Source organism: Stegostoma tigrinum, chromosome 11, assembly GCF_030684315.1.
Source record: "Stegostoma tigrinum isolate sSteTig4 chromosome 11, sSteTig4.hap1, whole genome shotgun sequence".
In the NCBI taxonomy this organism is placed as follows: Eukaryota; Metazoa; Chordata; class Chondrichthyes; order Orectolobiformes; family Stegostomatidae; genus Stegostoma; species Stegostoma tigrinum.
Genome location: NC_081364.1, coordinates 19027115 through 19278366, shown reverse-complemented (window position 1 = coordinate 19278366; position 251252 = coordinate 19027115). Strand labels below are relative to the sequence as shown.

General features: G+C 40.5%; 4 protein-coding genes and 1 long non-coding RNA gene across 10 annotated transcripts; 3 read left to right on the top strand and 2 right to left on the bottom strand.

Annotated features, from left to right (window-relative positions):
* Nucleotides 1-11866: 11866 nt before the first annotated feature.
* On the top strand, nt 11867-106001 carry klhdc8b (kelch domain containing 8B). The gene is made up of 6 exons (XM_048547437.2): nt 11867-12974; nt 25364-26083; nt 66809-66973; nt 68337-68561; nt 95441-95542; nt 102713-106001. Exons 2-6 carry the CDS (start codon nt 25708-25710, stop codon nt 102907-102909), a joined length of 1065 nt encoding a protein of 354 aa, XP_048403394.1. The 5' UTR covers nt 11867-12974; nt 25364-25707; the 3' UTR covers nt 102910-106001.
* On the bottom strand, nt 77739-124269 carry LOC125460237 (uncharacterized protein C3orf84-like). Of its 5 annotated transcripts, XM_048547441.2 has the most exons (7): nt 123893-124020; nt 123656-123769; nt 119871-119948; nt 113562-113726; nt 111696-111807; nt 97926-98006; nt 77739-78114 (listed from the first exon to the last, which is right to left on the bottom strand). In XM_048547441.2, exons 1-6 carry the CDS (start codon nt 123992-123994, stop codon nt 97948-97950), a joined length of 630 nt encoding a protein of 209 aa, XP_048403398.1. In that variant the 5' UTR covers nt 123995-124020; the 3' UTR covers nt 77739-78114; nt 97926-97947. The 5 variants fall into 5 exon arrangements, with proteins under 5 accessions (XP_048403398.1, XP_048403396.1, XP_048403399.1 ...); XM_048547439.2 differs by lacking the exons at nt 77739-78114; nt 97926-98006 and adding an exon at nt 106072-107972; XM_048547442.2 differs by lacking the exons at nt 77739-78114; nt 97926-98006; nt 111696-111807 and adding an exon at nt 107861-107972.
* On the top strand, nt 114702-171010 carry LOC125460489 (interactor of HORMAD1 protein 1). The gene is made up of 9 exons (XM_059649808.1): nt 114702-114791; nt 118356-118398; nt 148861-148930; nt 155764-155932; nt 157427-157587; nt 157679-157727; nt 159694-159781; nt 161269-161369; nt 169452-171010. The coding sequence occupies exons 3-9, from the start codon at nt 148875-148877 to the stop codon at nt 170802-170804; spliced, it is 1977 nt and encodes a 658-aa protein (XP_059505791.1). The 5' UTR covers nt 114702-114791; nt 118356-118398; nt 148861-148874; the 3' UTR covers nt 170805-171010.
* A 23291-nt stretch (nt 171011-194301) lies between these two features.
* LOC125460356 (NUAK family SNF1-like kinase 1) lies at nt 194302-228878 on the bottom strand. Of its 2 annotated transcripts, XM_048547767.2 has the most exons (7): nt 228391-228878; nt 209630-209750; nt 208197-208348; nt 203882-203947; nt 197721-197840; nt 197061-197193; nt 194302-195761 (listed from the first exon to the last, which is right to left on the bottom strand). In XM_048547767.2, exons 1-7 carry the CDS (start codon nt 228610-228612, stop codon nt 194647-194649), a joined length of 1929 nt encoding a protein of 642 aa, XP_048403724.1. In that variant the 5' UTR covers nt 228613-228878; the 3' UTR covers nt 194302-194646. The 2 variants fall into 2 exon arrangements, with proteins under 2 accessions (XP_048403724.1, XP_059505790.1); XM_059649807.1 differs by lacking the exon at nt 208197-208348 and having other exon boundaries at nt 228391-228583.
* LOC125460357 (uncharacterized) lies at nt 227572-250302 on the top strand. The gene is made up of 4 exons (XR_007249244.2): nt 227572-228364; nt 238809-239011; nt 244652-244957; nt 246903-250302. It is a non-coding gene; the product is annotated as an uncharacterized LOC125460357 (long non-coding RNA).
* Nucleotides 250303-251252: the final 950 nt, after the last annotated feature.

Genomic DNA, 251252 nt, shown 5'->3' with positions numbered 1-251252 from the left:
AAATCCCTTTCTGATTGTTCACTTGTACATCAATCACACCATTATTTTTAATCGGTAGTTCATTATTAATTCTAAAATCCCCAGCAACTAACCAATGATACTTCAAATCAGTACTATCTGGGCAACAATGGGGCTGTGAGACATGCAGGTAGTTTCGGCTCTTTTACTGTATTATACTTGCTATGAATGAGCTCCTAAAACGCTTAGTCCCCTTTTAAAATTCTATTTTGTTGAACTTCTACTAGGTGTGTTTTAGAAGCAGCCATGCTGTATCTGTTACTTACTAGATTAAAACTGACAGGAGAGTACAGGACGTACAAACACTACAGTTGCTTAAGGTACATTATCTGAAATTTTTCCTCCACTTGCTTCATAGGCTGATGGCGACAGAATGTGCCTTAAAACCAGGGCTAGAAATAATGGTTCCTGAACCAAAAAGTACCGGATATAATCACCAATTTAACATTGGGATATGTCACTTTCCACCAGGATAAAACATAGGATCTTAGGGGGACCTGAACAATCCGGCGAGAAATGTAACAGAATAATGCCAGAAGTTAGATAAGAACTATTTTGGGCACCGGAAGAAACTTGCTGCATCTTTTTACTAAGTTCTGGATGATGAGGTGAGATTCTCCTGACAGAGCACTAAGTTGCCTGTTAAGGGGGTTTATTACTTGCTAGCAAACTGCATGCTAAACATTCTCAATATAGAAGTGAGAACAGGCATTTGACAACTTGCTTCAAAGAACCTCTATGTTTGAAACCAGGCACTAGTTTCTCAGTGCATGATCCATGGCCACATGCCAAATGCACCCCTAGCCCATGGATATTTGGATCTAATGTGTCAGCTGCTAAAAACCCTCATGGCAAATCTCTGATCCACTTACAGTGAGCTTCAAAGCTGCACCTTAGATGAAATGGCAGCTATTGTAATGTTGCAAAGGATACTTGGTGCTCAGGGGCATATACCTAGCTGATGGCTTGTACCAGACTTCATTTGTGAGTTGTTCACTTGTTCTAATAGGCTTAAAGTGAGTGACTGCCACTTGGATGCTCACAACACCCTATCTTGGTGGCCAGTCTTACAGAACTTGACTCTCATATCTATGCTGACATCAAAAGTATACAGAGTATGATTCCAGAAAATTACTACTCCTACATGCTTGTACTTACCCTCATGTCTTCCATGAACATTGGGAAGATGTAATTGCCGAAGTAGCTTCATAATGCCTGCCATGGCAATAGCATATTGCAGGGAAAGCTGTGCTATATGTACATTGTCTATCCTTTCCAAATTCTGAGCCAATAATAATTACTGAAACTTCTGAAGGAAAGCTGCTTTATCAATCTTCGATGAATGTTCCTAGCCATTCTGTGAGAAATTTCTTTCCTTACAAATGTAAAATTGACTGAAATAAAATCAAAATAGTGCTAGATGCTGGAAGTCTGAAGTAAAAACAGGAAGTGCTGGAGAAACTCAGCAAGTTAGGCAACATCTTTGGAGAGAAAATAGAGTTAACATTTTGAGTCCAGGATGATTTCTTTGACACTATATAATGTTGACTGGCAGTTACAATCTGCCTTACTGAATAAATAAATTTCTCATAAAATCACAGTTTATCAGTGGAGATACAATACAATACAGTTGTTCAAATATTACACACCCAATCAGTAATCAACGTATCATAATCACCATGTTATCCTTGTATCTATAATCCAACATTGCATCTACAGCTTAAAAGAATGAGAGATCTACTTGAAGAATTTAAGATGCTGAGGGTGATTAACAAAGTTGATGTAGTGAGGATGTTTCGTCTTGTGGGGCATCATAGAATGAGAGTTTGTAGTTTTAGGATAAGTGATAGCAGGTAGCAGATTTAAAAGAGAAAAGGAGAAATTACTTTTCTCGAAGGTCTGTGAATCTGTGGAATTCATTTCCCCAGTGGATGCCAAGATGTTGAGCAAATTTAAGGAGGAGTTTGAGAGATTTTTAATTACCTTCCACATATAATCTAATACCACTTAGCTTTTTTTATAGTTTTGCCTCTGTGCTGTAAAGCAAAGACAATTGAGCTTGCCTCATATTTGGAAAAGTTCTCAATTTAAGTGCAAAAATGAGTCACATCATATACCCATGACAGTGTTCCAGAGTGGAATCGTCCCAGGCCCTGAAGGAGGTGGGCCATGATTCAATCAGACACCAAAAAAATGTTTGGTCAGAAAATTAGGAGAGGTAATTAGCAAAAATTCTAAAACCAGATTGTAAGATATTCTATAAACATGTGAAAGGAAGAAAATGGCAAAAGTAAATGTGGATGACCTAGCAATGAGACAGAAGTTATAATGTGGAATTAAAAAATAGCAGATACATTAAACAAATAATCTGTATATCTCTTTAGAGTAGAAGACACAGAATCATACCACAAATAATGGAGAACCAAGGATCTAATATATGCTGAGAGTAACCTTGTTCTCATACAATGTATTACAGCAAATGTACTAGAGAAGTTAGTGGGATTGAAAGTCAGCAAATTCTCTGGAGTAAATGGCCTGCATCCTAGGGTTCTTTAAGAGGTGCTTGCAAATGTACTGGTTGTAATCAAACAAAATTCTTGAGGTTCTGGAATAGACACAATGGATTGGAACGTAAAAATGTAATGCTGGTACTCAGGAAAGAAATAAGCAAGACAACGAAACTTAGGTCTATTTGCTTGATATTGGTCATCATATCCATCCATATGCTCATCCTGTCAATATCCTTTGATAAGGTTGACCAAACGACCCTTGTCCACTTGTTGGGCTGAAGGGCCTGTTTCCACACTGTAGGGATTCTATGATTGTATGATCTATGATTTCCTCTGTCAAGCATTTGGGTGGAACTGCACCAATGGCCTCTCAAATTTTCTTTTGTAGTGTGTTGCTCTCCCATGTAAGTACACAAGCTTTTTAAATTGTTCTGTGCTGCCACACACATATGGTACATAAGAGGGTTGACTTGCAAGGCATGTGTTGCAGCATTTGTGTTGCAGCATAAGGGTACTTGGACTCCACTCACCTAAGTTCCATTTCTGTCTATCTAATCACAGCCACCTACATTGGCTTTTCCTTCCATTCCTGCATGTTATTTCCGGTGCACAATCCTTGGTCCCCCAATTTATTGTCTATAAACTGTCCTTCAGCTCCATAGTCTAAAAACATGGCATCAATTTCCATATAAGCTCAATCTTACTACCTTGTGTAGACACACTCACACACCTGCTAAAAATTATTAGGCATCTTGTCCAACATCCCCTTTGATTCGCATAAGAAACTCTTCCCCACATTGGCTCCATCCATGTTCCTGGCAACTTGTCTGAATCAGTCTGTTCGCAACTTGCAGTCATATTTGACCACAAAGTGAACTTCTCACCACATGATCATTCTGTCATTCAGGCCACCAATTTCCACTTCTGTAGTAGTGTCCCATTCTATCCCTGTGTCAGCTTATTTTCTGCTGTATTGTGTACACAATATTATCCATATCTTTGTTAATGCACTGCTGGCAGTATCCCATTGTCAAACCTAGGGTGAAACAAAACTGCTGCCTGTGCCCTTATTTAAACCAAGTCCTGTTCACCCATCACACCTTTCCACACACACCTACATTGCCCTTTTTAAAAAAAAAAGTCAACCTTCCATAACCTTCTAAGATATCAACACACCCCTTATTTTGATTTCATGAGCATCCCTGATTTCAACTGATCTATTTTTGGTTGTACCTGTGTCCTCAACTGTGGAATTCACTCTCTAACCCTCCGCCTTGCTTTCAGATATTCCTTAAATGTACCTCCTTTACCAACTTTTGGCCATATATTCTAATTTCTCCTTATGAAATTAAGTGTTGCATATTGACGTAATATGTTCCTGGGGAGCACCTTGGCAAGATTTTTTTCTCTGTCCTTACATGGCTGTCATTGGCAAGGCTTTTGATACCTAGCCCTAACTGCCTTTGAACTTGATAGACAATTTCAGAGGGCAGTTGAGAGTTAGCCACATTGCTGTGGGCCTGGAGTCCTGTGCAAGTTGACCAGATAAAAATGTTGGACTTCCCTCCTAAAAGGGCACTATTGTAACAGTTGATGATAGTTCCATTGCTGAGGCTAACTTTATATTCCAGATTTGTTTAATTTAAATTTTACCAGCTGCCAAGGTGGAATTTCAAAACCATGTTCCCAGATGGTTATTCTGGATCTATGGATTATTAGTCCAGTGACATCACCACCATACCATCACCTTGCCCTATTCATTAAGGTTTCTATATAAATAAAAGTTATTGCTTTTAGCACCGGTTTTGTTGTCACTTGATCAGGTAAAATTGAGGCAGAAACATCTGTTTAGACATGGTATCATCACTGGCAACAGAATTCTGACCTGTATAGGTCAGATTAATTTATAAAAATTGAACAGTCAGTTTGTAAATATGCAGAGATTTTCTATTAAACCCTTAGTAGTCTGTACATGATAATGCATTATATTTATCTGATCCATATTTGGTAATCGCATCAAGTCCATTTTCACTTCTTATGGGTGGGTATTAGGATTGAGAGAGCAATGCAGTTCTGAACACTTTACATTTATCCTACAACTCAAAGTTCAGAACATATGTTTCAACAAGAATACTTTGTGGGTATGAAAGGCCAACAAATTCCAATGCTATGCCAACCTGCCCAGCATATTCAGCTTTTCCAGTTTACAAAGACCATTTATGGACCAAAATCGTACAGTCTTCCTCCCTTTTCAGACAGCAATAATCTTCCCAAAGACAATATAGCCATCCAAGATCAATAGAAGCAATATAACTCAAACTTCTCAACTGCAAGTCAATAATAGGGCAAAACCATCCCTTAGCAGTTTGAGAGATCAAATTTGGGTGTACTACCAGCACTTAGAAAAGCCTATCCATCAGATGAAAAATAACAAGCTCAGAACAAACTTTGTGCCAAGCTCTATAAAGCTGGTGGTCATAAAATCTCACTCAAACTTCCAGAACTTATACAAAAACCTCTCAAATTCCACAATACCAACACTATTCTTCATTAAATTGATTTGTTGCAGCTATAGAGGCATATCTCTCTCTATTCACTCTTGGGAAAATTCTCAGATGTATCCTTCTGATCTGTTTCCTATTTATCAAAAACAACATCCTTCTATAGACCCAATGTGATTTCCAGCTATCCAAAGGAACCATCGACATTCAAGAAATCCAATAAAGGTCTGGAGCAATCCAGCTACTCCATAGAGCTGTTATTGATCTCTGGAAAGCTTTGACTCCATCAACCATTAAGCCCTTTGGAATGTTCTCCAGAAACTTGGCAGTCAAACAAAGTTTGGTTCTATGCTGTGACCGTTGCATGACTATTACCGTAACTGTGCTTTGCTCTGTATTGGGGACTAAACTCTGTTGTATCCTGACTAGAATCAAGCAAGGCTGTGTGATTGCACCATTTTGTTCACTATTCATCTCATGGAATTCATTTGTAATCAACTGCCAAAATTTTGACTTAATGAGAGACTTAAATTATAAAAATTGAAGTAAACCCTAATCTTTTATCTACACAAAAATAGAGTGTCTTACAAATAAAATGGCAATTTTTTGATCTGTATAAATATGCAGTATAACTTCAATGTGATTAAGTTGAATAATTTTGTTTGTAAATGTTCATATTTTTTAAAATGTATTTATTCTGTTGGGAAACATAATTTGTGTAATTACTACCATTTGTACAGTAAAGTAATAGAGTTGAGTAGTGTTTGGCATGAATATTTATCCATTACTGCATTGTATTGACAGTCTTTCCATGAAATACCAATTAATGTGAAGAGCAGTTGCATGTATTTCCATCCTGAATCGACACTTCATGCAGTCTTAGAAAGTCAGTAGTAACTTTAAACCCTTATCTTGCTGGATAAATGAAGATCATTTTGGATACACATGAAATAACATCACCTCTACACTTATGAATTAATGATCATTTTATTCAGAAACATGGATATGAATGGTGATTTATCCTGCTAAATGAATAGCAGCTGCATCGTGCTACACAATTATCGGGAAAAATACTGTTCCTCCATGAAGGCTGAAATTGTTTTTAAATCAGCAGTTCAGTTTTGCATGATACATGTCTAAATGGTTAGGTCCTGTAATTGGATTGTTTAGAAACTCATTTGAGATGCCTTTCCTCAATCTTTTACAGATCAGTTACAAATGGAAGTTGGGTATATGTGATTGACTTTTGTATTTAATTCATCTTAGAAAAGAGGATCACCTGGTAGTACCACTGAGGTGACAATCTTTCCATGTTTTGTGACTATTCCATTTTGGTTTTATAGTTATATTTATTTCTAGGTAGTAATTGAAAATTGGTTAACAATAACCAATCAAGACATACTTTCCTGAAAACTCCAATTAAATCCATTCATTGATTGTGATGTTCCACAACAATCAGTTGTCGGGATATCAGAATAACATTCTAATTCCTTTCTCAGCAACTAGGAAATAGCTAGAACTGCAGATGCTGGAAGTAGAAGTTGTTACAGTGTGGAACTGGAAGAACACAGCAGGTCAGGCAGCATCAGAAGAGCAGGATGAAGGGTCCTGACCTGAAACATCAACTTTCCTGCTCCTCTGATGCTGCCTGACCTGCTGTGTTCCTCCAGCTCCACACTGTATCAACTTTAATTCCTTTCTCAACTTTTTTTCACATTTTGTGTTTGCCTTTTAATAATCAGATATCTCAATTGACTTAAGGTCCTTTAAATAAAAGATCTTTTCATTCCATATCTTGTAGTCTCCCAAGCACCCAGAAATGAAGATTTAAACTGATGAATTTGTAAGAGTGCAGTTGAAATAGAAGCAATCCCAATGCCGATGTAATGCATAAATTTGTTGGGCTGAATATATGCTCACATTCCCTCCTATGTTTTTGAGAGGTTTTGCTGATTTGTATTGAGTGTTTACAATTTTTTTGCAGCTGAAATGAATGCTCTGGTAAATATTTTATACAATCTGCGATTACTGGTTAAGAATTCCAGGATTTGTACTATGGTATAGAATGATAACAGATGAATTTGTAACAATTACACTGAATTGAGATTACAAAGTTCATCTCTTACAAACAGCGATTGTCCATACGATATCTGGATATTCTTAGAATCAATTTCTGTGGAATTAGTTCTAATGGCTGACAAGAACCTTTTTGGGATTTAGAGCTTTCAGAACGAAATGAAAGTATAGAGATAACAATATGTAACACATTTTTGAATTTGTTTTTCAGTTGAAGGCCAGAACTTCATTTTAGGTAGTTCCTTTAACTGGTGCTTCACAATAGTAAGATAAATATTAAGCCCACCTTCTTGGGGAACAACTGTGCCTTATTGACATGTCCCCCATCCACTTCAGACAGCAGAACATTTTGAGCATATTGTCCGATCCCATCAGCTTTGATCAAAATAATGTTAGAATTACTTTATGCCACTTTCCTTCCATAGACATAGCTGCACCTCTGATGGCAGGACTGTGTAAAACATTAACTCCATTATGTACTTCATGTGACTCCATATATGGATGAGTTGAACTACATAACAGAAACCCTTGAATAGAGACCACAGTACAATTGAGAAATTGTTGAATATCATTGCTAATATATTGCAGTGAACATTTAAGATGTTTAAAGGGACATCAGTGTTGCCAGGGAGGCAATGGCCTAGTGATATGATTGCTGAACTGGTAATCCAGACACCCAGATAATGTTCTGGGTACCCCAGGTTCAAATCCCACCAGCCAGATGCTTTAATTTGAATTCAATAAAAATATCTGAAATTACAAATCTACTGATGACCATTAATCCATTGTCAGGAAAAACCCACCTGGTTCACTAATGTCCTTTACAGAAGGAAACTGGCCTACATGTGACTCCAGGTCCACAGCAATGTGGTTGACTCTGGGCAATTAGGGAAGGACAATAAAAGCAGCCTAGTCCTCATCCTTTTAATAAATAAGGGTATAAAAAGCTGAGGATCTTCATTGTTTATGCTCCACATCATGTTAGTTCTAAAAGAAGTGACATCTAGCTGATTTCAGTGAATCTGTGGGAAGAATGAAAGAGGTGGCTCAAACCAATGGTGAGCCACATTTTTCTGGCAAACATTTGGAGAACTACATTAAACTATGAATTTTTGAAACATTGTGAATGGTTAGAGATTAAAATTAAAGCAATGCTTTTCTAAAATTCCATAGTTAAAGAGCTTGGTAATGTTTTTCATTTCTAACTTTGGACACAGGGAGTGAGTGTGTTGTGACAGTCTGAACATTTTAGCTGTGATCTTCGTAACTAAAATAGGGTTTGAATTGTGGTTCGGGTACTATGCCTCATTTTGTCATAATAACACAATCCCTAAAGGGCTACTAACAAAACAAAACAGGACTCCTTCTCCATTTCCCAGTAGAACACTAGAGGGCACAACTGCCTGACCTTAAGAACTGGTTAATATATGCATAGCAATTTACTGTACTAACCTATAATCTGTAACAATGAGCGAATTTCAAATTGAACTCAAATGAAGACATAGACTGAATTCCTGAAAGCTGCATGCAGCTTAATTTTCGATTAAAAAATAAAGCTCGCCTCAAATTTTTCATGGCTGGAAGTCTGAAACATAAATTTTCCCTTAATTAAGCTTTTATTTAGAATGGCTGTTTTGAGAAATTAAATGTCACGTATTCAGGAGCATGTCTGGCTGTACTTGAGACTGAAAGTGAATGTAACTGTTTCTGGGTTAGAGCTGCAAAAATACTCAGCCTGCAGAGAAACCTATAAGCTATTGCTGAAATATATGTGTTCTTTTCTTGGGCTGTTGCAAATGTTGTAGTGCATGCAATTTTACTGATGGAGTCAGGATTTTCCAAAATTTTCTTTGAGGGAAACATTATCCTTACACTTGAGAACTTGAGAGTGAACAATAATATCCTATTCCTGTTCTACTTAACAGGGAACATGGTCAGAGCAGGTTGGACAATTATTTGTAATACCATTATTCAATTATGGCTATACGTATCCCAATTCTTCTCATGGTTGGTATTTTTTCATGTCCTTTCCTTCAAAGTTTCAAGACAGATGGAATATATTTGATATAACTAACATTCTGTAAAGTGTTGGCATACAAGATTTCAGTTTTGTCTTGTGGCATTAAAGAGTTAAATAATTTGGTTACACCCACATTATTCATTCTGGTCAGCATTCTGGGGACATTTGAGTTAGTGAACATATAGTCAGTAGACAGACCTGAGACTGGACAGTAAAAGAAGAGAATACAGATATTTGTAAAACATCTTATCATGATCTCTGGGCAACTCTAAGTACTTTACAACCACTGAAGAACTTCAGAAGTGTAGTCGCTTTAGTTTTATAGGAAATAAAAACTGTGGTTTTTGAATATAGCTTCCAAACTCTGGGGAGAAATTTGTTGCAATGTAAAAGCATGTAGCAACTTGTGTAGAAGAAGACACCCTGTGAAGTGACAACACAGTATGGAGCTGGAGGAACACAGCAGACCAGGGCAGCATCAAAGGAGCAGGAAAGTTGACATATTGGGTTGGGACTGAGATTTGAACTGTCACTCTGCTGTTAGCCTCCGAAAAATGGCAGTTCACCCTCAACCTGCCAGTGAGATTCAAGAAGTTGCTCTATTTGCGTACAAATTGCTTTTGAAATTCATCCAAGCCAAGCAAAGCTAGTACTTAACAGTATGAGTACCTAGTTTGTCAGGAGATTTATGCGCTTGCAATGACACTGAAAACCCAAATTCAGAAAAGTCTCTACAGCTTGGAGTCATAACTATACACAAAGGAAGATGACTCTGGTCATTGACGATCAATTATCTCAGTTCTAGGGCACTGGTAAAGTAGTTTCTCAAACCGCTGTCCAAGGCCCAAACATCTCCAACTATTTCATCAGTGAGCCTCCCTCATGAATTCAGATGTGGGGGCATTTATTGATGATCGCACTGTCTCCTGCATTATTTGTGACTCCTCAGATACTGAAGAGGTCCATACCAGCATTTAGAAAGATTTGGACAATATCCACATTTGTTTCCTAGAATCCCTGCAGTGTGGAAGCAGGACATTTGGCCCATTGAGTCCACACAGACCCTCTGAAGAGCATCCAACTCACCTGCTACTCTATATTTATAACGGGTAATCCACCTAGCCTACATATCTTTTGTCTGTAGGAGGAAACCAGAGCACCCGAAGGGGAACCAAGGGGAACCACACAGATAACATGCAAATTCCTCACAGACAGTCACACAAGGGTTGGAATTGAACCCAGGTCCTGGGTACAGGGAGCCAGCAGTGCTAACCACTGAGCCACTGAGCCATCAAGCCGCACAATAAGCTGTTTTGATAAGCTGCAAGTGTCAGGCAATGGCCATCTCATGAAAAGAGAACCGAATCACTTTCCTTTAACATTCGATGGCCTAATCTTTGCTGAATTCTTCAACATTAACAGAAACTGAACTGGATCAGTTATATATATAATGGCTAAACAAGCAGGACAGATGCTGGGAATTCTCCAGAGTGTAACTCACCTCCTGGCTCACAAAGTTTGTACAACATCTACAAGCCACAAGTCAGGAGTGTGAACGGAATATGTAAAGCTCTAAAAGCACTCAAAAAGTCAGACATCATCCAGGACAAAACAGCACTTTGAACGGTGCCGCACAGCTCACCTTAAACATTCCTAAACATTCCCTCCTCCACTACTAATGCACAGTGAGAGCAGTGTGTACCAAATACAAGATGCACTGCAGCAACTCACTAAGCCTTCTTTGACACTATTTTCCAAACCCATGGCCTCTACCCAGAAGGGAAACAGCAACAGATGCATGGGAACACCAACACCGTCTGCAAGTTCCCTTCCAAGCCATACACCTGACTTTGAACTACTTCACCACTCTCCAATGGGTCAGATTTCTGGAGCTCCCTTTCCAAGTGTACTGTGGTTTAAAATCCAAATCACTACCACTTTCCTGAAGGCAGTTAGGGTTAGGCAACCAAATGTTGACCCTGTCAGTGACACCCAGCTTCTGTGAAAGAATTTGAAGTTGTGAAATCTCGTTCCACTAGGTGGCAGATTGTTAGATCCTGAGATATTTTGGATTTTTACAAATTTTTTCTTTGTTAATTCTGATTTTTGTCTCCTGTCCTTTCCCCCTTTCCTTACATCTCTGTTTGTTCCTAATTGGATTCTAATTCACCCAATTTTCTTTTTTGTCTTTGCTGTTTCTTTCTTATTGCTTTACATTAGGTTTTGTAAGAACATCATTGTGTTGACTGATGGTACAGGCTTGAAGGAGCTGCCTATCTCCGTATATGCCTCCAGACTGTTTGACCCTGTTGTTACCAGGGACCCAGATTGTCTCTTACCTTTGTGAGCAGTCCCCCCAGCAACTTTTACTGCTTGGAAATGAGGAGAAAAGTTTAATCGAGGAGGACACACCGCACATCACAACCTCCCCATACTACCCCCGCCCCAATTCTGAGCTGATATCCTCCAGGTGACCTGAAACCCTGTTATTTTGTAGCAGCAAATTACTGCAGATGCTGGAATATGAAGTGAAAACAAAAAATGCTGGAGATCACAGTGGGTCAGGCAGCATCTGCGGAGAGAGAACAAGCTAACGTTTTCGAGTTTAGATGATTCTTCATCAGAGCGGCTCTCGCCCGCTGAGATCTCCAGCATTTTTTTTGTTTTCAACCCAATTATTTTTCTTGATCGTCTCTGCGGCGTGTTTTCCAGCATTTTCACTTGAACTAAGAGGAAGACAAGGGGAGGTGGTGGTCAACGGAGTGCTTAGTTAGCGGGAGATCGCGCCTGCAAACAGCGAGGCAACACCCTGTGTTATGATCATTATTTGCTCCCGGAGGGGAAAAGTTGATTTCAGGTGGGGTTTGAATTAGCTTTTCTCATCCAAATTCGGAATTCTTGAGCTCATATTCAGCTGGCTGGAGGTGTGCACTGGAGATAATTGGCGAAAATTCAGAAAACCCGGTAGGGGGTGATGGAGAGTCTCAAAGGGTTCATCTGATTTTGATTTATTTTAAGATTTTTTTTATAGAGACTGATTCCTCGACAAGAGAGCGAGACCTGCAAAACATGAACAATGAGAGTTGGATGTCACACCCTAAAAGGAAGTGAAGGAAAACGTGAAACGACAGAAATCCGTCGATAGGGTTAACAGGCAACAGGAGTTCAGCGAGAAATCAGGAACCCAGCAGAAAGTAGTGACAACACATGCCCCTAGACTCGGCGCTGCAAGCTGCGGGGAAACATTAGCGAAAGCGCAGCAGGGATAGAGTGAAACCAAGAGCAGAGAAATCAACAGCAAAGACAGGGGAGGAAAGAAAACAGAAGAGAGAGAAAGAAATTAACAGCAGAGAGAGAAAAAAAATCAACAGCAGAGAGAGAAATCAAAAACAGACAGACAGACAGAAAGAAATTAACAACAGAGAAAGATATCAACAGCAGAGAGAGGAAAAAAAATCAAGAGCACAGAAAGACATCGACAACGCAGACACAGAGAGAGCGAAACGATCAGCATCGGCGCCCGGCGTGGTCTCCGAGCTGCGAACAAATCCTGGCGGAGGGGCTGGCCGAGCCGGGGAGCAGCGACAGGGAATGGAGCGAATCCGGCTCTCAGCCCGTAGCCTGACTCAATCCCAGCGTCGGTCCGGAACCCCGCTACCAAACTGCTGCTGTTCCGGGCTAGACATGGCACTCCGCTGATAGTTCCCAGAGGGGAACGGGTGAAAACTGCCGACCCAGTGGCGATCACCCGCGACCGGGACGAAGTCTGGGATACTGCCAAAACCCAGAGAGTTGTGTGGACTGGAGCGAGGAGGCGAAGTGCAGTCCATGTGCAGACACTGCATCCAGGTAGAGTCACTATCTGCTAGATACATCTTTGGTAACTTTACGGTGTACACGCAGCAACTTGTAAGGTGTTGTATTTCCCCTCCATCAGGATCTCTGAAATGATGCAAACAGGCAACAGGTTTGGGGCTAGCGTTGACTTGGTGGAACTTTTTTTATTCATTCACAGATGTGGGCGTCGTTGGCTGGACCACCATTCATTACCCATCCCTAAATGCCCAGAGGGCATTTGAGAGTCAATTACGTTGCTGTGGGTCTGTCTGGGAATAAACCAGGAATAAATACAACGGGTAGAAAATGGCAGTGGAGAGAGACACGATTAGAATGGGCTTTGAATTTATGTGAAGAGTTTCAGTGTTAAAGGGTAGCGTTTTATTTTAAAAAAAATATTTGGAAAATCTTACCCTTTTTTTCATAAGCAAAGTAGACGATGCCACAAACATATTGAAAGGTCTTATGGGAGATACCATGGTGATGAACATGACGCAAGTCTTTCCCATTTAAGCAAGGGCCTGGATTTTCATATCAGTAGAAAAGGAAAGACTTTCACTGTTTATCTCTTATGCAACTGCCCGTGGAGTTTTCATGAGCTTATCAGTGGGCATTTCAACTAATCTACTGGCTGTTTCAGTGCACTCCCATCTAAAGAAGATCTGCAGTGCTGGACAACTGTGGATTTCCAATCAATCAAATTGTTTCCTCACTGCATGAGCCAGTCTAAACTAGGAATTAACAACCAGAATCTGAAGATTAGCTTTAAATCATGTGCAAGAAGCATTGTTTAAAAATGTAGTATTTGAGATGGATTCCAAGCACTGCAATGAAACGTCTGCGGAAGAACAAACCAGTTCAACGAGCCAGCCAACCACAACAATTTGCAGATAGAATTAAGAATCAGATAAATGATACAAAGAGCAAGAGAGCATTGATTTTAAAATATGTAATATTACTTTCTTCTGAGGGAATCATAGAATCCCTACAGTACAGAAAGAGGCCATTCAGCCTATCAAGCCTGGGGTAGCGATGGCCTAGTGGTATTGTTGTGGGACTGTTAATCCAGAGACCCAGATAACATTCTGCCACAGCAGATAGTGGAATTTGAATTCAATAAAAATATTTGGAATTAAGAATCTAATGATCACCAAGAATTCATTGTTAATTGTTGTAAAACCCCAACTGATTCACCGATGTACTTTAGAGAAGGAAACTGTCACAGTTACCTGGCCTGGCCTACGTGCAACTCTTGACCCACAGCAATGTGGGTGACTCCAAACTGCCCTCTGGGCAATTAGGGATAAGCAATAAATGCCTAGTCAGTGACATTCTCATCCGACTAATAAATTAGAAAAAAACCCTGACGGGTACCCTACTCAGACCCATAACCATACATTTGCCATGGCTAACCCACCTAACCTGCACAATCCTTTAATATTACACAGCAATTTAGCATGGTCAATCCACCTAACCTACACATCTCTGAACTGTGGGAGGAAATCAGAGCAGCCAGTAGAAACGGGGAAAATGTACAAACTTCAAACAGTCAGGTAAGGCTGGAATGGATCCCTGGTGCTGTGAGGGAGCAGTACTAATCACTGAGCCACTGTACCACTAATACTGCTGCATGCTTGTAAACTTGTTTTTACCAGGGACAAAGTTTGTTTAGCAAAACTGATCATTTATCACACCAGAGAAATTCAATTAGTCCCATATGTACTAACTTCTTTCAGCTGTTTTAGTGTAAGACTGTTGGGTAATTATCTTAAATTCACACCATTACAATGATTTCATTGCCAAGTCTATCTGCTAGCACTGTAATAATGCACTCTTGAGAGGAGCATGATATCTCCGACAGCAGCTTCTGGATTTGTATTTTTAATTGTGCAAATGTGGACAACAAGGTTTGCTGTCACATTTACTCTGTAGTAACAGCATCGTTGTTATAATAAAATCCAGGCCATGGTTTCCCAAACCTCATAACATGAGGACCATGTTAAAATATTACTCTGCATTACTTCAGCATGTTTTAGGTAATCTGAGAGTCTGAGTTTGTGTTTGGGGTTAAAGCTTCACTTTTAGACTTTGAGAAGAAAGCATTTAGTTAAGTTAATTCAGAATTGCATTGGATTTAATCTATGACTATGACATGGACTTATATTTGAAACAAAAGTATAAAGTTGATTTTTATGATTTAGATGTGCATTTACATTTGTGTTTGTGCCTCTTGATTAGTGTATTTGTTTATCTTTAGAGACATAAGCTAAGAAAATGCTAAAAGTCCTTGTCCTGGAATTTTCTGCTTTTAACACACAGGTGCAACACAATTTATAGTAGGTACACAAACTTATCATAGACTTACAGAATCCCTACAGTGTGGAAATGGGCCCTTTTGGCCCATCTGCACAGCTTTGGACTGCGGGAGGAACCCAGGGCACCCAAAGGAACCCCACACAGACTCAGGGAGAATGTGCAAAATCCCCACAGGCAGATGCCCAAGGGTGGAATCAAACCCAGGTCCATGGGCGCTGTGAGACACCAATGCTAACCACTGAGCCACCATAGCACCCTGTATATCATCTCACCATGTATGTGGGATTGATTTTGCATTTGTGGAGCAAAGAGAAAGGTGATAACATTCTCTCCATTCTGACATTTCTCTTCTCACTGGAAACAACTCTTATCCTGTTACTTATTGTTGGATCAGACCCCCATTTAAACTTTTCTCACTTTTTATGAACTTTAAAATCTATATTCCGAGTGCTAAATAGCAGCTTACTCCAGAGATTGTGGGAGCTGGTTATTCTTGAGTTATGTTTTAAAGGAAGATTCTTTGCTCTAATATTATGCATTAGAGTGCAAAGAACCTTTCCTCTATCATCATTCTGATTCTGTTCTGTGATTAAAAGGACTTTGATTATTACTTTAGTCCAACAAAAACAAATACACTTTCTCTGTTTTTATAGATCAATCAGTTAGGGTTCATTTCACAATAAAAGGTAACAGAATTGTGTCCATCGTAGAACATAGAACATTACAGCACAGTACAGGCCCTTTGGCCCTTGATGTTGTGCCGACCTGTCATATCGATCTCAAGCCCATCTAACCTACACTATTCCATGTACATCCATATGCTTATCCAATGATGACTTAAATGTACCTAAAGTTGGCGAATCTACTACCGTTGCAGGCAAAGCATTCCACTCCCTTACTACTCTCCGAGTAAAGAAACTACCTCTGACATCTGTCCTATATCTTTCACCCCTCAATTTAAAACTATGCCCCCTCGTGCTCGCCGTCACCATCCTAGGAAAAAGGCTCTCCCTATCCACCCTATCTAACCCTCTCAAACAGAGAAATGCAGAAAATCATGTAATGGGTGTATACCATAATGGCTAATTACATTTGATTGGTGTGGCCTTTACAAGAGAATTCACTGAGACTATAAATGTCTACAAATGAAAGCTTAATTTTGTACACTTTGGGGTCATGGTGTAACCTTTAACAGTACATTACAATGTAGGAGAGGTTCTCCAATGCTTGTTGCGTTATGAGGTTGGATCATAGAACTGGTTATGTGGAGCAATTTGTATTTGAAGTATAGGAATTTGATAGGAAACATGAAACAGGATGTTCTCCTACTATTTTCTAATCAACCAGTTCAGCGAAGTAATTACACACTTCCTGAACAGGTGAGACCTAAACCTGGTGCCAGGGTAGGGACTCTACTGCTGTGCCACAGGAGGACCCAGACCAATAGCCATTCCATTTCAGCCCTCTTCTGTACCAGCCGAGCTGTTGAAGATTCTTTTTACTCTGAGTCAACCTGTTCAGAAATGCTATTACATACCTCTGGAGCAGGTGGGACTCGAACATGGGCTTCCTAGTCCAGGAGTAGGGACGCTACCACTGAGCCTATTGTTTTTTGTAACTGATATCTGGTTGAATTGTTTTTAGGCTGACTTGCACACTCAGTTTCAATTTTGCCTTATATTTGGTGTGTAAGAAACACTTTGAGGTGTTGATGTGTAATTAATTCGAAGAGTTCCCTCATAATGGAATAGGGTGGGATGTGGGTTTGATGCCTGACCAGAAACAGCGAGTCTCTCTACAAATGTGGTGAATTTAGTACATCCTGTGAGGAGAAACAGTAAAGAAATTGCACCCACTGCTTTGATTGCAAATGTAACATAGATCACATCAAACTTTATTATTGAATTATTTGGCTTTTGTCCCTGTTTTGATGTAAGTGTATTCACAATATTTTTGAGTGAAGACAGCGATGTTCATGCTGAAGGTCAATTTAACTTTTCATGTCAATATTGGAGTTGGGTTTGAATTTGGTATTCAGGATGTGAGTATGTAATGTATATTTGTATCCCACTTAACTGCTGATCACACGATTTCTTTTCCTTGCTCTTGCGTTAACTGATTTGGGAAAAAATTCTCTCTCTCCGGGTGTACTCCCCTACCTTTCAAAATTGTCTTTTGGTACCTCGCCTCATGAAAAATCCATTCATAATCCCTCTGTCCTTCCTCTCACCTTCATCATCCTTGAATGTGTTGATTTCTAAACATGTACCCATTTTTCTTGCAAATTCAAATTTGAAGGATTTGGGTGATCTTACAGAAATGCTTTTTTTCAAAATTATTAGTGATATCCTCTCTGATTGTGACTGTGTTTGTGGTTCACTGATGAGAAGGTTTCAGTTCAACTGACTACACCGTTTTCCTTCAGTGTCAGTCTTACATATTCTTGCTGAGTGAAGTGGCATTCTTACTTAACCATTACAGCAGAGGATAGCCTGCAATGGCTTCTCTTCTTACTCTGATGGAATTCTATTCACGATTTATCTTTAACTTCTTTCCTGTTTCTCACCTATACATTGCTCCTTGGCAACATCTCCTAAAGACATGTTGTTACATTTCACGTGTGTACAATGACCCTCAGTCCTACCAAATAACAACAGCACATAGCTTGCTTGATATCCAGTTTGGGATGAGTTGCAATTTCTTCGAATTTAAGATTGAGAAGCTCTACAGCATCATTTTTAGCTCCCTCTGTTCCATTGGCACTGATTCTGTTTTCCCCCCCCCCCCCCCCTTCCTGCTACCTGACTACTGTTGGGCTGAATCAAATTGTTCATATCCTAAACATCCTATTTCGCTTTGAAATTTAATTCCATATCCTCTCCATCACAAGCACCTTCTAACTACCTAGTATTATCCATCTTTGTCAGTGCCTCAGCTTCTCTGTCCCTGTAACTTATGAGGCTTCCAAAATCATCTATTGCTATGTTACATCTTTACCTTGCACCCTCTGTAAACAAGAGGACATCCAAAACTCTTATTTATTTACTAATCAACACTATCTTCTATTATCCCTTGTTTGCTAATCTAGATTACCTCACAATCCAGCAACACCTCAGTTCATAGAATCCCTACAATGTGGAAACAGGCTCTACAGCCTAACAAATCCATGCTGGCTCTCAGAGCATCTTATCCAGAACCATCTCCCTATAAACCACCTAATCTACACATCCCTGAACACTATGGGCAATTTAGCATGGCCAATCCACCTAACCCACGCAGAAATGGGGAGAATGTGCGAATTCCATACAGACAGTCGCCCGAGGGTGGAATCAAACACAGGTCCCTGGCACTGTGAGGAAGCAGTACTCGCCACTGAGCTACCGTGCCACTCCCAGTTGCTAAATTCCCATTCGTGCAGTCAAATCACTCCATTTTGTCTTGCTCCTCCTTACATCCATGAACTTCTCTGAAGTTTTGGCTTACTTGCCAAGCTGGCTGGTTATTGTACAGACGTCTCATCACCGTGCTAGGTAACATCAACGGTTTGGCCTCCAATGAAGATGTTGCTCTACTCTGCTAGGCATTTATATGATCCGGTCTGTCAAATTGAGTTGTCATTTCCAATTCTATTCTGCACAGGTTTGTATATGGGGTCTAATTACTCATGTTTGTTGATTGCATTACGGATTGACAACTGCCGAGTCTTTAGGAATTCCCATGCGTGTCTGTGGTTGGCTTGAGCTAGGATGGCCACACTGATCCCGTTAAATTGATGGCCTTCATTGTCTGAGTGAACTGAGATGTGGGTAAATCCCCACATTTCTGGAATTCCATCTTTAGATCACTCTGCCGCTTCACCTCTGACTTCTCTTTAAAGGTACTCTTGCAGTCTAACCCATTAACCAAATGTATTGTCACATGTTCTATTGCCTTCATCTTTGGCTCAGAATCAATCTTTGATTCATTATGTGCAATGCCATGCGTTGTGTTATTCCATTAGTGGAGTTTATATAAATACAATTTAACATAATAAATACTGGCCTATCTTTTAGGGTACTAGTTTGGGCATGTAATACTCTATACATGTAAGGACTGTGACTCTGCAGAATGTGACAGTGACTTCTGATTAGGTTCCTTGATTTGAAATTTTCAGGGTGTTTTTCTTTGCAGGGTGCTTGTCTTCAGGGTTTGAGCAGAACCTCAGTTCTAATTACATTATCAGTTCCTTTGCGAAAGGGCAAAGAAAATCAACATAACCAGGGTGGCAATGTGATAACTCAGTCAGGATTTAGTATTAATCACGGTCATCATTTACTATTGGCAGGCAGAGGGTAACGCGTCCAGAATTTTTTTTTGCCCTGCTGACAATCTCTCTATTTGCATTTATTATCTTTTAGGTAGTATTATTTCAATGAAGCTTCCAAAATTACACTAGTTAGAAAAGGATTGACTAGTCCAGAAGCAGAAGGCCAGTTGGGTGCTAAAATTAATAATGACTTTATCTAAGCTCCCTGGCAGCTCTGTAAATCTTTGTCTATAATACAAAAACAGCAATAAAAGTGCTTGTGGGCATACAGAATTACTTTTCAGAGAGCAATTATTTGGTAACACATGGACAGTGATAATTTTATTTTCCCCTCGGAAAGGAAAAAGTCAGACATGGGCATATCATTCTTCCTCCTAGCCCTTGAGAATGTTGTTTAATGTTTAATGTTCAGTGTTAATGCTGGGAAAAATCATTGGAGCAGACATTACTGCCATTTGTAAAATTCAGACCTGAATCTATATAAATAGCCAAATAACTCATTAAATGCAAAATTAGTTTGGAGTCATGAATAAATAATGAGACAGTTAAATCGGTGGGAAATATGAGTGGCTCTGCATTGATTTCAAAATGATAAGTGGATTAATTGTGAAGTTTCTTCCTCAATGTTACAAAATAATTTATTTCAGGATTTAGTGTAGCTTAGAAAAGGATGCCTTTGTATTCAGTATTTGTAGTTAAGGGAAAGACTGCTTATAAATTATTTGAGGCAGGCACAATTGCAATGAAGAGTTGGACATTTATAAGAAGGTGCAGCGTCTGAGAGCTGAGGTAATCGAAATTCAGGTTAAATTAAACAATGTTCCTTCAGATAGGAGAACAATTTACATTGAACCCCAAATCAATGGATCCTTTCTACTTGTTGTAAAATTCAGAACGCTTCTGAAAGCAAAATAATAATCTGATAGCTATATCTACACTATGGCAGTCATACAGAAAGAGTGTGGGTTACTCTCTGATTCAGAAGGCACCAAAAGTTATAGTAACCATTAAAGGGAAACGGTGGTAGCACTTGTATGGCACTAAAGCCATGAGTCTGACACTGTCACACTGACATCATCAATCAATCTTTCCTTATGTCAGAGCTGCCTAAACAACGGTAGACAAGGACCTGGATATTGCAAGATGCTGTTCACGCCTGCTGCATTTATCTCAAGTTAGGAGCGTTTACATTTTGGATGTTTTTGAAATGAAACTTAAACAACAACGATGGCATACTCATTGCAAAGTGATGGAAGACCAATCCACGATTACAGTTTCCTGCACAATGCCTTCCAAGCCTCAACCAGTGCACAAGGACCAGATGCTTCCCCTCAGTGAAGAAAAATCAGACGAATCACACGTTATCGTTCTCACGCATTTTCTGCTGATCTGGTAGAGATTGACTATAGCCTGTGATTTGTAACTTTTCCTTCCACTTTAGCATGTAAATAGTGTAGGTGAATTAATAGGTGGGGAAAATAAATCAATCCATTTTAGAAAATCCTCTACCTATACTGTCCATCACATACGACAGCTCCACTCTTACCAAGTAAGAAAAAAAATTTGGAGCAACTTTAAAAATGGCTACAAAAGCAATAATTCAGTGTGTGCTAAAATTCTGATTGCACAAACATAAAATGTTGGACATTCTCAATAGGTCGGGCAGCATCTGTGGACAGATTTAGTGACCTTAATTTTAACCCTGTCTCTAAAGAATAGAAAGGTTTGCAATTCCAGGATTTAGCAGCCCAGTCTCAAATTTACCCATTCTACCGATTAAAATTTTAAATTGCAGGAATAATACTGTGGTTGATACTCCCACTGCCAGACTATTTAATGTATCAAAATCAAAGTATGATAATTTCATTAACACCACAAATTAACTTCAATGTGATATGACTGAGAGTCCTGGCTTGTGTGATTCATGACAACTCATCCAAGGCTGTAGCTTCTGGTTATTCAAAGTAAGAGACTCCTTTGGCATTTCTTATGGGTCAGTGGGAGGAGCCCTTACTGCTCTCAACCGCATGCCCCAAGTCAGCCCCCTCAAGGGAGAGTTTGGCTGCCCCCAACCCGACCTGCAGCCTTCCCACCCAGCCAACTTCCCCCACCCCAACTAAACTGATACTGATACCACCCGAAGGTTGCAGGAACAGCAACTCATATTCCGCCTGGGAACCCTGCAGCCATATGGTATCAATGTGGACTTCACCAGTTTCAAAATCTCCCCTTCCCCCACTGCATCCCTAAACCAGCCCAGTTCATCCCCTCCCCCCACTGCACCACACAACCAGCCCAGCTCTTCCCCCCCACCCACTGCATCCCAAAACCAGTCCAACCTGTCTCTGCCTCCCTAACCGGTTCTTCCTCTCACCCATCCCTTCCTCTCACCCATCCCTTCCTCCCACCCCAAGCCGCACCCCCAGCTACCTACTAACCTCATCCCACCTCCTTGACCTGTCCGTCTTCCCTGGACTGACCTATCCCCTCCCTACCTCCCCACCTACACCCTCTCCACCTATCTTCTTTACTCTCCATCTTCGGTCCGCCTCCCCCTCTCTCCCTATTTATTCCAGTTCCCTCCCCCCATCCCCCTCTCTGATGAAGGGTCTAGGCCCGAAACGTCAGCTTTTGTGCTCCTGAGATGCTGCTTGGCCTGCTGTGTTCATCCAGCCTCACATTTTATTATCTTGGAATCTCCAGCATCTGCAGTTCCCATTATCCCTGATACTTAGACCTCCCTGCTTGGTGCTGGAAACTATTCCAAAGTATCAACAGCCATAGCTTGCTTTTCATAGAGTCTTTAACATAAAAAATTGCTGAAAGTGTTCCTATGAAATACCTATCAAAATAAATCAAACTGAACCACATAAGATATATAGGACAGATGACTGTCTCTCCTTCTTTCTTTCTCTCTCTCTCTCTCTCTCTCTCTCTCTCTCTCTCTCTCTCTCTCTCTCTCTCTCTCTCTCTCTCTCTCTCTCTCTCTAATAAGAGATCAGCCGTTGGTCTCCTGGGACAATGGTGACTTCACCTTCACCTATAGGACAGATGATCGACAACTTTGTCATAGAGATAGGTCTTAAGGAATATCTTAAGTCAGAAAGAGAGTCTGCCTGACCTGTTGAGAATGTTCAACATTTTATGTTTGCGCAATCAGAATTTTACCCCACACACTATGGCTTTTGTAGCCATTTTCAAAGTTGCTCCAATTTCTTTTTTGCTTGATATGAATGGAGCCATCACATCTGATGGACAGCACAGGTAGAGGATTTTGCATAATGTATTGATTTATTCTCCTCATCTATTAATTCATCTACACTGCTTACATGCTAAAGTGGATGGAAAAGTTAATAATCTCAGGCTACAGTCAACCTCTACCAGATCAACAAAAGATGCGTGAGAACAATTATGCACGATTCATCTGATTATTCTTCGTTGAGGGATATTTGGGGAAGGAATTCCCAAGGTTTAAGGCCACAGTCATTTATGGTGGACTAGTTTTAAATACGTGGCTAGAATTGTAGGATTATAGAGATTTGGGGAAAAAGAAAAAAGTCTTGCCTTTATATAGAATCATTCGCAACTTTAGGATGTTTCAAAGCCCTTTACAATCAATGAAATATCTTTGAAATGTGGTTATTGCTGCTAAAATGAAACAGGGCATTGAATTTCTACACAGCAAACTCTCACAGACAGTAATCTGATGATGACAAAGTAATTTGTTTTTCTATTGTTAATTTAACACTAAATGTTGGTTAAGACACTAACTGTTCTTCAAGTTGGTGCCAATGAATATTTCATGTTTACCTAAAAGAGTAGACAGGGATGTGTAACACACCCTTATGACTGCAGTGGGGTGCAAGATGAATTCATTTATTCCCTGGATCACATCTTGAACCCACAAACGTCTGATTCAAGAGACAAGTTTTAGATCAACTGAGCCACAGGTGGTTGGACTGGTCAAAGCTTTCAGAAGTCAGGACATGTGAAAACACGAAGATTTGAAAACAAAATTTTTAAAATTGAGTTGTCTGACTGGAAACTAATGCAGTTCAGTGAGTGCAAGAGCAACAAGGAAATGAAAATTCGTGTGATTTAGGACACGGTCGGCTGAGGTTTAGAGAGCATCAGCTTTATGAAAGGTGGAAAGTGGGAACCTGTGTAAGAGAATATCTCTAACCAGGTTTAGAGTTAATAAGGACATTGCCTGCCCAGCGGCCCATAAGTCAATTCAAAGGCAAAGTCATAAATCAAATTATCTTGGTGATGGTGGACATGTTATTGGAAGCTCACCTCTGGGTCAACAATTACATCAAGATTAAGGATGATGTGGTCCAATCTTAGACTGTTGTCAAGGAGAAGGATGAAATCAATGGTTAGGGAGCTGGGTGATGAAAGAAAATGTTTTGGCCATTCCTTTATTTGATTGAGTATTCATTAAATACTAGATGTTGGCATGCAAGTAGCCAGTTTAGAGACAGCGAAGGGGCTGAGAGAGGGGCTGGTGAAGTGGTGCCGGAACTCATCAGAAGCTGACGCTGAGCAGGATTTAATAGAGGTGATGAAGATCTTGCCCTGTGGCTGAAGCTCAATATGGCCTCTTTTCAGGATTAGCTGCAAAATAAAGTGCCAATCATTGGCCGGCAATTTGTTACTGTTCATCAGCATCCCTGGGAAGTGCGGTAGCTACTGCCGGTACTATCGCCACCTACAGGCAAGCATTGCTGGAACAAAGCACAGCTGAGTGATGATGGCTGTGGGTTGTGGTTAGTGTTTGTGCAGTGGGGGGATGTGGAGAAAGATGAATAGGGGATCAACAGACTCTCACTGGTACCTACCCACCCCAGTTTCCTAATGTCAGGCCTCTTTCAATCAGGCATTGTGTGCCTTTGAACCAAGGTCCTGTATCCCTGGAAACCCACACGCAAATCCCAACAAGATTTCCCTTCTCTGTTTCTTGAATGGCATTGGGTTAACTCCAGCAGCAGCTCAATAAGATTCTGAAGTGTGCATCAATTGACCACTTAAGGGCCTCAATCAATGATAGGACAGGAAGGCCATCAATGGGCCTATCCACCACAACCTTAATTGGGCAAGTTGATAATCAGTTTGGTTGTTGAGCTTACCATATATTACAGTGGTTGCACCATTCACATTGGTAGGGTTTTCACATTCCTGGCCTTGGCAGGTTCAATTTTACTCCTCTGGGCACCTTCCTTGCTTCAGAAATAAAGTTGTCAATGTTTCAGGCCTAAGAGATAGTGGGAACTGCAGATGCTGGAAAATCCAAGATAACAAAGTGTGGAGCTGGATGGACACAGCAGGCCCAGCAGCATCTTTGGAGCACAAAAGCTGATGTATCGGGCCTAGACCCTTCCAGAAAAGTTTCAGGCCGTTGACCCTTCACCGTGGATGTTTATGAATGCTATAAGGAAACACATTGGTAAAGTAGCTGTCTGTACAAGTGTAAATATTTGCTACCATGGTCTTAAAAAGAAAGACTGCACAAAACCTGCTGTAAAAGATTCAAATGTTCACCTAATTTGGACAGTTGGAGGTTTGAGTTCATTAAATAAAATTAGATTTTAGGCAGTGACCTTCTGTACGATGTCCTGAAGATCACAGATTTTATAAGAGTGATGGATAGTACCTAGAAATGGAGAGTAGAAATTGTCATAAGTGATAAAACTAAATCAGTTTTCCAATGCAAAATAATAATTTACCAACATTGGAAAACAACTACTGACATGTACTTTTTTTTCCCCTTTTCCTAAAGGCCGACCTGTCTGAGAAGAATGTGACTGACTACTCCATTGTGTTCTTCCTTCCTTCTCAAGTCATTCACTTGCACATCCTGCCCTTGGACTCTCATGTGAAATAACACTAAAAGATTAACCTTGCAAAAAGGTGATTGTAGCACTCATAATAGAATGTATCTCAGGTATTTTTAATTTATCTCAGTGGAAATCCAGTGATTGCACCCATTTTTCCAAGTAATTATTTCTCGACGTATTTCAAAGATGACCCCTGCTGTGTCTTTAATGCTCTGGAATATTTGAGTAAAGAAATATCGGGTCTGTGACTGCTCAGTGGGAACAAGTTATTGAAGGCACCTGAGATATGGCAGTGAGCAGTGTCAAGTCCATGTACTGGGAAAGTTTTCCTCCAATGCCTACCAAGCGTGTGTACTGCACTCCGGTGTATCAGGATAGGCAGTTGTTTGTTCTTGGGGGTTGTAGTGAGACAGGATTGCCTCTGGACAAACTTGAAATGTTGGATATTGTCAGTCAGAAATGGACAGGGCTACCCTCAATGCCCACTCCTCGAGCTGGGGCAGCAGCTGTCATTCTGAACAAACAAATCCTCATTATTGGTGGCATGAATGAGGAGCAGAACCCCTTAGGCTCAGTAGACATCTTTAACATGGATGAAGGCAAGTGGGAAAAAAAGGCACCGCTGGGACAACCTTCAATGGGAATAACAGCTGTCAAGAAAGGTACGTCATTTGATATTTCTCAATCATGCTTGAACTTTCCAATGAAATGTTAATGTGGACAGGAAGTTTAAGATTAAAAGTAATTTAACGATCATACAGCATGCACAAAGTAAGGAGTAAATTATGTATCGTGTGCAATAATATAAATTAGAAATTGGTTATAAATAGTTTTATTCTGGTATCTACATAGTTATGATTTTATTTATGGCAAACAATATTAAATAGATGAACAAAATTTCTGTGTGAATGTTAATGTATCTTGGCTCCAGACTTTCATGTTACACACTATGCTATATCAGGTGTCAAGCTCATTTTAAGATGTAAAATATCAGTTCCAAGAACACTTTTTTGACTTTTGGAAATGGAATGTAAATGAATTATCGTGAAAACATTTCATTTTGTAGCTGCATTACAAAGATTCATGCTCTGACTTCCCTGCTTTTAGTCTGTGTGCTTTTAATTCTAAAGTCGAGAGCCTCCCTAACAACATGACTTTATGCTGCTGCTTAGCAACAAGTAAGATTGAGAAAGGGAACATCATGAACCTGAGGGAAGTACCGTCTGACAAAATGGATGTAAAAATATTTCCTTTAAAAATTATATTATTGAAAGAGAGTTAAAATGTATAAGGACTGATAATCGACTTGGGGTAGGACTCAAATTGGGCAGCATTGAGCCAGTTATATGCCCCTGAATATTGATCAAGTGCCAGATGCAATACTATTTTTTTTGTGCTCACCCAAGACAAATTTTATGTCTACAATTTAACTGCTATTATTTTTAGAAAAATATTATTGCATTCATTTATTCCCCATTTTAAAATTATTTTAGACATTGTCCTAATGTTTGTTGTGGTTGTAGCCAGGTTGGATGGACGACCGATCTGAGGCCATCTTACACGAATTTGAAAATACCCCACTTTGGATTATTTTTAATTCAATTTGTGTGGTGGATAATCTGCTCACCATCATCTGTTAATGTATTCATGGGGTGGTGGTGGTGGACCTTTGGAAAGTGCTGTTAAAAGCCCCTTGGTGAGTTGTTGCCATGCATCTTGCTGATGGTACACACCTCTGCCACTGAGAGCCAATGGTGAAGGGAATAGATGGTTATGATGGTGGATGAGGTGCCAAGCAAGCAGGGTGCTTTCTCCTAGATGATGTCCAGCTTCTTGTTGGAGCCGCATCATTGAGATAAGTGGACATTATCCTATGATACTCTCCACTTATGCCAGAACATCATAGTCAGTGAAGGAAAAACAGTTGCTAGCATCATACCAAGGTAGTCATCTACTGTTTTGTGCATTATTGTCAAATGTTTGAATAGTGATTTGTAGTTCTCTCAATTTAATACAATCTAATGACAACCAATTTCTAAAGAAACCAGAAAGCTCATTATGTTGGGGGATGCTTTTTTGGGTCATGTTTATTGTCTCTGAGGGTTGTGAGATTTTGGAATAAAAACTGAAAAAACTGCAGATGCAATAAATCCAAAACAAGACTAGAAATTGCTGGATTAGCTCAGCAGGTCTGGCAGCATCTGTGGAAGGTTCTGAGGAAGGGTGACTTGGACCAGAATGTTAACTCTGATTTCTCTCCACAGATGCTGCCAAACCTGCTGAGCTTATCCAGCAATTTCTGTTTTAGCTTGTGAGTTTTTGGAATTCTTCTTCAAAAACTGGTGTAATCAGAGTCTTTGAATATTTTTAAGACAGAAGTAGATAAATTCTTCATAAGTAAGGATCTGAAAGATTATAAGGGGATTGGCGGAAATTTGGAGTTAATCAATTTATAATTTTATTGAATAGCGGAGAAGGCTTGAGGACCCGAATAGAATTACTCCTGCTCCTTGTTAGTATAATCATACGTTGATATGCATATATTGTTTATCATAACTTCCTTGCTTTTGGACTCTCTCTCCCTGTTTTAAAGCTCAGGATCCCAAATGTTTTCCTCAACCTGTTCATGTACGTCCAGTGATTTGTTCATATCAACGGCCCCTGCTCCTGCAGTCCCTTTACAATTGGGCTCTTTATTACAAATTGTCTCTTCCTTTTTTTTTCCCTGCCAAAGTGAATTACTTCACACTTCTTTGCATTAAATTATATTTGCTGTTTGTCTGCAAGCATACATATGTACGTAGGCCATTCAGCTCCTCATCCCTGCTCTGCCACTTAATGAGAGCATGGCTGATCTGATTATAGCTGGACCTCCAATTTCCTGCGTACATGTTCTGTATCTACTATCTCAGCTACTTCTTATAAAGTTGTATAGTTGGGAATCCTGTAATAAGTATAAGTAGCAGGTCTGAATAAAGATTAGAAATGACGCAGGCGTGGTGGGCCAAAGGGCCTGTTCCTGTGCTGTATTGTATGATATAGTATTATTGTAAAATTTTCTCCAGTTCAAAAAAAAGTTCACCATTTCTTTCTTGCTTTTCTGTCACTGAGCTAATTTTGTATCCATATTGGTACTGTCCCTTTTATTTTGTGAGCTTCAAATTTACTTCCAAGTCTGTTGGGCATCAGTTTATTGAATGACTTTTGGAAGTCCATTTAGACCGTGTCAACATTACAATCATCAGCTTTCTCTGCTGCCTCATCAAAACAACTTTCGCAAGTTACTTAAGCAACGTAATTTAACCTTCCCTTAATTAAGCCACATTTGCTCAAGTAGCTGTTCACTTGGAGTAAAATGATCATTTAAAGTTTTTGAGAAGATTTGTGGCTCGGCTTGTGGACGAAGTTGTAGACTTGCTTGCTGAGCCGGTGCGTTTGATTGCAGATGATTCATCACCCTGCTGGGTAACATCATCAATGCTCCTCCAGTGAAGCATCAGTGTTCTGGCCTGTTTGTTATTTATATGCCTTGGTTTGCTGGGGTGGTTAGTATCACTTCCGGTTCTGTTTTTCAATGGTTTGCATATCGGGTCCTTTTCAATGCATTTGTTGATGGAGTTCTGGTTGGAATGCCAGGCCTCCAAGAATTCCCTGGCATGTCTCTGTTTGGCTTGTGCTGTTATGGATATGTTGTCCAAGTCGAATTCATGTCGTTCTTTGTCCGAGTGTATTAAGACTAGTGAGAATTAGTCATGTCTCTTGGTGGCTAGTTGGTGTTCGCATATCCTTATGTCAGTTTTCTTCCAGTTTGGCCTATGTAATGTTTCTCACAGTCCTTGCATGGTATTTTGTATATTTGTATACCAGCTCTGCAACCAAGTGTACAGCCTCAAAGTTATCATTTCTTAAAGGTTTCCTGATGACTGAGGTAACACTGACTGGTTTGAAATTGCTGGGCTTATCGTTGCATCCTTTTTTGAACAAGCGTGTAACGTTTGCAACTCTCCACTCTATGGCATCAGACTGATTTCCAAGGACGATTTGAAAGTAATGTTCAGTGCCTCTGCAATTTCCACTTTTTCTTCCCTCGGCAACTCATTCTGGTCCTGCCTAACTAATATCTCGTCTTTATCAATTCATTTACTGTTTCAGTATTTGTTGATCATTATGGCAGTGTAGCTGTATTAGCTTATGCATAAGTCATAGTTTAGATCACCAGTGTGATAGTGACACAGGTTAGGTCTCAGCATCATGTAGTGTAATAGATTTGAAAGGCAAATGATGGTAATATGTCTGACAATTAGCTTTTGTTTTTGTTACAAAACATTAAGGCAATACAAGCCTTACATCTAACGGTGATGTGTGTAAAATTTGTTAAGGAACTGAAAATGCTTCTTCAAGCCAGTTCACACCATTTAGTCTTGAAGCTAGTATAGACCTTGTAGACTAAAGCTGTTTTAATGTCATTCACCTTTCTGCTGGAGGCCTCACTACTTGATATTGTATGAGTCCCTGACCCCTAGATTTTTGAAAGATTTCCACACAATGATGATAGACTTAATGCCTTTTCTGTTACTTCCTATCATTGCTTTTCCTGAACTATTGCTTTGTTGTGCAAAACCTTTTGTGCATGCTGTCTAGTATTCTATTGCCCCTTGTACTGTAGAAATCTTTTGTCGTACTTAACCACCAGTTGTGTTGAAAAGCCTGTGTTTTAAAGTCATGTGTTTTACTCCTAGCCACCTTTTATTATTTGTGTTATTTACCAAGTTTATTACCATAATTATAAATGTTTCTTGTTTCAGTCATGAAATTCACCCTTTTTCAATGTTATCAGGACAATTGAAGGGCAAAGGAATTGCTGCACACTGTTTGAACTGAAACTGTTTTTTGTCTTTGTTCTGCATTGAGTAATGTAAAAACATATGCATATTCTGACAGTAAGGATGCTTTCAGTGCACTTTACCAATGACAGTCCTGACATTAATCAGCAGAAGCTTTTAGTCTAAGTTCAAACTGGCCTGAGTAAAAATGGTAGGATAGAGAAACTCCATAAGCATATCCAAGACCATAGCACAATAAGCATATATCTAGGCAGGTATAATCTTTCAGTGGATCATGGCAGCAGGTATACAACAGCAGAAGAAATTGATGAATTAGTGAAAAGAATTTCACGCTGATGGTAATAAAAGGTAATTTCTCAGATACCCCAGGGTGAGCAAATGAGACCTGGTTGTGATTTGTGAAATCTTATGTCACTATTTCCATTGTGTTTCCTGTGCTGATTAGAAGTAATCTATTTTGTCTTCCAATTTTTTTCCCCAAGTTTAACTCCTGATATGTCAGTTGACTATGTCCCTTATGATTCTCACCCTGCTTTGCATAGCCCATTCAGAAAGTGTGAGGTTGCTAAAGGTGTGGTGCTGATGGTAATGTTATAGCCTGACCCCAGTTGGTGTAATCACAGGGTGGGAGACACTTGAAATATCTTGGCTGGCCAACCCACCGCCCTTCAAGCCACCCTCATAATACAGAGGGTGAGTGAAGAAGCAGCTAGCTCACCCACCCTTTGGCTAATTGAGGCCATAACTGGATAATTAATGGCCACCTAGGGGCTTGTACCCACCACAATAACCTGTGAAACTTGGAATGTGGAATGCACAGTCGGCTGAATAGCTGGTTTGCGATGCAGAGTGTCAAAACAGTGTGGGTTCAATTTCCTGCACCTGCTGAGGTTACCACGATTGCCCTGTCTTCTCAAACTCCCTCCTGAAGTGAGGGGTGTTGACCCCCATGTCAAACTCCCCACCAAACTCTCTTACTTTAAAGGTAGTGTAGCCCTCAAAGATTATGGTGACTATTGATTAATCACTTGACAGATTCTATTGTATTTTCCATTGGATCTTTATGATACTCAGTATGAGTTACCTTGTCAGGGTAACCAATTTTGTTGCTAACATGGTTGTGAAATATAATTTAAAGGTGCATCATCTTCATAGAACAATAAAACACTTGCAACAGAGAAAGAGGTCATTCAGCCTATTGTATCTCTGTGCGAGCAGCTCACCTAGGTGACGCACCTACCTTTTACATGTAGTCTTGTTCAGATAAATGTTAAGTTCTCTTTTGTGTTGATTGAAACAGCCTCCGTTACACTCTCGGGCAAAACTTTCCAGATTTTAGCCACAGATTGCATTAACAAAGTTTTTCCTCACATCCATACCGCTTTCTTTTTTTTTCGCTAGTGATCTAAAAATAAAATTCTCTTTGTTCTTTACTCTACTGCCAGTGGGAAGGGTTTCTTCCTATCTACACTGTGTTGTTCCTTATTTGTTTTGAACATAGCATTCATAGGTCATCTGTCAAAGCTTATCATTGTTTCCTTGTTTTTGTGATATTTTTATAAATGTGTGCTTTCATAGCAACTTTCTGAACTTGTCCTGCATCTTCAATAATTTTGTACACTTTTGGCATAAGGCCCCTCTGTTCCTGGTCCCCTTTTGAAGTGTACCCTTTAATTAATATTACAAAAATAATGTAAATGAATTGTGATTTTTTTAAAATTAGTTACAAATACATAATTCAAATGGATAGTTTTCATTGTTATCATTGCATTCCTATTTACGTTGTCGGTCTACCAAATTGACTGCTCACTCTCTGATCCAACATTTGTCAAGTACTTATTTCCTTGAAAATATCTCCTCTGTAACCAGAAGTAAGCTTCACTCAATTGCAAGTTTTAAAGTATGGAACATCTCAGTACATGTGAAAATAAATCATTATATAATTCCTTTAGTAACTGCTTATGTGGTGGACACATTCGGGAATTATATTATTCAACGTGTAAGTCCTACTACATAAAGAAAAATGTAACAACTGTAAGATACCATTGTTTGCAGTGGGTGTTATGAATTGTTATAAAGGCTCTGTGACCCATTGATAAAATTGAGCAATATGACTTCTGACTCATGCCTTCACTGTTTGCTTTTCTGCAGCATCTCTGTAACACGGTGGAACTTTCTGTGCTCTGATGCGCAGGGTAAAGATTAATAAACTAATTGAAGAAAAACAATTGACAATCATTGTAGTTTTTGTTTCTAGTGCTGTTTTGTCTCATTCATAACCTAAAGTGCACTTAAAATCCATTAAGTATTTAAATCAAATTGTTAATTAATTAAATCCTCATTCCATACCTGATTTGTTCAGACTAAAAGTAACCAATAAACAAAGTAACTTTTTTGATCATTTGATAGGTATCTGCTTTTAATTTTTCATATCCTCTTTTTGTTAATTAGGAATTCTGTTTGAAAAGTTTCCTAGCTAATGATGTAATAACTATAAACAGGAATACATGCTAAATCCTGTAGAATATAGAAAACAAATAGTATCAAAAAAAAAAGAATTCTATTCTGGCCATTTAGAATTAGAATGAAATTCTGTAGCATTCTGAAATCCAAATTTATTCAAATAACAAGATCCATTTGTTGCGAAAATCCAGGCTTGGAGTTTGGTTTTTTTTTGAGTTGATTATTACAATGCTTTTGCACTGTAATGTGACCGATCCGGATAGTTGCTAAACTGGTCATGTTGGAGAGCAACATTATGCTGAAAAGAATCAAGTTTTTCTTTTATTATAAAGAAGTTAAATGGTTCTTTGTCCACCCTCCAGAGAAGTCATTCAGATATCATTTCAGAAAGAGAATTAACTGGATATGACACACCAGTTGTAACACACCACGCTTCTACGGACTACCAAAAATTCACAAACCAGGAGCCCCCCTCAGACTCATAGTCTCGCTACCTGGGAACACCAACCTACAGACTAGCCAAGGAACTACACCAAAGACTAAAACACCTAGTAAGTGGGACAACACATCCATCCTAGGACAAGCCAAACAGAGACACGCACGAGAATTCCTAGAAGCATGGCATTCCAACCGGAACTCCATCAACAAACACATTGATTTGGAGCCAATCTACCATCCGCTGAGAAAAAGAACAGGAAATGACATCACCAACCCAAGGAAACCTAAACAGAAATAGAAAGCAGGACATAACACTAGCACTTCATCGGAGGCTCACTGATGATGTTACCTAGAATGGGGACGAAACGTCTGAAAACTAACCTTCCAGCTCAGCGAGCAAACTCACATCCAGAAACTCAACCTGAGCTACAAATCTTCTCAACTCGCTAGAGAATTACCTCCTGTAGATGAGAACCTCTATCAGCTGTTAAGACCAACCTAAGCAGCACACCATAAATTGACTCCAAATGGCAAGGATTTTTTGAAAGTGTGCACATTATCCCAATTTTCCTGACTTTCAGACCAAGGTTGATAGAAAATGTGAACCAATTTTCTGTGATAAAAGATTATTATTTACTACAAGTGATTAGACTATAACTACAGGTAAACAGATGCAAACCATCAGCATATGATGCTACTAGCTGAAATTCTAATCTCCTTACAAACTCCCTATATGTGTATGATAAATACACACACAAACAAACAAAAAGGGAAAATAGATTATTGGTGGAGGCAGAAAATCTGGAAAATCAGTTCCAGATTTTCCTTACTTCCTGATTCCAGTGTTGAGATGATTCTTCCCCAGCCAGCCAGGCCCTTGATGTTCAGTTGTCATTTAAAGCTCTTACTGGTTTGTAAGAAGTACAGAGCTATTGACTCACTTGGTAAATAGCTCTGATTTATCAGTTCAAAAGTCTCAGCTCATAACAACTGCTTGAGGAAAGGCAGTGGTTTTCTATAAGTTTAAATCCTAGTTTTTTTTAGTGGAGAATAGGCAGCTTCTGCTGGGGAAAGCAACTGCACCCACTTTTGTGTCCTCGCGCTCTGTCTGCATGTCTGTGTTTTGTTTCCCATTCCAACCTGCTCAGTTAGCAGAGAATCAATCAGCTTCACTTGTAATAGTTACCCAGCGTCTGAATGTCGGCCCACTGCAGGAACCAAAGCCACAAAAAGTAGATAACAAAGTGTGGAGCTGGATGAACACAGCAGGCCAAGCAGCATCTCAGGAGCACAAAAGCTGACGTTTCAGGCCTAGACACTTCATCAGAGAGGGGGATGGGGAGAGGGAACTGGAATAAATAGGGAGAGAGGGGGAGGCGGACCGAAGATGGGGAGTAAAGAAGATAGGTAGAGGGGAGAGTATAGGTGAGGAGGTAGGGAGGGGATAGGTCAGTCCAGGGAAGACGGACCGGTCAAGGAGGCAGGATGAGGTGGTAGGTAGGAAATGGAGGTGCGGCTTGAGGTGGGAGGAAGGGATGGTTGAGAGGAAGAACAGGTTAGGGAAGCAGAGACGGGCTGGGCTGGTTTTGGGTTGCAGTGGGGGGAGGGGAAGAACTGGGCTGGTTTTGGGATGCAGTGGGGGAAGGGGAGATTTTGAAGCTTGTGAAGTCCACATTGATACCATTGGGCTGCAAGGATCCCAAGTGGAATATGAGTTGCTGTTCCTGCAACCTTCGGGTGGCATCATTGTGGCACTGCAGGAGGCCCATGATGGACATGTCGTCTGAGGAATGGGAGGGGGAGTTGAAATGGTTCGCAACTGGGAGGTGCAGTTGTTTGTTGCGAACCGAACGGAGGTGTTCTGCAAAGCGGTCCCCAAGCCTCTGCTTGCTTTCCCCAATGTAGAGGAAGCCACACCAGGTGCAATGGATACAATATACCACATTGGCAGATGTGCAGGTGAACATCTGCTTGATATGGAAGATCATCTTGGGGCCTGGGATGGGGGTGAGGGAGGAGGTGTGGGGGCAAGTGTAACACTTCCTGCCATTGCAGGGGAAGGTGCCGGGTGTGGTGGGGTTGGAGGGGATTGTGGAGCGGACAAGGGAGTTGCGGAGAGAGTGCTCTCTCCGGAAAGCAGACAAGGGTGGGGATGGAAAAATAGCTTGGATGGTGGGGTCAGATTGTAGATGGCGGAATTGTCGTGGATGATACGTTGTATCCAGAGGTTGGTGGGGTGGTATGTGAGAACCAGGGGGATCCTCTGGGGGCGGATGTGGCGGGGGCGGGGTATGAGGGATGTGTCGCGGGAAATGCGGGAGACGTGGTCAAGGGCCTTCTCGACCACTGCGGGAGGCGGGGGGGATGTTGCGGTCCTTGAAGAACGAGGACATCTGGGATGTGCGGGAGTGGATGCCTCATCCTGGGAGCAGATGCGGTGGAGGCGGAGGAATTGGGAATAGGGGATGGAATTTTTGCAGGACGGTGGGTGGGAGGAGGTGTATTCTAGGTAGCGGTGGGAGTCAGTGGGCTTGAAGTGGACATCCAGTTTCTAGCTGGTTACCTGAGATGGAGACTGAGAGGTCCAGGAAGGTGAAGGATGTGTTGGAGATAGCCCAGGTGAACTCCCACCCCCCCCCCCCCCAACAAAAAGTAGAGTTTGCCATAGGTATCAAATTCCTTACTGTGAAAATATGCAGCCACCTTAATAAAACGCAGTTTTTAAAGACACAAAAATAAGTTAACACAAACCTTATACAGCTATTTTGCCTTACCACCTCCTCACTTGGATAACTTGTATAAGCCACTTATTCATTTTCATTATATTATTTCTGTTCAATATTTGATCTAATCCAGGTAAGCATATTGTTGCTAGGGAATGAAACAGTTTTTCATTATTGTACTTTGAGAAATATGAACGACCTCTGACCAACTGCTGTTGTGGCCACTGTGTTCAATCAGTGCAGCTGCTAGTCGATGGGGAAAAAAATGTCCTGTTCATAAAACGATAAAGAATGAAATGGCATAGATTTAAAGTGCTCTGCAAAAGAAACAAATGCGAAGTGAGAAACAAAACTTCACACTGCGAGTAGTGAGGGGTTAGAATGCACTGTCTGGAGTGTGGTAGATGTAGGTTCAGTTGGGGAATTACGTAATAATTTAAACAGAAACAATGTGCAAAAGAATGGGGAAAATTTGGCATTCACCTATGATGCTCATTTGGAAAGTTACTGCTGACATCGTCGGGCGAATGGCTGCCTTCTGCACTGTAACAGTTCTGTGGACTACGCCAGTGTGAAGCTTTATTATTTGTGTCAATCTTCCTTGTGGCCTTTTGTCTTTTTTTTTGCTTAGTTATTACAAAAACATAACAGAAGTGCATTTGTTAAATGAGATCAAATGAGAATATAGCCCCACCCCCATTCCTCTGTTCTGGGGAAGGGTCACACAACCAGAAATATTAACTCTAATCCTGTCCACAGATGCTGCCATACCTGCTGAGTTTTTACAACAATTTTTGTTCTTCTTTCTGATTTAAAGTATTCACAATTCTTTTGGGATTTTTAAAAATAGAGTACAGCACTTTACCAAAAATTTGCAGATACAGGACGGACAATGATGAAAATACAAAAACCAGTACTCCCAGGACTTGATTGTATCTACCTACTTCAACAATAGAAGATTGGACAACCAAGCACGAACAGTTTATTACAGCTCAGAACCGACCATTCATTATAAAGCAATTTCCTTTCCCCATGGACAAGAAATTAACTGAAACAGGATTTGGGATTATCAGCCATACTCTTCTAATTTTGTGATATCAGAGTCTTTTTATTAATCCAAGATATTCCAAACAAGCTCAGGGCAGGCTGGAAGCCAGCCTAGAAATTCTCTTCTAATTAAAGTGCAGTGTGAATCACGAGTGCCTCATTTTGAAACAAGTGCACCTTCAGACACTGTTAAAATATGTAAAATATGGGCTTGCTCTGTTGAGATAAAACGGTGTCTAATGCACCTTATTTAAAACTTTTAACTTGCATGCATGATGTTAAAACATCAGTAATTTTTTTTTCGTTTCTCTGGGTGATCTTGGATTACAGATCAAAAGATGAAGTCCATCTGTGTGCCCTCAAAACTAAATTAATTTAAGAATTTGTCAATAATGAATATTGCAGAAATTCTTACTGGCTATTTTCCCATAGTATTTACATTATCGGACAGAGGAAGAAAAATCACATTACTTTCAAAAGCAGGCTTAGTTATATTGTTCAGCCACAAATAATGAAAATTGTAATTTCCCCTTATGTTTGCAATGATTTGAAATTGTTTCTGACAAATACACTATAATAGTTGCCCCTGTTGAAACTACTTTTGGCAATAAACTGCATTACCACCGACATAGATAACCAGATTACACCATTTATTACTTTGCTGTCTCACCTGCTAATTTAAGATTTATTTTGTGTGTGTTAGAGATCTTGAGTAAAAGGATAATATTCAGTGTGTGCAAAATAAGCATTACATAAAATTGCTGTTGGGTACGTACTTTCTATTCTGATATTGTTTAAAATCATTGAAGAGGATGTATAAACATTTTTAGATTAGTAAATCCCAAGTCAATAAATCTGCAAGCTCCTACATCCCACATTCCTGTTGACCTGGTGGGTATTTTAACTTTATTCCTGCTATTTACTGACAAAGAGATACAGCTGTATTATTCACTCCTGTTAAGTTACTAGAGCAAAACCGGACAAGCAACATTGAAAGTAGATTAAAGGGAAAAATATGCATGCAGTAACTTTCATCTATTCCCAGGAGAACATTACCATATGTTACCATCAAATGGAAAATGCATTCTCTGTAACAAAAGGGAAACCAGCCTGCATTCAGTAAAACCTGCCATTGTTGCATCCTAACCTCAATCTTGGTGAACATAGAGGCTGCTAGGGATTCTAATCTGATCTGGTCAATGTTATGCTGTAGTTGCTGTAAAGATCACGTCCCCCCCTTCTATGACTAATGAGGTTTTGCTGCCAGGATCTGAAATATGCAAATCAACAACTGTTTTCTGACAACATTTCACCAACTAGCCAGACCATAATTCCTAGACAGTTTGTGTCTACCACTAGTCTGTCATTAGGAGGGTGTCAGAATGTTTAGACAGCATATCCATATTTGTTTAAGAAATAATTTGTTTGCTTGCAGAGACGCGATGTAGTGCTACAGCAATCAAAGATAATGGACTGAAGCAATACAGGTTAGCAACAAATGCAAAAAGTTATTTTATTATGGCACGTACACCAAAAAAACATGCATCCTTATTACTCGTATTTAGTTAACAAAAGGCTAAAATTAGTATGGCAGGGTGTTTGTGACCAAAAAGCAATGTACTGCAGATGTTAAAAATCCGAATCAAAAGCAAAATTGAAACACTCGAACAGGGTCTATAAGATAACTGGTTTGAGAAGGGGATATAGGAAAAACCAATAACTTAAGGTGTGGGACAGGACTCAAGAGGCTGGTAGGCTGAGTGCTGCAGCATTTTCTGTTTTTTTGCATGTGTGACTTATTATCCATGTTTGACTTGTTTCTACAACAGTGATCAAACACAGAAACATGTGGAATAGTGTCCGCTGTAAAGCACCTTATTGTTTACTACCACAACAAATCAGATTTTGCCCTGTCTTCTAAGTGGCCCCGCAAGTGTGTTTTGTTTCCCACGAGTCGCAAACCATTGATGCAGGCGAACTTCATCAAACCGAAGGAGGGAGTGTGTGTGACAGTTTGCACTCTCATTGCCTATTCCACTCCTGCCAAAATAACTGAAAGACTAGAGGTAGGCCTTAAGGCAGGGAGGATGGATGGTGAAATCCTAGCCGAATCATTCAGAGACAGTTAAAACATTTGTGTAATACCATCTGTTATTGCTTGTCCCTGCATTTGTGCCATGTTACATTATATATTGTGTGGTTGCAGTCATATTTGAGTTCCTGCTTTGCTTCGTTGTAATATTTTATATAATCCCATTTAATATATTTACCATTGTTAAATGTCCAAGCTCAGTCATTAGTATTTGCAAATACATATTTGCTAATACTTTAACAGGTCTAGCAGCATCAAGAAAATAAAGCAGAAGTAACATTTGATCCTGCTTCACAGAAAGTGTCGCAGGTTTTGAAACCCAAACTCTTGTTTACTCTCCACGGATGCTGCCAGATGTGCAGAGTTTCTCAAGCAATTTCTGAGTTTGTTTCAGCATCCAGTTCTTTTTCTAATTTTTGCTCATTATTGTTGCTACATCTCACAAACAAAGATGCCTCCCTGAGCTTCAGTAGGCTTTTGAATCAAATGCGAAAGAAGCCCCGGGTTAGAGGAGGTAGTTTGTGTATAATCTCAGGCACTTCAAAGACTGTGCATCTCCTGTTCCGTGAAATATTCATTTGTGATCAGAATAGGTTATACAGTTAACACCACCAGGAAATACCCCAAAGCAATTAAAATAATGTCCAAGGAATAAGCATCTTCCATAGGGACTTCCAAAAGTAGGCAAGAATCAGTGTAAAATTAGTAAACTGAATTTAAGATCTGAAAAGGGGAAGCTAGTGATTAGGCTATGCATGAATAAATGTGTCGGTCATGCCTGCACAATTAGATTTGGCTCATGCCTCAATCAAGTTGATTGGTTTATTAATAAATGCAACGAGATAGAAGGAAATGAGAGGAGTCAATGTGCTTTTCACCTATATACTCATTTTTATGTTAATAGATCAAGGCTTTTTGAATCTTATTTTCATCCCTGATTGGCAATTAGTCTTTTTGTTAAGAAATGTTCAGTCTCACCAATGAAGCATTAGGTAGCAATACTGTGATTCTTTATGTTGGGCTAAACGTTCTTCTGTTTTCATGTTGAGAACAACCTGTAAAAATCACTTAAACAAGTTGTTATCCTTTCATGGTATTTTGTGCCATGCTGAGGAATTTTGGGAGAAATATAGTCAATGCCAGAGGAGCACAAAAGCAAAATATGTTCAGTTTTTTGCTTGTCACATTCAGTTTCCCTGAACAGCTGTGGTAAAACCGCTGGGAAACTGATACTGAGCCAACTGAGAATACTGATTTAGAAAGTATCATCACTGCCAGGAAATTATTTCCAATGACCTTCTTTGGCCATGGTCCAGATGTTATAAATAATTGACAACTGAAAAGATGAAAGTGCTGTAGCACTGAGCATCGTCCTCCTAAATGCCTTACCATTTCTTTCTATTTTACTGAAAGGAAAGACTATAATTATCATTCGATGACTCAAACATAGTCCTTACTGTTGCAGTAGAATATATAAAGTTGGTATTATTAAAGACGTAGCTTGAAGCAGTTTTAAAATCACAAACTAGCCTTGGATGTTGCTGTGCTATTAATGGTGGTATAATTTTTAAAATAAATTAATATTGTTGTAAATAAATAATTGATAAAGATTTTTTTTCATAGATAAAATAATGTCAAGTTTGGAAGACACAAGCAACTAATATTGCCATGATTTTTAGAGGCATCTCCTGTGTAAAGCCAATAACACTATCATCACAGCCAACTGTTTATATATAGGATTTCTATTCTAATGTTTACATTAACACTCTCAATGTACAATATTGACATAAAAATGTAACCAAAATGATAGCAACTGAAAGGTAGATTGGAGGTGTATGGCTACTCTAGGCTTTTAAAAACATAAACTCAACATTCAAAAAGGATAACAACATTGGGCCTAGAGTGGAGAGGGAGTAAATTTGGTGCAGAGCGGAATATTTACCTTCCTTTCAATGACTGTGACTCCAAGGTTTTGAACACAATCAATTAAGTGTTTTGCTGCTACCCCTGAACAAGGGGGAAAGGGGAAGATGTCAGAGTAGCAATTTACTGTCTCAGTACTGGGCATGTGATGCAGCCTAAGTTGTGAAGAGTTCTTTCTTCTACCTGTTTGAAGTTGGAGATAGAGCCAGTTTGTCATCAAAGCCGTCTCTGAAATTTAAAAGGACAACATGAGACAATCATGTTGTAACTTAGTGTTATTAATTGTGCAAATGAGAGAAGCCTATTCAGTTAAGTCATTACTAATTCAAATATTGAAACAGCTAATGTTCTGAAAATGTTTCTGCTGGTTCTTCAATGTAACCTTTGGACTCTTGCTGGTATTGGAGCTTGACAGTGCTGTTTGAGTATTACATTGTGATCATCAGTGTATTGGAGGTCTTGATAGAGTTAGAGATACAGAGAAGGATATTTCTAGCATAATGCCAACTACTAACACCAAAGCCTTAATCCGTTACATATAAGATTGCCCTGTTGACTGATGCTGCCTTCCAGGGTCAGGAAGACTTGAGAACAAATGAGGGGACTGATTTTGCAGTACTGTATGTACTAAACACAGCTAACTCATGAGCAAACATGTGTACTTGACATTGCTCTAGCATTGGAAGGAGCAACTATCTCCAAACAGTGTTCCATTCACTCCTTGAATGTTAATAGCAACAGACTTATTCCTTATGACCTTAAGACATAGGCTGAATGGCCTACTTCTGCTCCTATCAAGCCTGCTTTTCTATTCAATGAGACCATGGCAGATCTATCCATTTTCATCTCTGCCTTCCTGCTTTTTCTCCGTAACCCTTCACTCCCTCTCAGTGAAACATCTGACAACTCAACCTTGAAGACTTATTGATTCAGCCTCAACAGTCCACTGTAGCAAAGAATTCCACAGATTCGCTACCCTTTAAGAGAAGTGGTTTATCCTCTCCTCTGTTTTAAATGGGCAGTCTCTTATTCTGAGACTGTGTTCACTGGTTTTTCCCACAAGGGGATGCAACCTTTCCACATCTGACCTGTCAAGTTTCCTAAAACCAAGGCTGCTGGTCTACCTGAACACCATATTCCCACACTGTCCCCAAATAGTTTTTGTAGTCTTGGACTGGAATTTGAACAATAACCATATGATTTGGATGCAGCTAACCTATAGCAAGATATAAATGTTCTAAAAAAGCAGAAAAAAGAGCACTGGTCCGATGGGAAGGTAGAGTTAGGTGAACAGCTTAAATCTTTATCAGTCATGATTCTTGTGTTAACATACATGACATGTTACCAACAGTAGATTACCATTCAGGAGAAATGCTTTCAGGGAAATGATATGAGAACTTCAGCCCCATTCTAGTTGATTCTTTCTATGAATGCTGTGAACTGCTGTGGAGTATGCAATACATTGCTATTCTTTTGACATTGGGCAGAGTGGCAAAGGAGGGGAAATTAAACTTTTTCCGGGGTGTTAAATGGGACCTGGGAGGATGAGCCCTTCATTATACACTTCATTCACTTTTGTTTTTATACAATAGAATGCATCATAGGAACAGGCTCTTCTGCTCACCAACTTGCGCCTGTTCCTAATCCTTATTTAGACCCATTACTTATTGCCCATGCAGTTTCTATTTCTCTGTTTGCCTCCTATTCATGTGTCTGTCAACATATGCCTGAAATGTTGCTAATGTGTCTCCTTCCACCACCTCCTCTGGCAGTGTGTTCCAGGTACCCACCACCCTCTGTTTGAAATATTTTCCCTGCATTTCTGCCCAAAACTTTCACCCTGTCATCTTGAACCTGTGCCCTCTTGTAGTTGAACTTTCCACCCTGGGAAGAAGCCTCTGACTATCCAACCTATCTATACCTCTCATAATTCTGTAGAACTCTACCAGGTCACCCTTCTAGCCTCTGTCTTTCCAGTGAAAACAATCCTAATGTATCCAACCTCTCCTTCAGACCAGACAACCTCCTGGTAAACCTTGTCTGTACTCTCCCCAAAGGATCCACGTCCTTCTAGTAGTGTGACAATCAGAACTGCACACAATATTCCAAATGTGGCCTCACTAAAGTTTTATACAGCTGTCGTATAACTTGCCAACTTCTGTAATTGATGCCCTGGCCAATGAAGGAAAGTGTGCTATATGCCGCCTTGACCAGCTTATATATGTTTCACAGTACTTTTTCCCCTTTGATTAAAAAGTTCAGTTACAGTTGTTTTTAAATTTCAACATGCATCAGCTTTCCCTGTTTTTGTAAGAACCTCCAGACCTACGATCCCCTGAAATCCCTCTGCTCCCCAATCTGGCCACTTGGACATTCTCAAATTCTGGAATTCATTCCCTAAATACTTATATCTCTCTTCCTTAAAAATGTTGCTGAAAACCAAGCCAAGCTTTTTGACACCTATCCAAGTGTAAGCTCATGTAATGTATTGTCAGCATTAGCTTGATATTTGCTCCCATGAGGTGCGTTGGCCATTTTATTACGTTAAGATGTGTCTCACGTTAAACACTTCTCCATCATAACTCCACCACCACCATTTTCTCAAGGGCAACTAATGAAGAGCAAAAAATGTTCGCCTCAACAGTGATACCCCCATCACGTGAAATATTTTATTTTAAAATGTACATTACAGATTGTATATACACAGAGCTCACTTCGCTGACAGCAAGGGGAATTGTACCGCAATTCTGTATCACGTTGTGATTCCGAGTTTAGGAATGCTGTACCAGCTTTATCTTTCCCATTGGCAGATGATATCCTTCTGATAGATTACTATTCTAAATTTACAGTAGCAACACGTATGATAAGTGCTATATTCAGTTTATTTGGCGTCCCGACAAAGATGGTGTCTGACATAGGATCGCAACTCACTAGCAAACTGTTTCAAGACCTGTACTAAGTGGGGATGACCCATATTACATTGACACCTTACTATCCATGCTCGAACAGTGTAGAAGAACTTATGATGCATAAAATCCACAATGATCATTAATTGCAAAAAAGAAGATTTTCACATTGCCTTGCTGCATTTTACTGCAATACCAGTACAGAAGGAACAAAAACGAAGTTACTGGAAAAGCTCAGCAGATCTGGCAGCATCTGTGAAGGAAAAAAACAGAGTTAATGAGGAAGTTAATAAAATGTGAGGCTGGATGAACACAGCAGGCTCAGGAGCACAAAAGCTGACGTTTCGGGCCTAGACCCTTCATCAGAGAGGGGGATGGGGTGAGGGTTCTGGAATAAATAGGGAGAGAGGGGGAGGCGGACCGAAGATGGAGAGAAAAGAAGATTGGTGGAGAGGAGAGTATAGGTGGGGAGGGGATAGGTCAGTCCAAGGAAGACGGACAGGTCAAGGAGGCGGGATGAGATTAGTAGGTAGGAGATGGAGGAGCGGCTTGGGGTGGGAGGAAGGGATGGGTGAGAGGAAGAACAGGTTAGGGAGGCAGAGACAGGTTGGACTGGTTTTGGGATGCAGTGGGCGGAGGCTGGGGGACCGCTTTGCGGAACACCTCTGCTCGGTTTGCAATAAGCAACTGCAACTCCCAGTCGCAAACCATTTCCACTCCCCCCCCCCCCCCCCCCACCCCCCCCCACCCCATTCTTTAGATGACATGTCCATCATGGGCCTCCTGCAGTGCCACAATGATGCCACCCGAAGGTTGCAGGAACAGCAACTCATATTCCACTTGGGAACCCTGCAGCCCAATGGCATCAATGTGGACTTCACCAGCTTCAAAATCTCCCCTTCCCCCACCGCATCCCAAAACCAGCCCAGTTCGTCCCCTCCCCCACTGCACCACACAACCAGCCCAGCTCTTCCCCTCCATCCACTGCATCCCAAAACCAGTCCAACCTATCTCTGCCTCCCTAACCTGTTCTTCCTCTCACCCATCCCTTCCTCCCACCCCAAGCCGCACCTCCATCTCCAACCTACTAACCTCAGCGCACCTCCTTGACCTATCCGTCTTCCCTGGACTGACCTATCCCCTCCCTACCTCCCCACCTATACTCTCCTCTCCACCTATCTTCTTTTCTCTCCATCTTCGGTCCGCCTCCCCCTCCCTATTTCTTCCAGAACCCTCCCCCTCCATCTCCCTCCCTGATGAAGGGTCTAGGCCCGAAACGTCAGCTTTTGTGCTCCTGAGATGCTGCTTGGCCTGCTGTGTTCATCCAGCGTCACATTTTATTATCTTGGATTCTCCAGCATCTGCAGTTCCCATTACCCACATCATTAATGAGGAAGTTAACTGGTTCTGAGGAAGAGTCACCAGACCCGAAACATTGACTCTGTTCTTTCCTTCACAGATGCTGCATTGGGTATCTTTGATAAAATGCTTATTAAAATGTGTAATGATTGTTTCCAGTTTTGTCTTTCACCATCTGGCTTCCTGGACTATGGATCCTGTTGGATTAGGGCTAAGGTTAACACTTCTCTAGTACCAGTTATCAAATTCCTTTGCACGAAAATCTCAGTTATACCCTCCCTGTTTGACCACTAACCAGAACTACATAATTTCAATCCTAGAAGGGTTAGACTGCCTCCTGAATTGAGGTGACCTGATGGCTCCTCCCCCTTCCTGCAATGCCTGTACTCCATTCCCTAGCTTGAGTTCTGAGTGGAAGTTCGCTGTGCTTCGCACACTCAATGCAGATGTGGTTAGCTACGCTCAGTGTTTGCCATAAACTCCTACACGCTATTGCTGTTGTTACGGTACACCCCAGAAACTGTAAACTCTTTAGCGTTTCTTTAATGTAGTTGATTTATCTGCATTTTTAATAATAAACTATTAGAATTTTTAGTCTTTTGCAAAACTAGTTACTTAATCTAGTTTAAGATCTGGTTAGAGTTATTTATTTGTAACACTGCAGGTAGGCAGCAGCACTTCCTCCTGCAGCCAATTCCCACTTGTACCAAATCCGAATATTTGCACTCTGTTTGTGATGACCTCTGTTCTGCAATCGCCCTGTGCATCAGCAGATTCGATCTACTATCTTTTAAACCTACGAAAGTGGAAGGAAGTGCATGCGAGTTGACATAAATTTTAATGTGTTAAGTTTCAAAAGGCTGCATCATTTACCTCAGGAAATCAGTCCCAGGAACTCTCCGGTGCCTGGGGTGGTATGTGAGCCTTCACAATATGCATTATTTTTATTATTATGTATTACTGTCAGCTGGATGGATTGCGGCACAAACACAAACACCCCCCAGGAAACTGGTGCTCTGCGCAAAGAGGTGACCATTCTTACAGAGGCCAATACATCAGAATTCAGGCCGTTTGCTTTCCAAAGTGCATTTCTTTCTCCCAGATCACTACAGGCCGGCGATGACAGACAAGCCAGTGAAAGAATTTCAAAGATACAGGAAGCCTACTTGGAAGAAGATTAGATGTTGAATTCATCAAATGAGAGGCAAGTGACTTTGAAGCAACGTGGATAATGAAAGCTGAAGAAGTGACGGCACAAAGAAACCTCAAAAAAGGGCCAAGTCCCTCATCAATTACTAATTAAACACAGACTGCTGAAGTGGACTTTAGACTTTTTTGAAAAAAAAACTGTTTCTGCCTGACTCTTTTATTTTCCCTTCCATCTTCTTTATCTTGCACTGACTGCAATCCTGTTGCTTACAGCCTTACTCCCCTTCTCTTTCTCCTTGTTCTGAGGGATTGCGAAGAGAATGCATGTGCAAATGCATCTTTCTGTATAAATGTATATATATCTATTCAGACATGTAGCCTGTGAAAACTTCACTTCGTTAATAATTACACACTTTTAAGCCTTGTGCAATAATGTAATTTCTTATGTCTGGTTTAACAACCACTTCTGGGGTGCTGTTGCCGTTGACATGTATCTCTCTGGATACTGAAATCAACATCCTTTCCTTGGTAATTACCTTTACTCAGGGTTATCCCCAGATGGTCGCATCTAGCTTTTCAGAAAATGGTTTCCTTTCCTTAAGGTGTTGAATGTTTTACAGTAAACAATGGAACGACTTGATTAAGAGGCTATGTAGCTTTCAGCATTCTTCTGAGTCCTCATAATGGCTAAGAACCTTTTTTGTGTTTTATTACCCTGTTGAAAGTTTCAGAGCTTTAATGAAGTATCTGACATTCAATTAACTTGTGCACTGTGCTCTTTGTCAGGCACAGAGTGGTGCATTAGATTATTTCAGTGATTCCACAGTGGCAGTGCAGGGATGGAGGTCAGAGGACACTTGCAGAGGCACAACTCAAAAATATGTCCATAAAATGATTCAACCTGAGTGAAGCAAGCAAGCTCCTAAGGCAACGTAATAGAAATCTGAATTCAGATAAAACAACAAAAGACTCAAACAAATTTGGTGATGTAGAAATGAGGACTTTTTGACATTATTTATTGCTCTAATGTTTAAACAACATTTGCCAAATAAAGCTAAATGACCTTTCACGGCATAGATTTGGAATGCTTCAGGAATGGAAACCATAATAGTGTAAAGAAAGGAACATGGATTACTGATGGAAATTATTCATGAAGATTCAGAGTGTATATCCCATGCACTTTTCCTGACATTAAGGTATACTTTAATCTTACACATTTGGCAAAAAATGAGGTCTGTTGGCAGTTAAATTGCTCAGGTTAGTCCCTGCTGGGGGAATGCAGCTCACTCTCAACTGGTGTAGAATCAGGCAGCCTGAAGGTGGACCAGCTACGGGGGGATTAATCATGGAGGATGGGACAGCTGAGAGCAACAGAGAAGGTGGGTGGGGTGGGAGGCTCATAGAGGTCTAAAAGATTATGGGGCACATGGACAATGCAATAAGAAAGCAGCTGTTCCTCTTAGATGAAGGGTCCAAGAATAAGTGGCGGGGGTGGGGGGGGCACACTCTTAAAATTAAAAGCAGAAGGTTTAGAGGAGCTTTGAGAAAACAACTTTTTCATCCAGAGGGTGGTGAGGGGGCTGTTGTGCACTGCCTGTGAAGGTAATTGATGTAAATAACCTCACATCCTTTTAAACGTACTTGGATGAACACGAATAAAATTGTAGGCTGTGTGGTACTGCAGGAAGGTGGGACTTGTGTAGGACGTGGTGTATTTTTGCCAGTACAGACTCAATGGGCCAAAGGCTCTCTTCTGTACTGTATGATCCTATGATTCTACAGTGACTAACATTATCCTTATGGACTAGCACGGAAACCCTGTCAAAGATAATTCTAAACTTACGTTTAATGAGATCTTTTCTGTTTGATCACGTCACTGCCTCCACTCCCCATGCCCACTCCTCAGTGAATGAATTATGCACAGAGCACACCTACCCATCAAGGCCCTGAAATTGCATTTAGAACCTATGTGACATGATTCTGATCTTCTGTTTATATTGGTGAAACTTGTTAAGGTGGGTGCCTGTCTTACGCAACAAAAATAACAAGCTTATTTCGTATAACTTGCTAAAAGTAATGCAATGTTCATGGCATTTTGCAGGAAGACGGGCACCCACCTTAACAAGTCTCACCAATATAAACAGAAGATCAGAATCATGTCACATAGGTTCTAAATGCAATTTCAGGGCCTTGATGGGTAGGTGTGCTCTCTGCAACATATGACACTGGGCAACATAAAAAGATATTAGGTCAAGTGACAATTGTTTGGTCAGAGAGGTAGTTCTAAAAGTGTTTTAAAGGATGCAAATGAGGTGTGTGAGCAGAGAGATAAAGGGAGAGAATTCCAGTGTTTAAGGCTGAGACAATTAAAGATGTAGCCATCAGTGGGTGGAACAATTATGATTTTGAATATAAATGGCAGCAGAATGGGTAAGCCACCAAATTCTGTTACTACTCCATTTCAAGCAGGACTGAGTGTGACTCTTGCTGAATGCGTGGGTTATAAAAGAAAGAATGATATAGCAGACAGAATGGTCAAGGCAGACATCAGAGATTTTAGAAAAAGATAAAATCCTCATTTTTTAATATCTTTGGGAACACTTTTAACTTAATTTGCTGGTGAGAAACCCACAGGATGAGGATAAACACTGATTTTACACTCAGCCAAATGGAGCTACTGATATTCTATTCTAATCTAGAGGAATCTGACAAAATTCGATGCATTCTGCCTGATACTAATGGGCAGATTGTAAAATCAGTGCTCTACTGATCCCAATATCTCCGCTATACTGATCGTGCGATTTTCCCGTTTAGCATGTTAAGTTAAACTTGCTGCCTTTCTCCCAAGTTCAATACCAGTCAACCAGTTAGCATTCTATCTATGGCCTTGATAATCCTATTTCCATTGAACAGATCATGCAAAAGCATAATATGCAATGACATTTCTTTGGTTTTTGAAGGGTTAATGGTTTTTGTTCATTGCATATTACTTTGTGTGGGAAGGGCTTCATAAACACAGCTGCAGGGTCAAGGGCCAGCTTATTTGTTTATTTAAATGAGACAATTGTGTCATCAGGTTGTCAAGGTGTCTCCAGGGAAACAGGAAATTTGGAGAGGACAGTGAATCTACAATAATTAAAACTCCAATTCTAGCCTTCCTTTGAGAACTGCTTTGCCCTTTACATGAGAGTGAATGGAGATTGTGTTGAATCACAGAACAACAATTGTGTAATACAGATTTATAAAATTACCTTAGGATCAGGGATCAAGGGAACACACAAGCTTCCTCTCCAATGGTGTACTTTCGACAGTTGTAGATTGTTGTAAAAAAATAATTAGCCATGAATAAACATTGATCTTGAAATACAGCTTTCAGAAAAGTATGTCATCAATTCAATATTTCTGTTGTGTAGGTAACTGAAAATGTATGCTTCAAATATATGATAATTCCCAAACCTGCTGCAGTAAGCAACCAGTCATGAGTTCCTTTATTTTTAATACAGAATATATACAAGCAGGTCAAATTCATGGACAAGAAACAACCATTCATACATTAAAGCTGCCGCACTCATGTCGGCAGGAATGTCTTAACTAAACAAACACTTCACTAGCACCTTTACTCAACCCTGCAGCCCTACAATTACCCCAGCAAGGAAAGACAAATGTTAAATCCAGGGCTTCAATGCATTGTGGAGTATACATTTTCTGATACTGCCTCTCCTTGACTTGTAGAAGTATTCCCATCATTGAATGTCAACACCTTCAACATCCTTGAGGATAGAGGTGGGGAACCATGGACTGAGCATCAACTGAAATAACAACACAAATCCTGTTTCTGCAAGGATAGGAGCTGGGCACTTCCTGTGAGTGACACACCTCCTGATTCTCCAAATTTCCCACAATCTACAAGGCAAAGGTCAGGAGTGTTAGTGTGATGAAATATGCTTTACTTGCCTTGAAGAGTGCAGCTCCAGCAACATTCTTGAAGTTCAACACTATTCAGGTCAAAGGCACCTACTTAAAACCCTATTCACAATCTTTTTGGGCACTGTGGCAGCAATGTGTATCATTTGCAAGATGTACTGCAACAATTCACCAAGCTATTTTTCACAATAGCTTCCGAACCTTGTGACCTCTATTGCCCAGAACAACAAGGGAAGACAAAAATCCTTCAAATGCCACTTCCCTTCCTAAGCACAAACCATCTTCTCATGGAATTAGATTACTGTGCCTTCATTTTTGTAAATCAAAATACTGGAACTCCCTCCCTAACTTCATTTTTGGGTGCAAATACACCATATAGACTGCAGTTGTTCAAGAAAGGGGCTTAACATTGTTGCTTATGTATTATAATCAGTATGTCATTTCACTTTTAGCAGACCTGCTCATGGTATCATCGCTGTATCATAGTCTGCAAGGGTATAAAGGTCTCGTACTTCATCTTACCTTGGATCACTTGAAGCGTAACAATTTACTGACCATAGGATATCGAAGCAAAAGTAGATTCAGCACATTGTGTCTGCTCTACCAATCAATGAGATCAGGGCTGATCAGATAACCTTCAACTCCACATTCCGGGCTTTTCCCATAATCCCTGATTCCCTTACTGATCAAAAACCTGCCTCCCTCAACCTGGAATATCGTTTGTAACTCAACCTTCTGTGATAAATAAATTCCACAGATTCACTATCTTCTGAGAGAAGAAATACTTCATCTCTGTCATAAATGACTCCTTATTCTGAGATTTTGCACTCTGTTCCTAGCCTTTCCCAGGAGAGAAAATAACTTTTCTGTAACTACCCTGCTGAGTTCCTGCAGGAATCTTGTATGTTTCAATAAGATTGCCTGTCATTCTTCATTATTTCAATGCTACAGGCCCATCCTACTCAACCTGTCCTCATAAGTCAGTCCCTCTTTATCTGGTATCAGCCTAATGAACCCTTCTCTGGACTGCCCGCAATTTTGGTATATCATTCCTTAGATAAGGAGCTCAAAAATGTTCATAGTATTCCGAATGTGATCTGCCTGGTGCCTCCTATAGCTTTGGCAAAATTGCTGTACTTTCATACTCAAATTATTTCCTTTGAAGTAAACATCAACATTCCATTTACCTTCTCTATTAATCTTTGAATTTGGATGCTCACCATATGTGAGTCATGGATGAGGTATCCCTAATCCCTCTGTTCTGTAAATTCCTTCTGTCTTTTTAAATAATGTTTTGCTGGAAGCATGCTGCTATAACTTAATAGATTAATTTTAGCTCAGACTGTTGTGCACCTGAGGAATGCAGTCTTTGTATGTAACAGTTGAATTAAATGCCTGTTGGATTCATCAATACACAGTATCCACAGCCAATTTCTTATGTTATTAAAGATAATATAAGTATGGCCACATCAGATAAAACATCAGTTGGAGGCAAACTCAAAGCAACTACAACATTTTCAATAATAATTGGGGATGGTCAAATATGTGCTGGCCTCATCAGCACCACCCCACCCCACCTCATATCCATAAACTAATGTTTTAAAAATCCTTTATTCTATCACTGGTTGACAAATGTGACTGAAAGATCTTGCCAGGAAGTATGGTATAGAATGCCGTTACTTTGTATCACTTTAGTTCCTTCTTAATGAATGACTCTCGTTATTCTTTATCTTGCATTGTGCACGACTATTTCACCAAACATTACGCAGCCTTTTCAAATACACAGCTGTCTGACTAAGTTCTGTGAGAATTTTGCCACCTTGTTACATATCCTTTTTGCAGTGCTTCGCTTCTGCCAGCAAGTCAGTGAAACAATTAACCTTTTCGACCATTCATTCTTTAGGTTAATTGCAATGTCTCCTTTGTCCTTTTGAGCTCCAATTACTTTACTCTTCCATGTGAGAGCAAATGTCCACTGAATCTTTCTACCATTTGTTAGATTTAAAGGTGAGAATATGAACTCGGTAGCGACAGTTCTTTGGTGCAGTGAGTACCCTCAGGAATCCCACACCGCACACAGCTAAATGCCATCCCGAGGAATATGTTCATGCTTACATAATGAACGTTTGCCAGAAATTTGCAGAGCAAGTAGATGCACTGATGTGATGGGATAAGTAATGCTATTTTGGAGCTCAATACTCCAACAGCTCCATGTCTTTATTCTACAGCTAAACATGTGTTAAGCAGCCTGAAAATCCATCCTCCACCCAGCATTATTTTAAGGCATTATCAACTGCACCTGGGTTACTTTTTGTTGATTTTCTTTCCTGGCTGTTGCTAAAATTCTACATGCCTTTCATGCCTTCAATACTTTTACTTTCATCAATTTACAGTTATCAGGAATGGTATTGTGGCAATTGCTGAAGGTCTCATGCTGACTTAAGCCTTTTTGCTCAAACCGGTTGGGTACACTCGTCAGTTCAAATAAAAACTGAAAGAATTGCGGATGCTGTAAACCAGGAACAAAAACAAGTTACTGGAAAAGCTCAGCAGGTCTGGCAACATCTGTGGAGAAAAAAATTCGAGTTAACATTTTGGGACCGGTGACCCTTCCTTAGAAGAAATGATTTTTTTCTTCACAGATGCTGCCAGACCTGCTGAGCTTTTTCTGCAATTTCTGTTCTTGACATCTTCAGCTTTGTTCTTACTATAAAGCATCACTGAGAATTAAGAGGAACCATGTGTATCAGGCCAACCTGCTGAAACACAGAGCAGGAGGAGGGAGAGAAGAGTTCCCTAAAGGAGGCCACGTTTGGCCAGAGTGTTCAGGGTGCAATTCTTTGACCTGAACTATAGTTGAACTCATGTTTAAGATATCCTTTTACTAAGAAGTCCAACACTGAAATATTCTAGTAGTCAGAGCCAGAATTCAAACCTAAGTAAAATTGTCATTGTCAATGTTAGCTGGTTTTTGTGTGTCTAATTCTTGCCGGGCTGATGCTGAAGTTATCAGCTGAAATAATTCCACAGAAGCCAGAATACTGTCACCAAATCACCCTTTCTTGACACATCCATAAGACTTGACACTGGTCTCACTTTCTCGGACCCAGCTCTCAAAGTGAGCAGAACCTCTGACCCTGTTATTTATATCTGTCAGCCAGGGCTCCCTGATTGGACCAGGTTATCAACACTAATCAAGGAACTGGTATTCTATGCCTACCTCATTACAATCACTACATCAACCACATTTTGAAGTGTTCTCCCACTGAGCACCAAGTACTCTTTGCAAAGAGAAAGAATTATATTTCAGTCCCTGCAGACAAGGTTTGTAGGCTTCCTCAGTGCAGGTTGCTGTTACAGACTGCGCATGTCAATTCTGCCATCAGTCCTACATTTTCCCTTTCTGTTTACACTGGCCATCACAGCATTGTCTTCACCATAATGTAGAAACAAAGATGTTCCAAGCTAAATTTATAAATGAAATCATGCCATATTGCATAAAAATTTAGACTAATCATCCTTGTGCATGCCTATGGTCTGTGAGTATATGCTTGACAGGGGCTCCCAGACAGCGTTACCCTGGTAACCTCAGAATGGCTGGTGGAAAGCTGCTGACGTTTAGCCAAGGAGATTGTAGGTGCCTTGGACAATAAACCTGGGCAGACTGGCTTCAGATTGCACTGTCTCAGCAGCTTGCAGGCTGGATGGTTGACGGGAAACAGTAAGGATATAGTCAGAGTGGGAGGGAGAGGAGCAGGAATGCAGCCATCCTGAAGAACAGTAGGTTTATTATCCATGGGATATCGACTACTGAAAAAAGGTGTTTTACTGTTCCTAATAATCTGTTGGAGGACAAATTGCTGAGTGATCCCTCAAGTTTATTCAAACGATGGAATCCACATTCCTGATGTCAGCTATTTGAACGTGTATGGCATTCATTTGAGATTGCATGACTTCAGTCTGAGCTTCTACAGTAGCACTCAGACACTGATGGAGGCTGCTTGTGCTGAAATGAAAGTTGAAACATTCCCATCAAATCCTGCATCCATGTTAAGGCCCAGAAATGTATTGATGGATTTGGAAAGCCCTTCCATTCTGGAAAGGGTAGATTCTATATTCTGCTCAAAACTCTGTAATTAGTTGAATCTCCATGTTCCTTGCAGGCTTCCAAATGCAACAAGCATTTTGTTGAGAATGTCAGATTTTCAACATAGTGCCCCATTAGAATCCTTATCTAAAGCTCCTGTATTAGAGCTTGTCTGGAGTGCTGTGCTACTCTTTACTTAGGAACATTTGACCCTGCTATATCATTATGTGCAGATCCCTCCTCTCTTTATCCTTTGTTTTAGTATTTGGTCAGGTATCTATTAGTATTAATTGTCTCTGGCAGGATATTTTACCTGATGTAGCAATGAAGGGCCATCGCCCCGAACAGAGAAAACTGGATGTGGATTTAAAGAATCCTACACACAGGTAACTATTGTGTGCTACATTCACAGGCACATAAGTGTCTGACCTATCCAGTTACAACGGAAGAATGTGCTTCGAGTTGTATATCATGCTTCAGGTGAAGGCAAAATGGAATATGAGAACTTTATGCTCTCGGGTCATATGCTAAGGTCATATGCTATGATTCAATGATGATGTCGTGAACATATTTCTTAAAGGTAAACTGACATACTGACCATGAGACATAACACAACAAGATGAAATCAGGTTATGCTGTGTCTTTATTATCATTCTCCTCTTGGCCTTTCTTCACCTACTTGCTTTGCATATCTGAGGAATCTGAAAAGAGAAAACACAAGCGTAAGGCGGTGAGGAGTGGGTAGACAGAAAAGAAAAAAGTTCACATTTACACCATGTGCAGTTGTATAGGAGAGGAGGTTGTGGTTTGAGGGGGTAATAAAATGTGAGAACGAAGATTACATTTGAGGATGTCATCACCTTTAATGGATTCAGAAATGTCAGAATAACAGAAATGGTTCTTCTGATAATGGTCATCACAGTCTGCTCTGTGGGGATGGAGCATGCGGGTCTCCACTTCCAACTCCCACCCTTCTTCACCCCCACCCAAGCTGGTTAGCTCCCAGTGCTTTGTTATGAGCCACTTTCTCCTAGATCAGAGAGGGAGGTGTGTAAGTGAGGCTATAAAAATTTGTAATACAACTAATATAATTTATAATACAACTAATAATAAGTTATAAGATGGGAATGCGAAGCTGCTAGAAGTGCTCAGTGTGTGATGGTGAGGTATAGCAGGTTAATATTAGGTATGAATTCTGGTTGATAGAGATGGTTTGTGGCTGAATGTTGGGAATATGTGAATTGAATAGTGCGTGAAGCTATTGATACAGTTTGTGGCATATGGCATTTGAAGACTCATTCACTGACCTTTGACAATTAAACTTTCTGCAACAGTGCATCAAGATGCTTGGAGCTACACTGTGGCATTGACCTCCATGACTTTCCATTCTCAGTCCCTTTTCATCAGATGGGCCCTCTAGTTTTAAATAGCGCTAACAAGTTAAGATTTTGGGGTTCTACTTGAAGTGCTTTGAGCTAATCAATGATTCATGTTGCTGGCTATTGAAATCTTGACAATGAGCATTGTCATGACTAAGTGGAATAGTGCATAGTAAGTCAAGTCTCACTATTGTCAGAGTTGTCACAAGTGTGAAAATGTGTTTAAATCCGGAATTGCCCAATTCTATCTATCTGTCTAATTCAGATTGAAACAACATTCCTGCCAAGTTTTTATCATTTGGAAATAACTACTTGTTGTGTTGTGACTGTTTATAAGCAATGGCAGAAAGTAAATGAGATAAATTGTCAACTATAACAATATCTTAAACATTATCCTCTTAAAAAATTCCCATTCACACATATAGCAGACAGAAAAACACAGGCAAGACATGAGTATTATTGGTGGACAATAAAAACCCAGGGAACACGCAGTTTGATAACACTAGATATGGTGACAAATGTAAGTGTGTTATTTTCTTTCGGTTCCTTTCAATTCCTTCTGACTTTTTGCTAATGAGGTTGTGTATACACTGCTTTTCATTCACTGGTTGAGCATTTGTCCTTTCAATGTTTCTGAGATAATTTCTCCCTTTCAACAGGGGATTTGCAGAGAGAATGGCTCACAGAGAAAAAGGGAGATAGAAAAGCTAGCTGCTAGGGATTTTCTTTAACTTTTTCATACACAGAAGGGAGAGAGAGAGAGAGAAATGGATGTTTCCGCTGTATTATCCATGAACCAGGTTGTAGTCATCTACTTCCAGACCGATCAAAACATTGTCACTATGCTGAGTTTTCCTGATCCAACAACGACTATTGCCAATTTGTGTGGATACCTCCCTCACTAATCTAATAAGGCAACATTATATATACCACTCACAATGTATTCCCCTGACTTGTTTTTTTAAAACTAAAAACACCTTCTTACACACGTTTCTTGGTTCAAAGCAGTATTGTTTCCCTGTTTTTAGCCCGCAGTCCAAAAAATAAAGCAATCTTTACAGTAGGCACAATGGTATTGAGCTGCCGCTATAGCATTGAATAACAATAGATTAACCATACAACAAAATTTGTCCCCTTAAATTAACTTCTGTATTAAACAATTTTTCAAGGAACAATTCCTCATCATGACCAATACACGAACTTTGCATGCTCGGACTTCTCTGTGATTGTGTTCCTGTTTCAAATGGTGCTATCAGTATCTAGTTTGCCGAAGCAATAATGTTTTGGTGGGTTTTCTTATTAAAGTCCCTTAAATACTGCAATGAAAGTTGATATTTATGACCGGCTGGTCTATTGGGCATAGTTGACAAAATACATTAAAAATTTCTATAGTTACCTTGGGAAATAAAGATGAATATGAGTGTATGTGAAAGCATTCTGCTTTACAATTGAAAGCGAAATAAACTGAAGTTCTTATTGAAGTAAGTGTGGATAATTTTGACTGTTAGTACATTGTAATGCAGATAGTATTGAATCAACTGCCCACAATGCAACTATTTGATTTTAAATATCCTGACTTAACAATTTTCCCATGTGTCTAACATAGCCGCTTGTTAAGTGATACATTCTGAGGAAATGAGTGGAGATTTCCTCCATGACCTTGATGTGGCAATATTTTTCTAAATAGATTGATGATTTGTGACAGCTCGTAAGAGAAGAATTCTTTCCCCGTGATGGCAAGAAATAACAGGTGCTATGGCAGGATTTTTCCCTGTGTCGTTGATTCTAAATGGGTTAACATCATTACTAAAATATTGGACTTTGGGATATCAGATGCACGTTTGAAGGAACTAAAACAGAAATTGCTGGAAAATCTCAGCAGTTCTGGTAACATCCGTGGAGAGAAATCAGAGTTAATGTTTCAGGCCCAGTGACCCTTCTTCAGAACATGAATGTCTGAAGGGTTTGCCTTCTGATTTTGCCAACAACAATCTCTTGACTTATGGGATTATGGGATTTCTTCTCCAAATTGATTTGACTTTGATTTTACATTAAGGAAAATCACAAATGATGCTCTGTCAAAATCCTTCTAATTCACCGTCCCACAACGTGACTTTTCAGTCTTTTCAGGAATGGATTTCTGTCTAAAATTTGAGGTGCAGCAGGACTCAATCCTTTGCTGTAAAATTTGGTTACTTGGCACTTGTATTTTTTGACATTAGGAGGTTCTGTTTTAGGTCCAAAATGTCATCAATGTCAGATATATGCACTTCTGATGGGTTGTTAGTCTAGGTGCTAAAAACATGTGCTGGAAGTAGGCAGCTCATGGTATCATTCAGTGTGAAGTGTTATTATAATTATCACTGCGAATCTCTTTGAAATAACTCCATGAAGGTTGATATCCTTTCACCAAGTCACCCTTTATTTACATGTGAAGAGTCCTTGACACTGGTTCAGCTTCCTTAGAGCCAGCTCTCAGAGTGAACAGAACCTCTGATACTCCTGTGTATGTCTGTCAGTCAGGGAACTCTATTCTATCAGGTCTACCTGGCTCACTTTGTACAGCAATAGAGTCAAAGAGCTCAAGGAGTAGGGAAACAGAATCTTCAGTCTAACCAGCCGACACTGACCATTATCCCAAACGAAACTAGTCCCACCTGCCAGTTCTTGGCCCATATCATCCAAATGTTGCTTATTCATGCGCTTATACAAACGTCTTTTAAACGTTGTAACTGTACCTGCATTCCCCACTTCCTGTGCAAGCTCATTCCATCCATGAACCACTCTTTGTAAAAAAAAACACCTCATGCCTTTTTAAAATCTTTCTCCTCTCACCTTAAAAATATCCCCCATAGTCTTCAAATCCCCCACCCTATCCAAAATACACCTAACATTCACCTTATCTATATGTCATTATAATCATACACTCCTGTGCTCGTGGAGCATGGGTATGCTCTCAGAAGCAGGACAAACCAAGTGCTATTTAAAGGACTCGTCAACTATTATCCTGTCAGTAGATGACTGATTTCTACTGTCTATTATTAAGTGAGTAGAAATGTTGAATTTTGAATTGCTAAGTAAATTGGGTGAAGTCTGCAGGGAGTAGTGTAGCATATCTAGAAGGCAATTTTCATCAACTTGGAGACTTTTGCTCTAACCGCTTGTGCCTTGTCACAAGTGATGAATTTTCTACTGCCTTTAGCCTATAGCATGACAAGAGGAATGAACAGAAGTGACACAGAGTCCAACAAACTCTGTGAAGAGACGGGATGAGGAAGTGGTATGGGTAGACTAGCCGAGGATGGATGTTACAATCCTGGAGGTGATCAGCATGTTCCTGTCATTGGATTGTGTCTCTGCAGTGCTGACCATCTATTGTACCACTGGTTTTTGGGCTGCTGTGCTGGGACCCTACAAGTTCTTGAAGCGGTAGTTTCCTCAAACCTTGATGGCAGCTGTCTGGGTATGAGTGGTAGTTTGCATGACTTCGACCTGAGGTTCTACCACTGCGCTTAGAGATTGTGTGACTCCTACATAAAGGAACATAGGGCAACAAGCCATTCAACCCCTCAAGCCTATTCCACCATTCAATGAGATCATGGATGATCAGGGGCCTAAGTCCATATACCTGCCTTTGGCTCATATCCCTCTATACCTTTGCGTTACAAAATAAAATCTCTAATATTTAAAATTAACAACTGATCCTGCGTCCACTGCCATTTGTGGAAGAGAGTTCCAAATATCCACCACCCTTTGTGCATGTTCTGTCCCGAACATCCTGGCTCTAATTCTCAGACTACTCCCCCTAATTCTAAAATCCCCACTCAATGGAAGTAATGTTATGGACCAGACCAGACAGCCTTCAAATATATCAAAGGGATAACGTAGACCCTAACTTTTATCTTATTTAAAGGCAAATACAAAGTGATGTGTTTCAGTGTACTTCGACTGGTCACACTTGGCTTTAAGCAAAACTCACTTTATTCTTACACACAGTTAAATACAAACAGAAGAAAGAAGAATTAATATAACTGACCCTGTTGGAAAACTTAGAATAATGGAGTATTTAACCACTAAACAGCAACCATTCTAATACAATAACATCTCTTCCACACCCTTGGCAAAGAAAATTTCAGCAAAATCGATTGTCTCACATGCAGTGTTTCTCTAGTCCAGGAGAAAAGAGCATCAAAAGAAAATTTGGCAGACAGGGAGAGCTCCAGCTTTTTGCTGTGGCTGAGAGACATGTATAATAGCTTCCACAATCAACTTCAAAACAACTGAAAGTTAAACTAAAACCCTGGTTCTGTGGGAGTCTGACTCTAGCCTTTCATGCTGCTTCTATTGTTTCAACTTTAAAGACCACCATGGCCTCACACAGAACCTCTGTTTCAAAAGGTCTCTTTTAAAAAGCAGGAGAAAATACACCTTTTAAAACCATCTATCTTCACAGTGGCTTATCTTCATTTACCCTGTCTCATCTTTTCATTTTGAAGACACTGATCAGATTGTTCCTTAACCTTCTAAATTCCAGTGAAAACTGGCCTCATTTGTATAATCCCTCCTCATAACTTAACCCCTAAAGTCCAGGTATTATTCTTGTAAACCTACATTGCACACCCAACAAAGCAAATATATTCTTCCTAAAGTGTAGTGCCCAGATATACACTTGGTGCTCCAAATGGGGTCTAAATGGGTTTTGTATAACTTTTTACTGAGGGTGTGGAATGCATTGCTGGAGAGGGTAGTGGAGTCGGCCTGATTAGGGGCATTTAAGCGGCTATTAGAGAGGCATATGGATGATAGTATAAGGTGGGGCTGGAGGTTAGATAGACCTTAGGATTAGGGTAAAAGTTTGCCACCACATTGTGGGCCAAAACGCCTGTACTGTGCTGTACTGTTAGATGTTCAAGCATAACTTCTCTATCCTTGTACTCCAGTCCCCTAGATGTAAAGGCCAGTACTCCATTAGCTTATTTGATTATTTTCTGCATGTTTCATGATATTTTAAAGATTGATACACCTGACCCCTCAAATTCCTTCAGGCATCCATTGTACTTAACTTCATGTCAATTAGAAAGGACTCTGATCTATCCTTTATTCGTCCAAAATGGATAACCTCAGACTTACTTATATTGAACACCATCTGTTACAATTTGCCATTTGCTTAGTCTATCAATTTCTTTTGTGACTTAATACTACCATCTACGCTGTCTACCATGCTGCCTAACTGTATATCATCAGCAAATTTGGATATATAACTTTTAATGCCATTATCCAAGTCATTAATAAATAACATGAATAATTGAGGGCCTACAGCAGATCTTTGCAGTACACCACAGGTTACATCTTGCCAATTTGAGAACCTACTCAGTGTCCCTGCTTTCTGTCACCTGCCATAATGGCCTGGTGTGATAACTGCTCTGCCCAGGACAGTAAAAAAAGACTATTGAAGGTGGTGTGCACAGCCCAGACCATCACAGAAGCTAATCTTCCATCCATGGACTCCATTTACATGGCTCCCTCCTGCAGAAAGGCAGCCAACATCATCAAAGACCCATTGTACCCTGGAATGATCTCATGTAACCTCTTCCATCAGGCAGAAGATGCAGAAGCCTGAACACACGCACCAGCTGGTTCAGGAACAGCTACTTACTGTCCATTATCAGACTGATGATTGGACTCTCTAGACTGAAATAACGCTGATCTTGCTAACATTGATCGCGCCTAGTGCATGCTTGTGCAATGTAATGTGTGCCTCAGTCTAAGTCTTTTTTTGATCTCTATATCTTTTGCCTACTATGATCTGCCTGTACTGTTCGTAAACAAAGTTTCATCACTATGTTTCGGTACACATGACAATAAATAAACAAATATATCAATCAATCAATCCATCATAACCCACACATCCCTGAACACTACGGGCAATTTAACATCACCAGTCCACCAAACTGCTCATCTTTGGACTGGGTCTTTATATAACTATAAAATTTCTGTGTATTGATTTTCATGTCCCTGGCATGTTTCCTTTCATAATTCCTTTTAGAAGCTCTTATAAGCTGCTTTGTGGCTCTTTGTTGGTCTTTATTTCTTTCCCATTCAGCAGAGTCAGCTCTGCTTTTTGCATTTTTGTAAGCCCTTTCTTTTAATCTTATGTGTCCCTTATCTCCTTTGCCGTCCATGACTATGTTTCCTATGAAGGGGAGTGTTTCCCTCTGAGATATAAACTGGTCTTGTAATTTGTAAAATATTTCTTTAAACATTCTCCACTGCTCTTCAGTTGTTTTACTAATTAGCAGATTTTCCCAGTTTGCTGTAGACGGCCCCTGTCTCATCTCATTGAATCTAGTGCTTGCACTGCAGTAGAAACTGAGATTTGGCCAGGAGACATGGGATCATGTTTGAGCCTGCAGTCAAGAATAACAACAATTGGTAGTTCTCATGGATTTAGGAAGTAGTAAAATGTTGGGAAGTATGGGGTTTCAAGCCCTATGAAAAGTACAGTACACAGTTCATACTGGGCTCCTGCACATTCCTTGACCACATGTTTTCTTGCTGACTTGTCATGCACTATTTTATTTTACATACCCATCAATATTTTCTGTATGCTGCCCATAGAAATCTCACCTAGGTTCTCTGCAACAGTATAGTAAGGCATGAATCACCATCCAGCAAACTAAAATCCATACATCCCTTTCCATCTGATCTGGCTGCAAGCCAGATGTGACCAATGACTCACCATGTCCAAATCCTACCCCTAAGATACATTGTAAGGTACACATGGTACTCATATCTGAGCGGGTCATTGAACTGTGGGAGTGAGTGACAGTATTTCTTCAGCATCAGTCTCTTCTTTCTTGACTGCTCTTTGATTCTGCACCACTGTCTGGTTGGCTAGTAGTTCATGAGTATTTGAAAGGTGGAAGGCAACTGTTGGCTTGCAGTGAGGAAAGCAGATTGAAGGCATAAGGTACCTCCTTCAACCGTCTGCAGCTTGCAGCTTTGGAATCTGGGAAGTTTGCACAATGAAGAGAAATTGGGTAGGAATGCATCACTATTTTCAAACCTTACAGACCGATCTGTGGGTTAGGGCCACAGTCCTTGCTGCTCGACTGACAATGTGTACCAACTCTGTGACTGTATGGTGAGGTAATCAGGCCTATTCCCCATTGGTTAGTTGATGCTACCTCCAAATATTCACCAGCCTATCCTACTAGAGAGAGGGCAGCAAGTGTGATACAATGTGTTTAGATGATGTCAGTCGAAGAATTGTACGAGCAGTGAGATACAGGTTTGAGCTTGTAGAAATGTGAGGATGAGGTGAAGCTATGAATATGAAGTGCAAGTCATAGCTGATGGAGACTATATGGTGCATTAGCCAGTGTCTGAGGCTGCTGGTGGTATATGACATTTGAAGGTGCATTCGTTAAATTTACCTCTTGTGTGAGGTCAGTATAATTCATTTAGCACTGCATCTTGGTTTGACTATCTGCACCCAAAACCTTCACAATGTCTTGTTGGTCTCTTGATCTTCTGTGCTAAAGGACCCCTCTCATCTTGTCAACCTCCTGTACCAGCGTCTGCAATGTTGTGTCAGTCTTAGAGCCTATGTTCTGATTTTATTGTGTCTTACTGAGATCAAACTCAATTTTCTTGAAACCCTCACAGAAAGTTGGTGGTTAACGGACCAATAATACAGAGGCTCAAGTTCATGCTGTTGGGCTTGGGCTTAGATCTCACTTCGGCTAGTGGAATTTAAATTCAGTTAATAAAAATGTAGAATATAAAGCTAACGTCAGTAATGAAGACCATGACAACTATCACTGATGGTTGCAAAATAGCAATCTGATTCACTCATGTTCTTTTGGGAATGTCACGCCTCACTGTGGCAAAGTTTTTGAAATTGGGCCCTGCTATTCTTGGGGTCATCATAAAAATTAAAGATTTTATGAAGTATGCAAAGTTCCCAAATTTCCCTATCTTTTAGACCCAGGCTGATAGAAAACAGGGAGAAGGTAACTGTACAGAACAAGAATGACTAAGTATTAACAAGCAGTTAGACTCTTGCTACAGGTAGAGTTGGAAAATTTTGGAATGTAATATTACTAATTAAAATTCTAGTCTACTTATAGACTTACAAACACACACATATTGACAAATGGGATAAAATAGGCTATTGGGCAGAGGAAGAATACTGGAAAGACAGTTCAATCATATTTATCACTCAGAGATAATAGGAACTGCCGATGCTGGAGTCTGAGACAACAAGGTGTGGAGCTGGATGAACACAGCAGGCCAAGCAGCATCAGAGGAGCAGGAAAGCTGACATTTCGGGTCTGGACCCTCCTTCAGAAATGGGTGAGGGGAAGCCATTGACAGTTTAAAATTCAGAGAGTTGGCGCCTGGCCTTAGCAATGTAGAGGTCAGTACGCCATACAACTACTGCACCCCCTTATCTGCGAGTTTGATGGTGAGGTTGGGGTTGGAGCAGAGGGAATGGAGGGCTGTGTGTTCCAATGGGGAGAGGATGGAGTGAGTGAGAAGGGTAGAGAGATTGAGGTGATTGATGCCATGACGGCAGTTGGAGATTAAGAGGTTGAGGGAGGGTTATAGGCTGTGGGGTAGTGTCCAGGGGGTGAGGTTTGGTGGAGGTGGGAAAAGGGGTTGTTAGAGGGCAGGCTAGACTTCCAATTAAAGAAATAGGTGCACAGCCAGAGGCAGTGGAAAAAGAGTTTAACATCTTGGCATCCTCATCCTCTTCATTAGTATTTAGAAGACTGTTAGAAGACTAATTAGAAGACTGCTCCTATTCCCTCAGTTCTTCAGTAGCCAGCACATCGCTTCAATTGTGCAGAACTCAGCATGCCAGGAACATGTAGCAATCCCTGTCTGGCCTATAGTGGAAAAATCCACCTCCCCCCAGTGCCCAGCACACTCCTGAAAGATCAACACACAGAATCCAAGTGATAATGGGAACTGCAGATGCTGGAGAATCCAAGATAACAAAATGTGGAGCTGGATGAACACAGCAGGCCAAGCAGCATCTCAGGAGCACAAAAGCTGACATTCCGGGCCTAAACCCTTCATCAGAGAGGGATCCAAGAATCTAAGGACTGTATTCTGTAATTGACTTTGACGAGAAGTCTCCAGACATGACTGACTGATCCAAGATCGTTGCCTTCAACTCTCCCTGAGTGACAGTAAGTGATTCCTCTTACAGCTGAGTGTTGGTTTGCATGTATGACCATTGCCCACTCCCCCAGGCTGAGAACTAGAACTCCCCAACCTTACACTTTCTTCCGTGGCCAGTTAGTTGAATAAATGGGCAGTGTTTTTGTGCATAAGACATCTGGCATATGATGTCAGTGTTGGATTGTTGTATCAGGGTAGCATGCAGCAAGCCAATCTTGCCTCCTCATCCTCTGACCAGATCCCCTGCTGAAAAGCATGACCAGCAGCTTGTCTGTGTTTCTGCACAAAGAACATGTCAATATGGCAGTGCTGATAGCCTTTAGGTTCTGGCTGAAGCTCCAATGCGTTAACAGACATGAGACAACAAAACAAGGAAAGGCATAGATTGAGTAAACGTGCAGGTAGGCATTAGGTGAGCCAGTGGCAAGACAGCATACACATAGTCCTAAGGTGCAACCTGGTCCAATCCATGTGCTGGGTGCCTGTCCCTGCATGCAAACTGCTCTTGCAGCAGCTTTTTATTGATAATTGCTGCTGTTCCCTGCCATGAACCTCTTTGTTTCTTAAGAGTTCTGCAAGTGAATCAGAGAGATGCCACAGGGATCCTGCATGTTTGGCAAATATCGGATGTCGGTGTTTGCAGGTGGAGGGTACTGCACGTGGCTGGAGCCTGTGGATTCTGTCCTAAGATACAGTTTTATCATGAGCAACGTGGAGGCTCTTTGCAGGCAGCAATGATTTTGAGACTGCTCTGAAGTCCATGTTGAGAATTCCCAGCATCTACTTTGATCGTTGGCTTTTGGAACATTGGAAACTCAATATTAATGAGGTGAGATATGCAATCAATTAATCATAAACCACTAATTGGCTCTTAATAGGTAATTTGCTGCTGATAAGCAAGAATCGCACCTTGACATCCAGCATTTACGTAAAAGATGTAGCCTATTGTTTCCATCTTCAAGGTGGGCTTTGCTGGACTTTTCACACAATTCTGTCACAAATCTTACCATTGCCCATGTCATTCAGACCCTGTAAGATTGCACCCCTAGAAAAGTTCCACAATTGCGTTATACCTGAATGCACATAAAGCCTATTGATTGATGACATCAAATATTAATTTTTATGGTATTAATAAAGAGGAACTTAAAGAAGTAAAATGGCATAGAATCCACATTTTCCCCAGGCCTTTATCAAACATCAGATTTCTGCTTGTTTCACACTGATTTTCACATTCTGGCATGTACTAGTCAGATTCCGAGGAAATGTGAGTTGCTACTGATAGATCAACATGGAACACAGTGCAAATTTTGATTTAATTTTGACAGTGGTCAAATTAAGCAATTGTGTAAGTGTGAAATGCTATGAATTCTCTGAATCAGGTTTGATGCCACGGTTGTAATATTCAATCCAAATGCACCGACACAAAGCCATTTCTGGCTGTAAGGATGTTGCCTGAGCATTTGCTGCTGTGCCATGAGCCACGGAGAAGAATTCCCGCTGATGTTTGGTCATAAAAATTCACTAATCCTGTATCATAAAAACTCGCACTAAATATGTGAAGTCTGCAAGAGACAAGAGTCGATACAAACATATCGCAGTCAAAAACTTGAACTACAATAAATCAATATGCTGAAACCAGATTTATTGAATATTATTTCTGTACTCCGACTTGTCAACAGATTGTTGAAAACATAAAAGCATCTGGTACGTTGGGATTTAACAATAACAGTGCCGACTCTCAACTTCTTGGGTGTAACATATAATGGGATATGTAAGCCATTATATTCACTTATAACGTTATTGGTTTCACTTGTTAAAGCCTTGTTATGCTTCTAATCTGATTATGTGAATTGTGTTATAGATGGCAGAGTGTACGCTTTGGGAGGCATGGGCTCTGATGCTGCTCCACAAGCTCTGGTACGAGTATATGAACCAACCAGGGATCATTGGCAGCCCCTACCGCCGATGCCAACACCACAGTATGCAGCCTCTTCTTTCATCAAGGGCAATAAAATCTATGTCCTAGGTAAATGACCACATCTGGAAGGCTGCATGTAATATCTTGTTGCTGTTACTTTGTTCTGTAGAAATACATTAGTATTTTAGCTATATTTTCACAACGTTATTGCTTATTTGACATACTTGCTGGAGAAGACATTGAACTTCTCAGTACAAGCTGGAAGTAATTCTGGTCTTAGAGAACAGAAGTACCATTAGGAGGAGGCTATTCAGTGCAATGAACCTGCTCTGTCTTTGAATAAAATGATAAAAAATAATCTTCCATTTCAATTTCACCTTCATTGTCCTATCCCCATATCTTTTGATTTTCTTGGTTCAAGAATCCTAGTCATGGCAACATAGTCTTGAATGTACTGAAGAGAATGAGGAGGTCTGACCACTAGTGTCGCATGCTCTTTCTCTCACCCTTTCTACAAGTGGATCACTGCTACTGCCTTGATTTCACTTTTGGGAAGTGGTTTGAGGGTGGGATGGATTTCTACTGAGTGAGCAGCTCAAAACAAGCTCGAGATTTCCAAGATCCTTTTAACTTCAGGCAGAATCTGCATGTCTCACATTCAGATTGAGGCATATCCCATTGGTTAGTTTGAATTCAAACACTCGAGGATGCCGAACACCGTAATCCTTTTGGCCAACCCTTTTCGATAAGGAATCCAACGCTAAATTTAAGGAATCAAAATGTAGGCTATATTGATGCAGGAATGACGAGGTATCAGTCTCTTTCGCACATTCCAGAAACACAGAGGTTACAATCCTGGCTGTTACATCAGGAGATAACAAGATAATAAAAAATAATAATAAACCTGCTTTTCACATCTCCTTTAAATTTTCCCCCTTTTACCTTTAACCTATCTTCACTAGTAATTGGTATTTCTACCTTGGCAAGAACATTCTGACTATTCATTCTGTCAATGCCTCTCATAAACTTCTATTAGATGGTCCCTTAGCATTCAAACAAAAACAAACTGAGTTTGTCCAATCTCTCCTCATAGCTAATACCCTCCAAACCAGGCACTATCCTGGTAAACCTTTTCTGTACCCTCTCCAAAGCCTCCACATCCTTCTGGTAGGTGGCAGCCAGACTGTGACCTAACCAAATTTCTGTACAGCATCAACATGGCTTGCCAGTTTCTCCACTTTCTTCCCCACAGGTACCTTGACAATGGGCTACAAATGTCCTACGTTACCTTATTTGTTTGGAAAGCTATAGCTCTCTTGGGTTTACATAAGCATTAGTCAACAATATTTAATCAACAGCAAAGTAAAATATTTCAGTGGATGTGGCCTGCCGTAAAATTGTGCAATCCTATTTAGAAAATGATGCATGTACTGATGAAGTACATTGATCCAAACCCTTTGTTTCATCTTAGGAGGAAGACAGGGCAAACTACCCGTGACCGCTTTTGAAGCCTTAGACTTGGAAACAAAGAGCTGGACCAAATATCCCAGCATTCCTACCCGCCGTGCATTTGCTAATTGTGCTATGACTGAGAAATGCTTTTATAGCCTTGGAGGTCTTCAGCAGCCTGGGCCTCACAACTTCTACTCCCGGCCACACTTTGTCAATACAGTCGAAGTGTTTGACATAGAACAAGGTAAGTTAAGCACGTTGTTTTCATTTTACTTGATGGCTTTCAGTATTTCTTTTCTCACAGAATTTTATTTTTAGCCTACGTGGGCTCCACTCAGCATTGCCGTTGAAAAGAAAGAGTTTCAATTAAATGGAATGGAGTCTCTTCCAATGTTTCATTCGACTGGGCAGCATGACAAGTGAGCTTGCATCATTTGGTCATTTTTACCTTCCTGTTTCTGGTGAACCATTGGCCCTTCCTCCACAGTGTATCTCTATATCTCTTCAGAATGATATAGCTGAAGTTGTGGCTTAATGTGCTGGTGCTCTCAAGCAAGGAAGTGGCAGAGGGATTAAAAAGTCCTGTTTACTCCCGTTGTATGCAAAACACAGTGCAGAAGATGAGCGGGAATTAGTGAAACATTAAAGTAGAGGCCTAACATAAATTTCTATATCTTCGCTGCTAAATGCGCTTTATGATGAATTGCTTTGACGCTTAGAGTTAATCAATTGCTCATGAGGGGTTGGAAATTGACAAAGGTGATCTCAGTAATGAGCAACCAGAGATTTTAGCTATTCAAGACACCTTCATTGGAACAAACCTGCCTTAGTTTCTTGGATTGCAAACAAAATTCCTCCTTCTGGACACTGAAATATCTATTAGTGCTGGGCTGATTGAAAAAAGTTCAAGCCTTTGATTATGCTGTTTATTATGGTTATTACGAATATTAGTATCATCATTAAAAGCTATAGATGCTACCGACACTAAAACATAGCACACCAAGCTGAGACATAACTCACATTGACTGGTAAATTCTCTGATCTTGCTTCAGATATGTGAATATCGACAGTGATTGAGTGAATACACAAATCTTCTCTGTAAAAATTAAAACAAACAAAGTGAAATATATTGCAACATTAAAAATTTAGCACAGCCCAGGCTGCCTAACATTTCATCAACCTGAAGGTTTCCACACACATTACTCATTGAAAAGCAGCTTACATTTATATAATAACATTAAAAGTAAAACATCACTACAACGTGCTTGACAGAAGTTTTATAAAGCAAATATTAAGGCAGCTAATCATCTGCTTGTCAAAGAGGTGGGTATTAAGATGCATTTTGAAAGTGGTAAGGGAGGATGAAAATTAGAAAGATTTTTGGAAGGATTTCTGGAACTTTTGATCCTTCACAGATAAGGATATGATGGATGACGTAAAATTGAGGGTGGTTAAATTTAGAGCAGATATCTTCAAAGGTTGTAGGACTAGAGAAGGTAACTGAGAAAGGCATGGACAAGCAGTGGAGAGAGTTGAAAGAAAGCTGAGAAATTTAAACTTGCAGCTTTTGCTTAACCAGAAGACAATAAAAGTCAATGAGCTGGGTGAATGGAATTTGGAGTGAGTTAGGGTACAGGCAATGGAGATTTGGATATGATTCTAAGTCTCAACCCAAAACAGGTCTGGGTTAGTGGTCGACTAGATTATCACTTAAAAGTGAGCATAATAAAATTGGAAAGAAGAAATAAAACATAAGAAATTGGAGCAGAACAAGTTCATGCAACCTCACAAGCCTGTCCCATCATTAAATAAAATCAAAACACTATCCTAAACCTGATTCAATGGCACCCCAACAGTTACAGTTTGCCAAAGTAAAAATTATCCATTTATCCTGACTCTTTATGTTCTGTTATGGTTTGGTTAGCACAGTTGGATGGTTTATGGTGCAGAGTGATGCCAACAACATTAGTTTAATTCCTGCGCTGGCTGAGGTTAACTACTTTCTTAACCCCTCCTCTTGCCTGAGGTGTGGTTGATCAGTTGTTCCTCTGGAATGAGAGAGCAGCCTAAGGGTCTTTAAAGACAATGACAACTCAACTTTTATATTATTTAATTCTCTATCTATGCTAACATATCACTCCATGAGTTCTTGTCTTGTATTGCAACCTTTTATATGGTATCTTATCAGATGCCTTTTTAGAAATGCAAACACACTACATCTATTGACTTGCCTTTATCCACCTTCCTTGTTAAGTCTTAAAGAGCTCTAACAAAATTGTCACACATGATTTCCCTTTCTCAAAATCATGTTCATTCTGCCTAATCTTATAATAATTTATGAATGTTCTGCTACAGCCTCGTTAATAATGAATTTTAACATTTTCCCAATGACAGATGTTAGATTAACTGGTCTATAGATTCCTGCTTCCTGCCTTGCTCCTTTTATCAGTACGGTCTTACAGTTGCATTTTCCATCCTGCTGAGACCTTTCCCAAATCTAAGGAACTTTGAAAGATTACAATAATTCACTATCTCTGCAGCCACTTTTTTAAGACCCAAGAATGCATGTTGCTGGGTCTAGGGGACTTGTCATTAGTTTTCCTTGTGCTTCTTCTCGAAAGATGGTGATTATTTTAGGCTCATCCTTCCCTACCTTTTGGCACTTGATTTTCTGACTTTGAATTTCATTGAAAATGGCAATCATAGTGGCCAATAGGACTAACAAAAGTTGAAATTTACCTGGGATGCAGATACTTTGCTTTTCCCTCTCCCCATTTCCATTGTTACAGTTTCATGTGGCAGCTGAGTCGGTCTTGCATTCACTGCCTTGCAAACAGACATCAGGAAAAGAGATTTCATTGCTGACCACAATTCCAGCTGGTCCCAAATCCATTGTAGTGTTTTTGACAAGATGGAGTCATACAATGCATTGAACAGTGGCAAATATGTGGCTGCAGGACTGAAAAAGACTATCTTCTTTGTGACTTGCTGAGGTAAGGAAGCGAACTAGTTCAGAGAAAGGACCATTTTTATTCCTTATTTGAGCATTCTTTCCGATTCTCTGCCCATAGCTTTGCACTTTGTTGCTTCTCCACCTATTTAGTGGGTATCACGATGCTGCTGGGCAGCTGGTGACAGTCTGTCATTTTGGAATTCCAAATGAATTATGCTCATAACGCACTGATTGATCTGAAGTCCTTTTTGCGGATTATGGTTTTCTGATCTCACTGCTACGCCTCAGTGGCCTCTTTGAAAAGTGGATACTGACAACAAAGTGCATTTTCACAAATTGCACTTATAAAATTAATCAATTCTACTGGTGAGAGATTTGGACTGTCAAGACTTTTTTATTTAGTGGAGATAATTGCAGCCACCCACTGCCCCCTCCCCACCATCTCCCTCTCTATCCCTTGCAGTGTATAAACAGTACAGTAAAACAGCATCTGTCTACATTGCTACAAGACAGAGAAGACACCAGAGCCCAGAAACATTTTTTTTATCAGTAATGCACTTCACCATTCCTGTTTCTAAGAATAATCAGGGTTAGAGGCTATGTTTTATCCACTCTACTCAAGAGTAGGGAGGAGATTATACAGATAAACTCAAATGTCATATCTAATAACATTTCCTCCATTCTCTAGCAGCCTCCCATCTAATTAAAGTTGCATTGACCAAATTGCAGAGCACTAAAGGTTATTCAATCATTCAAAGAAAAATAAAGAGCTCACATTATCAATTTATAAAGCTTTTTCTAATCCCTTTCCATTTTCTCTTTCACAAAAATCTTTCAGCTTATTCATTATCTTCAGGATAATTGCACTGTAGTTCTATGATCTCTGAGGATATCAATCAATTTTATTGAAGAAAACAATGAAAGAAAAATAATGAAACACAGCTTCAACCGACTACTTTTTGAAATGCAGCAAATGCTATAATGCTTTTACCCATCTGAGTATAGAGTACTTTTTGAATACATCCTTCTCATTAGTCTATCCTTTAGACATTCTTCTCTTCAGGTGTATAGTGCAGCACCCACTGGAAAATATATTTGGACACAGCCCTTCTAACTATTGCATATGGAAGCACATATATTTTCAGACCATTCTATGAAGAAACAAGCCAGGGACGAATATGACAGTAAAGTATTTGAAAACAGAGACACACAACAAATTAAATAATGTTAGAAAAGGAAGTGGAAGAAAAAATAACAGATAGAACAATGGAAGAATAATGGCAAATTGTTTTCATCCTTTATGAATTATTTCATCCAGAAACATTGTTCTGCCTTAGGAGACCATTATGAAAATTTCTGTAATGATATGGTTAAGCTTACTGTTTTAAAGGGCATCATCAGACTTCAGCAGGCACCACTTTTATCAGGCATGCTCTGGAAATGACTCTCATCGTTATGTGCTCAACTGTCCAATTTCTTCATTGTACTGCTGATGAGGAATTAAGGAGACATGCTTACTGAAGCAAGGGGATGCAACAGATGTAAGGAAAAGAAAAAATAGTAAGAAAATATTGCATTTATATAGCAAGTTAATTATGACAGCTCCATTCTTAACTGATCCCACCAACCTGACTCATACAAGCCTCCATGCTGGGTGCCATTTCTATTGGATCCTTGAAGACAGACAAAAACTGTGATCCTGTCAGTTGCATTAAATTATTTTCAGGATTTTCTAAAGTTTTAGCCAACTATACCCTCATTGCTGCTTCAAATTTTTGTGCCTGTTGTATCGGGATCAATTTTTTTAATCTTCTGTTATAACGAAAGCAAGAAATAAATTACTTTTCACAGACATTGGTAACAAGACTGTTAACTTTGCTAGGAAGAGGATGTCGGACCACACTGATAATTAAAATCAAGACACGGACCCCCAATCTGTTATGGCAGGAGTAGAGGTCCCCTTCTAATAATTAAACCCAAAACATCCAGAGAAGCTAGCCTGACCGCACCTCATCTGTTAAACGGTTACAGAGTAGGGATGGTTAAATGAAAGAAAATTCCTGACAGTCACTTTATAAGTAACAAGCAACAATTTATTAATTTAACCCCAGCAGCGAAGAAATTAACAGAACTATTAACAAACTGAACGATTCCTCCCTAACTCCTAACTATTCCCTAACAACAACATTCTACTGGATGCCGTTCAAATAAACACAATCCCACTTACATAAATGCAATTAATAAGACAATCACGAATTAAATCTTAATATCTCCAAGGTCGTGCAGACTGTGTCTTCTGGAATACTCTGCCTTCTCCCGCCTTTCTTCTGCTGATCTTGCTGTCATGGATGTTTTCTCTATAATTTCCTCTGTGAGGACTCTGAGCTTCAAAAAAATGCTGTTGTACCTTTGATGCTGCTTTTATTTTAAGAGGACTTAATGATTTATTTTGCGAGAGCCAAATTTATTTCTCAGATGGTGAATTTGCTTTTGCTACAGATGGCTATTGGCTCTCTGCCAATTTTCCAAATGTCCTTCTTTATAAACACCCTGGATGACCTGGATGACCAGATTGGTTCTAGGTTGTCAACACCATCAGATTTAAAATTGATAACGTTTTGGGTATCTAATGGCTTGGTTTAAATTGATTGGCTAAACTTGAAAAGACTTGCTATCCTGGTTAAAATGCTGCTTGGCTGTTTGATACAAAATGTTTCCACTCAGGTGCTCTATATGTGCCTGAACTTTAAGCTGCTGTTCAGGCATGCATTTTAACTCTAAGCACTGAAAAAAACACCATCTTTTAAAGGGACAAAGCAATGCTTTCTCCCATTTTATAATTTTACAATTTTACACACGCCAACTTCGCAACAACTTGAATGGTTAGCAAATTACTCCAGCAAAACCAGAAAAATTCCACTGTAAGTATTATAAATTCTTCTGCAGCATTGAATTGCATAGTTGTCTGCTTAAAGGGACTGTATAGTTTGCCACAGTGCGCAATATTAAGGAGTTCGTATTACTGTAAGATCTCTCCATAGTAACAGGAATTTTTTTTACAATGTCTGGTGCTAGTTAACTAGCTAACAGGAGTTTGGCTAAGAGTGACAGGATGTTTTTTCAATTACAGTACCAAAGAGACTTTGCAATATAGCCTCGATGCTTTAATGATGTGGAGATAAGCTGAATTAAACTTAATCCTTGCTTCTTTACTGAGCAGACACTTCATGTAAATCATTTGACGCTGCAGTTCTGCGTTTTTGCTCCAATTGGTAAGCAGGAAGCAATTTTGGGAATGCATTTTCAGTGCAAGATAAAACAGAAATTCTGGTATCTATTTTTTTTCAGCAATCTTGTACAGATCAGCTATTACCTACTTCAGTAGTTCTCAGTCTGAGGTGTGTGGAGATCTGAGAATCAACAGAAACCTTCAAGGTGTCTGCAATATCGGACCAGCCATTTGGTGGGCAGTGTAGATGAATACCAAGGGTTGGTAGCTTGTTCTATAGCCACAATGCTCCTTCACTTCCCTGCTCTTCTCTCTCTCTGTGTTCCTGTCCCATTCACACCTACCCCAGCCCCCATGTTACTGCTTCCCACTGTTTGCCATTCTCTGTTCTCCTGCTGCTTTTTTTCTAGGTTCCTACTTTCTCTACACTACATTTTCCCCATGATTTTGCTTTCCCTGCATTGTGCTTCTCCAGTGCTCCTGTTCCCCACCTGTATCCCCACCCTCAACCTCTCCTCAATCCTGTCTTTTCTGGGCTCCTACCAAAAATCATTAGACTCTGCAGTGAGAAGCTGCACAGCATTCTATTATCTGTAAGGGGATACCTGTTTTCTTATATGCAATTATATACTACGAGTATTATATAGTGGCCAATTCATTTCACATAGCGTAGGAATTGCTAAAAATGTCTTGTTGAAGCTTTTTATCTTGCAATCAACAGGTCATTCACATGAATATCACTTCAAAGGAGAACATCATTTTTAACTGCATGAGAAGAGAGCACTGAGTGGATTACGGGTGGCCTCTGATTGGTAAAGGCATTGCTATGGAGAATGCACCAATTAGATATTACTGACAATTAACTGCCAACATTTTCAAAAAAAATTTAAACCAAATGGTTGATTCGTATTGATCAAGGCATTGCTCTGAGGAATAAACCAAGGAATGGTCATCACCTATGTTGAAACAGCACAATATATGTATGTGTTCTGTTTGTTTGTAAAGAACAGAGCCCATATATATATAACTTCTAATACGTACAAGTGCACTACACTACAGGCCCAAATAACAATATTAAATTGGCTGATAGTGTCGAAATAACTCCACAGATCCGTCACCAAGTCACCCTATATTTACACGTGCATTGTCCTTACCACTGGTCGGGCTACCTCAATACTCCTGTTTATATATGTCAGCCAGGGCTCCCTGATTGGACCAGGTTAACAGCCCCAATCAGGGAAGTTATATTTTGAGTTTCACCCGGCTGATCTCGTCACAATCACTACAAGCGTTATTCTCAGCATACTAAAGATTATTTAACAAATGCTCATTAAAATATGAATCACATCTCATATCAGACACTATGTTTTGAATCTTACAAGTATAGGTGGTTGTATATGATCAATACTTGCCTATTGTAAGCAGCTAAAGGGTTATGCCAATGTTGTAGACTTGCTCGCTGAACTGGTGTGTTTGGTTGCAGACGTTTTGTCGCCCTGCTAGGTTACATGTTTGGTGCGCCTCTGGCTCAGCCTCATTCATAACCCAAGATATAAATCTTCTCAAAAACTTTAAAGGGACATGCTGTTTAATATGATCCACAGTCTTTGGAACATGAAAGGGTTCCTTATGACTTGAGAACCTCTGATCTAATTGGTGGAACGAGCTCAAAGGTGTGAATAGCTATCTCCTGGTCTTATGCTCTTGTCAGATACTCATGTATCTTTCAGCTGCAAATTCTTTTCATTGTTCTGTGATGGAGTGTGTCACTTCTGGCACGACCAGCAGTTGTTGTCCATCTCTAATTGTCCTTGGACTGAGTGGTTGCTGGATCATTTGAGAAGGCAGTCGGTGCTGTGGGTCTGGAATGAGATGGAGGCCAGACTAAATAAGAATGATAAATTTATTTCCTTGAAAGATATTGGTGAACAAATTAAGTTTTCAGAACAATTGACAATGATATCATAATCATCATTGCACTAATTTTTGTCCCAGATTTATTAGCTTAGGTTAAATTCCTTCAGCTGATAGACTGATGAAGCAACAGTGCTCCAAAAGCTTGTGATTTCAAATAAACCTGTTGGACTATAACCTGGTGCCATGTGACTTCTGACCTAGTTAGACCAGAAAGTGGTTTTCCTCTACCACAAAAGACCAAGTAGGCCCTGTAGTTTCCTTCACTTGGAGAGGATGTTGGCAGCAATCATGAGGAGCATCAATCACCAAAGACTGGGGTCCACTAAAAGTCCCTAAGGACTAGGGTGCACCATAGTCTGCAGATAGATTCCTATACCTCAACCCCTCTGACCATTCATCCTGATGCTATGGCTTCTTAACACCAAACCATTCCAGTGTTGGAAAAGATTGTTGATTGTTTGAGATGCCTTTTAGTGCTCTTCAGAACCTGCTTAAACCCTTCCTTGTGATACTTTCCTTTAATTTGCCCTCTCCCCAATTTTACAGCCAATCTCTAGCGTCACCCCTAAAACATTTTGCAGCTTCTAAAAAGATTGAAAACCAATAGAGGTAGGATTCTGACTGACTAAAAGGCAGGGAAGATAAAATGTAGGACCCACATTGGTACTGCTAGTAAGGGGGCTGTCTGGGGAACAGTTAAGATGGTTGAAGTGGCTCATCTGCAGAACTCTTGATGTTAGCAGTGGGATTCTAAAGAAAATTGGGATCTTCTCTAGTAATGATTGAAGACTTGCCCTTCCTCCCTCCTGTCCCCTGTACCTGTATGCACCCACACATCCACATTCCCATTTTAGGAGCACAATTCCAGAAGAAAAATACGACTAATGTTGGAAATCTGAAATAAGAACAGAAAACGCTAGAAATATTCAGCAGGCCTGGGAGCAACTGTGGAGAGAAACACAATTAACATTTCAGGTTGTGAAGCAATAATGCTGTGCCTCTCCTGATACATTCTGCCAAACCTGCTGAGTATTCCTACTGTTTTCCATTTCTATATGCAACAGATTCCAGGGGTCATTGTCAAGTTTCCTTATGCTTTAAGAGAAGAAGCGTTTCCTGGGTTCATGTCACAGAAATCAACTTAAGACCCTTTCACACAGACCCTAATTTAACCATAACCTGATGAATACTTTAACAGGTACTTTGTTGTTGAAATTTTCTGAAATAATACTTGACATTTGAGGAATTGAGAATAAAATCCAGCGAATAAGACATCCAACTTTTAATGGAGGCCAAAGTACAACATTGTCATCAGCAATCAATCATAAACAAGTATAATTGTCCACTCAATAAATAACTGGAATCACTGTGGGGTCATGGGTTCTGTGGGTCCTTGTCTGGTTGCTGATCCCAGTCCTAGAACCGCATCTCCGACCATATATTTGACAGGTGTTTCTGGGACTGAAGTTGGACTGGCAGTCACGGACATTCCTTTCTACAGTTCCTTTTCTGACAATGGGCGGTCTCAAAGAATTGTGCCCCATTATACATTATTTTCTAAGATGATTGCTTCAGAATGAGTGACTCCAATGCTTCGACATCCATGTTGCATTTCTTGAGTGAAGCCTTCAAGGAATCTTTGAAGTCTTTGTCAGCCTGTTATTTGAGTGCCTTCCTTGAGCTGGTGTTTTGCTGATACTGTATAATTAACAGAGTAAAACATAAACAGCTAGTTGGAGCCAAAGTGTGGGGATAGGAAGTTTTATAGATGCACAAACTAACAGACAGCTTTATTTATTAAACTACAGTAGTGAATTATCTCCTGTTGTACCTCATTGATTTATTTCTTCTATTGTTCATTGCTACTTTATTGTCTGTCATGTTTGCTTGATGAACATTATTGCATTTCCTGAGGTTTACTGCTTGCTTTAATCTGATTCTATCCTTTACAACTAGAATAATTGAAATATTTCCAAACTACATGGAATAGTGTTTCATGCAGGCTCTAACCTGGCTTTAATTTAATACTGCAGATGATTAGATCTGTTTTTGGTTAATCCAGAGATGGTTTGCTAAGCCAAATGGGCCGACATGGATTCATTACCTGCGAACCATTGCTCAAACAATACATATGATGTGGAGGCGCCTGAATTGGAGTGGGGCGGACAAAATAAGAAATCACATGACACCAGGTTATTGTCCAACAGGTTTATTTGAAAACACAAGCTTCTGGAACCTCACACCTACTTCAGGTGTTAATGAAATGGTATCACACACAGAATTATAAGTAAAAGATCAAAGGGACACACCACTGTTGAGGATGTATCAAAAAAACCTGACATGCTGTTAAATCTTTAATCATTTAGAAGGGCTTAATTGAATAAGATGTGTACATAAATCCCCAAATTCCTTACAAGTCACTATCATGAGAGAACTAAAGATTCTATCAGTGTAACAAAGAGGTGACATTTTGGGCCAACAATGCATGTTAGGTGTGAGGCTTTGCTTAGAATCTGTTTGTGTTTTGGTTTGGAGTCAGAATGGTTTTATTTCTAAAGTGGGAATTTATAAAACATCACCTCTTGTTTACACTGATAGAATATCACTGATAGAATGATGAAGCCTTTAGTTTGACATTTCTGAAGAAGGGTCCCAAACTGAAACGTTAACTTTCCTGCTCCCATGATGCTGCCTGGCCTGCTGTGCTCCTCCAGCTCTACAGTGCATTATCTCTGATTCCAGCATCGACAGTTTTTACTATCTGAATGAATTGCTTTTGCCTACTTTCTGCCTATCCTTTTAATCTGCTTAGAAACGGTTCTGGCAAATTGAATTGACATTTGATCAATGTTGCTCAGGTAGTTTGATTTTCCGATTAAAGCCCAGGATCAAAAGTGGAGCAACATTTCATTTTGCAAAAATTCTGTCTATTTTCATAGGAGTTCCATCTTTTGTCGTAAATTTCAGTAGGTGCAAACATTATTTGAATATTAGCAGGAAATTTAATCCATCTAAAATTTCCACCTAATCATTTGAGTATAAACTGTACCAACATTATAAAATCAAAGCTTTCTTTTAAGCATTGTGTGTTATCTTCTTTCTGTTCTATAATGAGCCACATTTACTACTACAAATAAAAGAAATGGATTTACAAATTCACTTCATCCATTTTAATGCAGCTACACAAAACCTGCTCAATTTGTATGTTGGACAGCACAATAGATCCGAATTTATACATTACAATGTCTCCATAATGTCTAATGAGGAAAATACCAAACAAATAGGCTCCTCATTCATTTGACTATGATAAAGCATTATTTGAGTTATTGAAATATGCAAACTGAGAGCATTTAAGGGAACAATACAATAATTAGTTAGAAAACTAATCATTTTAACAAGTCAATTTGTTGATTACTCAGAAATCCTTCTGGACCAAGATTACAAGTACCACATCGCTTTGACCTTTACAAGAAAAGACATCACTATTAACCTGTACATCCTTTACGAGGATGTTACCAAGGTTGGATGTCTTTCCCTGGAGCATCAGAGGCTGAGGGATCATCTTATAGAGCTTTATAAAATCATGAGGGGCATGGATAGGATGAATAGCCAAGGTCTTTTCCCCACAATAGTGGAGTCCAAAACTAGATTAGATTAGATTCCCTACAGTGTGGAAACAGGCCCTTCGGCCTAACAAGTCCACACCACCTCTTGAACCATCCCACCCAGACCCATCTCCCTATAACCCACATACCCCTGAACACTACAGGCAATTTAACACAGCTGATCCACCTAGCCTGCACATCTTTGGACTGTGGGAAGAAACCGGAGCACCTGGAGGAAACCCATGCAGACACAGGGAGAATGTGCAAACTCCACACAGACAGTTGCCCGAGGCTGGAATTGAACCTGGGTCCCTGGCGCTGTGAGGTTGCAGAGCTAACCACTGAGCCACCATGCCACCCTAGAGGGTATATTTTTGACGTGAGAGGGGAAAGATATAAAAGGGACCTAAGGGACAGGTTTTTCACGCAGAGGATGGTGGCTGTATGTAATGAGCTGCCAGAGGAAGTGGTGGAGGCTGATACAATTACTACATTAAAAGGCATCTAGATTGATATATAAACAGGAAAGGTTTAGAGGGATATTCTGGAAAATGGGACTAGATTAATTTAGGCTATCCGGTTGGCATTGACAAGTTGGACCAAAGGGTGCTGTACATCTCTATCACTCTATCCACCTAATATTGATTTCAAACCAAGATTAAGAATACCATTATTTCATAGGCACACAACAAAGAGTGATGGATAAACATCTTACTACATTTATCATTCTACATTACCCTTGCTTTTGTTTGCGCCATTTTCTGATACTGACACCTTGGGCTTCAGGCAAGCTATAGTTGAGAGCCAGTTTACCTTGTAATATCAAACTATGTGCTTCTTTTTATTGTCTTTCCTACAATCTTCATTGTAACTTCTTTGACCTCCCCATAAATTATATAAATAGACAGAAATTGAGGTAAAACTCTGTCTATTGGTTCATTGGCTACCTTCTGCCACTGCAGCTGATTCATTGGATCATTCTTTTAATCAGTTGAAAAGGTCATGATCATGGATTGTAATCCAGATCACCTTGGAAATATATCTCCTTTCCTTCACTGTCGCTGGGTCAAACTCCTGGAATTCCCTCCCTAAGGGAATTGTGGGTCAACCCAATGCACATGGACAGCAGAAGGAAGCTCATCAGCATCCTGTCAAGGACAACTAGGGAGAGGCAATAAATGTTGGCCAGCCCATGTGCCGTACATGAATAAAAAAAATTTTAAGAACCTTTCTAGGTGACAGTGAATATATCCTGAGCTTCTTGTATTCTGTGATTTACGGTATTGAAATGACTGATTGCTGGGTCTGAATGCTTGATTAAAAGGCATTGAAACATATTGAGAATGGACAATAATACTGCATTTAAATAGCATCAGATCACATTGAAATATCAAACAACTTCAAGTTGTGAATTCTGAAGTATTTTTTACAAACAATCCATATTCAAATTGGTACCTTCAGTCTCTTATAATTCAGATAGGGACGATGTTTAAAATCTCATGGGAAATTAAATTCAAATGGAGAATTCAGACTTAAAATTGGCTTTGAGAAATGATTGGAAGAGTTCATATGACAATTTAAATAGCTTATTTTTGATCTGAATGCAAAGCTGTCTTACCGTGATTAGACTGTTCCCTTTAACATTTTCACCACATTTTGTGATTACACTTTATCACCCCTTCTCCTTAATTCTCACCATAGATATACAGAAAGATCTGAGTCTAAGCCATACAGACACCAATTACTATTTCACAGAATCACTACATCTTAACCTTCTCTGAGCACTTTTCACCCTTTCTGTGCTGTCTGCCTTTTCTCATTCCTTCATCCTTCTTTATATTATTGTCCCTTCTCAACTGCCTTCCAGTTAAGAGATCACGGGAAAAGACCTTAACAAAACTCCAGAGGTTTATGCCTACAGCCTAAAATTATGCAGAAAACACACTACATAATTGTGTGTATTCCTAGTACTTATCAGGGAATCCAAACATGAGCAAAACAATAAAGACGTTGATAAGTAGAACTTTCTAATTTCCAACCTATATCAAAGTTCAGAATTCATGCCTTCTACAATGAAAAATATAAATAACTGCAACAGAAAGAAATTTTGTACACACGTCCTGATGAATTAGTGATGATATCTTCAGAGGTAATTGGTCAAAAGGATTAGCGACCATTAACATTTCTGAGACTACTGTTACCTCAGCGCAGCACATCCCAAATAGATGAAAAATGTTTATCATTTTCCTTCGTTTGAATGTAAGAATTGCTAGAAAAGAAAATACCAAAGTCCACTACTTTCCAAATGGGGACCAAGTGCTTTCTGGGTATGGAGCACCAGCATCATGATCTGGAAAGCATTAGAATTACATGGCTCAGGCTGGAGAGACCGTTTGACCTTTACCTCACTATTATTGTCATGGGTTTGTATGAAATCTTGCATCAGTTGAATATTTTATATGTTCTGGGTAGCTAAATATCTTAATTGCTTACTTGGTATGTTTCCCCCGTCTGCTCTTTGACTGACAAATTTTCACAGGAGGTATACAACAAGTGCAATTAATGTTCATTTTCAGTAAATGAGTGAACCTGGAGATGAATGTTTGTGGAAGATTGTTCCAGTGCTTAATTGTTCATGGGGGGGGGAGAGGAGTTAAGGAAGGAAGCATGTTGGGATGTATACAATTGGAGCTGTTAGTTATGAGCTCTTCAAGCTCTATCACCTTTAGGATTGATGTACTGCTTAGAAATAAAGGTATCTACAAGAAAGTAAAGAAAAACACAAAACCAGCATAGAATGTGTGAACTTAAAAGGGAACTGACGGAAGGATTAATTATCTTTATAGTAAGATAGTGAGTTCCAGATACCCACAACTCACTGAATGAAGGGGTGTATCTAACATCCCCTCTAATCCTTCCACGAATCACCTTAAATCTGCGCCCTAGTACTTGACCTCTTTGCTGTCTATTTTATCTTGACCCCTTATAATTTTGTACACCTCAATTAAATGACACACCCAGTCTCCTCTGTTCTAAGGGAAATAGCCCTAGTCCATCCAATTTTTCTTTGTAGCTGCAATTTTCAAAAACTGGCAATATTCTTGCAGATCTTCTCTGTATTCACTCTAGCACAATTAGGTCCTTGCTGTAATGCAATGACCAGAGCAATACATGAAATTCCAACTGAGGCTTAACCAGAGTTTATATAGTTCCAGCATTATATCCTGCTTTTGTATACAGTACCTCCTCCACTAAAAGCTTTTCATATTCTCTGTTTATCTTTTAATCTGTCTGGCCACCTTCAAGAATCCATGAACTTACATTTCAAGGCACCTCATTTTCTCAATCCCTCTCAATATCTTTCTATATATTGTGTATTCCTCACTCTTCTCAGCTGCATTGCCTCATACTTCTACAGACTGAATTCCATTTGCCACTTTCCTGCCCATTCAACTAAACCATGAATATCATTCTGGGGATGACAGTTATGCAAGTTACTGTAAATTACACAGCCGATTTTTGTGCCACCTAAAAATTTCCCTAATGAACCCCTTACGTTTGAGTCCGAATCATTAATGTAAACAACAAAGAAAAGGACCTAACACTGAGCCCTATGGAACGTCATAAGAAACTGCATTTCATTTGCAAAAAGGTTCATTGACCATTACCTTTCATTTTCTGCAACTGTGCCAATTTTGGATCCAACTCATAACATACCCCTATATCTGATGGGCTTTAACTGTTCTGACTAATCTGTCATATGGGACTTTCTCAAATACCTTACTAAAATCCATATAGACAATATTTATTGCACGACCCTCATCAATCATCCTTGTCAGTTCCTCAAAAGAAAGTTCAATTAAGTTGGTAAGACACAGCTTTTCCTTAGCAAAACCATACTGACTATCCCTGATTAATTATGCATTTCCAAGTGACAGCTCATTATGCCTCAGAATTGATTCTAACAATTTCCTTACTGCCAAAATTGGACCAACCAGCCTATAATTCTGTAGCTTACCCCTCTCAGCCTTTTTAGAAAATGGTACAATGTTCACAGACCACTGATACCTTCCTTTTGTTATTTTAGTGAGGGTTAAAAAATGATCCTCAGAGCATTTGGTCTTTCCTCCCAGGCTTCCTTCAGTGGTTGGAGATGTAATCTATCTGGCCCTGGTAATTTATCCAGACTCAAATATGTGAGTCCCTCTGATATTGTGATTTTTGTAAATAATATTTCACACCCCTTCTCCTTAACAGTGTGCGTCAGCCCATTCCATTGTTAGGACCGAGATAGAGTAATTATTAAAAATCTTGCCAACATCTGCATTTGAACTACCTTGTACATATCTTAGCAGCTCTACCCTTCGTTACCCTTTCGCTCTGAATGTACTGATAAACATATTTGGGCTTTTCTTGATTGTACCTGCCCAATGTTTTCTTCATAGCCTTGCTTTATCTGACTTAATTTTCTTTTTTACTTCTCTTGTGTACTTCCTATAATGTTTCACACATCTCCCACTATAAAGATTGTTTGAGACTGACATATGTTTTCTTTATCTGCTTTACCTTACCTTGTATGCCTCGAGATGAGTGGGTTCTAGATTTAGCCATACCAGCATTTTTCCCTTTGTGAGATGTCTAGAATATGCCCAGACAATTTTGCTTTTGAATGCGTCCCACTGATTAGTGTCTGTTTTTCTTAAAATAGCTGAAACCAGTCCACCTTTGCCAGATCACACCTCAACTCCATTAAATTTCTCTTCCACCAATTTAGAATTTTGCTCTCCTGCTGTCTTTGTCCTCTTCCACAATACCACTGTCTCCAAAATGGTTACCCACCGTCTACTCCATCCACTTGCTTAGCTCCATTCCATAAGACTAAATTCCAAATTGTATACCTCTCCTTGGACTTATTTCCATGGAGACCAAGAAAAATTCTGTTGAAAGCCGGCCAACATCTCTTTCTTAGTCTTACTACAGTTTTCCAGCAAAGCTGAGTGCAAACTGGAAGAACAACACTTCACTTTCCACTTGGGGACCTTGCAGCCCTTCAGACTCAGTATTGAATTCAATAATTTCAGAGCCTGAACTCTTGCATGTCCTAGCCTCCACCCCACACACCTGGCCTCGTTATTCCATAGTTTGCCATGACACACTATCTATTGTTAGCCACTAACAGTCTCCATTAACAGCAATTCACTCTCCTAGCCAGATCGTTGTCCACTCCTTTGTCTGTCCAACTGTTCTTCACTCTCTTTCTCTCCCCACCTACTGTTTATTCTTTTGCCCCTTCCCCCACTCTATCTTCTGCATATAAATTGACATTTTTCTAGCTACTGTCAGTTCTGAAAAAGGGTCACTGGACCCAAAATGCTAACTCTGATTTCTCTTTACAACTGCTGCCAGGCCTGCTGAGCTTTTCCAGCAATGTCTGTTTTTGTTTCTGATTTGCAGTATCCATAGTTCTTTTGGTTTTTCCCTTGAAAGCTGTTTTATGCCCTCTGTGCCTTTCACACTGATCATATGTTTGTTCTTAATGGAGCAGTTCTATTGGAGCACTATTGTATTCACAATCAGAAATTTGTCTCCATATTTTCTGTTCCAACCCTCCCACTTTTTGAGGTCTGTCTACCACCTATTAGCATTCGGGTCTAGGCCCGAAACGTCAGCTTTTGTGCTCCTGAGATGCTGCTTGGCCTGCTGTGTTCATCCAGCTTCACACTTTATTATCTTGAGCTCAACCCATATCTTTATTTGATGATTTATTTAGTGTGTCATCCCCTCTCTCAGCTGTAGTTGCCCATACTTACCCTTTCCTATTCTCTTTCCTGCATGAAATCTCTACCCAGAATTGTTGAATTGCCGTTCTTGCTTTTCCTTAAGCCAAGTTTCCATTTAGCAGTGACATTATGCTGCCATGTGTCTATCTGTGCCCTCAGCTCATCAGTTTAATTGCTGTATATCTTGCACACATTTTAACCTGTCTTCCACCTGACTTTTAGAATCGTACACTAACTTTTTTGTCTCTTATTTTATGCTCTGAATTGGTCCTCTGAATCGGCTCTTTTGTTCCCATGCCTTGTCAATCTACTTTAAATTCTCCACAAGTGCAAGTTTCCCTACAAGGATATTCATCGTGGTTTTGTTCAGGTGACATCCATTCAACTTTAATTCATCATCAGAATCCCATCTTGAGTAGAAATTAATTTTTATCAAACAATTATCGTGCACTGTGAGGCATTCGTTCATTTTAGATATGCTTCCAGCTCACATGTGGGAACGGTCCAATTGTGACTGTTAGTAAAAGCACTTTGAAAATACTAAACATTTTAAACAGGTAAATAGCATAACAATTGAAAACTTGTCCATACACATGTTTTCCTAATTGCTGTTGCAGACTTGTCAGGGCTAATTTTCTGAGTTAGTAGTGCTGATAGGAAATACCTAATTGCATATTTTGAAATTTGCATATTTGAAAATAATGGGCATCCGAACCACAATTATTCATACACATAATGTCCCCAGCATGAAAATAAGCTCTACATTGTCTATTCTCAGGCTGGTGTTTAATGAACAGGCTGGGCTGCTATTTTTAAATGAACCTGGTTTGTAAACATAGTGACAAGAAACAATAAAGACCCAATAAGATAATACATCATTCATAAAAATTGCTTGTTCTTAGTTACAATAATTCCTTTGTGACATATTTTCTTCTGCAGTAAATATTGTAGTGTTGTCGACCCAATGAACAACTTCTGGTGACAATCAAAGTTGTTTTCTTTGAAAGCCAGCCAACTTCCATGTTTAACTGAGGTAGAGAAGAGTGAAATGTAATAAATACAGAAAGCAAGTATCCAGTACAACTGGCCAGGTTTGTAATACAGGCTCCAGGGTAACTGCGGGACTTGGACATCTTCCTATATGTTGTCATAGATATTTGGGCATTATAATCTCTCAGCTTAATGGCACCTCCCTTGATGTGGGTAAAACTAGTGTTGGCACTAATGTGGTGTAGTCCCATCTTCATCCTAATGAGCCTTAGTACTAGGGGTGCTTGAACATTGAAATGATCTTTTGTTTTGAACTTAGCAACCTTTTGTTATCCATTGATTCTCTGGCTCACAGTCCTTGAGCAAATCTAATTCGTTCATTTCACTTTACCTCCTCATCTTTATTTTTGCTCCCTTTAAAGCCCTATGCTCCAACTATTAAGTGCTGCAATGTGAATGTTTCAAACTGTTGAACATTCAGGAGAATATCTCACTTCAATCAGCATAACTTGCAGTAGTCATTAAGGCAGAGACCAGAGACTAATAGAACTGGTATCTTAAACATGCATTTTTTTTTTGGATAAGGCTGCGTCAGTTGCTGTGTGATTGATTTTATTCTGAAAAGCTGCTGATAGAAGCAGGTTAATGTGTTACTGCATGGATTCCGGTTGTGGGAAATGCTGTCAATCTTTTAGGCTCTTAAGAAACTTCATGATTCAATTTCCATGGCAACTTTGACAATTGAATGATGGACACAATTAGCAAAACCTGTTAGAGTAAAAAGGAAACCTCATGTATCCTCCTTTGAGTGTTAACTTTTAAGGATCTGAAGAGATTAGAATAATCTCCTTACTGATATTCCTCCAGTGTTCATACCATCAATACATTAAATGGAAGGTTCAAAACTTACTGCAGTGTGAATGATAGTAGGATTATAGATTTGCTGCAGTGAAGGTTTCAGTGCCAGTATTAATGAAATGAAGGTTCTATTTGAATTGAAGTTTGCAGTCATTAGTTGTGCAGTGCCTCCTACTGGGTAACACAGAGATGCAATTATTTATTTAATATGTAGAAGAGAAAAGTCACCCCTACCTAAATCCAGAGATGGATAGGAAGAAACGGCTTGCATTAGAACTGGGAAAAAGGCTTAACATATCGAGTTTGGTGTGACTCTTCTTCAGGGTTGTACTGCACTCCAAACGTTCTAACTCTGCTTCTCTCTCTCCACAGATGGTGCCAACATGCTGAGTTTCTCCGACATTCTCTGTAATTATTTCAGATATCCAGCATCCGCAGTAGTCTGCATTTATTTGAATTTGAAATGCTGCCTTTCACATCCCCAAGCGTTTCAGTGTTGTGATTATGTGAAGGATGTTGCAGACACAGAAGTTGCCAATAAAATGCACGGTCCCCCACAGCTATGATGGCAGAAGACTGTGTTTCACGTAGGGGGTCCATGCAACATGAAGAGTCTTTCACAGTATTTACGTCATTTTTATTTGGTGCAAGATGACTATAGTTTTTCGATCGTATTTAGCATGTTAACCCCAGAGCTTATATTATTTTCATCTGCAATATAATTTTCTCTAAAATTGATAAAAATATACCAGTTGCTATTCTCCGAGTCTGTTTTCAGCCTTCTGTAATGTAAGTCAGCCACTGATCCACTAGCTATGCTACTAAGAAAGGACATGGTAGGAACACAAAGGCAGTTAAAGGCACAGGAAAGCTTATGAAAATGAACAGTCGATTATTGAACAACTTGATGGTTTACTTGATGAAATTGTTTGGAATGGTTGTTTTGTGCTAGCTTTTATTTCTGCATTTTAGCCAAGAGGATGTCAAGACAGTTGGTAAATAATTGTATTAATGCTGATAGAAGGATTAGTGTGGTATTTATTGGCACTAAAGCTGGGTGAATTAATCATGAAAGGCCCATCCAGAAGAGGGATTTATTGGTCATCTCTTCCCTTGCTGTCAATTGTGTAACATATTATGAATTTTCAGCAAGCTCCTTTCTAGCCATATTGGTGTCATTACTGATATTGGGACTGTCATCTCATGTGACCTCTATTTTCATTTAATAGGTAGATATATGCAACATCAACCACTCAGATTTATATACCACCAACAAATTAGTAAAATATTTCAAAGCATTTCAAAAGTGCAATATCAAACAAAATAGGGCATATTAGGACAGGTAACTAAAAACTTGGGTAAAGAGGTAAGGCTTGAAAAAATATCTTAAATGAGAACAGAGAGGCAGAGAGGTGAGAGATTGCATATGGAAATTCCAGAGTTTAGGGTCTAGATGCCTAAAAGCATGGCTCCAAATGGTGGATTGTTTAAAACAGAAGATATGGAATCTTTGAATATTACAGTACAGAAGGAGGCCGTTAGGGGGAGGCAATGGCCTAGTGGTATTATAGCTGGACTATTAATCCAGAGATGAAGCTCTGATGAAGGGTCTAGGCCTGAAACGTCAGCTTTTGTGCTCCTGAGATGCTGCTTGGCCTGCTGTGTTCATCCAGCCTCACATTTTATTATCTTGGAATCTCCAGCATCTGCAGTTCCCATTATCTCTGATACTATTAATCCAGAGACCCATGTTTAAATCTCACCATAGCTGATGGTGGAATTTGAATTCAATAAATATCTTGAAGTGAGAATCTAATGATGACCATGAATCCATTGTTGATTGTCAGAAAAAACCACCTGGTTCACTAATGTCCTTTAGAGAAGGAAACTGCCATCCTTACCTGGTCTGGCCTCCCTGTGAATCCAGACTCACCTCAGTGTGAGAGATAATGGGAACTGCAGATGCTGGAGATTCCAAGATAATAAAATGTGAGGCTGGATGAACACAGCAGGCCAAGCAGCATCTCAGGAGCACAAAAGCTGACGTTTCGGGCCTAGACCCTTCATCAGAGAGGGGGATGGGGGGAGGGAACTGGAATAAATAGGGAGAGAGGGGGAGGCGGACCGAAGATGGACAGTAAAGAAGATAGGTGGAGAGAGTGTAGGTGGGGAGGTAGGGAGGGGATAGGTCAGTCCAGGGAAGACGGACAGGTCAAGGAGGTGGGATGAGGTTAGTAGGTAGCTGGGGGTGCGGCTTGGGGTGGGAGGAAGGGATGGGTGAGAGGAAGAACCGGTTAGGGAGGCAGAGACAGGTTGGACTGGTTTTGGGATGCAGTGGGTGGGGGGGAAGAGCTGGGCTGGTTGTGTGGTGCAGTGGGGGGAGGGGATGAACTGGGTTGGTTTAGGGATGCAGTAGGGGAAGGGGAGATTTTGAAACTGGTGAAGTCCACATTGATACCATATGGCTGCAGGGTTCCCAGGCGGAATATGAGTTGCTGTTCCTGCAACCTTCGGGTGGCATCATTGTGGCAGTGCAGGAGGCCCATGATGGACATGTCATCAAGAGAATGGGAGAGGGAGTGGAAATGGTTTGCGACTGGGAGGTGCAGTTGTTTGTTGCGAACTGAGCGGAGGTGTTCTGCAAAGCGGTCCCCAAGCCTCCGCTTGGTTTCCCCAATGTAGAGGAAGCCGCACCGGGTACAGTGGACTTCACCAGTTTCAAACTCTCCCCTTCCCCTACTGCATCCCTAAACCAGCCCAGTTCATCCCCTCCCCCCACTGCACCACACAACCAGCCCAGCTCTTCCCCCCCACCCACTGCATCCCAAAACCAGTCCAACCTGTCTCTGCCTCCCTAACCGGTTCTTCCTCTCACCCATCCCTTCCTCCCACCCCAAGCCGCACCCCCAGCTACCTACTAACCTCATCCCACCTCCTTGACCTGTCCGTCTTCCCTGGACTGACCTATCCCCTCCCTACCTCCCCACCTACACTCTCTCCACCTATCTTCTTTACTCTCCATCTTCGGTCCGCCTCCCCCTCTCTCCCTATTTATTCCAGTTCCCTCCCCCCATCCCCCTCTCTGATGAAGGGTCTAGGCCCGAAACGTCAGCTTTTGTGCTCCTGAGATGCTGCTTGGCCTGCTGTGTTCATCCAGCCTCACATTTTATTATCACCTCAGTGTGGTTGACTCTTAACTGCCCTCTGGGCAATTAGAGATGGGCAATACGTGCTGCCTAGCCAACAATGCCCTTATCTCATGAATGAATAAAGGGTAAAAAAGCTTTCCTGTGCATGTACTTATCCAAGTGTCTTTTAAGTATTGTAATTATACCCACCATCCATTACTTTCTTTCCACACTGAACCACTGTCTGTGTAAAAAAATTTGCCTCATGTCATTTTTTAAATCTCTCTCCGCTCACCTTAAAAATGTGCCCCTGGTCTTGAAATCTCCTTTTGTAGGGAAAAGAACACTACTATTAAGCCTAGCTATACTTCTCATTGCTTTATAAACCTCTGCCAGGTTGCCTCTCAATCTCCTATGCTCCAGTGAAAAAATCCCAGCCTATCCAGCCTTTCTTTATAACTCAAACCTTCCATGCCTGTCAACGTCCTGGTAGATCTCTTTTGAACTCTCTCCAGCTTGATAGCATCCTTCCTATAACTGGATGACCAGAACTGGACACAATATTCCAGAAGAGGCCTCACCAATGTCCCATACAAGGTCAACATGACTTCCTAACTCCTAAACTCAAAGCACTGAGCAATGAAGGCAAGTATGCCAAATGCCTTTTTAACCACCCTGTCTGTATGTGACACAAAATTCAAAAAATTACCTACCTGCACCCCTGGGACCCTCTGTCTTACAGCACTACCCAAGGTCCTACCATTAATTGTTTAAGCCCTACCCTTGTTTATTGTACCAAAATGCAATACCTCACATTTATCCAGATTGAACTCCATATGTCATTTTTCACCCCATTGACCCATTTGATCAAGATCCCTCTGTAATCTTAGAATACCTTCACAGTCTACTATGTCACCAATTTTGGTGTTGTCCATTAACCGTACCTTCTATATTCACATCCAAATCATTTATATAAATGACATACAAAAGAGGACAGAACCAATCCCTATGAAACACCACTGGTCACAGGCCTCCATCTGAAAAGCAACCGTCCACCGTTACTCCGAGATAACAAAGTATGGAGCTAGGCCCGAAACATCAGCTTTTGTGCTCCTAAGATGCTGCTTGGCCTGCTGTGTTCATCCAGCTCCACACTGCAGGCCAAGCAGCATCTTAGGAGCACAAAAGCTGATGTTTCGGGCCTAGCTCCATACTTTGTTATCTCGGGTTCTCTAAAATCTGCAGTTCCCATTATCTCTGATCTCCGTCCACCATTACTCTCTGTGTCCTGTTGTTACGCCAATAATGCATCCAATTGGCAAGCTCACCCTGAATCCCATGTGACCTAACTTTACTAATTAATCTATCATACAGAACCATTCAAAGGCTTTACTAAAATCCAAATAATGATTGAACTCTTAAAATATTATCAAATTATGCTCTCCATTATTGAAACTGTTCGCTGTACTAAGTTCTGCAGAAAATGCAAAGGTTAATCTCTAGCTTCTCCTCTCACAAATTATCCTCTTAAATCACCCCCCCCCCCCCTTACCACCCCTACCTCCCACTGTCACCTTGAAGAATAATTGTCAGCAGCTCACTACTTTATTGCCACTAAGATTGAGACAATTTATTTGGCTTCTCAATCTTCACCTCGTCCATCAGGACAAACAATTTCTTCGTAGGCTTATCCCTGAACTCATATCTTTCTCTTGGTTTTCTTCCATCATCCTGTTATGGTCTCTGCAACCTTATCTCTGCTGTGAGACTAAACCCCTCCTCCCTTAATCCAATTCTGACCAATCTATTGATCTACCAACTTTCGTTTCTGAGCTCCATGTTAGCTGATATTATTAATGGGTTCTTCTCTGTTTTCCAAAACAGTATTCAAAAGTGCTATTCTTCACAGTGTTGTCATTTGCCAAATTCAATGGCCATTTTCCCCACAATTCTATGTTTGAATCTTCCAAGCAGTTTTTGAGGTAACCACTAAAATAGCCTTTGTAAAAGTCAGAAATCACTTCCTTTCCAATTGTTACAATAATAAACCATCCCTCCTTGAACATCTCTAGCCTTTGATACAGTTGATGAAGCCATCCTTATCCAACTGCCTTTTCCATCTTCCAGTTGAGTAGTACCTCGCTAGCTTATTTTTGTTTTTGTCGATCAAAACATACGCTGAGAATCATCTATAATGGTTTCTCCTCCCACCTCCACACAGTAAACTCACAGTGATCGATTCTTGGCACCCTTCTGTTTTTCATCTACAAGCTATTCTTCAGCAACAAATTCTGGAAATATCAAATCACTTCACAGCTTCTTCCTTCCATCTTCAGTAATCTCTTCTAGACTTACAAATCTTTGAGCTGTCACTCTGCTTTTTGTGTCCATGCTTTCAGTTATCTTAATCTTAAGCTCTGGAGTTATCATATTAAATTTTCCTGCCTGTCTATCTATCTCTCTCTCTCTCTCTCTTTCTCTTTCTCTCTATATATCTATCTCCCTCCTCTCTCTAACTCTCCTCTTTCAAGAAAGATGTTAAAACTTATCATTGATTAAGTTTTCATTTTTCTGCCTTGATATCTTCTTTCTCTAGCATGTGTTTTTATCGATAGCACTGTTGCTATATGCCTTGGGGTGTTTTACATTCATGTGCTATGGGAATGGACGCAATCATGCAATATTGCAAAAGTGGAAATACCATATAGATTGCAGGTAATAATAAGATTTAACTGCAATTTGCTTTTCTTCCTTATTCCTGCCTTTAATGGTTGTGTGAAATTGTTGAACTTCTTTCTGTTCACTGTAAATCTGTTTCACAGACATGCTTCAAAGTGTTGGGAACTGCACCAGGCTGCAGTGTATTAACAGAACATCCCAGCAAAACAAAATCACTAATCTGGCAGTTCTGTTAAAGGCAGAGCAGATCATCAAACAGACACGTCTTCATTGGCTGGGACATGTCTGCAGCCTTAATGGCAGTCACTTACCCGAGGACTTTCCTGATGGTGAGGAAGCCAGAGCGAGAAGATCAGTAGGATGCTCAACACTTCACTTCAGGGAAAATGGCAGCACTTCTTGTGGACAGATGCCAACACAGCAAGACCAACTCTTAATGATACCTGGTAGCTTCATGATCCATACCTGTGGCAGAACCTGTCTCTCAAGGATTGGGCTCTCCAGCTATCAGGCAAAGTGTGCATGAACACACCCCAATCTTAATTGATGCTTTAAGGAATGGCTATCTTGCTTCAAAGCTGGAATAATGCCGAGGACAAGTAGTTAGGTGATTATTTAGTAACCACCAGAAAATCAGCAGTATTTAATACACAAACATTATAAACAGACATTAACTCTATAGGAACTGCGAGAAGGAGCTCGAGCCACCTATGCTAGATCCAGCACATATACAATAAACTAAAGTCAGAATTAACACACTGTTGAGGAATACAAGGGTTTTGTATCTGCACTGTTGCTCTGAGCTGCAAAGGGAAAGCTGTTAGGTTTTCCCTCTGCAACATCTTGAAGTGACAGTGAGCTGCCCTGAGCCTTTGGAATTTAAATTCCGTGCCAGTGGAATTTAAACAACCTGGGTCTCAAACTAATAATAAGAGAGGGACGGTGGTGGAGTGGGTTGGGGTGGAGGGGAAGGGAGGGGGGGGGCGAGGTGTTTGTGATTGATGTCCCCCCCTCCATCACTTACACATAAACCACCCTCGGTTAAAATGCCTTCCCCTATCCCATTAAAGCCATCTTCAACCAATGGATTAAAAATAATTTACGTAAAAATACTTGAAATAATCTGAGCATCCATAATTCAGTTTAAAAAGGCACAAACCCTCTAATAAATATCTGTGACAAATGGTGTGGGAAAATTGATGTCTTCGCTTACCATGAATTTGGTAGTTAATTTATCTTGTCAGTCTGTTAAGACTGAGGGCTAGAGTATGTGTTTCTTCAAAAAAAAAGATAGAATCTGCGAACCTGTTCAAGTGGAATTTATGGTTTTACTGTTAGTTCACCTGGGATGTGGTTACTGGTTGTGATCCATCCCTGATAGCCTTGAACTGAGTGGCTTGCTACATCTATTTCAGAGGGCAATTGAGAGTCAGCCACATTTCTGTGGGACTGCTGTTAAATGTAGGTAAGGGTGGCATGTCCTTCCCTAAAGGAGCAGGGGAATAATAGTTTCACTGTCAAGAGTATTGAAACTAACTTTCAATTCCAGATTTATTCTGGGTCGGGATATCTCATCAGCATGATCAAGTTGAAGTGAAGGGTCTTTTTCTGTGCTGTACTTATGATGCTATTCATTGACCTTTGAACCCATTTCCCAGAGCATTATCCTGGGCCTCTGTATCATTGATCCAGTGACATTATGCCACCATCTCCACTGAATGTTAAACTATGAAATTGGAAGAAATAGTTTGATGACGCATGTATGGAGATATATTAAGATTGTATTAATAAAGTAATGAAATATAATGATGAATCATTTACCTGATTAGTGGAAATTACAGACTCACATATTCAAGAGCAAATAAGTGGAACTATATCTAATATTAAGATTCAGAACAGTGCAGCGTTTCATATATATCTAACAATCATTGTCAGTGTTTGGGTCTTTTCTGCGATTTAATAACAGTTTACTGTTTGCTTTTAGGCATTTGGACTAAACAGTCCAGTTCGTCTCGGATGAAAGAGAAGCGTGCAGACTTTTCTGTGGGCCACATTGGAGGAAGAGTGATTGTTGCTGGAGGTCTAGGTAAGAATCATCTTTGTGTGATACTGTTTACCCTGAGAGGACTGGGGAAAGCATAGTCATCAGTTTCCCATTTACACATGAAACAGCAGATCCAGCACTCAATAGCCACAGTCTTCAAGTTATTAAATCATTTAGACAAAATTAAAAAGGGTAAGAAGAAATCCGTAAAAAGGATCAGCTCTGGATCAGCTTCAAACACTTATGGGAATCTGTCAAATATGAATATAGCATCACATTTGCCCACTCATGAAAAACAGCAAAGTAAAAAATACAACCACATTTACTGAAAAGTCATTCGAAATCTAAAGTCAAGTTTACATGTTGTATAGTAAACAAAATCCACTGAGTTGAGACGAGTATAAAAATATTAATATTTTAAAAGATTTTAGCACCTACATTCTTCTGAGCAAAGAGTTACGTAGTTTAAAGGCGAGAAATATTTCCTGTTTATTGAGGTTTAGAAGGTTCAGGTTATCAATTGATTTTAGTTATGGGGCAGTTTCTGCTGAAGAGGTTCAGTAGTTTGGGCCTAAACTCGTTTGAGATTAAAAGAATGAGAGGCAACCTTATGAAAACATAGAAGGTTTATCAGGGATTTAACTGGATAGATGTGGAATGGTTGTTGCCCCTTCTAGGTGAATCAAAAAGCAAAGGGCATAATCTCAGAATTAGTGGATGCCCATTTTAAAAGAGATGAGGAGGAATTTCTTCTCTCAGAGGGTAGTGAATTTGTGGCATCCTTTACCACAGATGGCTATAGAAGTTGGATCATCAAATATATCCAAGACTGAGATAGATAGATTATAAATCAGTAAGGAGATCAAAAGTTATAAGGAAAAAGCAGGGAAGTGGAATTGAGGATTATCAAATTAGCCATAATCTCACTGAAAGGTGGAGCAGACATGATGGGTGGACGAGCCTATTTCTGCTCCTACATCTTATGATCATATAGTTTACTGTTTGCACGAGCCTTGTGTTCAGCCCTTGTAAATCTAGAGCTCCTAAATATATTCTTACTGATCTGTGCTCACCTAGTGCAAAGGAATAAAAGCAGTAAAGTGCAAAGGCGAATAACAAAAGTACTATTGGAAAGCAAAACTATAAATGCATCTTTTAAATATGTTTATTATTTTACTAAGCTGAGTGCACAAAGAAAACATTCCCAGAATTTGAAGGAGAGGCCCTCTAATGATAGGAGAGGCCAAGTCTAACATTGTTTGTTGTGTTTAGAAGAATATTTGCTGTCGTCCACTTAGATAGAGCAACATTGGTCAACAGGATTAATCACAGAGGAACAAGTTCATCAGATAGGTTTGGAGATTTGTTGAAAGAAAATGTTTTTTAATGGGATGTGGGCATCACTGGAAAAGCCAGCAATTGTTCTCCCTCCCTAATTGCCCTTGAACCGAGTGGCTTGCTAGATCGCTTTGGGATAGTAGGAACTGCAGATGCTGGAGAATCTGAGATAACAAGGTGTAGAGCGGGATGAACACAGCAGGCCAAGCAGCATCGAAGGAGCAGGAAAGCTGATGTTTCTGGCCTAGACCCTTCTTGCCGAAACGTCAGACTTCCTGCTCCTCTGATGCTGCTTGGCCTGCTGTGTTCATCCAGCTCTACACCTTGTTATCTCAGATCAGTTCAGGAGATTTGTTAAGGGTAAATCACATTGCTGTGTGTCTGGAGTCACACACAGGCCAGGCCAGTTGAGAATGGCAGATTTCCTTCCATAATGGGCAACCTATGGTGATTCCATCATTACTGATATTATTACAGTGACATCACCACTATGCTGCCATGACCTCCTGACAGTTTTGCTTTAAAACATTTTGGAAGGATATGCTAGCAGGCTTTATGAATGTCTTTCTTTTCGGTGGTTGTGAGATATTTAAATGTATTAATACATTAGATTTTTAGTGGATATTTAAGGGTAATAATAAAGCAATTCAACAGCCGTGAAATGCACTTTGTTCCAATGCATGAGATGGATGCCTGTCAGCATTGCAATGTAACATTTGGCTCCAAAATGCAGTATGTAAGTCCTGAACTGGATTAAAAGTGAATCCCAAATGTGCCCCAGTGATGAGCTGAGGCTGCTATTTTGGTAATGCCAACCTCTGTAGATGAAGGATGCAGGTCGTCTGTGTCCATGGACCATTCCCTGAGATGTTGTGGAATTCTGGCCAAGATGGATATCTGCGGGTTAATGTTATAGCTACCAGACACCCGATCAAACTTTCATAATGAGAATTATCAACATCGAATTTTCCTCCACTTCCTAGGAAAATATCAGAATGTGTACAAATGAGATGAGATTAGGTAATAATGAGATATTAATACACACAAATAAGCCTCTCACAGCTTACTTGTGAGATTCTTGACTCACCGTAAAAAATTTGGCTGGAAAATCACATTTTTTTCTTGACCTCAAGAATCTTATTTTCCTGATCCAGCCATATGTTCCCAACTGTCTCACTCATCACGATGACATTCAGGTGCAGGCAGGATTCAGTCCAATATTTTTAAAAGGGCAAAAGCAAGAGATTCTTATTAGTCGATGGTCTAAAAACAAATAAAATTTGATAAATTCTCAAGAACACCAGATTTCATGTTAATAAAATGGAATTGTTGACAGCCCGTAGACCGATGGAAATTCTTACAAGCAACTTTGGCTGAGATGAAAATTGAGCTAGTTCTGAGTTTCAAGGTTATAAATTAGTCAAAGTACTGAGATGTTGATGATTTATCAGTTTCCCAATTCATTTAACTAAGACAGGGAGAAAGAGACTTGTAGCTTTTACTGCAAGCTTCGGAAGTCCTCTTCTTTTGAATCCCTTAAGGGATTCAAAACATTGTGTTCCCTCCCCTTAGTTAAAATCCTGAATAATCTAGAAAGTGTCCAAACAGTTCATATCTTCCACTTCCTTTACATTGTCCATATTTAGCCCCAACAATTGCAAGAATGAATTTTGCTTTTCTGAACTCAAACTAGTCATGGCAGTGACCATCTAAAGCTGCAATCTTGTACTTGATGCTGTGCCGTGGGATCTTATATACTTGAGTATTTGTTATCATCACCAGGAGGCAATTGAGCTGTGGGGAAGATCCTTTGGCTCAGTGGCAAGAAAGTATGGTACATTTTCAGCTTTTGCAATGCTTTTGTAAGCCTTTCAGTTTGTAGTCTTGTATAAGTGAGAAATACTTTTCTGATGAAGGGTCTAGGCTCGAAACGTCAGCTTTTGTGCTCCAAAGGTTCTGCTTGGCCTGCCGTGTTCATCCGGCCCCACACTTCGTTATCTTAAGTGAAAAATACCTTGGGTTTATTTGTTCTCCATCTGTAAAGATTGTACAGAATTGAACTGCTCTAGAGACTATGTATGTGAATAAAGATTTTTTTATGAATAAGTTATATTTTTGAAATAAAAAAAGCCACCCAGGTTAACCCCATTGAATTCCAAGAACACTGAGCCAGCTGCTATTTACCTTTGATATTTATTGCAGATATTTTTCATTGTGTTTTCAGTTAGTTGACAAGATAACAAGCTCAATGTTCTAAAAAATCAATTTATTGTAGCAAGTTCAAGCTTGCCTGATTTTGCGGATGTATTCAAATCTATTGCACCAGAATATCACAATCATTAAACCTTTGTTCTTCATTATATTAAGAAGAGAATGAACTTCTTTAGAACAGTTAGTTTAACATCTGTCTTTGGGAAATTGTTAAAATTCATTATTAAGGAAGTAATAATATGACACTTGGAAAGGCTAAACACAATCCATCAGAGGTAACATGGTTTTTGAAGGGTAAATCATGTTATATCTTCTTTTGAGAAATAACATAGAAAGTAGATAATGGAGATCCTGTAGGTGAAGTACATCTAGACTGCAGAAGGCATTTGACAAAGTTAATACACAAAGAAAGATCACAAGGGGTTCAGGGTAGTTTATTATCTTGGATAGAGGATTGGCTAATCAACAGAAAGCAGAGAGTTGGGATATAGGAGTCTTTTGTTGATTGGCAAGATTTAATTAGTGGGGTGCAACAGGTTTTGGTCTTTGGGTCTCAACTATTTACAATCTTTAATAATGACTTAGATGCAGGGATAAAATGTACTGTGACCACATTTGCAGCTAACACTAATATAGATGGGAAGGTAAGTTGCAATAAAGAAGTAATAAATTTTCAAACAGAGTCGTAGAGTCACTTAACTCAGAAAAAGATCCCTCAGTCCAACGTTTCCATCACAACCAAACAACCTAATATGACCTAATCTAATCTAGCCCCATTTGCCAGCATTTGGCCAACATCACTTTAAAGCCTCCCTATTCATATACCCATCCAGTTGCCTTTTAAATTTTGGAATTGTGCCCATCTCCACCACTTCCACTGGCAGCTCATTCCGTACGCACACCAACCCCCGATCCCCTTACTTGAGGAGTGATTTTTTTTGCATTGGAGGCAGAGGAGGTTCACCAGCTTACTTCTAGAGGTGAGGGGTTTGTACTATCAAAAGATATTAAGCAGTTTAGGCCTATGCTATCAAGAGTTTAGAGGAATGAGAGGATATTTCATTGAGGTACATAAGATGCTAAAGGGGATCAACAAAGTAAATGTAGAGTGGATGTTTCCTTACATAGGGTGGAGTCTAGAACTAAGGGGCATATTTTAAAAATAAGAGGTCTTTCATTTAAGATAGAGATGAGGAGGAGTTCCTTCTCCAAAGGATTTTTAGTCTTTGGAATTCTCTTCTAAAGACAACATTGGAGTCTGGTTTGAAGTAAACAAGATGTTTGATTGATAAGGGAACCAAGAGTTATGGGTGCAGGTAGGAAAGTGAAAATAATACCATGATCGGATCAGATTGACCTAATTGAATGGTAGATTTGGCTTGATGGTCCAGATGGCCTAATCTTGCTCTAATTTCTGATGATCTTATTTATGATCTGTTCCCAGTATTGGTCTGTATTTTAGGTGAAGACAATTAAGGGAGGAAATGCACATAACATGTGCTAACACCTGTTCATCATCGTTGCCCAAATACCTTGATATACCCGGCACACGTCTACTCAAATTCTACAATTATGTTTTTAAATATATTCTTCTAATAGGCATCTGTGCAACTAGGACAATATTTCAGGCTAAAAAAACATGCTCTTCTTTTCCACCCTATTTTAAAATGCATACTCTTTGGACTATGATAATGCTTGTGTTGATCTATATAAATGGCTGATTGCATTTCCCAAAAGCTATAGTTCTCTCCTCTATCAACTGTGCTATAATTGGAAAACAGTTTCTCCTTCCGATGCTTTTTTGTGTTTACAGAAACACTTTCTAATGCTTTTAACACAGAGGGATGCTGTCACTCCTCAATTATAATTGCAGGTGAAGGGGATTATTAAGCCCTCCTTGGTCAATCTGCCCAGAAGACCCTGGGTGTAATTTTGAGCAGGCAATAAGAGTCTGACCATCAGCTGGTGTAACTTTATCTCCGTGCCTGTTTTTGAGAAGGCTCACTGCGTCATGTGCCACTCAGGCAGTCGTCAGGTCAGTGGTGGGATTTCTTTTGGATTAAGAACCCTAAGAGTGAAAGTCCTGCTTGTCGAAAACTGCTGGCCAATCAGACGTGACAGTCTTTCTATATTCATCGGCACACTGGGAGACAGTGGCTGCTGTTGGAGCAACAACTGTCTGATGCATTGCACTGAGGAGAGCACACAGTGAGTGATAGTGGGAGGGGCTTTTCAGAGCAGCGGAAGTGAGGGGAGTGAGCAGAAAAAAGGGCAGTGTGCCTTTTGTAATGTCAGATTCCTCCATCAGGCACTGAGTGCCTTAACTAGGCCTCCCTCCCCAACCCTTCCTAGAGTTTGTTGTGCTGCTGACATGGCATGCCTCCCACCATGGGATTTATACCAGCAAAAGTGGGATCAATTAATTAATTGCCCACTTAAGGGCCCTCATTGGTGAGTGCAGGAAAGGCCTTCCAGCCAGACTTAATTTTGTTGTCGTCAAAATGACAGTGGGGTCTCAACCTTTAATTTCCCACCTGATTAAGTGCTGCCTGCTACCAAACTTCTCACAGGTGATGGCATCAATCTTGCCTCTTTTGTCTGCCTTTTCAAAGCATTTAATTGTTTCTTAAATAATTCCAGTACTTATGTCCTCATTCTTCTATCCAAGATTCAATTCCATATGTTCATTATGCCTTGTATGAAGCAGAACCTTCTGTTATCAGTCTTAAATGTACATTTTAATGTTTTCAACCTGCATATCCTGCCATGCTTTTACAATTTAATATTTTGGATTTACACCTTCTATACCTTTCGCTATCTTGTGTACCTATGTACGGTTGTCTCAAGAGCCTCCTTTACATGTTGAAAAGTTTAATAATGAGACCTCTTACACCAGGGTTCAGCATTTTAATCTCTCCCACTTATCTCAATGTTCAAAACCAAACTTGACAATCTTTCAACCAAAGACTCCAGCAAGGGTCGGCACAGTGGCTCAGCGGCTAGCACTGCTCCCCCACAGTGCCAGAGGCCAGGGTTCAATTCCACCCTTGGACGACTGTCTGTGTGGAGTTTGCACATTCTCCTTGTGTCTGCATGAGTTTCCCCCAGGTGCTTTGGTTTCCTCCCACAGTCCAAAGATGTGCAGGCTAGGTGGATTGGCCATGCTAAATTGCCCATAGTGTTTAGGGATGTGTAGATTAGGTAGGTTATAGGGGGACGGATCTGGATGGGATGCTCGGAGGGTTGGTGTGGACTTGTTGGGCTGAAGGGCCTGTTTCCATACTGCGGGGATTCTATCATTTCTGAGCTTGCTACTTCTCATAAGGAGTGGTACTACACAGTGAATGGAAATTCTTAATCTACTGCAGCATAAGGAATTGCTTTGCGTTATACTTGCAGAATATTTTCTTTATGTGAGATTGAAGCTGGATTGTTGAGGTTAGAGAGATGGTACAGTTACATATGATGAACTTTAGCTGTGAGAATGACTGAAAATGTAGCTTAATTCATACATGGAAGTAGACACCCTAGCATGTAGTGGACGAGAAATACATCTTGATGCTACTGTACAAAAAACTCAGAATTGATGTTGGGTCAAACCAATTACACTACAGATGATTTTTAAAAGGTTCCTTATTTTGTTGCATTTTATTTGAATTTCAGGAAACCAGCCCTCGCCACTTGGATCAGTGGAAGGGTTCAATCCAAACAAGAGGAAATGGGAAATTCTACCTGCAATGAATAATCCACGCTGCTCTTGTTCCAGTCTCCAAACTGACAACATGCTCTTTGTGATTGGTGGTGTGGCACAGGGACCTACTAATGCTGTGGAGGCCTTGTGTGACCGAGAGAGTGTTTGAACACTTTAAAACAGCAAGCATATGGATCAGTATTTACTCAAGAACTTAGAAGCTTCTTGGTCGTGTCAGTATTGTTTCATTTTGGTAAAGAATCTCAGTGTTGTCAGTGAAAGCTGTTAAAATATATTTTGTGGTTCACAGACTTACAAGAAAATCCTAAACACAAAGATGATGTTTTCTCTTGAACTTCCACAAGATACACAACTATGGATTAATCATAGAGAGATGAGCTAAAGCAGTTATATCCAATCACTTATTCTATTGGCATCTTTTCAATCCAGGTGGATAAATTGTTAATAGAAAGCAACATTGGGAAAGAATTCCTTTGTATTGACAGTATTCCCTTGCGTCAGCAATAGATATCATCCTCCTTTCAAAAGACAGATCCTAAGGATTTGAAGACAAAGCCTCAAGATAGGAAAGTGATGGCTACTCAGCAGCACTCTGTTACAGTTAGAGTTAGCAATGGGCTCATGTTGACCAGTTTCAATTTGTTATTTGAAAATGTGCAAGAGTCTGTACAATGATAAAGTAATCCATGGACTCTTAAGGTTTTTTGCAGCAGTTTACATTACTGTAGGTACAATCTGATAGTCGAACAAGCTGTTCTAAGTGTACAGTGTGTCCCAGATTGAGCAAGATCCAGGTGACGTTTCTCTGTTAATCCCACAAAAAATGCAGCAAGGTTTTTATATTGTTGAAGTGGTACGAACGCTGTGACAATTTTGTAATCATGTCCTAACACTAAGTAATTTATAAATTATGTTTCTTTAATAATATCGGATCAATGTAAGCATTCTAGAGGACTGTTATATTAATACAAGTAAAGTCATATATTTGTGCGATTCAAATCCAATTGCAGAAAGCTTCTGCAGTACAGTATAACAAGTGTACGCTTCCTAATAAAGGATAGTACACTGTACACGTGGTATATTAGTCCTACAGAAGTCCTACATAAGATTAGATTCTATCAAGATCTTGGACTGTAGAGCTATGAAATGTTGTAAAGGCAGTGTGACACTTGGGTTCTTTAAGTTTGTTTAGTTGGTACCAAATTAAGTGCTTTAAGTTTGCTAAACAGGTATTCCAGTGTATGAGATTTTCCTGTAGTGAGTGCCACTTCTGAAATGTATTCAATACTACTGCATTAATAGCCACATTTTAATAATCCACGCTACTCTTGTTCCCGTGGTGTGGCACAGGGGCCTATTAATGCAGTGGAGGCCTTGTGTGACTGAGAGAATGTCTGAACACTTTGAAACACCACTTTGAAACATAGCTGCATTGGTATTGGAACAATATGGCCACTGCTGGATTGCTACAGTGATTGTAAGATCAGTTTTAACTTCAACAGGGGATCGGTACCACTACAGGACAAGTTCATACTGTACCACTAGAAGTAAATGTTCTACCATATGAACCAATATGAACCATATCATGTTTCTACTTGAAGCTACAACTTCTGTGTCAAATTTGCCTGCAGAGCAGCAGAAATAATCATAGTTCAGAGCAAGACTTTTGCTCTGTTCTAGCTCCATCACTTCCAGCATTACACACCTAGGACCTTTATTTACCAATTGATTTCATTAAAACATTGGGCAACAACACAACCGACTGAATTAAATTCAAGACTCTTGCTGAGTCTGCAGAATAGTAACCCAAATGTCAGAGAAAGATGGAGTGCCTGATTGTTTATAAACAGTGTAATTTAATTGGGGTGAGTGAGGCCGCATTACATTCTGTGCCTGTCATGTCACAGCAGTTTAATATATAACAGCAGCAAATGGTGTTCCACAGAAGTGCCACATCAGCTCAAGAAAGGAATGTTCAATAGCATTGTTTGAAATCAGTTTAATGGTAGTTCCTCTAGCTGACACTGTGTATAAGGATGGTTTTTTTTTTAAAAGCAGTATCACTCCAATAATCTATTGTGAGGTTATGTTGTTGCATTTAGAATACTGCAAAGTTCCTTTAGAGGTAAACAGAACTACTTCACTGTTTCATTAACTAGCATTGCTTTGTGATGTTCAAGTGGTATAATTACCTCAGTAAATTATCAATGCCACATTTATAGTGGTCTTTCTTTAGCGCGAGTGATGCTCTTATAGACCTTACCCAATCAAACTATGGTTAGCTTCCTATTGTAAAATGAAATCAATATAGTCGCTATGGATTTCTTATAATAGTGTCACAATACAATTGAGGTGTCTTTTGGAGTCTTGCCCCAGTGTAATGATGATTAGTTATTTTGCGATTATGGTAATGTTACTTTAAAAAGTAATGTTATAATAATGATGCAATATCAGTAAGAGATATTTTAGTTGCAGTGTCAGTGAGGTTCCATTTGCTGTATCATATCAGTGTGACTCATATTCCTTCAATAGTATTGCATCAGTGAAGCTATGGGAGTTTCTTATAATAGTACAAGTTTCTAGCAAGTCTACGTGAGCACCCTCGGGGCTGTTATCAGTGTAAATGAAATGTCAGGTTACTTTTGTAGGTAATCAGTGTGTGTGGTGTTCATAGAAATGCAGCATTAACATTTCGTTGAGGTGCCACATCGAGATAATTGAAGTGTTAATGGTGGCAACAGATTGTCATAACAATATAATGTTTCTGAAGTTACATTTCTCCACTTTAACTTGCTTAGACATCTAAGTTCAGATAGCATCCTGCAGAACAGCACTGTGACCTTAGTAGATTTAGAGGAAGGTACCTCTAGTATTGACATACATATATACTATGGTTCCTGTAGTTGTATTGCCCCAGTGCAGGTAAAGTGCTTACCATATGTTTGAATCAGTTTGTATACCAGTTTATATTTCTATGGCTGTGTCAAACAACCCTGTATAAGACTGATAAAAGTATCACTCCTATAAACCTGTGAAGTCCATATACTAAAAGCACTTCTTTAAGTGAGGATCCAAGACAAATACGTTTTCCTTTATCTTCCTCATGTAGATTTTAATGAGAGCTTCATTATCTGTGCATTTCAAAGACGGACTGCCAGAAAATAATATATTTCAATTTTAACATTGCACTACTTACAAAAAATCTGTGTCATTTATGGAAATATGAACACAAACAATAAAAAGGCAAACCATCTTTGACTAATTAAATTGTTTTAATTGTATTTCTTTTTACAATTTAGTAGCAGCCACGGGGAGGAATAATTAAAGGCACTGTTCAAAATAATAGTTATATCGTCATTATGCAAGTATTAACATGTAAATGATTTGTGTGTATGGTTCTATCAGACAAAAAAAGTTGCTCATTATAACTGTGGTTCTCGTTCTGTTGATCAAGTGATACTTCTCACTAGATGGCACCTTATTGTGATTGTATTTTACCAGTCTAAAGGTGGTAGTTTACACATGAAATGAAGACTTTGCACCCCAGTTGAAGAGCCAGAAAGTGATTTGTTTTCTCTTTTAGGAGGTGTGCTGCAGTAAGTTGTTTTCATTCACTCAGGGATTTGGGTTTTCCTACCTGGCAGTATTTATTGTCCATCACTAATTGTCCTTGAGATGGTAGTGTGAGTTGCATCCGTGAACTACTGCAGTCAATTTGCTGTAAGTAGACCTACAATGCCATGAGGAAGGGAATTTGAGGAATTCAACCTAGTGACACTTGGGAAAGAGTAATATAATTCCAAGTCATAATAATGAGAGGTGTGGAGGGGAACTTAGAAGTGGTTGTGTTCCCATGTATCTGTCACCATTGTACTTTGGGATGCGAGTCAACATGGATTTGGGAGAAGCTTTACAAGGAGCCGTGGTGAATTTGTGGACTGTGCAGGTTTCCCTGGATCAGAAATACAAGCAGCGAAAGTCTCAGTCCTAAGAGTTGCTGACCAAGCAAAGGCTGGCAACTATGCTTTGCTCCTGAGATGCTGCTTGGCCTGCTGTGTTCATCCAGCCTCACATTTTATTATGCTTTGCAGTGGACACCAGCAGAAGTGGTGGCTGCTGCTGGAATTGCACCCACTGACAGAGGTGCAGTTTCAAGTTTTGATGTGCTTGTTTTCTTACGTTGTATCATTTGAGTCCCCAGAATGAGTGATAAATGAAATAGGGAGGTTTCGCTTAGATTTAAAAAAAACAACAATCAAAGCCTCTTATACTTACCAGCCACATTTTCAGGAAAAATAAACTTGCTGTTTTCAGTGAAACTATGCTTTTTTTTAATTAAAAGTGTTAGTGCAGGTAGTCAGTAGAAATTTTATTTGGAAATGTTAAATTTACATCATTATCTAAAATGCAGTTAGAATTGAATTATGCAATAATTTAATTATTTATTTCAAGCCTATTGGAAACATGAATTACAGAAAATATATAAAAATTGTTTTATTGGTTAGATAAGAATTACTATGATAGCAATTGCACCCTATTTGGTTGTTAAAGAAACTCACAGCAGGTTACTATTTTAACTTTGTAAATTTCTAAGTTTGAAAATTTTTTTACTTCCAATTCATTTACAAAGGCAATCATTTGAAATGTGACATTCTCAGGAAGATTCTATAGAGCTGTGCAAACCCAGATCAGTTGCTCAATAACATTTAATCATTCAAGGCAATCACTGTATTGCATCATAGTGTAAGACTTAAATGAGTGAAATTAAACATGTCTTCCAAAACTAAATGAAGAATCAAAGCACTAAAGGATTAATACAAACAGGTTGTTTTATCCATATGTCTGTAAGTTGGAAATCCAAATTACCAATTACTTGATGTAAATTATATAGCTGTATCACAGACTGAACTTAAGAGATATAAGTTACATTGCTGTCACCTCAAGAATCTCATTTTTAATTCTAACAAATTTTTACAGCACTGTGAAAGCTAGTTTAAATGCAGGAATATCATGATGGCCATTGACTTTGATTGTGAGGTTAGGGGAGATGGTAGGGTATGGCCATTTGGGAGAAGGAGGAACAGTTTGGTAGCAAAAGAGGGTGGTTGGGTGTCACAGTATCCTCACCATCATCTCTCAGCCCACCTTTCCAAATCCAAGGTCCTTCGGTTATGCGAGCTCCTTTGAATGAGGGATCCCTTTCGAAGCCCACTATTATAATAGAACATAGAACATTACAGCACAGTACAGGCCCTTCAGCCCTCTATGTTGTGCCGAACTGTCATACCGATCTCAAGCCCATCTAACCTACACTATTCCATGTACGTCCATACGCTTATCCAATGACGCCTTAAAAGTACCCAAAGTTGGCCAATCTACTACCGTTGCAGGGAAAGCGTTCCATCTCCTTACTACTCTCTGAGTAAAGAAACTACCTCTGACATCTGTCCTGTATCTTTCACCCCTCAATTTAAAGCTATGCCCACTCATGCTTGCCATCACCATCTAAGGAAAAAGGCTCTCCCTATCCACCCTTTCTAACCCTCTGATTATTTTATACGTTTCAATTAAGTCACCTCTCAACCTTCTTCTCTCAATGAAAACAGCCTCAAGTCCCTCAGCCTTTCCTCGTAAGACCTTCCCTCCATACCAGGCAACATCCTAGTAAATCTCCTCTGCACCCTTTCCAAAGCTTCCACATCCTTCTTATAATGCGGTGACCAGAACTGTACACAATACTCCAAGTGCGGCCGCACCAGAGTTTTGTACAGCTTCACCATAACCTCTTGGTTCCAGAACTCGATCCCTCTATTAATAAAAGCTAAAAAACTGTATGCCTTCTTAATAGCCCTGTCAACCTGGGTGGCAACTTTCAAGGATCTGTGTACATGGACACCGAGATCTGTCTGCTCATCTACACTACTAAGAATCTTACCAGTAGCCCTGTATTTTGCCTTCCGGTTACTCCTACTCCAGGTTAGCTTTTCGGACTTCTCACAGGCAGAGTCCAACAACCACAGCGGAATGAGGTCCAGTATTAATAACCTACTTAACAAGCTAAATTGATACCATTCAGGAAAGCTTAGTGCCCTCTTGCCCCAGATTTAACAGGACAGAGATGGGAAGAAAGCAGTGTCCCCCACCTGAATCTTTCCACTCGACTAAATGAGAAACTACAAACTCATCTCAGGAGTGATGAATTAAATTTGACCTTAATTAAAGAACCTGCTACTGTTACATGATCTAGCCAAATGTGACACCAGTCCTGCACTTTACACTCAATTCTTACTATTCGGTAAAGTCGTCCATCAAGCTAGGTCATTTGCAATTACAATTAGATGAACCGTTATCACATTCATAGTGCAACTCAGGTGGGCAATATGCGTAGCCTTGTCATTTTACCAACATCTTTGAGCAAATTAAAAGGGGTTAAAATTTTCTGAGATTCGTTATTGGATCTGTCCCTCTGATGTTTTCAGGAGCTTTTAGGCACATTTTAGTCTCTATCCCAACTGTATAGCTTGCAGCATATTACCCTCCTACTGTGTATCCACCATCATTTTACCTTCCTACTGTACACTCAACTCCCACTGTATCATCTATCATATTGTATATACATTATTACGTTGCATGCTCCATCATTTACCTTCAGCTTCTCACTATTTATCCCATATCAGATTGATTTCAACTATGATCCCATTAATACAGTTCTCTGCAATTCACTACTTCTGTTACAATGTTTCATAATTATATTCCCTTATCACATTATACCTCGTAGCACTTTACAAACTATCATTTACCTCACACCATACACTATTACTATCTCTTTTTATTATGTGCTTAGTCACAGTGTGCCACTATATTTTTGGCTACTGGGTACACTGTCTCAATAAAGCCTTAAATAATAAAATATGAGAGCTTTTATAGGATTTGAAACTGCTAAATACATCTTCCTCAGGAATACAGATTGACTGCAGATGCTGTTTACAATGTGACATTATGTTAAACATCTGTAGTGCAGCAATTAGCTGAAAGTGAGATCTATCCTGTTGGCCTATGTGCATCAAGATATTTTATTCACAGTTGCTAAACAGCAGTTGCTACAGGTTTTTGGAGGCGTTTGGGTGTAGGGAGAGACAGAGACATATAGCATATGCAGTGAGTAACACTACAAATATTTAGTTAATCAAATTTAATAACTATTTAAAGCAATTCTGGACACATCAGGCCATGGTAAAAGTAGCATTATTTATTTTTATGTTCAAAGATGAATAGCAAGAGACCTGAAAAAATAATTTCAGCATTCTGTTCCTCCACTAATAGGATGAATTCTAAACTGAGAGAGTAAAAAGTTCAACTCCTGAACTGATAGATTTTTATCCAATGGAACTACAGCCTGTTTGTAATTTGCGAATGTTACCACTTGTGAATATTTCATTTACCTAGATGCAGATCAGAATGTTTGATGTGGAGGAGTAACTGCACAAACAGCTATTTCAAAATCTTAGACATGACCTGAAGCACAGTTGGTTATTCCTACAACACAGTGAATGTATACAATGACACTCGTGAAAAGAAGAGGATTAGTTAATGAAGGGGACATTTAAAATGCTGAAAGCAGGGTGAGTTGTCTGCTGTTTAGCAGAAGAATGCTTGCAAATACTTCACTGTATGTTGTTTATACACATTAGCCATGCAGATGGCATTAGTATGATCTGTTGGAGGAAAGAAACTGCCATTGAAGATACTGACACATATTCAGTTTAGCTTACAATCTACTTGTCTTTGTGTACAAATAGACAAGTTTAGAACAGCTAAATTATTTAAAATAATCTAGATAAAAAGTAGACAAATCACAGATTATCTTAACTAATAGCTAATATATTTTTAAATAAATCAACTTATCAAAATATTTTACAATTAATCAACATTAAAATATACTCTGACTTCTGAAGGAGACGTGAGGAAAGCAATGACCTAGCAACAACGACAGGCAAGATGAATACATTTGATTTCTTAGAACTGGGTGAGTTGGGGAATATGTTGATAACATCTGAATAATCAGGTAGCTAATGTAATAGGGGAAACAGGAGCAAGTGTGATATACTTCTTGCAATGAACAGGCAAGATGGATAACATACTGATCAAACATGGACTGATATGATGGAAACATGCAGTACAAAGGGAACAGACAGCAAAAGCTGCTTTTGAGTTCAGTCTTAATCCACTTTGTTAAAGATACATAAATTCTCTAGTATTGTTACTTAGCCACTCTCAGACTACAAACCATTTCACAACTGAAGATGCAAGTACCTGAGATCACAGGTTCCACCAATATGGCTAAAGTTGAATACAAAAAGCCACAATCAGAATAGAGCTGATTGACTTATCAATTATGATTTGCTCTCTTTAATGGCATGGCTGAAACTGGAAACCTGTTGCCTGTTTTAACTGAAACTGCCATCTGCTTCCCAATTGATTGAGTACTTGCATGTTTGTTATCAACAATATGCTATCTCATTACAAAATAATGGATCGAATGTTCAAGCGGATGGCTGCAACAGTTTACACACCAGCTTAACATCTCTGCACCAGTTATTGTCTGGTTGATATGATAAAGACTTCTTCTCTCAACATATCAATTTATTAATGAAATAAAAATATCCCGTTCAAGCACTGGACAGTAATTTTTATGCTGAATATTAGTTTTAAAAATTAAAAGCCAAAAAATTGTTATCTAACAAGTTGCTTATTGAAGATTTTTGTGTCAAAAAAGTGGATGAAGCCAGATCCGTCAATTGGTTAACGTTTCATTGTGGAGTGCATGGCTAAAATAAAGCACCCACATCTTCCACATTTTATAAGGGCTTAAATTAGAGATTTGATGTAGAAAATTAGTGGTGGAGGCAAGTGCTGTTTTGATGGAATGCATACCTGTTCCTGCTGCATCTCCAATCCCAACTAGGGTGCAACCAACCAGCACCCTCCTCTTGTGCTGTAATAAATCATGGTTCTCTTTCCTTGTTTGCTTTCTTGTATCCCAGTCCTGAGCAGTGCAAGATGAAAAAAAAACTTGCAACTTTGCTCTTTTTAGCAACATTGTGAATTACAAAGCAAATGCTTACATTTGTATCACTAGGATTCTCTTGAGTCTCCCCTTCCAAACCATCTCAAGCACTTGAACAACTCTGTGTCTCAGTGACCAATCTTAATGCAGTGCTCCAGGGCTGGTCTGAAAAGAGCACTGTACATTTTGATCATGAGTAATTCTGAATTATGCTCAACTGTTTTAGCTTTTTTTAGCTCAGCCTCAAATTGTGGCTATTGTCAGCAACATTTACTGCTTGTACCTAGCTGGCCTACCAACTGAACAGTTTGCTAAACAACTTCAGAGACAATTAAGAGTCAATTGCATTGGGGTATATACCAATATCAAAATAAACCAGACTTGGTAAGGTTCCTTTTTTTAAAAGGACATTATTATGAAGCAGTTTTTTTTTAGAAAGATGATGTCAGCTTCATGAACTCTTTTTATGAATAACGGTTTGTTTTATTCCAAAGTTTTTAAATTGAATTTAAATTGTCAAACTACCATAATTAAATTTGAATTCATGTGCTCTGGACTACTAACTCAGTAATGATACATGTTTACACTCATTTGGTTTGAGCAATCATTGTCCTACATCAGTTGGACCGATTTACTCATTCCAATTTGCCTAGGTCTCTCCGCACAATTCATGCAGTATACCTGGGGCTTATTATTTTAGCTTATGTGTAGCAACTTGCACCACATTCTATTAATTTTCCTCTACTTTTTATTTCCATATTATGCTCATTTAATCCAATCCATCTTGAGTTAATTCCTGCAATTTCACTATCTGTCCTACTCTTGTATGTTCAGATTAAATAAAATACAGGGTCTGAGACATTTTCATAAAGAATTGCATTCAAATATGTTTCATAAATTATAATCAAAGTGAGGAATGTTGGGACAGTGTAATCCCCTTTAAAGTATCCTCTGTTAGCAAACAAGTGCAAGTCAGGTGTGTGATAACCAGATAGTAAGTAAAACTCCCACCACTCTTCAAAATATGTCGTTAGTCTCAAATTCAGAAATCATTTCCCTAATCCACAATTCCCAAATCAGTCATTCTATGGTTTCTTACTCTGAGTGTGTAGCCAAGCAGTACCTAATTAGGAACACTTTCAGCAATCCTTTGAAAATACAAAGCTTTTACAAAACCTTCCAACTCAGTTGTGTTCTGACAGGAGAATTAACTGCTGGCTCAAGACTCTTTGTAAATTAGTCTCCATGTCTAGAAGATTATTTGATAACCTTCTGTTCATACAATTTCCTAAGATTATCTGAAAAGGCAAGCATTAAAAAGAAGTTCAGACTTCTCTTCCCCGGTATGATATCAAGTTGTCTAGAAACACTGGGTTGAACTTGTTTTCTCCTTATACTGATTGAAAATTTTATGACAGACAGTCATTTATTGGATTTGTTTTTGGGACAGGCCAAAAAAGACAATCAGCAACAGTGGAACACTGTGATAATAAAGGTCTTGCTCTACATTTTCCACTTGCTGGCTTTGGTTTGGGATTCACATAGACAAATGTTGCTTCCTTTTCCATGGGCGTGCTCTGCACTTGCCCAGTAAAGACATTTGTATAAATGTTTGGATTTGGCTGGCAGTGGCTGTAGAATTGACGATATGTTGTTTGCATTATTTCTGATCTAGGATAGACAGCTGTTATCAATGGTTGACCTCGTGGGATAAGTAACTGAGGAATCATCACCTTTGTGGATTGTGGATTTCTGTGATGCCAGAAATCTGCTTTATATGTGGATATTAATGGCCACTGTTGTTGGCTGTCAGTCTGAATTGGAATCCAGGACATAAAATCTTTCTTAAATTCACTTCTTCTTCCAAAAGCAGTTTTTGCTCGACTTATAGCATTGCTCTACAGAAAAAGGGAAGGCAGATCAGTTATTTTTAAAGTATTTGTATTGAACATCTCCAATGGCAAATTTTTAAATAAGGCTATGCACCTTCAAGCAATCCCAGAATAACTAACACACTTGTGACAGATTAACATCTGTTTGAAGCATTCTGAGTCTCATCCAGGATTTTGACACTTAACGTTTCAACAATAACCACTTTATCTATGTAAAAATAGAAACTTGATTCTAATTAAAAGTACATTCCTTGTTAGTGCTCTTTCCACATACAGCTTTAATTAAAATAAAATCAGTAAAATCCAAAGGGCTCATGTGATAGAATATGCAAGCTTGCAAAAACAGAATGGGAAACCTTAGGATGTGTTGCATAAAAGTGTTTCTCCCTGACACAAAAAATATAGAATAATTTTGGAAATCAGAGACAAGTCTAAAGGATTGCAGTGAGAGTTTCACCTTGGAAGAACAAATCTCACTATTTCAAATGGAAATTGCATGGGTTGCACACAGAGGTTGAAAACTCAGCACCAACATCCCAACATGTGTCATCATGTATCTGCTAGGAGCTCCTGCAAGTGAGGCTGTTGAGTGCTGTGAGGACATTTTGAGGCACGCTCAAAAAAAAGCCGGAAATGTGTTTTTATTCAACCACTTTAGACACTACCAACATTATCAACCAAAAAAGGCAAAAGGCAGAGGTTTGAGAAACAAAAAAAGGGAGGAATTTTAATACCTTAGGAAGAAGCATGGGCAAGGAGAGAGATGATGTGAAATGAGAAGTCAAATATAAATGAATTCTGAAAGTCACCTGCCAATTTCTTGTTTTAACAGCAGGTGAATGCAAAGTGAATAACCTAATCAGTAGAAGCATGTTGGTCAGGAAAGAATTTTAATGTCTAAAATTTTATCCCTGTCCTAGATTCAGTGCTGACCTTTGGAAACCTACAGATGAAGGGAGATAAGAATGAATGAACAGATCACTGCCTTTCCAGCACTGTTTCTGGGCCAAGAAGAGTTGGAATGCTTCATGCTGGTCCATCTAGCGTGGCTGTTTTCAACCAGGCAATCAGGTATCACCCTGCATTTAGCCCCACATCCTCCCCACTCCCCACAACATATCCAACACACCCACTGATGTCCAACATAGAGCTTTTGCTTGATACTGGAGGTCTACCTACCCAGTCAGATAACCTCTCAATGTGGCTTGCTGGAGCCAGAAAATAGAATTTAAAAAATAGTGAAGAAATGGTCCTCTTAAATTTACATACCCAAGATTGCAGCTACTAGAACGTCTCCCCATTAATACTGCAGCATTAACTCGAAATGATTTGAAGACCTGCTCCTTTCTGGTGACTGGGCAGTTGGATACTATCAAACATCAAGCTTGAGAGCCACTCCTTGTAAATGCTGTCTGAAGTGTGACCATCTCCACATGGCCAGATTTCTGCGTACTCACTGCCAGGAAACAATGCTGTTGCTTGTATTCAGAGACTGGTATCTCAGCCTAATTGCACCTGGATAGGTACAATTTTCAACCATGGAACACATGTTTGTGTTTTTAGTTGATAACCTTTCATGTTCAGGTCAGAAACAATTGACAGTCCAGAATTCAGGGCAAAACCTGAATTAAGGCAAGAGACAAAATGTAGGCCTCTGATCACAACCTACTGAGAAGGTCATGATGGCCTCTAATACTAGAATTCTGTTTAATTAAAAATGTTTACTTTCTGTGCAGAAACTTTTAAACTGCAGAGTTGGTCTGTGCAGCTTGGCTACAGTTGTGAGCTCCACTAGCTTTCTCAGTATTGTCAGTTTCTTTCCATGGGCTAGATTAGTGATCGGGGAGAAAGAAATAAAGGCCATTAAACCTGCATCAAGCCAGAGATTTGGGAATTTATGATGTTTGGGGTTGAGATATTTTTATATATATTATTTATTCACAATGGTTACACATAAAAATGCTCCAATGAAATAGTTATGTAAAAATGGCAATATGAAAAATTAATGTCACAAGAAATGCCAAGCTTTACTTCTGTGTATGGGAATACACCAAAAGGTCAAAAAAGGAAGCGTTAGCAGTGAGTTTCTGTTCATGGAGTTTAGGTTGACTTTTATAGGTATCTGACTTTTGACTCCTTGAATGTCAGTATCCATCAAAGGGAATTGTGTAAGTCTCCTGTAGCTCCTTCATTGTGTTCCTCTGAATCTCCTATTGCTTAACCTGAGATATTTTAAGGCAAGATATCAGTAGGAATGCACTTTTCAGAGAAAAATAAATAGATTTAAATACATAATTTGTAACAAATGCTGGCTTGTACAAGTATACCAATATTCTAATATATTTTTGTATTTCTGTTGGTGTGAAAAATATTTGGAACGGTAGAAATTCTTTCAATTTTGTTGGGTTTGAAAAAACAGTTGACAACTTCAGTATCAATTTGTATCAATTATCTTGATGACAGTATTTGGAGTGCTGCCTTCATGTTTCTATACGTCATCAAGTTTTATGTGGTGATATCAACATTTTTATTGAAAATAAAATTACAATGTGACCTGGACTATTGGAAGAATGGGAAGATGACATTTAAACCCGATAACCAAATGCTTTGCGTGGGGAAGGGCTATATTGTCAAGCATTTGTACTTCTTGTTAGACTCTGCTTAAAGATTTATTGAGAGAGATCTAGATGATTTAATGCATAAAGCTTTATAGATTCTAGGCTAGAACTGACAAGCTATAGAAAAATAATATGATGATATACAGCAGAGAGGATTTAAGATAAAATAAAATTCCCCTTTTGTTTTTTGTAAAATGATTTTCTCAAGCAAGACTCATGGCACACAGACTGCCATGCTCCATGTCAATTTTTCTCCCTCAATCTTCTGCTCTTCACCTCATTAATTTGCAACTGGCCCCCTCAATGCTGACCGCATGAAATCACACAGCAGCAGGGGCAGAAGTGCTTGCCTCTATTGGGACTTTGCAAAATTCGCGCCACTGGCACCATATTTAAACCCTAGCTGTCCACCCCTTCAGATGCTGTGAGCCTGCAAATGGCCATCACACTCTGGTGTTCCATTAATATCCTCAAGAAAATAGCCCAGAAAGGCAAATTGTCTCCTTGGTTGTCTGACAAGACTTGGACATGCTAACGGGCATGGTGATAGAAAGGAGGGCAATGCTTTCCCTGCTGAGGGAAAGGAGGGAACTTTATCACCATTGCTTATGCTGCTCAAGGTAGAAAAGTATTCTGCCCAATGTCAGAATTTTTTTTTTAAATAATGGGGACTTAGCAGGATGGCTGCACAATTTCATAGCAAGTAATTTAATATCTATTGTGAACTCTGTTATTATGACGGTGCAGATGTTCTCAAACCAAAGAGTTGCTTACAAGTGAAGTATATTGGTTCTCAACTAACTGAGCAGGTTGAAACTGGAAATGAGTTGCATAGACCCAACACAGAGAGTGGAAGGAAAACAGAAGCGTTGTGCTGTTGTTCTTCCCAGCAAACGCTGCCTGTTTGTTGCAGTTGAAACAAAACTGTTTAAATTTGAAGAAAATCAATTGCCTTTCCTACAGCTGATGTAAGCGGTGACTTTTGAATTAACAAATCAAACATTTTCCGTGTGAATCAGCCACCCTGTACTTCTTACAAACCAGTGGAAGCATCTCGAACGAAGACATAGCAACAACAGGGGCAGCACCCTGGCTTAGTCGTTAGCACTGCTGCCTCACAGTGCCAAGGACCTGGGTTCAATTCACCCTCAGGTGACTGTCTGTGTGGAGTTTGCTGATTCTCCCTGTGTCCGTGTGAGTTTCTTCTGGGTGTTCTGGTTTCCTCCCACAGTCCAAAGATTTGCAGGTTAGGTGAATTGCCCATGCTAAATTGCCCGTAGTGTTCAGGGATGTGTAGATTAGGTCGGTTTATAGGGGAATGAGTCTGGGTGGGATTCTCAGTGGGTTGGTTTGGACCTGTTTAGCCAAAGGGCCTGTTTCTATGATCTATGAACAAGGAGTGTGGTTAGCCAAAGGACCATTATGTCAACCTCAGAATCAGGGAGCAAAGATTACTGAACTGGTTTTCCTGTTTTTCTACCTCCATCAACAGTCTATTTCTCATGTGAGTGAGAGATAAAGAGAGTCTATAAGGGAGTTAGTGTTTTAGTTAGTAGTATTATTTGCCAATAGTTTATATCTTTGTTACTTGTAGCTATATTTCAAATTACTTGTAAGAAATAATTCTTGGTTAGTACAGAAACCTGGTCCATATTTTCAATAAAACTAGATTTGAAAGACATACAAGTTGGGGTACTGTGCATACTTTAAAAAAAACTAGTGTTTGGTATAACTACAGGAATAAAGGGGTTCAATTTACAGTGCACTACCCACTGGATCATAACTACGTGTTTTAACTCCAGGAACCCTTATGGGAGTAAGTAATTGTTATCAACTACCCCGTAGTTCCATTTTAAATTCTGTGCTATATCCAGATACACTGAAATAAAACAGATCATTGAATTACCACATCAACATGAATGTTAATGAATCATAACAATTTTGAGCTAGATTATGTATCAGAGGGTTTTGTGAAGGATCATTGACTTTGAGAATTAATTATTGGTCCATGTTGTAGGTGCAGACTCACTGGTGGAGATTGATATTGCGGTGCACAAAAGGTAAGTTGGATGCAAGTAAGTAGTTTGTAGCTACTGCCAACTTCTAGAATTAGTTTCTCATTATCTTTGGATGATCAGAGTTAAATTTCTCAAAATTATTTTTCATTGAGCATCAGGCTTTTTCAATCCTCAATGTTTTTCTGCCTCTTTCAAAACATTACTGGTGGGTAAAGAGCATTGAGGGTCACCTGGGATGCTGACCATTCACATTGCAACCCTCCTTCCCCAGGGCTTTCCCAGTTACTGGTGAAGCGAAGTGTGTTTGAACTGCTTGATAGGACATTTGTCTGAATCCCACAAGCTGCAATGAGATGAAGCAGCTCGCCTACCCTGTGTAAATGAGACCCAAGCTTTGAAATGGTTCTCGTCTTTCACTCTAAGCATGGACAGACTGGTGGCCAGTGTGAAATGCTAGTAAATCACCCAAAGATTAAATCAGCCTCATTATGCTGGGACTTGATTTGGGTCTCTGACTTGAAGCAACAATGATGTTTGCTACTGGGATTTAAGGGAGTACTACTGTCATACATTTGAACTTCAGAGACACAAAACCATTAATAATAGAGATTACGGCAAACTGTTCCTACTGATATCAACATATTGTTCAGCGTTATATTATGTCGTGATAGCACACAGCATCAGTGATATCCCAAATTACAATAATCATGACACATGACACATCAAAAGCATTGTGAAGTACATTAGGAAGTTGCAGTAAAAAACTTTCAAATACTTTTATTCTATTCTTGTTGTTTGTATCCCATCCCTTTCGTGAAAGGCTTTTCTTTTATAATTCCTGCAAACTTCAGTGCAGCCTGGAATGGGATTAGCATGTGTCAGAAATTGTGTATTACATTTTCCCCTTTTTTAACATCACAATTCTTTAACTTTATGGTTTTATTGTTGGAACAATATAGCCTGGATTGTTATGACTACAGTATTAGGCTGGATTTTGCTGTAGTAATGAATTAAAACATAAAATATTATGTTTTTAAAATTTCTCAAAGACTGACTGTGCAGAATGAGATTGAAAACTTGAAACTGTTCCCAATCTGAGCCAAAGTGATTGATTGGCAGTACATTAACAGGTATTAGATTATTTGAAAAGTACCATTAGCTACAAGACTGAACATTCTGTGGCATGTTGAATAGGTAATTCCATCAAATCATTAAAAATAAGAAAGAAGCTAATGGCAGAGTAGCATAAGGTGACAAGCAGGTTCCAGAGATTTACCAGTCAAGCCATTAGCTCTCAATCCCTCGAATTTGCTGCCATTTTGCATAAAAGGTATTTGTTATTAACACAACATTATTTTTCCAGGAAGACTGATATGAATGCAGGAATCATTATGTTGATACTAATTGTCATACCCATCAATTAATATGAGTGTCTTTTATAAAATCATTTACAAAGTGACAGGAAAGGAGCAAAACCATTTATTGCTGCATCAAGTATTGGTCTCTAAACTTACATTCTCCAGATAGGTGGCACTGTCATGAAACACTTGCCGACTATCATGTTTAGAAAAGTTGTGTTTCAAAGGGTTCTCCTGAAACCAGAGTAAAATCTATGTTAGTCAAAAAGTCTGAATGGTGGTCAGTGTGACACTACAATGTACAAAAGAGTATGCAATATTTAACTGGGTCACTCATTAAAACAAGGCCATCAATGTAATGGCTAAGGACAGCTGGCCCATGCACTGATTTGTGGGAGAGGGCTCCTAAAGCCAGGATGGAATTAAGTGGGCCAAATGGCATCTTCTGAGCCATAATGCCGAACACTAAAAAAGAGTATGGAGGGGATTCTGCTTGTCTCTTTTAGCTCATGGGTGGCCAAAAACCATGCCATGCAAAAAAATATCTGAAGGGGATTAAAACGGTATATCTAATTCAATTCTCAAGCAAGAAATATAAGTAGATGTGGAGGAGCTAACTGGAGCCGCAATTCACTAAGTAATTGCTTCTCGAGAGCATTAATGTAGGATTTCAAATAGAACCTGATCAATTGAGACATTTCAAGAGAATCCATTAATCGCTACACAAAAAGATTCCATTGCAAGGGTATCATGAATGGCTGTTCATCAAGCACTACAAAACATAATTCCTGTTGTTACTGCTGACATTCAGGTAATATTGTATTCACATCCCAAACTTCAGTTTTCACTGAATACCTGTAATAATGATTATTTAGGGGGAAATTTTCAACTGCTGATTGTTGATTTATCACCTGAGAAACCGGGGATGGGCAGAGTAAAATCTGGCAGAGATTTTACATGCCGACTTGGGCAGCCTCATTCAATTTGAAGACAGGCTTCTGTAAGGACGCCTAGTAATCTTGCACAATTCAATGCAGGAATTTGTTAATATATGCAAAATGGGAACAATTGTAGCATCATGACCGCAATTTTCTTTAAATACGTATGAAAAGCGCATAATTGCTAGTAAAATAAAGTCCAATATTAAAAGTGGCCTGAGCTTGTTAATGTAGAAATTGGGCAATTGCCACAACTGTAAAGCCTATATTGTACTTGCTTTGAAGTGAAACAAAAATCTCCTTCGTAAACCTCTGAAAGCAAGATCCTGTAAAAGATAAGTCCTGCAACAGCCAACTGAAACGTTTCAGATTTATGGCAAAGTTCAGTATTTCAGAAAATTCATGCCTGATTAGAAATATGCCAGAGGAAAGAACTCCCATTAACAGCACATAAATGGGGATAAAGATGTAGGGGTTGAAGTCTGATAAATATCCCTGATATCAGCAAATGTTCTGGAGCTAACTGGAACTGAGTACTTTGTGCTTTGAACTGGTAACATGACACTTATTTTCATGTTCATGCTTTCCACAGGATTTGCTGATCACTGTGATGTAAATAAATCTTTGATGTCTGTAGTAACTGTAAACCATTTCCTTCAACAGTTTGTTCTGGGTCTAATGGTTGAAAACAAAGAATTGGACCTGGTCAAATTTCTGCCTCATTACATGGCTAATTTGTAGGACAAGCAAGACGAATCTTGGCTATATTATAAATGTTACACAGGACTGTGAATTTTAGTCTTATGAGGGCTATAAAGTGACAACAGCAAAACCCTTTTAATATTTCTGTGTACACTTTATTAATGTGTAATTGTGAGTAATCATCACACAGATTATTCATGAGATTAATTAGAAAGAAAAGTCTGTTTGGCACAAATAAAATGAATTGTTGCTTTGTTCTTGTATGACTAAACTCCTGCTATTATGGATTATATCACTAATGAGTACTGATGAGTTTGTGCATTGATTACCTGTAAATGACACTTTAAATTAATCCTGAATTTGAGGATTAATCAGTGTTACAAACACCTCAATATATTTATGATGCATTTATTTAGTTAATTTTGTTATGCAAGGAATTTTTGTATGGAAGGAAAAGAATTTTTGTCTGGAATGAAGCTTGGATTTTCCTTGCGAGTGTAACTGTATACATTTTATGAGCAAAATTATGAAATCTTGCAGATCTTTCATTTCTCCCTTAATTGTAAAGTGACATTAGTTTACAATAACATGAAGATGTTGTTGTAATTATGAAAGTGAAGAGGGCACAAATTTCTTCACCATGGGAAAATCTGTACATCAAAGTTAAACTGTAATTTTGATAGTAAGGATTGTAAGGAGAGAAGATAGGAGAAATGTACTTAACAATGTTAAAACAACTTCTGTTGATTAAAACTTCTCAAGATGCTACACAGAAACATTATTAAACAATATTTGACAGTGAACTCCTAAAGATATATGACAGGAGCAACCAAAAACTTAGAAACTTACACAAAAACAGGCTGTTGGGAACAGAGATATCAAAGCATGGGATGCTTTTATTATATTTGTTCATGGGATGCAGTTACTGCTGGCTAACCAAGCATTTTTTGCCCATTCCTAATCACCTAGGAGGGCAGTTAAGAGGCAACCACATTGCTGTGTGTGTGGAATCAGGTTGGATGGCAGATTTCCTTCCCTAAAGTACACTATTCAACTAGATGGGATTTTATGACAATCAATAGTCACCATGGTCACTATCAAGAGATAGTAGGAACTGCAGATGCTGGAGAATCTGAGATAACAAAGCGTAGGGTCTAGGCCCAAAACGTCAGCCTTCCTGCTCCTCTGATGCTGCTTGGCCTGCTGTGTTCATCCAGCTCTACACCTTGTTATCTCATGGTCACTATCTAGCCAGCTTTTTTAAAAAATCAGATTTAGTTGTCAATATCTGCAGTTTCTGTAACTACTGTTTCATTCCACAACAATAAATGTCCGCTTAAAAGTCTGATAAGTCTGAATTGACCATAATAAAACAGACTAAAGTGAAACAACCAAAGAAGGAGCTGAAAGCTTGGTCTATGAAATAAGTTTTAAGGAGCAATTTAAAAGGAGAGGCATTTTCACATGGATGGCTGAAAGCAAAAACTTGAAATATCTCAGACCAGATTGATAGTGCAGGCTGTAGATCTATAGGGAGGTAATGGAGAGATTAAAGGATTTAAGCAGAGGATGAAAATGTTAACTTTGAGACATTAATGGGCTGGAGTAGTTGGTCAGCAGGGATAGAGATATGGGTGAACGGGACTTGCTGTATGGGCTGCAGAGCTTCTACAGATCATGGTGACAAGGAATTTCCTCACAACTGCTCCCCCACACTGCTATTTTGCTGAAGACACACAGTGGCAATAACCCTTGTTACCCTGGACAACGAGTCCATGCCGTGTTTCTTTATTTAATCTAAATAATGCCGTTCTCTGCCCAGATCAGTACACATATAGTGAGGGCAAATATTTCATCATTTCCAAACAATAAAAACATCTCATAAATTTAAACATTCTTCTGACATAATCGGCTAATAAACCGGCAATCCGCAGGGCTGCGGTGATTCTGATCACCGCAGAACATTTTGAAGTGTGTACAAAATATTACATCGACTGCAAACGGAGAATGTGGTAATCAGGAAAGGGCGAATCGGCTAAACAACAGCAGAAGATCCCCGCCACTCGTCCAACAGGCTAATAATGTGTCAGTGATAGTAGAAACTGCAGATGCTGGAGAATCCGCGCTAACAAGGTGTGGAGCTGGATAAACCCTTCAAAGGGTCTAGGCCCAAAACGTCAGCTTTCCTGCTCCTAAAATGCTGCTTGGCCTGCTGTGTTCATCCAGCTCCACACTTTGTTATCTCGGCTAATAATGTGCTTACGTTCGTCAATGTGATTGATGCAAACACTTTAAACTCACCCGGAGTCGATTTATTAGCTTCTCGGGAGGGGGTGGCTTGGCCCGTTGTCTGTATTCCTGAAATACGTCATTCCGGGATTTACTGCGGGCATGTCCATGAAATCCAGTCGGAAACTGTAGGGAGCGAAAAACAGCGGGAAGGGTCATTTAACAAAAAGAAAAAGCGGAACAAGGCTTTTTAATGCAGGACTCCTGAGGCATACACAGATCCACTGCTTTTCAAAGTGACTGTCTCACCCAAGACCCAGTGATGGCTCCAGCCATGGTGTCTGAAAAGTTTATGTGAGCTTTGTGTAGGGGTTTCCTAGGAAGCACTGTTAACGACGAGCTCATGTTCATCGTTTACTCAGTTGCTAAACTACGCGTTTGGGAGGCGCGGCCGATCGTACTGTGTTACGGCAACGTAAACACTTTATACTTGAAAACTGAACCAGAGATTTACATGACTGAAATGGTAAATCTCGATTAGTCGCCCAAACCAAACATTAGTTGTAAAATAACCTCTAAACGTGTCAAGTCCATTTTTAAGATCCATCGGCTAATTGACGTTATGGGAGGGAAAGGGACGTGCAGATTGATAAAACATACAGAAATTGTGCGTCATGCATTGAGACAGTGAAAGCAAGACAAACTGGGAGCTCTGCACAAAGGATGTGAGGGTATGAGGACAATATTTTGAGGGCATTTTTTTGTAAATACATCCACTGCTCACACTGCAATAAAAGCGCAAGTCAGATATAATGAACCAGGAAACTCAACCATGTATTGATTCTAATCAAAGTGTGGAGCTGTATGAACACAGCAGGCCAAGCAGCATGGCCTGCTGTGTTCATCCAGCTCCACACTTTGTTATCTTGGATTCTCCAGCATCTGCAGTTCCCATTATCATTGATTCTAATCAGACTGGACTGTGGCATCTTCTGTTGCATTCTCCTACAAGTCAAATTCTATCTGTACACTTCAACTCAAGTCTTTTCAGAGTAACACATTGTCATAACTGGACCATGTGACCGTTTGTTTTCATGACTAACAAACATGTGAAATATTACTGAACACAGTTTTGATCATGAACACAGGATTGACCATGCTGAATTGTCCGCGGTGTCTCGGGAGTGAATCGGCCATGATAACATGTAGGGTCACGGGGATAGGTTGTGGGGCTAGGGCTGGGCGAGATGCTGTTCAGAGGGTCGGTATGGAATCGATGGGCAGAATGACCTTCCCCCTCCCCCAGCTGTAGGGATCCTATGATTAACAGAACACGATTGTCCTCGAGTACAACATTTGTCATCTGTTACTTTCAGGACGCTATTGAGTTGCCTATAATATGAAATTTTATCCAATTTGTTGGAGTATCTTTCCAAATAGGGCAGAAACAGTGAATGGATTAAACCACTACAGTGAGATCATGTTAACTCGGGAATCAAGCAGACAATTTCTTAATCAGCTCACAGCACATGAAATGACAAGACTGAGTCAGTAATGAATCTGATGAGGGGAAATTAACGAGTGCTGGGAGCACTCAGCAGGATAAGCAGTATCTATTGGAGAAAGTAAGTCAGAACTGGAAAAGGGAAAAATACAGGATAGTGATGCAATAATTCTCATATTCGATAATGTTAATAATCAGAACACTTTGGCAACAATGAAGACCTCAGTACATCAATGACCAGAGTCCTGCTACGTTAATATTCAAATTCCTATTACGTTCATTTCAGTGTCCTACTACTTTAAGATTCAGGCTATTGTCACACTACTGATCGAAGTACCATTACATTAATAGTCAGTTGCTTATTGCATCAACAACCAGAATCGGATTGAATAAACAATCAACATCCTATCATTTTAATTGTCAGGACCTAATTACTTTAATTACAAAGTTCCTATGGCAATAATCAGTAACATTCATGTTAGACAGATGCCAGGCACTGGCCATCTCCATAAAGAGAGCATCTAATCATCATTCCCTAACATTCAGTGACATTACCAACTCTGAATACCCCACTATCAACATCCTGAGGGTTATCATTGACCAGAAACTAAACTGGAATAGCCCATGTAAATACTGTGCCCACAAGAGCAGATCAGAGGCTAGGAATCCCGCAATGGGTAACTCACTTTCTGAATCGCAAATCACATCCACATCTATCAAGTCAGGAGTATGATAGAATAATACCCACTTGCCTGGATGAGTCCAGCTCCAAAAACACTCAAGACGCCTTACACCATCCTGGACAAAACAGCCCATTTGATTGCCACCACTTCCAGAAATATGCACTCTCTCCATCACCAATGTTTGATAGCAGCAGTATCATCGAGAACATGCACTGCAGAAATTCACCAAGCTCTTAGTGCAGCACCTTTCAAACCTACAACTGTTACCATCTAGAAGCACCAGGACAACAGACAAATGAAAACACCATCACCTGCAATATTCGCCCAACCCCTTCACCATTCAGAATTGGAAATATATTTCTATTCCTTCAGTATCATTGGCTCAAAATCCTGGAATTCCCTCCCTACCAGCATTGTGGGTCTACTTACAGCAAATTGACTGCAGTAGTTAAAGAAAGCAGCTCACCACCACCTTCTTGATGGCAAGTAGGGATGGACAATAAATGCTGGCGCTGTTAGTAACGCCTACATCACACAAATTAATAAATAAAATACCAATTCCTTCAATAATCAGGAAATCATTACACTGACAATTAGGAAGTTAATACATTAATTATCAGAATCACTTCAATGAATAATCTGAGTCCCATTCAATCAATACTCAAATCCTATTATATAGAACATAGAACAATACAGCACAGTACAGGCCCTTTGGCCCACGATGTTGTGCCGAACTTTTATCCTAAACCTCAGGTCTATCTAATCTCCACCCCTACCTTATACTATCATCCATATGCCTATCCAATTGCAGCTTAAATGCCCCTAATGAGGCCAACTCTACTACCCTCTCTGGCAATGCATTTCATGTCCTATCACTCTCTGAGTAAAGAACCTACCTCTGACATCTCCCCTATATTTATCTCCACTCACTTTAAAACTTATGCCCCCTTGTAATAGCTACCTCCACCCTAGGAAAAAGTCTCTATCTATACCTCTGATTATTTTGTACACCTCTATCAAGTCAACTCTCATCCTTTGTTGTTCTAAAGAAAAAAGATCTAGCTCTCTCCACCTTTTCTCGTAAGACCTTCCCTCCATTCCAGGCAGCATCCTGGTAAATCTCCTCTGTACCTTTTCCAATGCTTCCACATCGTTTCTGTAATGAAATGAATAGAACTGGACACAATACTTCAGATGTGGCCAGACCAAGTTCTTGTATAGGTGGAGCATAACTTCACGGGGCTCTTGAACTCAATCCCTCTATTAATGAAAGCTAGTGCACAATACGCCTTCTTAACAACTCTATCCACCTGGATATCAGCTTTCAGAGAACTGTGGACAAGAACCCCGAGATTCCTCTGCTCCCCCACACTGCCAAGAATCTTTCCATTAACCCTGTATTCTGCTTTCAAGTTTGTCCTTCTAAAATGAATCACCTCACACTTTCCAGGGTTAAACTTCATCTGCCACTTCTCAGCTCAGCTCTGCATCCTAAACCTGTCCCTAGAACAGCCCTCTGCACTATACACAACTTGACCCACCTTCGTATCGTCCATGAACTTACTAATCCACCCTTCCACTCCTTCAGCCAAATCATTTACAAAATCACAAATAGAAGAGGACCCAACTCAGATCCTTGTGGTACACCACTCTTAACTGAGCACCATGTTGAATATTTTCCATCCACTACCACCCTTTGTTTTCTAAGGGTCAGCCAATTCTGAATCCAATTTGCCACATTTCCCCCTATCACATGCCTCCTTACTTTCTACCATGGAGAACCTTATCAAATGCCTTACCTAAATCCATGTATACCACATCCACTGCTCTACCTTCGTCTATGTGTTTGGTCACCTCTTCAAAAAATTGAATAAGGTTTGGGAGGAATGATCTACCCCTCACAAATCCATGCTGACTATTGTGAGTCAAACTGTGCCTATCCAAGTGGTCATAAATCCTATCTCTCAGAGCCCTTCACAATAATTTGGCCACCACTGATGTAAGATTAACTGGCCTATAATTTCTGGGGTATCCCGATTCCCTTTTTTGAACAAGGAAATGATGTTTGCCTGTCTCCAATCTTCCAGCACTATACCCATGGACAGTGAGGGTGAAAAGATCATCACCAAAGGCCCTGCGATCTCTTCCCTGGCTTCCCATGGAATCCTTAGATAAATCCCTTCAGGCCCAGGGGACCTATCTATCATCAAGTTCCTCAAAATTCCTAGTACATCTTCATTACTAACATTGACATCCTCTAGCCTATCAGCCTGGTTCACACTGTTCTCCTCTACAACTAGGTCCCTCTCAGTTTTGAATACCATTGAAAAGTATTCATTAAGGACCTCTCCTATCTCTTTAGGCTGCATGCACAAATTCCCTTTACAATCCTTGATCGGCCCTACCCTTTCTCTGGTCATTATCTTATTCCTCACGCACGTGTAAAAAGCCTTGGCGTTTTCCTTGATCCCATCTGCCAAAGTTTTCTCATGCCCTCTCATAGCTCTCCTAAGCCCTTTCTTTAGCATCTTCTTGGCTAACTTGTATCCCTCTAGAGCTTTTTCTGATCCTTGTTTCCTCTTTCTTCCTCTTAACCAATCGTTTGACCTTTCTTGAGAACCAAGGTTCCCTCATTCGACCGCACCTTCCCTGCCTGCTAGGGACAAACATATCGAACACACACTTCAAACCATACCTGTGTCCACAATTACGCTCCATCAATTGCATATCCTTATTAACAACATCACTCCCTGTTGTGTCTGTTAGAAGGCTGAATACCTCATCCTCTGAATTACAAATCCAGTTCCCCACCCTTTGCCAATCTAGTTTAAACCATCCCATATAGCTTGAGCAAGCCTCCCTCCCAGGATATTTGTGCCCTTCCGGTTCAGGTGCAACCTGTCCTGACTGTACAGGTCCCACATTCCCCAGAATGTGCTCCAATTATCCACATATTGGAAACTCTCCCTCCAACACCAGTCCTGTAACTGTGTGTTTAGCTGCACTTTCTCCCTATTTCTTACCTTGTTATCACATGGCGCTGGCAGTAATCCAGAGATAACTACCCTGTTTGTCCTGGAGTTCAGCTTCCAACCTAACTCGCTGTACTCATTTTTCACATTCTCAGTCCTTTTTCCACCTATGTCATTGGTACTGATGTGTACCATGACTGCTGGTTGCTCACTGTCTCCCTTAAGGATTTTGAAGACACGATCCGAGACGTCACGGACCCTATTACCCAGGAGGCAATATACCATCTGTTCATCTCGTTCACGTCCACAGAACCGCCTGTCCGTGCCTCTTACTAATGAATCTATTATATCTGAGGAACAGTCACTGGACCCAAAACATTAACTCCGTTTTTATTTTCACAGATGATGCCAGACCCGCTAAGTTTTCCAGCAACTTTGTTTTTTTTCCTGTTATATCTGGATCTTAATACATTAAAGCTATTTTTCAATTTTGTCGATATCATCACCCTATAATGTTAATAATGGGAATCCTATTACATGAAAAAACAGTCCAAATACCTTAATAATCTTTCTTTAATCAATGATATTTTGCTTTAAACTGACAATCTATTCCAAGGGTCCTGAAACATTAATAATCAGAATCCTAGTACATTTATCCTGAGGTTCCTACTACATTTATCAAAACTTGTCACCTTATAATCCTAGATACACTTTCACTCAACTTGACCGCGTCTCCCGCATTTCCCGCGACACATCCCTCACACCCCGCCCCCGCCACAAACGCCCCAAGAGGATCCCCCTCGTTCTCACACACCACCCTACCAACCTCCGGATACAACGCATTATCCTCCGACACTTCCGCCATTTACAATCCGACCCCACCACCCAAGACATTTTTCCATCCCCTCCCCTGTCTGCTTTCCGGAGAGACCACTCTCTCCGTGACTCCCTTGTTCGCTCCACACTGCCCTCCAACCCCACCACACCCGGCACCTTCCCCTGCAACCGCAGGAAATGCTACACTTGTCCCCACACCTCCTCCCTCACCCCCATCCCAGGCCCCAAGATGACATTCCACATCAAGCAGAGGTTCACCTGCACATCTGCCAATGTGGTATACTGCATCCATTGTACCCGGTGCGGCTTCCTCTACATTGGGGAAACCAAGCGGAGGCTTGGGGACCGCTTTGCAGATCACCTCCGCTCAGTTCGCAACAAACAACTGCACCTCCCAGTCGCAAACCATTTCCACACCCTCTCCCATTCTCTTGATGACATGTCCATCATGGGCCTCCTGCACTGCCACAATGATGCCACCCGAAGGTTGCAGGAACAGCAACTCATATTCCGCCTGGGAACCCTGCAGCCATATGGTATCAATGTGGACTTCACCAGTTTCAAAATCTCCCCTTCCCCTACTGCATCCCTAAACCAGCCCAGTTCATCCCCTCCCCCCACTGCACCACACAACCAGCCCAGCTCTTCCCCCCCACCCACTGCATCCCAAAACCAGTCCAACCTGTCTCTGCCTCCCTAACCGGTTCTTCCTCTCACCCATCCCTTCCTCCCACCCCAAGCCGCACCCCCAGCTACCTACTAACCTCATCCCACCTCCTTGACCTGTCCGTCTTCCCTGGACTGACCTATCCCCTCCCTACCTCCCCACCTACACTCTCTCCACCTATCTTCTTTACTGTCCATCTTCGGTCCGCCTCCCCCTCTCTCCCTATTTATTCCAGTTCCCTCCCCCCATCCCCCTCTCTGATGAAGGGTCTAGGCCCGAAACGTCAACTTTTGTGCTCCTGAGATGCTGCTTGGCCTGCTGTGTTCATCCAGCCTCACATTTTATTATCTCTCCTTCACTCAACTCCTGTCCACTTCTCCTCTCTTTTCACTGCATTCTACAGTTCTTCTCCTATGCCAAAGCCTTCTCTTTTCTTCCTTCATCTCTCATACCTCCCAAACTGAACTTTTCACTCTAGGTCACATGAAGTAAATGGTATTAACATGAGGTCACACTGGGATACAAGTTTGGAAAGCACAGTCTTAATTATTTGTAACAAATGCAGAGAATATTGAACAAACTCAGCATGTCTGGTAGCATCTGTGCAGAGAAAAATTGAGTTAATGTTTTAAGTCTGGAATGACATTTTCAGAACTGAAAGCAGTCAGGAAATAGTGATAACAAAGTGTGGAGCTGGATGAACACAGTAGGCCAAGCAGCATCTTAGGAGCAAGTTGCGGTTTGTCCTCCTAAGATACTGCTTGGCCTACTGTATTCATCCAGCTCCACACTTCGTTATTTCGGATTCTCCAGCATCTGCAGTTCCCATTATCTCTTGCAGTCAGAAATTAGGTTCTTTTTATATCTTTGACAGAGTCAGAGGAGGGGCAATAGTATACAGCGCAGTGCAAAGGACAAAGAGGTTGTTGAGTCGGAAACAAAGTGCAAAGAGAGTATAAATTAAGGTGTGAAAGGAAGAAGATTGGGTCTTTCTACTAAGTACAAAGTAAACTAGACACAAACAGGATTTCCAGCATCCACATTATTTTGCCTTTAATCTTTTGTAAAACATGCAAAACAAATTCAGTGCACTCCATCAATGCTTCACTGGTTCCTTTGCCTGAGAGAATTTGGCTCAAATGTTTGGTCTAATTTTCAAATATATTAATACTTCTCTAATCTTCTTACACCAAATCTCTTGCTGATTTTAACTTCTTATTTGCTACTGATGGTCCCTCACTTAGTCTCTCTGCAGATTTTTTTCTTTCCTAAAATACTTATTTTGCCTTTCATTAAAATTAAAATTGCTTTTAAACTTCGTTCCTCCCCCCGCATTCATTTTATTGCATTCTAATAGAAAGCACTTTCTGCATAGGGTAGTGTACAAATTGGAGTACTAAACACAATGGTAAGACTGCCCTATCTATCTGCTATTCTATGTGTACATTAAACTAAATATATTGCAAGAAGCAATTGAATATGATAGTTGAAACTGATCATTTAAAACTTAACATTTTATGGGTTAGGGAGCCAATAATTTTACATACTGTGTCGGAATTGTGTCAAACAAGTTATTATTCATATGCTTTTCTTCACTACTATTATCCTATTTTGAATAAGTCACATTTGTGGATCGGTCCACTAAGGTTAATATGTGAGTGCACACAGAATACGTGGGTAATGTTTAATCCTGAAGGGAAGCTACAAGCAAGAGTAAAGGGTGGGAAGGGCGGATTCTTTACGCTAGGTGATAACAGGAAACGTTTTGTAAAATCTTTTAGATGCCATCGTTTTTTAAAGCGTTATGATAAATATTCACTGATAAATCGAAGAATTTTTTCGTCGCAGGAATCCACTGGTGAAATGAATGTTAATTTTTTGTTTCTCTCTCCATAGATGCTGACAGACTTGCTGAGTTCTCCAGTATTCTCTGGGCTTGTTTCAGATTTCCAACATCCGCTGTATTTTATAGCTCCATGAGTCCTTTGGACCTGCCGTGGGGATTTGTAAACAAGTGAAGTTTGTAAACCAATTGTTCATTTAAATTCGTTTGTGTTTGAAAATAATACCAACTGGTTTTTAATACCAAGATAATAAAATGTGCGGCTGGATGAACACAGCAGGCCAAGCAGCATCTCAGGAGCACAAAAGCTGACGTTTCGGGCCTAGACCCTTCATCAGAGAGGGGGATGGGGGGAGGGAACTGGAATAAATAGGGAGAGAGGGGGAGGCGGACCGAAGATGGAGAGTAAAGAAGATAGGTGGAGAGGGTGTAGGTGGGGAGGTAGGGAGGGGATAGGTCAGTCCAGGGAAGACGGACAGGTCAAGGAGGTGGGATGAGGTTAGTAGGTAGCTGGGGGTGCGGCTTGGGGTGGGAGGAAGGGATGGGTGAGAGGAAGAACCGGTTCGGGAGGCAGAGACAGGTTGGACTGGTTTTGGGATGCAGTGGGTGGGGGGGAAGAGCTGGGCTGGTTGTGTGGTGCAGTGGGGGGAGGGGATGAGCTGGGCTGGTTGAGGGATGCAGTGGGGGAAGGGGAGATTTTGAAACTGGTGAAGTCCACATTGATACCATATGGCTGCAGGGTTCCCAGGCGGAATATGAGTTGCTGTTCCTGCAACCTTCGGGTGGCATCATTGTGGCAGTGCAGGAGGCCCATGATGGACATGTCATCAAGAGAATGGGAGGGGGAGTGGAAATGGTTTGCGACTGGGAGGTGCAGTTGTTTGTTGCGAACTGAGCGGAGGTGTTCTGCAAAGCGGTCCCCAAGCCTCCGCTTGGTTTCCCCAATGTAGAGAAAGCCGCACCGGGTACAGTGGATGCAGTATACCACATTGGCAGATGTGCAGGTGAACCTCTGCTTAATGTGGAATGTCATCTTGGGGCCTGGGATGGGGGTGAGGGAGGAGGTGTGGGGACAAGTGTAGCATTTCCTGCGGTTGCAGGGGAAGGTGCCGGGTGTGGTGGGGTTGGAGGGCAGTGTGGAGCGAACAAGGGAGTCACGGAGAGAGTGGTCTCTCCGGAAAGCAGACAGGGGTGGGGATGGAAAAATGTCTTGGGTGGTGGGGTCGGATTGTAAATGGCGGAAGTGTCGGAGGATAATGCGTTGTATCCGGAGGTTGGTAGGGTGGTGTGTGAGAATGAGGGGGATCCTCTTGGGGCGGTTGTGGCGGGGGCGGGGTGTGAGGGATGTGTCGCGGGAAATGCGGGAGACGCGGTCAAGGGCGTTCTCAATCACCGTGGGGGGGAAGTTGCGGTCCTTAAAGAACTTGGACATCTGGGATGTGCGGGAGTGGAATGTCTTATCGTGGGAGCAGATGCGGCGGAGGCGGAGGAATTGGGAATAGGGGATGGAATTTTTGCAGGAGGGTGGGTGGGAGGAGGTGTATTCTAGGTAGCTGTGGGAGTCGGTGGGCTTGTAATGGACATCAGTTACAAGCTGATTGCCTGAGATGGAGACTGAGAGGTCCAGGAAGGTGAGGGATGTGCTGGAGATGGCCCAGGTGAACTGAAGGTTGGGGTGGAAGGTGTTGGTGAAGTGGATGAACTGTTCGAGCTCCTCTGGGGAGCAAGAGGCGGCGCCGATACAGTCATCAATGTACCGGAGGAAGAGGTGGGGTTTGGGGCCTGTGTAGGTGCGGAAGATGGACTGTTCCACGTAACCTACAAAGAGGCAGGCATAGCTGGGGCCCATGCGGGTGCCCATGGCCACCCCCTTAGTCTGTAGGAAGTGGGAGGAGTCAAAAGAGAAGTTGTTGAGTGTGAGGACGAGTTCCGCTAGGCGGATGAGAGTGTCGGTGGAGGGGGCCTGGTCGGGCCTGCGGGACAGGAAGAAGCGGAGGGCCTTGAGGCCATCTCCATGCGGAATGCAGGTGTACAGGGACTGGACGTCCATGGTGAATATGAGGTGTTGGGGGCCAGGGAATTGGAAGTCCTGGAGGAGGTGGAGGGCGTGGGTGGTGTCACGGACATAGGTGGGGAGTTCCTGGACCAAAGGGGAGAAAATGGAGTCCAGATAGGTGGAGATGAGTTCGGTGGGGCAGGAGCAGGCTGAGACGATGGGTCGACCAGGGCAGGCAGGTTTGTGGATTTTGGGAAGGAGATAGAAACGGGCCGTGCGGGGTTGGGGAACAATGAGGTTGGAGGCTGTGGGTGGGAGGTCCCCTGAGGTGATGAGGTCATGAATGGTGTTGGAGATGATGGTTTGGTGCTCGGGTGTGGGGTCATGATCGAGGAGGCGGTAGGAGGTGGTGTCGGAGAGTTGGCGTCTGGCCTCGGCGATGTAGAGGTCAGTACGCCATACTACCACTGCGCCACCCTTGTCTGCGGGTTTGATGGTGAGGTTGGGGTTGGAGCGGAGGGCTGCCCGTTCTGCGGGGGAGAGGTTGGAGTGGGTCCACTTCCTACAGACTAAGGGGGTGGCCATGGGCACCCGCATGGGCCCCAGCTATGCCTGCCTCTTTGTAGGTTACGTGGAACAGTCCATCTTCCGCACCTACACAGGCCCCAAACCCCACCTCTTCCTCCGGTACATTGATGACTGTATCGGCGCCGCCTCTTGCTCCCCAGAGGAGCTCGAACAGTTCATCCACTTCACCAACACCTTCCACCCCAACCTTCAGTTCACCTGGGCCATCTCCAGCACATCCCTCACCTTCCTGGACCTCTCAGTCTCCATCTCAGGCAATCAGCTTGTAACTGATGTCCATTACAAGCCCACCGACTCCCACAGCTACCTAGAATACACCTCCTCCCACCCACCCTCCTGCAAAAATTCCATCCCCTATTCCCAATTCCTCCGCCTCCGCCGCATCTGCTCCCACGATAAGACATTCCACTCCCGCACATCCCAGATGTCCAAGTTCTTTAAGGACCGCAACTTCCCCCCCACGGTGATTGAGAACGCCCTTGACCGCGTCTCCCGCATTTCCCGCGACACATCCCTCACACCCCGCCCCCGCCACAACCGCCCCAAGAGGATCCCCCTCATTCTCACACACCACCCTACCAACCTCCGGATACAACGCATTATCCTCCGACACTTCCGCCATTTACAATCCGACCCCACCACCCAAGACATTTTTCCATCCCCACCCCTGTCTGCTTTCCGGAGAGACCACTCTCTCCGTGACTCCCTTGTTCGCTCCACACTGCCCTCCAACCCCACCACACCCGGCACCTTCCCCTGCAACCGCAGGAAATGCTACACTTGTCCCCACACCTCCTCCCTCACCCCCATCCCAGGCCCCAAGATGACATTCCACATTAAGCAGAGGTTCACCTGCACATCTGCCAATGTGGTATACTGCATCCACTGTACCCGGTGCGGCTTTCTCTACATTGGGGAAACCAAGCGGAGGCTTGGGGACCGCTTTGCAGAACACCTCCGCTCAGTTCGCAACAAACAACTGCACCTCCCAGTCGCAAACCATTTCCACTCCCCCTCCCATTCTCTTGATGACATGTCCATCATGGGCCTCCTGCACTGCCACAATGATGCCACCCGAAGGTTGCAGGAACAGCAACTCATATTCCGCCTGGGAACCCTGCAGCCATATGGTATCAATGTGGACTTCACCAGTTTCAAAATCTCCCCTTCCCCCACTGCATCCCTCAACCAGCCCAGTTCATCCCCTCCCCCCACTGCACCACACAACCAGCCCAGCTCTTCCCCCCCACCCACTGCATCCCAAAACCAGTCCAACCTGTCTCTGCCTCCCGAACCGGTTCTTCCTCTCACCCATCCCTTCCTCCCACCCCAAGCCGCACCCCCAGCTACCTACTAACCTCATCCCACCTCCTTGACCTGTCCGTCTTCCCTGGACTGACCTATCCCCTCCCTACCTCCCCACCTACACCCTCTCCACCTATCTTCTTTACTCTCCATCTTCGGTCCGCCTCCCCCTCTCTCCCTATTTATTCCAGTTCCCTCCCCCCATCCCCCTCTCTGATGAAGGATCTAGGCCCGAAACGTCAGCTTTTGTGCTCCTGAGATGCTGCTTGGCCTGCTGTGTTCATCCAGCCGCACATTTTATTATCTTGGAATCTCCAGCATCTGCAGTTCCCATTATCTCTGGTTTTTAATACCGATCAGTTTACCATTAGAACTTTGCTCCTCGATTAAAGAGACCGTGGGCGGGTACAGAATCATCACAGAGACAAAACAAAACTGCAGATGCTGGAAGCCAAGGTAGACAAACAGGAGGCTGGAAGAACACAGCAAGCCAAGCAGCACCTGGACGAAGGGAGCACTCAACATTACGGGTATTGCCCTTCTTCAGGATCATCATATCGTGCAGAGATTGGTCGAGACCATAAACGTCTGGTAAATAATGAACAGCGTCGAACCTGTGCACACGGGGAAGGCATTGCCTCAACGCAGCCCAAACGCTGATACAAAGTGATTTCGCCAAGCGGTGAAGGCGGCCACGTGACATACCGGGCAGTCAGCACCGTCACCGCGCACGCTCAGTGCTCACCACGGCAGGGCACGCGCTGGGTTCCGTTTCCCGCCTTCCCCGTGGCGCGCGGTGCCGTCGGTCAGGGCAGCGTCGGTTTACGGTAGACCGCCTGGTCGATTCGAAGAAGGTAATTGCAGAAGCTTGTGGGGCGACAAGGAGGCTGAGACCTCGGACAGAGGACACGTAGCTTCAAAGACGGAGGAACAGAAACAGCGGGTGAACCTTAACACCTGCGAGCGCGGCGACTGCTGAGGTTACCTTGGGAGCTGCCAACTTGCGGGAGGAGGTTGTCGACCCAGCGAACACCTCAAGCACGCCCCTGGGAACGGCTCACCAGCTCACTGCAAGATGGACGGCGAGTGAAAACTCTCACACGACAGGTCTGAGACACGAGGTACATCCCAGTCAGTAATCTGAGTCAAAACAATTGCTCCAGGACTTGGCATCCTCCTGAGTCATAAAATCCCCACAGTGTTCAAGCAGGCCCTTCGGTTCATCGATCCACATCAGTCCTCCGAACAGCATCTGACCCAGACCCGCCTCCTACCCTGTTGCTGTAACCCTGCACTTCCTATGGCTAATCCACTTAGCCTGCACAACCCTGGCCGTTATCAGGCAGTTTAGTGTGGTCAGTCCACCTAATCTGCCCATCTTTGTACTGTGCGAGGCAGTCCGCGCAGACACGTGGAGAATGTGCGAAGGGTGCAATTTATTGGCACAAAGCAGTCCCCAGCCCCTCAAGTTTCGGCTGTGAGCTTGTTTATGCTGGGGAAATTGGAGAGGGGATGGAAGGAGTTTTATTTACCCTTCCCAGTTCATCCAGGTAGAATATCTGGATGACCCGTCACTTGCCCCATGTGTCCACTCCAACCAGACTTTTGGGGGGGCGGAGAAATCACATAGAAATTGCAGACCAGGACAGGAAACAACAACACTACAAAGTAAGTTTGTGGAAGGTAAACTAGCTTTATTTGCATGACAAAATATAAACGTCATCCTGTGTATACTGTTTTGGAAACTGGCAGAATTTAAAGAGAAACGATTAATTTATAAATAAATGATATTCTTCATTCAGCTTTTAGGATAGTCGTAAATGAGAGTGATGGATGTTTGGCAGTGTTTAGAAAGCAGCGATGTAATTAAAGGAGAATGGATTTTAAACATGACATGTTTCATGATCACATAAACCTGATTTACCCTTGGGAGGTTTGTTGCTTAAAGCTGTTTATGTTTAATGAGGATGTTTATTTCATCTTATCCAGTTTCATGTACCTGTAACAGCTGACAGCATTCTCATCTTTCTCTTATCTTCAAACCAGAGATTTAGCCATTGTAAGGTTTCAGTGGACATTTATTAAATATAACCTATAATAGATTATGGTAAAATTGGATATCCAATCTACATTGGATGCACTATGTGACAGTAAGAACAGTAATAAGCCGTTCAGCCCATTGCTGTCACTGTGGCCTTAACTGCGCGCTCTCTGCCTGTTCCACGTAATCGTTGACTCTTGTAGATCAAAAATCTATCTAATTCAGCCTTTAGACATATTAACTGAACCAGCCTCCACATGGCTTTATGGAAGAGAATTCCAAAGACTAATGAAGAAAATTCTCCTCCTTTCCATCTTAGATGGGAGACCCCTAGTTTAACAATTTCCCCACAAGGTTAAACATCCTCTCTGCATCTATCGTGTTGCTTATTCTCAGAATCTTACATTTCAACAAGAGTGCCTCTCATTCTTCTAAAGTCCAATGATTATAAGCCCTTACTACTCCATCTTTCCTCATAAAGCAACCTGTTCATTCCCAGGAATCAACCTAGTGAACTATTTAAAAAAATGATTAGTGGGATGTTTGCATCATTGGCAGGGCCAGCATTTATTGCCTATCTTGAGGCGTCCTTGAGAAGTTGGTGATGAGCCTTGAGCTACTGCCGTCTACTTGTTATAGGTAGACATACAATACAATTGTGGGGTTCCATGGTTTTAACAATGAAGAAATGGTGATATAGTTTCAAGTCAGATGAGTGTCTTGGCTGTTGGGAACTTGCAGGTACTAATGTTTCCACGTATCTGCTGACTGTGTCCCTCTGGATAGAAGTGGTCATGGGTTTGGAAGTTGCTTTCTGAGGAGCCTTTGTGAATTTCTACAGTGAATCTTATAGATAGTACCTACTGCTGCTATTGATTGTCAGTAGTGGAGTGACTGAATGTTTGTAGATTAGATCCCAATCAAGTGGGATGCTTTATCTGGTTAAGTGTAGTAGGAACTGCGGCCACAAGGCACATGGTGAGTATTCTGACACACTCCTGGCTTGTGCCTTGTAGATGGTGTGTAGGTTTTGGGAGTCAGGAGGTGAGTTACTCACTGCAAGATTTCTAGCCTCTGACCTGCTCATGTATCTACAGTACTTATATGATTCCTGCACTTCAGTTTCTGGTCAATAGTAACTCCCCAGGATGTCAGAGTGGAGTATTTAGTGGTGGTGATGCCAGTGAAAATCAAGGAGCATTAGTTAGATTTTCTATTGCTGGAGATGGCCATTGCCTGACAGGCAAATGGTATGAATGTTACTTACCAGATAAACCTGAATATTGTCCAGGTCTTGCTGCATTTGGACATGGATTGATTCAGTATCTGCAGAGTCACAATGGTGGTAAATATTGTGTAGCCATCAGCTAACATCCCTGCTTGAGACCATATGATGGATGGAATATCATTGATAAAGCAGCTGAAAATGGTTGGGTCAAGGACATTTCCTTGAACAAATATCTTGGTGCTGAGATGACTGGCCTCCAACGAACCTCTTCCTTTGTGTTTGGTGTGACTCCAAACAATAGAGAGTTTTCTCATTGATTCCCTCACTGTTTCTAGGTTGGCTAGGGTTTCTTGATTTGATTTGATATGATATGTTATTACATATTACATATACTTACATAAAATCAAAATTATTGTTTTGCATACTATGCAGTCAAACTTGGTCAGTTGTGACCTTAATGTCACTGTCATCTCATCTCTGGTTTAGCTCTTTTGTTTATGTATGAACTTAGGCTGTAATGGGGTCAAGAGTAGAGTGGCCCTGGGAAACCCAAAATGAAGATCAATGAGCAGGTTATTCCTTTATAAATGTCATTTAATAGCACTGTCGATGACCCTTTCCTTCAGTTTTCTCATGATCAGGAGTAAATGAGTGGTGTGGTAATTGCTGGGTTGGATTTGTCCTGCTTCACGTATGGAGGGCATGCTTAGGCAATTTCTGCATTGCCGGGTAGATGCCAGTTTTGTAGCTGCACTGGAACCACTTGCCTATGGGTGTGGCAAGTTTTGGATCACAAGTCTTCAATACTATTGCAGGTGTGTTGTCAGGACTCGGCCTTTGCAGAATCCAGTGCCTTCAACCATTTCTTCATATCATGTCGTGTTGATATGGCTGAAGACTGGCATCTCTGTTGCTGGGGACCTTTGGGGGATGCTGAGATAGATCGTGGCCTCTTCCACCGCTGAGTTGTTTACTTATCTCAGAATTACTTTCAATGCAAGTATGTGTCTTAAATAAGGAGACCAAATCTCTACATAGTGCTCTAGAAGGTGTCTCACCCTGTACGGGTTAGCAAGTTTTCCATAGTTTTATAATCAATCCACTATATAATAAAGGCCAACATTTGAATAGTGAGGTACTGTTTAAGATGGATGAGTGGGTTGGGGCTAGCAAGCTTATAGGCCCTGATTATTTTGGAGGAGGAGAATACTGCCGAATACTTGCAGTCATGCTGTTCCCATAATGACCATTGCAGCCAGGAGGTACCTCAGTAGGCTTTGGAGTGTCACAAAGAAAGCTCTGTTTTGAACACCCAAAATCAAGCAAAATACTGTGAATATTGGAAATCTGAAAGAAGCACAGAGAATGCTGGAGAGACTAAACAGGTCAGGCAGCATTATTGGAGAGAGAAACAGAGTTAATGTATCGAGCCCCATATGCTCTTCAGAACTGTCCCCTTTTGGAACACAGTGGGAGGCACAGATTTCACCTGGTACTCTCCACATTTGACAGGGGGCCCATTTGATACTGCTAGAATCCCCAAGGAAGCGGGTAATAATTAGCCACATAAGTGGCTCAGTTAATATGCTGACTGCTGTACAAACTTCCAGTTTTCTTGCTGCTGGCAATATGACATAGGGACAGGATAAACTTGGATCCTATCCCATTGTCTTATCCTGCTATTTTTGCCAGCCCCCCTCTGCACAAACTGCATTTGAAATACAGCCCAGCATCTCCAACATTGTCACAATCCCTTAGTCGGATACAGAATCAGTAACCTCCTTTATATGAGTGATAATGGGAACTGCAGATACTGGAGAATCCAAGATAATAAAATGTGAGGCTGGATGAACACAGCAGGGCCAGCAGCATCTCAGGAGCACAAAAGCTGACGTTTCGGGCCTAGACCCTTCATCAGAGAGGGGGATGGGGTGAGGGTTCTGGAATAAATAGGGAGAGAGGGGGAGGCGGACCGAAGATGGAGAGAAAAGAAGATAGGTGGGGAGGAGAGTATAGTTGGGGAGGTAGGGAGGGGATAGGTCAGTCCAGGGAAGACAGACAGGTCAAGGAGGTGGGATGAGGTTAGTAGGTAGGAGATGGAGGTGCGGCTTGGGGTGGGAGGAAGGGATGGGTGAGAGGAAGAACAGGTTAGGGAGACAGAGACTGGTTGGACTGGTTTTGGGATGCAGTGGGTGGAGGGGAAGAGCTGGGCTGGTTGTGTGGTGCAGTGGGGGGAGGGGACGAACTGGGCTGGTTTTGGGATGCGGTGGGGGAAGGGGAGATTTTGAAGCTGGTGAAGTCCACATTGATACCATTGGGCTGCAGGGTTCCCAAGCGGAATATGAGTTGCTGCTCCTGCAACCTTCGGGTGGCATCATTGTGGCACTGCAGGAGGCCCATGATGGACATGTCATCTAAAGAATGGGAGGGGGAGTGGAAATGGTTTGCGACTGGGAGATGCAGTTGTTTATTGCGAACCGAGCGAAGGTGTTCTGCAAAGTGGTCCCCAAGCCTCCGCTTGGTTTCCCCAATGTAGAGGAAGCCACACCGGGTACAGTGGATGCAGTATACCACATTGGCAGATGTGCAGGTGAACCTCTGCTTAATGTGGAAAGTCATCTTGGGGCCTGGGATAGGGGTGATACCAGATGTCCAAGTTCTTCAAGGACCGCAACTTTCCCCCCACAGTGGTCGAGAACGCCCTTGACCGCGTCTCCCGCATGTCCCGCAACACATCCCTCACACCCTGCCCCCGCCACAACCGCCCAAAGAGGATCCCCCTCGTTATCACACACCACCCCACCAACCTCTGGATACAACGCATCATCCTCCGACACTTCCGCCATCTACAATCCGACCCCACCACCCAAGACATTTTCCCATCCCCACCCCTATCTGCTTTCCGGAGCGACCACTCTCTCCGTGACTCCCTTGTTCACTCCACACTGCCCTCTAACCCCACCACACCCGGCACCTTCCCCTGCAACCGCAGGAAATGCTACACTTGCCCCCACACCTCCTCCCTCACCCCTATCCTAGGCCCCAAGATGACTTTCCGCATTAAGCAGAGGTTCACCTGCACATCTGCCAATGTGGTATACTGCATCCACTGTACCCGGTGTGGCTTCCTCTACATTGGGGAAACCAAGCGGAGGCTTGGGGACCGCTTTGCAGAACACCTCCGCTCGGTTCGCAATAAACAACTGCACTTCCCAGTCGCAAACCATTTCCACTCCCCCTCCCATTCTTTAGATGACATGTCCATCATGGGCCTCCTGCAGTGCCACAATGATGCCACCCGAAGGTTGCAGGAACAGCAACTCATATTCCGCTTGGGAACCCTGCAGCCCAATGGTATCAATGTGGACTTCACCAGCTTCAAAATCTCTCCTTCCCCCACCGCATCCCAAAACCAGCCCAGTTCGTCCCCTACCCCCACTGCACCACACAACCAGCCCAGCTCTTCCCCTCCACCCACTGCACCCCAAAACCAGTCCAACCAGTCTCTGCCTCCCTAACCTGTTCTTCCTCTCACCCATCCCTTCCTTCCACCCCAAGCCGCACCTCCATCTCCTACCTACTAACCTCATCCCACCTCCTTGACCTGTCCGTCTTCCCTGGACTGACCTATCCCCTCCCTACCTCCCCAACTATACTCTCCTCCCCACCTATCTTCTTTTCTCTCCATCTTCGGTCCGCCTCCCCCTCTCTCCCTATTTATTCCAGAACCCTCACCCCATCCCCCTCTCTGATGAAGGGTCTAGGCCCGAAACGTCAGCTTTTGTGCTCCTGAGATGCTGCTGGGCCTGCTGTGTTCATCCAGCCTCACATTTTATTACCTCATTTATATGGTCAGGTTCTTGAGTGGAGCTTGAATGCACTTGAAAGCCTTGACTTTAAGCTGAATGTGTCATCATCATTAAGCCAAACTGGCATTTAATATTAGTTTACATCAGTCTAAACAAGCATTATAACGATAGTCTTCTGTGAAGAATGTACTTTTGAAAGTGAAGCAAGCCAAGAAGATTGACACAAACAAATAAATAATGCTCAAGAGTATCTGCTGGAGGGAAAAAATAGTGACCTTTCTTATTTTATCCATCTCATTTTTTTTTTGAGCCCAGAAATTACCACGCACATGCTATTGCACAGACAGTTAATATGCTTGTTTATGTGAGTCACCTTAATATAGGTATTAACTCAATTAAAATCGAAAAGGTAAATGCCTCCATTAAAGTATTGGAGAGAAGAATTTAAGATAAATATGTTGGATGTTCACCAAATAGGATCACTCTCAGTAATTTTCAAATTGCAGAAAAAGTTTCATATTTGGTGGGATATTTAACCAGTGACCTCACTAGCAATCTCATCCTCACACTATATTCTACTTATATTTTTCACAGTGTGGACCTGGATTTTCTAAAATGTCTGTTTTTAAGAATACCCCTTGAGGAGTGAGTGGAACAGATTCTGAGGGTGGCCGTAGCAAAAGACAAAAGGATTGTAATGGTAACAAGAGTGTTAGAGATACAAAATGGGTGTAAATGATAGTTATAAAAAAGGAAAAAGTTGGTCGACTTTACTGAGAGCAAGCTCAGCAAGGCACAAACAAGGCATGGCTGGGGAGGGGTGATGTAAGAAAAATGAAGGAAAGAGGTCATACTCTGAAGTTGTAGAATTCACTTGAGTCCTGGAGGCTGCAAATTGCCTGAGTAGAGTTTTAAAAGTTGTTCTTACAGCTTCATTGGAGGCCCCAGGATGGAACTGTTAGCATGGGAGAAAGCTGGTTTATTGAAATGGCAAGTAACTGAAATCTGGCCATTCCCACTGACAAAGCAAAGGAGTTCCATTTAGCAGTCACTCAGTCTGTGGCTGTAAGCCAAGGTAAAGGAGACCATTTTGTGAGCAGTGAATGCAGTGGAATAGATTTTAAAAATTATAAGTAAAACATTACTTCTCCCGACATTGTATTTGGGGCCTTGGACATTGAAGAGGGAGGAGGTTAATGTTACACATTCTCCAGTTGCAAGAGAAGATGACACAGGAAAATGAGGAAGTGTTAGGAGTGATGGAGGAATGGACTATGGTTTCACAGAGGGAATAACACCTGTGGAATGCTGACAGTAGATAGGCTGGGAAGATGTGTTTTGTGATCCTGTTAACCAAGATTGGGGAAGGTGGTTGGAATCCTTTGGTGATCCTGCTCGAGGTGTTGGAAATACCAAATGTAAAGGACTATCCTGTGCTGACTTCTAGGTTGGAAGATGAGGACAGCAAGAACCTTATCATTTTTCCAGGAAGAAGAGAAGGGGGTGAGGGTGAAAACATGTGAGGAGGCAGAGTATGGTAGTATAAGTAGAGACTGAACAAGAAGGGAAAACAATAGAGTCAATATAGGATGAAATAAGTTTATTTGGGGAGGAATAGGATGGGCCTGCCAGGGCAGTCCTTGAGTCATAAAGTTATACAGCAGAGAAACAAACCCTTCTGTTAAACTCGACCATGATGACCAGATGTCCTAAACTGTGCTAGTTCCATTTATTAGCATTTTGCCCGTCTTCCTGTAAAATCTTCTTTTCATGTCCACATCCAGATGCCTTTTAGAATCATGGGATCCCTTTTAGAATATGCATTCAATCTGGTCTCTCTGCTGTAGGAAGGATGTTGTTGAACTTGAAAGGAAAGATTTACAAGTATGTTGCCAGATTTGGTGTGCTTGGCCTAAAGGAAGAGGCCGAATAGGCTGGGGCTTTTTTCCTGTGAAGTGTTGGAGGCTGAGGAGTGACCTTATAGAAGTTTATAAAATCACAACGGACATGGATAGTATGAATAGCCAAGGTCTTTTTCTCAGCTGGAGGAGTCCCAAACTAGAGGGCATATGGTTAAGGTGAGAGGGCATGATTTGAAAGGAACATGAGAGGCAACTTTTTCAAGCAGGGGAGTGGTGCATGCATGAAATGAGCTGCCAGGCGAAGTGGTGGAGGCAGGTACAATTATAACATTTAAAAGGAACATGAATGGATACATGAATAGGAAGAGTTTAGGACGGTATGGGTGCAATGCTGGCAAATGGGATTAGTTTAATTTGGGATATCTGCTTAGCACGGACAAGTTGGACCGATGGACCAAGGACCCTACCATTAAGTGCATACGTCCTGCCGTGACTTGCCTTACCAAATGCAGCACCTCACATTTATCTAAACTAGACTCCACATGCCACATCTTGCCCTATTGGCCTATCTGATTGAGGTCGCTGTCCACAACACCACCAATTTTCGTGTCATCTGCAAACGTACTAACCATGCCCCCTACATTCGTATCCAGACCATTTCTATAAATGACAAAATGCAGTGAACCCAGCATCTGTCCTTGCAGCACACCACTGGTCACAGGCCTCCAGTCCTGTTTGTGGATTTTGGGAAGGAAGGAGAAGCAAGCTGTGCAGCGTTGGGGTCTATGAAGTGGGAAGGTCTGAATGAGAGATTTCCACAGGAGCTGAAGTAATTGACAGCCCTCAAAATGCCAGCTTGATTTTTAGTCATGAGGTCATGGCCCAGGGAGACAGGAGGAAGTGTTTGAGAGTTGGCATTCAGCCTCTGCAAGATAGAATATGGGCATGCCAAATGACTTACTGACGTCTGCATTTCCTAGGACTTGCAGATTTTTGTCACTCTGGCCTCTTCTGGCTAACTTTGGTGACTCTGCCTTCAACGTTGGTACCGAAGTTTTGGAATTCTCTGTCTAAACCCTTCTACCTCTCTTCTTCTTGACTCTTGTAAAATTTCACCTGAATGACAAAGATGTTGATTATCCTGCCAAATATCCCCTTGATTCAATTTCCATTTATTGGTGTTTACACCACTGGCATGTTTCTACATTACATGTAGTGTGCTATTAACTCTTGACAGATAATACTTCAACCAGAATATGCTGATCTGTTCATACCTGAAACTTGAAAAAGAACAGTACAGCTTAGGAACAGGCCCTTCGGCCCACCAAGACTGTGCCAACACATGCGTTTCTAAATTAAAAACCTTTTGCCTCTATGCAGTCCATATTCTTCTCTTCACTGCCCAATCGTGTATCTGTCAAGATGCCTCCTAAAATTTGATAGTTTTTAGCCAGATGTTGAGCTATGACAAACTAGAACAGTGTTCTAATATTGTTACATAAAAGTACTCCTTGAAGCAAGCTGTAGTGAGTCATCTTAGAACACTTGTCATAATATTTTTGATAGCTCTTGTTGCCCAGTGAGAATGTCAAAAGAGGTTGATTTGCAAAAGATTTAGAACTACTCCTTTTGTAGTGGTTTTACATCAGTAAACAGAAGAAATTGTTCTCAAAGTCAACTAAGCTTCTACCACCTCCTCTGGCAGTGCATTCCAGGCACTTCCCCTCTGTTTAAACAAAACCTGTCCCTCACATGTCCTTTAAACATTTCCCCTTTTTCCTGAAACCTATGTCCACTAATAATTGACATTCCTACCTGAGTGAAAAAACCCTTCACTATCCATTCTACCCATACCACACAAATTAATGAAAAATGTGATGTATTTTCAGAATTTTGTTAGCCCAGTTGGAGCCCTGCTGTTGTGAGCAAAAGCCAAGGCCAAGTCTACCTTGCCAGCTATCAATTAGTTGCTTTTACTTTTAACGGTTGGAAGCATGCTCCAAAAGCCACTAGCCACACACAAGGCTAGCTGGGACAGAGGTGCTACCAGGAACGGTGGTTACAGCTGGGACTGAGCCTAGCAGAGAGGACACATAGAAACAGACTGCCTATTTCATCTGCACCCCAACCCAAATGTTATTCCCCTTGTTCAAGGAGGGGAGGAGGGACAATCCTGGTAACAACAGACCAGTGAGCCTTACTTCAGTTGTGGGTAAAGTGTTGCAAAGGATTATAAGAGATAGGATTTATAATCATTGAGAAAGGAATAATTTGATTAGGGATGGTCAACACGGTTTTGTGAAGGGTAGATCGTGCCTCACAAATCTTATTGAGTTCTTTGAGAAGGTGACTAAACAGGTGGTTGAGGGTCAAGCAGTTGATGTGGTGTATATGGATTTCAGAAAAGGGTTTGACAAGGTTCCCCTCGGTAGGGTATTGCATAAAATACAGAGTCATGGGATTAAGGGTGATTTAGCGGTTTGGTTCAACAATTGGCTAGTTGGAAGAAGACAGAGGGTGGTGGTTGATGGGAAATGTTCATCCTGGAGTTCAATTACTAGTAGTTTAACACAAGGATCTGTTTTGGGGCCACTGCTGCTTGACATTTTTATAAATGACCTGGAAAAGGGCGTAGATGGATGGGTTAGTAAATTTGCAGATGGCACTAAAGTCGGTGGAGTTGTGGATAGTGCGGAAGGATGTTGCAGGATACAGAGGGACATAGATAAGCTGCAGAGATGGGCTGAGAGGTGGCAAATGGAGTTTAATGTGGAAAAGTGTGAAGTGGAAGGAGTACTTTGGAAGGAGTAACAGGAATGCAGAGTACTGGGCTAATGGTAAGATTCTTGGTAGTGTGGATGAGCAGAGAGATCTCAGTGTCCATGTACATAGATCCCTGAAAGTTGCCACCTAGGTCGATAGAGTTGTTAAGAAGGCGAATGGTGTGTTAGGTTTTATTGGTAGAGGGATCGAGTTTCAGAGCCATGAGGTCATGTTGCAGCTGTACAAAACTCTGTGGTGCGGCCGCACTTGGAGTATTGTGTACAGTTCTGGTCGCCGCATTATAGGAAGGATGTGGAAGCATTGGAAAGGGTGCAGAGGAGATTTACCAGGGTGTTGCCTGGTATGGAGGGAAGGTCTTATGAGGAAAGGTTGAGGGACTTGAGGCTGTTTTCATTAGAGAGAAGAAGGTTAAGAGGTGTCCTAATAGAGACATACAAGATGATCAGAGGATTAGATAGTGTGGACAGTGAGAGCCTTTTTCCTCGGATGGTGATGGCTAGCACGAGGGGACATAGCTTTAAATTGAGGGGTGATAGTTATAGGACAGATGTCAGAGGTAGGTTCTTTATTCAGAGAGTAGTAAGGGCGTGGAATGCCCTGCCTGCAACAGTAGTAGACGCGTCAGATTTAAGGGTTAGTTTAGGATAAACATATGGATAATAATGGAATTGTGTAGGTTAGGTGGGCTTCAGTTTGGTTTCACAGGTCGGCGCAACATCGAGGGCCGAAGGGCCTGTACTGCGCTGTAGTGTTCTATGTCCTAGCCCAATCGGAAGCCCCACCTTCTCATCCAGCCCATTGCGAGGTTGCCATTGTTTGCTAGGTAGTCTTCCTCATTAAGCAAGGATCATCAACCATTAGTAAATGCCAGCTCCGGCAGGTATGGCTACTTGTGGTTCAGGTGGCCGTTAGTGAAGAGAACTGTCTGCCACCTTCTCTTTCTTAAAATGCTGTGGCATTCGCCAGATTAAGGGAACTGCACCCCATCTTCCATCACCGTTTTATGGTAGAATCAACCACAAATGTGGTCTCCATGAGATTATCCCACATACATGATTCATGAAGACAAATGTATAAAATCATTTGTAGTGACTGTAAATATTGGGACACATGAGCACCAGTAGTTCAGGATAACTTATTCATTTTATTCTCTTTCAGCAAATATTGCAAAGATGAACTCAAACCTGTGGAATATTAGAGAGATGCTAAGCATCCCTGTGGGGCCTGGGTAAGTAGCAATTAAAGAAAAACTAAATAGTACCTTTAATATTAGTGCTTTGAATTTTTATATGACTGTCAAGGTAATGGGTGACAATATTAAATATAACTTTCTAGCTGATGCAATGAAAATCCAGTTTTTGCTGCATCTCAATGTTAACTTCACCAATTGCTGTCTTGCCTTTGTAATTAAGGTGAAGCAGAACAGTGTCCTTATATTGTTACATAAAAGTACCCTGGAAGCAAGCTCTACTAAGTCGTCTTAGAACCTTACGCATGCCATGTTTCTTCTCATAATATTTTTAGTAGTTCTTGTGGCTCAATGGGAATATCTAAAGAAGTCGATTTGTGAAAGATTTAGAACTACTGCCTATTTTATAATGGGTTTAGATCAGTAAACAGAACAAATTGTTCTCAAAGGCAGCACTAAATTTGCAGTCCACCCCCTAAAGAATATACCACTTTCATTCAGGGTCTTGCAGAAATTCGAATATAATCCAGGGTTGTGGCTAAACTTCCATTTACAATTCAACAAATAATGACGTGTTACTATATAAATGACAGTGTGAGCTGCTGTAAAATGAATATCATTTTGAGGAGGCCATTTTCTGTTCTTCCACTGGAAATTGATTTAGTTTGCATTCATTGTAATAAGTACTTTGATTATTTGATACTAGATCTCTACAACTTTCTTTTTTGTTTAACTTGGCTGGAAATATTGCTTTATATTCTGTATGCAGACTTTTTACTTAATTTGTACGTGTGGATATTGCTGCCATTTCTATTGCTTTTGAAGAAGTGGTAGCAAGCAGCTCTTGAACTGCTCCAGTATGTGTGATACGTCCTACAGTCTTATTACTTAATTTCAGGATTTTGACCTTGTGAAAATGGAGGAATGTTGATGTATTTGAAAGCCAGGATAGGGTAGAACGTTTAGGGAGAATTGCAAGTGGTGGTGTTCACATCAGCTTACTGCACTTGACTTCTAGGTGGTGACGGTTACAAAGATATGATTGAAGAAGTCTTGGTGAATTACTGTAGTGCATCTGGCATATGGGCACATGCTGCAACCATGATGTGGTGGTGTCAGGAGTCAAGGTTTATGATGGTGGATGGGGTACCATTCCAATTGGCTGTGTTGTCATGGGTGATGTTAAGATTCTTGAGTGTTGTTGGACCTTCATTTTGGTGAGTGAATGGGAAGTGTTCCATTGCATTCCATTATGACTGGACCCTGCAGATGATGGAAAAGTTTTGGGAATAAGAAGTATTGCCTTTCTGCATGTTTCTTTATCTGTGTGGTGCCTTTGCAGTATGTGCAGTATCTTTAAAAGGGACAGGATTTTTACCATGAAGTGTAAGGCAATGCTTTTTGGCAGAATGGTAAGGGTGAGGTTGTGCTGTAAAGTTGGGGTTGTTCTTGAAGCAAAAAAAGTTGAAAGGAAGTTTCATTTGAATACAAGATTATGCTAGAGATAGTAGGAGTTCCCGATGCTGGAAAATCTTGTAATAACACAGTGTGAAGCTGGGTGAACACAGCAGGCCAAGCAGCATCAGAGGAGCTGGAAAGTTTGAACGTTTCAGGTTGGGAAATTTCTGAAGAAGGGCCCCGACCCGAAACGTCAAACTTTCCTGCTCCTCTGATGCTGCTTGGCCTGTTGTGTTCATCCAGCTTCACACCATGTTATTACAAGATTATGGCAGGTTTGAATAATGTAGATAAGAAAAGAATGTTCTTGTTAACTGATAGTACGGGAGTAAAGGACACAAATTTGAGGTATTCGGCAAGAAGGGCAGGGAGAAAATGAGAAGGAACTATGTTTTAGATAGTATGTGATAATGACCGTGTTGTTGATGAGAATAGTGGATATAGAAACAAATTATTTCTAGAAGGAAATTAGATAGGCACTTGAAGAAAATAAACTTGAAGGACCACAGGTATTGAGTGAGGTAGTGGGACTGATTGGATTGTTCTGTAAAGAGGTAGCATGTGCTCAAAGGGCCAAATATCATCATCCTGTGCCATATAAAACTCTATGAACTTGTAAGCAGTCTGCATAGATCTTCCAGTTCCTCTGCGTGCATGCAACTGCGATGGAGAATTCATCAGGAAATGAAATATTTGCTGCAGAATGGCAGGTCTTTGAGCTGGAACAGTATCTATTGTGACTACTAGCCCTGGAGCGTGTCCAGCGGAGATTCACACGGATGATACCTGGAATGTTAGGTTTAACGTATGATGAACGGCTAAGGATCCTGGGATTGTACTCATTAGAGTTTAGAAGGTTGAGGGGAGATCTAATAGAAACTTACAAGATAATATATGGTTTAGAAGGGGTGGAAGTTGTTTCCGTTAGGCGGGGAGACTAGGACCCGTGGGCACAGCCTTAAAATTAGAGAGGGTAAATTTAAAACTGAAACAAGACGACATTTCTTCAGCCAGAGAGTGGTGGGCTTGTGGAATTCATTGCCACGGAGTGCACTGGAGGCCAGGACGTTGGATGCCTTCAAGGCAGAGATCGACAAATTCTTGATCTCAGAAGGAATCAAGGGCTACGGGGAGAGTGCAGGGAAGTGGAGTTGAAATGCCTATCAGCCATGATTTAAATGGCAGAGTGGACCTGATGGGCCAAATGGCCTTACTTCCACTCCTGTAACTTATGGTCTTATGGACTATGCCAACACTGTGCAGCAGCAACTTGTCTAGTTCCATTCCCCACAGCCCTGTAATATTTTTCTCTTCAGATAATTATCCAATTTCATTTTGAAGGTTTCATTTAAATCTATCTTGACTACACTCTCAGGCAGTGCATTCCAGGTCATAGAATCCCCAAGGTGTGGAAACGGGCCATTTGGCCCAACAAGTCCGCACTGACCCTCTGAATGGCGCCCTACCCAGACCCATCCCCCTACCCTATCCCTGTGACCTTACATTTCCTGTGGCTAATGTACTTGACCTTCACATCCCTGAACACAATGGGCAATTTAGCATGGCTAATCTACCTAGCCTGCACGTCTTTGGACTGTGGGAGGAACCCAGAGCACCCAGTTGAAACTGACGCAGACACGGGGAGAATGTGCAAACTCCAAACAGGTGGTCACCTGAGATTGAAATTGAACCCAGGTCCCTGGTGCTGTAAGACAGCATGCTAACCACTGAGCCACCATGCTGCCTAACCAATGTCCAGAAACAAAGCTGCATTTGGACACTATTTAACTGGGCCAGGACACACTGCAACACCCTGGAACTATGCAGGAAAGAGGAAAAGCACCCATACAAAATCCTTGCTATAAACAGATATCCCTGCAACTTCATCCGAAGATGCCTACTAAACAGACAACAACAGGAGGACACAGTACACCCTAATACACTGGCCACGCTGCCCTACATCAAGAACGGAACAAGACACTGAAGACCACTGGGAATCATGGTGGCCCACAAGCCCACAGCCACTGTACAACAAACACTTGCAAGAATTAAAGACCTAATTTCCAAAACATACAGAACCATTGTGCTTTACAAAATGCCATGCAACGACTGCCACAAACATTACATTCGGCCAGACAGGAAGGAAACTAGCCGTTAGAATACATGAACATCAACTCATAGCAAAAAAGCACGACAAACTCTCCTCAATATCAGCACTCTCAGACAATGAACGCCATCAGTTTAACTGAGACAAGTTAACCATAGTAGCCCAAGCCAAAATAGACTTGCACAAGAATTCCTAGAGGCATGGTTTTCCACCCATAATGCTGTCAGCAAACATGTAGCTTTGGGCCCCATATACAAACCCATACGGATCTATACTGGAAATAACACTACTCACCATAATGGAGCAGACAGTATAAAATTCCAAGCGGAGTAGAATAACATCGCTTCATTGGAGGCTCCACTGATGATGTTGCCTAGCATCGTGACGAAACGTCTGAATGCAAACAAGCCAGCTCAGTAAGCAAGTCGACAGCCTCAACCACAACCGAGCTACAGCTCTTTATCAACACTTCAAACTCCTGTTAGAATTATACTCTTTATTTCATATTCCCTCCTTTCATTCTTATCAAAATGAAACCCTTCACATCTCTCTGCGTGTACATTTCACCTGTCATTCTATCAGTCTGTCTAAGCCTCTTAAAGTTTATCACTATCCTCCTCACAGTTCATAAATATTTCTAAGCTTTGTAGCATCTTCAGGTTTTGAAACAGTGCTCTGTACTCCCAAAGTTAGGTCATTAGCTCAGATCTAGAAAAGCGGTGATCATAATTCCAACCCCTGACAAATGCTACTGTATACTTCTGTGATTTAGATTGTAGTTACCAGTTCTGTGGAAGTGAATTTTTTTTCTCTAAAGAGGCCAGAGTTCAAACATCATTTCTAGGAGGTAATTGTTAAAAGTTTACAAGTGGAAATCAGTCCAAGGAAAGGGATTGTAAAAGACTCAGTTTTTCATAAGATTCAGTGGAAATAGTCAGCTAGTCTATATATTTGTGTCTGTAGTAGAGATAGTAACATAAAGAATCATACCAATGAATGTGCAGAAAGGCTAAAAGGAAATGATTGCAACCTTGTCAGCTAAGTAAGACATTAAAGAGTTTAAGAAAGGATTGATTCTTCACTGGGAAAGCAACGGCTACCCAGGATATTGCGAGGAAGAGGTGGAGTCTTATTGCTGTTTATTTTAAGATATTTTAAAATTGTTTTATTCATGTATAACTTTTTACGAGTAATAAAGCTGTGTTCTTTTGTTAAAAGAACATAGGCAACCTTGTGTGAACATGTTCATTATCAGGTCAACCCAGTAACCAAACTGCAAAACTTTAAAAAAAACCTAGGACTTATTAACAAGATAACAAAGTGTGGAGCTGGATGAACACAGCAGACCAAGCAGCATCTCAGGAGCACAAAAGCTGACATTTCGGGCCTAAACCGATTTTCTGATGAAGGGTCTAGGCCTGAAACGTCAGCTTTTCTGCTCCTAAGATGCTGCTTGGCCTGCTGTGTTCATCCAGCTCTACACTTTGTTATCTCGGAGTCTCCAGCATCTGCAGTTCCCATTATCCCTAGGACTTATTAAACCAATTTTCATTTGTAGCTCTGACTTGTCCGATATTACAAACAGTTGGAATCGTAATGTCTTCCTACAATACAAAAACAACTATTCACTACAGATCAAGTTATTTATCCTTTTTTTAAAAAAAAATTAGGACAGCAGTGAGGAGAAATAGCTTCACCCAGAGAGTGGTGAGCCTGAGGAATTCACTACCACAGAAAGCATTCAAGGCCAAAACATTGATTTCAAGAAGGAGTTGACAAAAGCATTTGGGACTAAAGGTGTGAAAAGATATTGGGGGAAAGTAGGAACAGGCTGTTGCATTGGATTATTGACCATGAGCTTAATGAATGGTGAAGCAGGCCTGAAGGACTGAATGGGCCTTCTCATGCTATGGTTTTCTATGTAAACATTAATCAGAAAATGTTATCAAACTTAATTCTTCCTCACCACCACTACTTGGCAGAATAGCCTTCATTGGTATCATATAGTGTGTCCACTATTACCTCGAACCATACACAGATATTAATTGAAAACTAGATTAAACATGATTGACAAAGGAGTAACAACTTATAATGGTAGGATTGGATAAAGAGAAGTGGAAGGATACCTTCCTGAATTAGAAATGCCAGCATATACCTTATGATCGAAATGGCTTATTTTTTACTGTACATTCTGTGGAAATACTACAGGCAGTCCAGATCAGGAATGGAATATTTTCGCAGAAACTCTCTTTCGGCTCTCAAAATTGAACACCAATTTTGTGTTACTTCAATAATGTACACAGTCCTCTGAGTTTTTAAAGGGTGTTTGGCATTATGCTATTTGTACATTGGTGATTTGTCAGTTTCACTTAGGTTATAGTAATAGAGTGAAGTGCAGCTGCAGAAACAGCTTGGAAGGATGAAATGAATCTGCAGCCCCTTTTGGATAAAAAGGAAGCGAATTGACTGAAATCATATCAGAGCATAGGCCTGAGATTCACCTAAAAATAAGTGCTTATGGAGGCTGTGTTTTTCTGGGGGGAGCAGGGGGGTTTGTTACAAAGCTTTGTCACCTTTATTGCTTCTTGCCACAAGCTGGTTATCTGGCTGCCACAGTGAGCACTGAAATGCTTTTAGAGATCGTGTTCATGATAGCCTCAACATTTTTGCTTTGCATTCAGGGAATATCAACAACATTAGTAAGCCTGCCATTCATTGTTGTTTTAAGGTTTGTTTGAGTAAGCAATTACTTTGTGTCCTGGACAATCAAAAATTGCAGATGATTGGTGTTTGCACTGCTTTTAGACTTCTTTCAAATCCAGATTGTTATTGGCTACATCCAGATTGCCTTGAACTCTTTTAAATAACTCTCTTCTATGAATTGAAAGGTTGTTTGCTCCACAATGTGAAGAGATCATCAGGAACACCTCTTGTAAGTCTGAATGACAATTATAGAATGGCTACAGCACTGCAGAAGGCTTTTGAGTCTCTTTCTTTTTATCAGGTGCCATTCTGCACCCCCTCATTGCCCTGCAGAGCAAACTGACCACTGATGAAAAAGCCTAACCCCTATACAGTCAGATTATGATCGTTCTCAGAACGTACTGTTGATCATCAAACTGCAACATATACACAACCATGTCGCAGTTAGACTTTGGAAAACGTTCCATGCAAGAATTTGCTGTAAGCTTCATAATATTGCATAGCTACAAGTGCACATGATATCAAAATCAGGCACATACAGCACATTACCACTCATCTTTATTGCCTTTCTTATGTTTACTTATTGTGAACTCTTTTGGTACAGGGCAACAAAACATTCCACTCGAGATAGTGCTCCTAGTGACTACTCCAGTTTGTCTGACTCTCAGTTTCTTTTTGGATCGCAATTTTGTCCTGAGAATTCAGAGTCACAGGATTTTAACTTGTCTTCAAGAGCACAGAAGAATTCCCAGCAGAACTCTCAGCAGATTGAAGTAAGACAACTTTGACCCGTGAGCTAGTGTCTGAATCTTATACTTATGAGGTTTAAACAAAACAAAACTCAAAAGTTCATAGTCATTATAGAATAAGCATACAAAGTTCTCGCTAAGTGTGCGTCACATGAGCTGAGTTAAGAAACGTCACAATTTGGTATTTGACCACCAGTGCATTGGATTGTCATTAAAATTATCAATCTTCTAACCCTCATGCAGCTTCATCCATCATATTTCTACAATGTCCTTTAACCATCAGGTTGTCTTCTGTATCCTCAGGTCCTCGCTCTTTCCTTTCCTTCACCCATATGCATCTACCTCCTTAAAGTCTTCTACCTCTCCACCTCTCCCTTCACATTCTGAAGAATCCTCTTTTGAGCCAAGCTTTTATTTATTTCTAATACTACCTTCAACTTTTGACATCTGTTCTTTTATTCGTATTTTTTTTAACAATTTTCTATATTAAACGTGTTATGAAAATGCAAGTTATTGCTGTTGTCCAATAATGTACTTCACTGGAATTTAAGGATAAACCTGTATCAGAAATTTGTTAATGAGTATGTTGGATAATTTCTTATTATTTTAAGCCTACTAACAGACTAACCCAATGCCCCTGAATTTATCTGTCTGGTATAGTGGTTAATTTGTTTGAAGTGAATTTTTACCTGCAATGTCATGTGTTGGAGCTTCCATATTTTCTCAATTGATAAAACAAAAGCTTTATGTCTGATGTGCTATAAAATGAGATTTTTTGATTGCAGGCAAATAATTGTAAGTAGATGCCAGGCAAAACCTAAATACATTTTCAACAATGAAAATTGAAAGAAAATACGCCCAAGTTGCTCCCTTAGATCTTTTAGCAGTTAGTTACAGAAAGGCATTAAAACAAAACCATGAGCAAGCCACCTCCTGCTCTTGAGTTCTTTTGTTTATTATGCAAAAAGATAATGTAAAATGGAGGATTTCATTTAAAAAATTATTATCATTGTTAAAAAATAGATTATGCAGTTCAGAGATTTCTTTAGATGCATAAATGGCAAAAATTTATGACAATTTAATAGCAGCTGAAAAGCAAGACATTTGCTGTTACACGTATAATTTTTAAACCACAAATTTATGAAGAATATGGATTAGAGCTTGGAGATTAATGGTAACTGCTTTTTCATGTTAGAAGGTAAATATTTCATTGTTAAGTAAAATAAATAGACTCCAAAGCAAGAACATATTCAAATCTTTAAGGATATGAGCCAGGATTTACCTGTAATTCACAAGTGCCAATATCCATAACTTGAACATATTTAATGTGCTTGAATTTCAGAATATAAATGTCATCACTTGTTCCTAAGTGCCCATTTTACAAGATCAATAATATGATTTAGATTTTCAATTCTGATTCTCCAAATTATAAGAACAGGTTGTCATTTATTTTTGTTAGAGAGATCAAAATTCACGAGAAACACCAAGCCAATCTTTATTTATTTCTGCTGTTTATAGACTGAGTCAAAGATCTATGAGAAATATCAGGCTAAGCCATACTTATTTGCTGCGGAAAGCAAAGAGAATCGTTTATTGACTCAATTTTATGCTGGGAAATCCAAAAGCCTTCTGGAACAGTTTGAGATTAGCAGAAGAAGGGCGAAAGATAAAGAAGAGAGGTAGTTATTACTGAAAATTTAGAGCACATACATTCTAGCTCTTCCTGATATGTTTGATTACAATGTTGTATTTAATTTCCTATCGTTTCAGTGAGCACTTTAATAACTGGCTTTCTAAGCTGCAGGAAAGCATTGAAGGGGTATGTATATATAAAGTCTGAGCATTTTGTCACAATGCTTAAATGATACACTTAACATTCACGACAATTGTGTCAGTAACATGTGGAAAGCATAGTAAGCATTATTATTTCAATCATATTGGGATTGGATCCATCAGGAATGGATCCAATTTTGGAGCAAGAATAGAGGCTGATTTTCCTCTGTGCTTATCTGTTCATTGCCTATTCAATATGACATATGTATGGCTATACTTGACAGCAACATGTAACTCCAAGCCATTTTTAAGGCATTTCCTTACTATGCCCTGTGCGAGTAAATCAGGGTGGAAACAGGACTATAACTATATGATGGTGCAAGCTATGATTGTGCTGTTAGTTGCATCACTGAAAAGTGGCAGTTAGAACAGTTAAATATTATTTTGATGCAGTATGAGAGGAGACAAGAAAGTTGCTTGTATGCATCATAATCTCCAGCATAGAGAGACTCCGGTGGAATGGCCTTCTGTACTTAAAATTTATGTAATTCTCAGAGTAAAGAAAAGCACTTGTCATTTTTCGTCCAGTCTTTGGCAGCTCCAAAAGTCCTTGAAAGCCTGTGACATGTTGAGTCTCAACTTATGCCCTTCTGGCAGGATTCTTCAGGCGTATCCTCCTAGTTTACATAAAACAAAATGAGGTGGCAAGTTATAAAAGCTTATTCTTGCTAACATCATTATTTTGAGTCAATCCTTACCACAAGTCTTATTCCTGTGATGTACCAGAAAATCCTAGAGCAGCATAGTAGAGGCGGAAATGTGGTTTGATTTGCAGCCTGTTTTCCTGTTCGGTATGTTTGTTTGTAGAATGCCAATTTCTTGAGCGGAGCAAAGAGAAAAATTTACTCAATCATATGAAATGATTGTTCAAGGATTGAAAGTTTTTTTATAAATTCAAGGTTGATTTGAATTGTACCCCTGAGACTGTGTAAAAGGAAAAGCTGGATTGGAGCCCAATTATGCCGCATTTATGACTCCATTAACTTGATTCCAAAGTTTTATTGAAGAGGCGAATCAAAATTGTACTTGGAATAGTTATGAGTTAAATGCTGCCATGGTAATGAGCCAGGATATGGCAGTCTTTAGTTTTAATTCCGTCCAGTTACATCTAAGGTGTGTCCATTTACAGCAAAATCCCAAGATCTTGCACCTTCTCGATGTGGATTTGAAAGGTCTGAACAGCAAAGCAAGCTACGCTGACACCACAAGCTACTTAAATCTTGTTCAGGGGCCCAAGAGATGCTTGGCTGGGGAACAACAGCTAGAAATACCTAATCTTGGTAGCCAAAACAAAACTTTCCACTGGGAATGTAAATCGGCCAATTTACATTAAGATGACTTAATCTTTGCCATGTTTTCTTAAACTTGTGTTTTCTGCGCAGACGTTTAAAAATAAGTATAGGTTGAAGTGCCCTCTTTCCCCAAAATAGTATTTTCAATTCATCACACTAGCAGGTTCAAGAAAATAAGTCATTTAAAAATTCCTGTGTGTGAAACTGAATCCCTTCATATGGTGTCATTATTTATTCTTAATCGATTGTTAATGTTGCTTTTTCATAAATAAGCATGCACCTCTTTCAGTAGGTGTCTAGTGTTGCATGCAGCACACTGCTCTACATTGTGGTCTTTTAGGACATATGGTTGTAACCCTCTTCCCCCGTTGCCTCAATAGCATGATTTTAATAGAAATAAAGACTGCTTGACTTTTTTCTCTTACGTGTACCTAGCCATACACTTGCCTGGAACTTAATACAATAAAGGTGGCAATATCATACAAATGTTTACTAATTTACTGAGCATTCCTTTATGCAATATTTATGCAAAAAATACACCACAAGCATTAAGAGGTAAAAGTCAAATGTTGTTGTGAATTCTACTAATGCTGCCATAAGCAACCTCTTGATCATTGATTCAAGAGGTATTTTACACGTGTGATATTTTTTATCTTAAAGATTAAAATATGCTTTAATAATCTTGAAAAGAAGACCGAACTGCACAATAGATCGGTTCTAGAGGGATTGGACAGTATATCAAAAACAAGTAAGTTGACCATTTTTTTAAGGCTCTCAAGTAACTATTTTGTGGAAAAGTGAACACCACTAAGACAACTATACAATTTTCCCACATTTAATGACAGCTTAATCCAGGATGGGATTTTAAAATCACTAGATTTAGTGAAATGGCCTACCACTCAATATTCTCTTGAGTAATGTTTAGAAAATCAGAAATCAATCATCTGCTCATTGTTATGTGATTTCATTTCATTGACATTTCAAGCAAATGTACAGTGTCAGTGAAACCCAGAACAATCCAGCTAAAAAAAATCAATATTAAGCTCAAATTAGAGGCTAAAATCATAAGTCAAAATTGTTCAGTAAGCAGAGAAAACTTTTTTAACGACCAAGTGTTCATTTCGAGTATAATCATAACAGCAGAATACAGATTAGTTGTAATTTCTGTTGCAGCAAAAACAAGTGTGAGACAAGATTTATATTTAATGCTAACTGACAGGTAATATGTTCCACGTTTGCAGCACTTTTCTAAGCCGACCACAGAAACTAACTCCTTTCATTAAGAGTTGAATTTTTGTGTCAAGCTCTATCAAAGGAAAATCATCGGAGTGTATAATGGCTGGTTAATTCACAACTGCACACTTTTCTTCTGAAATTGAAAAATTGTTTTCTATTTAGGATTAAAGTATGTGAACAAGTTATGTAATAATTTTTAAAAATGAACTCCATATCCCTATCATGGGATTAGAGAGGGCTGTAACTAATTGGCTTTTGTTATACTGAATTTTGCTGTTTGATTCCAGCTTGTTCTAAGCTCATTTCTTTAAGCTACTGATATCTAAATGTTAACTTCAAATAAGCCCAACACAGTAATTCCTTATGAAAATTGAATTATGTTCTCACAAAAATAAATTACCAATTATTTGGACATTTTTGTGAATGAGCATTTTATAAAATGGTAGGTGAGTTTTACACATGGTTACATGACCACTAGGTGGAGCACTGTACAATTGCCAAAGTCCCGATTATTTCTTGTAAAGTTAAACAAGTCAAGATAGTCAATGAACTTCATACAATATTTAATATATACTGGACAACCATTTCTTAGAATCACAAAAATAATGATAAAACAAATTGAAAACCAGGAAAGTCAAGCTGTAAATGACCATATGTAAATTGATCGGTAAATTTCAGAAATTTTTTTTTCTAAACCCAGCGTTCCTGTAACAGTTTTATGCGGCTACCAGTTACACCACAGGTCGATAATATTATTTAGACAAATTTATTTTGGCATGCTTGAAATTTTACTTGAATTTCATTAACCCAATAGAGTTTCCCACCCTTTGCAACTCAGAGGTAACCATTTTTGACACCCCATCTTCAGTAGCCCTGCATGAAGTTCCAAATTCTGACACCCATATAAAGAATAATGGTGTTTTCATAAGTTTTAGATTGTCTACATTTCACATGTTGTTATTTCCTCTCACTGCCTATCCCACATTACCCTTTGTTCAGTGCAGGAGAACATAAACACTCACTATGAATCAATTGTGAGTGCCTTAGAAGCTCGAAGTAGTACTGAGCAAATTCTGGAAATGGACAAGAGACTTACATCTGTAAGTTAATCATCTGTTCATAATGCAAAGTAATAGGCTGTGGATTGAAATAAATTATGTTTATTTTAATCGCTAATATATATATTAGTTTTTCTTTCAGCAGTCATTAGAAGTCAATCCAAAATTGAACTGATGTCTCTTCATTTGTGTGAAATATTTTGTTTGCATTTGAGCCTTGCCTTTAATGTTGTCCTTTGAGATTTGGAGAGCAGTAAGATTTATTTCTTCTGTCTAAAGATGAATCTAGCCATGCTTATTGTGGCAAACATGCAATTACTAAAAATTAACTGAAGAAGCTAATTTGTGCTATAATTTTGTTTACATAAAAACATAAATAATGATTCAAATAATTTGAAAATGTTTATACTTTACACTGTTTAAATTGTACTTACGGCGCTGTTTGTCTATTATTCTAACCAGCTTTTGATAGCTTTGTATTTTAAGTTTGGAAATTTCAGCAGATGCTTTAGATAATGGATTTTAGAGCTCTCATTCAAAATACCTGGTAAGGTTTGGCTAGAAGCTCTGAAATACATTAATTTGCTGTAACACCTCCGACCCTCTGCTGTCAATTGCATAGTATTTGTTTACACAAAATTGAAGTGCACTTTCTGCTGTTGATACTTTTATTGCTCTGCAGTAAAATGACTTTTTAACACAGTGGAAAGTGTACGATCAATGACTATTAGTTTTTATAAAAAATGTTGACAAGGCACTAGGACCCCAAAGGACTTTCAAGGAAGTGATGGGTAGAAATTGAGGACGCTGGCCATAATGCTTAAGTCTTCACTGGACTGGGGGGAGGTGCCAAAAGACTGGAGAATTTTAAACGTTATTGCCGTATTCAAGAAGGTTGTAAGAATAATCCCAGCATTTAAAGACCAGTCAATTTTAATTTGTCAGTGAGTGTTGAGGAATCCATATGGATGCATTAACATCTCATTATTGGCTCACCTCATTTATGTACAGATTGCTGTTTTTCCAGTCAGTGCAGGGAAGGCTAGGTGGCATCAACTCCAAACCTGTAAGTTCCAGGCTGGCTACCTCGCAGCTGCAGCTCTACTGCATCTTCACCAAGCCTTCATCTTGGTCATCATTCTCCAGCCTTGCTGGGTACACTATATAGGCAGCAACTACCTGCCTCCTCCATCGCTGGAGTCTCAGTACATCATTATAACTTATCTCAAACTCACTTATAATAGAAATGCACACAGAAATTGCTGGAAAAACTCAGCAGTTTTGGCAGCATCTGTGGATCAGTTCTGAAGAAGTGTCACCGGACCCAAAATGTCAAATCTGCTTTGTCTCCTCAGTTGCTGATGTTTTTCTACCTATTTCTGTTTGTGCTTCTGATTTCCAGTAGCTGCAGGTCTTTGTCATTTGTTCCCAGTAATAGTGGAATCCAGTGCTTCTTTACTGCACTTTGGAACTCACTAACACCTTACATTAAAATGCTCCTGCCAGGCTGTTTTCCATTCAGGAACAGGCACGCATCTCGTTTTTCGCAACAGGTAAATCTCCAGGGTTATACTCATTTGCTAAGTACTCACTCACTTTGTTCTTAATTCAATGCTCACAGCATCTCTGCCTTGCATTTTTGCACATTGCCACTTCATTCAGAATTTATAGGCTCAAAGTAGCTCTGTCTCTTGCTCAATTTTTAGTGAAGATAGAAAGTCAGCCATCTTAATAATAAAATGTGAGGCTGGATGAACACAGCAGGCCAAGCAGCATCTCAGGAGCGATGCTGCTTGGCCTGCTGTGTTCATCCAGCCTCACATTTTATTATCTTGGAATTCTCCAGCATCTGCAGTTCCCATTATCTCTGAAGTCAGCCATCTTGTTGTGTTTGCCAGCGCTGACCAGTTAAGGAATGGACTTGTTGCTGTACGGCATTGTCTTATGTCAATGTTACACCAGTATGTGCCAACGGCCTAAACTGCAAAGACACTGCTGAATTTTACTGAAAAGGCAACTATGCCTCAATTTTGGAGAGTTTCATGGGAGGATTTTATTGTTGAGCCACAGAAAATTTGTAAGAGTAGAAGAATAATTGAACCCTGATCTCAGCCCATTAGTCACCAGAGGTGACAATTTGTGTCTTGACAGAGACATAACACAAGCAGAGCAGAGAGCTGGTGTAGGACGGATGGCTTCAGGTGTATGGATCAGTGGGACAACTGGGACCTGTACAAGAAGGATGTGTACGCCTAAACTTGAGGGAGTGTCGATATCCTGGCAGGGAGGTTTGCTAGTGCCGCTTTGGAGGATTAAAATTAGTTTGGCAGGAGCCTGTGAGCCAGAGCAATAAGCCAGCATGTAAAATGGCCAAGAAAGAGCTTGAGACTAAGGTCAGTAAGACTAAGAAGGAAAATAGGGAGGGGGAGGTTTCTGAACACTTTGGGACTAGTGTTCTGAAGTCAGTTGTTTTAATCCGATGAGTGTGACAGATGAGGCTGATGAACTTGGACCTAGGTTTAATACATGTAACTATAACGTTGTAGCTATTACAGAAACTTGGTTGAGAGACAAACAAGACTGGCAGCTTAACATTCCAGGATTTAGATGTCTTAGGTGTGATAGAGAAGAATGTAAAAGAGATAGGGGAATTGCATTACTGATAAGGGAGAATCTCACAGTTGTACTGGGGGAGGACACCTTGGAGGGCTCATCCATCGAGGCCAAATGGGTAGAGTTTGGCCATAGGAGGAAAGCAGTCACTTTGGAGAGATTGTCTTCAAGGTCTCCCAAAGCCAGTGGGTGATACAAGAATAGATATGTAGACGGATGATGGAAAAATGTAAAAACAGCAAGGTTTATCATGGGTAATTTGACTGGGACTCACTTAGTACCAGCGGTTTGGATGAGGGAGAATTTGTTAGGTGTGCCCAGGATGTGTTTGTGTTTTTTTTTGAAATAATATATAAATAATCCAGCCAGGGAAGGGGCCATACTACACCTGGTATTGGGGAATGAGTCCAGCCAGGTAATAGAGGCTTCGGGGGGAAGTATTGCAGGAACAGAGACTATAATTCTGTAAGTTTACATTACTTATGGATATACATAAGGATAAGAACACTTTTGGGTGAAAGAGGAAAGCTAAATACTACAATATTAGACAGGAACTGAGGAATGTAGATTGGAGACTGCTGTTTGAGGGTAAATTTACATTGGCATGCAAGAATTTTTTAAAGGCCAGTTGATTAGAGTTCAGGACCAACATGTTCCTCTGAAATTGAAGGATAAGGATGACAAGATTCAGAAACTTTCGATGAGAAAGCAAATTGAGAGCTTAATCATAAAGAAAGAAGCGGTATACGTAAGGTTTTAGGAAACTGAAGACAGCCACTCGAAGAATACAAAGATGGCAGGAAGGAACTCAAACAAAGAATTAGGATAACTAAAAAGAGCCTAAAAAGAACTAAAAATACTTTGGCAAATGGGATTAAAGAAAATCCCAAGGCTTTTTATTCATATGCAAGGAGCAAGAGGGGAGCGAGGGAAAGGATAGGTCCACTCAAGACAAATGAGGGAACTTATGCTTGGAGCTGGAGGAAGTGGGTGAGGTCCTTAATGAATGTTTTCCATTGGAATTCACAAAAGAGAAGGACTTGGTGGATGATGAGTCCCAGGAGGATCGTATTGATTTTCTGGAGCATGTCAGTATAGCGGTTCTAACCACTGAGTCACTGTGCCACCCCTAAGAAATTGAAGAATATTCGGAGGGATTTTCACATTTTAAAAAATATGAATTTATTAGTGATAGGCAGCATGGTTTTGTGCAGAGAAAGTGATAGCTGTCAAACTTGTTTGAGCTTTTTGAGGAAGTGAAAAAGATGATTGAGGACAACACAATAGATGTTGCCTGTGTGGACTTTAGCAAAGCCTTTGGCAAAGTCCCTCATGGCAGGCTGATATAAAAGGTGTAGTCATGTGGGATCTGCAGAGATTTGTTAAGATGGATGCAGAACTGGATTATTCATAGAAGACAGAGTAGTGGTGGGAGGGTGTTTTTCTAGCTAGAAGTCTGTGAGCAGTATTGTTCCACAGGGAGCAGTGCTGGGACACCTATTGTTTGTATTTTGTATACATATATAAATGATTTGGAAGAAATTGTAGGTAGCCTGCTTGCTAAGTTTGTGGGCAACACAAAGATTGGGGGAGCTGTGTATAGTGAGGAGGATTGCCAGGGGGTACAGCAATTTGGATAGGCTAGAGACTCGAGTGGAGATATTACAGATGGAGTTTAATCTGGACAAATGCCATGTGACACATTTCAGAAGATCTAAGGTAGGGCAGAAGTATACAGTAAGTGCCAGAATTCTTAGTAGCATCAACATCAAGAGGGGTCTAGGCATACAGGTGCATAGCTCCCTGAAAGTGGCAACACAAGTGGATAAAGTGGTAAAGAAGGCATATCGCATGCTTGCATTTGTGGTCAGGGCACAGAGTAAAAAACTTGGCAAGTTATCGTGCAGCTGTATAGAAGTCTGTTTAGGCCACCTTTGGATTATTGTGCGCAGTTCTGGTCACCACACTACAAGGAGGATGTGGAGGCTTTGGAGAGGGTACAGAAACAGTTTATCAGGATGTCACCTGGTTTGGACGATACTAGCTCTGAGGAGAGATTAGGCTTGGTTTGTTTTCACTTGAATGTTGAAGAGTGAGGGTCAGCCTGACAAAGGTTTGCAAAATTGTGAGGCATGGATAGTTGGAGTCACAGAGCTATACAGCATGGAAACAGACCCTTCGGTTCGACTCGTCCATGCCAACCAGATATCCTAAACTTAATTGTCCATTTGCCAGCATTTAACTCATATCCCTCTAAACCCTTCTCTTAGTATACTCATCCAGATACCTTTTAAGTGTTGTAATCGTACCAGCCCCCACCACTTCCTCTGGCAGTTCATTCCATACACCATCACCTTCTCTGAAAAAAGTTGCCCCTTATATCTCTCTTAAACTTTTCCCCTCTCACCTTAAACCTATGCCATCTAGGTTTGGACTCCCCCACCCCAGGGAAAAGACCTTGACTATTCACTCTACCCATGCCACTCATGATTTTCTAAACCTCTATAGGGTCACTTTGACACTCCAGGGAAAATAGCCCACCCTAGTCAGCCTCTCCCTGAACCTCAAACCATACAACCCTGGCAATATCCTTGTGAATTTTCTGAGCCCTTACAAGTTTCACAATATCCGTCCTATTACAGGATATCTTTTTCCCGGGGCAAAAGTATCAACTACTAGGGGCCATAGGTTAAGGTAAAAGGGGTTAAGTTTAAAGGAGATATGAGAAGCAAGTTTTTTTCATATGGAGGTTGGCAGGTGCCTAGAATGCACTGCCAGAGGAGGTGGTGGAGGCAGATACAAGATCAACATTTAAGAGGCATTTTGAGGATATATCAATAGACATGGAATAGAAGGATATGGCCCTCATAGAGGCAGAAAGTTTTTACTTTAGATGGGCGTCCTGGTGGACTGAAGGTCTGTCCCTGTACTATACTTTTTGTTTTCTGCTAACAGTACTAAATTGTCTCATTGCTTGTCTGGCATTCAATGCTAGATGAACAGAAATTTCTTCCAATTGAATTGTAGGAAGTCATGCCACTTTCTACAGCTTCTACTACAGACTCTGTTTCCCATTTACCCATGCCACTACATTCTCTGACAACCATCTGAAACTGAAACAAAACTTTTGCAGCCTTAAAATCATAGATGACATTCTAACCACATATCTGTATCATTACTGTTGTGAAGTTGGGTAGAGTATTTGTACATTGGAAAGCAGGACATTAAAATTTGATGTTTTTCAAATATTGACATTTGTAAAATGGTGGGGTGGGGGGAAGGTGGTGTATGGTCCCTTTAAAAAATGATGCACCTTTTCTCAGCTTGGAGAGGGAAAAAGGGTCTGTGGACAGCCTGTGGGTTTGTAGGTCCACTGAGCATCTGAACTGCAACATTTGTATCAAAAGGCAGGCAAAGCAGCATTTTTAGCAAGACAACAAATTTGAATTTAACCAATTAAGTTAAACCCAGCCCTTAGATACCAAAAACTAATTAAATTTAAATCCGATAGTTTTGACAACGTAAGACCAGTCGTATTGTAAGAAATGGATATGTCATCAAAAGGAAAGAAGATGAGGCCATTTGGAAAATCGGGAGAGAATCAAATGCCATCTGATTAAGAGATCAGTGCTCTCAGCTCTTAGAGGAAGTGTCATCTCATTAATAAAGGCATTGTGGTATTCTTAGCTAATATTCCAGATAGAAAAATTCACGGACAGAGCATTCTTGACAGAACAGCAATGGAATAGGCACAGAACATTCCAGAAGATGTAACCCGGCTGTAATTGAGAAGTTCCAGTTATTTTCATTTTCGTTTCTATACGTGGGACTTGTATTTATTAGAATAGTATACCATTATAATCTTGGTTTAGTCAAGAATAGTTAATAGTTAGAAGGGGAATTGTTCGGTTTGTTAATAGTTCAGTTAATTTGTTCACTGTTAGATAAATAAATTGTTAATTGTTGATTATAGTGTGAAGTTTGTTTCACTTAACCACTCCTTTATAACAGATTGGGAGTGAGAGGCAGGTTATACCACTTTTCTCACACCTTTTAGTAGATTATAGGGCGAGGCAAGCCACTCTGGGTGTTTCGGTGTTAGTTATCAGAGGGGACAGGGAGTGTCGACCTCTGCTTTATAACATTACCAAAACTATCTATCTTTATCCATCTAGAACCTAGAACATAGAACAGTACAGCGCAGTACAGGCCGTTTGGCCAAGGATACTGTGTTGAACTTTTACCCTAAACCTCAGGTCTATCTAACCTCCACCCCTACCTTATACTATCATCCATATGCCTATCTAATAGCCGCTTAAATGCCCATAATGAGGCCGACTCCATTACCCTCTCCGGCAATGCATTCCACGCCCCTACCACTCTCTGAGTAAAGAACATACCTCTGATGTCTCCCCTATATCTACCTCCACTCACTTTAAAACAATGCCCCCTCATAATAGCTACCTCCACCCGAGGAAAAAGTCTCTGGCTGTCCACTGTAACTATACCTCTGATCATTTTGTACACCTCTATCAAGCCACCTCTCATCCTTCGCCACTCTAAAGAGAAAAGCCCTTGCTGTCTCAACCTTTCCTCGTAAGACCTTCCCTCCATTCCAGGCGACATCCTGCTAAATCTCCTCTGCTTCCACATCTTTCCTGTAACCTGGTATCAATCTGTGTAAATTTGGCTAACTGCACTCCTGTCTCAGCTCACTTGCTGCCGGAAACTTATGGAGATATATGTTTAGGAGCATCTTAATGGAGGAATGAGAGGCAGATAAGTTTTACGAGAGAATTCCTGCACTTTGGCCTAGATAATTAATGAATTAGCCTCCAGTGGTAGAGCAGTTCAAATTGGAAATACTCAATAATCCAGAATTAGATGAACAGTGATATCTTTGGTGAGTTGTTGGTCTGGAGGAAATTCAAGATTGGCAGGGATGAGGCCATGAGAGATTAGAAAACATGAATTAAAATAAGAAAAATGATTCCAGCTTATCTAATAGCTCAGTTTAATTCTGCAAGCAGGAGTGATGGGTGAGCAGGACTTGAAAACATTGAGAGTTGGGTGTCAGCATACATGCAAAAACTAACAATATGTTTATGAATGATATTGCTGAGGGGACGCATGTGAATGAAAATTGCAAAGGGCAAGAAAAGCTCCTTGTGGCACATCAAAGGTAATGTGGTGAAAGAAAATAAGCCACTGCAAATGGTACCTTGGCTACTACTTGTTTTTCCTTATTGTACACAGTACAGTCAGTGTCTGACCTCAATCATTTTAACATTCTGTTCGCCATTTTGCACAGATAATACCCAGCATTAGTTGAATCAAACAGGAAGCGAGGAGTTATACATTTGCCATTTGAGTTATAGTGGTCACACACAGTCATAGTAGAGTTTTATAAATTGTTCTGAAAATGTGACCATCAGGAAATATTGACTGTATTTAGATTATAGGACTGTGAAGAGCTTAGGTTCATGAACACCTTGACTTTTTATCTTTCAGAAGGAGAATGAAGTGAGTAATCTTAGAACTCAACTACAAACAATGCAGGAATGCCTAGATGGGATTAAACATTCACAATATGAACAACATCAGAAAATGTATGAACAGCTGTTTTGGTTTAAAGATAACTTTCAGGTTAAAGAAATCCTGTCTGAACTTCATAAACTCACTTCTAATTCAAACCTGAACATCCAGGTGCAAAATAACATGACACAAACAACTCCTAGTTCAAATGAAGAACTGTGCATAGTTAGTAAGGACAAGGCTTATTATGAAAGTACAAGAGTTTGCAGAACATCAGTCCAACCTCAACCAGATGTTGTGGACAGCCACCAATGCTTTGATACTAAAGCAGTATGTTCAGAAATATTACGTAATGATGATAGCAGTATTCATCTGAATGTTCACCAAAAACCTTTACCAGCGGATGCCAGATCAGGGCTATGTACTTTCATATATGAACAAAATGCCATGACTTCACGTTGTGGAGGCAAGGCTGAAGACACTTCTTCATTTTCTGCTGCAACAAACTCCAATCACACATCTGAGTGTCCATTTCCTCATATTGTGCACAGGGAGGTTTTGCCGAATGAATTACCTTTTCAATTATCTTCCCATGCTGATGTCGAATTGGCTGAACACCAGAGTGGCTCAAAGAGCAAATCAGCCTATACTTCCAATGCTCCTAAGCAGTGCATTATTCAGAAAATAGATCACAATGACAGTGAAAACAGATGGGCTCCTGTATCCTTAAATCCAAATGTCAAATATAATGTTGCTCAGAAAATGTGGCAGAACACAACTATGAAGAGCAATACAAGGAGAGGTTACAGTGCTGTGACAGGCAGGAAGATGGCGACTAGACGATGCACTAAAAGGGTAACTACCTGTAATGCACACAGTAAGAAAAAGGAAAACATTGCCAAAGCATCAAATAAATTAAAGACCCTTAATGTTTTCATTAAACAAGCTGCTTTGGATAAGCAGAAGATTAAGGCAGGTACCCACATAAAAACAACAATGAATGAAAGGCGAAGGCATCCTCTTGAAGGACTCTATGTGAGAGATCAGAACTGGCGGGGACAAGTAAAAAGGGGCAATTTTCCACAACAGCAGAATTGGGGGAAAGAGATTCCTAAAGTGGCTGAGAGAAATCTTTCATGGCAGTCTCCTAATTCTTTACAAAGGAGCTATCTGCAAAATGATATGGAATCTGGACACCATCTTCAGTCGTGGTTTAGTCCTTTAACTCAGGAGAGCTCCTGTGATAAATCACCAAAGCTTTCACTTGGAAAGGAAGCACAAAACAAAACACAGCTTAACCTTTTTGACAGCAGTGAAGACTCTGATTGATTAGGGTATATATAGCTTTTATTACATTTCACTTCAATATTTTACACACAATTGCAAGAATGAAAAAATAGTAAAAATTCATCCTAGTATAAAATTTACATTATGTAACAAATATATTTTGTTCACGTTGATTTATTCGAAATACACTGGATCCTGACAGTTAAATATCTGTCTTGGGTTATTGCTTTGGAAATTAATCCATTGTAATTATTATGATTTTGTTGTTTGAAACAGCTATAACTTCAAAAGCATTCATATCATCAGTTTGTTTTCGATATTTGTCCTCTAAGTGGTTTGCTTGTTAAGATATTGGCAGTTTTTTGTATCTGTATTTTATTTCTTGTTAGCGCTTGTTTTCCTGTATCTTAGTTACCTGTGCTGATGTACACCTACTATCTGGTTGTAAGAGCATTTCTGTTCTATACTGCAATCTGTATATTGCACACTGTACTTTGACATTGTACAGTTAGACTACTCCTGAAAACTACTATCACTATATCCAGTAATAGTTTATTAGCCGTCTATTAATTTTTACTATTGTTACATCCAAAATGTAAACCAGTGTATGTGTGTGATCATTTTGTTAAAATGATAATAAATCTCAGTTTGAATTAAGCAGAGGAATTAAGGGAAGAATGGATTATCTGATATGTTAAGTGGTTGGCATGGAGTCTTTTTGCCAGAAGCAGTTCCTGTGCCCTGACACTGGGTCTGTTGTTTCCTTTCTGATCATGGTTTTAGCTGCTGTACAACCTTTGTTTTGACAGTCTTTCCAACTTCCAGAATTTGTTCCTGCAGCACAGAGGATAGTTAATAATTTTCCATTGTTGCTAATACATTGAATAGGATAAATTGCTAGATACATCAGATTTGACACAATCTGTGGAAAGCTTAATGGAATGTATACTGTTTTCTCTTTCCAAGTTTCCTTGTGAAATTGAAATATGACTGCCAAAGAGAGAATTGTGCACCAATATTGAAGGCAGAGTATGTTGGACATGAATCAAGGAAATAGATTAATTAATATCAAGAGTTCACCCAAGTGCAGATTGGTAGGCGCAGGTTCCTGGAATCCTACTCACCTCCCACTTAGTAACTAAATGTTGTATCTTAGGGACATTAGCCTAAAACACAAGATGAAATTTAATGGTTGTAACAGTAAGCCCATCCATAAACTGGAGAACCAATGGCAGTGAAATGGGGTGTCTTTTCCTGGGCAGCAACCTTGCTACCAACTGAGCCATTCATTGGGCACTGTGCCCAAGAAAGAGAGACCCCCAACAGGCTTTATCTGGCAGTTTGCCCATGTGGCCTCCAATAACTATAATACCCCTGGAGGAGCATGAAATTTCACCAATGTATCAGCTTTCAAATGTTAACTGATGTTCCTCAGCTCTGTCACACCACCATCTCTCCTAACTCAATTGTGGCTAAATTACCAAACTGCTTGTCAAAGATCCAGTACAAGATGAACAGGATTTTTTTTTCCAATTAAATACTGCAAAAAACAAACTCTGTTCCTTAGTCCCATCTCTCTGGCAGTTGTCTAAGGCCAAACCAGGATGTTTGCAACTTTGATATCACACTTTACCCCAAAATGAGCTTATGATAAATTGAAAACACCTCCTTCCATCATCATAACATTGTTCAACTATCCCCCTAGTTCAAGTTACCTGTTGCCAAGACCTTAAATGTTGATTCTCTTACCTCTAGATTTTCTTGCTTTCTTATTTACGTGGCTGACTGTTCCACATAGTCATGCAGCATAGAAACAGCTTGTCCATGCTGGCCAAGTTTTTCAAACTAAACTAGTCCCACTTATCTGCATTTGGCTCATATCCCTCTAAACCTTTCCGACTCATGTACCTGTCCAAATGTCTTTTAAATGTTGTAACTCTATTTGCATCTACCACTTCCTCAGACCGTCTGTTCCATGTACAACCACCCTCTGTGTGGAAGAAGTTGTTCCTCAGGTCCCTTTTAAATCTTTTACCTCTCACCTTAAAAATATATCCTGTAGTTTTGAACTCCCCTATAGTCGGGAAAAGTCCTTTGCTATTCACCTCAACTATGCCCCTCATGATTGTATAAACATCTATAAGGTCGCACCTCAACCTGTGCTCCAGTGAAAAAAGTCACAACCTATCCTGCATCTCCTGATAACTCAAATGGCCTCATCAACATCCTGTACAACTACAACATGAGGCCCCAACTCCAATACTCAGTGGTCTGAGCAATGACAACAAGTGTGCTGGACATCTTTTTAACCACCCTGTTTACCTGTGACACAGCTTTCAAAGAACTATATACCTTGAACCACTAGGTCTCTCTGTTCAACAACAATTCCCAGGGCCTTACTATTAACTGCGTAAGTCCTGACCTTACACATTACCTGTTGTGAACTTGAGACCATCTGAAGCTCTGTTATCTGCTTCCTTGGTTTCATTAAGATCATTCACTGATCGCCCATGCTTGCAAACCTAAATTGGCTCTCGTTAAGCTGTGCCTTAATTCTAAAATCCCCCCCCCTAGATTTTCAAATCTCTTAAAGGTCTCTATCTTATCTGTTATTTTATAAACATTTGTTGGTTTGTTCTTTCTCTAGTTCTGTCTCATCCTAGTTTTAATAATGCGCCATTGGTAGCTGGTAAGCCTGAAGCTTTGGATATTCCCTGTCAAACCTCTGTGTCTACCACTCTTTCTTCCTTTGATGATCCTTAAAACCTTAGTCAAAGAAGATTTTGAAATTTTCTAATGTGGCTTGGTGTCAAATTGTGCGTTATAACTATATGTGACGTACCTTGGGATTTTTAAAGTTACATTAAAGCTGCTATATCAATACTAGGTGTCAAGTACCTGAAGCCAGCGAAAAAGCATGGGACGTTAATTTTGAATGATGAAGAATTGAACAGTTTTACGACTTGGTTATCTTGAGGGAGATTTTCTGCTTTGTACCTGCATGCTATGATTTTGATCCATCAATCTGAGCAGACAGCAGATTACAGGCTGAGATGTACAATTGTCAGTTCATGCTACAGGCATTGAAGTAGAAAATCATCTCCAGTGTCAACATTCAAGTAGAATTTAAGTCCAGCCCCTGACTTTGGATGCTAAGGTAGTGTTTAATAGGGGGAAGAGGATGCAGGGTCAGCATCCGACTATCTTTCCACCTCTATCTCTGGTAAGTCCCGTATGAGAAACTTCATGAATTGCCTTCCTGCCCCGAAACCAAATGAGGCTCTTATGTGGACAATTAATGTTCCGTTAAGGGTTCTGACCTGTTGATACTGGCTTTAAACTGGCAGTGAATCGGCAAGTCGTGATTCGGGAGCCCAAAAGACAAGTCCTTTTGTGGTTGCTTGTAGGCTTCTGATTGGCTCAGTGCCTGATCAAGGGATCTGGGATCAAAAAGTGGGAACCTACTGGTAGCCATTTTTTTAAACTCTCTTCCACTACTCAGCTCACTTAAGCCAGTAAATCCCTTCCACGTGTTTGGACCAAATCAAACCACCTCAAAGTATATTCAGAAGATTGTCTAGACCCTAACCTTTTCTTATTTTATAAATCAAATGTAAGGTATGGCATTCCAGTTGCAATTCGACTGGTCAAACTGCCAGATTTGAAGCAAAACTCACAGTTCGTACACGAAAGTTAAAATACAACAAAAGAAAGAAGAAATTAAAATAATTTAACTATTGGAAAATCTAACAGAATAATGGATTATTTGATTGCTAAACAGTAACTATTCCAATGTAGCAACATCCCATAAACACATCCTTGGCAAAAAGCAAGTTCAGAAAAATAGATTGTCTCTCAGACCAGGTCCAGGAGGAAAAAACATCAAGAGAAGACCCTGAGAGAGAGTGTAGCAGGGAGAGATGTACTGTGGTTTCCACAAACGGCTGACATCCCAGCAACAATAGCAACTGTCAAAATAAAAAGAAACTAAAAATCCTGATTCTTTGGGTGATTGCCCTATCCATTCAAGCTGCTTCTATTGCTCCTACCTTTATTTTTAAAAATATACCAAGCCCTCACTAAGCTATTAGCTTTATTGGCTCCAAATAGACAGCTCTATACTTGTCTTAAAACCTCTCTCTTCAAAAGAAACCAGGACAAAATGCACTTCTTAAAGCCATAGTATCATCACACATGGTTACTCCATTTTACCCTTAATCCTAATGGCTTTGTCCATCACAGATCTTGGGTCTTTTTTGGGCGTACTGCCAGCAATTACCGCCACTTTCCCAGTTGCATTGAGCTTTTGCCCTTCATCCCATGGAAGACTCATTGATGACCACTTAAGTGCCTTTCTGACATTTAATATAACAGCATTCTTTAGTCGGGGTTACATGACACTCTGCTCCCTTTCCAGCTTATGAATGATATCCCCATGCTAGATTAAATTCCACCCAAAATATATTGCCAGAACCGTTGTGTATCATCATCTACCTCTGTTTCAGACACTCTCTAAAAGTAGATACTAAGATTCCAACAAATAGGTTGCTGTTTGGCCAAGCATTTGGTATTTTGGTGAATATTTTCTCATGAGGTTCAGCATTAAACTTTGTTAATGGTCCTGTGAAGAACCTTAAGAACATAAATAGCGGCAGATATAGGCCATTTGGCCCCTCAAGCCTGCCCACCATTCAATAGGGTCATGGCTGATCTGCCCCAGGCCTCACCTCTTTTGCATCAGCTCCTCATAGTCCTCAGTGTGCTATTTCAAAAATCCATCTTCCTCTTGTTTAAACATTTGCAGTGATCTAGCAGTTTGATTATCTGTTATCTTTGGGACATTTATTGTGGCTTCCCTACTGTGAAGACTGATGTAAATTATTCGTTTAAATTACCTGCCATTTCTGGGTTCCCTGCTACGAATTCCCCAGTTGCATCCTCCATTTGTGTTAGCTACTCTGTTGTTATATACCCATCGAAGCCCTTGCTATTTGTTCTTGTATTCCTTGCCAATTTATTTTTATAATTTTCTCCCTTTTTTTATTACCTTTTTAGATATCCACTTTTGATTCTTTTTTTTAAAAAAATTACTCTTCTGGTCTACTACTGTTTTTCACCATTTTGTACGCCTTAGTTTTGATGAATTATTCTGCTCTACTACCTTTGTTAACCATGGGTGGTTCATTCTTCTCACCGAGACCTTTTTGGACAATGTAACTTATTGCTGAACTTGGGCTGCATGGTTGCTCAGTGATTAGCACTGCTGCCTCACAGCATCAGGGACCTGGGTTCCATTCCATCTTTGGGCGACTGTCTGTGTGAAGTTTGCACATTTTCCCCGTGCCTGCATAGGTTTCATCTGGGTGCTCCAGTTTCTTCCCACAGTCCAAAGATGTGCAGGCTAGGTGGATTGGCCATACTAAGTTGCCTCTAGAGTTCAGGGATGTGTAGATTACGTGGATTATGTGGGTCTGGGTGGGATGCTCTGAGGGTCGGTGTGGACTTGTAAGGCTGAAGGGCCTGTTTCCACACTGTAGGGGTTCTATGATTATGAAATGCCTGCTTAAATGTGCCACTGCATGTATCTCCTGACTTTTGCCTTATCTACTTTTCCATACCATTTTATACATCTCTCTCTTCATATATCCTGCAACTGTCTTTATTTAAGTTCAGGATTCCAGAATGTCAGATGTCCTTGAATATTGGATTCCCAGTCTTAGTAATCCAACAACCATATTTCTGTCATAGCTATCAAGTTATATCCACTTATTTCTATTTGTGCCAATGACTCATCTAACGTGCTAAATGTTGCATGCATTCAGATTAGGAGCTTTAAGCTTTAACCTTTTTTCCTACTCTGGTTCTAATTTCTCTTACACCCTTGTACTTGTTCTGTGTTCTGTAAATATATATTTTCTAGCCCCCGTCACACTTTGATCATTGTTCACCTCTTCAATACTCTCATTTGTTCTCGTTGCATTTTTTAAAAATTTAACCTTCAATGGAACCCCCCTCTTCTCCTCCTTCTCCTTCTCCCCTCCCCCAACTCCCAACCCTACCTACAACTCTATTATTTATCAGGGCACTTGTCCCGGCATGGTTCAAATTAAGACATCCAAAGGAATAGCTCTTTCTTTCCCTAGTTTTGGTGCCAATGTTTCATGAATTAGAACCCATTTCTCCCACACGAATCTTTTGAGCCACTCATTTACCTCGCTAATCTTATTTACTCTGTACAAATTTGCATGTGGAGCAGATAGTAATCTGGAGATTATTACCTTTTGTAATTCTGCTTTCTTAATTTAACATTGGATTGCAAGTGATTCATTAGTAGAACCTCTTTCCTAGACCTATTTATGTCATTGGTAACTACATGAACCATGACAACTGGATTGTCCCCCTCCCTCCAATTTCCTCTCCAGCCCAGAATAAATGTCCTGAACCTTGACACCAGGCAGGCAACATGTTTTCGAGTCACCTTGTCTGTTGCCGAGAGCAGTATCTAATCCCCTAACTATGCTATTCTTTATTACAACTTTGTGTAACTCCCCCCCCCCCCCCGCACTTGACTGGCTGTCTGGACTATGGTGCTGTGATCAGTTCACTTATCCTCCCTGCAGTCCCCTGCACCCTTGTCTACGCTGGGAACAAGAATCTAGTGCCTATTGGACAAGGACATTGACTGAGGCATCTCCAAAGGTAAATACCTAACTCACTCATAGTCAGTCCCCGTTGTCTCTGATCACAGATGAAGTTTGATGTAAATAATCCAAAGGTTGTGACTACATCCTGAAACAGTGTCCATGTACCTTCCCCTCTCTTACAATGTCTGCAACCTAGATTCCAGCTCATCGCTTCTCAGCTGAATGTCCTTCACCAGGCAACATTTGCTGTAGATATCATCATGGATCACACCAGCATCCACCGGCTCCCACATGCTACAACAGCAATGCACTGCCTGCCATTCTATCACTATTCTATTTCATTAAATCATTTGCATGTTGAAGGCTGTAAAAGTCAATTTTTTTAACTGAACTCTTTTAAATCAGATGTTACTGCTGCAGTAACATCTGATTTAAACCACTTGGCTAATCAAGATAGACACAAAAGAAATACCCACCAATTATCCACCCGTTTTCCAGTGATGTAGCTGTGACAAGTTGAAGCAGGTTAAAGGAGCTCCCTCCTGGTTTTTATCTCCCACCACAGCTGCCCTTCTTAGGCTCATACGCTAATCTTTATGTAGCTGTTGTCCCTATGTGATCTCGTGCTCTTTATGAAGCTGCTGACTCCACCCTTTATGGTTAAAAACAAGTGTTGTTGGGTGTCATTTATTGGTGAGTGCAGAGTATGCAGTGCTCAGGGAAGCACTCTGATCCAGGACAGCTCCGCCCAGCCCAGCTCTGGTAACAGTGCAGCTTCAGGCATCACCTGAGCCGGAGGGTGCCACATGTGATTATGTTTCCTTTTTTTTATTCAGAGTTACAAATTGGTTGTTATTTGTAAAACATTTGACTAAGTGCCATCCCCATGTTTTGACATTCTGGTGAAGACTGTTGTCAACTAAGCCAAATTGTTTATCAACTAGTTACAACGTTTAAAAGACATTTGGATAAGTATATGAATAAGCAATGTTTGAAAGGATATGGGCCAAGTGCAGGCAGGTGGGACTAGTTTAATTTGAGATTGTGGTTGGCGTGGATTATTTGGATTCAAGGGTAATTTCCATGCTGTATGACTAATTCTATTGCAAATTAACAGAAATAGATAACCCAGCAGCATTTTGTTTCAAAATTTGCCCTGTCTATTCAACAACTGATATAGCAGCTCTGGGAACTCTGCTTAATCCAGTGTTTTAATGCTTAAGAAATCAAGATGATGTTCTTGATAGCTTGAAAGAAAACCCTTCAATCAATTCACACACAAAAAATAGGATCAGGAGTAGATCATATGGCCCATTGAGCCTGTTCCTTCACTCAGTATGCTTATGGCTGATCTTCGGCTTCAGTTGCACTTTCCTGCATACTCCACCATGTATCTAGGATCTCTGATACCAAAAATCTGTCTGTCCCAGCATTAAATGTATTTAACAAGGGAGTATTCACAACACTTTGGGGTGGAGGATTCCAATGATTCACTACTCTATGATGAAATTTCTCCTCATCCTAGTCCTGAAAGACACTTCCCTTTATCTAAGCCTGTTCTTTTGACTTTTAGATTCCCTGACCAATGGAAACAATCTTTGGAACATCTACCCTATTAAGCACCTTCAGTATCTTGTACTTTGTAATGAGATTTCCTTTTATTCTTCTAAACTCCAGAGAATATAAGACACCAATTTTCTCATCAAAGGATAACCCCTTCATCCCAGAGATTAATGAACCTTTATTGTACTGCCTCCAAATTATATCTTTTCTTAAATATAGAGACTAAAATTGCGCATAGTGGTTGTGGCCCCACCTGGTATGATAAATGAAAGATGCCAATCCCCTTGCAACAAAGGCCAACATGCAATTTGTCTTCTAAATTCCTGCTGTATTTGCATTTTGACATACCTTGCACAAGCACACACAAGTATCTTTGCATTTAAACACCTACAGGCTTCTCACTTTGAAAATTCTATTTTTCTGTGGCCAAAGTGAATAATTCACATATTTCAGTACATTATAAACCACTTATCATCTTGTGCTCACTCACAACTTGTTTATCTCTTTTTGCTGCTTATTTGTATCCACCCCACAGCTTTCCTTTCCAACTAGCTTTGTATCATCAGACATAGATAGTTTGTTCTTTGTCTTTTTAAATAAGTCATTAATGTATAAATTGCTGAGACCCCAGTGCTGACCATTGTGACACCCATTAGTCACTGCTTGCCAAGCTAAAAATGCTGTATTTATGCCAGATATCTGCGTTTCATCTGTCAACCAAGCCCCACTCATATATTACTTCCAATTCTCTTTACCTATTAACCTTTTGCATAGCACCTTACTAAATGCCTTTTGGAACTCCTTGTATATACATCTACGGGTTTTCCTTTGTCTATGTTGCTAGTTACATCTTCAAAAATCCAATTTAGGTTTGTCAAACATGCTTTTCCTTTAGTAAAACTGTGCTGATGTATTCTAATAATCCTATGGTTTTCTAAGTGCATTTTCAAGACTTCCTTGATAATAGATTCTTGCATTTTCTCATCAATTGATGTTTGGCTAATAGGCCCATAATTCCCTGTTTTTTCTCAACCTCCTTTCTTGAAAAACAGTATAAAATTTGCAATCTTATAATTTGATGGGACCATTCTTGAATATATGGAATTTTGCGTCATTGTGGCTAGTGCATCCACCATCTCTGCAGCTATCTATCTGAGTTTTTTTTAGGCCCTTGGCTCCCAGGGCCTTGTTGGATTTAAGCTCTTAAGTTTTTCCAGTAATTTTTCTGTGATATTAATTTTCTTATTTTCTCTTTAGCCTGCAGGTTGCCATCCATTTTTGAAAGTAAACTTGTATCTTCTGCTGTAAAGATAAACACAAGCTACTTGTTCAATGTAGCCTTATTGATGTTTTCTAAAAGCCTCCCTGTCCTTAGACTTTTATTGTATTATATTATGGGTCTGCTCTTTTGATCTAACACTCGTAACTTTCTGACTGAGCCACATGAGTCATTTTTGATGATTCATAACTTTTTTCCCAATGGAATGTACTTTTTGAACATATTGAAGTGTTCAATTAAATGTTTCCCACTGTTCATTTTTAGGCATACCTTTTAATCTATATACCAAACTCACCTTAGTCAGTTCTCCTCCTATGCTTGTAATTGGCTTTGTTAAAGTTTGTTGTTTTTGTATTTGGAGTATGCCACTTTCAAACTTAACATGGAATTCAATGGTATTAGGTTCACTATTTCCGAGAGGGGTTTTTCTTTGCTATAACGTTACCAATTAATCCTAGATCAAATATGGTATCATCTCTAGTCATATATGCTGTGAGAAATTTTCTATAAATTCATAGTAGAAGATCGAAATCCCCTGCAATTACCACATTGCTTTTGTTCCAAGCTCCAATAATTTTTGTTTAATGCTCTGCCAACATTATAATTACAAAAAAGGATCTCTACTGCCACCAGTGGTTTCTGGCTCTTGCTATTCCTAATTTCTAATAATCCTTTGGTTTTCTAAATACTTTTTCACTTAGCATTATGAATCATATTCATTCTACTTAATGATCTTTCAAGGCCAGCTCCTTCCTGATTAATGCCTTTATATCATCTTTTATCACCTCCCCTCCTTTATCATTTTTCCTTTCTCTCTGAAATATTGTGTACCGTGAAATAGTTACTTGTATTTCTTAATAACTTTGTAACCATGTCTCTATAATGACAATTAGGTACATGTCATTTACCTCTATTTGTGCCATTAATTCACTTTGTTGCAAATGTTTCATGCACTCAAACAAAGATCCTTTAATTTATTCTTTTATCTGTTTTCTAAAATGACCTCATTTACCAATATACAATTTTTGTTAAACTTTTTGTTCCTCCCTGTCACTCTCCAGTTCTTACATACATCCTTGTACTGTTTCCAGGTATTTTGACCTTTCTGGATTTCAAAATCTCTCTTTAAAGCTGAAAAGGAAGTTTAGAAAACGTTTTAGTGAAGATTAAATACTAGTAGGGTGGGGCGGGGGGGGGGAAGATGTCAAAACAGTTAAAAATTAATTGCAATCTTTCTATTCCTTTGAGAATAAACTGTATCATATAGACAAAACTAGTGAAGTAAACATAATCAGGAACTTGTGAAAAGCTTACTAGAACCAATGGTCACTGTGGACTGACTTGTGAACAGAAGACTCTCATTCGTAAATGTGAGATTGAATATTACAGTGGAGTTATGTTTTTAGTTTGCGAACGTTTTTCAGTTGTATTCTCTAAGCATGATCCAAATTTCAGGATTTTGTGACCTTTGTTTTGGTAGTTCTTGTCCTTTCCCCATATAAAGATTTCCTTGGAGCAGAGAAGGCTAAGAGCAGAATTGATTGAAGTTTTTAAATTGATGAAGGGTCTGTATTGAGTAGACAGAGAAAAGCTATTCTCATTTATAAAGGATCAGCAAGGAGAAGACACCATTTCAAGTCATTTGCAAGAGAAGTAAATATGATGTGAGTAAAAACATTTTCGCACAGCAGAGAGTTAAGATATGGAATACTGCTGAAAGTGTGGCGTAGATAGATTCAATTGAGGCATTCAAAAGTGTATTAGATAATTATTTGAAGAGAAACAATGTGCAAAGATAGAGAGAAAAGAAAGGAGAATGACATTAAGTCGTCGTGCTAATTTGGCTCAATGCCTACACTGGCTCTCCAAATGTCCTTCTGCACTGTAACAGTTCTGTGATTCTGTAATTTTTTTTTACAATATTGATTGAGGTACAAATGTTGGCTCGAGCACTACAGATAGTCATTTTGCTGTTTAAAATAATGCACCAGAATCCTTTATGTCCAGCACCAATAGATGACCGGTCTCAACTAAATATCCTTCAATAATGCAGCCCTTTCACAGTGTTGCAGTGGAGTGTCAATTTTGATTTTTATGCAAAGTTGTGAGTTGGAACTTGAACCCAGAACTTTGTGACTCAGGCTGCTGAGTGCTACTTTATGTTATAAATTCACAAGCTATAGATGTGACACAAACATTCTGTCATTAGTTTTTAGAGTTAACCCCAGTTACTTCTATATCACTCTACATTCGATCTTCAGGAAAGTGATTGAAAGGGTAGTTGAGGTGCAATCAAGTGGCACTTGCAAAGAAACAATCTACTTGTTGGTGCACAGTTTGGATTCCAGCAGGACAACTTATCTGACCTCATTAAAGCCTTGGTTCAAACAGGGACAAAGATCTGAAATTGCAGGGGTGAGGTAAGAATGACTGCCTTTGACATCAAGATAGGGTTTGACTCAGTATGGTATCAAGAAGCCTTAGCAAAATTGGAGTCGGTGGAAGTTGGGGAAAATTCTCTGCTGCTTGGAATCATACCCAGCAAAGGAAAAATAGTTGTGGTTATTAGAAGTTAGTCCAAGGATATCGGTGTAGGAGAACCTCAGGTGGTATCCTAGGCCTAATCACCTTCAGCTTTTTCATCAATGGTCTACCATGCATGACAAGGTGCTAAGTAGGGATGTTTCCTGACGATTACTCAGTGTTGAACGTTATTTGAAATCCCTCAGATACTAAAGTAGTTGTGTCCAAATACGGCAAGACCCAGGTAACATTCAGGCTTATGCTTACAAGTTGCGAGTAATGTTCTTGTCACACAGTGCCAGGGAGTGACAGTTTGCAACAAAATAAAATCTAACCATTTCCAATTGATGTTCAGTGATAGTACCATCACTGATCCCCCCCTTTCAATACTCTGAGAGTTACCATTCAGCAGAAACTGAACTGGACCAGCCAAATAAATATTCTGGCTCCAAGAGCTCAATGGAGGCAAGAATTCTGTGGTAACTCACTTCCTGTCTCACCATCTCTCAAGCTAAGAGTATAATGAAATACACTGCTGCGGTGTTTCAGTAGACACTTGACACAGACAGTTAGAGGCCAATCAAAGGAAAGACGTTAGCTACCTTATACATATGGGGATACAGCTCGGGAGAGACCATTCAATTAATGAAGGTTTCTCTATATTCTTGTTCAGTTTGCTGTTTACCATTTGTCATGTGGCCGTAGTAGTATGAGACAATTACAGCATTGATGACTCATTTGATGGCTGGATCAGTCCCCAATTAAGATAAATGTTTTGTGTGGTGAAGGCAATCACACTTCCATTGTGCCCATGATCAGTGGTCATGTGTCCTTGAAAATACAAGCAGGTTGCCATTTACAGCAATAATCTAGTTGTGATGTTAGAGAGTTTCTACTTTTACATCCATCATTGTGGTTATGTATCTTTGTAGTTAAATGGCCCATTTATGTCTGTGCAGCTATGAATTAAGCTTACATTCATTATGTTTTGCCTTAACCCTTAAAGCTTCAACCAAGGGTTACCTTACAGCAACCTCTCAGTCAGTCATATACCTATATAGGCTCTCCACATCTAACTGATTTCTGTGTCAAATGGTTACCCACACTCTCCACATGCCTGGGTCAGTGCACGTCCGGCACACTCAAGATGTTCAACTCATTTAGCAGCCTGCTTGATTGACAACTCACCCACCAGCTTCAACATTCACTTCCTTTTCTACCATTGCACATTGGCAGCAGTTTGTGCCATGAACAGGATGCACTGGAATAACTCACCAAAGCTTCTTCAACATCATCTTTACAACCCACAACCTCTACCATCTAGAAGGTCAAGGGTATCAGTTACATGGGAACAAAATCACTTTCACGTTTCCCTCTAAGCATCACACCACCTTCACTTGGAACCATATTACTGTTTCTGCACAGTCACTGGGGTCAGAAGACTGGTAACCGTCAATTTCTCCAGGACAATTAGGGTTGGGTAGTAAACACTACTCTAGCCAATGACAGCTACGTCTCACGAACAAATAAAAATAAATCTCAGGAATATGTTCATGTAAAAGTGTTCATTTGATTGTTGAGAATTTGTTCTGGAAGTCAAATAAAACAATAGTAGCACAGGCAGTGCAAAATGTTAGATAAAGAGCTGCAATTAATTCTAATTTATAAACACACATCTTGTACATCTGATCCTCATAAAAATTCTGAATTAATGTTGCAAAAGTTCCCTCCCACATAGTTGATTAACTTCCCAGTTCTGTTAAGGTCTGCCAGGATTAAAGCAGTTAATGAATGATTAATTAGTTTGAAATGTAATCTTGTTCTTTTGTTGACAGTTCTTTTGCTGACAGCAAGGTTTTGAAACAGCAGAAGACATAAATGACAGAACAACTTTTATTATTATTGGACAGGACAGTTCCCAACTTCTCAAGCACTGCCAAGGGATTTATTCATGTCTGAAAAAGCAACTGAAACATTAGATTTGCATCTCATCAGGGTAGTATCTCTGACAATGCAATAACTACCCCAAATTTGCTTCATAAGTTGAAAATGTGATTTGTTTCTGAAATCTAATTGGCCACTTACAGGCATCATGTTATACAACATAAGCAGCTACAACATCAGTTAATAGTCAGTTACTAAGACAGGATTCTACCTTCCTGCCCCAGTCAAAATATTTTCAAAATTAGCAACTTTATTGCTGTGATATAAAGATATAACTGCTGCGTTAATGTTAGGGTTAACAATTTGACATTAAGGAAATGCAGCCTTGCAGGTTTGAACTCATCAGTAGAACGGAAGATAATCAGATACTGAAGGACTTGTACGGAAAGGCGACAAGAACCAGATACCTGAGGATGCCCATAGCAAATGCTTGAAAGCATGATATGAAGACTTTGAACATTTATTTTCGCATCTGGGAGTCACTAGTGGAAGGCACAGGATTTGCTTTCGTTCCTGGACTGTGTGTGCCACTGGCTAGGCTAGGATATATTGCCCCAACCTAATTGAGCTGGAGAAGATGGTTGTGAGCTGCCTCCTTAAACCACTCTGATAGGTACAACTCCCGTATTGTTAGGAGGGGGGTGTTCCAGGATTTAGACTGCGAGACACTGAAGGAACTATGGTAAATTTCCAAGACAGGATGGTGAGTGACTTCTGAAAAATTTATTCATTGGATATGGGCTTCACTGGCTGGGTCAGCATTTATTGCCCACTCCAACTTACCCTTGAGAAGGCGATGATGAGCTATGAGAAGATCTTGTGAGTGGTCATGTTCTCAAGTGTCAAGCTGCTCTTACCTTTCTAGCTGGTTGTGGGTATAGACTTGGAAAGTGCTAAAGAACCTTGTCGATGGTACACAGTGCTGCTACTGAGCACAGTTGTGGAGGGATTGAATGAGGTGCCAATAAAGTATTAAATACATAGTCTAACTCCTGAGTAAATATTTAACCCATCTCACATTCCCCAACTCCCCTGAACCACTTACACCCTGCCCCCACCACCAAGACCCTGACCTGATGTGACAATCCTGTAGGACCTGAGCCCCTCCCCTTGTTTCTGGATCCATCTCAGCCTCACTGAGGTGACTCTGACCCAACACCTGCCACCGGACCCCATCCCACCCAACCCACTCATCCCTCACGACTGGATCTGACATCCCTCTCTCTACCAGTGGACACCCAGGCAACTGACCCTGCTTCACTCCCAAATCCTCCTCCTGGTTGGACCTGCCCTGCTAGACTGATCAAGACCTGACCAAATTCTCACCACCTCTAAACACTTCCTGCCTTACACCATGGTATCAAACCCACTTGGCACCTTATCTCCTTCCCACTTAGCAACTGGCCAATCTGACACACTACCTTGCCACTTGCCCCCTTCCCAGCACCCTACTAAGTTGGGACCAAGGACCCAACTAACTTGCACCCATTCTTATCTGCACACTGGCCCCCTACACTAGGCACCCTATTTACCTGGCACACAGCCACCTACCTGTCTGGAATCCTACAGCTGGAACCCTAACCCCAATACAGATGATATGCTGCCCAGCAGGAACCTAATCCACCTGGCACCTTACCCTCTAAATACCCTATGCTCCCAAACCTAACCTCATGTTTACCTTATGTTGTCAAAGTGGCTGACTGAGACTGTTCCTTTAAATTTCAGAATACGGCAAGTGACTGCTGGGAAAGGCTTCTCTTCTCCCAGCAGTTCTGCATGATGAAAGAACTACCAGATTGGAAACACAGCTTCGCATTTCCAAGGGGGCACTGATTAGAATGTCATCTCAGAAATGTGGTGCTCCCTCCTTGTGTTTTTAAAAGAGGGTTGCTGTGGCAATCTGCATGAGGTTGTCAGTCTTTGGAAAATCCAGCTCTAGCATTCTGTTAGTCTAACAGGACCAAAAAGTCATTTTTATACTAATACAGTATCTTTGAAAGAAGCCATTCTGTGCAGACATGCAACCACACTAAATTCCTCAGAGTACTAGCAACCTGAACTTCAACCTTTTGTTGAACAACAGGGACTATGATGGGGTTTGTGCCGAAATCATTTGAGGAGATAACAGGGCCTAAGACAATATCTGGAGCAACACTCTGGATCTTTTACATATCTCCCAAGCATCAAGGCAAATTTCTTGCTAGGCAGCAGCAAGTAGTCTAATAAAGGGATTTACTGGCTGTTAATGACTTTATTAACGGCACACCACTCTCATTAATATTCAGCTTCCTATCCTACCAAATGCACCAAAACAACTAGATATTGTGAATTCTAGACATAGAAGTCAGAGTAGGTATCTGGTGACTTCAGTTTGCTACCGCTCCCAACGACACCAGCCACCAACATTTCAGAACACGCGACATGATCACTGGCCACATACACCTGATATCCATGGATATTGGTATCTGATATGTATCAGCCTCTAAGAACTGTCATGCCACATCTTTGGTCTACTTAAAGTATACTTCTGTATTTCAATGCAGCACCTTGGGCTGAACCAGCAACTATCATTGTAATGCTGCTGCAAGGACTCATCGTGCTCAGTAACATGCATCCAGCTCATAATGTAGACCAAGCCGACATCACCGGCCTGTTCACTTGCTGTTATACCACTTTCGCACTCTGAGCCTTTCTAGATGCTCACTGTATCCTTGCCTTGCAGTGCCTTTTGTGCTTTGACACTTCAGGCAGAGATATCAAGTTGACATACTACTGTATTATGTACAATAGTCTAGTGTAAAGTCGGGAAGTGTGTCCTGTTGGCAGCAGGGGTACGAGACAGAAATGAAGGGCATAGACAGGGTTGATGAGAAGAAAATTTTTCGCCTTGGAGGAATCAATGACCAGGGTCATAGTTTTAAGGTAAGATTTAGAGGGGATGTGAGGAAAAAATCTTTTCACCCAAAGAATGGTGGGAATCTGGAACTCACTGCCTGTAACCATGGTAGAGGCAGAAACCCTCATGACATTTAAAAAGTATTTAGATGTGTACTTGCAATCCCAAATCATACAAGGCTATGGACCAAGAACTGGAAATTGGGATTAGAATAGTTAGATGGTTGTTTTTCACCAGCATAGGCTCAATGAGCATTGTGTCTGTGCTGTAGACCTCGATGACTCAGTCAAACCATAAGGGGATAGTTTTTTCTTGATGTTTCCCAGCACAGAAGAGCATCTTCTGGTACCTTTCCAGGCCTTGCCTGGGTGATCAGGGTCAGGATCCCCTCCATATAAGAGATAAAGAGCTGAATGATGGGCTGTATATCACTTGCCTTGAGTCTTTCTACGCAATTGGCCTGTTTTTCTCCTGGGATGAGAGAGAGGGAGAGGTATTAAAAGAGATGAAATTGAGTGGCAAAACTTTATTTTTGGTGCACATAGGGAATTGTTCCCAGCCAAGGAGTAGGCAGTGCAGAAGGCATGCAGGGTTTAGTGGTGTTTGGGGTTGTGATGGGTGGCAGAGTGAGGGACCATATTATAGCATGAGGCTCGGTGGAAGTTAGGTACAATGGCTGAGATAAAGTGAGTGTGAAGTATCGGTGAGAAGACTAAGGGACTGAGGAAGTTATGCAGCAAGTCAGAATCATTGTGAGGCAGACTGAGAGAAGGGTGCAGCAAGTCAGAATGACCGTGAAGGACTGGGAGGAGGATGCAGTTGTCAGAATCAATATTCAGTCCAATCTTATTTTCAGTGCACAGATCTCCAAGGTCCATGTACTGCATCGACTTCTGAAATCAGAAGTCAATCCATCAGGATACTGGCATGCGCAGAAACTCAGTGGAACTTTGGAGTGGCTGTTCACCCTAGAAGGAAAGTTGTTCAGGATCACTATAAATCAGATTGAGAGGGTGGACCTGAGTGGAACTCAGGATACAAACAATGCTAAGAACTTTCTAGTCTATGGAGAAGTCTGACTCGAAGAGGAGCCAGTCAGAGCTGCAATGGAAAAGGGCAACACAAGGGTGAATAGTGGCAGCAAAGGTTCCCTATAAAAGCTTGAGAGGCATGGCCATGATCGAGCTCAGTCAGAGCAGCAGCTGAAACCCAACAGGAATCCTGCTAGAACTTGAATGGCTGATGAAGGTGCATCATGAACTCATCGTAGGTAGTGGGTAGGTTTTTTTTGTCCACTTGAAAACTGCGTTAAGGAAAGAAACTGCTTTCTAGATTCCTTATTTCTTAAAAGAAGTGTTAATTGATTTTCTACTTGGTTTGTTTTAGTGGAGAATTGTTGCTTTAACTACGTGTATTGCAGGTGAGCTCAGTCCCATGTATTGCTGAATGTGGGAAATCTTAGATGCTCCTGGCAATTTGGTTGATCACTTCTGCCGGAAGTGCCACTGGTTTGATCAGCTTGAGCACTGTGTTTTGGTGCTTGAGAATTGGCTAGTGATACAGCAGTGTATCTGCATGGCTGAATGATACATGGATAGCATGTTTTTAGACACGGTCACCTTACAGCTTAAGGAAGTACAGTTTGGGAAGGAATTGGGTGATCATCAGTCAGAAGAAGAGAAATGGGCAGGAAGTCTGGAAGGCTCCAGAGTGCAACTTACTCCAGAACAGTTTTTCTGTGTTGGAAACCAGTCAGAGTGACACTTCTTCTGGGGAGTGCAATTAGAGCCCAGCTCCACAATCGGGGGAGTAGACAGACAGACGAGAGAGCTATCAAGTTAAGAGGGATACAGACAGGCATTTCTGCAGCTTCAGATGTGATGCCAGGATGATGTGTTGCCTCCCTGAGGCCAGGAATGAGGATGTCACTGAACAGGTGCAGGGCATTCTGAAGTGGGAGAGCAAACAGCCAGAAATTGATTGTAGGAACAAGTTAGTGCAGATGCTGGAATGTACTGAATCTGTACTGTACTGTTCTGATGAAGAGTCAACTAGACCAAAAAGTTAGCTTGCTTTCTCCCAATGGATGCTATCTGACCCACTGTGATCTCCAGCATTTGTTGTTTTCAGTCAGAGATTAATTGTTAGGACCAGCAATATAGGTAGAACCTACATTAGGATTATGACCTGCAACAAAAATTTAGGAAACTAGGTAGGAGAATGAAAAGCAGGACCTCAAAGTTTGTAATCCCTGGGTTACTGCTGATGCCAAATGTCAAGAAAGGGGGCATCACAGGATCTAACTTTAGGAAATGAAACCAAACAAGTGGTGCAAGTGTCAGCAACAGAATATTTCAGCGACTGTGACCATAGCTCAGTAGGATTTAAGGTAGTCATGGGAAAAGACAAGGATAGACCAGAAATATAGGTCTTGAATTAAGATAAGGTTGATTTTAACATGACAGGACAGGATCTGGCCAAAGTGGACTGGAAGCAGCTACTTTTAAGAAAAACCACATCAAAGCAGTGGGAGTCCTTCAAAAAGGAAATGATGAAATGTGAAGGGCCAACCTGAGATGCTGCTTGGCCTGCTGTGTTCATCCAGCCTCACATTTTATTATCTTGGAATCTCCAGCATCTGCAGTTCCCATTATCTCTGGCCAACATATTCCTGTTAAGGTGAAGAGTGAGATAAATAAATCCAAGGAACCTTGGATATTGAGGAATGTACAGGAAAGGATAAGAATAAAAGGGAAGTTTGTGGTAGGTAGCAGGATTCTACACCACAAGCCTAGCAGGATATAGAAGGTGAAGGGCATTAATTAAAAAATAAATTAGGAAAACAAAGAGGGGGCATGAAAAATTACAGGCAGGTACATTTAAAGGAAATTACAAAATGTTTTTTAATCAACATATAGGGGCAAGCATTGTAAGGTGCTTGATGACCAGCACAGACGCAATGGGCTAAAGGGCATCTTTCCTTCTAGAAAATGAGATGGTGGCACTTATATTGGCAGGGTGGAGAAGGTCACCGACCTTCATCCTATGTTGCTATGCATTCCTCCAGATGGCTGAAACTCTATTGACCCAGGTGACAACCAGGCATGGTCTGCTGTTGTGGCTTCCTCTGCTGGTCATGGGCAAAGAGGACATCCTGCCTCTGTACCATGCTGTCCAGCAGAGCATCCAGATAAAAGCCTGCAAGTCAGGGCATTGATTTTCCCTTTTCTGTCATGTCTGGGGAAAAAACTGGGTAGGGCAGTTCCAGACTGACTGCTTGTCTGGGTGCACAGTAGCCTTTTAAAGATAGCACCAGTGCGAGGGATTCTGCACAATTCTTGGGCAGGTGAGTTGTTCCTGGAATGGCTTGTGACAGAAATGACACTTAACCAAACAATTCATAAGCTTCTGCCTAAACACAGGTAATGCTGTAAAAACACAGCAGGTCTGGAAATTTCTACAAAGAGAGGAGCAGAATTAATGTTTCAAGATCAACATGACTCATCTTCAGAACTGTTATGAGTGCTAATGGAGTTCTGAAGAGTCCTAGTTGAACAACTAGTTATAATCAGTAATGTATAAGACATTTTTTGTTAATAGTTTTATTGACTGTCTGTATTTGCAAATGAATCTGTCCAGACTGTGAGAAACGTAAAGAACAATATGTCTCCAGTTTTTTTTTAAATAGCTATTACTTCCTATTTCCTTGCATTAAAAACATAGTCACATTAATGAATGGGAGACTGCCTATTCTAAACATAAAATGGACAGCTTTAAACTTTCTTCTTGTCTTATGTTTTAGGTAGTTTGCACAAATAGAAAGATCCTATTAGACTGACAATTAGAGCATTATTAGCAAATTGAAATTCAACAATTGCTAAAATTGTGCTGGGTGATCAAACTTGAAGGGACTCTGAAATAAGAATTGCCAGCATTGTATTTTAGAAAGTTATTTAGAAAGTTTAGAAAATTAGCTGAAGGTTTTGAAATGTGGTTTGCAATAAGTCACGGAACTTAAATCAATCCATTGTCAGTTATCAGTGCTGTCAGTTTTCAGCAATCAGGGATATTTAAGAAAACATGAAAACTGAAGATGTTTTGTTCTTGAGGTAGGAAAAATAATTTCTGTCCATCATTGAAGTCTGTCTTGAAAATTGATAAGTACAACTTTTGAGTCTTTTTGTTGGTTACTTAAACAGTCTTTAATTGTTAGATGAGTGTATTGTTTTACTTGATTGCACTGAATAAGGGTTGACGTAATTCATTACTCAGTGTCCTAGCCTTATCTGACAATATCTCTCTGCCAAAGTTAGCGCATTTATGAAGCGATTATTTCAAGACTTTTAATTAGGCCTGTGAAATTAATTGAACTAATCTAAAAGTCAAAACACTTTTTTAGATAATAAATGTATTAGGTGGGAAAATAGCTCCAGACTCTGAATAAATTATAACGAATTGTGGAAGTGTGGAACTGCCCAGACTTATCTCACATGTGGAACTTATAAATATATGTTGCAATGTTATATGAATAACTCTCAGTTATCCAAGTTTGGTTTGACCATAGCACCTTACAATACACATGTTAATGTCTTGGCTTTATAGTGTAGCATTCCATTCATTTTTATGAAGACCTGACCTCAAATCAGTTTAATAAGGAAATTTGTAGTTTCATGTCTAGGAAATATATAATTTTTTAAACAGATTTTCCAAATAGTTTTTAAGAATTTACATTATAATCGGATCAATTACAATTTCCTCGTTAGGCCATATGACATGGCAACCCACAATCTGGAAGCGGTACCAACAGGGAGAAAGTTAAGGTATGGATGCCATATGACCAGAGATGAAGAAGCTACAGGAGGAGAACACAGAAGCCGCATTCACAGGGAGCTCTCTACATGCTCTTAAAACAGGAAGCTGAAGAAAGGGTTAGAGCAGAGATTGCCATTAGGAAAATTCCATTGGTAAAGCTCAATTTTTTTAAGAGCTCTCCAGATTGTTTAACAAGATTAATTAAAGAAGTTCTTAGATTAAAGGAGTTTCTAGAAAACCTGTCCCATTAAGATGGTTGTGACGTAGCCAAGTAAGTTCTGCAAACCATTTAAGAGATGATTTTCTGAAGAACTCAGAAGAAGTGAACAACATTAGAACATAGGAAGTGAAGCTACTGTTACAGGTGTCTTGAGACCAAGTCTTTGAGAGAAATGAGAGGTTGAGTGTACCAGAGGTTGGGTTGGAAAGGTCGAGAGACTGCATGTAATGCTCCATTTGCTTGGGGAGTATTTGAATATTTATAGTCATATGAGGTAGTCTTCATTGTTTTATACGATTCAATATAGTACTTATAGTTCATACCGACTGGAACTTGCCTGTTGATTCATGTTCAACCTTCATTGATTCTCATTTGTGTTAAAGTAGACATTACAAAAAGTGAAACGTTGTTGTTGGTAATTTTGGTTACTTTGGCTATTTGGTAGAAGAAGTTCAGAAGGATCACTGGACTCGAAATGTAACTGTTTTCTCTCCATATAGATGCTGCCAGACCTGCTGAGTTTCTCCACTATTTCTGTTTTTGTTTCTTTTACATAAAGATCAACTTTGGAGCCAGGGTTGCCTCACCTTGGTGAGATTCATTGTGGAAATAAAATCAGCACTGACCATGCAGCAGGATGACCTCAGGAGATGGTTTATGGTATTTGATAAGGACCATCACAAAATGGATAATAGTGAAGGGCATGGTACTGCAGTCACCAGAAGGACAAACTGTGGAAGACTGTAAGTTATCATCCAAATTTGAAAGGTGTTGGGGTGAGAAGTTAAGACAATTTAAGGTTAACAACCAAATTCAGAAGAAGTTATGTCTGAAGTAAATCAAATTTGGGGTGGAAACACAGGGTTTTGCCTGTGGTTTTACAGTAAAGTTTTTTGAACTCAATAAGTTGCAATGGCTTTGTGTATTTTGTGGGGTACGGTTGAAGTTTAATCATGGATGGATTTAATATAGATGAACCAGTTAAAGGTGTTGTGTCATTTAAGTCAGTTTAAGATATCAGAAGGGTTTTATTTCAATAATCAATAATTTTTCACTTGAACCAAACCATGTTTGTGCAGTTTTGTTCCCTATAAAATCCTGAAGTCTAAGGACTATTTGTAATGGAACAGCAACTTCGACAAATTTTTTTTGAAGACTGGGTGCACTATTTCATGAGGTCTTTTAAAGTCCACTTGGAATGCGCTTTTGTAAACAAAAATCAAAACATTTTTTAGTAGAGTTTTCCCATTCTGCTTACAGCATTATTGTCACAGACATAATCTTCAAATTTACTCCTGAAAATTGGATCACTAACGAAGTGAGAATAAGGGATTTACAGTTGCCTGTTTCTACTTTGTTAAAAAGCATACCTAGTTGCATTGTTCTGGGCAAAGTAGACTATTTGGAGTATTAATAATAATTTCTTGTACCACTATTACAAGATGACAATCATAGTCATCTTCTCAGTGTACTCAAATCTATGGAAGATGATCTGCTGCGTCGCTGACCTATGTGTAAATAAAGAGCCAGTTTGAGTAATACGATTGTACACTCAGGATTCTATGCTATGTTTTTGGAATATTGTTGATTTGGTCTGATTCTCAAAACCAACCTTGCATTTCATTAAGTGAAAATAACAGTGAATATTAAGAATCCAATTAAGCAAAAGAATTCATGGAATTTATGGACATGTAACGCATCAGCCATGTCACAAACAGTGAACACTAAGAATTCAATTTTAGCAAAAAAAAAGTTCATGTAATTATTGCACAGAACCATTTAACATTTTAACCTTTTCAAAAACGTGGACTTACTTCCAGTGGAAACACTCTTATCCTCAAGGAAAAGTGATAATACATTTAATTACTTTGCTATAACACTTTCTTGATATTGTTCATTGAGGGCATCTTCCTCATTGGTTCAGTAGAAATAATTTTGGCTACAGTTTATGGAGAATCACAAATGTAATCCATTCACTTTTCCTTTAAGTTATTACACATCTCTTAAGCCTTATTAGAAACATCTTGCGTATCTTCAAGTTCCATTATTGAGAAAATTCTCCCTACATTGTCTTTTCCAGAGCTTTCATTTCTTCTGGCAGTTTGTGGGTCAACTTTATCTGTGTTCTCCAGCTCCAAAAAGTCTTCCACTGAAGCTGAACTATAAATGCTACCATATTTACTTTGTGTAAAGAGTCTTCTTTTGCTTTCTGCTGAGAGATCTAGAAGGTCAAATGAGTCACTAGAAAGTATGCTGTCATCACTAATGACACTAGAGGGGCGGCTGACATTTCTCTGATATTTCCCATTTGATAAGATCAGGTCCTTTAATGAAGCAGAAAGTTTTAGTGATGAGCTATCATCTGGCAGATCTAGACTGGTGGAAAACTTTCCATTTCGTTTTAGAATTCCCTTTTTCCTATATTTAACCTCTCCTGATGAAGGCACTTCTGACTGTTTTCCACATGTTCTGGAAGGAATTTCACTTGTATCCCTGTCTATCACTTCACTGCCTTCGGGAGAAGACGAATAGCCAGATTCTCTGTGGTAAGAGTTCTTTAGGATCCCTTTCTTTGGTGTACTAGTTAAGACTGTACTTTGTGCTGTGTGCACCTTCTGAAACATGTTTATAGGTTTTGTGATGGTTCTGCTGGTTTCAGTCCATTGTGGTTGCAGATCCATGTCTGCAGATGAAAGAAACTCATTGTCAAAGCTGCTCCTAGATTTTAGGATTCCCTTTGGTTTTCGCTTTGCATCTTTGGACATGGGTTTCTGCAATTTCACATCTTGTTGTGGTTGTGTCATATCTTTTTCTTTCTTTGACTTCTTTAAACAAACCATTTGTCTATCCCCTGTTATATGAGTAGAAACCTCATGCCCGGTACTCTCGATGGCTTGTACATTTTTAGCCTCTTTAATCCTTTGATTTGCGCACGCTTCCCTGGTTTGCCAGTCAACATAACGGGCCGGCAGTGGTGAGTGACAGTCTTTTACAGAAATACAGTCACAAACAGATGTGTCATAACCCAAGTTGACCCACCAATGGTTTGCAATATCTTCAATTGTTGCACGTTTGTCTGAGTCCACTGATAACATCCAGTCAATCAGGTCACAGGCACCTGTTGGTGTAAACATGCCAACATCTTATAATGAATCATTACAAAACTTTCCAATTACACTTAACTAGGAAAATGAAAAAACCACCAACATTCATCAGTAAAAACACTCCGTTCCATTCCCCCAAATTCTTCTATTGTTTAATTAGAAAAATTTGAGTAGAATGATTGCTGAAATAATATTGACTTACAGCAGAGAGAATCTTTAAGGGAATGCGAGTACAATGATATTTACTTTAATTGTTCAGTGTTGATTTATTATATCATATTTAAAAAATCTTTTCCTTGCTTTCTCTAGCTTTCTTTTCTCTTGTACCATCTGTATATTGTAACTTATCCAGTGTAAAATTCAGAAAGCTTAGACTATAATCAATTAAAGTGCCAGAAAAAACATTTGCATGAAATTCTACTCCTTAAATAAACTTAGCCTGAGTTTTACGGAAAGCCAATGGTAACATCAGTGTGATTAGAACAACTGATCTGTTGACCTGATATATTTGTTCTTGCACAAAACAATTACATGTCATCTTTACTCAGTAGATATCTCTCGAGTTAAAAGATTATGAGTTTAAACACTGTCTGGACTTTGTGTACATAATCAAAATTGATATTTTAATGCTAATAAAGGATGTAAAGTTTCAATTGTCAATTGAGATTAAAAATCCTAGGATGTTTTTCAACACAAATAGAGTCTTATGGTTTCTTTGCTGGCATTGATCTTTCAAAAAAAATCATTAGCAGATTAGTTGGATATTAGTTTCATTTGCTGAATATGGGAGCTTATTTTGTGCAAATTGGCTGTCATGTCGAATTCAAAAACAACACATTGGCTTTAAAGTGCTTTATAATATCCTACACCATATAAAAATCCAACATAAATGTCACATAAATTCATTACCAGACTGTTTTAATTAATTTTTGAAAAACTGCTCTTGACATGAACTACACCACAATGCAGCATTTACTGCTCATCCCTACTAGCTCCGAGGACAGTAAGAGTCAATTACATGAAGATTCAAATTACACTGGAGTGCAAATTATTTTTACTGAAGGACATTAATTAACTAGTTATGATTTTACAACAGTCTGGTAACTCTGGTGCATTATTTGGTTACCAGATCAATTTAATTTCACTAGATATTTGCAAATCCTTGAGCTGAAGGCTTCTACTTTAAAATTCAGTATGAGAAATACTAGGCCAGCAGACCTTTATACAGAAACTTGCCATAGTGTATTCATTATTAGTTCAAAAACATCAGCTATTTTGTGAGCTGGGTTTAATGCAATCTCATAATTCCTTACCAGAAGTCTGGTGAGGTTTCTTGTATTCTCCACAACTGATCTGCTGTGTTAAGGTTTTGTAACTCTTGCTATCAAATGGCATTGTTCCATACACCAATGTATATAGGAGAACTCCCAGAGCCCAGCAATCAACCTAACACACAACAAAATATACCATAATTAATCCATTAAACATAGCAAATAGAAGACTGTCTCAAATTCTATTAGTTAATTCAATTTCAGAGAATAGGTGACGTGTTCCTTTGTGTTAACTGAACAACACAATGGATTTGGTTCTTGATAAGTAATGATTAAAGTGCCAGTCAATTTTCAAAACTGTCTACTTTCTAACTGACATAATAATGTCACGTTAACTTTTTGTCCCCCCTATTGGGACAGGTCTGCACTGTAAAAGATTCCAACGTCCAGCCAAAATCTTTGAACATTCCCAAAGTGGGAAGTGGGCTCGATTCACTGAATAAAAAGCCTGGAATTTTGACTTGCCACACATTCTCACACAAAATGGAACAACCAGATAGATATGGACATTTTGCATTTTGAGACTGCATTTAGTCAAAATCATTACTTGGGACTATGTAATAATTGTTTTGTAGCATCTTTGGATTGTGACAAAGCTTTCTAAAAAGCTGATGACTTGTTCCTAATTAAAATCTCTCTTACCTCAGGTCCTTGATATGGAAGTCCATTCACTATTTCAGGTGAGGCATAAAGAGGACTTCCGCAGTACGTCTCCAACAGTTGATCCTTATGATACACATTTGATAAACCAAAGTCAGCAAGCTGAAAAACATTCGCAAGACATTATGAAACAAGATTACATGATAGCCATAGTAAATTCAATTGTTCATTCAGATTTGAAACTCACAGAGAAAGGATTAATTAATATCTCATTGGCTGTGTAAAGGAAAGGTTCTGTATGTGTCAGAAATTTTGCATAATATTTTGAGGTGTATACTGTGAACTGTAAAGGTGATTCACAAAGCATCTGGATGATTTCCTGAATGGGAAGGGAATAGAGGGATACGAATCCTGTAAGTGAAGACAGTTGTAGTATGGAAGGGCAAAATGTGTTGGCGTAGGCTTGGAGTTCCTGTGCTGTACTGTTTTTCATTATGATTATAAAGTCAATGATCACACCGGTCACATTACATCAATTGCAAATGCAAGTATAGAAATCTGAGTCACAGTACAGGAGAATGAAAAAGTCTGCTATTTTCAGCAACATTCTATCTTTTTTGTTTAAGACACATGCAGTATTTGTACCAGTGAGTTGACATATTCTTATTCAAGTAAAATTTAAAATGATATGGAATTTAGGGTAGTTAATAAAATGTTTTACTAATCTTTTAAGTATCACAGGGAGTCTTAAAATGAGTTTGTTGAGAGAATGAAAAGTAAAATTAGAAGAATTCTTATTGCTGAGGTGCTCATTGTGAATTTTAATAGGAGAAAGGATATTTACAAGATTGGAATTCTTCAAATTCCACTTACTTATTTTAGTTCTGAGGTTCCTGCCAAATACGGTATTGTATTCTTAGCTTCTTAAATATCATTTAGGGAAGTCTGGAAGCTGACATAATTTTTGTACTTGATTCAAATAGTTAAACTTATTGGAGAAAACTAGAGATCAAATAATGATCAAATTTCAAATGAATCTTCTTCCAAAAATCTTTTATAGAGCAATATATTAAACATTCTGCCACCATTTAAAATTCTGAATATAACATTTATTCTTCTAGTTAAACAAGGAATATTATGGGTGTCATTTTCCAATAATTCTTGTCGCTTCCCTCTTAACTGCCCTTAAAATTGAGTTCCAGCTAGTCATGGAAAACTTGGAAAATTTATGAAATTTAACAAAAGATGAAACTTTTTTGACTTTGGACGTGGTTCCAAGCTTCTGCAAAGTTTTTCTGGCATCTATTTCCCTGTCTCTAGTTTAGAATTCAGTTTGGGTTTTGTCTTTCTGCTGCCCGATCCTGCTCATTACAACTGCAGATCGGTTATTTTGGTGCCCTCCAAGCACAAAAGCATTAATTGGCTGAGTTGTACACTTCAGATTTCCAAGTCCTTCCAACATTGCTTATCTCATGTGAGGGGAGTTATATTTGCTAATGTCATATTTTTGTTCCTGAAGAAACAGTGAAAGCACTGTAGAGTCCAAACATGGAAAACTAAAAAGTCATTGAATTGTCGTGGAATGTTGTGGATACTACCTTTAATAAAGATGCAGAAGCCCTGTCAAAATATTAAGGGTTTGTTTTTCAGTTTTCATCCAATTTTGGGTAATAAATTCACTTGATGCTCTTTTGGGGAATGGCCATATTTTGATAAGATAGCAACTTTGGTATGAGTGGGAAATTCTTTGCACATCATTTAATACATTTGACTTTCACCATGTATTAGAAAGTAGATCCTTGGCTTTTCTTCCTCTCTGTGCAAATTCTTAAAATAGCTTTACTAATAATTTGACTGGAAAATTAGGTAGAGGTATTATAACGGTGAAACCACGTCTAACTGAAATGGAGCTAAATGTGCACATGTAGGAGAGAACAAATGGTAGCCAGAATGTTGGAATAATTTGAATCAAATTTTCAAATAAATAGGATGAACATAAGAGACAATAATTGAAAGAATAAATGTAATAACTTCTTCATGAAAAAAATTGTGTCCGATTACCTATAAATATATGAATTAGATCAAAGTAGTTGATGGGCGGCATGGTGGCTCAGTGATTAGCACTGCTGTCTCTCAGCACCAGGAACCTTTGTTTGATTCCACCCTCAGGCAACTATTTTGGAGTTTGCACATTTTCCCTGTGTCTCTGTCTGCTTCCTCTGGGCGCTCCAGTTTCCTCCCACAATCTAAAGATGTGCAGGTTAGTTGGATTGGCCATGCTAAATTGTGCACAGTGTCCAGGGATATGCAGGCTACATGGATTATCTATGGGAAATGCAGGTTTACAGGGATAGGGTAGGAGGGGTAGTTCTGGGTAGTTTGTGCTTTGGAGTGTTGGTGTGGACTCGATGGGCTTCCACACTGAAGAGAGTCTATGATTCTAAACTCTGAAGCAAAGTGTTTTAAGAGGACAGATTCATAATAGCTTACTGAACAAATATAGAGCTAAAATAAATCAAAGAAACCAAAAACATATAATGATAATGGGAACTGCAGATGCTGGAGAATCCAAGATAACAAAGTGTGGAGCTGGATGAACACAGCAGGCCAAGCAGCATTTCAGGAGCACAAAAGCTGACGTTTCGGGCCCAGACCCTTCATCAAAGAGGGGGATGGGGAGAGGGAGCTGGAATAAAAAGGGAGAGAGGGGGAGGCAGACTGAAGATGGAGAGAAAAGAGAGAGAAGAGTATAGGTGAGGAGGTAGGGAGAGGATAGGTCAGTCCAGGGAAGACGGACAGGTCAAGGAGGCGGGATGAGGTGGTAGGTAGGAAATGGAGGTGCGTCTTGAGGTGGGAGGAAATGATGGATGAGAGGAAGAACAGGTTAGGGAAGTGGAGACAGACTGGGCTGGTTTAGTGATGCAGTGGGGGAGGGGACGAACTGGACTGGTTTTGTGATGCAGTGGGAGGAGGTGAAGAACTGGGCTGGTTTTGGGATGCAGTGGGGGGAGGGGACGAGCTGGGCTGGTTTTGTGATGCAGTGGGTGAAGGGGAAGAACTGGGCTGGTTTTGGGATGCAGTGGGGGAAGGGGAGATTTTGAAGCTGGTGAAGTCCACATTGATACCACTGGGCTGCAGGGTTCCCAAGCGGAATATCAGTTGCTGTTCTTGCAACCTTCCAGTGGCATCACTGTGGCACTGCAGGAGGCCCATGATGGACCTGTCGTCTGAGGAATGGGAGGGGGAGTTAAAATGGTTCGCGACTGGGAGGTGTAGTTGTTTGTTGCGAACTGAGCAGAGGTGTTCTGCAAAGCGGTCCCCAAGCCCCCGCTTGGTTTCCCCAATGTAGAGGAAGCCACACCGGGTACAATGGACACAATATACCATGTTGGCAGATGTGCAGGTGAACATCTGCTTAATTTGAAAGGTCATCTTGGGGCCTGGGATGGGGGTGAGGGAGGAAGTGTGGGGGCAAGTGTAGCACTTCTTGCAGTTGCAGGGGAAGGTGCCGGGTGTGGTGGGGTTGGAGGGGAGTGTGGAGAAACAAGGGAGTCACGGAGAGAGTGGTCTCTCCGGAAGGCAGACAAGGGTGGGGATGGAAAAATGGCTTGGGTGGTGGGGTTGGATTGTAGATGGCGGAAGTGTCGGAGGATGATGTGTTGTATAACATGTTATACTATATATATATACATATACATATAATATACTATGTTATACTATATATATAATATAATATGTCAACCTACACATCTGCCAATGTGGTATATTGTATCCATTGTACCCGGTGTCGCTTCCTCTACATTGGGGAAACCAAGCAGAGGCTTGGGGACCGCTTTGCAGAACACCTCCACTTGGTTCGCAATAAACACTACACCTCCCAGTCGTGAACCATTTTAACTCCCCCTCCCATTCCTCAGACGATATGTCCATCATGGGCCTCCTGCAGTGCCACAATGATGCCACCCGAAGGTTGCAAGAACAGCAACTCATATTCCGCTTGGGAACCCTGCAGCTCAATGGTATCAACGTGGACTTCACAAGCTTCAAAATCTCCCCTTCCCCCACTGCATCCCAAAACCAGCCCTGTTGTTCCTCTCCCCCACTGCATCACAAAACCAGCCCAACTCGTCCCCTCCCCCCACTGCATCACAAAACCAGCCCAGCCTGTCTCCGCTTCCCTAACCTGTTCTTCCTCTCACCCATCATTTCCTCCCACCTCAAGCCGCACCTCCATTTCCTACCTACCACCTCATCCCACCTCCTTGACCTGTCCGTCTTTCCTGGACTGACCTATCCCCTCCCTACCTCCTCAACTATACTCTCCTTTCTACCTATCTTCTTTTCTCTCCATCTACGGTCCGCCTCCCCCTCTCTCCCTATTTATTCCAGTGCCCTCTCCCCATCCCCCTCTCTGATGAAGGGTCTGGGCCCGAAACGTCAGCTTTTGTGCTCCTGAGATGCTGCTTGGCCTGCTGTGTTCATCCAGTTCCACACTTTGTTATGAAAAACATACAATGTTTTGTTGCTGAAACCATGAATACTTCAGAACACTTAATTAATTGCTGGCTGTAACCCTCCCTATTTAACAGAGGGGGTATAAACTAGGCCTGCTGGATACAGTGACTACACAACAGGGAAGCATTTACTTTGTCACGTATTTAAGCCCTTGTTATTTTCCTGCTGTCAGTTATGGCCATAAGATTTCATAATGATATCACAGTTCTCCTCCTCTCGTGGTTTCGTCCTCATTTAGTGCTGAAACTGATAGTTATTAAATGCTAGTATTTGTAGACAGCATTTTGCAGGATTTCCATCTCCACTATCTGAAGAGTTGGCAGCGAACTCAGCCCTGCCAATCACAGCACCCTGACAGCCATTTAAAATTCCAAGGAGTTTCAATTAGCTGGAGATAGGACTTCTGTCCCTTACTTGGTCAGAGATCCTATCTCAGGGAACTGCCTGAAAAACATGCAGAAGCCAGATCAGGCATATTCAAAGTCCTGGAGTCCAGGGCAAGGTAAATGCTCGTGGGAATCTCATGGCAGAATGGAGAGGTTGAGACCCAGGAGGACGGGGAGTGGATCTGGGAACCTTGATGGAGAGGCCAAGGGCAAGAAGCACCATGGGTAAAAAACTTCTGCGGATTGGAGAAACCAAAGATGGAAAGACAGCCTTTGAAGAAGGCACCCCATGCCATCTTTCCACAAGAGGCCTAAGTCGGGTGACGTGGTGACTTCCCACCTGCCCCTCAAATCCTCAAAATTTAGCCTGGGTGGAAACCAGCACTTCAGTGGTCAGTAATCAGTTAACAGGGACCCATTGATTTTTATTTTTCTCAGCCAATTGTGAAAGTTAGTTAATATTGGAAAGGTATTTAACTTATAGGACCACTGATTAGAATATTGCCATTCATAACTTGGAAGTTCAAATTGTTCTAGATATCAGCAATGGATCAATCTCCATTTTGCTCTCCTTACAAAATATGGTGGCAATGTCCTTTCAATCCTGCAACAAGGGTTCAAAATCAGCCACCAGTGGAATAAAGTCTCCTGCATAAAAAGGGATTTATTTATCGTATGCTCAGTGCCTTCTTCTCTGAGTTATGTTATACTCCAGAAATTAAAATAAAGCCAATAATTCACTTAAAGAAATATTGGCAGATCATAATCCAGAGCAGTGTATTTTTCTTATGTTCGTTCATAGAATTCAGATTAATTAAGGATATCTAGTAAGCGTGGATGATTTGGATGCGGCTTTGTTTCCATGCAGTACAACTCTTGTGATTATGTGGCCACTGCTTATGAGACCAGCATTTGGCATTTGCTGTCCATTCTTAATGACTTGAACTGATTGGCTTACTAGGTAATTTCAGAAGGTCTAGAATCACTTATTGACCAGACAAAGAAGATAGATGATTTCCTTACCCAAAGGATATTAGTGAACCAGATGGGTTTTTAATGACAATGCTAATTTCATGTACATCGTTACAAAGGCGAGCATTCAATTCCACATTTAATTGATATTAAATTCCTCCAGCTCCTTACCTGACATTTGAATCTATGTCCCAGAGGATGAACTTCAGTCTCTGCTGAAGTTTAGAGACGTTACCACTATGTTACCATGTTCGACTATTTATGCAAAAATGTATGAAGCAATTCAAGCAACAATACAAACATAAAGTGATATATTAAAAGAAAACTAACCTTTACATTAAAATTTTCATCCAGGAGAATGTTTTCTAGTTTAAGGTCACGGTGCACAATTCCCTTCTGTATGGGATAGACAAACTTCAGAGTTAATCTATTGGGATGGGGTTGATGTTAAGATGTTAACTTTAAAAATCTCAACCCCAAACCCAACTCACCTTAAAGCTGGACCATTTTGCATTAAACAGAGACAGGAAGGGAGCTGGGTAATGAACTTACTCCCAGACTACAGGTTCATCATTTAAATATTAAAATAAGTCCACCTCAGATTTTATCTTGCTCATATTTTTAACCCTGGCTTGATGGGTTTCCTAGATCTCAGGAAATCCAACAGTTGAAAGGAAGTGTAAACAGCCGCATGCAACAGATAAGTGACCTTTCAGCATTAGAGGAAACAAGTATTTCTTTCCAGGATTGTTCAATCCTCCACCTGGGATCATGCCTGGTTCTGAGATCTCTGACCCTTTATTATGTCATTAAAATAAATGTGCTTTAAGGATATAGGGAAGAATGCAATATGACAATAAGCACAAAATAGTATTGATTAACTGAATCCTATGCATAAATTCAACAAAACCAACAATTTCATTTTTGTAAAGTTTCTGAGGTCTTTTTTAAGAATGGCTGTATGGGTTAGAGTTTAATCATTTTAAATCATATTCCTCCCTATTAGTGAGTTAAGTTTGACTCCTAGACATTTATAGCATGGAAGAACAACATTCAACTTATTCTGTTTACACCAGTAAACAAAGGTCTGACAACACTAATCCTGATGTACAACTTTTGACCCACACCCCTGGAGGCGATAATAATGCAAGTGGATATCTAAATACAGTTTTGATCAAACTTTTATATAGTGAGGTCCAGATTCCCACCACTTTCTGATTGAAAAAGCCTTTACCTCAACATAATTCTGAGTGTTCTACCTCTTAACTTAAAGCTTTGGCCCTGGTTATTGACTCCTCAACTAATGGAAAATGATTTCCTATCCACCCTTTCAGTTCTCCTCATAAATTTAAATATCTCTATCCCCTCTCAACTTTTGCAGCTCCAAGGAGAATAACCCTTCCTTAACCAATCTTTCCTCATTGCTTACATCCTCCAGCTCTGACAGGATCTTGGTAAATCACATCCTTCATACAATATGACAATCAGAACTGCAAGCAGTAATCCAACTGTGGCCTAGCCAGCATTTTATACAGTTCCAAAATATACCTTGCTCTTGTATTCTATACCTCAACTAATAGAAGCAAATATCCCAAGTGTCTCCTTAATCACCTTATCTACCTGCTTTGCCACTTTACAAGAATTTGTGAATACATACACAAATTTCCCTCTGATCTTCAGTAGTTCCCAGGATCCTGCCATTCATAGTGTATTCCCTTGCCTTGTTAGCCCTCCTATGTGTATTACCTTGTACTTTTCCAAGTTGAATTCCATTTTCCACCATTCTATCCACCTGCAGTTTGCAGCTAATGTCTTCACTATTTACAACACCCTACCAATTTTCATGTCATCTGCAAATGTCTTGATCACATTGCCTACATTTAAGTCCAAATCCTTAATGTACACCACAAACAGCATGTGCTCCAGTACCAAGCTCTGCAGAACCCTACAGTGGTGGAAACAGGTTTCAAGTCACAAAAGCATCCCTCTGTTTTCTATCTCTCAACAAATTTTAGATCCATATGCCACTTCGCCTAGCATCCATGGACTTTCTTGACTGGTTTACTATGATATCATCCCTCCTCTCTGCTATAATTGATTCTTTGATCAAAACTGGGGCTCCCCCTCCTTTTCTGTCATTCTCTGTATCACATATCAATATCATATAATCAGGAATGTTGAGCTGCCAATCCTGCAAATCTTTCAGACAAGTCTCTGTCCTTGCTATGATGCCATACTTCCATGTGCCTATCTGTGTCCTTAGTTTGTCTATTTTATTTCTCAGGTTCGTTGCATTAAAATATATTCCATTTACCCTTCCTAAATTCACTTCTTTCTTATCTAGCTGATGTATCCTCAGGCTTTCAGACTCACTTACAGGTGTTTTGATTTCTAAATCCACCTCAGCTTCTCTCTCCTCTGAGCTATTGTCAGGATCCCATTCCCCTGCCAACCTAGTCATTTGGGATCAGGATATTGACCAGGCTGAAAAAAAAACATCATTTTTAAGTGAAGTAGAACTTCAGCTACCAGTAATTCTGTTAAATCCATGTGTTGGTCCTTTCTTTGAAAGAAAATTGGTTTTCAACAAAATGCTTTAAGCAGGAACAATGAATTTTAATGTAACTTTCATCAGTCTGTGAAACCTTATTTCCTAATGTGCTTGTACGCCTGTTTGAGTTTGAATTGCTTAGATTATTTGTTACAAAATATCTGGAGTAACACTGCAGAAAAAAAAATGGCAAGGTCAAAAAGGGACAATTTTATGAGCGCTTAACATTGTTAAGGTACCTCATCTATTGGTAGTACATATTGAAAGATCATAGTCATGATGCCTATACTTAGATTACATAGGTCATGAGCTAAAATTCTAGGGTCCCAAGTACGGAGACATTAATGGCTACCATGAAGCTCCACCAAGCTACTATGAGCCCCAACCTAACAGGCCCTTTCTGTCAAAGTGGTCACTGAGGAGTCATGGCAGTCTCCAACCGTAGAAACAGGGTCTTGGTACCTCTCTTAAAGCACTATTGACAATCAAAATTCTACCCATTAAAGTTAATAATACTACCACCAGACATTGAGGAAACTCTATGGGGCCGCACGGTGACTCAGGGGTTAGCAATGCAGCCTCACAGCACTAGGGACCCAGGTTCAATTTCAGCCTTGGGTGACAGTCTGTGTGGAGCTTGCACATTCTCCCCGTGTCTGCGTGGGTTTCCTCTGGGTGGTCTGGTTTCCACCCACAGTCCAAAGATGTGCAGGCTAGGTGGATCGGCCATGCTACATTGCCGTAGTGTTCAGGGGTGTGTGGGTTATAGGGGGATGGAGATGGGTCTCGGTGGGATGCTTCAAGGGGCGGTGTGGACTTATTGGGCCAAAGGGCCAGTTTCCACACTGTAGGGAATCTAATCTATTACTGTGTAGTTGAAACGGTCTGAGCAGGGGAGCAAATCATTAACTCACTGTCACTGTCACTGTATTATATTTGGAGTACTGGGGATTCAGTATTTTAGTTGGCATTTACACACATACATTTGGAGTAGTTTCTGCCAAAAGCACTCAGAAATCATAGAATCCCTACAGTGTGGAAACAGGCCCTTCAGCCCAACAAATTCACACTGACCCTCAGAGCATCCCACCCATCCCGCTATAACCCACCTAATCTACACATTTCTGAATATGGGCAATTTAGCATGGCCAATCCACCGAGCCTGCACATCTTTGGACTGTGGGAGGAAACCGGAGCACCCGGAGGATATCCGTGTAGAATATGCAAACTCCACACAGACAGTCGCCCAACAGTGAAATCGAACTCAGGCTCCTAGCGCTGTGAGGCAGCAGTGCTAACTACTGAGCCACCGTGTTATCCAGGTTTCCATATTCAAGTTGGAAATCTTTTGTTTTTGTTGACATGATTATAATTTGCATGGTTGTACGTGTGTTCACAATTATACAGAGAGGTTTCATGGTGCATTGGTACTGTCCCTATCTCTGGCCCAGGAGGCCTGATTTCAAGTCCCACTTGCTCCGAACGTGTGCAATAACATCTCTGAATAGGTTCAGTATAGAAAGTCTGTAGTTGTGTATGTTGCTGAGTACAATTGTTATACAATTGGCATGTATATTTGCAATTTATAAAGTTGCATATATGTATGTGTACTGTTGGATACATGTATTGCTGTATCCAATTATAGCTGTTTCTGTTGCTGCTAGAGAATTGTACAGCTTAGGGTGTAATTAGATTGTTATAATCAAGGTTGTATCCTTTGCTCATTCTGGTAACTACAGCATTTGCTGTGAGTGTGGCAATTGTTGCACTGATCGCAGTGTCTGTATCAATGGCTGTACATAAAGGTCAAGGTGGGTTTATATATTTGGGTAGAACATGATTACGTAGAGCACTGTTTTGGTGGTGAGAGTGGACACAGAACAGATAGATGGAACGATTCCATTGCTCTTCAGTGATCTAGAATTTAAATAGTCAGTTCCTATCATCCATCATCTCCACTCTCATCAATCCTCTGGGCAGCAATATTATTAATATGCAAGGATTTATTAATATGACAATGTCAGCAGGCATAATGTCTGGGCACCACACACGAACAGAAAGTCCCCATCAAAATAGCATGGAAATTTTTTTTACCTTGTGACAGTAGTGAATTGCTGAGACAATTTGCCTGAAAGCTCTGCGTGCTTCATTCTCAGACAGTCTACGATGTTCATTTACATAATCATACAATTCGCCATTACTGCAGCAGTCCATTACAATTATAATCTTATCCTTATTTTCAAACACTGCAGAAAAAAAAACATATAAGTGATCACTGAATCTGGAGCATATTGTTTTTTTTGGTTCACTTGTGGGACATGGCTGGCCAGTATTTATTGCCCATCCCTAGCTGCCTTTGAGAAGATGATAGTAAGCTTCCTCTTGAACCACCGCAGTCCATGTGTTTTAAATTGACTCACAACGCCCTTAGGGAGGACACTCCAGGGTTTTGATCCAGCAACAGTGAAGGAATGGCACTATATTTCCACATCAGGATGGTGTGCGACTTGGGAGGGAACTTGCAAGTGGAGTTGTTCCCAAGTATTCGGTGCCCTTTTTATCACCTAATATTATTTATTATAGGAAGAAAACCCGCATTCTGGATTTTAATTTCAAACTCCATGTTCATTTCTATGGAATTGTGTACAAAAATAAAGAATTAGAAGCAGGAGTAGGCCATTTGGCCCCTCAAGGACGCCGTACCATTCAAAAAGGTTATGGCTGACGTGACTGTGGCCTTATCTCCATTCTCCTGACTGACCTTTATAAACCCTTTGTTGATCAATAAATCTGTCTAATTTGGGCTTGAATTTTTTGATTGATCCAACCTCTACAACCTTCCGACAGTCAGAATTCTATAAAAAGACAAATAATCTTCTCACCTCAATCCTAAATCTGAAATGAGCTGTAAACACAATAAACGATTTTAGCTCCTAACTGTGAGCCAAAAAAACAACTCCAACAGGAAGACAACAAGCATGTTATAATTTCTACAGGTTGAGAATTTATAGAGTCTTTCCACGCCATTATGTAAGACATTTTTTTTGCTCCAAATACAGAGATTGACACAGCAATCCAATATCTCTACAGTCACAGGTATAAATGAAAAACTATCTCCCTCAATTATGATTGGAAGGTAATGTTTGCGTTTTTTGAATTCCACTGGTGGTTAATAATAGGTTCGGCCCACATGTTGACAGTAATATCTCTGAATTGCACAGATATGTGCAAACCCTTAGAAGCTTATTTTAACTTCTGATGGGTGTGAAAGACAGGCAGTAGCAGATTGGTTGCCTGTCATTTACCCAGAATATACAGACAGCATATTGCCATCTGTTTTCCAAAAATTAAAAAAGTGTACTATTTCTTCCAGGTCCACTGACTGATGCTCACAATCTGGAGATAATCATCACTGCCTGGCTGGTATTATGGCAAACTATGTGTTGAACAAAATACTTTGTAAAATATTTTGCTCCATGAACATGTGTGGTCCATTCATTATCTCTTTAATTTATGATGATACCCACCTTCATAGATGCGTATGATATTAGGGTGGTTAAGAGATGACATGATCTCCATTTCCCGCTGGATGTGGATACGATCCAGTTCCTCTTGAAACTTATCCTTTCGCACAGATTTAATAGCCACCTGAACAAGAACCAATCAAGAACATCAGGTGATGATGAAAATTTCAGTTCAAAATCACCAAAAGGAAATCAGAGCAAAGGCATATGAAGAATTGGGCTTCAATTAAAGTAATCATTTATTTCATGCCCTCTGAACAAAAAAAGCTTCTGTGCATGGAGATGAAATTATAGGGGTATAAAGTCAGAATCATACAGCACAGAAATAGGCCCTTCAATCCAACTTGTCCATGCTGACCTGGTTTACCAACATACACTAGTCTCATCTGTCTGTGTTTGAATCATATCCCTCTAAAACTTTCCTGTTCATGTACTTGTCCAAATGTCTAGATTTGGTAATTGTACTCACTTCTACCACTTCCTCTGGCAGTTTGTTCCATACACGCAACACTCTCTGTGTGAAAAGCTGGCCCTCAGGTCTCTTAAATCTTTCCCCCTCACCTTAAACCTTTGCCCTGGAGAAAATATCTTGGCTACCTCCACACAGTCACCCAAAGGTGGATTCAAACCTGGGTCGCTGGTGCTGTGAGGCTAACCATTGAGCCACCATGTTGCCCTGAACCCTCTCCAGTTTAATAACATCCTTCCTCTACTAGGGTGACCAGAATTGTGTGCAATACTCCAAAAGTAGCCTCCCCAATGTCTTGTACACCAGCAACATGACTTCCCAACTCCGACACTCAGTGCTGTGAACAATGAAAGCAAGTGTGCCAAATGTCTTCTTCACCACCCTGTCTACCCATGATGTCATTTTCAAGGAATTATGTACGTGCACCTCTAAGTCTCTGTGATCAACAACACTCACCAAAGCCTCACTATTTACTGTGTGAATCCTGTCCTGGTTTGTCCTACCAAAATACAACACCTTACATATATCTAAATTAAACCTCCATCTGCTACTCCTCAACTCATTAGCCCAGCTGATCAAGATCTTCTTGTACTCTTAGATAACCTTCCTCACGGCCCATTATACCGTCAATTTCGGTGTCATCTGCTAACTAATTTATCATGCCTCCTATATTCTCATTTACATCGTTTATGTAAATGACAAACAAAGGTGGACCCAGCGCCGATCCTTGCGGCACACAGGCTGGTCACAGGCCTCCAGTTTGAACACCAGTCCTCTACCCTCTGTCTCCTATTGTCAAGCCAATTTTGTATCCAATTGGCTAGCTTTCCCTGGATCCCCTGTGTTCTAATCTTACTAACCATCTACCATGCAGAACCTTGTTGAAGGCTTTATGAAAGTCCATGTATACTAGAATTGCACTTGTTTTGGCCTTTACACCTATTAGAGTAGAGCTTTCCAAAATTAGAGTCAGGGTGGGATCATGAGTTAAAGTGTGGAGTTTGTAGGCTCTTGGGGCAGTATTGGCCATAGTGGAGCTCTGATTGAGTTCTAAGATCTATGTTTCCACTGTAACACACAAGCACTGGCTGTCTCTCAGACCCTGGTCACTTCACAGTTCCATACAGGAGTCACGACAATTTTCAAGCCTTGAATAGGGGTTACTGTAGGAAAAAGTTTGTGAAGTACTGTATTAAAAGATATTTTGTGAACACATTGTTTCATTGAGCAGAAAGTGCAGATTGAAAAGCTAAGGTAATAGTGTTGACCAATGTTAACCAGTGAGGAAGACTCTCAACTGAGAGCAAAGGACTATTTGATTCCAAAGTGCACAAGTAGCATGTCTCTGAGACATTGTGTTTTCACTGGTAAACTATGTAGATGCTTATACACTCACGTAACCTTTGGGGCTAGGATTCATTTGGACCCATGAACAAAATAAAAACTGTTGTACTGTAGCTCTCTTTTGCTAAAGAACATGGAGTGCTGGTTCTCTTTGAGATGCTGTTCACCTGACCCCTCTTTATTTGTTTGAAAGAACTGATGTATTCCAACTTCTGATTTAGTGTTGTCATTTTGAATTTTTTCTTTGGTCCAATCAAGTTTCACGGAAGGAGATAAAAAGGACTCTGACTGTTATCACTATCGGGCACAATTCATAGTCTCAAGCAAGATAACATTGTTTTCAGTAGGACTTCACAGATTTCTGATAACTTTTATCAGACTGTGGGTGGTGTTAAACCATTCCAGTTTATTTTTATTCAGAGTTATCTACTGAGCAAAAGGGCAAAGCATGCAAGTCTACAATTCCAGAAATGTACAAGGATTATTTGAAGAATACCTCATCTCAGGAATGTTTGCAGATGCCATTGCTGCATTTTAGTTCTTGATATTTTGTGGTTGTAAGTGTGTTAGAGGTTGTGAACAGCACATGTTCAGCATCAATATTCGGAAAATCTCAAATAAATTTTGACAAATGTTGAAAAGTAACTGTAAATATTAGACTCTCTTTTGACTTAATCCACCCGGCAATCACTTAATGATGTCTCTACAATTACTATGTAAGCAGTACTGTCAGACACTTATCTTCATAATCTTTTGCTCTTTAAGGCCACTCTGCTGCACTGTTTTTGAAGGTTTATTTAAGGTTTATTTAATCTAACGCTTGGCACCTTAGAGTCCTCTTACAAAGCAATTTTCCCCCATCAACTTACAATGACTGCAAATAAATCTAAAAAAAAATTCCCTTACAATGTAAAGAGTGGCCAAGTTCTTGACATTTCTAATCTTATTTCCTCATCTTCAGCCTTTCCTATGGAACCTTTCCTTGAAAGTACAACTTGTTGTTCCTCATTGCCTCTGCTCACTTGGGTCTTTCATGGGTTTCCTTATCTTGCTTCAATTCTCAGTTCCTTTGCTGCCTTTGTCACATCTCTCTTACTTTTTACTTTGTTTTCAGCAAACTCCATATATATGATGAAATGCATACTTTAAATGCAAGACAAAAATGACAAAAATTACTAATGTGTTAATGTTACGACTGCACAAGTACTCAACATGTTCTTTTCAAATTTCTGGATCTGCTATTTTAATGAGATATGACCTGATTTAAAATAAACAAATTGAAGTTTCACATGCTTTGCACAAGAAGATGATGAAATTAGCTGCAGCTGGTACTGAAGAAGTGGGCTAATATCAAATTACCTGTCTATTTTACATGACACTCAAATTCCTTTCACATTAAGTTGACAAATCCTATCACCAGTCTGCTTAAAATGAAAACACAATCTTTTGTATCTTACTGTACATTTAAGTTGCCATGTATTTCATTTAGATCGCTTTTGTCTGTGATTCAATTACAATGCTTTCAAGGAGCTAAAGAGGGGAGAGACTGTAGAGGGACTCAAACAGAAAGATGTAAATTTTAAAAACCAAAAGAACTGCGAATGCTGTAAATCAGAAACTAAAACAGAAATTGCTGGAAAGGCTCAGTAGCTTGAGTGAGGTGGTGGGCTGGTATCAATTCACCTGTTTATCTTACATTACATTTGAAATTCTTTTCCATTAAATTGACCAATCCCATCGCCTGTTCTGAGGAAGGGCCACTCGACCCGAAACATTAACTCTGATTTCTTTCCAGAGATGATGTAAATTTTACTTGCGATGTTGAAAACCAGGAGCCAGTTAGGTAAATGAGCACAGGGATGCTGAATAACTCAGATCTGGGATGGGATAGGATAGGATATGAACAATGAAGGTCTTGATGGGTGTAGAGAGTGAAGGATGGAACAATCCTAGAGAACACTGGAGTAAAAAGACTTGCAATTATCTAATCCCTTGCAAGATTTCAGGGCATCACTAAGTGTTTTACATTCACAGATGGACTTTTGAAGTGTATTATTTCTTGTAATGAATGTTTACACCTGGAGGTGATATTTTTATATACTTTCACCATTGAACTCAACTATTACTGAACTACAACAAGTGGCTATGGCTCATCAAGAGTGTGGATGAGGGTTTCAGCAGCAAATGACCTGAAGAAGGGTGTAGGCCCGAAACATCAGCCTTTCTGCTTCTCTGATGCTGCTTGGCCTGCTGTGTTCATCCAGCTCTACAACTTGTTGTCGTAGAAGGGCAGGTGGATATTTCTCGCAGAGGCGACAGTAATGTCACTAATGGGACCATGCTTGTAGAGAGGCCACAGGAAGAGAAGGACAAATGGATGAATATAAGGAAAGGGTCATTCAAAGAGGCCAGCACGGCAGTGAAATTATTGGACAGATTGTAGGGGGATTTGAAATTAAGATTGAAAATAGTGCAATGAGGAGTTGCTGAATAGAGGCTCAAGGAATGAAGAATAGAAAAAAAACACTTTTGAGATGATAATTTGGAGAAAGTAGTTAAATTTTAAAGGTAATTCAAGAGGGGAAACACGCTCAGGTGTTCGAGTGAGAGTAAGATATCAAACAGGTATGGGAGAGACCGTGATGTGATTCGGTGTTGGAAGGCATTCAGAAGCTGTGGTAGAGAGGTCATTGTATTCTACTGAATATTATACTAGATGGCTTATCTTATTTGTAGTCATCTTTGTGGCTAAACAAAATAACAGTCTTTTCCATACATTACCAAAACGTCAAACTCAGAATATACAACTTAGCTCTTGTCATTACAAAATTTCTGCTCCTGGACATTTAGATTTTCTTGTATTCAAAACATATGGCCTATTCTGACTGAGTAGAAAAATTCTTTTCTGACCTTATAGTTTTGCCCAGAGTCATATGCATTGCATTACTGTATTTCTAAGGGATCCGTAGAATAATTTAGTTTGACATCATTTGATTTTGTAGAACGTGCGAATCATGAAAGGCTTTGTGTTTATTCCAATGGAAATGTTCTGTTTGACATCTTGTTTAGATAAGTTAATCAGTTTCTTTATTGAAGTTCCTCATCATTTGCACATTTCTCCATACCACCCTCAGAACACACCAGCTACAGATTAACTATTTTCAGAATTTCTTTTCACTTCAATGCAACCAATGTTCTTGTTCTAATTCCTGAGTTGAGCCACGTGCCTCAAACTGGTGGAAGATTAATGACAGTAGACAGATTGAGGGTGCGTACTAGGGGGAGGTCTGTACTAATAAATCCTTTCATTCTCATGTGCTTACGCAGATAGTTTTTCTCTGCACATCAACAATGACTGGAGACAGAAATTAACACAAGAATTGTTGGAACTTCGAAGGAGAATAGTTTAGAATATCTTGTACAGCAGTATCCTACATCCAGTTGCTGTGATTTCAACACGTCATCATTTTGCAATAACACGATTAGTTAGGCAGTAAGAGCATTCACTTATATTAGAAAAAAATTAACATAGTAATTGCCATCAGCAATAGGAATAGGAATTTTTGATTCTAGGTTTGAAACCAGAGAAAATCTCAATTCAGGTTTTCTGACAAAGAGTTGTATTTCCCTTTTGATAATAAAATGCTTCCAGTTTTAATCTTTAGAAACTACATTTTATCCTTTGGACCATATATATTGCCATTTTCATTGTGTCACCATCATCGTTATTGGCTATTGATAAACAGGACTGACTGCAAATGCTCATGCTGTTTGTTTCAAATTCTGGTTATCAGGTTGATAGGTAACCATGCAATGGCCGTGGTAGGTTGGCTGGTTTGTATCATAATGACCTTATAATAAACATACATTCAGTATTCTAGGTGAACTTGCAGAACTTACAAACCTAAACTGATTAATATCTTGGATGCACTGAGTACTCTCCGTTCATGTGCAAAAGGAGAAATTTTCACTGTGCTCCATGTGTAATGAAATAGCTGTCCTAATATGGGGTATAATAGTTTGGAATAGCATAGAAGAAATTATGGTCATGAAATCCAAAGGGTAGGATTTGCTGAATGTTGTGGAGTTTCTCTGCAGCCTCGATTAAGTAACTTTTCTGAAACAAAGACAGAAAGTGATGGAGAGACTCAGCATGTCTAGCAGCATCCTTGGAAAAAAAATCAGAGTTAACATTTGAAGTCCAGTCTTTAATGAAGGGTTGCTGGACTTGAAAGAAAAACTGTTTTTCTCTTAATAAAAACCAAAAGGACTGTGGATGCTATAAATCAGGAACAAGAACAAAGTTGCTGGAAAAGCTCGGCAGGTCCAACAGCATTAGTGAAGGAGAAAACAGAGTTAACATTTCGGGTCCGGTGACCCTTCCTCAGAACTGGCCAGTTCTGAAGCAGGGTCATCAGATCCGAAACGTTAACTCTGTTTTCTCCTTCATAGATGCTGCCAGACGTGCTGACTTTCTCCATCTTTTTCTTTCTTTGCTTCGGACGTCCAGCATTCACAGATGTTTGTTTCATTTAAGTAACTTTTGTGCTTGTGGTTAAAGATCACCAGTGATGTGAGTTGAATATGGCCAAAGGATCAGAGGGATGTCACTTGATGGACAGCCAGAGATTGGGAAAGATTGTGGACTGTAATGTTGAGGTTTGGTGATCACAAAAATGAAATGTTGGGAAAATTATAAAGCTGAGTAGAACATTTCTCATAAGCTTGTTAGCCATGGATAAAATACTCATGCTCCTACAGGCTCACAAGCTGTGCTTCAAAAGCATTTGCCTTATGGATTCCACCATTCTTGCCAATTTTTTCAACTTAGTTTTGCAAGGCTCGGTAAATGAATCAACATGGGTTTAGACCAGAAACAATGTAAAACTAACGGCTTCCTTAGAAGCTTTCAATTTCAGGCACATTTTTAAGAATGGGTTGATTACTCCTCCTGTTCAAATTCCATGAGAATCGTTGTGGTCTTAATAGACAGATTGACCTCCTGTTTCAGATTCTTAACTTCCCCTTACCAAGTTTATACTTTTCTTGAAGTAATACAAGCCATAAATCAGCCCCCACTCCTTGTTGTAGTGCTTGGAATGTGATTAGCCAGGCAGACCTTATAGAATATGAGTTCCCTGATTGGGGTTGTTAATCTGGTCCAATCAGGGAACCCTGGATGACAGATATAAACAGGAGTGTCAGGGGTTCTGTTCGCTCTCAGAGCTGACTCTGAGCTAACTGAGTCAGTGTCTTGTACTATGCACATGCAAATAAAGGGTTATGTGGTGACAGGATACCAGCCTTTGTGGAGTTATGTCACTAATAGTTAGTGAGTGTCACACTTTTTCTACAGCATGGTATCAATCTCTCTAACTGTTTAATGTCTCATTACAAACAAGGTCAAAATTCTAATTTCCAGACTTAGTTTTCCATTATATCTTTTCATTGATCAAGAAAAGTCTACATTACCTTTAAAATGTAAAACCTCAATTGATTATGCTGCAAATTCAGATGCTTACACATTGTTTTTTTGTTAAATTTTCTCCTCTTTATGTAAGTCCCACTGGACCCAGTTTCCCTAACATTATGGCATAAACCTGCAGCTCCCCTCAAGGGCAACAATACGGTGAAATGAAATGAACAGATGTTTTGTCACCATCAGAACAACATCTGCGCAAAGAATATGATGCTGGCTCCAGTTTGACCTGGTGTTAACATCAGAACTTTGGCATCAGATAAATCATAGAAAATGATGGAATCCAGAAAAATCTTCCACAGGCTAAGCTTACAGCTGTTGCAAACTGAAGCTAATAATCACTGACATGGTTCATTCTTCACACTTACATTTAACAACTTGATTCCAAGAGCATTTCTCCTACATTATATCCTAAATTCTGGACAGATCTCAAACAGCCACCAGAAAATACTGTGTAAATAGTCATGTTGCTGACTCAGATGAAAAAGGAAATTATAGACCAGCAAGATGAGAGATTAACTTCCTCTGGTCTCAATGTTTTCAATATACAAGTCATTACTGGTTCATGTTCGTGTATAAGCAACATTGTCTAATCATAATTCCATGATTTATAACATCAAATTATGGAACAGAAGGTGCTAATTTCTGGCAAAATGCTGTAAACTTTATGATAAATTGTATACTGTTGAATGTGCGTCATTCATTCGTTTTACTTAAAGGTTTTCACGGTGATCACTATACGATTTATCAATTGAAACTATATTTGCCATTAAAGCATGCTATTTTGAGTGCAAATGAACATTACCATAGGATCCAGGGACAGTTGTATTCATTGGACACAAAATTGGTTTGAAGGTAGGAGACAGAGGATGATGGTAGAGGGTTGCGGTTCAGACTGGAGATCTGTGACCAGAAGTGTGCCTCAAGATTCCGTGCTGGGTCCACTGCTTTTTGGTCATTTATATAAATGATTTGGATGTGTATATAGGAAGCATGGTTCGTAAGTTTGCACATGGAACCAAAGTAGGTGGTGTAGTGGATAATAAAGAAGATTATCTCCGAGTGCACCAGGACCTTAATCAGATTGGCCAAAGGACTGAGGACTGGTAGATGGAATTTAATCTAGATAAATGTGAGGTGTTACATTTTGGTGAGACAAACCAGGGCAGGACTTACATAGCTAACAGTAGTATCCTGGGTAGTGTTGCCACAAAGAGATCTAGAGATACAAGAACATGGTTCCTTGGAAGTGGAGTCCCCCCTTTATTCATTCACAGGATGAGGGCGTCACTGGCGAGGCAGCATTTATTGCCTATCTCTAATTGTCCAGAGTACAGTTAAGAGTCAACGACAAGAGTCACAGGTAGATGGTGGTAAAGAATGTATTTAGCACGCTTGCCTTCATTGGTCATGGTTATTGAGTATCGAAGTTAGGACATCATGTTGCAGCTGTACAATACATTGGTGAGGCCACTTTTAGAATACTCCATATGATTCTGGTCACTCTTTAATAGGAAGGATGTAGTTAAAATTAGAGGATGTTGAGAAGATTTACAAGGATGTTGCCAGGATTGGAGGGCTATAGGAAGTGACTGAATAGGCTGGGACTTTTCTCCCTGGAACATCAGAGGCTGAGGGGTGATCTTATAGAGATTTATAAAACCATGAGGGGCACGGATCAGGTGAATAGTCAAGGTTTCTTTCCTAGTGTAGGGGAGTCCAAAACTAGAGGGTATGGGTTTAAGGTGAGAGGGGAAAGATTTAAAAAGGACCTGAGGGGTAACATCTTTATCCAGATGGTGGTGCTTGTATGGACCAAGCTGCCAGAAAAGGTGGTTGCTGGGTATATGAACAGAAAGGGTTGAGAGGGATATTGGCCAAATACTGACAAATGGAACAAAGTCAGCACGGATGGTCTGGCTCAAAGGGTCTTTTTCTGTGCTGTATGACTCTATGACTCTATATCACATAGAGAAAAGAAATCTGCAAGGACAGTGCAAGCCTCTCTCTCTCTCCCTGTTTCTCTCAACTTTGAAGTCAGTATCTGGTAAAAAAGCTACTTGCAACCACAACCATTCACTTAGAACTCAAGATCTACAAATTACGCCAGTGCTACAGAATGAGAGTCAACAATTAAACAATTAACTTCAGATTTAAAATGGAATACCTCAAAGACTCTAAAGACTTATTTAAATAAACCCCACAGCCTATTCTTCTTGACTGTACAAGACACATATGTCTTTTTAAACTTATTACCTGTGTTTCTGAATGTGTTTGTTGCTGTGTTATATTGTATTAGATTTTTAAGATCAGTAGGTAATTAAATTCTAGTTCTTACAAAAAAACTCTATAATGTAGCCTCTTCTCTTTCATCCATTTAGTTACATATTACATTAAGTATCATGACTGCATGAGAAAAATGAAATAGAAATATAATTGTTGCAACCAACCAAGAGTGTTTAAGAAGGGAACCAATTCCCCCTCCTCGAGATAACAAAGTGTGGGGCTGGATGAACTCAGCAGGCCAAGCAGCATCTCAGGAGCACAAAAGCTGACGTTTCGGGCCTAGACCCTTCATCAGAGGGAGATGGGAGAGGGAACTGGAATAAATAGGGAGAGAGGGGGACCGGAATTCCCCCTCCTCACCTGGTTGTAATATTGTCCTGCAAAGGTGGTGATAAACCTTTTTGCTGACTGCTGCATTCTGTGTCGCTAAAGGGCTTGGAAGTTGATACAACTATTCATCTTACTAAATCACTTAACGTGGCAAGTAAGAGTGTGTGGGATTGGAGTCACATTTTGACAGGGCCAGAATCAGCAATGGATGGGATTAAGTTACATATTGACTGTACAGTGTAAGAACAGACAATTTTTTCCCCAACTTAGTGAACCGGTTGTTTTTTCTTATCACATCCACTATCTTCAGGATCATTTTCACTTACTGACAACATTTTATTTACCATGTTATTTCAAAGAAATAATGAGTTCAAGCTCTCAATGTAATATGGTGTAATTTAATTCATATTGGTTGGGTTATCTGTCCAAGTTTCCAGATTACTGGTTCAGTAACTTAAAAATTCATGCACTTAATTACATTGTCACCAAACATGGAGCTATGCAAACAACAAATGCATACCTATGCAAAAATCTGACATGAAGCTTTCTGTGAAACATTTTCAAAACTACCAAAAAATACACAACTCTTTAGCAGAGCTTAAGTCACTGAGGGTATTTCCTCTGTAACTAACTACATTCTTATCACAGTCAAAGAAATGTCTCTATAGGGAGGTTTGTTGCAGTTAAATGGAAAATATGTTAAATTTGTTCAGCAGCAAGCCACAGTTGTATAATTTCAGTATTTGTCTGCAGCAGTTTTATTTTGCTACCTTTTCATGTACAGTGATTTATACAAAGTGTGGAAGCTCAGAAGTTTGATTGTGCAATGCCCATAAACTTACATAAGATGAATTAAGCACAGGAATGGATAAGGGTTGAGAGGAAAGGCTGAATGATTATAATAAAGACTACAACTGCAGTATAACATGGCTAAATTGATTATGATTTTCTCCTGTCACTTTTCTTGTAGTCACAACAGAAATAATTTTCATAAGCCCATCAAGTCTGCTTGAAACAAAATATAAGCTTACAGGTGCACAATTATTGTATGTATGTCATTATTTCCTGATAGTGGGAAGAATGGCATGTGCTGGCAGATACAGTTAATAGTAATTGTCTTTTCCCTGGATTGGAGATTTCAAGACTAGGGGACAGATTTTTAAGGTGAGATGACAAAGATTTAAAAAAGACATGAGGGGCAATTTTTTTTTACACAGAGGGTGGTTTGCATGTGGAATGAACTTCCTGAGGAAGTGGTGGATGTGGGTACAATTACAATGTTTAAAATATATTTGGATAAGTACATGAATAGGAAAGGTTTGGATGGGTATGGTCGAGGAGCAGCAGGTGAGATTAGTGTAGTTTGTAATTATGCTCAGCATGGACAGATTGAACCGAAGGGTCTGTTTCCATGCTGTATGACTCTATTCCCCTATGTAGGCTTGCCAGGCTTGGAGTGAGAGTTGACCTGGCTCATTTTCTTGATGGAAGTGCATTCCTGTAGTTTGCACAGCCTAGGGATATGGATCACAACATTCTGCAGGAAGAGATTCTGTGTTGATTGTCAGCTGTGTTTCAGTTGGCAACACCCTCATCTCAGACCCTCTGAGTTCAAGCTACTGCAATACTAAGGGTGAGCTGCACTGTCAGAAGTTCTGTCTTTCAGATGAGATATTAGCTGAGGCCCCACCTGAATGGATAAAAATGATTGCATGGCACTATTCTGAATAAACAGCTAGAGCGTTTTTCCCAGAGTCATTGCCAATATCCTTTCCTCAATCACTATCACAAAAACAGATTATCTGGTCATTGTCATATTCAGTCTATGGGAGTTGCCATGCACATATTGGCTCCATGTTTCCTACTTTGCAGCAGTGATTATACTTCATAAGTACTACAAAAGTGCTTTGAAACATTTGAAGGTTGTATAGAAACACGATGTAAATGCAGGATAACAAGGTGTGGAGCTGGATGAATACAGCAGGCCAAGCAGCATCTTAGGAGCAGGAAAGCCAACATTTTGGGCCTAGACAAAGGGTGCTTGGCCTGCTGTGTTCATCCAGCTCCACACCTTGTTATCTCGGATTCTCCGGCATCTGCAGTTCCTACTATCTCTCATGTAAATGCAGGTCTTTCTGTCTTTTATTGACATTAATCTAATAGGAACGAAATGCACTGAAGCCAATATACTTCATGTATTGTCAATTTTCTTTATTACACTTTTAACTTCGTATTTTAAAATTTTCCTATCATAGCTCACTTTTGAAACCCTTACCCTTGCTGTGTCTGAAATTGCCGTTGATATAACTTCTACCAGAGAATGAATGTACTGATTACAACTACTTATCCCATTGGATCAACAGACTACAGTCTATGAAAATCAATTTAAAATATGTAGATGATTGAGGTCTTGTTGTAACAGTACATGTTTCACATTCCCACCAATGTACCTCAGTAGCAACAATGTTCTACATGATTGATCACTGACTATGAGATGAGAAGAAGGAAAATGACTGCCTCTAGGTGGGTAAAAATGGCAGAAGAGATCACAGCGTTCTCATATTTATGATTTTAAACAGTAGCAAGCAAGAGATAGAGTTAGGAAAAGTTACAATTTTTGAGGACAGGGTAGGAAAGATGGGAGCCCCAGGAACAACTTTGGAAGGAAACACTAGGATAGGCCAGGAAATACTACCAACTGCAAAGTCTCAAATTGTAAGGGGACTGTGGCTGAGAAGTGCAGTTAAGCCCAATTTCGGGAGTTTCAAATGCACAATGGGTGGGAGGAGAGAGGGGAGGAAGCTGCAGAGCAGACAATCGGAGATCATATAGGATAGATGAGAGACTGGAGGTTGAAACAGAAGGATGGAGTTGGACGGAGGGAATGCCATTGATTGTAAAAGGGTGCTGTGTGGCAAAGTCTGTAAGCCCATTGCTCCAGTAAATGAGGTTAAGAAGTCTTAGCTTTCACAGCAGCCTGGTGAGATATATTAGCCATTAACAATAAACTTGCGAGGGATTCCTGTCCTAGGGAATTAAGTTACAAATTATACCAACCAGCCAGAAGTTGGAAACAATTCCAGCCATGAAGATTGGACAAAAACTGAGCTGGAGAAAATATCAGTCTCTGAGAATTGAAATTACAAAACGATAACCACTCCTGAGACAGGCTGGCAGCCTGCAAATACCGGCTTCAATCCAGAATCATTAAAACAAATCTGGAAAGATTCCTATCCCTGGTACATTTTTAGCACATTTTACTGGAATACAGTTTCCAAAAATAACATAATATTGTCTGAGGAAATGTGAGGAATGCAATTCCCGTGCAAATTAACCTTGTATGGAGACTGACAACAGGCCAGAAATATTCACTCATGTTATTGTCCTGGTTGAAAGCACCAACGTACAGAGTCTGTCTGGCAAGGAGAACGTAACTAAGTTCTGTAAATCTGAGATACTACTAAGCAAGTATGGTATGACTTTGCAAAGAGGTTTATGATTAAGTTGAATGTCCTTGCCTTGCTTACTGAGGTTGAAGTAGCCATGATCTATTCTTGTTCAACCAAATCAACATAAATATATCAACCACATTTATCTATAGAAATACTGCAACTTCAATTCCAAATTTTTGACTGTCCAATTAACTAACAATACTTTGAAAAAAATGGTAGCCTCAGCAGAGTGATTGTTTTTGCAGTCAAGAGTTTACTTATGTGATTAAATGAATTGTGAATTTCTTAAGGATTTAGATCTTCTGTTGTGTGCATTTTGTTAAAAACAAACAAACAAACAGTCTTGTTCGGGTGGTCAAGTAATGCTAATGGAAGCCAATTAGTAAAATAAGTAATTCACCCCTGACAGAAATTTCTGGAAGAAGTCAGCAGGTCTGGCAGCACCAGTGCAGAGAAAGCAGAGTTGAGTCCAGTGACACTTCTTCACAAGAAGATGCTGCCAGACCTGCTGACTTTTTCTAGCAATTTCTGTCTTTACTTTTGATTTCCAGTGTCCATAGCTCTTTGGTCTTTTTTCTTAAATTAACCCTGTCCCAAGAATGGGAAATAACTGGAATCAGCCTCGCTGTTAATTCAAGTTCATGTACTCCACTCCATTTGAAATGGTATCAGTAAAAACAGTATTTTAAACACAGAAACATTTAAAAAGGTGCACAGAAACATTTTAAAAGGAGCAGGATTAGGCCATTCAGTATGTTGAACCTGCTCTGCCATTCAATATGATCATGGCCGATCATCCAACTCAGTGCCCTTTGATCCCACACCCATACCCTTTGATCCCTGGGCCCTAAGAATAATATCGAACTCCTTGAAAACATTCAATGTCCTGGCCTCAATCACTTTCTGTGGCAGAGAACTACACAGGATAGCCATTCTCCAGGTGAAGAAATTTCTTCTCATCTGAGATCCAAATAGGTTATCCCATATTCGCAGTTTGTGACTTCTAGTTCTGGACTCCCCAGTCATCTGGAACATCCTTCCTGTGTTTACCCTTTCTAATCCTGTTTTTTAGGTATTTTTGGGAGATCCCCTCATTCTTCTAAACTCCAGTGGCCAAAATACTGATCCACTCTTAGAAGTTAACATCTGGGGTCCAGTGAACCTTCTTCAGAACTCCTAACTTATGCCTGGAATCCTAGATTTCTCTCCCTGACAGAATTGGACTGCAGCAGTTCAAGAAGGCAGCTCATTACAACATTCTCAAGGACAACTAAATGGGCAATAAATTCTGGCCCAGCCACGACCCACGAGTGAATAAAAAAATTTCAATTCAGGATGCTGTGTAGCTTGCAGTGCAAGACGTAATTGGTGCTGTTATCATATGTGTGCTTCTCCTATCCTTCTAGATGGTAGAAGTCACAAGTTTAGAAGGTGCCATTGAATGAATCTTAATGAGTTATTGCAGTGCATTGTTCAAATGGTACACACTTCTCCCATTGTGCAACAGTGATGGAAACAGTAATGCAGATGGTGGCAGATGGAAATTTCTGCTGGATTGTGTCAAGCGTCTTTAGTACTATTGGAGCTGCACTCATTGAGGCAAGGGGCAATATTCCATCACACTTGTGACTTGTGTCTTGTCGGTGATAAGCAGCCTTTGGGGATCAGCGCTTGTGAATTAATCACAGACAAATTCGTACCTGCTGTTGTAGACTGTACATATGGCTGGTCGAGTGATGTTGTTGGTCAATGACAACTCTCTAAAAATGTTAATTATGAAGGATTCAGTGATGGTAGTGCCATTCATGTCAAGGGGAGACATCTGATTTTCTTTTGTTGATGATTGTCATTGCCTAGCACTTGTGTGGTACAAATGTTACTTGCTATTCATCAATCCAAGCCTGAATGTTGTTCACTCTTACTGTGTATGAACATGAACTGTTTAAGTATCTGAAGAGTTTTGATTGTTACACAATCGCTAGTGAACATCCAATTTTTCAATCTTATGATGGAGGGAAGGTCATTGATGAAGCAGCTGAAGATGGTTGGGTCTAGGACACTACCCTGAGGATTTCCCGCAGAGATATCATTGTGCCTAGATGATTGACCTCCAACAATTACAACTCTTTACTTAGTATGACTCCAACCAGCAATGGGTTTTCTCCCTGATTCTCATTGACTGCAGTTTTGCTAGGACTTGTTGGTGCCATACTCAGTCAAACATTCCTTTGATGTCAAGAATAATCACCCTCATCTCACCACTTATGTTCAAATTTTTCATCCATGTTTGAAGCAACACTCTATTGAGGTCAGGCCCTGGCAGTACCAAAACTGAGCATCAGTGAGCAAGTCGTTGCTGAGGAAGTACTGCTTTAAAGCACTGTCGACGACTATTTCCATCACTTTGTTGATGATCTAGAGTAGACTGTTGGGGTGGTACTTGACCAGCTTGGGTCTTCCCTACTTTACTTTTGTGGATAGGATATACCTAGACAATTTTGCACATTTCTGGGTAAATGCCAATGTTGTAGCTGTATTGGAATAATGTTGCTGGAGGTGCGACAAGTTCTGAAGCATTAGTCTTGGTCCTAACAAAATCTTTAAAGTCACCTCCATACCACTGCTCCTCATTCTTACTTAAACATATACAACCATTCATTCATCATGATCCAAAATCTTGTAATGTGACTTTGGGGGAATCCACTATCAGCAAAAAAAAGTTGCAGTTCAAAGAAAGGCTTCACTATTGCCTTTTCAGATAAAGCAGGGTTTAGAACTAAATTTAGATTTTATTGTCACATGTACCAAGTACAAAAGTACATGATTACAGCGAAAATTGTACAAGGTCACCATTCCTGGCTCCATCTTAGGTACAAAGGTGCCTAGGTACAAAATCACAGGTAAAAAGTATAAAAATAAATAAACAAAGTTAAAAGTTAAACATTATAGTCCTTCTAGCATCAAGTCGAAAAATAAAGAAACAAAGTTAAAAATTCAACAGCCTTTCTGGAATGCTGAGCCACACTGGGTTCACACTCCCTATAAGGGCTCAATCTCCCCTGGTCTGGCCTGTTCGCCGTGAGATCTCGGGCTGCCTGCTCCTGCCATAGCCGCAGATGTAGTCAAATAGATTTAATCAAATATTCCCTACATCCTGAAAATAAATGTGAAAAATATCTAGTAGAATGCGCAAAGCAAGAGGAAATGCTAAGGTCGTTGGTGCTAATTGGAATATCAACCAGCTCTGGAACGTAGTCAGTGTCAACCTGGTGAGTAGGAATTAGATGTGTTGTAATGTCTTCAATCAGTGAGACTGACAGCAAACTGATCATAAGATCAAATCAGGCTCATCTCTGAAAAAGAAATTGCCCATGTACCTTTCCATTTATAATCTTTTTAGTAGTTTGTGCTCACTGTATTGATTTTCAACTAACTGATCTGCAACTATTGATTGAAATGTATTCTAATTATGATAATTGATATCAGAGTCTTTGAATAATTATTGAATACCCATGTAACTTTGTGATATTTCATTTGGAAATTGTACAGTGCTGACACAGATTAATGTATGATTGTACCTGGATATAGAATTGGTTTCCGGTACTTCAATAGTAACAACACCAGGCATCAATGTACTTAAAAAGAGTGGCAGAAAAAACAAGTGAGACTTCTCTTTCACTCATGCTCAGGTTAAAGTTTGTTTGCTTTTCACCATCTATCACCACACTGGCACATTCCTCGTGAGGTCTCTAAGCCAGAGCTGTTATAAACCCTGTAAACCACGTTAATGTAGATTAAATGAAATGCAATCGAAGTTATGCTGAATGAGTTGCTTTCAGCTAAGGTGGCAGCTGGACTTTGCAAATGCTAGAGAAGTGTGAGCAAAACTGATTTGAATTCCATAGCTGCTGGCCATAACTCACATGGTGTGGGTGAAGTCTGGTCTCAGTAATAATCCCCAGTGAGTAAATTAGCTCGCAGTAATGATGAGATAGATCCTATTCTGTGCATTCATTGGGTGTAAAACAGGCATTGACATCTGGGCATGTATGCGTCAAGGTTAAATGCAATAATTTTTATTCTTCACCCACAAACAGAAAGTATTAAGCTAGGAGGCTACAGACTCTCCAATTCCTGTCACCGTGATCGTGCCCAGTCCCACTGCCACGACACTGGAACCACCTCTGAGAGGGTACTTTCACCACTCTCAAAGTGTCTGCTAAAGGGGGTGGGAGGCAGGCACGCATTCCTTGCACATAAAATGTCACAGATTATAAATGGAAAGGTACATGGGCAGTTTTTGTTTCAGAGATGAGCTTGATTTGATCTTATGATCAGTTTGCTGACAGTCTCACTGATTGAAGACATTACAACACATCTAATTCCTACTCACCAGGTTGACACTGACTACATTCCAGAGCTGGTTGATACTCCAATTAGCACCAACAATGTTAGCATTTCCTCTTGCTTTGCGCATTCTACTAGATATTTTTCACATTTATTTTCAGGATGTAGGGAATATTTGACTGCATCTGTGGCTATGGCAGGAGCAGGCAGCCCGAGGCCTCATGTCGAACAGGCCAGACCAGAGGAGATTGAGCCCTTGTAGGGAGTGCGAAACCAGCATGGATCAGCACTCCAGAAAGGCTGTTGAATTTTACTTTATTTCTTTATTTTTCTACCTTATACTGAGTACCATTTGGACCAACGGCTCTACAACGATGAGCCTAACGCTTCCAAATGCACGCATGCATAAAGCATCAAAAACACCCGGAGCAGTGCTCCAGCAAACTGTAAGAGTGGTGAAGTGGTAGAAGTGACAAGATTATAAATGCAATCAGAGATTCAGAAAGTGGATGGGGGCCAAGTTCACTTTGGGCCAATAACATTAACTTTTGGCTGTAAGGATAGAAATGATAGATGCAGCATTCTACAGTGCCCTGCCTCCACAGAGGTGTAATCAGAAAACCCATGTGAATAACATCCTGGGAATACCATTTACACCCAAAAACGTGGTTTGAATCCGGGCCCTCTTATCCGGCTATACTAACCCCAGTTCACTCAAACTGCATGGAAACTTTTGCAAACAGATTACACATACTTGTATGTATATTTGGAAACATGCATTCCTGTCACCTCACTGTCCCCACTATCCCTCCCTGTAAAGTGTGTGCTGATCAGTAATCCCATTGGACTGTGAGCTTTTTTTGGGGGGGGGGGGGACTTGCTGTCGCTCTAACTCTTAAAACCACACACGGATCTTCAAACAATTAATGGAAATCCAACTCCAGAAAACTCCAGTATCCCTCTCTGATCCTTCCAATAAAGAGGGAAAGCCGTGTAGTTTAAGAAATGTTGCTTCCACAGTGTACCTAAAGGTTAGTTCAGTGAAGTTAGCACTTACCGTCCGGCCGGTCGCTGTCTCCTGTGCTTTCTGGACTTTGCCGTATGCTCCCCTGCCCAGTGTCTGCAGGATCTCATATCTGTGCCGCAGGTTGTGTTTATGCTGGTGTTTCTTCACAGTGCGAGAGAATTTGCTGCCGGGAGCATCTTTCCAGTCCTGCTCCTCGGGACAGTGTATCTCCCTGGTTATCATTTTGTCTTCCGGGCATTTCTCTTTCTTCATCTTTTCTTTACCGCTCCCTTCAGCTGCTGACGGCAGCCTTCCCGGGTGACAGGCGATCACTCGGTTGGAGGGTTAACAGGCTCTTTGCACAGGCATTAGACTGACTCTCCTCTGGGAGATCCCCCCCACCCCACAGACAGCTGCCAACCTTTGTAGGGTCAGAGTCAGGGAAATTCAAACGTGTTCCCAGCTTGTATTCAGGAAGCGCGCATTGGTAGCGGGGAAAATACTCCTGTCTCGTCAACTAACACTCTGGGGAGTTACAGATGACGGCCCCCCCCCCCCCCTCCCCAGGCATCTCGTTCTGTGTCCTGCTCCCTTAATCCTGCTGCACTTGCCCTCAGTTCACTGTGAGGTCAGAATACCTTCATGTGAAGTCAGAATACCTTCCGTGAACGCCCTGAAACCTAAATACGGTCGCAAGAAAACAAAACCTGCCTTTCAGTCAACATATCTGGCCAGGGTCAGGAATCAGCGAGCGGCCCGGTCTTCAGGACATGGAGCACACCAGCTACCGGCTAATATCTCCGCTCGCACCCTTCTGCCAGCTAGACAATGCCACACAAACACCGTCTCTTCCATCCTGCCTTTTATCTCGCTTGTGTCTGCCTCATGATCTGTGTCCCCGCCTCTTTATCTGCTTCAGCCTTACTATGTTCGCCATCTGTTTGTCAGCCCCTAGTGTTGCTGCTGTCTGTGTGCGTACCATTGTTTATCTGACAGCGACGCTGCTTGCTGGATGCACATTGCATTCTCCCCATTCAATACTTAACAATGATATCACTCGCTTCCCAAAACCCATCTACAGCTACTCAGCTCTCTTTCGCTGTTCCTTTTCTTAAATGCTCACTTTTGAGTTGTAACATCACCTCATCTCACCTTTACAGGATTGATATTGCTGTAAGAAAGGGTCACCGGACCCAAAAGGTTTTTCTGCACAGATGCTGCCTGGCCTGCTGAGCTTTTTCCAGCAATTTTGGTTCCTGATTTACAACATTTGCATTTCTTTCGGTTTTAATTTTGTCCCTATTCAATATGTTATATCTTTGTTCTGAAAGATTTAATTATCTTTGCTCCTGTTTAATTTCTTCCAAGTTGTATTTTTAGTTGCCTGATTTAAAAAAAATGGTCTCTTTGGTTCGTGAAAATGGGGATGACAGAAAATTGACCAACCACAATGCTCCAAAGCAGCCAAATTCCCTCAGCGCTGGAAGAACCTGTGAGCACTTTGACTCAGTGGAGATCAAGCAAAACCTAGCTGCAAATGACACAACAGAGGTTTGGTAAAGATAACAAGGTGTCGAGCTGGATGAACACAGTAGGCTAGGCAGTATCAGAAGAGCTGGAAAGCTGATGTTTCAGGTCAGGACTCTTCATCTGAAATATTTCAGAGCTCTGTCTCCCCTCCCTCATTTCTGAAGAAGTGTCCTGACCTGAAAAACCAGCTTTCCTGCTCGTCTGAAGCTGCCTGGCCTGCTGTGTTCATCCAGCTCTGCACCTTGTTGTCTCAGACTCCAGCATTGGCAGTTTCTACTATATCTGAAAGGTTTGGTAAAGTCTGTTTCACTGGCCCACACCCAGAAGTCCAGTTGGTTAGCTTACCCCCTTTAACCTATTAGCTTGCCTTGCCCTATTACAAAAATAAGTTCCTATTCATGAAAGATTCCTTGTTTTGTTCATTTGATTTGATTTATTATTATCACATGTACCTGGGTACAGTGAAAAGTTTGGTTTTGTCTGAAGTACATGCAGATCACACCAAGGTTCCATTCAATGTCCAATAGCTGAGGGAAATGAACATACATCTCAAGCTGGGGAATATTAATACATAAACTCCATAACTGCATAAATTACACTATTGTTTATAATACTTGTTCATTTCAAAAGCGAATCCCAATTGGTTTGATCCAGCTATCTAGCTTATCTTTTGACAGAGTTTGCTTGTATAGATTTCTGATAAACTGTTTATACAGGAATTTAAATAGGACAGACTCCTGCAATTTGAAAATAGTATCTGGGAGGCTCAGGCATCTTCAATGACTTCTTGAGGATTATTGACAGCCTGATACACATGAGGTTTCTTTTGTTCAAGACTTCAACTTCAAAGTACTTGGATTGGTTCATTTCAAACAACTTTTATCTTTATTCTGCAATCTGTCTGAAGCTGTCAAAGCTGGAGGGGCAGAATATACCAGGGAGGGTTGGCAGTAAAACCTCGCGTGTAAAGCAGTGAAGTAGATCCTAAGCACTGATTTTGCTCACCTTATTCCAACAAGACCAGAGTTGCAAGGGGTTAAAGTGTCAACATTGTGGCAGTGGGGAAAGTTCACCATCTATGGTCTTTCTGCCAAAGTACAATGGGGGGTCCATTCTGTTGTTAGACCCGCGTGTTGCCACAAATGTAAATATGTGTAAGTAATGTCCTGTATAAGTAAGAAATACCTTTGGCCTATGCAACCGCATAGGGAATGTCAGACCCAAAGTTTGCTTTTCTTAGTATGCAGACTGTACAGAATGTGCTCGAGCATATGTGTTTGCACTTAAAGTTATTTTAAGGAATAAAATACATTTTAGCAATTAAAAAAAAGTGTGGCAGTTACCCACACATGCCATGAACATTATGACAAGGAGACAGTAAGGACTGCAGATGCAGGAAGCCTGAGTCAATAGGTGTGAAGCTGGAAAAGCACAGCAGGTCAGACAGCTTCCAAGGAGCAGGAAAGTCAACATTTTGTGACTGGTGAGGAGAACGGAGGCCCAGAAGTTAGTAGAGGGAGGAGTTTGGGGCTGGGTGAAGGGTAGGTGGGACAGTGGTAAGTGGATGCAGGTAGGAGGTTATTGTGATTGGTCAGTGGGAATGGTGGAGTGGATAGGTGAGTAGGAAAATGGGCAGGTTAGGTCAGGTCAGGGAGGTGAGGAGGAGGGGGAGAGCTGGACATGGGTTAAGACTGGAGGTGGAGGGATTTTGAGGTTGGTGAGGTCAATATTGAGGCCATTAGGCTGTAAGCTCCCAAAATGAAATATCAGGTGTTTTTCTTCCAGTTTACATTTGGCCTCACTCTGAGAGTGGAGGAGGCCAATGATGAACATGTCATCAGGGGAGTGGGGGGAATTAAAATGGATGACAGCCAGAAGGTCAGGTTGGTTGGCACATGCAGAGCGGAGATGCCCTGCAAGCTGGTCCCAGAGTCTGCATTTGGCCTCCTCAATATAGAGGAGACCACATCGGGAGCAACAGATCAGGTTGGATAAAATGCAGGCGAATCTCTGCCAGATCTGGAAGAATTTTTGGGGGCCTTGGACAGAGGTGAGAGGGGAGGTATAGGTGGAGGGCATGGGTTGCACCTCTTGCAGTTGCAGGGTAAGGTACTGGGGGTGATACAGGGGTTGGTGGGGAGGGTAGAGCTGATGAGGGAGATATGAAATAAACGGCCCCTGCAGAAAGTGGATAAGGGTGGCGAGGGAACCCTTTTGGTAGTGGGATGTGATTATAGGTGGGAGAGATGTTGGAGGATAGTGTGTTGGATTCACAGTTTGGAGGGGCTTATACATGAGGACTAAGGGGACTCAATCCTTATTGTTATTGGAGTCGTTTGAGGGCTCAAGCACGGGGATTGGGGAGATGTGGTTGAAGGCATCCTTAATTACAGAGGAGGGGAAATTCCGATCCCTAAAGTAAGAGGATATCTGGGATGTCCTGGAGTAAAATGCCTCCATCCTGGGACCAGACACAGCAGAGCTGGAGGAATTGAGAACATGGGATAGCATTTTTACAGGAAGGTGGGTGAGAGGAGGTGTAGTTCAGGTAGCTGTGGGAGTCAGTGGCTTTGAAAAGGATGTCAGTGGTGAGTCAATTCCTAGAGATGGAGTCAGAAAGACCCAGGAAGGAGAGGGAGGTGTCAGAAATAATCCAGGTGAATTTGAGGGCACAGTGGGAGGTGTTGGTGAAGTTGATGAACTGCTTGAACTCCAATGCAGTCATCAAAATAACAAAGAAAGAGGTGAGACTTAGTGCTGGTGTAGTTGTCTAAGAGGGACTGGTCCACAAATCCTATAAAGAGGCACGCAGAGCTCAGCCTCATGTGGGTGCCCATGGCCATCCCTTTGGCTTGTAGGCAGTGGAATCAGCGGAAAAAATGTCGATGGTGAGGACCAGTTCTGTTAAGCAAATGAGAATGTCAGTGGATGGGGACTGGGTGGGCCTATAGGAAAAGAAGAATCACAGGACTTTTAGGGGTTTGGGTGCAAGTGTGAAGGCACTGTATGTTCGTAGTGAAATTGAGGTATTGGGGCCAGGGAATTGGAAGTTTTGGAATAGGTGGAGGGTTGTGTCATAAATGTAGGCAGGGAGCTCCTGGACCAAAGGAGAAAGAGCAGAGTCGAGGTAGGAGGAGACGAGGTCAGTGAGGCAGGAGCATGGAAGAGACAATGGGTTGACCCGGGCAGGTGGGTTTATTGATTTTGGGAAGGAGATAACTGTACTCTTAGTGCACTGGCGGGCTTGTCGTATTCACGTACTCTTTATCTGTGTTGTTAAGTATCTTAGAAAAGTATGAGCCAACCATTAAACAAACATCCTTTAAATATGGTGTCGGTGTGGTGCAGCTGAAAATATGTGGATTTACAGAGCTGTAGAACAGACAGATATTGAAAGAAACAGCAAGGAAGAAGTTTTTAAAAATCAGTATCTTTGAATTACAGTGTGACAGAAAATGTCCGAAAACTTTCCATTTCCTGCTGCTGTGGAAATGAGAAGAGATATGAGACAGAAATGGAACTTTTTCCACTCTCAATGACAAAACTACTAATTGAGTCAAACAATACAAGCAGATAAGAGTTGCACCTCTGCTATCAGCACTAGGAAAAGAATGCTACAAACTGTGTTAAAGTCTACATCTCACTGAAGAATAGAAAAGCCAGACAGGAGAGATTTTATTGGCATTGAAGATGCTCTTTGAACCCCATAGCAAGGTTATTTATGAATAGTATTTTTTGATCATCAGAGCTCAGGAGGAGAGGGAGGCTATTGATCAGTATGTGACTGCACGATAACAGCTCGCTCAATCCTGTGAGTATAGACAGGTGAAAGACTATCTCATCAGAAATAGTATCATCCTAGAGGTGAGAGATCCTGCTAAGAGAGCAGAAAATTATGAGCAAGAAAGCTATGTGCAGAATATCAGAGAGTGTCAGTCATCAACTAAAGCACATTATGAGAGAACAGGTGATTTTTTTCGTAATTTGCTGAGAGTCATTCCAAGCCAAAGGAGAATTACATATTGGAAAGAAAGGAATATGTGGAAGACATCACCCATATAAAGCAAAACATGTCCAGCATGAGGAATACAGAGCTCTAACTGCAAAAAAGCTGAACCATTGAACCACTTTGCCTTCAAGTGCTTAAATGGAAAGAGGTGACATAAGGTGGTTGCTAGAGAGATTCCAGCTAATAATTCTGCTGAACTACTTTTCACAGTGCAGCTTGTTGGCATCATCAGGGCTGGAGATAATACGTGGTTTGTGACTGTTAGATTGGTGACTGTAGAAGAAGAGCATCAAGCTAGCCTCCGAAATAAAATTGCTGGAAAAGATCAATAGGCCTGGCAGAATCTGTGAAGGAATAAACAGAGTTAACATTTTGGTTCTGGTGACCCTTCCTCAGAACGTGCTGAACTTTTCCAACAACTTTGTTTTTGTCCCTGATTTATAGCATCAGGAACAATGTTGTTCTTTCAGTTTTTACTGAGTTAGCATGGTGTCCAGAAGACACTAGAACTCCATGCAGCATTATGAACTTCACAGATGTGTGTGAAATCACTCAAAGATAAGATTGAGGCTATATGATGGAGAAATACTCATCCCAAGAGGACAAATAAAGCTGAGAGCCCAATGCAATGGGAAGGATAAAAATCGGGAGTTGTAGATAATAGATATTAAGCAAAATCCAAAGTTCCTGGAAAGGCTCGGCAGGTGGCAGCTTCTTGTGAAGGAAAAAGCAGAGTTAATGTTTTGGGTCAGGTGACCCTTCCTCAGAACTTCCAGAGTTTTTCCAGAGCTTTTCCAGCAACTTTGTTTTTGCTCCTGATTTACAGCACCTGTAGTTCTTTCATTTTTTATTAAGCAAAATCCACTTACCTGCTGAAGCAAATTTTAAGAGAACTGGTAACTGGAGATTCACAGAGCTTTGCAGATCACTAAGCAATGACAGATCCTGGAAGATGACAAAGATACTTTTACAAATCTTGGATATCTCCCTGGTGATTATTATTTCAAAATAGGTGACTGAGTGAGACCAATCCAGCATCAGCCAGGCAGAGTTCCAGCTGCCCTCAAGTCAAGTCTGATAGAAAAGAGAGAAGAACTGGAAAAGAAGGGAGAAATCAAGATGTAGCAAATCTTGCAGACTGGACTAGCGGCATGGTGGCAGCAAAAGAGCTGAGAGCATGCTTTGATCCAAAGATCCACAGGGTCTCCACAAATATTTGAAGGGACTTCACTATCCCTGCTATTCTTTGAAGAAAAGTAGCCACACTTTACAAAGAATGAATTCTTCACTGCATTCTTTTCTATGATGCTGGATGAAATCACCAGTTTTCTAACTATTTTCTGGACACAATTTGGGAGATAGAGCTAGTGAAGTATATTGTTTGGTACTTCTTCTGCTCTGGAAGAGTACTGACATGACAGCACAAGATATTCAGCGATCTTCTTGTAGTAGAAATATTATGGATGATCTGCTAGTCTATGGATGTAGATGGACAATGGAAGAAGCCATCACAGAAAATATTCAGAATCTGGTGCGATTGCTAGACAGATTCTCTCTTGATGAGCCTCAAGTCAAATAAGAAAAAGATACAATTGAAGATGCCTGAAGTCAAGTATATAGTGTACATTATTGAGCATATGTGGACAGAGATAAGACTTTGCCTTGATCCTGACAAGTCAAAAGCTATAGCAAAGATCTAGCAAGCAACAGATGTGAATGCACTACAATGTGAATTATTTACTAGATTTCTCATGTAACTTATCATCTGAGGGTGTATTGCTGTGCAGGCTCACTACTAAGGATGTGCAGTGGCATTGGGACACAGAATAAGAAGCAGCTTTCACAAGAATCAAACAACATGTGATTACAATGTATACTGAGGTCAATGGTGAAATCACCCTGTGATGTGATGGAAACAAGACAGGATTTGGAAGAACCCTTACGCAACAAAAACAACAGCAACATTTGCTTCCAGGTTGCTAAATGAGGTATTACTGCAGTCAGATAGAGTACTGCTTGGGAGCAATAAATTTATAGTGGAATCTGACCATAAGCCATTGCAAAGCATCTTCCTCAAGTCACGTCTAACTGCTTCAATGCATCTGCAAAGGATGTAGTAGAGGTATCACCTGGACAGGAAAATAAGGGAAAGCAATGTATCTTGACAGCTTGCTGTTGAGGGCACCATTCCCTTTAAAGAAAGTTGAGCATGCTAAAACAGAATGTAAAATGCTTCAGATTTAATGAGAAAGAATAGCTCAACATACTTCAGAAATCGTCAAGCTGGCAGAGACATTGAAACTAACTGGCAAGCATCTTGCTCAAATCCAACAAGCTAAGCAACAAGATGTGACTCTCTAACTTCTGTGGGAAATAGTAATAAAAGGATGGCCTAAAAGTATCAAAGATATGCCTGTTTCTATTTGAGAGCATTGGGCAAACAGAGATAAAGTAATTGCCTGGGATGGCATCTTGCACCAAGGAAATAGTGCCATTATCTTTAAAGAATTGCTGAAGAACATCCAGGCAAACCATCAAGTAATTGCATTTAGACTGAAGAAGGCAAGAGGAGTGCCCTACTGGCCACAAATGAACAAAAGATGAAGGACCACTTCAGCCAGTGCAACACTTCTAAAGAAAAACTAACTAATAATGCTAAATAGCTGTTAGTGACATACACCATCCCAAAAAGACCCTGGATGAAGATCTGAATGGACTTTGTCACTTTCACAGGAATTGGTTATCTTATCACTGTCAACTATTATTTTGACTACTGGAATTAGACCAGCTGATTTCAATGAAATTATAGAATGTCTGAAAACATATACAAGTGTTATTGCTTTCCCCAGACATGGTTTTGCGTAACTATGTCTCTCAATTCATGAGTGAAGAATGTAGCTGCATCACAACGGATTGTGAAATTCAATGCAATACATCATGGCTACACTATTCTGAGTAAAGTGGGAAGGCGGAGGCAGCAATGAAAATTGCCAACAGAACCATAAAACAATGAGCCAATCCAGCTCAGACCTGTAAGAGGCAACCTTGAGTGGAGAAATATACACTGAATATGTGAGTACAACATGTAATGTGGTGCCACACCCAAACTACTCTTCCAATAAAGAAAAACTTTTGCAGTCAGAAGTGACGCAGGCATGAGTGACAAAATCAGTGTGAAATGATAGAAAGCCAATCATTGTCAGGGCTGCGTACTAGAGACCAGAGTGCAGATATTTAACACTCAATACAAGTCAGCTGTATCCTCAAACATATGTTATGAATGTGGATGACCAGCTACATCATGGCAACCATAGACATCAACATATAATTAGAGAAATCATGTCTTCATTGCAGCCAATGGAACAGGAAGAAGTGAACTCACTACCTGCACAGAGTAGAGAAAGACCATCAGTCCCATAGGCCTACTGTTCTCCAGCAAAGAAAGGATCAGCAACATTTACCATGGTGCCGGAACTCATCATAGGAAAGATAAACCCTTGCCCCAGAGAAGAAACATCACCCCGGGAATGATGAGAGGAATAGCCAACAACTAGGAAAACTGTACAATTTAAAAACCACATGTGGAATGCATTGGCAGAGACTGACAAAATTAAATCTGACGAGTGTTAATAAGCTGTAATGTCAATGAATGACGGTTTTATTTGTGACTGTGTATTAGGTATCTTGAAAAATATGTAACAGCAAATGACAGAGTTTGCAATTTTTTTGAGTAGGGGATGTTTTGAGAACTGCAGTTATGCTATTAGTCTATTGACTGGCTTGCCATAATCATGTGATTCCTGCATCTGCTATAAGTGATTTTGAGTGCATTCTATCGGAGCTATTAAAAACATAACACTTGAAACACATAAGTTATCCTAATATTTGAAACGATAATAGTTATACAATCTTATACAATTCAATACAACACAGAAACAGATCCTTTCGCTCACCAAACCTGCACTGATTCTAATCTTTATTTAGACTACTCCTTATACTCCCTTTATTATTGAAAATTTGCAATATATCTTTTCTGTTGTTTTCTCAACCATCTATTACTCACCCAGCAGTTTAAACTTAGGACACAACCCAGTCGAGTTTTGTTCTACAGCTTTTTAAAGTTAGGGAGCATATATTATGTGATATATCCAGTAAAATGGAAACACTGACAAAGGTCGATATTCACTCTCTGACTTTACTAAAATATGTGCAATATTGACTGGCAAAGACAAACTTTGGTTTTGTGACAAGAAAGGACTCACTTGCAGTCATTGTTGCTGAATAGAAGCAATAATATATTCAGTAAAACTGTAAAAAACAGCAGATATCTCCCAGTATCCTCGCTATTATTTATTCCTCAGATAGCAACACTAAAGCCAATTATCTGGCCATTTATCACATTTACTGTTTGTAGGACTTTGCAATTTGAAAATTGGAAGTTTCATTTACCTCTATAGTGCCACAAACATTCCCTGCAAAATGCATGCACAACAATCCAAAAGTTGCCCCACCAGTTCCACACAATCTAGCCCCCTAAAGTTAGCACAGGCACATAGCCATGCCATTACACAGTTAAGTAAATCATCCTTGGGTTCCAAATATAAACTTAGATGGTTAGTTGGTGACTACACTTCTAATTAAACCTTCTAAATGGTTATAAAGTGGATATCCTGAAATCGAAGAAAGTACGATGAATTCTGAGGAAGGATCACTGGACTTGGAACATCAACTCTGTTTTCTCTCCACAGATGTTGCCAGACCTGTTGGGTTTCTCCAGAAATTTCTGTTCTTGTTTATTTAAGATCTCTGCAGTTTTTTTTAGTATATAAATTTATTCAGGCTGGGTCCTTTTGAAATTAGTATAACTGCAATTTATTTAAATTAAGAAAGGGCAAGTTTCTAAATAAAAGTTTGTTGTCAACATTTTCAGAAAGACCCTACAACTTTTTAAATGGAGAGGAATCCCTATGTGAAATCATGTTTAACCAAATTGTTGGAGCTTTTCTTGAAGGAATATCATGCAGGGGAGCCCGTTGACATATCAAACTTGGAATTCCAGAAGGTGTTTGTCAAGATGCTGCCAAAAGGATTTTGCAAGAAGTCGAAGCATATTGTCAATGAGGGAATATGAAGGTATGGATTGATGATTGGCTGGCTGAGAGACAATGCATAAATGAGTCTTTTCCTGATTGGCAGGATATGATGAGTGAGGCCTGCAGGGGTACATGTTGGGGCCTCAGGTTTTTACAATTTCCATCAATGACGTAGGTGAGGGGAGTGAAAGCATGGTTGCTAAATCTGCAGCTGACATCAAGATAGATGGGAAAGCTATGTTGTGATGAACACTTAAGAAAGTTGCAGACAGATATAGTAAGTGGGCAGAATTCTATCAGATGAAATATCATGTGAGAAAGTGTGAAATTGCTTACCCTGGTGGAAAGAACAGCAAAAGCTCAATGTTGCTTAAACAGAGAACAGCTGAAGAATACTGAGTTGCAGAAGATTTAGGTATTTTTGTGAATGAGACACAAAATGTTAGCATGAGGGTACAACAGAAATTAAGAAGGCTAATGAAATGTTGTCCTTTTTTGAGAGAGGAATTGATATTAAAGTAAGGATGTTATGCTTCAGCAGTGTGGGTTGTTGGTGAGATCACATCTTGCATTCTGTGTGCAGTTTTGGTCTCCTAATTTAAGAAGGATGTAAATACATTGGCAGAGGTTCAAAGGAAGTTTATGATATTGATTTCTGGGATGAATGGGTAGGCTTATGAGGAAAGTTTGAACAAACTGGATTTGTTTCCACTTAGGAGGTTAGAAGATTGAGGCATCGTGGTATTATCTCAAGATTATTAATCCAGAGACCCAGGTAATGTTCTCAAGACCCAAGTTCGAATTGTGCCACGGCAGATGGTGGGATTTGCACAAAAAAAAACTGGGACTAAAAGTCTAATGATGACTTTGAAACAATTGCTGATTGTCAGGAAAAACTCACCTGGTTCACTATAGTCTATGAGAGAAAGAAATCTGCTGTTCTGACTGGTCTGGACTACATGTGACAGCCAGAGCACTGTGGTTGCCTTTCAACTGTCATCTGGGTAAATGAGGACTGGGCAATAAATACTGGCCTAGCCAGTGATGTCTATGTCCCATGAATGAATGAAAAAATCTTTGTTAAAGTGCACATAATTCTGGAATGGTTTGAGATAGAGGGTAGTAGGTACAGGAACAGTTATAACATTTAACATACATTTGGATAGGTACATAAATAGGGAAGGTTTAAAGGGAATTGGGCCAAATGCAAGCAATTGGGACTAGTTTGTTTTAGGAAACTTGGTTGCTGGGTGAGTTGGACCTAAGGGTCTGTTTCTGTGCTGTATGACTCTATGATAAAACCATTGGATGTGGAAATGGCATTTCCTTTAATGGCTGAGCCCATAAATAAGGAGCGCTCTTTTAAAATTAGAGGTCACCTTTTAAATCAGAAATGAGAATTTATTTTCCTTAGAAGATTGTACAACTCCGAAAGCAACGGAGATAGAGTGATTGAATATTTTTAAGGAGGTGGATTTAAGGTTATCAAGAGCAAATGGGAATCCAAAACACAAACAGATCAATCATGATCTTATTGAATGATGCACAATGGATGAGGGGCCAAATGGCCTACTCATACTCCTAATTCATATATTTGAGCCTAAAAGAAAGAAAACTGTTGGGCAGGCTTTCACAATTTAAAGCTTCTACAAAAACAAACCAAATAAGATCAAAATAATTCAAACTTTCATTATCAGATGAATTGTATTGCATGGCAGTCAGTGAGTGAGCCTAGTGCAGGCTTAAGGCTATTGGCGAGTGGGCCCAGGGCGGACACATGGCTATTAGTAACTGGGCCCAGTGCAACCTCATGGCTATTGGTGAGTGGGCCCAGTGCAGACTCGTGGCTATTGGTAACTGGGCCCAGTGCAGACGCATGGCTAAGGGTGAGTGAGACCAGTGCAGACTCAAGACGATTGGTGAGTGGGCCCAGGGTGGACTTATGGCTATTGGTGAGTGGGCCCAGGGTGGACTCACAGAATTGTCAAGGCAGTCCTAATACCAACTCATTACTACCCTGGTGGATGTGAGTTTGTGTTCCTGGTGGCATCTATATCCAGTGCAGATTCGTGAAGATGGCAGCAGAGGTGAGTTTGGCTCCAATAAAAGACCCAGCAGCATCAATGGGATGGGCCCAAAGCAAATTCACAGTGGTAGTGGTTAGCACTGGTACAATATCCGGTAGCATCGGTAACGTTTGCATTGACAATGTCCAGTGAGGAGTCATAATGGCGAGGATGTTGATGGAGGTGAGAAAGTGCTAATGAGTGACAGTTTTCATTCCAGTAGCAGGGCATGGTGAAGGGGACGTGTACCTGGCCACCGTGGTCCAGTACAGACTTGTGGCTATTTGTAACTGGGCCCAGTGCAGACGCACGGCGACTGGTGAGTGGGCCCAGTGTGGACTTATGGCAATTGGTGAGTGGGCCCAGGGTGGACTTATGGCAATTGGTGAGTGGGCCCAGGGTGGACTTATGGCAATTGGTGAGTGGGCCCAGGGTGGACTCGCAGAATTGTCAAGGCAGTCCCAACACCAACTCATTACTACCCTGGTGGAGTATATGGACCATGGCAGAGCTTTTAACAAGAACTATAAAATTGAGCACTTCATCTTTATTTCTTTAGTCTTCTGCCTTCATATTCTATGTTTTGATGTATTATTCTATGTCTTAAGATGGTTTCAGAGAGTTGCGACACTACCTGATACTTTTCACTGTAAGAAAATACACATGACAATAAATAAATCAAATCAACTAAAATCAAAGTAAATTTCTCTTTAAGCGGTCGCTGCCACAAGGCTATGTCTTTTATAGTCATAAGCCTGTTTCATCACTTCCTACACAAATATGTAATGTGGTGAAGATTAGTGGGAAGCCAGACAAGTGGAAGCCTTTAAAAATCAGCAGAGGGCAACAATAAAAGCAGTAAAGTGGGAGAAGCTGAAATACGAGATTAAGCTAGCGAGTAATACAAAAGAAAATTGCAAGAGTTTGTTTTTAGATATATAAAAGGTAACTAAGAGACAAAAGTGGACATTGGGCCAATGGAAAATGAGAAGTTGTAATGGGGAACGAAGAAATGGCGTTGGATCTGGATAGATACTTTACATCAGCTTTCACAGTGGAAAACACAAATAACATACCTAAACTGCAATAGGCTTGGGAGCAGACGTGAATGTAATGGCCATCACTAAGGTGAAGGGCTAGGAAAGCTGAAGAGTCTGATTGCTCCTCTATCTCACGTTCTTATGGTGGCACCAAGTGAAATCTCACTCTTTCAGTGTACAATCTCTCACTTCCCACACAATGTATTTGGCTGTCTGGTTGCTTTTTCCAGAAACTGTATTCTGAGATTTCTAGATATTGTTAACACAAACAAGAGGCACATCTAGGTGCAGAGCTGGATGAACACAGCAGGCCAAGCACCATCAGAGGAGCAGGAAAGCTGACGTTTCGGGTCTGGAATGTTCTTCAGAAATGGTGAAGGGGTAGGGGATTCTGAAATAAATAGAGACGAGGGGGAGGTGGATGGAAGGTGGATAAAGGAGCAGATAGGTGGAGCAGACACAGAAAGTCAAGGAGGCGTGGATGAAGCCAGTAAAGGTGAGTGTAGGTGGGGAGTTAGGGAAGGGATAGGTCAGTCAAGGGAATACAGATGAGGTGGGGATGCAGCTGGTTGGTAGGAGGTGTTGGTTGGTCAGTGAGGTGGGAGGAGCGGACAGGTTGAAGAAAAGACGGACAGGTCAAGGAGGCAGGGACAAGCTGGGCTGGTTTTGCTATGAGGTCGAGGGTGGGAAGATTTTGAAGCTTAGTACTCTGGCCCCATCCCCCACCTCTTCCTCCATTATATTAATGGCTTTATCGAGGCCGACTCATGATCCCACGAGGAGCTCAAACGGTTCATCCACTTTACTAAACCTTCCTCCCAACCTTAAGTTCACCAGGACCATCTCTAATATCTCGCTCTCCTTCCTGGACCTCTGTGTTTCCATCTCTGGCAATCACCTGGAAACCAATATCTATTTCAAGTCTACCGACTCCCACAGCTACCTAGAATACGCCTCCTCCCACCCACCTTCCTGCAAAAATGCCATCCCCTATTCCCAATTCCTTCCCCTCCCAGGATGAGGCAATCCACTCTCCTACATCTCAGATGTCCTCATTTTTCAAGGACTGCAACTTTCCCTCCACAATGGTTGAAAATGCCTTCGACTGCATCTCTCATGTTTCCCACAACTCATCCCTCACACCCCATCCCAGCAATACCAACAAGGACAGAATTCCCCTCAAGCTCACGTACCACTCCGCCAACCTCCAGATTCAACCCATCATCCTCTGCCACTTCTGCCACCTGCAATCTGACCCCTCTACCAAGGACATTTTTCCCTCCCCACCCCTATCTGCCTTCCAGAGGGACCACTCTCTCCGTGACTCCCTCGTCCGCTCCACACTCCCACTAGCCCCACCACTCCTGGCACTTTTCCCTGCAACCACAACCCTTATACCTCCTCCATCTCCCCCATCCCAGGCCCCAAGAAAACCTTCCACATTAAACAGATGTTCACCTGCACATCTGCTAATGTGGTATATTGTATTCGCTGTTCCCTTCTCTACATCGGGGAAACCAAGGTGAGGCTTAGAGACTGCTTTGTGGAGCACCTACGCTCAGTTCATGACAAACGACAACACCTCCCAGTCGCAAACCATTTCAACTCCCTCTCCTACCCCTTGGACGACATGTCCATCATGGGCCTCCTCCAGTGGCACAGTGATGCCACCCGAAGGCTGCAGGAATGGCATCTCATTTTCCGCTTGTGAACCCTGCAGCCCAATGGTCTCAATGTGAACTTCACAAGCTTCAAAATCTCCCCACATCCGACCTCATCCCAAAACCAGCCCAGCTCGTCCCCGCCTCCTCGACCTGTCTATCTTTTCTCCCATCTATCCGCTCCTCCCACCTCACTGACCAACCCCCACCCTACTTCCTACCTACCAGCCTCATCCCTGCCTCCTTGACCTGTCTGTATTCCCTTGACTGACCAAGCCCCATCCTAACTACCCACCTACACTCGCCTTTACTGGACCCATCCCCACCTCCTTGACCTGCCCATCTCCTCTCCACTTATCTACTCCTTTACCAAAATTCCACTGCCTCCCACATCTCTCTGTTTATTTCAGAGACCCCATCCCCTCCCCCATTTCTGAAGAAGGGTCCAGACCTCCTTTCCTGGTCCTCTGATGCTGCTTTGCCTGCTGTGTTCATCCAGTGCTACACCTTAGGAACTGATAGATGTGCCTCTTGGAGACAATAGAAACTGCAGATGCTGGAGAATCTGAGATAACATTATCTCCAAGAGGCACATCTATCAGTCCTCTCTCATCCAGTTCATGATAGTCCTGCTTGTATAACTTTTCAATCATTTACAGAATGGTCCAAGGATAGAATCTGTTCACTTACTCATTGTTTTATGAAGAACATGTAGGACTGTATTTCCTTTTTACTACCAAGTAGGAAAGAAGTCACCTCATGGAGAGCTTTGCATGCTGCCTCTCACACAAATTCCGTGTTCTCAACATGCTCAAAATGGCAGCAGTGGAATAGCAGCATTTTGGGCTACTGAGCCCTGGGGCTCACCCATTTCTGTATGCTTATCTTTTCTTTTTCTTTTTATTCTTTCTAGGGTTGCAAGTTAGCTTTCTTTCTTCTTTAAAGCCTCGTTTGCAGTGGCATGGGTACTGACATTGGCAAGAGCAGGCCCTGTGCGGAATGGCAGAATAAGATGGTGGCACAGCCCTGGAAGCAGCGAGGCTGAGTAAATGTTGAAGGAGGAGGTACCCGGCCGTGGTGGCAGCAATGCCAGGACATGGCAGATCAAGCTCCAACCCAGCACGAGGTCTCCTTGGAAGCAAGGGGCAGGTCGCAGGTTTAGTCCCCTGGTCCGGACTCGCCAGCCGAGCCGAGGCTCCAAGTCCATGGCTAGGCTCAGGTATCTAATGGTGGAGAGTGGGATGGCAGGGGAGTTTGGTCCCAGCGCAGGAACCTGAGGTGCCAGCAGAGGCCGCATTGGTGAGCTCAGCCCAGCATGAACTCACGGCGGCGACATTGGTGGAGGCAAGATGGCACCGAAGAGTGGAGAGCCTTTGGTCCAGTGGTGGCATTGTAACAAAGCGCGGTTATAGCAATGTATAGCGAGCATTGGGCTGGAGGAGCCCAGATCCAGGCCCAGTTTTACTTTTCTGGCTTTAAATACTGCTTTGATTTATTTCCTGTGTTTCAAGATGGAGCCAGAGAATGGTGACACCATACTACACTCCTCACTATTTACAATAAATACATGTGACAATAAATAAATCACCTACTGGTTTTGAGCCCAGCTATAATTTTATTTCCAATTATTTACTATTTCAGTTTATCCTTTGCTCTTTAGCGTTCATCCCCATATCAACCTCAGTTCACGCGTGCATTTGTGGAAACTCAAATACATTCTGGGGAGTTCACTTATGTTTCTTTCAAAATGCTTCCCAGTTTCACCCTGGAATTAAAGGCACACACCTAAAGAAAAACACAAGCTTTTTCCCAAAGCACAAGGGTCATCACAATTGTAAATATTGATCCTCAATTTTTTTTAACATTCTTAAATAAGATTTGTATTCCTAAATATTCATAAAGTTGTGCAGCATGAAAACAGGCCCTTCTGTCCCACCAATCCAGGCCGACCCAATATCCTAAATTAATCTAATCCCATTTGCCAGCATTTTACCCATATCCCTCTAAACCCTTCCTATTCAGGTACCCATCCAGATGCCTTTTAAATCTACCAGCCTCCACCACTTCCTACAGTAACTCACTCCATACACCACTCTCTGCGTGAAAAGCTTGCCCCTTAGGCCCCTTTTATACCTTTCCCCTCTCACCTTAAACCTATACCCTCTAGTTTGGACTCACCTACTCTGAGAAAAAGACTTTGGCTAATCACTCTATCCATACCCCTCATGATTTTATAAATCTCACATAAATGTTTCAAGGTGAAATATCTGATTCCAAGATATATTTCTTATGTGTATTTAGAGCACAGTGTATTTATGTGTTGACCCATACATGAAGCAGTTAAATGTACATTTTCATTGAGAAAATGACAAGTTTGAATCACTGACCATTTTTGCTTTGGTTGAGTGAGTTTTATCAGAACAAATACTACTTGCCTTTAACATCTGCCTGTTTCAGCTGGGTGGATTTTATCACTGCTGGTCCCGGGTGTTCCTTTCACATTCATGGACCTAAGAAAATTTCATGGCCATAGGTCTCATTGACTCCTTGTCACCCATGCCATGTCTCAGTGGGATATGCTCTGTTAGGTCTCAGCCAAATCACTAGAAAGATCATCAATTGAACAACATTCCATCATGGGGTGGGGAATGTGAAACAGGACCATCTGGCTTTCTCTGCTTGAAGCTCACTACGTGATAATGTATTCCCCATCTGAAAGAGAAATCTGTCAAGAAACACTGACAGTCTTGTTGTATATCCATCTCTACTCTATAACGTTACCCTTAACTTGCAAAGAGTCAGCACCTCCCTCAGCTTAGTATTCAAATCAAAACTATGCTGAAGTAAACAATTGATAGAAGTGACCAGATTAGAAAAAAGATGAATAATGATGAAATTTTTAAAGTACAATTTTTCTTATTCATCTCATTTGATAGCCTGAGTTTTATGCACATTTACGTGGAGGGTGAATAATTCTGTTGCTCAGCCTGGATCTGTTTAAAAATCAGGCCATGATAATTGGACAGGGAATATCATATGTTCATGAGGTAGTCCATATGATTTATTTGTGCATTAATTTAAATGGATGTATAATTGGATGTGCTCACTTATGGACATGTGGCTTTCTTCACCCATTTTTTTCATCTGCATTGTGTCCCATGCAGGAACTGGAACAGCTGTCTGATAATATTCTAATCCCGTTTATGTTACCACAAAAGGATAACTGCCTGTTCCTGCATTCAATACAATGAAGCCATGCGGATAAATTGGATTCAAAGATGGCCAGCTCCTGGGGTAGAATCTTAGAATCAATACAGTGTGGAAGCAGGCCATTGAGCCCATCAAGTCCACACCAACCCTCCGAAGAGCAACTCACTCGGACCCACCCCCTACGCTATGCCTGTAACCCTGCATTTCCCATGGCTAATCCACCTAACCTGCACATCCTGTACTCACTACCTATTAGTAAAGAGTTACGTTCCTTAACATCCCTTGTCCAAAAGATGATGGCTACAATCAATATGTTGGTGCAATGGAACATCCTGGAGATCTTACTAAAATAGAGCTATTTGATGTTCATTTGGTAACTTTTATCCAGATGGAGCAGCAAACTGTTCCCCATACACCAAGTGAATTTTCTCCTGTTCCAAATCTAATTTACTTTATTTTAGATCACTTGGATAAGCAAGATAGATAATCTAATGGAAGAAAGGAAGCCAATTCTGCAGAGAAATAAAAGGAGAATTCAATTCAAAACTAAAATAATGAAGAAAAGTCTAAAGGCAAAGGAGATATAAGATAGAACCAAAGTGGTGGGGGTGGGGGTGGGAGGCTGATGCTGTTCAAATAGGGGAAGGAAATAGATGAGAGATTAAAAATGAAGCTTCAGGTATCTGGATGCTTTCATTTGAAAAGTAAGCGAACTGCCAGAAAAGAAGGCATCAATTTGAACAGTGAGAGAAAAGGGAACAAAAATTAATCCAGATCATAATTGTTTCTGGGACCACAGAAATATTTTCAGACTCCAGAATATGTGGCCACGATAGCAAGTGGTGTTTTTGTTTAATGTTTAGATTTTATGAACAAATTTTAACCTCTGTTTCTTCTCTTGGCACATGTGCTGAGTTAAATTACTTTTCACGTGATATCCACTAACCAGCAGTGAAGGAATTCTCCTTCGTATTAAAAACAATACTGCTGCAAACTTCACTTGCAGACCCTCAGCAGGATGCAATCCCATCTGTGGCTTTTGATGTGGATGTTACTTCTGCTGCCAATTCTAAATTGCAATGCCAGCACTTTCTCCATCAATTCATGTTGCAGTGGGGCCAGCAGCATCAAAACAGCAGGTGGGACCAAACCCTGCTGAGTAGCACAACAGAAGCTGGCTCAGTCCCTTTTGGTCCAAGGGTCACGTAATGGATGTCCCTTGTCCATCAACCAAAAGTGAAGAGATGTTCTCAGACACACAGCGTTGGAAATAGCTACAGCTGCATCATCACAATAGATGTTTATGTCAGAAACACAATATTTCATGTTTCAACTTCAAATTATAGGCTAAACATTATTGTTGATGCTACTAGTGCATAATGACCTGTATGAAATCTTTTTTATAAACCCGAAGAATTGAGGGTGCTGGAAATCAAAAACAAAATCAAAAATTGCTGGAAAAGCTCAGCAGGTCTGGCACAAAGCAAACTTAATGTTTTGTGTCCAGTGACCCTTCTTGAGTATATTATCATTCTTGTTTTTACACGTCTCTTAGTACAAAATACTGTCATTAAAATAGTAGAGAAAAGAATTTGATACAGGCTTGATGATATTTTTTACACATCATTGACTAATATACAGTAATTTAAGAAAATGTTGCAGCAGCACGAGTGACAAAGGTTTGTACATTGCCTACTCACTCTTTCATGGCCCATTTAATTTGTGATTCTGTAACTTACTAGTGAAAATTTACATACCACCCACTGAATCCTGCGAGTATATTAACTCAGGTTATTCAAATTTTATCTTATTGCCTGATCATACCCTTCATTCTCTCTGAGTGGAATAAATGGAGGCCCAGTATCTCCTTGCAGCTTGATCTGTGAACATCCCCTCTGCCATATGAGCAGCTTGAGGCTGAGGAGAAGATAATTGCTGTCGGTGTTATTTCCATTCTTGATCCTCATTAGAGATAGAAGGTAGAACTTCATAAGCTGCTCCCAAGCTGTGTTGAAAGCTAGCAGCAGGGCAGAGTAGCTGAAGGGGAGTGAAGTACAAGGCAGGTGAAGTGTTTTCCAAGAAGTTGGCAATCACCTGTCAAGCAGTAAAAGCGATTTCCAGGAAAATAAAGTGCTTCGACCAGGAGTCCCACATCTGGCCATAGCCAAAGCACTTCAGTTTCACAGTAGATGCACTCCCTCCTGTGCAATCGTTCACACTGGCAAGTGACTAATAGGTCAGGAAATAGGTGTGCTGACTGGTAAAGACAGAATTGATGGCAAGTGATGTTGGGATTCGACTTTTTTATCATTCCTTTGGAATTTAGTTGCTCATATGGTCTGAAACCTGCCTCAGCTTGCCTGAAAAAACTCTTAATTGGGTCTTCTGCTTTTGAATTAATTGGATTATTTCCAATTCTATGTGCTGTCTTGTGTAGAACTTTACTGAATGCTTTCGATAAGTCTATATATATTAACCCCATAAGAACTCCCTTATCTACCACGTTAGTTACAGCTACAAAAAAATTTACCTAAGTCCGATAGTTATGACTTTCCCTTTAAAACTGTATGATGGCTTTCTCTGATCATTTCATATAGGAGCAGTAGGGGCTAGGAACTACAATAGGCCAATTAAGGTAGAGGTTATAGGTGAATGGTACCTGATGTGGATAAGATATGAACAGCTTCAAAACAGATGGAGATTTTGGAAGATGGAGGGAGAATTACCGGAACTGTTTTGGAATCATTGACAGCAATTATGTCAATAGCCTAGTTGATGTTTCAGTACCAAATGGACTATGATAAAAGGAAGTATGGATGATATAAAGGAGTTTGGTAGTTTGTGAAAGAGATAATAAGATTAGAAGCTCAGTGCAATGTTAAAAAGGTTATGAACAGTCTGGCCATTGAATGTAGACAGTGAGAGAATGTTCCTCTTGTGATATCAGCACAATTGGCCAACAGTACTAGATTGCTGTGAAGCAATCAAAAATGGAACTTAACAGAAACCTCTTCAAGGGACAGCTGGGACTGTGGAAGAAGGAATAGTTAAGGTGCGTAGTGCAGATACATTTAGGGACAAGCTAAAGTTGGATGAGAAAAACAAATGGAAATTGCTTGAAAGAACCATAAATACCACATTGACAGGTTGAATCAAATGGCCTGTTTCTGCGCTCCATATTCTATGTATAAGAAATCCTCATTTTATGTTATATTTGTATTCCTGAATAATGCAGTTTAAGTGAAACAACTTTAAATGAATCATTAATTCTAACAGGAATCAATATTACATGTTTTGTTAAATTTCATACGGTCTTCTATAGTAGGAACAAAAACATTAAAACATTATGCCTAATGCCTGTAAGATGAAATATAGTATTTTAAATGATTAAATTCCTGTATTGGTAAATTAAATATCTGTTAAAATTAAATAAACTGAAAAAAATGAAAGAAAAATATTACTTTCTGTTGATAGAACCTCCTGTAATGGACTTTCTAAAGGTGGAGCCTGGAGAGTCACTGCTTTGAGTCTGCAGCAATAGGGCCTTTGTTCATCAGGATATGGGCCACCTACTGAGGCCATCACTTGTGCGTGATGGTGCCTTCTTTTTGGGGATGAGGGAACATTTCACCCTCTCTTGCTGGCCAAAGCTGTCTCCAGTGTCCACTTGGATCAATGCACCCCCTCTGCCTGCACTGTTGTGCCACCTGTGGGCCCTGCATTTCCAGTTGCCTCTTCAGAAAGGAAGGGAAGCTGGCGACGTGTTGCTGGCTGCAGGAGGAGGCAAAGCCCCATGGCCATTTGGCAATGGTGATTGCTTCCTGTCCAGATGAGTCCTGGTGGCACTGACAGCTGGTGTTTTGTATAATGGCTTCAGGACCCTGGAGCAATTTTGTAATGACATCACAGGGGTGCATTTCACTGAGTATAAATAACAATATTGTTGGACTTAGAACACAGTAGAAGGAACACAATGAAAAATTCTTCACTGGAACTCTCCAGGTTTGAAGAATTGCCAGTACAGAAATTTTAATAGCTGTTATCACTGAAACTAGCCTCCACTGTTATACTGGCTGTGGGAAACTTGAGTGCTTAGCCTGTTTGTAAACATGAGTTGTTAATTACTGGCAGGATGTGGGCGTCACTGGCTAGGCCAGCGTTTCTAGCTCATCAAACATGGAGACCTTTACTCTTTAGGATGATTGTAGAGCAATGCATACTTTTGGCCGAAGAGAGGATATGTGACACTGGTTTATTGATTTCATCTGGGTTGTTGAACTAACTAGAATCACATTTTCACTGTG

Excerpts from the sequence above, each read along its gene's own strand:
- klhdc8b (XM_048547437.2), top strand. The coding sequence starts at position 25,708 with ATGGCAGTGAGCAGTGTCAAGTCCATGTACTGGGAAAGTTTTCCTCCA. Across the intron at positions 68,562-95,440 it reads AGTGTTTGACATAGAACAAG|GCATTTGGACTAAACAGTCC; the intron begins GTAAGTTAAGCA and ends GTTTGCTTTTAG. Across the intron at positions 95,543-102,712 it reads GATTGTTGCTGGAGGTCTAG|GAAACCAGCCCTCGCCACTT; the intron begins GTAAGAATCATC and ends TTTGAATTTCAG.
- LOC125460237 (XM_048547438.2), bottom strand. The coding sequence starts at position 123,994 with ATGAACATGAGCTCGTCGTTAACAGTGCTTCCTAGGAAACCCCTACAC. Across the intron at positions 123,770-123,892 it reads GAGCCATCACTGGGTCTTGG|TTTCCGACTGGATTTCATGG; the intron begins GTGAGACAGTCA and ends CGCTCCCTACAG. Across the intron at positions 119,949-123,655 it reads AGCTAATAAATCGACTCCGG|GAGAACCCTTTGAAACACAA; the intron begins GTGAGTTTAAAG and ends CTCTGGTTTCAG.
- LOC125460489 (XM_059649808.1), top strand. The coding sequence starts at position 148,875 with ATGAACTCAAACCTGTGGAATATTAGAGAGATGCTAAGCATCCCTGTG. Across the intron at positions 157,588-157,678 it reads GCGAAAGATAAAGAAGAGAG|TGAGCACTTTAATAACTGGC; the intron begins GTAGTTATTACT and ends CTATCGTTTCAG. Across the intron at positions 159,782-161,268 it reads GGACAGTATATCAAAAACAA|TGCAGGAGAACATAAACACT; the intron begins GTAAGTTGACCA and ends CCCTTTGTTCAG.
- LOC125460356 (XM_048547767.2), bottom strand. The coding sequence starts at position 228,612 with ATGAAGAAAGAGAAATGCCCGGAAGACAAAATGATAACCAGGGAGATA. Across the intron at positions 208,349-209,629 it reads TATCATACGCATCTATGAAG|TGTTTGAAAATAAGGATAAG; the intron begins GTGGGTATCATC and ends TTTTTTCTGCAG. Across the intron at positions 195,762-197,060 it reads GAAACCTCACCAGACTTCTG|GTGCCTGTGACCTGATTGAC; the intron begins GTAAGGAATTAT and ends TTACACCAACAG.